General features: G+C 44.9%; 1 protein-coding gene across 1 annotated transcript; it reads right to left on the minus strand.

Annotated features, from left to right (window-relative positions):
• Positions 1 to 1519: 1519 nt before the first annotated feature.
• AGMAT (agmatinase (putative)) lies at positions 1520 to 132616 on the minus strand. Its single transcript, XM_078642998.1, has 7 exons — positions 131745 to 132616; positions 55545 to 55747; positions 10604 to 10652; positions 8261 to 8456; positions 7819 to 7998; positions 6624 to 6708; positions 1520 to 1901 (listed from the first exon to the last, which is right to left on the minus strand). Exons 1-7 carry the CDS (start codon positions 132122 to 132124, stop codon positions 1828 to 1830), a joined length of 1167 nt encoding a protein of 388 aa, XP_078499124.1. The 5' UTR covers positions 132125 to 132616; the 3' UTR covers positions 1520 to 1827.
• Between the last annotated feature and the right edge of the window lie 155742 nt (positions 132617 to 288358).

The following is a 288358-nucleotide window of genomic DNA, read 5'->3' on the forward strand; positions in this document are numbered from 1 at the left end:
CATTTCTAGTAAGCTGGTTTTGATATTGCTTTGTTGTCCCTGCAAAAAAAAATCTTGGAAAAAGCTTGAGAGATGGCAAGATGCAGCGATCTTTGCCATCAAATCCTGAAAATACAAAATGCTAAATAGAGCCAAAATCTGTTTGAGGAATCTGTTCATGCCACTTGCAGTAGCAAAACTGAGGCATCTTGGCCTCTACAGAGTCTTACTTTGTTAAGCTCTCTTCCTCCTTGGATCCTGTACTGAATCAGTATGCACTTTAGTCGCCTGAGGATCAGTTGTCATATTTTCGCATTAGTGTTGACTGGGATAGATAAGGACAAAGTAAGTGGTTATCTGGTTTAAGAAGGCATGACTGCTTCACATTGTGCTTCTGCAGCTGTAATTCACGGTGTTGTTTCTACCCATCTGGGAAGAGTTTGTTAAAGAACGGGTTAGAAGTTGGTGTCAGCAAAGTTTCGTTGATGAAGAGTATGTTTACATTGATTGTGGCTAGGTCTACACTGTCTGCTGCATGTTTGATGGCTGACTCATAAACATGAGCATAAGTGTATGTGGGCAGTATAAGTGATTTATTGCTGAATCATGGAAAGGGATGTGTCTGTTGGTGGTATTTTTTTCCGCGTGTCAAAGGGAGGCATGCACTATGGAGACAGGAAGGACAAACATGCTGTGGATTACCTCAGTAGAGTGGTGCAATGATCCTGAGCTACTATCTTTTCCCAGCATTAACAGGTCCCAAACAGGAAGTCGCTCTTTAGCACTCTTTGCCCATTTCATGCAATGCTTATGATAGGATCTGTTTGGCGAGGCAGGTAACTGTGCCACAAATAATGACATGTCTTCTCTAGGCTTTAGAGTAAGACAACGTTTGTTAAAACTTGGTTGGCTGCGTTTGCGGATGAAGTTGCTTCCTCTCAAGGCCCTCTAAAAGTCAACTCGTTTGGCTGCTGCATGACGTGTGATGGTAAAAAAAACGTTTCTAATGAGTCAATACCAGAATAAAATAATTGGAAGTGGTAAAGTAATTGTTAGGAGTATGAAAGTATACCACCACAGCAAAAAAGAGTAATCGGTATTCCATCAAAACTTTAAAAAGCTTTGAACACCTACTAAGAATGGGATTACAGAAGATGACCAATTTTATTTCGACAAAAAACCTGGGATTTGCAGAGACAATATACTTCCTACTCTACCCTAGCACCCACCACAACAACCTCACCCTGTCTGTTCAGAACTTTGATTAAAATGGTAAATGGACCTTGGCATTGTGGAAAGTAATGAATATTGGGATTATTTCAATAAGAACCGTTTTCAGCAAGTATAGATTCTGAAACAAAAACAGCCTACATTATTAATTATTTGTTGTCGATTTTTTTGATTCTCTGATAGATTTGCATAAGTAAGATAGATATGAACTTGGATTTAAAGTAAACCTAATGAAAATAAAGTATGTTTCTCATGGCGTGATGGCGCAACAACCAAAAAGCTTTTGCATTGACATCTCTATGCACCGCTCTTAAATCATAAGACAATGGTTTATTTGTTTTACAGTCTCGATGACAGTCATTCGATAAAAACATGGCAGCAAAATTACAATGCTTGGAACTGTGCACATGTTCATCAAGCATTGGCAACATATGGTAATGGGATCTTCATTAACAAGGTTGTTAGGGACATCTTTTCTTCTTGTGTGGAAAACAGGTCCGGTCACTTGATGGATTTAGGATTGTCTTGTTTAAGACCAGAACAAAGTGATGTGGAAGTGTCAAAGGTGCGATTGAATGTCTCTGTTGTCACATCTGATGGGCGATGGACCAGCAGCGCTCACAGTGTTTTCACCCCCGGCAAAATGCACAACATCTCAAACAGGAGGTTGGCACCCATCAACGCAGTGTTACCTAGAAGGACAAATCTCATATCACCATAAATGTTGTAAACTTTCATTAGGCTTGTTCACATTAGTCTACAAACCTTAAATGCAAAAATATACACAGATTAAACACAAACATTCCTTTCGCAGTGCTTTTCTTATTACCCTTAAAAAAAATCCATTTTGCTTTGGTCTGTGGCTTTTGCCATCATGGACATATTTTAGCTCCTTGGTTAGAGGACTGGCCTCATAAAGGATCAGCACTATGCGTGTAAGCGCCTGGATACCCTATTGGGTAAGTATCTGTGCTTTATAAATCTTGATTGATTGATTTATTGATATTGATCTTCTGACTGGAAGCGCGAAGGACGTAGTGAGCCTTCTTGGGACTTAGTCCTGTTTTCGAAAAGCTTTCATAGATTCTCCAGTTATGTCATGTTGCTTAGGTCAGAGGGCATCTCTCTTGGTCATTGAACCCCCTTCTGCAGCCCCATTCTGTTTGAGCCGTTCACCTACCTACCTTCATGTCAAAATGTCACTCCCTTGCCACTTCTTTCCTCCAGGACGTCTCAACCACTCCGTGTGGGCCTACACCACCTTCTGACCCTTCCCATATACGCTTGTAACCAATCCACAGTTTCTGCACTCTCCCCTCATCCCTTGCCATGACCGAATTTCCCAGCCTCTTATTGAGGTCCTGCATCTCCTTCCTCATTCCACGTCGATCAACACCCCTTCTGATTTGGTACTACCCCCTTTTTGCCCTTTCCTTTCCTTAATCAGCCCACTCTCACAGTAACCTTCTTACCTGATGTGCACATATTTACTATTTCAACACCTTCCCTACTGTACGTAGACTAGTTTTGGAATAGTTAATCTTACTACTCCTAAGTCCCGTGCCCTCCAGCGCAAGTCGTTGTAATGACTTGCGTTGTAAAAACTGCGATGTAACATACCGCCATCATTTTGATCGCGTTGTTACATCACATATTCGCTCCTGTTGCCTCGGTACATGGGGGTCCTGCAGGTGGGCACATGGTGTGTCTCTCTGTCGGTATGCACCCTCAGTTTCAGGACGGCATGACATTACAGTCCAAGCCATGCTGGAAGGCTCTGTGGATGGCCCGCTGCACTGCTTTACTAAGGCTCTCCTATGAGCCATTGAAAGGAAGCACCATGGGCCAGCCGCAGCAGGACCACCTGCCGGATTCTCAATTGTAATCCCGCAGGGGGTGTGTGGACGGCTTTTGTGGTCCTGGAGTGGTGCTGCAGAATGGCGGCCTGCTCTAGGACTGCCAAAGTTGTAACCAGGTCCTTACTGTTCACATTATTCAGTGTGCCCTTTAGAAACTTCCACTGAATGGAGATCTACTGAGACACTGACTTTATAATGTGTTGGGGTTTGGTTTAGCACTTTCTCACCTTTTGTAACTCCCAAAGTGAAACATGCTAAAAACGTGCTAATGCTAAGAAGGATGGCTCAAGAATGGATCAGAACATATTCCCTTAGACGCAGTGCTGCTATATCTGCACTGATGAGAGAGGTGGCCTGTTTTGGACACCTGTCATGTAGCTAAAAATTTTCATCCATTCAGAAAGCATTTCAGGAGGGAGAGGGAGAGGGAGAAAAAAGGAAATGTAATTGTCCACCTTAAGTTAGATCGGACTCTGTCAGACTCTTCCTCATTGGCCCCGACTCTGCAGGGCAGTCGGAGGAGGCTTTCAGTCTACGGAGTCAATGGAGGCTCCGTTGACAGAAAGCTGGTGACCACCGACCCAAACTACAAACCAGCCCTTCACATACGAGGCACAGTTTGACCGTGCAGTCTTCCATCAGATTACGGTTCAAAGAACTATGACTGCGATCCGCAGTCCTGTCTGTTTGTACATGCTGCTTTTGAAGATGAAACACTTCTAAAATGAATGAATTGTGGAACGAATACATCGTCATTTGATGTTTATGAATGAGGAATACTTCTCACAAATGTATCACTGCCCTCCTGTCCCCCTCTCTCTGGTATGTGAGGCTCTGTTTGAGACACATTTTTCCAGGAGACTTAGTCCCTGTGTTCTGTGGAACAGACAAATTGGAGGATAGTGACAATGCAGAGGCGTGCACATTTAAACCTCACACACGACGTCTAGTTAAATGCTTCTCAGCTCCATGGCTTGGAGCCTTTCTGTTGAAATTGTGCATCCCATGTGAGGCTTGTTATGTTTTATTTGTCATGTATACATTTGATTATATTTCTCAATTTAGAATTAGCAGAAATGTAGGGAATCGATTTGAAAGTTCAGTGATACTTTATCTGGGAGTAGTCTAGATTATCTACTAAGTTCTTCATTTTGGCTAAAGTTGATCTTTGTGACTTATGTATGTTTAGTACACTGCTTTAAATACCTTTGATTGGGGTGAAGTATTGTATAGATGGAGTGGAGTGTATGTGTGATTTGGACTTGTCCGTAAGCTTAGCAGGAAGTGGGGGAACAGTGTACAATTTTAATGCGTACAGTGCAGTGAAGGGTGTTTTTGGTAGGATGATAGCATGTATTTAGGTGAAGGTGGTGATAGGTTTTTTGATGGCGCAGTGAGTTTTTGTTGGTGGTGCACCATTATATTCTTGGCTGAAATGGTATGCTTGCTTAATGGGTGTGGATTGGTGTTTTCTAGAAAGGTTGATACGTGTACCAGTGATTAGATTTTTCATCTATTGTTATATATACATTCTCTATTTTTGCTATCATATTTGGTGTGGCTACGTCTTTAGTTGGATTAGAGGGCATTTTTGAAGGGATGCGGAGTGTATGTTTGGCGAGGAGGCCCTAATGGAATAGCGGGAGTCCTTGGTGATGTTTGGTGGGGTGCTGCCGACAAACACAGGAAAACAAGCAATGACATATTACCCTCCTCCACAGTTGCTAATACATGTCAACCAGTGGCACTGGTACCATCTCGGTCGCGTCATGTGGTCTAAATCCTGACCAATGGGCATCAAGTGCAGATGAAGATGTAGAATATTTTGGAACTGACATGGAACCATGCTCTCTTTGACCTTTGCCAACAACGGCAATCCGGCAATAGGATGCTAAATTAGCAGGATATGTGGCCTAGTTGTTTCTCCTAACTCTGTACCAGCTCATTTTAGCAGTACAATGTATTGATTTTGCTACCGTACTGTTCTGTGCTACAAGCTACAGCATTTGCTAAGTGTTGAAGGAGGACTGGGGGAAGAGATGGCCCAGCTAGAGACTGCATAAGAGGCCCTGGTTCTTTTCTGCATGCACAAACAGGTGCACGAGTCACACTGAGTATGAGTGGGAGTGACTCTTGGCCTACTTATGTGGCAGGTATTTTAAGCAACATACAATGAAAGTTGTATATGTGGGTGATGAACTTGGGTGGGATGTGTAACATTTTGGAAGGTCTGTTATGTGCTTGGGGTAGTGTATATTTTTGCGGGATTAAGTTTAGAGACTGTGTGTTGTGTGTTTCTGTTAAAAGATATAGATGGTGTGACATTTGTTCTATATAATATCTATTTGAGGTGGAGATTTTCTTCATTTTGATGGCGTGTGTATTTTTGGCACCTAATGTATACATTTTATGGAAGGTTGTGTGCATGTTTTGCAGGGATGGGTATTGGTTAGACAAAGTTGTTGTAGGAACCAGTATTATATGTGGATTTGTAGAGTTGGTAGCGTGATATTCTTGTTAGGGACTAATGTTCCTTTTAAAATGCTAGGTTGGCAAGTTGGACAGCACTAAATTCTGCCTTTTACATATGTTGCCCTCAATTTAATCCGGGCAAATTTTGACTGTATTCGAACAGAACGTTTTCTCAAACATATTCCAAATACTTATTTTTCAATAATGGCGATCAAAACACACTCCAGTGTTTCAGTGTTTACAGTTTGTACATTTAATAGCCGCTTGTGCCTTATTTAGAAGAGGGTCATTGCAACATAAATTACTTTATGTGCTACACAGTTTCCTTTGCCTACCGCATAATTTTGAAATAAATGCTGCCATATCCTGGGGTTTGTTTGAGGCATACCAGGCTTTAAGATTGAGAATTTAGATAATGAAACGATCGCAGAGCTGGACACAGATTTTATAGACTCGAGTATTGAACAGCCAAGCTGTAAAAGGACTCGGACAGAGGAGGTACCTGTCATTAACGGTATTGCTTCTTGCGATCAGCTGCAAATGCAGGGATGGGTACCTGTGAGGACACCTGCATACATGCTGCCTATTCAGAGGCAGTCCCTGTCTCTTAAAGGTACATGGGTTGTTTTCAAAATTAAAAGTTGCTATTCAAAGAATAATATTTGAGAGATGCTCTCCTCCATCGCCGACTGCAAGATTTGTCAAGGTGGAAGCTATCACTCATAGACAACTTCCACTTTGGCTCAATTACCACACCCTTTCAAATCAAAATAACTTATCCTTGGCTTGTGAAGGCATTTGAAGTCACAGATAATTGACACATTTCACGTCATTACAAGCCCCCTTTCATGTAGGCGCTGTTATTGATCGCAAAAGGCACTTTTGGATTCAACTCTTTAGTCCATTGTTACTCGCTGATTTCAACTTGGAAAGCTTGTGATTTTGAGAATCCCAGGCCCTGTGAACCCCACAGCAGTTTCGTTCATCAGCTCTAGTGTCTCTTAACTCCTACACAGAACACCAAACCCAAAACTACACAAAGTGCAGCTCATACTTTCCCCCAAGAGACATTTTTGTACTCACCTGAGGAATCATACATTGGTGCTACTTCCACCAGGTCACAGCCTACAACATTGAGCCCCTGGCAGCCACGGATGATCTCCAGTCCCTAGAAAAGAAGAGGCGGGGCTTCTTACACAGTTCATGAACAGGCTATAATTTGTCAAGCCCTGGGCTTTTTGACACTGCTGGACCGGTGTGAACTTTCCATCTCCCTCTCTAGCACATTCTCCGCAGGGTGAACCTCTGGTACCAGTCCCGGGACACTCCGTAAAACTAGTTATAATCCAATCTACCGCAGCCTCTTTTTTTCAGGGAGATGTCAGTAACTTCCACCTGTGTGCACTGCAATATATTTATATATTTTTTAGAGTGTTATATAGCACGAACTAGACCTGAGACATTGGGTATCACAGCGCTTTACAGAGCACCAGTTTCGTTACAGATGGACACATTCATTATTTGTTGGGCACAGGGAGATTAAGTGATTTTCCCAAAATCACAGGATGTTGAGCATCTTTGCGGAGACTCTAACCCGGTTCCCCACTTTCGAGGTTGACGGCTCTAACCTAAGGCTACATCCTCTCCCCTAATAAGCCTTAAGCTTCCACTTGAGGCGTCTGTCCTGCCCTGCACTGGGATACCATCGAAAGTTCATACATGCAACTGAAGCATTCATTTCCAAGGAGACTCAAGGTCCAGAACGCCACTCTGGATACCATATCCATCTACATCTCCTTGGAAATATGTCAAATGTGTTGGAAATGGGAATCTGAACTAAAAAAGGTACCTTTTTGGGTATGTGTATTCCATTATAAATGCTACCTAATAGGATAACATTTTGCCAGAATATGCCCTCCTGTGTTGTCTCATTCTATGCACATTTATTAGTCAATGTATTTATTCAACTGAAGCAAACTACTCTGTTTGGTAACCATCTGCTATATTGCTGTTGTAAGACTGCTTTGTTCTATGGTTTCACAAAGCAAGTCGTTCATTTACAATACTGTTTGAAGCTTCCTGTAAATATCTAGTGTTATCCTTGCTTATTTTCTTCCCAGAGTTCTTGGACAAGGAGCATGGGGTAGTTCCATGAAGCCCACCAGCTCATAACAATCCCTGCCCCGTTAAGCCCATTATTAACTAGTATAGTGCGAGGTCAGAAATCTCTATGCTTCTAAGCCTGGAACAAGGGTTTTTTAGGGTAATTCCTCCTTACCTGGCTAGGTGTGAGGCCAGCGATCTCTGGAGTTCCCGTTCCAGGAGCGAATGCCGGGTCAAGTCCATCAATGTCAAAGCTGATGTAAACAGGCTTGTCTCCCATCTGTTTCCTCACTTCTCCCATAAGTGGAACCAAAGACTTAAGCCAGCAGTCTTCAGCAGGAACTACTCGAAATCCCTGAAGAAAATGAGGTATGCATCAGTGCACCAAAAGACCCATTGTAGTGCACTAGAGAGAGATGGGAAACTGGAAAATTGAGCAAAGACACAGGCACCGAAGCAAGTGATTTAGAGAAAAGAGTCATGGATGAGGCAGGGAATAAAGAGGAGCACTTGAGTTGCAAAGAAGACCAACTTGTTTGGGATTGAATCTGAGATGGTTACCTAGGTTTAGAAATGGTATCTGCATTTTACTCAAAAGTATTACTGGCTTGTGTTACCTGGTCACGGCTGTATTTATAAGGATCCGGTGAATAGCATGAACCTCGGATTCCAATCTGCACTACTCTTTTACAGTCCAAGAGTCTCTCATCCACACAACGTCGGAAGGGTGTCCCATGGTAGATCTTCTCACCGAGGGCCATGTCTCCAGTATCTGTGTGAGCATCAACATGCACGAGTCCTACTGGACCATACCTTTAACCATGAGAGAAGTCATATTAGCCTTAGGCGCCACTACTTGCATACAAGGTCATTGCATAAACATATATCCTCCAAGGGCCCGATTCACAGAACTAACTTAAGACAAAATCCTAAATTTACTACCATTTTGGTATTCACTGAAGGCACTTACTCATTTTGGTATTCACAGAAGGCAATTACTTATTTCGGTATTCACAGAAGTTATGACTCCTAACTTTAGGACTCCTAAACGGAGAAAAATCCGAACTTTAGGACTTTCTGTTTTCACAGAAAGCATTTAGGAGTCCTAAAGTTAGAAGTCCTAACTTTACTACTCCTAAACTGAGAAAAATTCTAACTTTAAGACTTTCAGTATTCACAGAAGGCATTTAGGAGTCCTAAAGTTAGGAGTCCTAACTTTACTAATCCTAAATGGAGAACAATCCTAGCTTTAAGACTTTCTGTATTCACAGAAGGCATTTAGGAGTCGTAAAGTTAGGAGTCCTAACTTTACTTCTCCTAAACTGAGAAAAATCCTAACTTTAAGACTTTCGGTATTCACAGAAGGCATTTAGGAGTCCTAAAGTTAAGACTACAAACTTCTGTGAATACCGAAATGAGTAAATGCCTTCTGTGAGTACCAAAATGAGTAAGTGCCTTCTGTGAATACCAAAATAGTAGTAAGTTTAGGATTTTGTCTTAAGTTAGTTCTGTGAATTGGGCCCCAAGTAACATACAGTAAGCACTAAAGGGAGCAGGAAGTTCAAGTTCAAACTTTATTGATTTTGGCCCTCATCTGAGACCATAACATAATAGGTTACAAGGTCCCATATATTTCATATAGAATTAGGTATATAACTGTTGCGAGCAAACTAGGGTGGTGTAGTTTTATATAGTCAATACACTTTTATCAAGCATAGGAATTACCTTTCAGATGAACTAATTCATCAATAAGAAATCCTTCCAATTATACTATACAAGCTAAATGCGAAACAGAATCAATACAAAGTTCAAAAGCTAATAAAAAATATAATATTTTACAACACACAATTTCATTTAGCAGGATATAGAATTCACACTTTATCTATGGTGACTATCTCATTACGTAGAAATATCGGTCTTAAAAATTTTACTCGTGGTAGGTGTAATGCTGGCCAGACAAAATTGACATGGTGAAAATCCTGAGTTCCCTGTAAGTATAGGGGGCATGGTCCTTCATTTCTATTAATTATCCCAGGCCCCCTGACTGGCAACCAAAGACCTGTAAAAATGACCTGCCTTGGGCTGTAACGCACTGACCCATGAACACTGGTTATCTTAGGAGCGACCACCGGCCAGCTTTATGAAAATCCAGAGCACCAACAACCACTGGCATTGAAAAGGAACTTCAACACAATTAGCAACCTTGAAAGGGCATTGACCACTGTGGATAAAATCCATAATTCTGAATACCAATGGCCGCAATCTAGAACATCCAGAATACTTACTGAAACTAACTACCAAAGATGGAGATCATAGCGCTGACTGTACACTGAATACAGGATCTTATGTCAAAACTTCAAAGTTTTTACATTGACTTTCAAAAATACTTTACCCAATATATAGACTAGCACTATACTGTCAAGGTAAGAATGCATAAGTAAGAATACAGTAAGTAAGTAGATGTGGAGTTAAGAACAGTAAATCTATAATTATTCATACATTCTTACCAAGACAAAATAATGGTACTTGATATTCTGGATTCAATGTTGTTGTTGAGATCATTGTTTGCGTGGGCTATTTTGCATTTTTACGCATGGGGGCATTGTTTTTTTTTAAATGTACCTTACTTGTGAGGCATGGGAGTTCTAGATAGGGAAAACGTGTGATGATCACCCTGCCCTAAAGGCGGGGTGAGCACCACTGATAACTGGTGGCCCAGTGGCATGCTTCCAGGTTAGAGATCTATGCCAGCTGAGGCTTAGCCGATGTAAACCTACTATACTTCCTCTAACTCCAAATACAGCAGAGGAACTGCAAGTTTGGCAGGCACGAGCCTGTCTGAGTATCCCTCTAAATCGTGCTAAGCTGTTGACCAGCGTCTTGAGTTAATAGTCTTTTTAGGACCTAAAGAATATAAATGCCTCACTTTATTCCAGCTGAACCAAGAACATAATACTTACTTTTCTGCAACAGCTTGCAGTATTGGATATGTGATGGTGTGATCTCCACCTGCACAAGAGAAAGAGAGCTCGTTAGGGAGAGATGCTGCTTGCCTGCCATCAGTATTTGAGTGACTTCTAATTCTTTTAATCTAAATTCTAGTAAATCATTAATTCTTCTATTTTCTGTTCTTAGTCTTGTTCTTTTTTTCTTTCACCTCTTTACTCTTATATCTGTGAGCCTAGAATTTCGTATAATTTATGATTCGTCTCTGTCTTCCTTTACTTATATTTTTTCTTTCTTCTGTACTTCTCTTTAATAGTTATAGCATTTACTAAAATGGTCCAGACTCTCCAAATGTTTGTCCCTTTTCTTCTGTACTGTTGGGTTGATCATTCCTCATTTGAGAGGTGTCAACATTGTGAACAGGAGAACACTTAAGGGTTTATTAAGATGTCAGGTGGGCGTTGTGGATTGGGAACTGCCTGACCTTAGGTCTGCAGTTTTGACTGCATTATTTTGATGCGGCCGATCATTGACCAGTCGAAAACATTAATTTTTTAATGGAAGCTTCTGCGTCGTTCGGAAAAGGCCCACAGCACAAGCTTTAATTGAAACAGTAATGTTTTCCAACATCCCTGCACCGTGACGGTGTAGGGATGTTTAGGGGCCCGCCACAGGTGCTCTGCAGGCCCCATTGCAGAGGGCAAGGAGAGAAGGGGGCACTACAAGGGGCCCTCAATGTCGCTTTCAAACAACCTTTCCATGTCGGAAAGGCCAACATCAAATGTATGTTGGAAACAAACATCATAATCCTGATGGCGGTGTGCCGTCATTAAGGCATTATGAAGTGTTTCTGATGCTCTGACGGGGGAAACAACCTTTACAACACGGTTGTTACACCGCATTACCTTTACAACGCCGTCATTACAACGACTGGGATGTTACAACGCAAAGCCATTACAACCAAGTCATTTGATCGACTTGCTCTAGATGGCGCTCCAACCTAAGGAATGGTATGATTTACTATTCCAACACCTTCCCTACTGTTGCAGAGGGTGGATCTGGAATAGTAAATTAAACTATTCCTAAGGTTGGAGCGCCATCTAGTGCAAGTCAATCTAATGACTTGCATTGTAAAGGTATTGTGTTCTAACAAAGCGGTCATTGTAACCACCACATTGTAATGGAACGCGATGTAAAAGCATGCACTGTAGCATGCTATATTCTTCTGACGGGCTCCTTGAGCTTATCGGAAAGTGTCGACTGGTCTCTCCACCTGCTGCTTCCAGCCACACACATTGTAATGCGTCTGTCGGACCACAGCAGTTCAACCGCCATTATAATCGGCTTCTTAAATTAATAGGAGTCTTAAGAGGTTGCCATGTTGGGGAAGACAAAAATAGAAATAGGAAGACTTCCATTGGCAATCTCTCCCATACATTACCCTCTAGATCGCTGTCAGACATTCATTGCTGTCGCCAAAAATATTGTGTCAGTCTTATGCAGACAGCTAATTGGATGACACCTCCAGTAACCCTGTATAAAGTCTTGCATGGCTCTGTAGCAGCTGATTCCGGTAAATGTTCCTTTTTCCAATGACCCAGAAGTAATGGTACGGTCAGGCTACTTCTCCCGAGCCTGTATGACTCAAGAGCTATATTGCTGTTGTCATCGTAAAAATTGGAACCAGGTTGTGCCGCAAACTCACGGATTTGCTAAGTAACTCCTCTTTATGCTGGCACATCCTGGGGGTAACAACAAAGGTGGGGTTAGGGTCCTAGGGAAACAAGTTTATAGACCTGCGAGGCAAAATTTCCCCTTTATATAAAGTGAACAACACAATATCACCTCAGGTCTTGTCAATGCACCATAAGCCTATGGGCTATATAAAGCCGTTTTTCAAGCCTCTCTCAACAAAGATCAAACAAATACTGATGATTTAATGGAATAAACAATAAGGGGAATTTATCCCTTAAGGACTAGAACCCTCATTCACCCGTAGGTGACATGCTTCATCATATGGGTTCCTCCTTACCGGTGGGAAAACCTAGTCCCACTGGGAGCTACGACTTCTTCACGGTGATGAAGGAGCTCAGAGATGTTTTCTTGCAGTTAATATGAGGGATGGATACTAAATCCCATATGTGAGTCTTAAGGGGTAGTAAGGGTGCAGCGCAAAAAAGAAAAAACTAATTTTTATAGTGAAGAAAAAGACGAAAATGAAGTTAAAACTGCCTAGGTAAGATGCACAACCTCGAATTTATTCACATGCTCTGCCTGACAGGATTAAAACGCAATGCAAATCAGTAGTATCGATTTAAAACTACTATTAGGACAAGGTCGACATGTTTCAGCCGTATGATCAGTTTCCTGTATAGGCAGGTCTCCCCTCCCACACCACCCCACAAGCGACCCAGAGGAAAGGGGCATGAAGCAAAAACGAAGGCCCCAAAGAAGCCAAACACGACAGGAGCAAGGGGTACAGCGGGTGAAAAGGCAAAGAAGACCAGGGCCAGGAATGGAGCCTGGGCCAGAGACAGAGCGGCATCATCCCTGGAGTTGCTGTCCGGTTCGAACACAGAAGGGAGCAGCAGCGATGAGGGATCTGCAACCAGCATGGTGACCTATTGAGAATCACACAGCAGGCGGAACATCACGCCGGACAGTGACAATGGTAAGCGCAAGGGGAAAGCGCGATGGAAAGCAGCGCGCTGGTCCAGCGAAGCAGGTAAAAAAAAATGAGGACAGGAGGGACAGATGCAAGCCCAGGTTGGAAAGGTCATTCAGGACCCTAGCTCAGCCGAGTGCGGCAGCAATGATTTTATACGAGCAGAAGGTGCATGATGCACAAATAAAATACCAGGGTGAAGCTTGGTTAAGGTTTGACGAAGGTTTCAGGGAAAAAATGCAGACATGCCCAGTGATTGAATGAGACTGCCAAGATATGGAGGAGTTCACAACACACATGGTAGCAGCCAGAGAAGGGCTCCGCACACGGGAGCCCCATTTTCATCCCCATGGGGCCACAGAAAAAAACAAAGGTCAGGGACAGTCTTTCAAGGGTAAGAACCAATACGGTAGCAAGTCAGGAAAGTCATGTTGGAAATACGACAAGGATGAGTGTAAGTGGGGGATCGCCTGCAGGTTTAAGCACAGCTGTGGGACCTGCGGGGTAAACCATCCTGCCACACGCTGCAGACAGGCCCGAGGGGCAGGAGCCCACAAGTAAAGGACAGCGCGAATAAATAATGGACAGGTTGCAACAGACAGGGTAAAGGGGTAAAGGGGTGCGGTTTGGGGGCATCTACTACCCACCCCCATAAAGCAAGCAGACTACTGCACTCCCCCATAAAAATAAGCAGACTACTATCTTTATTAAGCCATTATCCCAAGACATCCAACAGACAAACATTAGCGGAAGGTTTCACAATGGGCTTCCACTTCCCCATCCCATACAAAGGAACTTTGGGTGCACAGGAAAGCCGAAACCTGAAGTCGATACGAGACAACCGGGGGCGGTGGGGGGGGGGCACAAAGCAGAAGGTGGACAAAGAAGTACGGCTGGGTAGAGGAGCTGGCCCATTCACGCCCCCCCCCCCCTAAAAGATTTGGTGGTTTCTCCATTGAACGTGGTGCCCAAGAAGGAAGCAGGCAAGTTCAGGTTAATACACCGTCTGTCACACCCCCACGGGGACCCCGTCAGCGCCTGGAGAAGTGCAGGGGAGCTGCTCAGTAGCATGTGCATCGGTGGATGATGCAGTAGAACTCATAAAACAAGCAGGGAAGGGGGGCTCTGTTGGCTAAGACAGGCATAAAATCGACTTTCCGACTCCTGCCAGTATACCCAGATAGCTACCACCTGCTGCGTTTCCAGCTAGATGGCAAATATTACTCTGACAAGTGCCTGCCAATGGGCTGCTCCTTATCCTGTGCATACTTTGAGGCCTTTAGTGGGTTCTTGAATTGGGAACTAGGAGCACGCTCTCTGGCGGGGGGAGGGTGCCGCTACTTCGATGACTTCCTCCTCATCGGTAGGATGGGCACAGAGGAATGTGCAAACCTCCTCCACCTTTTTATGGACTTGACACAGGAATTGGGGGTCCCTCTAGCGCAGGACAAAACGGAGGGCCAACCACAAAAATATCCGTCCTTGGGATAGAGCTGGACTCTCTAGCCGGGACATGCAAACTGCAGCCCGAAAAGGTGGCGGAGCTACGGCAAATTATTGGAAGGCTAAGGCATCAAAAGAAGGCAACACTAGGTGAGGTACAGCAGCTGCTGAGAAAGTTGAACTTCGCCACAAGAGTAGTTCTTGCAGGATGCATTTTCACCAGACACCTGGCCTGGCTAAAAAGGGGCATGACACAGAAACACCACAGGGGTTGCCTGATGCAGGGAGTAAAAGAGGACTTGGGCAATGCGAGGCCTTCCTGACAAAATTCAATGGCATCCTCATGTGGCGAGAGCCATGGGTACATGCTAACCAACTGGAGCTTTTCACAGACTCGGCAGGAGGCTACGGCTTCGGGGCCATCCTAGGGACAGCATGGACGGCAGGGGCATGGCCGGCCAGCTGACAGAAAAAAGGACTCACAGGCAACATCTCCCTACTGGAGGTATTCCCTATTGTGGTAGCATGCCACGTATGGGGCCACAGGCTGGTGAACAAACAAATAATTATCTAGTCAGACAACCAGGCGGTAGTGCAGGCAATGAACACAGGAACAGCGAAATGCCCAGCAGTGGTTAGCCTACTGCGGAGACTAGTCGACTGCTAGCTAAAAGCAAACATTGTGCTTAGGGCACGGCACATACCGGGGGTACACAACTCCATTGCGGATGCCATTTTTTGTTTCCAGTGGCCCAGATTCAAGTAGCTCATCCAGAACGCAGATCAAGTAATGACCCCAGCGCCGGAAGAAGTATGGGCATAGGCAGACCCAGTTTAAAATATCACTATGGCAAAAATATGCAGGGCCAACGGCTGGGGTTTCGCGAGATACTGTTTCATCAACATAAGATCCCGGGTTATCATTTGGATGACGGGGTACACCTGACAGGTGTGGCAATGGACATGTTCTTGCTAAACATCGTAGGGGTTCTAGAGCAGATGGGTTTCTCGTGAGGAAGGAGGGGAGGGGTGAACAGGGAGAGCTCCCTCGGATCGTCAAACCATAGGTAGCGTGGCGGAAGAAACACAGGAAAGATACACAATGAGAGAAAAATTACTAGAGGTAGATGTAAGGATCACACAGTGTCCTTGATATGCCTCATGGCAGGGGCGCTGAAGGAGCTAATGATGGCACACAGCCGCAGGCAGAGTAGATGAGATGCTCACACAGGGTCCTTGGGATGCCGCATGGCAGGGGCCGTGAGGAGCAGGCGATTGGCCATCAAAGGGTCCAGGGCAAGAGGAACGGCACTGGCAGCATGTCCTGAAGGACGCCCACAAAATTCGGTAGCAAGGTGAACCCTGGAACCGCAGACACAGAGACCCAGCAAAAGAGGCACCCCGCAAAACTGTACTATCTGGGAGCAAACCACGACAATGAATTTGCAAAGAAAATGAAGGTATACATTAACATGGATGTTTATGAATGACCGAATAAAATTGCGAAATGTAAAACCATGTTATGTTTGAATAAGCTGCTAATCATTTATTTATTCATTTATTTACTCCACTAGTACCAAATCACGTTGTCAGTGGAGTTAATAAAAGGTGAAAGGGACGCAGTTATGTGGGCAGGGGGAGGGAAGAGGTTTAGCTGGTGTGAGCAGTGCGTGCCCTGGTGAGTTGCATATCCCAAATGTACAGACTGTCGGAATACACAGACTACCCTCAGTCTTTAGAAATTGCCGTCAACCTGTACGGCCTTGGAGTCGGCAGCGTGTGCTGTTTGTCCTTAAAGTACACTGACTTGTTCTCGGTGCCACAGCCTTCCCTTGGCGTGCATGCACTGTACTCAAGTGCAGAATTTGTTTCAGTATTCAGAACAGGGGCGTAGGGTCAATTGGTGCAGCAGGAGCAGTGACACCGGGGCCCATTAGCAGGAGGGCTCCCCTAAACCCTGATTAGTGCGGTATTTTAAAATGTAAACAGCAGCCAGAGGGCATTCCCTTCTTGGCATCAGGGCCCATGACATACTGGCGTTGCCCCTGATCAGTGACTGTTGTGAGTGTGCTGAGTGCTCAGAGGCTTTCTCGGTGTGCATGTGCTCTCCGAAGTGTGCAGAGTTTGTACTCCGCCTGGATATACTGTCCCGGCAGGGGGAGGCTGTCTGCAGTGCGCAAATATGGCTCGCAGTGTAACGGTGTTGTGCTTATGCTGGTCTCGCCTAGGTGTGCAACAGTCTGTACTCTGTAAGCAGAGTCTTTAGTGAGTAGGGAGAGTCTCTGTGTTCAGAAGCTGTTCCACAAAGCACAGTTTGTACTCCATGAGCAAACCATGCTCCAGTGTAGATTGTGTGTGCACAGCGGGTCTGCAGATATCTTGTCCTGTAACATACCAGGATGGCGGTGCTGAGTTCACTGACTCACTTGTATAATTGTGTCTGGCTGAGAACAGATCAGTGTAAGAGAAGGATGTGCAAACACTACCTCCCACATTCCCGTCCTAGCCCACCAATGCGCATTCCTCCTTCGGTCTCATCCGTGCACAATTTTCTTTCTCCTTGTCTCCTGCACATTCCTCTTTCATCATCTAGCTGTGACCAGTGAGCACATGTGAGACTTTCTTCGTGTGCGATGTGGACTCCTAGGCTCTCTGGCAGGCCATATTTCAGTCCTGTCATGTGTCTATGTTTATTTTGGATAAAGCTGAGGTCCCTGCATCAGGCGTGACTGAGCCTAGCACACAGATGTAGCAATCTGTGCTGGAGCACTTGCCTTAGATTCATTATCCCCCAATGGCCCAGTCAGGTAATTTTTCATGCAACACAGTGCAGCAAACAGTGTTTCTGCACTGCGTTGCACAAAGGGGAAAACAGTGCAGCGTCATATCTAATGTGATTGGCCTGCTGTTGCTGTCAACCCCTGCTCTGGCAGTCCAACCAGGCCATCTTGCACAACGTGCAGTCTTGCACCATGGTGCAAAGGTGAGTGTCTGCTTTCTAGCCTATGATTTGTACTGGAAGCAGACCCTTTCAATACACATTCCAATGCCTAGACAAACTCGAAAGCATTCCATGCAATAGCTGTGTCCTGTGCACTGCAACATACATGCAATGTTTAATTTACTTTGAGAATTAAACACATTTCCATGGTTAGCGCCTGCTTCAAGTAGGCATTCGTTTTTGACAGAAAGCCTTATCTGACTATTTTAGTAGATTGGGCTTTGCATCAAAACCTTTGATTAGTAGCCCTGATCCTCCCCGTAACACCCTCTTGATGCTGCATAGTGATTTTGTGCTCACAAAGGTCACGTTTGTTTGGTAAAAACACACCTTTTGTGATGTACAATAAATACAATGTGCTACTTTGTGTCACGTTATGCTAGCACAAGGCCTAAGCAAAGCTGTGCCAATTAATTCTGGGGTTGGGCAACGGATGTGGGCTTTGGTCTTAGCAGGCTCAGCTCTTCACAACTCCTCATACAGTACGTTAGGTCACTGAGCCAGCTTTGAGGCTGAAATTGAGGCAGGGTCTCTACTAACACTTCTTTCATCAACTTCAGTGTGCAGTAGGGCCTTCTTCTTCCTCAGTCCTATGGTACATTTCCTATCCTTCCAGCACAGATATCCAGCATTTCTGCTTCTGATTATAAGATTCCGCTACAAAGATGTGCAGAACGTCTTCCAAGTAAATTGCGAACACTATATATGCCTTTGGGGTCTGCCTACATGGAGTACAGCAGCCAAGGCCTGTGCAGGGAAGAGCGGGGGTCAGGTTGTGGTGGATTCGACAAACGACCCGCGAGGGAAAATTAAATAAATAATTAATTTTCTCTTGTTGTCCTCTGTAGAAATCCTCCCCTCCCGGTCTCACTGCTCTCACCTGCACGGGCCGCAGCTGAAGCACAGTGATAGTTGGCCTCCTACCAAGAGTCTACTGAAATATAAAGTTGGCCCCAAGTCTTTGGAGCAAGACAATCCAGTCAAAGTATATTTCCTCAGGTGTGCCACAGCACCATGACAACCAGGCTGCAGCCAAACGGTTTCCCTGCTTATTTGAATGGTGACTTCTGGCCAATCGCATGTTGTTTCTAAGCTCTCGCCTCGTCAACAGAGCATGACTCAGAAAATTTCTCTTTAAAGCTTGTGCTGCTTTGGTCAGGTCTTTAGCCGAAGTCATTATTCAAGTGTTACTACCTTCAGAAGAGAGGTTGCCTTGCTGGAACAGGCTTAATCCAGATTCACGGAGCACAAGGAATCTTTTCTGTTGCATTAAGTGGATCTGAATTCAAGACTAGCCACATGCACTTGTCTTTACGAAGTTTCAATAGGGGAAATTACCTTAATAACGAATCTCTAACAATGAGTGGGCTGAACAACGACTCCTAAACAACAAACCTTACCTGAGCCACAACATCTTTAACAACTACTGTACCTTAACCACGACTGTTTAAACAAATGTTGTCAATAATAAAATAGTTGAAAAATGAACTTATTAAGTAACTTAGTCTGTTTTCAGTTCTGTAAAAAAGTAAATTCGTTTTTTTAATTGATTTGTACAATTCCTTATTTAAATTACGCTGTCGTTATAATAGATTTAGTATAAGTTTACCTTGTTAGGCCACTAGATGGCCCTGCAGGTTTGTTTTTCAAAGATGCAATTCTGACCTGTGCTCGATGCTACTGTTCTCTCTTGTTTTCACAGTTAACAAGCATTGGAAATGCAATAGGTCTCGCAGCATTAGAGTTAGTGCTTTTAGAATTGTTTATGGGTTTTTGTGTAAATCTTTAGCATTTTTGTTTCCTGTAGCCAATGCTAAAGAATTAAAAAAAAAAGCCATAAACATTTCTAAAAGCTCTAACTCAAATGCTCCGAGACCTATTGCACTGTGTGAGGGTGAGGGGTTGAGGGTGAGTGAGGGTGAGACGGAAAGTTGTGGAAAAAGTCGAAAAAGAGAAGACACTGGGCATAGAGAAATCACGGGTAGTCTAGAGGCTACCATCATGAGCCTGTGAAGAAAGTCTTACAAATGTACAGATGTACACGTGCGACAAACATTAGTTAACAATATTTAAATTGCTAACAAACATAAAACCAGAACAGAAAGTAAATATTTTGCACACAAAAAAAAGATTTGGAATGAGGAGGCACAATATGGTAAGATGTGTGTGAGGACAACATTTCTGATTGAAATATGACGGCTCCTAAACGAATGAACACATATTCTGGGAGCCGCAGATCTGAAGGTGAGCCTGTCCAGTGAAGACGTGAACGGAATAGGAACCTGTCAAAAAATTTCTGAGCAGCCTTTTTTTGGGGGAGGTTTTTTGTTTTCTTTTTAATAATTTACAGAAGAGATGCCTGTCATCCAATGAGAACGGTCGGTGCTCGTCTAAAACCCCCGCTTCTTTCTTAGTCAGTCAGTTCAGTGGCGTTTTATGTAGCGAAACGAACATGTGATGCATATGTGAGAGCCCTACGCCGTTTCATTTACCGTCCAGAATCCAACACAAAGAAAGCGTTATTTTTTTATTTTTAATTACATAACACGATTGTATTTACTCTTTTACACTTTATGTAATTTTAGGGGGTGGCGTAGCTACTTGCCTTCCTATCGCTTTCTAAGGTTTCGCGCTTGTCGCCGGTTTTCAGAGATCAGTGATTTATTTCCATGTTCGGTCGCCGCCGCTGTCTGGAGGGCTGTGAAGAGGCAGGGAGGGCTGGCGTCTGCCGCCGTGGGGTGGGGGATGGGCGACGGCGCGCCAGAAGGTGGCAGTAGTGCAGCGCGGTTGGAAGCACTGCCTTCCTTCCCCCTCCCCTGGCAATAAGTCATGTAAGGTTGCTGTGCTGGTTTCCTGGACGAGCTTTCAGAGAGCTGCAGCTTGCAGGAAAGCGCTTATGGCAGAGTCCCGGTAATCCTATCCGAGCCGCACAGTAATTTGAGCACTGTATCCCTCATACAAGTTGCAGAGTGCTATCAGGAAAAATAGCAACAACTCACGATCACGCGCGCCTGGTTTTTTGTGTGTTTCCCAGTAATATTGTCTTTTATTTGCTACCGCTAACATTTTGTTTGCTTTCTAGCGGCAGGCAGGCAGGGGAGGAGAGGAGGAGGGGGGAGGAGAGTAGGGGAGGCACGGCCTAGCGGCCGTGCAATCAAGTAGTGAGGGGGCGGAGCTGGGGGAGGGTGCGAGAGAGAGTAGGCAAGGCTAGCGGCAGGCAGGCAGGGGAGGAGAGGAGGAGGGGGGAGGAGAGTAGGGGAGGCACGGCCTAGCGGCCGTGCAATCAAGTAGTGAGGGGGCGGAGCTGGGGGAGGCTGTGGAAGAGAGTAGGCAAGGCGACACGGCGGGAGGGGGCGGAGCGGGTAAACAAAGACGGACATGCACGCGCCCGTGACTTTTAAGGTCAATGCGCATGCGCATAAGCTTAATGCGCATGCGCATTGACCTTAAAAGTCACGGGCACTGCAAGGAATCGCCACGATTCCTTGCAGTGTGGATAAAGAGTGGATGAGCCCCTATAGTCTCGCTTGCTCGATGCGCATGCGCATCGACAGGCGAGACCTAAAAAGCAACCCTGGGTGGAGTTCGCGGAGTTGCACTACGCGGAAAAAACTCTGTTGCACTACGCGGACCTCTGCAAGCGGCAGAATATGGTAGAAAAATGCTGTTCACTGTAATTGCACAGTGCCGGATGCTTGTCCACACTGTGCAATCACATTGCGAACAACACCATGAACCGAGCACCAACACCAAGCTTACCTTTTCTGCCACTCAAGTAGATTTTTACTCGAGCAGCAGCTTTCTCAACGCAAAAGGGCAGTTTCTCAACGCGAGCGGTCGCCAGCATACGCGACCACTCACAATGAGAAACCTGACACCCCCCCCCCCAAATTGAGAAATCTCACTGGGAGGTTTATTCTCCTCGCTCTCCAACTGGATGTTGGCGTTCACGAGCGAGGAAAGATCTCGCCAGGAGGTGGATTTTCCTCACTTGCCAACTTGACATTAATGAACAAGAGCGAGGAAAAAACTCCGCTCCGCGAAGCACAGTTTTTTGGAACTCCGCGAGCTCCGCGGAGTGTGGGAAACTCTGCGAGCGGAGTGAAGTTCACCGGCCAGGGTTATTGAAAAGGTCACAAAATTATGGTTGGCCGTTTTACATTGTTTAATTTGAGACAATTCTTTATAAAAATGAAAATATGTTCTGGAAACCGTTTTTTAATTTTTTTTATTTTCTGTGAGAAACTGTTTTAAAATAAATAAAAAAATAGTGCATTTTGTGTTAATTTTCTGTTTGTTATGACGCCGTTATAGTTAGCATTCAAGTCTTTCATTATTGTAAAAACAGATGATGGAATGATATTTCATAGTTTATTTCCGTCCATTACTGTCTCTTTGTTAGTTCGTCTGTATTTTCGAAAAATTGTTATTTGATTGTTAATTTCAAGATTCTTTACTATAAATAGTTTTCAATAGAAGTGTTGTTTAATTTAATTACAATCTATTTTTCATGTTTCAATCTTGTGTTGTTTAGAACATAGTGGTACATTCGGGTTATATGGCAATCATTTATTTTGATTGTTAAGTGAGTCATTGTTAAATACATAATGGTTTGACTTTGGTCGTTGTTTAGCCTTCGTGTTTTAGGCACCCGTTGTATAAGTGGTAGTTGTTTAATCATACATCCTTTCAATAGGGATGAAGAAAACAGAGTGTTGGACAGGGAGTGAAAAGGTGGAGGCAGCAGCACTGAACCCTATGGCACTCCCGACAACCTTAGGGGATAAATATATCCGCCTCATGTACACAAGCACTCTCATGCACATCACACACAATTCATGGCCCCCCAGTCATGGCATTCTACATAGATTTGCATGTTGAGAGCCATTACACAGACTCCCTAACAGGGTACAGGTGGAAAGGCCTGTACCGCACTACTGTTAATCAGTTGCCATCACCCTTTCACAGTATCGGCCTGGTCATAGGGGTGGTAGCCATACATGCTACAAACAGTGCCACTTTTGGTATACCATTATCACCCATAGGTGTCTAGCAATTCTATGTGAACAACAGACCAAATAATATAAAGCACTTGACATAATACTCATATCACGTGTCTCCTGAAAAATATACGGAGTCAGTCAGAATAAGAAAATGAGGAGTTAGAGAAGTTTTTGCTGAAAGTAATACATTTTATGCATTTTGAAATATGTGCTAACTAACCTGAAAGAAAGGGTAACAGGGAACAATAAATACATTGGCAAGCAATATAAAACCCATCCTCCCCAATAAAACAATTTTTAAGAAAATATGTAATGTGTAGCAAAGGGTGGACCACACCCCGAGACAACGATCCACAAAACAAGGAAAAGAACAGTGTAAACAAGATTCCTAAAAGAAGGAACAAGAAATACACTCTAAAAATGGAACTATGATACCCATAAGAACACACCCTGTGTGGGGATTAAATGTAAAACGTGTAAATGGGGCTAAACCCCATAAACACACACCCTAAGAAGGGATGTAATGTAAAAAAAAATTAAATGGGGCTAACACCCAGAACCCAACCCTGGCGAAAGGGTATGAACAATGTAAATGAGACACAACCCATGAGACCTACCCTGTGTGAGGGTGTAAAACCAAAGTAGATGTGTAGCACCAGGTGACTTACACACCATATGTACGGAACATGAAGCGTGAGGCGACTTACACACCCAATAACAACATGTGTATGTGTTTGGAGATAATTTGCGAGGGGGCCCCTGAAATTTCTACTGCCTAGGGGCCTCCACAGAGTTTAATCCAGCACTGCACAGACCCAAGGGTGGTGGGAGTACACAGGTGGTGCACCTCTTTCTTCAGCTGACACTTCTCTCTGTCAACTTGGGCCTCTGCAGGCCTGTGCTCACAGGGAGAATATGCCCCACTGTGCAGCGCTGGCTATCCAAGCGGGAGGTTATACGTAGAAGATGATGGGGGTAGGGGGCAGGAGGCCAGGTGAGTTTTCAGCTGGGTAAGGTATATGTACAGAGAGGTGGAGGGGAGTGGTATGAGGCCAGGATTATTTTTATCTTATGGAGAGAAGGCTATGTTATGTGGGGGTCCTTGAATACTGCTCTGCCCTATTGAACACAGAGACATATGATTTTGGGGGGCTTTGAATAATATAAAATTAAAGATCGATAAAAACGTGAATAATGGGGATGTTTTTCATGAATAGGTTCTGAGTGCCAACATTGGGAACTCCAACTATTGTTGTAAGATCCAGTAGTGCGAATATTTAATTCTAAATCTGGTTATTCTCTAATGGGAAACTAAGGTTGTTTCCCACTATTCCTTACATTATGAAGGTTATAAAAGAGTTTTTGGCTGTGCTGACAGGACTCCAATAGAGCTTGTCAAAGTGCTGCTGGAGACAGAGCTTTGGGCAGGGACATGGAGGGAGGTGGGAGAAGGTGGCAGGAGACGAGGAATTGTTTTTATGTATCTGTGTTGGAGAGGGATGTATTGAACTAGAGGGTGACGTGGGTGGGTGGCACAATATTTTATTTGATTTGGTTCTGGAGGGGGTGGCAGAACACCAGGTATATTTTTTTAATATGTGGTGTGGGTAATGCTGTGGTTTGTGTATGGTGCCAGGTATTCCTTTTCTTGGAGGTGGGGGGATAATGTACAAAACATGGAGGGAAGTGGGTGGCAAGACACTACGTGTAATTGGGGCAGGAAGGTAAGACAAGTGAGGCCATGTTAGGTAGTGGCTCCCCCATGACCCCGCAACACTTGCAATGCTGTTGAAAGCAGGGTCCAAGGGGAGGTTATTTCACCAAGTCAAAGTTTGTGTGATGTCACTTCCTGTGACATCGGGCGGTGGTTACATGGCATGTGATGTCACTTCTGCTACCCCAGTCATTTTGATGAATCGGCGTCCATGGACTCTCCTGACACTTCTTTCACTCAACTCCAGTGTGCAAGGGTGACTTCTTCTTCCTAATTTCTACTGTACATTTCCTACCCTTCCAGCACAGATAGCCAGCATTTCTACTTCTGCTTTTAACCTTATTCCACATAGGTGTAAAGAACATCTTCCAAGTAAATGGCGAACAGTATATAAAACATTGAGGTCTGCCTACATGAAGTACAGTGGTAGCTGGCCTCTTACCAAGAGGCCACTGAAATACATAATTGGCTCCCAGCCCTTGAAGCAATCCAGTCAAAATATATTCCATTTATGTGTAAAAAGACATAAGAATGTCCTCCTCTAATTGGTCTCTTCTTGCTATGTTTCTACGTTCTAAAAATTTAGTATACTTGCGCCAACAAAAGATCCTTTAAATTTGCATAGCATTTGGTATACTAGGCTGGTGCTCTGCATTCTGAATCATAGGCTCCAGTTATGCTTGTTTTTTAACGTATTTTATTGAGTTTCACAAAAAGGATACATAGTATATTGTCACATTCATTCCCCGCTTCACTTGTGACAGGATTCAAGGTAATCATCGTTGCCTTATACTAAAAGCATATACTATGCATAGTTGTGACAACTTCCAGTCATTTTTGAGTGAGAACTGAAAGGCACAGTGACAGGAGTACAAGTTAATTCATAACGAAACAATAAGTAAAAAGGAAAAACACATCAAACTTAAACCAGACCTGTAGGAGAAAGTTTAAAGCAATTATATCAATCCGCGATATTATGTTGGGTGCAATCTATTGGTAGGGTTATCTATGCCCTTTTGTCCCCGGTCCTCGGAGCAAAGTCTACAGCAATCTGAAGTGGATTATATCTAGTGGGGGGGTTTCATGTAGGCAATTTTCCTCAGGGCGATCCCATTTCTGCTTCTCCTCGACATACTATCTGCCAATCCCTTCCTAATTGCGGCGTGTCCTCTAGTATAAGCGTCCTTGCCTCCGCCCAACTCCCAGGTCGCAACCCCTTTTCAACCTCTCGTTTTCATACCATTCCCACTCAGCCAGCCCGTGTGCGAAGTTCTGATAACCAGCCCTATATATTCTGGGTCTCTCTGGGGGTACTCCAAGCCATTGTCAGCTGGCACCTAGTGAGAATTAATGCGATATCTATAAACCTGGTTGTGACGGCTCTTGCTGTAGGTGGGAGAGGTGGGCGGGAACCCAATAGGCAAGTCTCATGCGCTCTGACCAATGGGAGCTCCGTCATCATCGTCATCAATTCCATCACTTTGTCCTACTAGGGGGGCAAGAGTAGGACTGTCCCTGACTATGTGAAGGAAGGCAGTGTCAGTCTTACTGCATCTAGGACAGCTCGCATTCACATCCGGTAATATCAAGTTTACTCTTTTAGGTATAACCTACGCCCTGTGAAGCTAGTAATATATTATGAGTTTAAATTGTAACTTACGTGAGACTGTTGTGGTAGGGCTAATATTTTAGACCAGTGGGAGTCACTAATGGGGGGGGTCCCCAAGTCTAATTCCTAGTGTTCTCAAAGTGGCCTGAGTTCTGTTTTTGCTTTGCCACAGCAGCGCTCTAAATAGTAGTGAGGTTGCATGTCATTGCTCCAAATATCTCGCAAAAACACTGCAAGCCTGTGTTGATCATGGGTGTGGCCAAGCCAGTGCGCCATCATTGTTCCAACACCGCCATGATTGCCCCATGGAACAATAAATGTTGTGCCAGAAACTCGTATTATTCTCACGGGCATTCGAAGTTGTAACATTCATGCATAGATCACCCACACTGGTAAGGTCAAGCGCCAGCCAGCCCCAGAGTCCCCTCTAGTTGCCCCTATGTGGGAGAACAAGTAGTGATCACAACAGCAGTTCCCTGGCTCAAGGCACTCATGTATTAGCATGACAACAGTAGTCAACAGCACGAATGCACAAGACTTTTCCTTGTTGACCCTTAAACTAGAGCGTGCCTCAAGCTCTTCCAACACTGCAAATGCCCCTTGTATGTCCACAGCAGTACCTCGCATGTATAACAGCCTGTAATCCGCATACAGAGTTAAATAAAGTAGGGTTCCATTTATTCTAAGCCCTTGATACTGAGTTCCCTCATGGATCATGTTGGCCAGCGGTACAAGGGCCAACGTAAATAACATGGGAGATAGCAGGTAACTATGTCAGGTGCCCCTGCCCACCTTGCAAATGTACAAAATGGCTCCACCAGTCTTCACATATGTCACCTGATTTGTATAAAGTAATTTAGTCCTGCTAATGAATCCACTGCCAAGTCCCATGCCCGTCATTGCTATGTAAAGGAAGACCCAGGACAGGGAGTCAAAAGCTTTTTTGGTATCAATGGCCAATGCCATGGCTGCCTGCTACAATTAAGCATGATGATTTTTTTTTTAAATATTGCTGCTCTGCATGGCAAAGTTGGGTACAGAGACTAGGGGCTCATTTAGGAAGGGGAGAAAATGGAAAATCACTGTAAATCAGCATATTTCCTGATCTGACCATTTCATCATTTCCCCACTGGGGTAAAGTGCAGGGGAGAATTGCTTTACCAATGGCAGAGCCTTAGCCCTCTCCCCGGATGAAAACTCTAAACCTTTGGCTAGTCTGCTACAGGGCTGCTGCTGTTCCCTTTCTGCCGCTAGTCATAATTCAGATCTTTTTTTTCACAGCTGCCATTCAAGGCATGCCAAAGGCAAACATGAACAAACAGTAACGTCCCAAGTGCAGAGAAAGCAGACCAGTGTTTCAACTGGCTCTCCTACTCCTTATGTTTTTTTACCACCACAAATAACATCTCAGAAGGCCAGGACTACCTGGCGATGGGATGGAAGGTGATGAGACGGCTGAGGCCCAATGGGGACTTTTTCAGGAGGGTCCTGTTGAATATGATACTTTTTATTTGCACTGTATCCCCTCTGGTTAGGGTTGGACCCCAAATTACCCACGCGATCATCAGCAGCAGACTCAACTACGGCAACGCACTCTATGCAGGTGTCACCCAGAAACTGTTCAGGAAACTATAGATCGTTCAGAACACCGCCGCCAGACTGGTCTTCAACATTCCTCTCCGCAGCCACATCTCCCAACACCTGCGAGAACTCCACTGATTCGCAGTCAACAAAAAAGTCACGTTCAAGCTCCTCACACACGCCTACAAAGCCCTCCACAACGCTGGACCAGCATACCTGAATCACTGCCTCTCATTCAAAGTACCCACCAGACACCTCTGCTCCGCTCGACTGGCCCTTGCCACTGGCCCTAAACTTCACAAGACGAGGACCGGAGGAAGATCCTTCTCCTACCTTGATGCCAAAACCTGGAACACCCTGCCTCTCCACCTAATTCTATCCCCATTGCTAACCAAATTCAAGAAAGATCTCAAGACCTGGCTCTTCTACTGAACCTCACGGCCCAGTAGGACCTGCTGACCCCCTCCCCCCAGCGCCTTGAGATCCAAGCACGCAAGTAGTCGCGTTTAACAAATACTGATTGATTGAAATGTTTCAAACCAAAGGTAACAGTGTGCTCAACTTTTAACAGACACAGTCTAGCCACCCAGCCAGGGAACATATTAGGTATCCGCTGAAAGAGAAAGCGGAGATACACAACGATATGCACAGTGTTGGCACCCCTAGAGAGATGCAGACTAGGCATTTCCTCAAGAGCACTGAAAATAACTCCCTGAGGCACCCAGAGACAGCATCTCTTGAAGGTCACAGCTCAGTCATCCTAACAGGAACTGTGTAAATATACTCTGAAAGATGTGCTGGATGGCCCTCATAAGGACCAAGGGTTACTGAGGGACGCATTGTGACCACCTTCTAAGGAACAGGGTAGACATGTACTGAGGGTCAGTATTGGTGTTCCTTACAAACCAAGTGTAGGCAACTCTTGAGGTAACACCACCAGGAGAAGGACATGGTGGATATCTCCCTGATGACATATAATGTCCACACACCATAAGGACACAGTGTTTGTGCTCCCCAAAGAATTCAGAATAGCCAGCCCATGAGACACACTACGTAGGTACTTCCTCAGGGACAGAGTCTAACTATAACCATAAGCGCACATAAGAGACACCCCTTAGGCACATAGAGGCATAATAGCAAGAACCTCGTTAAAATAATCGCCGTTTTAGCAGCAGGAAACTGCCGCTAAAACGGCAATAATGGGTTTGCTAATATGCGTTATAGAATTCCAATAGATGCCCAGGTCAAATGTCCTGCACATCTAACCTGGGCTTCTAATGGAATTCTATAACGCATATTAGCAAGTCCATTATCGGCGTTTTAGCAGCAGTTTCCTGCCGCTAAAACGGCGATAATTTTAACGAGGTTCTTGCTAATATACCCCATAATGTTCATACCTGCTGAAAGAGATGTTTTATGCCCCCTCAAAGAGAGAGTCTACACCCCTTCAGGGAATGAGGTAGATGACATATGCCCCCTTTTGTGCCCTACATCACAACAATATGGAATGTCCAAAAGGAACATATGCCAACTGAAAGAGAAATAAATGCATGTGCTAATGGACTGCACTAAAGAGAAGGATCTTTAGGGATTTAGAAAAATACAATATGCTAAGAAAGGAAAGATTTTATTCACACAAAATAAGGGAGAGTCATGAAAACGATTCAATGTCTTGAGCTCAGAATAGCACCGCTTATTGAATCAGTCCGAACAATGAACAAAATCACTTAATTATTGTCCTTATTGATGCGCTGAGTCCCGGTATATATTTCAAAATATGTTTAATGTTCCTTTAAAAAAGTTTATGCAGATAGCCAGCCAACGCGTTTCGTTCTAAAAACAGAACTTCCTCAGGGCAAAAGGTTTGTATCAAGCACAGTCACATCAAAACGATTTCTTCATATATATCTCAAACCTCCATGTTAAGAGTAATACTCCACCGTCATGGTATATCCGTCTTATGGAAATAGTGTATTTCAAAGTAAAAACCTCCTATCTTTAGGTTTATTTATTGCAGCGCAAGATATTTCACTCTTGGCCAGGTTCCACCAAATTCAAGGGAGCCCGGGCTCCCTTGAATTTGGTGGAACCTGGCGTTGTCGGCGTACGTCGCCTACAGATAGGGTTAATACTTTGGATATTATTTTGCGTTGGACTAGAACACTTATTTGTGCAACGAATTACATAAGGAAAACATACAGATTTTCGGTTATTTTCAAAAATACAAGATGAGGAACCAAGAGTGAAATATCTTGTGCTGCAATAAATAAACCTAAAGATAGGAGGTTTTTACTTTGAAATACACTATTTCCATAAGACGGGTATACCATGACGGTGGCGTATTACTCTTAACATGGAGGTTTGAGATATATATGAAGAAATCGTTTTGATGTGACTGTGCTTGATACAAACCTTTTGCCCTGAGGAAGTTCTGTTTTTAGAACGAAACGCGTTGGCTGGCTATCTGCATAAACTTTTTTAAAGGAACATTAAACATATTTTGAAATATATACCGGGACTCAGCGCATCAATAAGGACAATAATTAAGTGCTTTTGTTCATTGTTCGGACTGATTCAATAAGCAGTGCTATTCTGAGCTCAAGACATTTTGTTACTCACCCGATGTGAAGGGTGGTGCCCTTGGACAGAGGGCATTTTGGGATCAGCACGCAGAATGATCAAAAGACTTTGGTCTGTGAAAACATAGGGTTTGGTTCCTACTTGTTGCTTTGCAGGTCCACTGTCCAAAGTGTAAGTGTACAAACATGAAAACGATTCACTTCAGGATATAATTGAACAGACTGAAAACAGACTGCACGCCATTCAGTGCCAGTGGTCAGCTGACTGAGAGCTGCTGATGTAGCCAAGCTGGACTCTGCCCCTGTGAGCGGGTACAGGGCACAGGGGACATTGAACGTGTGCACTTCACCTCCCACAGCATTGCTAAATTCGCCTAAGGAATACTAGGCAGCAACTTGTTTTCCGTGTTTTGTGAACTGCGTCCATGGTGAAATCGTCCCAAACAGAAGTCTTGGTAGAGGTTTGTAAATGTTTAAAAACAAACCTGGTTCACTTTGTTCGAAAAATGCCCTCTTCGGCGGTGTTCTTTCAAGCTGTTAGACGATGAGCTGCACTTTCCAGTCGTTTAATATGCGTGAAGACCACTACATGGGATGAATAGATCGAGGGTGCAGAGCAAGAGCAGGCTAGTAGGAGGCTATATATCGAGGGAAGTAATTGGCACTGTTGTATAATAAGGAGCTCCAGGGAGCCACAGCACAGACCACAAATTAAGGGATCTGTTCAGATAATTATTTGTATAAATTTAGACCAAGGGACCCTCTGAAATGAAGCCCAACCGCACCTTCCAGCATCTGTGTGGACCATTCCATTCCATATAGGATGCATTATGGGAGACTAATATAAAAGCAGGGAGAGGGGAATGGTGGTGAAGAGAGTAGGGTCTTACTGAACTAATCACAAACAAACATTGGCAACACCAATAGGTATTGCCTATGCGAGAGTTATTGGCTTAGGCAATGTGTTTTAGCCATGTTGTACACCAGTTTGTATGTTGTTCAGTATGGCTAAAAGTTAATCGCGTGGAGTGAGCTGGGGTAGATTGGGGTAGACTGGAGTGTGGTAGATTGTGGTAGATTGGGTTAGAGTGGAATGGGTTAGATTGTGGTGAAATAGGGTAGAGTGAGGTAGATTAGGGTAGGTTGTAGTGGGGTATTGTGGGGGGAGATTGTGGTAGATTGTAGTGGAGTAGAGGGCTGTAGCATGGGGTAGATTGGAGTGGAGTAGGGTGGGATGGAGTAGATTGGATAGGGGTAGATTGGTGTGGCATAGATTGGGTTGGGCTAGATTTGAATAGGGGAGTAGGGAAGATTGGCATGGTAGATTGGGTGGGTTAAATTGGACTGGGGTAGATTGGGGTTGATAAGGTTAGATTGGGGTGGAGTGGGGTAGATTGGAGTGGAGTCGAGGTAGATTGGAGTGTGGTAGATTGGAGTGGAGTAGATTGGGGTAGATTGGAGTCCGGTAGATTGGTGTAGAGTGCAGTGGGGTAGAGTGGAGTGGGGTAGATTGGATTGGAGTGGGGTAGACTGGGGAAGAGTGGAGTGGGGGTGGATTGGAGTATATTGGTGTGGAGTGTGGCTGGATAGGGTGGAATGGGGTAGATTGGAGGGCAGTGGGATAGATTGGATGGATTGGAGTAGGGTAGATTGGAATGGAGTGGAGTAGATGAGGATGGATTGGAGTGGGATTGATTGGAGTCGGGTAGATTGGAGGGGAGTAGAGTAGAGTGGGGTGGAGTGGTGTAGATTATGGTGGGGCGGAATGGAGAAGGGTAGAGTGGGGTAGATTGAGTGAAGTAAATTGGGGTCAATTGAAGTGGGGTAAATTTGAATGGAGTAGATTGGAGTGGGGTAGATTGCGTTGGGGTGAGGTAGACTGGAGTGTAGTGGAATTGGTTAGATTGGAATGCAGTGGGGTATATTTGACTAGTGTGCTAGATTGGAGTGCTAGAAATTGGAGTGAAGTAGTGTAGATGGGGTCGAATGGGGTGGAGTGTGGTATATTGGGTAAGGTGGAGTGGAATAGAGTAGATTGGGTGGATTGGAGTTGGGTACAAGAGGTAGAGTGGAGTGGCCTAGATTGGAGTAGAGTGGGGTGGATTGGAGTGGAGTGGGGATAGAGTGGAGTGGAGATTGGAGGGGCGTGGGTAGATCGGAGTGGAGTGGGGTAGATTGGAGAGGAGTGGGCTAGATTGGAGAGGAGCGGGGAAACTGGAATGGACTGGGTTGGAGTGGAGATTGGAGGGGGGATGGGTAAATTAGAATAGAGCGAGGTAGATCGCAGTGGGGTAGAATGGAGTGGATGTGTGTAGATGGGGTGGAGTGGGGTACATTGGGGTGGAGTGGTGCCAATTGGAGTGGAGAGGGGTGGGTTGAAGTGGGGTAGATTGGAGTAAGGTGTATTGGGGTAGATTGCAGTGAGGTGTAGTGGGGTAGTTTGAACTGGAGTGGGGTAGATTGAAGTGGAGTAGTTTGGAGTGGGGTAGATTGGAATGGCTGGAGTGGAGTGGGGTAGATTGGACCATAGTGCAGTAGATTGGAGTGGAGTATGGTACAATGGTGTAGAATGGAGTAGACTGGAGTTGAGGGGGTGTGGTTGATTGTGTTAGATTGAGTGGAGTGGAGCAGACTGGAGTGGAATGGGGTAGAGTGGAGTGGTGTAGATTGGGGTGGTTTGAAGCAGAGTGAAGTGGATTGGGTAGATTAGAGTGGAGTGTGGTAGATTGGGGTAGATTGAATGGAAAGGGATACCTTGGAGTCGGGTATAGCAGGGTCGGGTAGATTGGAGTGGGGTGGAGTGGTGTAGATTGGGGTGAAGTGTGGTAGATTGGGGTAAGTGAGGTAGATAGGAGTTGAATGGCGTAGATTGGAATGGAATGGGGTAGAGTGGAGTGATGTACATTGGGCTAGATTGGAGTGGGAAAGATTAATGTGGGGTGGGGTGGGCTGGGTGGGGTAGATTGGAGTAGGCTGGGTTAAATTGGGTTAGATTGGAGTGGAGTGGTCTAGACTTTAGGGGAGTAGATTTGGATGGATTGGAGTGGAGTAGATCGGGGCAGAATAGAGTAGATTGGGTGGATTGGAGTGGGATAGATTTGGGTAGATTGGAGTGGAGTGGGCGACATTGGCATGCAGTGGGGTAGATTGTGGTAGATTGGAGTGGTAGATTGTGGTAGATTGGAGTGGTGCAGATTTGGGTAGAATGGAGTGACTTGGGGTAGATTGAGGTGGAGTGGGGTAGATAGAGGGGAGATCGGAGTGGAGTGGGGGTTGATTGGAGTGGGTTAGATTGGGGTGGAGTGTAGTAGATTAGGGTAGATTGGAGTGGAGTGGTGTGGATTGGAGTAGGGTAGAGTGGATTGGGGTAGCTCGAAGTTGAGTGGGGTTGATTGGAGTAGATTGAGTGGAGTGGGGTAGGTTGGAATGGAGTGGAGAGCAATAGATTGGAGTGGAATGGGTAGAATGGGGTTGATTGGTGTGGCATAGATTAGGGTGGGCTGGGGCAGATTGGAGTGGGGTGGATTGGGTATATTGTTGTAGACTGGGGTAGAGTGGGTTAGATAGGAGTGGAGTGGACTTTAGTGGAGTGAGTAGGTTGGGATAGATTGGAGTGGAATAGGACAGAGTGGCACGGGGTAGATTGTGGTAGTATGGAGTGGACTGGGTCAATTGGAATTAGACATATTCGGGTAGAGTGGAGTGGGCTACATTGGGATGGAGTGGGGTACATTGTGGTAGATTGGAGTGGGGTAGATCATGGTAGATTGGAGTGGTGTAGATTGTGGTAGATTGGAGTGGTGTAGATTTGGCTAGATTGGAGTTTAGTTCATTGGGGAAAATTAAAGTGGAGTGGAGTTTGGAGTGGATAGAGTGGAGTGGAGTTGATTGGAGTGGCGTATATTGGGGTGGAGTGGGGTAGATTGGAGTGGAGTAGGGTAGATTGGAGTGGAGTGGGGTAGATTGAGTGGAGTAGGTAGATTAGAGTGGAATGGGGAGGAGTAGATTGGAGTGCAGTAGATTGGAGTCCAGTGTGTAGAATGGGGTAAATTGGAGTGGAGTGGGGTAGTCTGGGTGGAGTGGAGTAGAGTGGAGAGGGTTGGAATGGAGTACTTTGGGATAGATTGATATGAAGTGGGGTAGATTGGGATAGATTGGAATGGGGTAAGTGGGTTGGAGTGGAGGGACCTAAATTGAAGGCGGGTAGAGTAGAATAGCATAGAGTAGAGTAGCGTATCGTCAAATGGAGTGAAGTGGTGTACAGTGGAGTAGAGTAGCATGGCGTAAAGTAGAGTGTCTTAGATTGGAGGGGCATAGAGTGGAGTGGCATGTTGTAGAGTGTATCAGAGTGGCGTAGAGTGGAGTGTGGTGGTGTAGAGTGGAAGGACATACAGTGGAGTAGAGTGTTGTAGAGAGGAGTGGTGTAAAGTGGAGTGGCATAGTGCGCAGTATGCATGGTGTGGTAGAACACTGCCATTACAGATAACACATTTTCAATAGAAATATCCATTACATTTGCACAGACATTCAGTTTTACAGGGTGCAAACAAAAATGTGTGGCAATGTCATTACCTAGTGTATTGATGTGGTTTGATCATAATCAAACATTTAAAGGTTGGTTTCTACCACACTACAGAATTACAAAAAGGTGCTTTATTTTTACTTTCCTAATTCTGATATGTTCTCAAATATCAATATAGTTAATTTCTGTTGTGTGCTAGAATAAATAACATCCTATAGACTCTCTCACATGGGTACCCAGCAGGATTGTCACATAATTCTCTCAATTTGAAGTCAGAGAAAGAAAAGTAAACATCAAGATCCCTCGGAAGACAGAGCTTAACATTTGACCATCTGTCTTTGAATGTACAGCAAATGTGACAAGATAAGAACAAGATTTAAAGGCCTGTTGACAGAAAGAGAGTACTTGAAAGGATACAGTTTACAAGGAATACTGCATGAAAGGGTCAAACTCAGGCTGGTAAGCCTAGAGCAAATAAAGCCAGCACATACAAGGCAAGCAACTGTGAATGAAAAACCACAAAGTCCATAGCAGACCAGACTGGCCTAAAAAGAGCCTAAATTCCTGTCTAAAGGCGAGTCCACTAGAGGGGTAGTCGGAATATATCACACCCGATATAATCCAACACCACAGAATTTGTTGGGTGCGATAAATTGCATCTGTTCTGACTTTCTGGTACACTCTTGCTTATGCACTGAATCCCACTAATCCTGGTAAATACCAGTAAAGATGGTGGGTTTTAAGTATGGACTATATGAGAAATGTTTTATTGTCATACATGCTGAGTAGTGGAATACACTCCTAAATTGTGTAGCTATGCTTATGCATGGAGTGAAATGACATATTGTGGGATCTAGATGCAGAAGTGGTATTGACTATGCTCCTTGGAAGAGCAAAGGTTATGGTTCTTTGTTGGGTTTGGGCTGAAAAGGAGCAACCCACAGAAAGCCATAATGAATGCTAATTGGTTGTCACCCTGAGGCAACAGAAGGCAATCATGCGACATACCCTGTGTACAGGCAGCCATGGCAAAGATATGTAGAGTTCACAGTGGAGTTATGGAGGGATAATCCACAGGCATGAGCAGGATAAACTCTGCTGTTATAAGTGATATTAACAGCCAATCCAATGGCCTCAGAGTGCAGCCCCCCAGCATGTGCAGGATTGAGGCAGTCATGACGATAAAATGAAGAGTCTATCCGGGTATAACCGAAGAGCAAGCCACAGATATGTACAAGAGAAACACTGCAATGGCAAGAGCTACTTAAAGCCCAATGGGCGGGGGAGTTGTTTTCTTTCCTCCTTTTATTAAATGTATTATGAACTGAGCTTAAGCTTATTTAGATTGTGTTTACACTCTCCTACATCTCGCTCCGATTTCACAATATATCATGTGATGACCACTGCTGTCTCTTTAGTCAATAAACCGAGAGTGTTCTCGGAGACCTTTTCTCGCCGTACCTAACCAAGGGCATTCCAACTGTCCCAGGACATTGCTAAACAATGTGTCAGTTCAACTACTTGAATAAGATATGAGAATTACTAAAACTCAATGAATTACTACCATGAGAGATTCTTCGAATGTATTCTACAGTAGATGTTTCTTCATGCTTGTTCCCTAATGGTGAATATTCCTGAAAGTCATGTATTCACATAGAATGTATGAATATCTGTGTCTAAAGTCATGTAAGAGGATGCAGGTTTCTGTAGCTGAGAGGCCCTTTCCCCCCACCTTTAGAAGGCGAAACCAAGCTAGATTTCAATTAGAACTGCGCCGAAGTCTTTGTACTTATGATCTGCATGCTTTGCTGCTAAAATTACTTATGGCATGTGTATTTTGTAATCTGCCCTTAATATTCTTTATATAAAGCTTTGAAATGACAACCCTTGTCTGACATTCTTACAAGAATGTTTCCACATTTCTCTTCGAATTTGGATAAATAGCTATAGTGCTGGTTCCAGTTGGCGAGCACCAAAGTCTGTATCGTTACTACACGTTCCTGGTCCTAGCACTGACGCGCCCAATGCTTTGGATTTCAGGATAAGTTTGCGCGCAGACAGAGGCAACAGAGAACAGCACCCAGGCATTAACTGTATACAGGGAGTAATGGTTAATGACCTCAAGAGTCCAACCCAGATCGTCAGAGGAGCTAACATCAAGAGGTCATGACTACGCATGCAGGCCCACAGACAAATGAAACTAGACAATCTAAATGAAGGAGACAATCAATGTAACAAATCACAAAAAGGAGGCTAAGGCACAATGGCCAACTCCTACAAATTACATTCAGTTCCTAAATATTGACACTATCAGTGCTTTGCAGAGTTTCTTTCTAGAATGCATGCAACAAAGCATCCCCCAGCTAGCCTGAGAGGTTCAACCATCATAGGGTTACTACTCCTATGAGCCAGTGTAACTTGCTCTCTAGGGTTCAACCAGAAGCACCACACGCATAACCCACTGGCACGAACAATACAAATGCAGCCATTGTAGATGCTTTTTAGAGTCCATCTGAAAGCAACTGAGCTCTGACACTGGGAATGTGCTGGATACAGGAAATCATTATAGATGGCCTATTTAGTTTGTGCAGCGTGACAGGGGCAGGTCACAGCTGGCCGTGGTAAGTGATCTGAAGTGTCTTTCCAGAAGTTGACAGAAGAGCAATTCCCAAGGATGTGCTGGTTGATGCTTTAATAAATGATTTGAACAGTTCAGCTACAAATGGCTTGGGGAATCATTATTGTGAGTATCTCAATCTCCTGAGTAACAATGACGGCCGTAGGGTAATGCTGTGGTCCGAGTATAATTAGTAGGTTAGGTGAATCGAAGCAGACAGGTAGATTAGAAGTGTACTAGCCTGAGAGGAAGGCCAATAGGTAGGGACTTTGGTTCAGCCTGGCCCTAACAAGCCCAAATAGGGAAGCCATCACAAGAAGACACGCTTAACCTTACCACACCTTACTTGGAAACATGGGTTGGACACCCTTCGGGGAGAGGTGCTAAGCAGGAGAGCAGGGGTGTTGAACCAAGAAGTGATGGTATGTCAGTCAAAGAATCTGGAGGGCCATCCACTCACTGCCAGTGGGAAGATTCAGTGGGCAGGAAGGATGGGAAACGTAGCTCACACCCAATGAGGAAGAGGCTGAAGGAAGTGCAAATTGTACAAATAGCAGTAGCAGGGAGAGCCTGAGCCTCCAACTGAAACAAAATAGAGGCCCACCACCCTCACTCATTTAGCCATTCCCAAATCAAACAAAGGCGAAGGGCAGATACCCCAAAGAAAATGGGTGAAGTACAGTATGACAGAAACAGTATCACGGATAACAAGTCACTGCCCTCTACAGTCACACCAAAATATCAAAATACTATATTTTTAAAGTACATAATGTAAGCGTAGAAGTGAACGCAGAAGTGCTAATTTAAGACATGGTCTCTCAGAAGATTTTGTGCTGACTAATATCTTAATAGTTGAAGAGTTGATAAACTCTTAGCTTTAACGCCTTTATGGCACAGTGACTTGCTCCGAGAAGTTGGTACTCTGACAGGCCTTTCCAGGTGGGCAACAACTGGTATAGAGTATCTGGGGGATGTGTAGGTGAATCAATCCTTTATAAAGTTCGAGGTCCTCCACCAAGAATTTGAGATGACGGAGACCAAGGACTACCACTATCTCCAACTGGGGTATGCACTGCGAAAGCTTATCATTGAGGGAAAGCAACTGCTTGAGGCGTCATCTCTGGAAGATCATTTGCTCACGGAGCCATTACCCGACAAAGGTCTCTCCACAATCTATAGGAAACTGATTAATAATTCCCCTGACCTGCTGGGACCACCGAGAAGTGCCTGGACTTAGGACCTGGGTAAAATAGAGACAAGAACAGAACAGAGGCTCTCCAGAGCCCACGCAAAATAGCCATTTAAGCCAGGTTCGATTAGTCCAACTTAAGATTTTACATAGGATATATTTCCCAAGGACTGTCATACATAAAATAGGTTCTCCCGAAAAGCCTTTGTTTCTCAGGGGCTGTAACCAAGAGAGCACATTCTTTCACATCCTTTGGGGTTGCCCAGTGATTCAAGAGTTTTGGCGCAAGGTGACTGAGGTAATGTCCCAAGTTATTTCCCTAAGGGTGCCCTTGACACAAAGTAGCTAATACTGGTGATGCAACGGGAGAAAAACTGGCCTAAATACTATAGGATTTGCTGTTTGGAGCCAAGCCACGCCACTCACCACGGACCTCCATTGAATCAGCCTGCTGAACCGCTGCTGCTCGCCGGACCCGCTACGCGGGTCCCGCTTCGCGGTGACAGCGGCTGTTTGTTTGTCTGCAAGGGGTATCAGCTGGTGACCGGCAGGGCTGCGAGGAAACAGCGGGTGGACTCCACGGACCAGGAGTCCCCGCGCGCCCGTTTCCAGCTGGGCTCCTCTCCCTGCCGGCCCCGCCCCCTTGGTAACCTGAGGTCACCTATAAAGAGGAGTGGACATACCCGCAGCGTGGGAGCGCGCGGGAGAGCGCCGGGAGAAGCCCGGGACAAGGGCGGGACCGTCTGTGGCCGTCAGAGGCCAGAGGAGGCCGGGCTGGGCTAGGGTATTTACATTTTGTTTATTGTTGGCAGAGCTATAGTACAGTATTCTTATATTGTGGTTAGTTAGCAGTGGTCTTTAGATATTACACCGGCCATTCATACTAATCTATCCCCCCTGATCATGAGCCATTCTGCTCCGCCAGGTGTGAGTGTCTCTGTTCTAGGTCCCCTGGATAAATTCTTTAAGAAATCTGTTAAGGAAGTAGATATGGATTTACTCCTTGCCGAAAAAAGAGCCGAGCGCAGACGCTCCATTGAGCAGTTAAAGAAAAACTCCCTACCACTTTTTAATACTACCAAAGAAATTCCCGACCAAGGTCTGAGCGTTATTGATGCTGACGCGACTGACCTCAATCTTACCCCTAGTATATTTAGGTTTCCTGCTATTTCCCCCCCTGTAGTAGTGCCACCAGTGGAGGTCAGCTTGATTGTCCTCCTATTGATCACTCAAGCATTATTGAAACAAACTTTCCCGAGACCTCCATTAGGGAAGTAGAACCAACCCCCTTGCTATCCAATTTATCTCTGGTATGTATTGACTTAGGCGAGATTAATCCTGTGACGAGTGGACCAAAACCAGGAACTATGTCTGTAAAAGCTACAAGGGCTGTTCACTCCCCACCTAGGAAGAAAAGGAGAAAGGGAGGGGTTAAAAGGAAAGGACGTAGCTGTCCCACTCCACCACCACCCCCATTAAATTCAAATATTGAGCCAGGTCCACCTCCAATCACACGTGATCATGTTACCCCAGAGTTGGTAACTGTAGGGGTAAGTGAGGTGCCCTTTGATATTTTGGAGAAGCTTATCAAATCCTACATGCTTCCCTTGTTAGAACGTGTGAGGGTTATGGGTGAAAAACTGGATCACCTTGTGGCGACCATTGAATCTACACACTACACGGGCCTGGATAAGAACAGGGGCCCCTCTACCCAACCTGCTGGTTCATCTCTTGTTGCTGGCAAACCATCTAGAAGTACCAGCCAACTTACCACTAATACCACTAAAGCAGTCACCATCTCAAATCAAGCACCGACAGTGGTGGCGAAACCCACTACAACGCTACCCTCCGTGACAGCCAATCCCAGTGTGGTAGTCAGTAATTCATTGGCCATGGGATTAGCATCGCAGGCAAAGAAAGGGATGGGTAAACCTGCAGGCGCAAATGGTAAAAAGAAAATACCATTCTCATCAAAGAGAAATGTTGAGTTGCCGCCAGACTCACTAAATTTTGTTATTGTCATGACAGGTGTGCCACCACTTCACGAAGGGGAAAGAGAAAATGACGAAAGTCTAAAAAACAAAGTCATTTTCTGGCTAAAAACAAATAGACCCCTTCCACCTAACCTTAACGGGGATATTGTCACTGTCAGAAGATGTCAGTGGGTTGGGGTGCGCCCCAAGGACATTGAGGGGGACATTGTTATTATTAACTTCAGGGACCACCGGGTTGTATCTCATCTTACAGATTGGTATGTGGGTAACAACGAGGGAGGGATTTCCACAAGGAATCTAAGTTATTTCTACCCCGAAACTTTGTTTAACGTTAAGAATCAATCTTCTGGTAGAGCTAACAAAAACACTAAAAGCCTCCTTAAATGGTCCAACTTCACACCAAGTTTCCATGTTCCCCACTTTAATCCTGAGGCGCTATATCGCTCTTATATTCAATCCACTTACAACTGCCCAGTACAAACGCCGGGGTGGGCAAAGCCTTATATCCAGCCATCTGGTCCCCCATCACTTCTGGAATTTCCATTTGCAAATAAACCCCCGTTCCCCTTGGCTCCACCAACGCCCGCCTTAACACAGCTACAGCAGCCTTCCAGTTTATTTCCAGTAAACCCTTACACTATTAGGCATCCTCACCCCAAAGACCTTTGGAACATCCCACTGAGAAACCTGTATGATCCTCTCTCTGGGCTGTCATCTAATGATTGACAAACAAGTGAGAATAGTAACGAAGACCTGTATAACTCGTATGTGGGAGGTGATTCGGGAATCCTCCCATGTATTGTTGCAAGTTCTAATGGCCCTCTGCGCTGTTGTGAGGAGGGTAATTTAGTTCAATTAAGTGAGCTGGTTTCCCTAACACAGTCTCCTGCCACACTGCATCCTCAGGTTGCTTCTCCTATAGGTTCTCCTGCAGTGTCAGCATTACGGGATGGGTTAATAAGCACGATAAGGAAAGGGGTGTTCATTGAGGTCTCTCCATTCGCTGAATCTTCCCTGCAACCCTGTGAACAACTCCCTACTGATACAATAGTCCCGTGTGTTCAAGCTCGTGTTAAGGGTACTACTTTGGGATGTTGGAATGTGGCGGGCATAGAATCCTGTTTATGTATACCTGACTGGGCTGACTTCATCAGTTATGGTGATATTTGGTCTTTTCAGGAGACATGGTCAACCCATCCAGTTTTTTTTCAAGGTTTTCTGAGCTTTAACAAACCCGCAGTTAAAGGCCAAAGAGGTAGAGCTATGGGGGGCCTCACTGTTTGGGTTCGTCAAACTGTAGGGGTCTCTGTGAAGGAAATTTATATTGACTGTCCTGATATCCTTATAGTTAATTTGAAATTTGATAGTGGGTTGGATATCTTGCTGTTTAATGTATATGCCAGAGGAACCCCGGGTGGTCGTGTATCTTCCACCCTAACACGTCTAGATGAATTCCTTGGTTCTACTAATTCAGTGGGTCAGGTGGTTGTAATGGGTGATTTTAATACTTGCTTTGAACCTTTAAGTGGGGAAGACGAGATGTTAACTGAGGCCGAGGACATGATGTGGGGTATTCCTCAACTTGAGCTTCCTCCCATTGCTAAGTGGTCCCAATGTGCTACTTTTGTCAAAGGCCTATGTCTGAATTGGGGGCTGCGCGCCCTAAACGGTCGTACAAGATCGGATAGATTGGGCAGCCCAACATTTTTCAACGGCAGGCATAGTAGTCGAATTGATTATATCTTAGTCGATATGTCCCTGTGGCCCTTGGTGACGGACATGGCAATTAGACCACGTCCTGAAAGTGATCACGAACCACTCATTGCTGAACTGAAGGACTTTAGTTTTGCCGGGCCTATTGTGCGACACTCTAAACCCGTTCAAGAGGCCGTGGCACTAACTAATGATATGAGGAGGGTTCGATGGCCAAGGGTTGCTGTAGATGGGAGTGCACGTAGCAAAATTAGAACACTGGTTTCAAGTTCGCTACGGGAACTAGAGAAGTGTGATGATCCGAACCAGACATATCCCAAAATCTTAGACGTTCATGCCAGCCTGTTTGCATCCTTAAAGACACTGTTTGTTAAAATTGTAGCTAAAAAGGGCTTAGGTAAGACGAGGAAGCCTGCGAACTGGTTTGATGAAAATTGTGTCAATTCCCATTCAAACTTGTTTAAAGCACTAAAATCCAGGAACCCAGCCCTTATTAAATCCAGCAGGAAGGCTTATAACGAAGCTAAACGGAGGGCCAAAGTCGCATGGGATGATGAGCGCTGGGCTCTCCTCGTTGATGCCTGCGGCTCTAGGAACCTCACGCAATTTTGGCATCTCCTCAAATGGGGACAGTCCCAGGACGATCGTCCTAGTCCTGCTTCTGTTGATCAACTTACTTGGGTGTCACACTTTGAGGAACAGTTTAGGTGTGTTAGGGAGGGGGATGCTCCCATTGGCTGGCCACTGACCTGTGATATCCTTGTGTTTTCTGCCAAAGAGGTTGAAAACGTTCTGAATGCCATCCCTAGGGGCAAAGCGCCCGGCCCGGACTGCATCCCAGCAGATATCTTCCAGCAGGACCAAGACTTATGGGTTCCTTATCTTCTGTATCTGGCAAACTCTATGGCTAGGGGTGCAAAGGTTCCTGATTCATGGGCTGGTGCCGAGATTCTGCCCATCTTCAAGAAGGGTGATCGGTCGGTTCCCTCCAATTACCGGCCGATCAGCCTTATTGACGCAGTACAGAAGATAGTTTCTCGTCTCGTCCTTTCCAGGGTCCAGGCATGGATTGAGGAATTTAATGTACTCACTCCTCTCCAAGCAGGGTTTAGACCTCACGTAAGCACCCTGGATCAGGCTTTTCGCTTCATGCTTTTACACTGGAAGACGGTCACCCTGGGTAAAGGAAACTTATTTGCGGCATTCGTAGACCTTCGGTCTGCGTTTGACCTTGTCCCGAGGACTGGGCTCTGGAATAGCCTTCTAGAAATGGGTATGCCTCCCTCTTTGGTCCGCATTATAGTTAATCTCCACGCAGAGACCTATGCCTTTGTAAGATGGGGCAAACCTGGTGAGGTGACTAAGAAATTCCCTGTGTCGAAAGGTGTCAGGCAGGGATGCGTTTTGGCACCAACCTTGTTTTCTCTATACATTAATAGAGTCACCAAGTATTTCGACGGATTTCCCACTGATGCTCCGAGTTTGGCTGGCATGAAAATCCCCCTGCTCATGTTCGCTGACGACACTCTCCTGATTTCACGAACCAGACAGGGCCTCCAGCATGCACTGTCGAGGTTTGAGAGTTTCTGCAGCGAACATGAGCTCGAGGTGAACGTAGCCAAAACCAAATTCATGGTGATGAGGGGGCACAAGCAGGTCAAGGCTAGGGTTGTTATGGGGGACACCCCCCTGGAGCAGACCAGGCACTTCACCTATTTGGGCGTTACTTTCAGTGACACCCTTAGCTGGACCCATCAGATTGAGCTCATGACCCTGAAACATCAGCAGTTGGGCCGAGCCTTGATTAAGGAACATAAGGGGTCATTCACGAAGCCCATGTCACCGCTGATGAAGATCTATGGAGGGAAGGTACTGTCAGCGGTGTTATATGGAGCAGAGCTCTGGGGTGGAAGTAATCTGGAATCCCTGAAACATGCCCAAAACAAGTTTATAAGGATGGCAACAGGTCTGCCCCAGTCAACTCCTTTAATCCCTTTACTATTTGATTTGGGCTGCCACTCGGTGGTCGATTATGCCAAATATCGACCCTTATCATTCTGGCGACGCCTGTGGACAACGCCAGATCTACACCACTATGCGGAAGCATGCCTGGAAGTAAAAAATAGTCCTGGAGCCACCAAAATTGGTTGGCTTAAAGATCTTAGGGCTACCCTACTATCTTTGGGCCTCAACGAGTTGTGGTTTTCGCCCGAGACAGCCAAATTTCCATCAAAAAATGAGCTCAAAAAATGCTATTGGGATTGGGTGACGCACAACATTTTCTTAAATACGAGTACGAGCAGTCTCTCTGGCCAATTTATGGTTCATAAGGATTCACCTAGGTTAGAAAGGTATTGGGAAACTATCACCAAACCTTTGGACCGTAAACTTTTCTTTCAATTTAGATGTGGTACTCTTCCCCTGGGGGATTTCACTAAAAAGTGGGGAATGGGCAATTTGGGGCTCTGTGCTAACTGTCAGGGCACAGGGGAAAGTCTTTCTCACTTTTTGTACGTGTGCCCACTATATTCAGCCCCTAGAACCAAGTGGCTCAAACCAATATGTAGACTACTAGGTACCAGATCAGCTGCTGAAGCCCTGAGACTGTTAAAAACTAATCTGGATCCATTTATTGTTGTGGGGGTTGCTAAGTTTCTTGGGTGGGCATGGGTGATTAGATGCAGGTTTATCAAACACATTACAGCGGAGATTGCCTAAAACTTTTTATATGTATTGTGATAATATGGTCATGCACGACACTATTTTAAATTTTTGTATAGTTCTGTATGAAGTCAACTCGATGGTGATTATTTAATATTGGTTTTATATGTTCTTGTGTAATTGTATTTATGTCTTTTATGATGAATCAATCGAATAAAGACTTCTTGAACTCTCTCTCTCTCTCACTCTATAATATAGCCTTATAGCCCAATGTAGCGGTCTATACGGCTATTAACGTTCCGCTCCAGCGTTAAAGGCCCAAGCTGAAGGCGAGGCCTTTAACAAGGGAGCAGGACTTTAATAGCCAGTATAGCTCAGATACGAAGGGCAATAAGGCTATTAGAACATTTTGCCACTAGAGGGCAGAATGTTCTAACAAATAAAACAAAGGCCTCTCAGAACCTGAGTAGGTTTAAATTCCCTTGGGCTCCGAGAGGCCTTTGTGAAAACAACATTGGAATGTTGCTTTGCGGGCCTTTACTGGCCTGTAGAAGCAAGGAGCACTCTATTGTATGCAATGGAGTGCTCCACATTCCAATGTTCTAATATTTGGTAAATGATGGCAACCGGAGTGGCCAAGTGCAATATAGCAAGGAGATGGGGCTCAGATACTACCCCAAGCCTTATAGAGTGGGTGTCAGACCTTGACTGGTGCCAGAGGGTGAAGGAGGTGATCTGCCGGACCTGTGACTGCCCCAAAAAATGTGAAAAGGTGTGGCGGGCTGGCAAGACTTCAGAGATACTTATGGGGTGACTCTACTGAAGGGGAAAGGGACAGGGATTGCACTTTTGTTAAGTCACATGTACTGACGATCCTATGAATACAAGGCCGTAAAAGCGTTGTTTGTGATCTGAACTTGGAGACCAATATTCGAACTGCAAAGCCTTTCAGCAACAACCTTCACTTTGTTGAAAGCTGTGTTTATCTCCCATATATATAATGTATGATGAGCAATGTTTCAATAAAAAGAGTAAAAAAAACTGTTAAAGAGATAGAGCAGCATTTTGTTGTCGTGTTTGGCAGTGGTAAATGGTTGTTTGTCACTGAATCTTTTTTGAAATGTGCTGCTAATTGTAGCATTTGTTGAGGTGTTTGATGTAAGTGCACAACTCTTGGCAAAATAACACAACAAAGAATATAAAACACAACAAAAACATAACAGAACGTAACAAAGCTACCACGACAGAATGCAACACATCATAACAATCAAATTACAACACAATAGCAACACATCACACCACAACAACACAATGCAATTCAAAAACACAAGAAAAACAACTCAACAGACAGCCAATACAAAAACATTACAACACAAAAGCAGTACACACCATACCAACACAGCAACATAAACAAAAAATATAACACAAATAAATTACAGAAAAACACAACATGATAGTGCAACAAACACACAAACGTAACAAAGTAAACCATAAAATACCAAGACACCAGTTATGTATTTGGTGCATTGGTGTGTTATTGTGTATTGTGTAGAGATTTTATTTTAGATGTGTGTGTTCTTGTGTTGTCTCCGTATTGTTGGTGTGTTGTATTGTGTTGGTGTGCTGTGTTGTTGTGTACTTAATGTTGTATTGTGGATTTATTGCTGCACTGTTTTATTTTGGTATGCTACAATGCTATTTTGGCATATTGCTGTTATGTTTATGCAGCGTGACATTGGAATGTTTTTTACCTTAACTGCAGTCTGCTTAAATGTGCACAAACAATCTCGTCACATAATAGCGACACCACAAATTCGCTTTCGTAATACAATACTGAAAGACATTTACACCAAGCATTGTGTTATTTACCACTACGGACATGTAACAACACTGAGCAAAAACTGTTTTTCCCAATCTTGCCATGAACCTCTTCCTTAAAAAAGGAAATATCGGAAGCAAATGTACCTAGTTAGAAAACAGAACCCTGCTGTATAGTGCTCTGAATATGGCATTCAGTGTTGCGTATTTTTCCATAGTTGTGCTTAAAGTGTTCTCTCAAGGTTGTGCTATTGTTGAATTCTGTTGTGATTCATGACAGTCATTTAAGGCATATCTAAGCTGTGTTGAGTGGTATGATTAAGTGTACTGTTGAACAAATCTGTTGAGCATCACAAGGAAGAAACAGTTAACACAATCAAAGGTAAAACAGTAAATAGCAGAAAATGACAATAAGGCCCTGCTTCAAATGTTAGAGTCGGAGATAGCCCACAATTTGTGAGCATTCGAGAAGACTGGGGCCATATTTACAAAAAAGTCCCGCAGTGCAGCAAGTCACCTTGCTGCGCTGTGTAACAGGGAATGGGCTGGAATGTGCAGTATTTAAAAGAATAGGACGCATACCTGTCTTTTCCCTTGTGCTGGCGCACAATGGGCTGCCTAGTGCCAACGCAGGGCCCCTTGGTTCAAGGGTGCCTGCGTTGCGTGTAGGATTGTTCTTGTGCAGGAAGGGGCACCTTCTGGCACTAAAACAATCCAGAGAGACTTTTTGCCTCTTTCTATGTGTGCTGCAGAATGCAGCACAGAATGCAGCACACATAGAAAGAGGAAAAGAACAAGAGAAATAAAGATATTTCAACCATTATGCCTCACGTGGGGAGGCACATATTTTTGGCACATTCACAGGTTTACCAGTTCTGAGTCAAAAACCATGGGAGTTGTGTGCGAACACCCATGCAACGCCCATGGAACGCCTCCCTGGCGCTGTGTTGCTTTACTTTAGATTTATGAAGTAACTAAGGGCCATGCAAGGTGGCCTAGTGTGGCTTCATAAATCTCTTTTTTGAGTTGTGTCACTCTTGCACCATTTTGCATGGTGCAAGAGCGATACTTTGGGGTTGTAAATATGCCCCTGGGTGTTGAAGGGCCAGCAGGAAAGATATTCTCCCTCTTTGGTGCATCTCAGCCCTGGGCAAACTGATCTTTGTCTTTCTCCACCCCATCTAAAAGATAGATCAATTCAGATTGCAGACCTCCTGCTCTGTATCTCCCATCAATGTTAATGCTATACTCAGATCACGAACGGAAGGAGAAGCAGACTGACGGAAGGAGGATCAGAGGAGCGCAGACTCTGAGCAGGAGCGCAACGAGAGAACAGCGGCTAGCTCGGTAAACACTGACGACTGGCTGTCGTCGAGTCCCGAACGCCGGGTGCCGCAGGCTGCCGCGGTCCCACCGGAGCACTTTGGCCGCAGTTAGGCTGCTGGGTGCCGCCAAGTGGCGAGACCCGCGGGGCGGCCTTGGGTCCGGCCGGTAGGGACTTTCACGTCTCTCTCTCTGGCTGGCAGGCGTGGCCCCGTCGGTGTCCCCTCTGCACCCCTCCCGGCAGACTGAGCCGTGCGGCCAGAGTAAGTGCTGCTGGGGGTGCCGGTCATCCCGAAGTGCGGGGGAGCTGCGGGGCGTTTCCACGGCGCCCGAGAGCCAGGCTCGAAACGGAGACCTCGGAGCAAGGCGGCGGAGAGGCGGGGCCACTCACCTCACAGAGCAACACAGGCAAGCGCTCTCTCCTGCGGCAGGAGCCGCCAGACGGAGTAGGGTGTGGCCGGGGCATTGCCGGAGTCCCCGGAGCTGCCAGATTGGAGGTGTAACACCCTGGATCAGAACCCAGTAGGCTATACCCTGCGGTCGGAGCAGTTGAACGCCATTTTGGGAAGGTGAGAAGCACTAAGGTTATTAATATAAGCTCTCAGACTTATCAGCAGCAACCTTTCCTCGGTGGCGGCGAGGAACCGCTGGGCACCTCTTTAGAGTGGTTGGTCCAGCAGGGCACATATTCCACCGACAGAGTATCTAAGAGGTGTTGGGAGCGGCAAATAACCTCGGACACTTACAGGGGCGGTGGCGGGCCCCTACCACTCCAGGATTTTACACATAAACTTCATCTTCCCGCTATTGGAGGTGGCAATAGGTATAAGGTTGGGAGTGAGAGTCCTCAAAAGCGTTGGAGGTCCTACCCTCCTTTATTGGCAACTAAATCTATCACACTTTAATTCATTTATTGCAGTATGGCGTACAAAAAGCTGAGATCACGTACCATATACATGAAAAGATTAGGAACTGATCAAGCAATAAGAAGGAGTGCCTGGAAAATGGTTCGTCCACTTAGGGGTTCATTAGGATCGCGGATTTCCCGCATCCTCCGGGCCGGCGGAAGCCACCGCCGGCCCGGAGGATGCGGGAAAACCGCCGCGGATGCTTGAAAGACCCACCGCCAAATTAGGATGGCTGGTGGGACTTGGAATCTGTCCGCCGCTTTTCCGCCGCGGTCGCCTTCCGGCCGCGGCGGAAAAGCATTAACATGGCTGGCGGTGTCTATCAGATACCGCCAGCCATATTATGATGGAGTAGAAAGTATGCTTTTCCACGGCGGCTTTTCCGCCGTGGAAAAGCATACTGACCTTCACTTCGGGGGCCCGTTGCAGGCCCCCTGGGTGAAGGGGGGGTAGGGGGTGCACATGGGCTTTGCGTGAACAAAGCTGCAGGCACCGCGCGGTGCCTGCCGCTTTGTGCACGCAAATGCCGTGCATGCATTTTTAACATTGCGGCGGGTGCAACTTGAAGCTGCACCCGCCGCAATGTTAAATATAGAGGATGTGACCGCCACCCTGGCGGTCACATCCTAATCTGCATGGAGGGACCGCCGCTGCCCCTGCGGACGGTCCCTCCTACTCTATGGTGGTGGACGGACTCAGGTCCGTCCTCCATCATAATCGAACCCAATAATTCCGAACCTCCTACTGGAATACTCAAATATTTCTCAAATCAGTCTACTAAGGACCTGGAGCAAATTCAATTAAACCAACCAAAACTAAAAGAAAAAAAAGGAAAACCTGGTGATTATTAACAGTACAGGACAAGAAGTAACAGAGGAAATTCAAATGACCCAAACAAAAGAGGAAGGAATAAAAGAAATATCAGTGGCCACTAACAAAATAGGGCAGGAGGAAGCACCAAATAATCAAACCTGGCTACAAGCAAATACTAACACTATAACTATAAAATCAGAAAATTCTGACGATCAACAAAACCAAGAACATCTGGAATTTGACATCACTTGCCCCGACATAAGTTTTAAAGACCTAGTTTTCAACAAGGTACACCAAAAGGAAATACATAACAGTACACCACGAAAACAGTCAGAATCTGAAGTCTTTCTCTCGCAAACCCCGGATTTCCTTATGCTAAAATCTATTGATCCCACCATCGATCAAACTTCAGTATCCAAAGCCCTGGTTACTCTACAAAGAATTTTAGAATCAGTTCTCTCTCACTTAGGGAACATCTTGGGAAATACAGATCACTTGTTAGACACCCAAATAGGAATCTTGAAACATATGGTTGAGAAAATAGGGGATAAAGTCTCTATTACACAAGCATCAAAACCAGCAACAACCGTATTTTTATCAAAGACCGACTCGGCTTCTCAAACCGGTCGAAGTAAACAAAAAGTAAAAAAAGGAAAAGAACAAATATAACCAAACCTATTCCCTACGAAAACCCTTTAGGAAGTCAAAAGAGTCCAATACGATAGCACAGACTATAGCATATTATCCATTATAAAAAAACATAAAACGTATCAAATGGGTCAAATACGATAAAACAAAAAATAATAGAAACTTCAACAAATACGTCATCAGTTGTATCTCCGCATCCAGTAACAGCAAAAAGGAGATCAGAGGTTAACTGTCGTAAGCGGGCAAATAAAAGAAAAAACAGAAGGTTTGGAAAACAGGAGGCCTGAAAAACAAGATTTCCAGAAATAATACCAACTGACAACCTAAAAACAAAGGAAGACCAGATATGTAACAACACGACGGAACAAAGTCAACAGTGCATGATCTCTAAGGCACAAGTAGCACTATCCCATCCTTTAAATCCCATCACCCCAATATTTGTCCCTAGGATCTCAAATAAGGATTTAAAAACACAAAAGGAAAGTCAACAACAAAACCCATTGATGAGGGACGTGTCTATTCAATCAGAGCTAAGCCGTTCTTGCAGAGCCGAAATTATAGATCTTTTTCCTTCAGGCGAAGACCCTCTAAATCGATGTAGAATAATAAACTTGCTCCAAAGGATACAACCTCTACAGGCACTAGCAAGAAACGACATTAAACTAGTAACTTTCCCAGACAAAAATAAAAACAACAGCGGTCGTAGAATTCTGGTCGCCAGTCATCCCAGCAATTATATGTAAAGAAAAAGAGACCCTACATAAATGTGGATTCGACGTGGCCCCTGTAAAAGGGGAAACAGGCCTGATACCAGAATCCGGCTTAATTAAACAACACCACCTATCAGTAACCCGGCATATCAATAACAACTGGCCAAATTCCTATAAAGATGACATTTCAATCTCAATTACCTAGAGAAAAAGGCGAAGCTGGGTCAAGAACAATACGATTCAGGAAACAATTCCAACCGATAACTCATGGGCTTGGATCGCAGAGAACCTTAATAACAAAAAGCTGGGTCCAGAAATTAAGCGCCCTTTCTAGCCACGGCCTAACTATCTATTCCTGGAACATCGCAGGGGAAACACAAGAAAAACTAGCAATAATTTCCCAAGATCGCCCAGGGATCGTGGCCTTACAAGAAACCTGGGCAACCACAAACTTCGACTTCCCTGACTATTTTGTGTATGATCTTCCAGCAGAACCGGTTATGCATGGGCACGCAAAAGGAGGGATTGCAATCCTTCTATCTGAAGATTATCACTGGGATCAGGAGATCATCCCTACGCATTCTAAGAATCTCCAATGCTTAAAAATCAAAATAAGGACCGACAAGACCAGAACCCTGACCAAAATGCTTATTTTTAACGTCTATATCCCCCCCAGGGACAAAAATGGATGCATTATCCCTAATTATATTCGAGGATATCGAAAAGGTGCTAGAAGAACAACATTTCCCGCTGATGTTCCTCACAGGAGACCTAAATGGGCAAATCTCCAATGATTTATTAGAAACATGGGAGTTAGGAGAAAAAGATGAGGCCCAGGCATTACCCATTCCACAATTTCCCTCAGGAAGTAAATCAAATGAGAGGGAAAATCATTTTATCATCAATCGCTACACTTAACGGAGTACTTTTAAACGGTAACATCGAAGGTGACATCCCAGCTTCCTTTACGAGAAAGGGAGGACTCAAAACATCAATCCTCGATTATATGATCTGCAGTCCAGGCCTCTTCAAGTTAGCCCATCAACTTAATATGAGGTTTGAGAAAGGAAGCGACCACGCCATTCTTCAATTAGCAACAGGTCTAATAGTGAAACGATCATCGCCAGTGCATATAATGGAATTGCACAAAACAGCTTTGTTAAATCCAGTCCAAGGCCGGGTAGCGTGGAATCCAAAATCCTTTGAAAAAATCACTCAAACAATCAAGAATTCAAACTTACTTTCAATTAACCAAAACATAAATCCAATATCAAACTTCGAGGCTGTGGCCAAGACTCTTGTTCACCTACTACAGGAAAGTGTAACACGAAGAACGACAAAAACACAAGGCAACAAACAATCGACGAGAGATCCCAAGGCAATCGAATTGAACAAACTAATTAGGGCGCAATTCCTGAACTTTTCTGACACCAGAAAATTGGAAATCAATAAACTAAAAAACTACTGTAGGCAACAAAAATTAAAAGAAAAACGAATCCTACAGGATAATAAATGGATAGAACTACAGATAGCAGCAAAAAGACAGGATAAACGAGCTTACTGGATCATAATAGCACAAGAAACAGGAACAAAGAAAATCGATAAAATCAAATCCAGTCCCACCATCAGAATGGGAAACATACATAATTAATTTATACAAAGTAAACCAAATTTCCAACTGTGACACAGTAATGCAAGCCAATATAGGACAGGACAAAGTTATAAACATCAACCCTCTAACACCATCTTTAGTAGAATATTACATAAAAAAGGCGAGGCCCTCGGCTGCAATGGGTCCAGACCAAATTCCTATAATGGTTCTAAAGAACAACTCAAAGGAATTGAGTAAGTTTTTAGCACGCCTGTTTAACCATATAATTAGTACAGGGGAAACTCCAAAGTCCTGGAAGGGAAGTATAGTAATCCCAATTCATAAAAAAGGCTCCACAATGCTTCCCGGCAACTACCGAAAAATTGCTCTCCTTGATTAAACCGGTAAGATTTTTGCAGCCGCTGTTCTAGATCACCTAAAAGAATGGGAATTCGCAACCGGCTCCATTCAACTCTACCAAGCAGGATTTAGAGCCAAACACTCAGTCACAGACAATATAGCAGTACTCCAAACAATACTAGAAAAATATGTGATCAAAAGATCGCAGGTAGTATATGCAGTATTTGTAGATTTTACCACTGCCTTCGACAGGGTCGACCGGGTCAAACTTTGGAGCAAACTCCAGAAAATCGGAATACCAGAAAATCTTCTCTATTTATTAACATCATTATACTCAGGGACCTGGTGTCAAGTCCAATTGGGGAGGGAGAAGGGCCTAACCTCCCCAATATCAACTCCAAACGGGCTGCGCCAAGGGTGCCTCTTAGCTCCCTTATTGTTTTCCTTATATTTGAGTGATTTACCGAAAATTCTTAATCAGGTCAATAACCTCCCGCCGAAGATCGCTTCCACTAAAATTCACTGTATGATGTATGCCGATGACGTAGTAATCCTGGACTTGACTCCATTCGGCCTCCAACGAAACCTCTCGGCACTTACTAGATATACAGATGAAAATTATTTAATTCAAAATATCACTAAAACTAAAATTCTACCCTTTACAAGAAAGAAGTCTCACTATAAATATAATTGGTTATTAGGAGGTAAACCACTGGAAATTGTTAAAGAATACATATACCTTGGGAGAACATTTACTCGCTCTTTACACAACCAGCCTCATCTGCAAAAAATGGGTCGAAGTGCGGATGTCCACGCAGGGGCCATTCAAAGACTCTATTCATCCACTGCTCGAAGACAATTCTCCTCCTTGCTCCAGGTATATAATTCAAAAATCCCAGCAGTTTTATCATATGCAATAGAATATATCCCAATAAAAGAATGGATTCAAATAGACATTAAAGAAGGAAAAATCCTGCGGAAGTGAACCAGGATGCCGCAAGCAGTTCCGGTCCAAGCTCTTAGGTTATAACTATCGTTAACCAGTTCCTACGCTAGAGGGATTACAAACATAATAAGATGGGCATACAACTTGGTTCATGCCGATCCAGGAACCCTTAGAGCCCTGCTAAAAATAGAGTCACTGGAGCAAGACTCTCCAACGTATATATTTAGTAAAAACCTAAGCAACGCTTTTAAACTAACTTCAGTTTCCTTAGAAATGTTAAAATCTTGGACACCAGCCCAGCTGAAACTTGCCCTGAAGCACTTAACACCAAGGCTAAGCATGGAACTTGACATCCAACACTGCTCCAGGCTCTCAATGTACAAACAGTACGCGGCCACATTAGTTTTTTAAAAAATGCAGCCATATATCTTTTTCAATGTAAATCATGTAGTAAGGCGAAATATTATTCAAGTACGGCTAGGAATGCTACCTCTGAAATCACACACCTTTAAGTGGTCATCAAATCAAGGAGGGACTAATCAATGTGACTTATGCAAAGGTGGGGTGCAAGATCTTGAACATGTTCTATTTGCATGCCCAAATGATATCGTGGTAGCAGCCAGAAACAGATATATCACTCCGATCAAAACAAAATGCAATATAAATTCGGTCCAAATGTTGATTTCCCTCTTCATAAGTCCACCCAATGAATTTGTCTGCATTAACATGTATAACTTTTTTAAGTCTTTTAAAAAAAATATATTAACGTGATAATTTTATTAACAAAAATTGAAAATGTTATTGTTTATACATTTGTTGTTCTTGCAAGAGAACTGAATTAAATACAAACTACCAATGGTTTAATATACTCAGATCACTGAAGACCTCCTGAATGCATGCCATCTACAATATTAAGAGGCATTCTTAATCAACTACCAGCACAAAATAGGAGGAACATTTAAGAGGTTAAGTGAGGTTTGGATAGGACACGAGGAGAGAAATAGAGCAACATGTAGAATAGCAGAGAAAGAGTACCTGCTATAGTCACTGGGGCCCTAGAGGTCCCAACACCCCTTTTTCTATGGGAGCCTGATACCAAAACCAAGTCATCATGAGGTCATGTCATGACTGAGTTTGTAGAGGTTTTAGAGTGAAAGTGCACAAACCACTTCTCAAACTGTGCTCCCTCAGGTCAGAGTGTACTTCCCTCCTTCCCAGACATGAGCATTATTCACAGGGCAGTGGCTCACTGGACAGGCCCAGAGCATCTGGAAGACAGTCCCCATGGATCTTCTGCCTGCCCCTTCAATCCTACGCAGCAAGTAAGCACTGTGGAAGGATCCCTGAACAACATTAATCAGGAATGATGGGTTATATACAGACTTGCACTTAGCATTTTACATAAGACATTAGAAGATTATAAGAGAAGCATATGTTACACCTGTACAATGGTTTCATTATAGACAGTGGCATTACTGAAGGTAGTATACTGACATACCGCATGTGCATAAGTGATATTTAGTTTGATATACAGATAGTGATCTTACCAATAGTGAGTGGGATGCAGTCAGCATCTACAATTTCCTTGTATTTCTGTCGGATCCTCTGGCAGCTGTCAGGCAGATTGTATAGGTTCACATTCACATCCCCAATATCTGCCACCATGAGGGTGTGATAAGGTGCTGCGCCGGTGCTAGCATTGTGCTTTCTCACCATGGCTGACTCTGCACGGATATGACGGGGACCGAACCTGTAATGGATAATGAAACAATTAAACAATTTGCTTGTGACTTAGCAAGCCTGACCTCTATCTGTGCTAGTACAGTGATCTCCAGGATACTCCGGCAGTAATTGAGCGCGCTACAAAACAGCTTAATAATAATAATAATAATAATAATAATAATCATTCGGACCCATCACACCAGGATGGATTCCTCAGGAGCTCCCAGTCCACACTGGCTGAGGTCTCCTTAGATGCTGTTGTCTCACTTAACTTTCGTAATCAAATATTATGAACAAACAAACTAAATTAACTTTTACCCCAAAAACAAAGAACAAAAGAAAGGATAACCCCTGGTTCTCGAGAGAACTTGTAAAGCTAAAACCCGATCTTTGCCCGCTAGAACGCAAATGGTGTGGAGACTATTCTTTGCATTTCAAGCTCGTACACTCCTCCAAAAATAATATTATTCTCAAATAAAATTAATCAGAGAAAGCTTACTTCTCATCCAAATTGCAGAATGCCTATAATTTTGAAAAATAACTATTCTCGATTATTAGAAAGCTTCAAAACCTTATCGTAGATAAATAAATAACTTGCCTGATTGCCACCACCTCCGCAGTCCGCTCCATCGCGCTCTTCCTAGTTCTGGGACAAGCTCCCAAACTGCACTGTGGTCAATCATGACGCTGCATGAAAGCAGCGTCAGGATTGGCCCATAGCTGCCAAGGTTTCAGACTGCTTATGTGTGACACTTTCATAATTTCAGTGTAATTATGAGTGACAGTCAGCGAATATGAATGACACTTTCTCGCAAGCATAATCAAGCAATGAAGACGAGGAAAACATAAATAACAGAAACTACATCCATTTGAGCAACAAGAAACTCTAAGGAGATCTTTAACCCCTTCAGCGCGGGTGACAAAGCCAGCTCGTCATGGGCGTTACCTGCGCTGCGCGCATGACGAGCTGGCTTTGTCACAATCAAGCCATTTTTGAAATTTCAGCGCACGGCGGGAATTCGCGGTAGCGCGGAAGCGGTTAAAAGGCTTGCAAAACACCTAATCGTACTGCAGACAGCGACTCACTGCAATGCAGAGATCTCAGCTGTACTAACTTTACTTATGCGACTGAACTCAATTTTGTGCAGACAGTGCGATTACTGCAATGTAGAGCCCTCAGCCATAGCTGCCAAGTTTTCCGCCGCCTCATGAGCGACATTTAAATGTTTTCAGTGTCCTCATGAGTGACATTCCAATGCCATATGTCAAACTATGAGTGAGACTTCATTGCAAGAGGAACAAATGCATAATCTCACCCGCATTGAGATAAATTACAGAAATGACTCTTTTTTTGTGCAATATAATGGTCTAGAAATGCCCATAACAGAGATCAACATCTTTCTTGTGCTCATTTAAGGGCAATACCTTACATCCTTCTTCCAATAAGATATACCTGACTTTTTGAAAGAGTGGTTCTGAAGCAAAAACAGAATGGTGTTGAGAGACTGCTTTAGTTTGTGTCCCCTGCCCTTTGAAAATTTTAAAACAATTTATGGAGTATGGTGACAAAACGAGAGGGGTGCAATGTACAGCAGGCAAGAGAAAACCAGTGCTGTTCTATTACAGGCCAACACAATCACTAAATATGTGAAATCTGCCCATTAGTTCTGTTCTAGCATTGTAAGGTGATGGTTCAGACTTAGGTAACAGGATAAAGGAGCAGTTCTTTACAGAGTGCAAGTTCAGGTAATGGAAATAAATGCCACCTTCAGAGATAAGCAAACTTGCTAACCGGAACCAGCTGGATGCACTGAAGCTGGTCTACTTCTCCCCACTCTTTCTGTCCAATTTCCCTCATCCCATTCTCTCACTTGCGCTCTCTTCCCTTGCTCTTTCATCAACTCTTCCTTTCTCAAACTTCTTTCACTGTTTGCTTTTCCTCCTCTTCTCTGCATTCTCCTTCCATGCGCTTCCACCCATTCTTCTCCTTTCTCAAACTGTTCTCTCTGCCCGCTTTTTCTCCTTAACTTTTATTCTCTCTCTGTATTCTCTGTTCATCTGTCTCCCCTCCATCCACTTTTCCTGTTTCTTCTGTATGGCTCTTTTCCACTCGATTTCCTCTTTTTATGGATTCACCTTCTTACTTTCTTTTGTCCCACACTTTCTCTCTTTCACTCCTCCATCCCCACTCTCCTTTCTCAGACTCCTTTTCTTTCTCTCATGCTTTCTTTCCTAGATCTGTCCTCTCCTCTCTCCCTCGATTCCTCCTACATCTTTTCTTTCTCACTCCTTTAGTATACTTCTGCAGCAGTGCTGGCATTGCTCACTGTAATCTGTGATGGGCCAGTACGTTGGTTCATGCACCCCAGCAATAACATCACTGCAAGAACCACTAACCTTTGACTGAAAAAGATCTTAATTTCAAATCAAAAAATATAATCGAACCTATACTGACAGGACTTTTTGGTCTCTCCATAGCACTCAAGTGAAAATGAAATGCCTTTCTGTACTTGAAGTTGAAGGCATTGAGTAAATTTAGTCATTTCTATAATACACAAAAAATGCATTGCTTTTATTAGAATGTCAGTGTTAATTGATCCCGTTTTCAAGTGCATTGCTACTTACATTACATTAGATGCCACTCCCACAATAAAAACGTCTTCATTTTTCATAGTAATTTGTTTTTTGTAATGTTTTCTCGCCAGTGCTTTGGTAGCCATAGTTCATTCAGGGCCCCTGTTCTCTTCTAACATCCTCGTCATCGTTGGATTAAAATTAAACATCACTGAGGTCACGGAGCGAGGCCTAAAACTTACAGAGCTTCTAAACTAGATGGGCTGTGAACATCGAACTCCCAGGTTTTTATTAATTGCTGGACTGTGACCAGCACATAAGGAGACAGGCCTGTCTGTGTCCCTGAAGTAGTAGGGAAACTGAGTGCTGAATGCTGTAAAAACAGCTGATGGCAACAGGGAAGGTGCCCCCCCAATGTACTTATGCAAGGAGTAACTACGGAGAAGTGTGGCTCAATGGTTAGAGCGGCAGACCCTGATGCAGAGGTCTAGCCCGGGACCAGGGTTCAATTCCCCGCCTCGGTGGGTCTTGGGCTCAAAATTCCACAGACCTGATAATTCTCGCCTTGGTGCCTATTCCAATCATGGAGTCCCACTCTGCAACTCTGGGCAATAGCTTGCTTAATCTCCACAACAGCCCCCACAACGCTAAGGATGCCTGGCCTTCACCTTGGGGGTGCCCAGGAATGGACACCTCACAGGGAAAGCCAGGATGGGTTCCACAGCGGTATTCGTACAAGCGCCTTGAGACCATTGCGGGTGAGTAGTGCGCTATACAAGTATCATGTATCAATTTACATTACATTACATTTACGGAGGCCTTGTAACAGTGCGCAGCCATGGTCTCATCTGAGCTTAAGCAATGTCAGTTAGGTCAGCTGAGCCCAATCCGCGGCGCGCAGTTCTACTTAACTTGCAGGCTCAGGCAGCTTGCTAAAACTAAATTATTATGAATGTTGTAAATCAGAAAGCAACAAAATTGTCAGACGTGAGTTGCGATGGGACGAGGGTGATCTCTTCTTTCAGCACGGCATTGTGGAGGCCCTCAGATTTCTAGAGATCTTCCCTCTGCACAGGTTACTGTCCGACCTCTGCTGAGTGCTCTCCCTGTGGTCCCTCATGATGATGGGGCAGCAAACTACTGGTGGCACACAGGCTGTTAGTGGTGTGCCCAAGAAACATTACTGCCCGCGTTTAATTTCCGCCTTACTACTAGTGACATCCTGTTGGAAAATCGACAGTCACGTGAAGGCACGTAACATGATGCCGCTGCAGCCGGCCCTAGCTGAGTGAGTCTAAAGAGCAGCTGACTCTGTGAATGTTGAATATGCGCCTGCGCAGCGGAGCCCCCTGGAGGGCGGGACCCACTACATTGCAGCTTTCATTTTAAAATCTAGTCTGCACCAGCCAGCCAGCCGCAAGTGAAGTCTGCTGCGACCCGGCCCAGGTTGGCATAGGTAGCCAGTTTCAGCGTTGTCAGCAGAGTGCCAGTGAGGGGCAAAATGCGTGACAATGCATTTCAGTGCGGTGATGCAGGAACACCACACTGAAATGCTTGGCGTCACGCCGGATGCGTGACACTTGTCAGGACTGTTGGCCTGAGCGCTGGGATTTTGGGCTCCAGACAAACTGGGAGCCTGTACCTGCTTTCTCCAGCCCCAGCAATGCCGCTGGAGCTGAAGAAAGGTTTTTACCGAGGTATTTTAGAGATTACAAAGTGAAGTATTTTGTTATTGGCAAAGTAGAGCCATTTTCTTGCATACATTTACCTACCAGGCGCGAGCAGGGCATTTTAGGTAGACCCTGCTGTAATAGCTTTGAAACATATGTCATATGGAGACAAAATACTTTAGGAGACAGGTATGTAGAAGAGTTGGTTCATGCTGCTCTGCTGCTTTGCAGTGGCCATTCACTCAAAATACTGTGTAAACAATTACATTGGTAGCATTTCACTCTTTTTTATTTTGGGTGGAATTAGATCTGACACAATCTGGAATGTCTCCTCAGAAAATGAAGGATAACCAGTGGTTGGAAGAGGGCTGCCAGCCTGTCAGCCTACACCAGTATATTACATAAATTAAATGAAAAGGAATTTATCCAGGGCTCAGCTAGTCCTAGGTGTCTCGGCTCTCAGCTCATATAAAAGACCACTAATTTTGAACAAAATCCTATGTTTTCCAATCTTTTTTGAAAATGGTGATTGATTCCACTGAGCAATGATCTTGATGGAGTTTATTCCAAGCTAACGGCTCCAGATAGTAAAAAGCGCGCCCTCCTGATTAGGCGGGCGCATCTTGGGTACACTTGCCAGTAGCCTGTTAGAGGAACGCAGATTCCTGGTGGTAAGATAGAATCTGATTCTGGAGCCCAAGTAGCCCGTCCCAGTGCAATGAAGCACTTTTTGAACAAGCTCCTAAAGCTTTAAATTGAACCCGCTTATCATAGGAAGCAAGTACATTCTCAAAGGCAGGTTGAGGAGTAAAGGGGCTGTGGCATTCTGGACCACCTGGAGTCTGTTAACCAGGTAGCCCAGCAGAGCCATATACAGAACATTCACATAGTCCAACCTAGATGTAACGAGTGCATGAATAACTGATTTCCTGGCTGAGGAGGAGAGAAAAATGCTGATTCTTTTCAAAATGCGGAACAGGCCAAAGCAGGAGCCCGCCACAAAATTAATTTGTGGTTGGAATGATAGAAGGTTACCAATTTTGACACCAAGATTTTTTACTCCTCCAACCTGCAGGCCTGGCAGTGGCATAAAGAGGCTGAAGGATCTGCTGTTAGTGGCACCACTTGTCTGCAAGAGACTGTGATGCCATCAGTCACCTGTAATAAATTATTTCAAGTTGGTATGTTATGCATGTGTACATGTATGTATTTATTTAGTTTGTTATTTAATAAACAGATTAATAAAGCACTCCTGTCCCAGACAGATTTAAAGTGCTTTAAAATTGGATATATACACACAATGGTGACCACAGCGTCTGGATTCTATAGATAAGTGATTAGACTTATTCATTCAAAGCCAGGAGTAATGGACTTTTAAGTGATGTCTGACCAATACAAATTTCATCTAATTACAAGAAAGTTCTGACATCAGAATTTTATTTTGGAAGAAAATAAGTCACATGCTATTAGCTGGGAGGTTGTCCTGTCCCATGTAATGTATAAAACAAGATGTCTTTTCGTTCTGGCTAGAGACAGCTTCAGTTATAATGCAATGTATCTATATAACATGTTGCAAAAGGTCAGCATCCCTCTCCACATTGATTGTGTTCTTGACCAGCCCCCATAACTCAACCACTGGCTGACTGCAGCTGGCTTAGGGGGTTTTGCCATTCCGCTGGCATACGCATTGCATTTCATGCAGCAGGCAGATGGGTATACTTAGGAAGGAGCATCATCTAGTGAAACTTAAACTTAGCTATTTAATTATTCACAAAGTTCCTTGAATGTCAGGACTACTGGTGCTAGATTTCATGACTCTACAGGTGCGGCAAGGGTATGGTGGAGTGATGGACATTTGGTACTGTCAATAGGACTAAGCAAGACTCTTCCCCCATTTCTTACTTGTATGCATTAAAAAAGAGAGCCTGTATGTACATATGCCCCAGCCCCAAAGCTGCTGGCACTCACCCTATCCAGAAGAGTGAAAGTCTGAGTGATTTGCCTTGCCTTTCTGCCATTGCCCTCACTGCTCGAGTGAGCCAATGACTCGCGTGATACAGCTACGGCCACCAACATCTCAGAGTGGCTGAATAAGTCTTAATGGTAGACCTGGTCATGCTCAACCAGGTGGCCTAAAGGACCTGGGATAAACTGGATGAATACTGTTGTATCCCCAAGGAGCTGAGCAAGCTGTGGAAAGGCAATAGCTGCAGGACGCAGTGCCAGGCTGACAGTAGATAAAGGACTGGAGGAGATATGAAAGCAATCATAGGAAATCTATCAATTACTAAAGAGTGACGGGGGATAAGTACATGACGGTGTGCATGTATGGGTGCATATCAGTGTGTGTCTCTGTATGTTCTTGTTCAGCCGTGGCTCGTGCAGGTGTGCATATCTCTGTATGTTCTTGTTCAGCCGTAGCTCGTGCAGGTAAGAGCAGTGGGGCCAGTTTGGGGGGATTTTGACTGGTGACGACGAAGAAAAATGAAATAATTAATTTTCCCTCGTCATCTGTCGAAATCCCCCTAACCCGGCCCCATGGCCCCCATGCTGTTACCTGCACAAGCAGCGGCTGCTCTTGTCTGTATGCGTGCATGAGGAGGGGATGTATGCAAGTCTACCCCTCAACATGGCACTATCACTCTCAGCAGTCACTGTGATCTCACCTACCCATGGAAGCTGGTAACCCCCCTAACTATATTGCAGCTAAGTCTGATGTGGCCCGCCTCTCGTGTACTGGCGCTTATTTTTGGGATGGTGTTGTTAATTCGTGTAATATGGTATCCATGGAATTATGAAGTTAACTTCTAGCATAATGCTGATCCTGAAAAAATCGTACTTCTTCTTGGCATACTGTGGATGCACCTGGCAGATCACACCCAACTTTGGCATAATGCTGGGCCTACCACAGTGGTGGCAATTCTTTGCATACTGTGGTTATACATGTCATATTAGAGTTGACCCCTGAAATAGTCCTGGGCCAAGCATAATGCTGATTGTGGGCATCATTGACCCACTTCTGTCATGGCATTATGGTTGCAATTCTAGACCTACTCTTGGCATTAATTGGCATGCCTTACTAGTCCCATACAAGTAAAGCTGTGACTAGTGTTGGACTGGAACACAAAATAGACTGGGACACCAAAATAAAAGCGTCCGCCATTAATGAATTGGAGAGCTAAAAAAGTAGCCAATGTTTGAACTTTTGGGAAGTTTTGAGCTTGTAAAGTCACGCTGCATAAGTCTTTTGCAAGGTATGGAAGACTGCATGGATTTGACTTACTGCAGTCAATGTTTGTTTTAATAGCAGGGAAGCCAACAGGTAAAACCAGACCAGCAGACCATAAACAGGCCCTCAACCTGCCAAAAAGCCGCACACACACTGACCATTCTGAACCTGCCTAATTGCTCTACAGTGCATTCCGACCCTGGCTCTGAATGGTTGATTACAATAATAGTAAATGAATGGAAAAACCAAGGCTTCTTGAATCTTACCCCTCTAACAGAGTGACACAAGAGATCTGGACAACATGCAAGCAGCTATTAAAAACATGAATGTAGCTTCGTAAACTCTATGGGGCATATAAACAACGAGGAGCGAGCCTAGCGCTGATTTCCCTAACGCCGGCTATCGCTGAATTAAATCGCTGAGTTCGCGCGTTATCATCAACGCATAACTCAAGGGCGATATATAATCCAGCGATAGCTGGGAAATCGCCGGTTTTGCAGGGAACATCGCTGGTTTTCCAGGCGATATGCTTGATGATACGACACATCAATCCACCTCCCATTGTCAACATACAATAGTCAGGATTTTAGCAGACGTTAGTTTTTGGCTATAACCGTGGTTTTCATCAAAAACTGACATCTGCTAAAATCCTGAGGGCCACCTTGTAAATATCGTAATGTTTATTTATCGATAATTTACATGGTAGTCCGTCAGGGGTGCGCCCAGTGACGCCCACTTTGCATCTCAGTAGAGATGCAAAGCGAGGCATTGGCAAAACAGCTGATAACATGCGCTAATGCATGTTAGCACCAGCTTGCAAATAGGGCGAAAAGATTATCTCTGCTTTTTTGGCTTTAAAAGCCAAAAAAGCGGAGATAAGGCCCTTGATAATATGCTCCTATGTCTTTTATCAGGCTTTTCATTTCATAATTTTCAGGCTCATTTGCATTCTTACTGAGGCAGTAAAACTGAATAGAACTGTGGCACTGCTGACATAACTTCCAGCTCCAGTGCAGTCTCTGACCGATTAACATGGTTCAAAGACTATTCAAATACCCGAATCCTCAACGCCCACATTGTTAGACCTGTGGTGTGAAAGCTCTCTTTAAAGCTACAGTTATCAAGCTAGAACATGAGTTGGGACTGCATGAGAACAGGTTTGCTGATCCATTTCTGACACCATCCCGTACACCTACGCCAGTGCAACAAACCACGAAAGGACATCCTTACAGTATAGTATACCACAAATGCTCCGCGAAGACATCAGGAGCCAGATGTACGAAATTGCGTGTTTGCGATGCCATAATAGAAACTTTTAGCGATTCGCTATTAGGAAATCACAAACTGCAATGTACAACAGTGTGTTTTACAGTGTTGGCGATTTGCAGTGGCTGGCAAAAGGACCTGCCTCGTGAATATTCATGAGGCAGGTCACAATTTGCGACCCATTGTGAATGGCTACAATCACAGGGATGTTGGCCTGCTGGGATAAGCAGATCACCGTATCTATGATTGCTGTTTAAATAAAACAATCTTTTTTTTATAAGGCAGCCTGTTTTCCTTAAAGGAAAACGGACTACATTACACAAATAAAAATAAAAAGCTACCATTTCACTTTTTAAGGGTAAGCAGCGGTCTGTGGGTCCACTGCTTGCTCCCAAAAATGTTGGTGCCAACAGTCACCAAGGGGTTGGGGACCCCTTCCCCTTTGCGGATGAGTTACCACCAACTTGAAGTTGGTGGTAACTGCAAATGTTTTGCGCCTGCATTCCCTGTCCCAAAACATTCCTATATACCAATGTGACTCGCTATTAGGGAGGGATGCTCTCATACACCCCTTCCATATAACAACTCGCAAACCCTATTTTGCGAGTTGGTAATAGGGTATGAATCAAAATCGGGTTGGTACACACCAAGAAAGCATTTTACCGGTTGCAAATGGCCCAATGGGCCATTTGCGAGCAGTAAAATGATTCACATATATGGCCCCGGCAACTGCTGCTGAGAGATTCCACCAAATCCGTCCTCCTGCCTGAAAGGTGTTTGGGAAGAAGCATTAGTTATCTATTATATATGGTCTCACACATGGCACTTGGCTTGGCGTATAGGACTATGACAAACGGATGCTTCAAGGAAGAATCATCAATAGTGAAAAGTCAGCACCTAGTAGACAATTGTCCTGCACAAAGGTGAGAAAAGGGTGTTAAAGCCCACAGGCATAACAATAATTTATATTTTCTCAACAGGAGAATATAACATTGATGAACCCCAAGTCAAGGACTCACCAACATTTGATGATAAACCATTGATCCAGCTATTTCTTCGCCTGCTTTTAGTGTTCACCACGTACTATCTCCCAACAGCAACACTTCTGCACAGTGAGGCTGGTTAGCCAATGTTACTGTGTAGTTAATACAAAAGTGTTAGGAGGGTTCCATCAATTAGGTAAACTCCCTCAAATCAGACTGGGGAGCTCTCTACATCAGGGGCATGGCAAAGGCCCCTGTCGCAAGGGGGGGTGAGTTGTGGGGGGAGGGATAAAACCTTCAGGGGTTGCTTAGTCCAGTTTTTATATATCTACAAGCACTGGGATACAATATAGGCCCAGGCACAAAATCAAGGTGTCCCCATTAACGAATCTGACAGCTATAAAAGGTGGACAACATAATTGCAGAAGGGAACAACCCAGCGGTGGCTCCTCCGCAATGGTGTAGGAGCGTTGCCCCACTGGCTCAAAGCCAGCAGCTGAAAAGTAAATGATATTTTACAATTGTTTTATTTTTCAGCTGCTGGCTGAGCAAGCGTGTGCACAAAGGGGCGGGGCCGGGCCATGCGAGGGGAGAGGAGTGGTAGGTGTACTTTTAAGTGTGCATGTCAGTTTGGCCGGCAGTCTTAGGCCGGCAAAACTGACATGCAAACTTAGGTTTCTCCAACCAAGCTGTATTGCACAGCCGGGTTGGAGAAACAGCACAGAATCCTTGTGCCTGAGCGAGCATTAATCCAGCCTGCTCAGGTCAAACCTTACACTGCTCTCCTGCTTAAGAGCAGCCCTGGGTTTGGATTCGGAGTCCATGATGCTGTCCCAGGGACTGGAAGCAGAGGAGCGCGCAGCGGTCGGCAGCACCAGGTAAGTCTTCATTTTTTTTTATTAGCTACCCACGTGCTACCAGGGCCCGCCCCCGCTCTGTGCCCTCTCCACCTGCCCTAACCATCTTTATCTGTGTCGGACACCACTGGGTCAACCTGTTCATAGTATGTGCCCCAACACCCATAAGCAGTATGAGATACTCAGATCCATACTGCTGTCTGTATAGCCAGTTCTGTGTTTCTACAATAAGATAAGAACACGTAAGTGTCTTCTTGGGTTGCAGAGTTAGAAGCGGCATCATATGAAACATCCTAATCGCTGAGCAACAATTTCTTGCAGTCTGCCGTTTATAGAGGACAGATTAATTCTGGTGCCTCACTATATTTTAACATTAAATAAGTACAATTCATGCATAATTGTTTTTCCACATTATACTTGATAACTTCTGAAGTATACGTTTCGCTATACCACATCTTTGAACCCCAGTTTTAAACTACTGGCTCCGGTAGTGCCATCAATACTACATCATATTTTAAACATGGCAAAATACATACTGGAAGCATGGAGTTGCCCTCAAGACTCTAAATGTTCGTCAGACCAATCAATACTAAGGGGAGCGGGCCACCTCCTAAGTACCTCAGGCACTGTGTTTATCATCAATAAGAATAGCCCGGTCAGTGACACTGTGCATGCACTGCCGCATCCCACAACCTATGCTACTTTCAGGTCCTGCTCAAAGGAGAACTTGGAACTACACGCAGCCCTGGCAAAGATGCTCAAACCAGTCCCACTACCTTCATCTTCCTCCACACTCTCTCTCTTTCCATCCATCATTCTATCCCTCTCCTCTCCTGCTTCTCCCTTTCTGGTAGTGTTATCTCTACCTTCCACCTCCCTCCCTCTCTTTCTCTCTCTCTGTCTCTTGAAGTCACCCTGTGCCTGCTGCAATCAACCTATGAGAGCTGGGGAGAGTGACAGAGGCACCAGCATCCCTATGTGGCCAGCCTCCCGTCCTACATAAGGGATTCCATGGATTTATTTTTATTGAATCAATGGCATATCTTGGAAAAACTAATGCACAATGGTGACAATGCATGTGGTGTCCCTGTACACTTCCAAGGCACATGAGGCTGGTTTAAGAAAATGCAGCTATTTCCTACGATTCAGATCACTAAGCGTATTGGTACATACTGAAATGTTGATGAAAATCATGGAATTCTGCTTAACAAGCAATTTATTCCTCTTTGATACTTCCAAAAACAGGGCAGAGCAATGGGCACATCTTTTGCCCAAACATATGCCAATTTGACCATGTGACAGTGGGAAGCAGAGACTCTGTGGAAAGAGGAAAACAGTGAATCTGCTTTATTGAGGACTTATTTTTAAACTTAGAAAGAGACAAATAGGAGCTGGTTTCATTTTTTACAATCTTTGAACAACAATGCCCAGAAATTGAAATTTACTTCTGAAAAGTGACAGTAGAATAAATTACCTAGACATTGAAGTGTATATACAAAAGAACAATGCACTTCAAAGAGCTAGGTTGAGCAACAGAGAGGAACTGTTGATTCCAAAGACATCTAAAGGGAAAGAAACAATAATTTGGTACATAATGGATTTCAACCTGTCAGATGGAGAAATCAAAAAGCTGTTAATAATAACAGGAACATCATAAGAAAGATGATGATCTACAACAATGGGTCTCTGGCCAACCTAATATCACATATAAGAAAACAGCTTCACTTGTAGACATTCTGATCCAAAGCCATTTTTCTGATTATAAAGCTAATGCTACGAACTGGCTAAAGAGACTGGGCCTTTTTAAATGCCAGAAGTGTGAGGTCTGCAAGCATGGCAGTAACACCACATTGTTAGAATCATCGGATGCGAAGATCAGAAAGATCAAAGAATGGCTACATTGCAAAACAACATATATAATTTACATATTGGAATGTGAGTGTGACAAAAAGTATGTTGGCAGCACAGCCAACAAGCTAAACCTACGCATACTCCAGCATTTGAGAGCAATATCCAACATCGACTATACCTATTGAATGGCAAAGCATATCTGGGAGGAGCATGGAGAGGATAAAAGTACATTAGCTGTTATGTGATCCAACATGTACATGTCAAACCCAGTGGAGAAGATCGGGAGTTGGCACTGAGGAGATCTGAATCCAGATGGATGATTACAATTGGTACTGAAATGCTATGAATACTCATGCTGATCTATATGTGCTTTCATGAGGCTATCAACTGTATTTGACTTGGATCACTGAAATAATATTGACTGTCAGAATATCGACTTGCAAAAATATCGAGGAAAAAATATCGACAGACAAAATATCGAGTTTGTATCTACAAACAGGTAAGTACAAAAATATCGAGTACAAATAATCGTTTACAAAAATATAGTTGTAAAAAATATCGACTTTATTAAAAACAGTGTTAAATTAAATTAAAATTAAAAATTAATTACTAAAATATACTTAAAAATACTTCAATTAACGTATAATAATTAATTAATGAAAGTTATAAAAAAATGTTTTACAATCATATTTATTAAAACATATATATATATTAACATAATATAATTAAATAATATCCAATATTATTACCGTACAATAGCAGAAGTGTAAAATGTACTATTCCCACTCCACAGAGTGCAACTGTAGGGAAAGCGTTGGATAGCGTAGGGGTAAAAATTACTATTCCCACTCCAGTGAGTGCAACAGTAGGGAAAGTGGGATAGCGTAGGGGTAAAAATTACTATTCCCACTCCAGTGGGTGCAACAGTAGGGAAAGCGTTGGATAGCGTAGGGGTTTAAATTACTATTCCCACTTCAAAGAGTGCAACAGTAGGGAAAGCGTTGGATAGCGTAGGGGTAAAAATTACTATTCCCACTCCAGTGAGTGCAACAGTAGGGAAAGAGTTGGATAGCGTAGAGGTAAAAATTACTATTCCCACTCCAGTGGGTGCAACAGTAGGGAAAGCGTTGGATAGCGTAGGGGTAAAAATTACTATTCCCACTCCAGTCGGTGCAACAGTAGGGAGAGCGTTGGATAGCGTAGGGGTTTAAATTACTATTCCCACTCCAAAGAGTGCAACAGTAGGGAAAGCGTTGGATAGCGTAGAGGTAAAAATTACTATTCCCACTCCAGTGGGTGCAACAGTAGGGAAAGCGTTGGATAGCGTAGGGGTTTAAATTACTATTCCCACTTCAAAGAGTGCAACAGTAGGGAAAGCGTTGGATAGCGTAGGGGTAAAAATTACTATTCCCACTCCAGTGAGTGCAACAGTAGGGAAAGAGTTGGATAGCGTAGAGGTAAAAATTACTATTCCCACTCCAGTGGGTGCAACAGTAGGGAAAGCGTTGGATAGCGTAGGGGTAAAAATTACTATTCCCACTCCAGTCGGTGCAACAGTAGGGAAAGCGTTGGATAGCGTAGGGGTTTAAATTCTATTCCCACTCCAAAGAGTGCAACAGTAGGGAAAGCGTTGGATAGCGTAGAGGTAAAAATTACTATTCCCACTCCAGTGGGTGCAACAGTAGGGAAAGCGTTGGATAGCGTAGAGGTTAAAATTACTATTCCCACTCCAAATAGTGCAACAGTAGGGAAAGCGTTGGATAGCGTAGAGGTAAAAATTACTATTCCCACTCCAGTGGGTGGAACAGTAGGGAAAGCGTTGGATAGCGTAGGGGTAAAAATTACTATTCCCACTCCAGTGGGTGCAACAGTAGGGAAAGCGTTGGATAGCGTAGGGGTAAAAATTACTATTCCCACTCCAGTGAGTGCAACAGTAGGGAAAGTGTTGGATAGCGTAGGGGTAAAAATTACTATTCCCACTCCAGTGGGTGCAACAGTAGGGAAAGCGTTGGATAGTGTAGGGGTTTAAATTACTATTCCCACTTCAAAGAGTGCAACAGTAGGGAAAGCGTTGGATAGCGTAGGGGTTAAAATTACTATTCCCACTCCAAAAAGTGCAACAGTAGGGAAAGCATTGGATAGCGTAGGGGTAAAAAATACTATTCCCACTCTAGTGGGTGCAACAGTAGGGAAAGCGTTGGATAGCGTAGGGGTAAAAATTACTATTCCCACTCCAGTGAGTGCAACAGTAGGGAAAGCGTTGGATAGCGTAGAGGTAAAAATTACTATTCCCACTCCAGAGAGTGCAACAGTAGTGACATTAAATACTTCATATAATATTTCAATAAATATTAATTAATATCCACCAAAAATTAATTAAAAGTAATTACGAATTTAATATAATATAATAATTAATCAATTAAAATTACAAAATTAAATTAATTATTACAATTATTTAACTATTAATACAAATTAATTACTAATTAACAATTAATAATGTAACAATTAAAAATTACTTTACTATACATTCAAATTAAATACAATTAAATAAATTATTTAATTTAATTAATTATAAATAAATTACTTCCCATCCTATTCCCCTATAAACCCACAACCCACTACAGAAAATAAATTATTAAATTAACATAATTAGCAATTGATCAATTAAATACAATTAATTAGCAATTCTAATTTAATTATTTACCCATAAAAAATATTTAACAATTAATTCTAAAACAATACCAATAAATATGTTAGCATATTTAATTAATTATAAATTAATTACTTGCCACCCAATTCCCCTATAAACCCACAACCCACTACAGAAAATTAACCTAATTAGCAATTAATCAATTAATTTAAAATAATTGCCAATTAAAAGTTAATTAATTGCCAAATACAAATTAATTAACAAATAATTAAAAATGAATAACTATAAATAAATTTACATATTTAATTAATTATAATTAAATTACTTCCCACCCTATTCCCCTATAAACCCACAACCCGCTACAGAAACTAAATTAGTAAAATTAACATAATTAGCAATTAATGAATTAATTAAAATTAATTGCCTATTAAAAGTTAATTAATTACCAAATATAAATTAATTAACAAATAATTAAAAATGAATAACAATAAATAAATTGACATATTTAATTAATTATAATTAAATTACTTCCCACCCTATTCCCCTATAAACCCACAACCCGTTACAGAATAAAATTACGCAAAAATTAAAAAATAAAAATGTCATTAACTAAAATTATTTATAACATAAATGCACACTTTTAACACATATAATCACATAAAAAAACACTATAAAAAATGCAATATTATCAAAAAATCGATAATTTTAATAAACTATATTATATACTTCGATATTTTAAATGTCTATATTTTTAACATTCGATATTACATTACTTACCTTAAAAACGATATTTTTGATGTCTATATTCTGTCCAGTCGATATTTTGTCCATTCGATATTTAAAACTCGATATTGTGTCCCGTCGATATTTTGGAGTCGATATTTTGACTGTGCACTATTTGACTTATGAGGTCCCTGAATGTGCTTCTGTGTGAACCAGTATCAGTCAGCATCAGAGATCATGAAATCCACACAAAATTTTATAGGTTCTCTGTCTTTTACCCCATCTCTCAAGAATAGGTATGCAAGCCTGTTACTACACCTTGGCCTTTATACCTGTTTTACTAGCCCCTTTGTTCTCCCTTCATCACACCTCCTTTTTGTATATTCTTATTTTTTATATACCTCCAATAACATTTTTAGATATCACCTCTCCTGTCTTCACCTTCCTTTCCTATCAATTTTAAACAACTATTTTATAATAGATGGAGACATATAGGGGCTCATTATGATGGCGGAAGGACAGCCACTGCCGGGCCGGCAGTGGGGGTTCTTCCGCCATCACTGAGTATTTCCCCCACCGCCAAATTAGGATGGCGGTTGGTATAGCGGCGTACGCTTTCCGCCTATGGCAATTGCACCGATTGCCTGGCGGCTGGAAAAGGGCCACTAATATGGTGGCGATGCACAGCAGGCACCGTCAGCCGAGAGATGCCTTTCCATGGCAGTGCTGCCACCATGGAAAGGCTGGCGGGGATTAGGTTTGGGGGACTGTTGCGGGCCCCCTCAGTGAGGGGGGAGGGTGTAGGTCACTGTGGGGGTACCCATGGTACCCCCTTACATTCCCATGCACAAGTTGGCAGGCACCACGTGGTGCCAGCCACCTTGAGCATGGAAATGCACATTGTGACATTTTTGTATTGCGAACGGTGCTGCAGCCAGCAGCACCATCCCCAACGTCAAAAGGCCAGGATGCATCCTAATTGGACTGGTGGGACCTCCGCACATCTGGCGGGAGGTCCCAGCGCCGTTATAATGGCGGGCAGACTGATGTCCGCCCACCATCATTATGAGCCCCTAAGAGTCTTTAACTTTAGGTAAAGAGGTAGAGGAAGAGGAGCACATGAGATTTTTGAATAGTTGTGAAGATCAGACAGACACGAATATCCAGGAACGTGGTGATTTATTAACTTGATCCTGCCGAAGCGTCGCACTGGTTTGTAGGAATCTAATTGGGATTGGAGGAGATAAGGGAGGAGTTGTAAATCAGCACTTTACTCAAATGCACTTTAAAAGCCTGATGCACCTTGAAGGTTTTAATGCACTGCACTTTAGAATAATCATATGATTAGAGAATGTAGGGGAAGAATCATTGATTAACACTTTATTGAACTGCACTTTATGGACCTCAGTGCACTGCAATGCCAATTTTTGAAATTTATAACAATTGTTCAGGGAACTCATTGTGAATAGTGCCCATACATGTTTCTCCAGCACAAAAACATAAAAACTTAAAAAGAATGTAAAATGATTGGAAAGGTATGATGACATGACCAAGTTTGTCACACAAATAGTACTATATATGCAAACAAGCATTGGAAATGCAATAGGTCTCGCAGCATTAGAGTTAGTGCTTTTAGAATTGTTTATGGGTTTTTTTGTAAATCTTTAGCATTTTTGTTTCCTGTAGCCAATGCTAAAGAATTAAAAAAAAAAACATAAACATTTCTAAAAGCTCTAACTCAAATGCTCCGAGACCTATTCCACTGTGTGAGGGTGAGGGGTTGAGGGTGAGTGAGGGTGGGTGAGGGTGAGTGAGGGTGAGGGGTTGAGGGTGAGTGAGAGTGAGGGTGAGTGAGGGTGAGTGAGGGTGAGGGTGAGGGTGAGTGAGGGTGAGTAAGGGTGAGGGTGAGTGAGGGTGAGTGTGAGTGAGGGTGAGTGAGGGTGAGTGAGGGTGAGTGAGGGTGAGTAAGGGTGAGGGTGAGTGAGGGTGAGTGTGAGTGAGGGTGAGTGAGGGTGAGTGAGGGTGAGGGTGAGTGAGGGTGAGGGGTTGAGGGTGAGTGAGGGTGAGTGAGGGGTTGAGGGTGAGTGAGGGTGAGGGTGAGTGAGGGTGAGGGGTTGAGGGTGAGTGAGGGGTTGAGGGTGAGTAAGGGTGAGGGGTTGAGGGTGAGTGAGGGTGAGGGGTTGAGGGTGAGTGAGGGTGAGGGGTTGAGGGTGAGTGAGGGTGAGTGAGGGTGATGGGTTGAGGGTGAGTGAGGGTGAGGGGGTATTGGTGAGAGGGTGAGGGGGTGTGAGGGTGAGTGGGTGTGTGAGGGTGTGTGAGGGTGAGTGGGTGTGTGAGGGTGAGTGAAGGGGTGTGAGGGTGGGTGAGGGTGGGTGAGGGTGGGTGAGGGTGGGTGAGAGGGTGGGTGTGTCTGCTCACAAAACCAGAGCTTTCAACACAACTATCTTTTGTGTGCAAGAGGGACACATCTTGCAAGGCAGGCACAGAGAATTTCGGAACTGGCTGCATATTTGAAATGCATCAGTTCAGTGTGCAGCTACTAGAACTCACCAATGAGATTGTGCTTTTATCTTGCTTGTCATAGCCACAGGCTTTCTGCTGCAAATTTAAATGAAAAAATTGCACCGAAGAGCCTCACATATAAAAGTGGACTACACAAAGTTTTTAGTATGGTCTCCAGTTTTACCCCCATATTCTCCGCAGTGAAGAGGTTTAGAATTCCACTGTAACTACGATAATTGGCCGCATTTAATCACAAGCATTGAAAATGCAATAGGTCTCGCAATAGAAGAGTTTGACATTTTTCGTTTTGCATATGGATGAGTGGCGTTGCGTGGGTGAGTGGCGTTGCGTGGGTGAGTTGCGTGGGTGAGTGGCGTTGCGTGGGTGAGCGGCGTTGCGTGGGTGAGCGGCGTTGCGTGGGTGAGCGGCGTTGCGTGGGTGAGCGGCGTTGCGTGGGTGAGCGGCGTTGCGTGGGTGAGCGGCGTTGCGTGGGTGAGCGGCGTTGCGTGGGTGAGCGGCGTTGCGTGGGTGAGCGGCGTTGCGTGTGTGTGCGGCGTTGCGTGTGTGTGTGGCGTTGCGTGTGTGTGTGGCGTTGCGTGTGTGAGTGGCGTTGCGTGTGTGAGTGGCGTTGCGTGGGTGAGTGGCGTTGCGTGGGTGAGTGGCGTTGCGTGGGTGAGTGGCGTTGCGTGGGTGAGTGGCGTTGCGTGGGTGAGTGGCGTTGCGTGGGTGAGTGGCGTTGCGTGGGTGAGTGGCGTTGCGTGGGTGAGTGGCGTTGCGTGGGTGAGTGGCGTTGCGTGGGTGAGTGGCGTTGCGTGGGTGAGTGGCGTTGCGTGGGTGAGTGGCGTTGCGTGGGTGAGTGGCGTTGCGTGGGTGAGTGGCGTTGCGTGGGTGAGTGGCGTTGCGTGTGTGAGTGGCGTTGCGTGTGTGAGTGGCGTTGCGTGTGTGAGTGGCGTTGCGTGTGTGAGTGGCGTTGCGTGTGTGAGTGGCGTTGCGTGTGTGAGTGGCGTTGCGTGTGTGAGTGGCGTTGCGTGTGTGTGTGGCGTTGCGTGTGTGTGTGGCGTTGCGTGTGTGAGTGGCGTTGCGTGTGTGAGTGGCGTTGCGTGGCTGAGTGGCGTTGCGTGGCTGAGTGGCGTTGCGTGGCTGAGTGGCGTTGCGTGGCTGAGTGGCGTTGCGTGGCTGAGTGGCGTTGCGTGGCTGAGTGGCGTTGCGTGGCTGAGTGGCGTTGCGTGGCTGAGTGGCGTTGCGTGGCTGAGTGGCGTTGCGTGGCTGAGTGGCGTTGCGTGGCTGAGTGGCGTTGCGTGGCTGAGTGGCGTTGCGTGGTTGAGTGGCGTTGCGTGTCTGAGTGGCGTTGCGTGGTTGAGTGGCGTTGCATGTGTGAGTGGCGTTGCGTGTGTGAGTGGCGTTGCGTGTGTGTGTGGCGTTGCGTGTGTGTGTGGCGTTGCGTGTGTGTGTGGCGTTGCGTGGGTGAGTGGCGTTGCGTGGGTGAGTGGCGTTGCGTGGGTGAGTGGCGTTGCGTGGGTGAGTGGCGTTGCGTGGGTGAGTGGCGTTGCGTGTGTGAGTGGCGTTGCGTGTGCGAGTGGCGTTGCGTGTGCGAGTGGCGTTGCATGTGCGAGTGGCGTTGCGTGGGTGAGTGGCGTTGCGTGTGTGAGTGGCGTTGCGTGGGTGAGTGGCGTTGCGTGGGTGAGTGGCGTTGCGTGGGTGAGTGGCGTTGCGTGGGTGAGTGGCGTTGCGTGGGTGAGTGGCGTTGCGTGGGTGAGTGGCGTTGCGTGGGTGAGTGGCGTTGCGTGGGTGAGTGGCGTTGCGTGGGTGAGTGGCGTTGCGTGGGTGAGTGGCGTTGCGTGGGTGAGTGGCGTTGCGTGGGTGAGTGGCGTTGCGTGGGTGAGTGGCGTTGCGTGGGTGAGTGGCGTTGCGTGGGTGAGTGGCGTTGCGTGGGTGAGTGGCGTTGCGTGGGTGAGTGGCGTTGCGTGTGTGAGTGGCGTTGCGTGTGTGAGTGGCGTTGCATGTGTGAGTGGCGTTGCATGTGTGAGTGGCGTTGCATGTGTGAGTGGCGTTGCATGTGTGAGTGGCGTTGCGTGTGTGAGTGGCGTTGCGTGTGTGTGTGGCGTTGCGTGTGTGTGTGGCGTTGCGTGTGTGAGTGGCGTTGCGTGTGTGTGTGGCGTTGCGTGTGTGAGTGGCGTTGCGTGTGTGAGTGGCGTTGCGTGTGTGAGTGGCGTTGCGTGTGTGAGTGGCGTTGCGTGGCTGAGTGGCGTTGCGTGGCTGAGTGGCGTTGCGTGGCTGAGTGGCGTTGCGTGGCTGAGTGGCGTTGCGTGGCTGAGTGGCGTTGCGTGGCTGAGTGGCGTTGCGTGGCTGAGTGGCGTTGCGTGGTTGAGTGGCGTTGCGTGTCTGAGTGGCGTTGCGTGGTTGAGTGGCGTTGCATGTGTGAGTGGCGTTGCATGTGTGAGTGGCGTTGCATGTGTGAGTGGCGTTGCATGTGTGTGTGGCGTTGCATGTGTGTGTGGCGTTGCGTGTGTGTGTGGCGTTGCGTGAGTGGCGTTGCGTGAGTGGCGTTGCGTGTGTGAGTGGCGTTGCGTGTGTGAGTGGTGTTGCGTGGGTGAGTGGCGTTGCGTGGGTGAGTGGCGTTGCGTGGGTGAGTGGCGTTGCGTGGGTGAGTGGCGTTGCGTGGGTGAGTGGCGTTGCGTGGGTGAGTGGCGTTGCGTGGGTGAGTGGCGTTGCATGGGTGAGTGGCGTTGCGTGGGTGAGTGAATGGTTAGCTGTTGCTTATGTGACGTATAGCACTTAATACTAAAGTAGGCAGACCTTCTTAGCCTTTGTGAGAATAATAGCAAAATAAAAATAAAAACCAGATCAAGTCAAGGACGCAAACGGCACCATGCTATTGTTTATTTACTCAGATGATTTGCATAAAAATTTAACTTGTGAGCACGTTTCTCTAACTCTCCAATAATCCCATTACAACACTTTGTACAAATGAGATTGGGACTCATCCTTCCGAAGTCGAGAAAAATGTGCAACGCTGTGTTGAAGTTAATTTTTTTAATTAACAAAATGCAAATAATGTGGAGAGATTTCAAGTGATTCAGGAATGGGCGCCCTTGTAAAGAGAAAGTACGGCCGGCCTGGGCAGTGATAGGGGAGGAGGGAGGAGAAATGCGAGTCACGGCAGCAGCAGCCTTTGATGTGCCTGCCGGCCGGCCGTGAATAATTAGGGGGTGAGAAATGCGCTCGGAGGGCTGCCTTTGATGTGGTAATGCGAGGCAGGCAGGCAGGCGGCTGGTGGCATTGTGCACGCGCTTTTTAGGGCTTGCGCAAGCGCAATGACCTAAAAAGCACATGCACTTGAAGGAATCGCCAGTGGAATCGCCAGTGGATAAACACTGGATAAGCCCCTATAGAGCTTCGCCAGCTATGCGCTGAAGCGCATCAGCAGGCGAGCCCTAAAAAGGGTCTGAGTAAAAGTGATTTCATGGTTGTTTGTACTTGAATATGAAATGTGGAAAACTCGAATGCCCATGCAGGTTGAAGACACGGACAACTTACGATAGATTACTTTAATCCAAAGTTTTCCATGAGACTTTTTAAATGAGGAAATTCTATAATGCAATTAAGAATTGTGATGCTGATGAGATAAAATCTATGGTGATGCACGTGTTTATTTAAACAGGTACTTCACCTCTAAGTTTATCACTTGTGCCTCTGATAAGAATAAACACAAATTACAACCTTGAATTGCTGAGTTGGGGACCTATACTGGAAACGGCATACAAGTCATTTTATTGGATAGGACTAGGTTAATGATGAAGAACATCTGTCCTGTCTTACAATAATGCAATAATGTAGATGAATCGTAAAGACGTAAGAAAGTACTATGAAAAGGTGATTCTGTCTGCTTAAGGGAAATATTGTGAAGTGGTAGTATAAAGGGATCTGTCCCTTTAAGATGACACTCTGTATTGCACGACTCTATGGCCCAGTTGAAGACTCTGGCCGAAACACGTAGGTTATCATTTGTTCAGCACAATACACTTTAATGAAAAATAAGAAATAAATAAGCTTGTTTGGAACCTACCTGATCGTGCCGTCTCCTCTTTTTAGGCTGCATTTGGATGTTGGGTGTGGTGGCTCTATAGAAGTATCTATATATTTTTAAACCAAAAGTATTATATACATTTGTACAGCGAACTGCACATATCTAAATACATACATAAATTCAAATTATACATGTTCACATACACAAGCATATGCTGTGCATTTGTGTTTTGAGTATCATGGTCATGTATGAAAGAGCCAACTCTTGAGTAGTCTTCTGAAGATTATAGATTTTTCCGTGAATCTTATGCTTTGCGGTAAGGAATTCCATGGTTTGGCTGCTTGAACAGAGTAAGGTGTACCACCCAGAGTTTTTTTCTTGCATGCTGTGATTTTCAGGTGAGGTGACAACCTGGAGCGGAGTTTCCTTTGTTGTATGTATTTGGTGATTATATTCCTAATGAAAAGTGGAAATGTTCCATGTATTGTTTTGTGGTGATACAAAACAGTTTGAAGGTGGATCTTCTGGCAAATAGTAACCAATGTAGGTCTCTCAAGCCCGGGGAGATATGGGCTTGTGGCGCTCATTACCTTCAGGCATAAAGTGACTCGACCTCGGAAGGATGGGAAGCTGATTTTGACCCTCCCCATTAAAAGCTGTAAACCTGCAGGAGGCTACACTGATCTCTGCAGCTGGTGTCAACACTCTGAGCGCTTTTATCAGAAAGAAGGATTTACTTCAAATGCCAAAAAATGCTATCCATGGTACATCGCACCTCGAATAACATTTGGCAGCTCTGATGTCAGTTTTCGGCCTCGTCATGGAACAGAGTTAGCTCTGGTGTTTGCACATCACCAACTCAGAACCATTGCTGGCCAAGGCAGGATATCTGGGATTATTCCCTTTAACCTCTCCACTGCGCTAGACAAGTGTCTCATACTAACCATTATTTCCTCCTTGCATGGCATCAGTGTCAGGTCTTCAACTGGATTTTTTCATTTTTGACAAGGTGACAGCATACTGTGTCTTTTTCTCCTTTACAGCCCTCAAGTGGGCCCAGTAGCATAGCATGACTGCGATTGGCCCTGGTACAAGCAAGGAAGTGCCCCTACTGACTGCTGTTGGGGTAGTAGGTACAGCAATTTTCACGGTTCAAGGGGTCCATGAGGGCTGGGTTTCCCAGTGCCACTGCACCTGCTGCACCAATGTAGTAATGGCCCTGACCTTTGACCTGTGGTGTCCCCCACAGCTCTTCAGTCTTGGTGTGTCTCTCCTGACCACTCCGATTAGATCCTTTGGCCTTCTGTGGCTTATGTGGCTCACACCCAGATCATCCTGGGACTGGATAATAATTTCTCACTGCCCATATCATCTCCCGCAATTGCATGCATGCTGCTGCTCAAGGATAAATCACAATTATTATGACTTATTTCTGACAAGACAATAGAGCTTATCATTGGCGGCTCCTGCCACTGGTTGCCCTTGGATATGCCTCTCTGTGCTCTGTTGAGACTGTTTGCAGTCTAGAGTTTTTGGTTGCTCAAAACATCTCCCTTCTGCCCAAAATTCAGAAAGTCTCACCCATCTGTTTCTTCTATCTCAGGATATTAGGAAATATTGCTCCACTTGTCCCACCAGATGGATAGTTTAAAGTGGTCCAGGCTGTGTGAAATTCATGTCTGCTCTATTGTAATGCTCTCTATCTGCAGATTCCAGTGTATCATAGTGATAGTCTCCAACTTATTCGGAAAATGGCAGAGCACCTTTCCTGAGGCCTCCCATGTCATGCCGCCATCCCTGTCCTTTTGGCTCCCCGAGGCTAGGTACTCTGCAAGAACCTATCATTTGCCACGTACCCATCAATAGTAGAGGACCCCTTTTGCTTTAAAATAAAAATCTGCTGATGTGTATAGATGTGTAAAATTCGTGTAATTTTCTTTCGCATAATTACGTACATTTATGGAAAAATTAGGGGAAATGCCGAACTAGTATTTGGCGCTATATTTTAGAGCAAACAGCGTTCTTGAGCCTTCTGATCAAGGAGGCATTCTGTCATTTGCACGAGAGCATGAACCCATGAAAGTGAAGGAATGGCTCTGCCCTTGCAGTTGTGCTGTACTACAGTGGGTGCATGGGACAACAAGTCATTTGGAGATACACTGATTGTGTGCCACCTTCAAAAATCGCCACCTCCTGCTATAGTTGGCATCTGACCCCATTTTCGAGGACCTTCTCTTTTGCATGTCAAGTGAGGGATTTCTCCCTTGAATCTATTGTCCATCTCTGGGTCACTCTTGATTAGGCTTCAGCTGTTGAACTTCGGATACCCTCTATCCCAGCAACCCTCTCTAGCAGGATACCAGGACGTCTGGTCCAAGGTACATGGTTGGAAGCTTGAGAGGCATTGCTGTTTGGCAAAAAGACTATAAACGGGGAGGGGGGACAACTGAGCCCGATGATGTGTGTAGATCGTGACAGCTGTTATAATCACAAAAGTAGATGACTGCTACATAAATGCGAGCATGACGTGAATCAAGATTTGGTTGCGAGCAAACAGGCATTAATCAGTAGCCTGGGAACGTAAACAGAGTTGATGTCTTCAGCACGGAGAAGTCTTCGGCTCTGAAAAGAGGAACACACTGGGAACTGTTTTCAATGCAGGCATAGGGGCCGATTAGGATGGCGGTGAATCCGCATCCTCCGGGCCGCCGGCCTGGAGGATGCGGATTCACCGCCGCGGCCACAGGAAACACCCACCGCCAGATTAGGATGGCGGTGGGATTGTGGTGGGACCAGCAGCGGATGGCAGGTCCGTCCGCCGCTGATCCGCAGGGTGTGGAGGGCTATTTGGTGGCGGTGTCTGCAAGACACCGTCAGCCAAATTAGGATGTGCAGAGAAACATGCTTTTCCACGGCGGCTTTTCCGCCGTGGAAAAGCATGTGGTCTTTGGTGTTTGGGGGTCCGTTGCGGGCCCCCAGGGTGTCGGGGGTGGGGGGTGCATATGGGGGGTACCTATGGTACCCCCCAGCATTTACACGCACAAAGCGGCAGGCACCACACGGTGCCTGCCGCTGTGTGCATGTAAATGTTAAACATGCATTTTTAACCTTGCGGCGGGTGCTGCTTCAAGCAGCACCCGCTGCAAGGTTAAAGATACGGGATGTGACCGCCAGGGTGGCGGACACATCCTAATTGCACTGGAGGGACCGCCGCTGCCCCTGCGGACGGTCCCTCCACCTCGTCCGTCCGCCATCCTAATAGGCCCCCTAGTTGTGGCCTGACTTCGGGGTTATGGAGGGTCTTTCACAGAGGGCCCAGGAAGGTCCAATCAGAAGGATCTTGACCCAAATATCGGGTGTCTCTAGACCTGAATTTCGGGGGGGAATTAGTGGAGGCTAACAGGTGAACCAATGGGGGCTGGCTATCACTTCAAACAATGGTGGGATCGATCTGTAGAACAAATACAAGTTAATAGAGTGATAAATTGTGCATGTTAAACATTATTGGTCAAACCTGACTACAACCAACATGTTTTAGTGGATTTGACAATGTTTATAGGCTACTGAAAGAGGACTTTAAAAAAGGTGACTGTGTGATCTGACAGCTAAAAACAGCTTGTACAGATTTCAATAGGCCATTTAGAACAGTGTTTGTAAAGTTGTTCCAAGACAAGAACCCTTTTAGCCAAGGTGAAATAATAGAGCTCTTAATAGTAGTAAGAGACCATTTGTAATGGCTGAGTTGTCATTTGTGTGGAGCATTCAAAGTCTGGTATATGTCTATGTACATACAAGTTTGTATTTTGCTAAATACTAAATTTACATACAAAGGTGTAGGGGTTGCTGCCCTTTTTTTCTTTCCCGATATGCCTAAACTACCTCCAACCTATACTACTCTCCAAAATACAATGCTTTCATATTTATCAGATCATTCTTGCCACTATATATTTCTTGCTGGCAGATTCAAGGCACCAGGGGCAAAGGAAAGGGTAAACTACGGGTCTCATTTAGAGTTTGGTAGAGTGGGAGCACCAACATAACACTGTGGAGTTTCACCCCATCCACCCACTGTTCCCCCGCTCTTTTTAGAGTTGGCAGAAGGGCCATGTTTACTCCGCTGAAGCCTGCACCACCTCTGCTGATGTAAACCTCGGATCTGGTGGTCCATCTGTTAAAAGACTGCCTCGGCACAATGATGGTTGCCCTACTGTATGAGTGTGGTGGTACCTCCACTCATTTTCACTGCCAGAGATGTGCTGAAGAAAAACTGTCGAATGACTCCCACAAGCAGAGAGAGAAATCTCTCAGCATATGAGCCCAATTATGATTTGTATTGAGTAAATAAACTCCTGATTTGAGAGTTAATTTTCTCAATACAAAGAAGTTTGCCAAGTGTGCGATTTAAATTTTGTATTCTCCTTAAAGTGTACAAGGTACAGTAGTAAGATTCATCGTTCCCGCATCCAATTAATCCCTGTGAAGAACAATGGACTCTTAATTCTGCGGAATAGAATTCCACATTGTAATTCTGCTCTCCACAGTAGTCAGTTAGGATCCATGCCATTTATGGGCACTTTGCAAATGGTCTAATTAGGCAGCAAGAGCATAACACCATGAGGTACCAGAATTTGAAAAAAACAAACAAAGCCTCCTCCACCTGTAAATGGCTTTTGGATAACCTTACTTTTTGAAGTGGGCATGATCTATTGGGAATTATATTCTCAATCTTTTTTATTTTGCAATAACTGCCATTCGCCTTTTATTAAAAACAACTGTTTCCGAACAGATAATGCCAACCTTCTGGTGCCTCTCGCTAAAAGGAAAGGGGAAGGGTTCTTCTGTTCTGTGAAACCAAGGAAGAGGGAGTCAGTGAAAGAAGAGACAGGCCTTCTCGCCACGGTGCCTTTTACCTGAAACAAATATAAATGTGTGCAATTGATTAATCAGCAAATCTAAAGGCTGCTTAGGAGCCAATATATGGCTTTAATTGATGAGCTCATTGGAGGCTTCGTGGCTTCTTTTTGAACTGCAATTAAAGCGTGTTTTAACTGAGGTCTGTAGTGCTCCCCTCTAATGGAAACAGAAAACTATTGGTACTAGGTGCAGTTTAATTGTATATTGCTAAGAAATATACATTTTTAACACTTGTTTTATGCTAAACATTTAAGGACAGATTTACTCGCTTTCAAGCAACTAAAGTTGCTGTGCTGCTGTGCTTGAGAAAGAGAGAGCAGAATATTGCCATATCTATTATGATATGGCACTGTTACCTTACCCTCTCTCCCTGTGCTGGTGCACTGTAGTGCAGGCGTGTATGTGTGATGACCAGCATAGGTTTTTGTTATGGCTCAGGTTGTTCTACAATGTTACCTTTGAAACACTACGAACACTACCTATGTCATTGACTACCTTGGTCATTGGAACATTACCTATGTCAGGGGTGACAGCGCAAAGTTATGAACACCAACTATTGGCTGGGGTTTGAATATTGTCAGTTAATCACGGTCTTGGAGCTACCAGTAGGCGTTGATGATTTACTGTGGTGTACTGCCAAAAGAAATCTATTTGGAAACATACTCCGAGAGTCTCTTGTGACTCAGAACTTAACAGTTTTGTACTGGAAATGGACAATACATAGAAAAACTATGATTTGATACCTTACCCACCTTGTACGTATGCCGTAAAGTGCAGCACAGGTGCAAAGTTGGAAAAATGTGGTGATCTATTAAATTTGCTCCATTGTTACACCCGCCATGACGAGGCATATGTTTTTAGTGCAGATCCCTGTCTACCGATGTAGTTGATTGAGATTTGTGACAAACCCCATGAGTAGTTGTATGGCAACACCCATGCTCCACCTATAGTATGTGTAAGAGTAACAGGAGGGGACCCATAAACCAGGTTGGGATGGGTATATAATGTAAAAAGAAACAATTCCCAACAGGTATTATTTAAGAGACAATTTTCAAAATGTATGCAATAAGCATTACCAGTAATAACCAACAAGGAGTCACTTGAGTTCTTTGAAAACGGTATTATTCATCAATAATAAACAAGGAAGTTTTTTCGGGGTAATACAGTTAAACAGCACTGTACAGAAGGAATCATGTGACAACCCAGTGGCACTTGGTAAGTGGTGATATATACAATAGGTAACTGTGAAGGTGCAAGTGCTAAAGTGAGCAGCGTGATCGGCGCATAGTGACAGATAATAAAACAGTGGTGGCTCCAAAGTAAGATCAAGTTGTAATCACTTAAAACATGATTCGAAACAATTTAACAGGAGCACCAAGCTTGATATGCGTCTTAAGATTATGCTGTAAGGTCGACGGCGTTTCGATCCCTCTGAGTTGGGATCATCATCAGGACGGGGTTGTCGATGTGAGCAGTGAGCGTCAGCCCGGTGGGGAACTCGTGGGCTTGGCGGCTTGGCGAAGGCTCAGGAATGGCTTGCTGATTGTACAATGAGTCGAATCAGAGCAGCGGGGATTTAATGGGGCGCCTGTATGAATCGAGGCAGCACAGGGCGATGAGGGCTCTGTTGTATTACGTCAGGCTGGCAGTGAATGCCGGAGCTAACCGATCATTGTACAATCAGCAAGCCATTCCTGAGCCTTCGCCAAGCCGCCAAGCCCACAGGCGCCCCATTAAATCCCCGCTGCTCTGATTCGATACATTTTGAAAATTGTCTCTTAAATAATACCTGTTGGGAATTGTTTCTTTTTACACCACCTATAGTATGCCACCTTGATGCAAAGTAGTTCATTACTAAGCACTACTTTGCATTCCTTTAGGAAACATTCCACCACAAATTATGATTTGCTTTGGTAGTAAATCCCACGAATGAACTTTGCTCTGGTTTTGTGTCACTTTGCGACCTAAATCCAGGCAAAAGCGTTAGTAAATGTGGGCCTAAATCTCTTTGTTCCTTTTTGTAAAAGCTGTAATCCCATTTTTAAATAATGACTTAAATATTCATTTTGCTTTCAGTCACAGGATGGGCCATATAGCACTTTACATGACACTATTCTCTAGTGAACCAACCAGAATGTTGTTGTGTGACTGGTTTACACACAAAAACATCTGCAGTAGACGCATTAAACCAACGGAGTTTTCACAACATAAAATAATGTAGTTCCCATCCATTACTTTAACACAGTTCTCATGCAACTTTTAGGCATTCAGCCTGTGGATGAAATGCAAAATACTGTGAACGAGGCTGTCACTGAGGCCCTATCTCCAGCGGCGCCCAGCACACGTCAGCTGAAGAAACGTGTGTGCTCTGGAAGCTGTAGCAGCCCAAGATAAGACTCATGATGGTGTTGTAGCTGAAGCCCTTTTAGCCCAATGGGCGTTGCCCACCAATTCCACTACCCACAAGTTCCTTGTCTGGGCGCTATGGCTAATGTCTTGAACTCCTTCTATATCCAGCCAGGAGTCTGTCATAAAAGCTCTGCCATCTGTGCTTTGCTGTTTCACATAACATATCCTTGAAGAATAGCCCATGCTTTCTGCTGAAAGTAATGTGGCTTTCTGGACTTTGTGTTTGAATCCCATTCCCAGGAACAAAAACCTAGCCGTCTATCCTTCCCAAGTCCATTAAGTTGGAGCCATAAACTGAGATATATTAACAACGGCTTTTATGGCCCCAGGAGCAGGCAGAACCAGTGCTTAATTTGAGTCACAATTGCAGGTATGGTCTGCCGGTGCTCATTATTGGGGGCCGGGACTTATTTTTTAAGTTTTGCCTGCACAGCCCTTTTGCTGTGCGTGCTACATCTCTTGAAATAAAAATAAAATCTTAAAAGGGGCTTAGAATCCACCAATTACTTATCTTTATCTAAGATTTGTTCGCTTTAATTTCCAGGTTTCTGATTGGTAAGCACGTTGTCTGCTTTCACTTTGCACATTTCCTGCCTTGCCTGTCCATGCTGTGGAGCATGGCCCAAGTATAGATTCCAGTGGCTAGTGGCGGTGTTCTCCTGGTGCCTGTGCACTTCTGAGGGTACTTTTTAGGTCTCGCCCTGGAATAAGCATCCAAAGGATGCATTCCAGGGACGGAGACGTATAGTCACCTGTCTCGAGGGAAGGACGGACGAGAAGGTGCACGCGCTTCTCCCCGGCTGGATTCAGCTGCTTGCACGCGCACGTCGGCTCCGTCCACATTCACAGCAATTCCCGCGCCGTGCACATCCCCACACATACACACATGCATGCGCATACACACACAGAGACACTCGCTCGCACACACTCTCTCCCTCCCCCCCGCAGTCATCACACACGCACGCATACACACAGACTCCAAGACACATACACACACGCACGCGCGCTCACACACATACAGAGCCCCCCGCCGCCCCACGCACACACACATGCCCCCCGCCCTCGCAGCTCAGTAAAGGCTCAGTAAAGGCCCCCACTCACCGGTACTTGTCTTCAAGCGAGGGCTCGTTGCAGGCGGTGGCGGTCTCTTCCTTCTGTGCGTGCGAGGCTCTCTCACCTCACGGGAGCCCGCCCGGGCTTCCAGTGTGTCTTCACGTCCCGCCCCCGGCCTGCCTGACTTCCGCCCGGGATTGAAAACCTTGTGTTACTCCTGCGCGCATCACTTACCCCTGCTTGGCCACAGCTCCCAGGCTATCAGCCACCTCGGGGACACAATTCAAATCTCTACCACTGGATACACGACTCCCGCCGGTACCGGGCGCCCCACCAGCTGCTGTCACCGCCGCCATTTTCCCGCTTCAGAAACCTCACACGTGCCGATGTAAGGTAACCGGCTCGAAGCCAACCAAAACGAAGTCCCGGAGATCGCCTACCAATCAGGACTGGGCTCTTCGTTTACTATGCTTGTGTGGGATGAATGATTCACCCAATCAGAGTGCACATATCTATCACTAGCACCATTCTCTAGCCCAGTAATCTCACCGGAAGCAAAAAACAGAGCACCCGCCCACACAACTCTAACCAATGGAAGAGTTGGATTCGTTTCCAGGCCTTTTTTTTTCTTCGCCAATCGGAGAGCGTGAGGTCCAATGTAGGCTCCAATCATCGAGTGTAATTGAAAATAGTCCCACAGGATCGGCTTCCCTGTTGTATTTGGCCAATAAGAAAGGAGTGGATGGGTGGGGCTAACACGCTCAACTTGCACCACCATCTTGTTTCTGTTTCCGGGAAGAAAAGCGGAAGAAGAGGTATTCCCGAGGTGAGAGACATTTTTTGGGGTTACAAATAATAGAACAGTAGTAAGAAAAGCGAATGATGGTGGTGGACAGTACTAATGACTGCATGGAAAGGTTGGAAAGAAGACGTCAGAGGGAAAAGGGGTCTTTGGTGGGGTGATGCTCTTGGGAAGACTAGTTGCAGGCGTAAGACTCCAGGTTAACTGCTGGAAACCTCAAAACAAAGGGCGGTCCTTGCATGTCAACTGGGAAACCGAAAGAAGCACTTGAGTTATTCGCTTATTTCATGACAACTATGTTCTACCCTCTAAAGATGACTGTATAATACTACACATTAGAACGTTTGAGTTAAGGTTAGTGTCACTAATAACACAGGAACCCTCGACAGCGATACATTCATAATAAACCGGGCGTGATAGTGATTAGTTATGCCATAGTACAGTTTCCAGGTGCTAACATTGTCGGCACATACATTGCTGTGATGTTAGTATTGTCCAAACTGTGTTTTGTTCGAAAAGTTGTCTATATTGTAAAAGTCTCATGGATTTGTCTCGAATCGACCTCGTTTGTTGGAATGTTATGGTATGTTTGAGCTGAACACGGTTCTAAGTTCAGTGAAGATATCTGTGCCTGCTGTTTTCCGTGGGTTGCAATAAAAAAACAGCTGGCTTGTCTTCCCTCTATGCGTGTAATGAGAATGTTCCTAGCTGTAGTGAACAAAACTTTTAATTTTATTAAGGACAGGGAGGTGAGGATTATGCAGAGCGTAGCGAAGGGACCTCTAGTATACTTTGTAAATGGGACAGGGGAGGTGCACACGCTTTCCGTCTCGGATTTGACCTCGTGAGCGCGACTCTGCCATGCGCTTTGGAAAACGAAACCTAAGAGCCGCGCGACGTGAGCTGTCTACGGTAGAAGCTCACGCGCGCGGCTCTTAGGTTTCGTTTTGACTTTTTATCTGACCACTTAAAGCCCTGCTGTCTGTGCTTCTGTTCAGCGCCTTGACCCTACGCGACATGTATATGGCCAAAGAAAATGTGGTCACGCCAGAAAGAGAGGAACCGCGTGAGCTACGGAGGCAGCCTGCCGTGCCTCTCTACACGGGGCCCGTGCTGCGTTTTCAATACTGGTGAGAGCTGATGGCGGCTGGGCATGGGTGGGTAGCCGACAAGAATGCATGCATACAGGCTGCCATAATCTTAAATTATCCGTGCTACGCGAAATCAATAGAGCAGAGAGCGACTTTTCATGACATTCAGCACCCGACACACTCAGTCCTCATTTAAGACGGCCTGTTGTACGCGAAACCAGAGAGTTGTGAGAGACTTTTAACTACATTCTGCGCCTGTCACACTTAATCCTCATTGCCGTTTTTGCAGGCACATGTTCACACATGGCAAATGCTAGCTACCGCTCCCTATTTTGGAACAATACTTAACTACATTCTGCGCCTGTCACACTTAATCCTCATTGCCGTTTTTGCAGGCACATGTTCACACATGGCAAATGCTAGCTACCGCTCCATATTTCGGAACAATACTTTGTCTTGGCTGGTGGTCGTTTTTATTTTTTTATAGATTTTTTTTTTTTTTTGATTTAATCATATACTTACAGTAAACATCAGCGAACAAATAAAAGCCCAAAGACTGCTCTACAGAGTCTATTTCGTGAGCTAAGAGCATTGACCACAAACCAGTAGACGACTTACTCAGTGTCTCTTCTACATAGAGACAACTAATTGCCATTGTTATTTGTAATATCAATACATCTAAGTCATGTAAATACAAAACATATTGCATTACAAATTCACTTACTAACTTTAATAAAAATATGCTGAAATTTGTAATTTGGCAATCTAGCACCTGCATTTACACTTCATTGCAGGAAAAAACACAAGAATTAGCAGTCCACCCCATTAAAAAAGATTACAGTCAGTTTTGAATACAGCTGAAACTTTAGTCTTGCTTAACTACGTGCCACCCTTTAGCCGGATCTAGAGGACACTACTCTCCTCCAGAGTCACACAGAGGGACTCGTAGAAGTTTATATAGAAAGTGATGAATACCTTCTATGACATATAGATGTCAACAAAATTGTGATACACAAAAAAACTGAAAAAATATTGTGGCACTAAACTTTGAGTGTGAATACTATAAACTAACGGAAATATTGCCTAAAATTTTTTATGGTACGAAACCGTCATTTTATAGGAAAGTATATATATTTAATAGTAGTCAAAAATGTAATAATTAAAAAAAATAACAAAACAGTTTAAATAAAGACATATATAACAAATTATGTAAAGTGAAAGAATTTTTTTTACATAAAATTATTTTTTTACAAAAATTTAATGAAATGCTGACACTATCTAAAACATTTTAAAATGAAAAATATATATCATGTACTTTTAGAATAAGAAGGATAACAAATAAAACTAAACAATATAATTGGATAATTATAATTTAATTATACAAACCCATTATTAAAATAAATATCACTCAAAAACGTATTGAATAAAGCAAAAATATTAAATTACAATACAAATATATGGTACAATAATAAAAAAAAATTAAAATATGAAAAGCAAAAATTACAACTCAACAACAATTAAAACAAAAAATAAGCAAAATTAAAACAATACTAATATAAAAAATACAACTAATTAAAATAAATATATCACTAACAAAAAGAGTAACTACATTAAAAAAACCAAACGTAAAAAAGTGAAATGAAATACTAAACAAACCCCCTGTAAAATGAAAAAAGCATAAATAAAACAGTTAACATTCCAAACTCACAACAATTTTTTTTTTTACAAAATTGAGAAATTAAACTTACCACCCCGTCTTCAAACTAAAAACAGAAGAGCAATTATTTTACTTTGAACTGATAACAATTACTTTTCCCACTTCAACCTAGGGAAAGTGTTAAAAATAATATAATAAGTATTATAATAATATTTTAAAAATTAACTTATAATTAATATTTATAAAACATAAACATTCCTTAAAAAGTAACATTTTTATTTTAAAAAAAAGATTTCTATAAACAACCAAAAATTCCACTAATATAATTACAAATTAATTAAAATAAATGCCTTAGAAAGACATTACTAATTTATAGTTTGTTTCCACATTAAAACACTAAAAAACGTACAGTAAAAACACTTCCCACCCTGCTCCCCTACAACCTCAACATTCACAAAACATATGAAACTATACAAAAAAATTATAAATGACAACAAAAAACTGAAACAGGAAATTAACATTAAAAGAGCAGAATACCCCAAAAAAATTATATAATCAATTAAATATTTTAAATAATTTATAACATACTTATGTAGTTCAAATAGAAAGATATTAATTAAAAAAAGCTATTAATGACAAGCATGACATAACTAATATCATAACTAACACATTTGAAACATAAATACCATTTTGAATAATATAAATTAAATAATGTAACCATTAAAAACATACTTTTTATTAATTTAATCAACCAATTACATTAAATTATAAAAACGTTTAAAACATTTAACTATATTTATATATCTTCCCACTCGAAACTCATACAAACTTAACAAACTGCAAACAATGCAATAAAAAAATTAAACCAAAACACATCACTACCCAAACAATAAAACAACTACTAAAAAAATGACACACAACTAAAATAAAATATGCAGAACTCACACACACAATCACAAAATATTACAATGTACAATATATACAATTATGTTTAGAAAAACAATGATAAACTTATAAAACAAACAATAGTCTTATCTGCGATATTCAGTACCACATTATTCTTGTACCACAATATTTTTGGGATGATATTTATGTCTCACAATATTTTTGAGACTGTATTAATGTCAGATGTAACAAGTCAGCAGTCCTTTTGTCTGCCCGGCATGAGTCGGATGTGCCGCACCCATACGCTTAGGCCAGGCGTGGCCCGAGGCGATAAATAAAAGAGGAGTGGCCACAAGTGGGTACTCAACCCAACTGTATCACTGAGTGTTGGTGTAATTTATTCTCCTACCATCGCAGGCCCTAAGGTGCTGCTGCACAGAGCACCTTACACTAGCGAAGAGCGCCGAGACGAGTCCACCCCCCACACCGAGCGCTTTCTTCAACACTGCCCCTCCTGCTGTGCTATTGCCGATCTACCGTCTTGGAGGTGAAGCACCATCCGTGCTGCCGAATCCCACCCGCTGCCATGGATCTGCCTGGGAAGTGCCCACATGCAGGGACGGGGTATAAAAGAGGGTGGTGATGGACGGAGCATCTGAACCAATCAAACACTCACACCCAGTCAACAGATCTGGGTTTAATCCATCACCGTTCTTTAGCCCACTCTGCCACCCCAGTTCAGACATGGCCATATGCAAATCAGTCTGACCTTGTGCCTCATGGGAACAGTCCAGCCCCAACTGCCAAGCCAGGCCTTCCCTGGACCGGAAACAAGCTTCCTAGGACCTGTTTCTGGCATTTCAGCCGTCTTCAGCCAGGCTTGCTTGAATCCAGTGGCAAAGTGAGCAAGGGACTCATGTCTGAGCATACCCTGCCAACTTATGGCGAACAAAGCGGTACAAAAGGGGGTGGTGATGGACGGAGCATCTGAACCAATCAAACACTCACACCCAGTCAACAGATCTGGGTGTAATCCATCACCGTTCTTTAGCCCACTCTGCCACCCCAGTTCAGACATGGCCATATGAAAATCAGTCTGACCCTCTGCCTCATGGGAACAGTCCAGCCCGAACTGCCAGGCCATGCCTTCCCTGGACCAGAAACAAGCTTCCTAGGACCGGTTTCTGGCATTTCAGCCATCTTCAGCCAGGCTTGCTTGAATCCAGTGGCAAAGTGAGCAAGCAATGCAATAAAAAAAAATTTAACCAAAACACATCACTCCCCAAACAATAAAACAACTAATAAATAAATGACAAACAACTAAAATAAAATAGTCAGAACTCACTCACACAATCACAAGATATTACAATGTACAATATATACAATTATGTTTAGAAAAACAATGATAAACTTATGAAACAAACAATAGTCTCATCTGCGATATTCAGTACCACATTATTCTTGTACCACAATATTTTTTCGATGATATTTGTGTCTCACAATATTTTTGAGACTGTATTAATGTCAGATGTAACAAGTCAGCGGTCCTGTTGTCTGCCCAGAATGAGTCGGATGTGCCACACCCATACGCTGAGGCCAGGCGTGGCTCGAGGCGATAAATAAAAGAGGAGTGGCCACAAGTGGGTACTCGACCCAAGTGTATCACTGAGTGTTGGTGTACTTTATTCTCCTACCATCGCAGGCCCTAAGGTGCTGCTGCACAGAGCATCTTACACTAGCGAAGAGCGCAGAGATGAGTCCACGCCTCCACACCAAGCGCATTCTTCAATGCTGCCCCTTCTGCTGTGCTATGGCCGATCTACCGTCTGGGAGGTGAAGTGCCATCCGCGCTGCCGAATCTCACCTGATGCCATGGATCTGCCTGGGAAGTGCCCACATGCAGCGACGGTGAACGCACAAGAAGAAGAAAGACGGTAAGAGGGCCGCTCCTACACCGCCCAACCTCCTGCCCCGGCCCATGCAAGATGCGCCCAACGCCACCACAAGGGGGACACACGTGGCCAGGCCTACGCGCATAGCAGTGGAGACTCCCAGCCACCAAACCAGCTCCCATGCAACACGAAGGGGAGAGCATAGCCCCGCCACTGAGCCCACACAGAAAAAGAAGGGCTAAGCCACAAAGGAACAGTGGGAGGTTAAAAAAACAAAAAACAAGACACAGAAAGTGACAGTAAGCAGAGGGTAGAGCAAAAGGGGCACATAGAACAGAGGACGCCACAAGGCCATAAGCACAGCTGAGTGAGAGGAGGACACACATCTAGCAACATGGGAGATGACCCCAATGCAAACCAGCCACCAGCACACATAGTCACGTAACATGCCCCCACAGGGGTCCTACCCCTGTTCAGCGAGGCAGCTGACCCCACAAAAGATTTCCCACGATGGAAGACATGTCTAGGGCACCTAGAGAACTACTTCGTGGCAACGAGATAGACAGATGGAGCGGTAAAACAATCATTGCTTCTCCACTACGCAGGGGAAGAGGTGTACCTCCTGTTTAAACACCTTCCTAATAAAGGAGCCCCACCGATTATGCTGCCGCCGTGACGGCACTTAACACACACTTCGACCACAGCTGATCCTAGATTTTCAGAGATTCAAGCTGCGCCGAGCCCGACAAGGGAAAGAGGAGTCCATTGATGCTTTCTATGCACGGTTGCGAGAGCTGGCAAACACTTAGGCAACGGACGACAGGGCCACAGAAGAAATCCACTCACAAATCCTTTAGGGGTGCTGCAGAAAGACTCTATGAGGGCTAATCCTGAGGCAATCGAACATACCCATCAATGACATACTAGTTCTAGCCAGAACGCACGGCCTCTCCACGGCAAGGGCAGACGAAATGGGAAACATCCTTTACAACGCAACTTTTACCACGCAGTGCCTTTACGACGCAACTTTTACAACGCAAACCATTACAACGCATTGCGCTGGGGGGCGCTCTAGGATAGGGAATACGTTTAATTTACTATCCAACACCTTCCCTAGTGTCCACGGGGACTGGAGTTGGAATAGTAAATTAAACTATTCACTATCCAGCACCCCAAAGCGCTATGCGTTGTAAAGGTTTGCGTTGTAAAAACTACGTTGTAAAGGCATGCGATGTAAAAGCATGCTTTGTAATGTCATACATCCAGACGAAATGGACCTGACCCTAACCCGGACAACCAACAAGAGAGTGGCCGCCAAGGAGTGAGCCGACGCAGTAAGATTATGAGACAGAGGGAGCGGGCAGTGAGGCCGTCCATCTCAAACCCCGAAAGGCCAATGCAGGTACTGTGGACGCGAGGAACACCCTGTTCAGGCATGCCCCACCTAGGTTCAGACATGCTCCCACTGTGGGATCCCAAACCATTTTGCGTCAGTGTGCCGCAAAAAGAACCAATGAAAGGACACCAAAGGTGGCAAACCAATGAGGAGGATTGTGCGTCAACTATCGAGCGCCTCCATGGCACCAATGAGCACTGCCAATAAGACTGAACAGGCCACCTACTGGATAGAAGACACGCCCACAGAAGATGATGAAGTCGAGACACACCTAGTCTCATTCACGCAAGAGCTAAAGAAGCAGATGAGGCCGCAGCCCACGTGCACCATGAGGATTGCTGGGTTGGAAGTGAAGGCGGTTATTGACACCGGGGCATCCGTGAATGTCATGGGGATACAGCAGTACAACCAGCTACGACCCACACCGGAAGTCACACCTTCTAAGATGAAGATCTTTGCTTACGGGAGCCATTCACCCCTATACCTTTAAGGGAAAATGATCGTGCCAATCCGGTCAGATAACAACGAGATCACTACAACCGTCCACGTCTTTGATCAGGAAGTGCACACATTACTCAGCAGCCATGCCGCTGAGGATCTGGGCCTGGTAACCTTCGCAAGGAGTGTGCGAGTGAATCAGAAGGAAGAGCTGCTTCGAAGAGAAGACCTGGGATGTATCAAGAGAGCCCCGGTTAAACTGCACATCGACTCAGCAGTGACCCTGACAGCACTCCGCCACAGGCAGATTCCTTTCCACCTCAGGCCGAAGGGGGAGCAGTAGCTGCAGAAGCCAGAGAAGCAAGAGGTAATTGAAAACGTGTCCGTGCCAACCCCCTAGGTGTCTCCCATGGTCATAGAAGTGAAGCCACGGCAACTGGGGAAGATTAGACAATGCATCGACATGCGGCTCCCCCACAAAGCCATCCAGCGGGAACAACACATCACGCCAACGACGGACGACATAGTGGCTGACATCAATGGGTCCCGATGGTTTTCGAAGCTGGATCTGAACGCGGGGTACCATTTGTTGGTCCTGGCAAAGGAATATAGGGACATAGGGACATCACTACGTTCAGCACTCACCTAGGGCTGCGGTGCCACAAGTGCCTCAACTGTGGATTATCTTCTGCAGCTGAGGTGTTTCAGGACACCGTACATGAGATCCTGACGGGACTGCTAGGTGTGCTAAACGTTAGTGATGACATCCTCACCCATTCCACTACTGCGGACGAACACTACCGACACCTCACGGCCACGCTAAAACAATTTCAGCAACATGGAGTCACCCTACATGAGGAAAAGTGCCTCTTCTTCCCGCGACAGATAGAATTCTTTGAATACAACCAAGAAGAGATCCAGGTGGCCCATGAAAGTCCCAGACCAAAAGGACGCACCACCCCCCGACGGTGGCGGAAGTGCTGAGCTTCCTTGGGATAGCCACGTACTGCGGCAGGTTCATACCGGACTGGGCCACCATTGCAGAACCACCCCAGAGCCTCACTCGCTCCGACGCCAAGTGGAAGTGGGAACAGCAGGAAGAGGCCGCATTCCAGAAGATCAAGAATGCTCTCCTCAACCACAAAACTCTGGTGTATTTTGACCCCGCCAAACACACAGAACTACTTGTGGATGCAAGCCCAGTGGCCATGGGGCGGTGCTTGCCCAGGAGCAAGAACCCGGATGGTGGGCCGCACTAGCCTATGCCAGCAAGTCTCTCTCTCCCAACAAGACGCCGTATTCACAGATCTAACGGGAGGCCTTGGTTATCCGGTGGGCATGCCGGCATTTCCACCTGTACATCTGTGGTCAGCCAATCAAGGTTGTCACGTACCATCAGCCACTAGTACACCTCTTCAGAGGGTCAGCACCTCATCCACCCCCAAGGATCGAGCGCTGGGCAATTGGGTTGCAGCAGTATCAAATAGAAGTAGTGCACCGCCCAGGAACGAAGAACCCGGCACATTTCTCTCTTGACACCCCACCCCCAGAGAACACCAGGAAGAAGCACAGGAGGTCAAAGCACTTGAGGCACACATCCACATGATCTTAACGATCGCGTTCCCCAAAGCCCTGACCTTGGCAGACATCATGGCGGTAGCCAAAGGGGACCCGATCGTCACCAAGGTGCGCGACGCCTTCCAGTGAGGCAACTGGCAATGCTTCCTACAGACTGCGACTGTGACTGGTTAGGATCCGAAAGGGAGTACCTCACCAAGATGTGGAGGATATGCCAAGAACTGAGCGTAACTCAGGATGGAATCCTACTGCGAGGCCCACGCATTGTGATACCTGCAGCCCTGCACAATCACGTAACACAACTGGCCCATGGAGGGCACCAAGGGACCAAGGAGATGAAAGCCAGGATGAGGTAAAAGGTTTGGTTCCCAGGGCTGGAGGACCAGGTAGAGGAGACAGTGAGAAGGTGCCCAGCATGTCAGCTGACAAGCGCGCCAGAACGACCAGTGCCCGTTCAAACGGAGGACCATGTGAAAGCCCCATGGGAGAAAGTAAGTATTGACTTTAGGAGTTTCCCTGATGGCCGGATGACACTGGTCATGATGGACAGCTATTCCAAGTACCCGATAGTGGAAGTCGTCAGCTCCACTGCATTCTCCTGAGTCGCCCCGGTGCTGGAGAAGACATTTGCAATGCTTGGATGTCTGGAGGAAATCAAAAGTGACAACTGGCCCCCATTCCAGGGAGGCAAGTTCAGAGAATTCATGCAATTCCATGCGGTATGACACCGCTGGATCACCCCGCAATGCCCGCAAGCCAACTGAGAGATCGAAAGGTTCATGCGAACCCTAAACAGGGTTTTTCACATTGCGGTGGCTGAAAACACAGACCCTGAATTGTAGCTACAGGCCCTAGCACAGTGAGAAAACAGAACATATCAGCCAGCCACCAAATAAGAGCCAGGCCCCGTAACCTATGGCCAGGGGACCAGGTGATAATAAAGGACCGGAGAGCAGGGGTCAAGTTCTGGACTCCCTATGAACCCGTCCACTGGACAGTGAATGAGGTCAAGGGGACAATGGTCACCACAGCAAAGGAAGGTGAAGTGGTGACCAGGAATATCTCCTGGTTTAAGGAAGTGGAGACAATGCACCCAACCACAGATGGGGAGAGCCGACTCGTGGGAGAAGGAAACAGGCAGGGGGGCGATGAGAGGACCGGTTGGGACGCTCCACCCAGTGGCCACCCCTCAACACCAGAGGAAACCAACCAGGGGCCCGGTGAAACACCCTTGAGGCCAGGTGACCAACAAGGTGATCAAAGCCAACACCCCAGATACTGTTTGTGAGGAAATCCTCCCCCAAGCTCCCGCCTCAAGGATTTCATATGGCAGGTGGCAAGCAGCCAGCTAGGGTAGACACAAAGAAGAAAGGGAAAAGAGACTGATGTGAGATGGGATGTAACGAGTCAGCGGTCCTGTTGTCTGCCCGACGTGAGACGGATGTGATGCACCCACGAGCTGGGGGCAGGCGTGGCCTGAAGCAATAAATAAAAGGGGAGTGGCCGCACGTGGGCATTCGACCCAACTGTATCACTGAGTGATGGTGTGATTTCTTTTCTTCCCCTCGCAGGCTCTAAGGTGCAGCTGCATTGAGCACCTTACACCAAGTACCCAAAAATATCTTAATTAGCAGTTCCACATCTTCTGGATAGTTCAACTCCGTTATAGCAACAGTCGGCTGCTCACTGGAACGGCCACCAAGTTGGGTGTCCTGTTCACAGAATGACTCATAAGAAACTAAAACGTGGTCAGCATCGATAGGAAAAAAGAGATGGAGCATACCTCGAAGCAGGCTTTAAGACTCTGCAAATCTGGAACTCTGGCATCTGCATTGGCATTCTCAAAAGTGCTTGGCGAGTCTAGCCTTTATCCCATGTTTCTCTCTTCCTGGTGCCCCTCTGCCTAATATGTGCTGTTAGGTTTGGGAACGTACTTGGTTACAGATTGCATTGTCTGCTGTCCCTGGTGCCATTAGCCCACCCACTCCCCTAAGCCTGCCTGTCTGAGGCAATCCTGACAGTATCCAGGTTGTGTAGTCCCTCGTTATTGTCATTATTGCATAAGTGTACCAACACAAACTAAGTTCAAACAACAGATTTAGCCAAATTCTACTGTTGGCATTCTGTATGTATGTTTAGCATTCTCTGTGCAACTTTTGCATGAAATTGCTTGGCAGTATAGAATAGCTTGCTGTTTGCTACACATTATATTAACGGATTACTTGGTGAGTATTTACAAAAGTTGGGCAATGGCATTTGCGTAATAGATTGCAATGCAAAAAAAAAACATCAGTTTACTTTTAATTTTAAAGGCCTGCTTGCACAGTGCTATATTGTGAGAGTTTGTGCAAACTGTAGTGAATAGTGTTCCTTCTCCTAGCGTCTACTATTTTCTCTTAAGTAGTGAATGACTTTCCTTGTTCTACTCAAGACATGCAACAATCGTACCCACTGAAGGAAACTGCTGCAGGACCCTCCACACACCAGGCACTCACTTAGTTGGACACCTACTAGGGTGGGAAGTTGATGACAATCCACATCAACCCTGCCAGCATCAACATTGTTATGTTATGTTATGTTAATGGGTGACTTATATAGCGCACGGCTACTCCAAGGAGTGTCCCGGCGCTTTCTGACCCATTACTGAAACAAGCATTTGCAATGCAATAGGTCTCGCATTATGAAAGTTTGAGCTATTGGTCTTGTAAATGACAATTTTTTTATTTATGTGTTGATTTTGAAAATAGCTAAATTAATAGCTTTGTCATTTTCAATGCCAATAGCTATAACTTTCGCACGGGACGACTATAGCATTTGTAATGCAACATGTTTTGTATTTACGTGACTTAGATGTATTGATATTACAAATAGCAACGGCTTTTAATTTTTTTAAATAATTAATACTTAAATAAAAGTGATTGTAATTTATATTGGCAATAGCTTAAACTTTTGTAAATAATGTTTGTGAAGATTATGTTCAGTGTATTTTTTTCAGAAAGCATCATCAGCGACGAGTCCCTCTAGAGTGCATGAAATGATGCGATGAGCACGGACCAGAGGTGTTCCCATGGATGCGTACATTTCCCCCCTACCGTCAGATTCACCTCCATTAGTACAAAATAAGGAACTAATTAGGGACGTGCAAGTCTGTGCTGGTGAAAAGAAAGGTGCAAGATCCCGGGAATAAGCAAAAAGATGCTCGTCTGTTTGAAATCTAAAATTGACGCGAGGACACCCTCAAAATAGGACACTCTTCATCACAGGCACCTGCAGCAGTAAGGACCCTTGCATGTACAGAGGAGTTCCTTAGTATACTACAGCATTGAGACTCTGCAGATAATGCAGTGAGAGAATACACTTACCAAGGGAAGCACTTATTCAGAAGAGCCGCACAAGTGACAGTGGCAGAGTCCCAATTGTTACAGATTATCATCCATCAGCACTCAAGTGGCAAATTCAGAAAACAAGCGGTGCTGTAATTTCCTTGGGACAAAGAAAATATTTATCGAGTAAGACTGTAAACTTTAGTGTCGACTAGCGGTGCTTCCACAGCTAGACTGCGGCGATGATAGTGGCTGTTTCACTCGCATTGCAACCATGCGTGCATTGCAGACAGTCACTCGCAGGCAAGTCATTGGAGGGCTCGGCCAGGAAGCTGACGACATCCTAAGGCTGAAGTTGCAAGTTCGAACCCAGAGACCATGCACAGCTCTTGCGTCTCCCATCTATATGTGCGAGAACCTCACCCAGTCCAGGTTTCCTTTGTCTTTGACCATGGGTCATCGGATCAAGAAGTCTACAAATCCCAGAATGCATAGCAAAGTCTGAACTAGCCGAGGTACCCGTTAATGGTTTTAGGGGGGGGGGGGAGGGAAGAGAAGCAGACCACCGAGCGGCCAATGCTCATATTTAACCCTGAGTCAGCTGCCAGTTGCACATTCTGGAACTTGCAATCCCGCTTTGGAAAGTAAAAAGCAAATAGCCAAGCACATGAATTCAGTGATGAACAAGAAAGGGTGGAGGGGGCAGGGGAGGAGGGGGCAGGGGAGGAGGGGTCCGGGGAGGAGGGAAGGGCCAGAGGGACTTGATGGGAGTGGTGGGGGGGAGGGGGAGGGTATAGAGAGGGAGAGGAGGAGAGACAGGACAGGGGGAAGCAGCAGAGACACGGCGGGTAAAATAAACAAACAAGCCTTTCACCGTAACACGGCTGGCAGGGGAGGGGGCGGAGAGGGGAGAGGTGCGACACGGCAGTAGGAGGAGGAGGGGGGAGGAGAGTAGGGGAGGCACGGCCTAGCGGCAGGCAGGCAGGGGAGGAGAGGAGGAGGGGGGAGGAGAGTAGGGGAGGCACGGCCTAGCGGCCGTGCAATCAAGTAGTGAGGGGGCGGAGCTGGGGGAGGCTGTGAGAGAGAGTAGGCAAGGCAGGCGGCTGGGGGCATGTGCACGCGCTTTTAAGCTCAATGCACATGCGCATTGAGCTTAAAAGTCACGGGCACTGCAAGGAATCGCCACGATTCCTTGCAAGTTAGATAAAGTCTGGATGAGCCCCTATAGTCTCGCTTGCTCGATGCGCATGCGCATCGACAGGCGAGACCTAAAAAGGAGAAGGACAACAAAAACATAACAGAATTACTGATTAAAAAGCCAAGTTTTCAGGGCCTTTCTAAAGGCAAACAGGTTGGGGATGCGGCGGAGATCAACGGGAAGGGAGTTCCATAATTTGGGGGCGAGATGTTTAAAGGTGTTAAACGGCACGGCTGAGGGTTCCAGACCTTTGCTTAAACTGTCAAGCCCCAACGAACTTTTTTCTATCTGTTACAAACATTAGCAAAACAGCCTTGTATGGATAGGCACTCATGAATGGTATTAATGTGTCTTGTATCAGGCACAAGTGTGTTCATGAGGTGTATTGTGACAGACAACCGTTGGAGTTCTTCAGGTTTCTGGAGACAACACCCATGGATGCTGTTCAAGTATCTTGCAAGGTACCCTCCTGGTGTGCTCATCATGTGTTGTTGAAAGGCAGCCATAAAGCTGACAAGTGACAGACAGGCACCTGCAGGTGTCTGGTGACAGGCACCTACATGGGCGTTCTTCAGGTGTCTGGTGTCTGACACTTCACTATACTTAGTTAATATGCATAGTTTCGTTTAAAAACAAACTTATGAACATTCATTAGTTGTCGGTAAAAAGATAAAATAACATTTACGTCTGCAGCTCGTAATAATCGCTAGAGTTTGATTCAATGGATTTCAACCAATTCAGGGGCTTATTTACAAGAAATTGATGCATCTCTGCGTTAGAACAGAGATGCGTCAGTCTCCTTGCGCCGGGCAAAGAAACCCTTGCGCCACCATGGATGCGTTGTACTTACAATATGGCACACCATGGCCCAAGGACTGACAGATGCGTCAGAAATTCTGATGTATCTGTCAGCGCAAAAGTCATTCATTGCTGGAGTTGTGTTGCAAGCATGACACAACTCCAGCAATGCTTGGGGGAGGCCTATACTTAATACACTGCATCACTACTTAAACCTGCTCCGAGCAGGCGTAAGGTTTTGACGCAGTGGTGTCCTAGGAGTGGCGCAGTGAAATATTGTAGATTTCACTGCATCACTTCTACGAGGCTTTCCTGCGTGGGAACGCCCACCCTGCATACATTATACCCAAAGCAGGTATAATGTGGAGCAGGGCTTTACAAGGTGACGCGTCTCTTTAGATGAGTCTCGTTTTAAATTGGCCGCAACCTGGTGCATTGCTTACGCCGCTGATGAGTCACACAAAGTGACAAAAGGGTGGCACAAAAGTTTTGCAAGGGGCTTGTAAATCTGCCCCTCAGTGTTGGCAGCCATTCCTTAATATTATTACACCTTTTCTGTTACCCAGGGTTACAACAATAGAAAGGGACATGTTTGGTTAATTATTAGTTATAACTTTGACACTCTGCTAAACACGATCCATGCACCCTGAATACACCGTTCAGGAATGCATTGATATCCGAAATCCAGAATGCAGCACCTGGCACCAAAAGATTATTTTAGATTGATGGATCTGCGGAACTCAGAAATTTGAGTGGCACATACGTATATATTACACTGGCCAATCTACTGAGAACTTCAAAGTAGTGGTTTTACACCAGGCTCTGATTCCATGTCAAGCCACTCATTTGATCGCTAAGTTACAGACGTTTTAAAGTGTTATACTTCAGCAAAGTAGTAATTTTCAGAATCAGTCGCACAGTGTTGGTTGCAAAAAAATATGAACCATTTCGAGGGGCAGACACTGCTTTTGAAATTCTAAATCCATGCTCCTGTAACAGCCTTGGCTCAAGAAACAAAAGCTCAGATTTCCTAAGGGTCTTTGCCAATGCAAAGTCACACAAAGTGACACGAGTCTTGCAAGGGTATTTACTAACCAACTCAAATTGCATTTTGCATTAGAAAGGAGCCCCTTTTTCTGTGAAAAAAGTACTTTATGAGACACAACCTGAGACATCTATATGAGTTCTTAGTAGAAATGGCTCTATAGGAGAACCAGTGGGGACCTTATCACTGGATGCCAAAAAAGTGGTTTGACTCGCTGGAGTGTCCTTATCTCATGGTAGTTCTGCTAAAGATGGGGCTAGGGAAAGCCTTCCTGTCCGAAATTCTGGTTGTGGGTCAATGAGATGCTTTTGAGAAATTTTTGACTGGGAAGGAGAACACGGTAGGGGTAGGGGTGCCCACTGTCACACTTGCTGTTTGTGCTTACTTTGGAACCAATTGCGGAGTGGGTCAAGAAGGACGCATTACTGCAAGGTCTACGCTGGGACTCTGACTGGAAAGATATAGGGCCAGATGTAGGTAGCCAAATACCGGTCGGTAACGACCGGTATTTGGTTTTTGAGATGTAGGTGGGTCGGAATTAACAGAATCGGTATATTTACCGATTCGGTAAATTTACTACTTCGGTATTTTTCCGAATCGGTAAATATACCGATTCTGTAAATCCATATGTAGGTGGCACAGTTTGCAGTGCCACAGGCCCTTAGGATTTCTTATTTTACCACCCAATCCTATTGGGTGGTAAAATACTGAATTCCAGTGTACATGCACATCTGTGCATGTACACCTATGCCATGTGACACACAGACATGACCTTAGGGCATGTATGTGTGCCACATGGCACACAAGCCTGCATTTGGTGTGCTACAGGGTGTCAAAGTGACACCCCGTTCCCCCTGCCAGGATTCGGTATTTACCGATTCTGTAAATACCGAATCTGTATTTCCCATTGATTCCTATGGGCTTCAAGGCCCATAGGAATCAATAGGAAATACTGATTTGGTATTTACAGAATCGGTAGATACCGACTCTTACAGAATCGGTAATTTTTTACCTACATCTGCCTCCTTCCAATTTACCGACTCGTAAATACCGATTCGGTATGAGTCGGTATTTAAGAGTCGGTAAATCGAAATTACCTACATCTGGCCCTTAATCTCTCTATATTTCAATTCCTTTTTACGTTACTTGGCTAACCTGATACAGTCCATCTTCCTGGTGTTAGAGATACATAGTCTCTTTTTTTAAAAATTGGGAATCCATATATATTGGCATAAATCAGTAGCGTTCTCCCCACAGGGTAGTGCTTGCTTGATGCTTGGAACTGCCCCTTACAATAGTTCGAGATGGGTTTTAAATACCTCGGTATATATATCACTAAGGACCCTGACATTTTCTATGCCCGGATTCTGGGGAATATCCTGGTCCAATGTAGAGAGGATTTAGCTAGATGATGGAAATTGACACTATTTCTGATAGGTAAAGTGGATGATGTGGGCATTGTCCTACACAATCTTTTAGCTATATTACTGGATGGCACAGCTGCTCACAATCAATGAATGGAGTTATGCTGACCAACATGATCCAGCCTTTATGGTGGAGAGGAGAATGCTACCAGCCAGGGGATGCTTGAGGGCAATATCCGGCCAGAGGGTGAAACCGACAGGGATGGCATCCATGATTTTAGTGGTGCAAAACTAGCAGTAGGCAACCAAAGCAATAGAGTGGGCAGGGAAAGTCACCATGGAAATTCCACTGTGAGATGCTGACTCACTGGCAAGGGTGCGGGCAATGGAGCTATTATGGCAGTGGGATCTAATAAGTTCAACCAAAGACAGAGACCTATGGGAGGACTCAGGGATGGTCTCCTTTGAGTATCTACAGGACCAATAGCAAATGGCAGAATCACAAAGGTTCTGATACCTACAGGTTCGACATGCATCGAGCAAATGTTTAGTCATTTTGATGTAATAGAGAAAAAAATCCCCTCTTGAATTTAGGCTGCTGGCTGCACCTCTCCTAGTCACATGATCTCGCTTATCTATGCCACTCTAGTCGGACACTTCAGGACACCACAGCTTAGGCTGAAGACCAGGTGGGAACGGACCTTTGAATGCTAGAAGATGAGAACTGGGAGGAAGCATGTAGTACCCAAGGTAAGAGATAATCCAAGCAGGATTCCAACTGGTACAGCTCAAGATACTGCACTGGACATATTATACAAGAACAAGGTTCTACACAATTAGTAGGATCCCCGATGACAAAGGCTCATAGGGTGTGGGTGACCTTGGTACATACTCTGTGGGTGTGTCTGAATTTGGCATCCTATTGACGGACAATTGAGGTGCTAATGGGGCAGATGACAGGCAATTCAGTTACCCTCTCAGCACAGCTGGTAGGCCTGGGTATATGGAGAGAGCAGACATTAAAGAGATATTCCATCCTATTCATTAAAATTACACTGACTATAGCCAGGAGATACACCATACAGGCATGGGCGTCAGACACTGCACCGAGTGCACCTCAGGGAGTGCCGAATATGAACTGGTGTATGCTAGTGGAACAAGTGGTGTATCAGGTAAGAGGATGCTTGAGAAAATTCGACAAAGTATATGGCCACTGGATGGAGCTGAGAGAACAATACCTGTAAACAAGGGTTGGATGGGTAACTGGGCAGCAGAGCACAGGGCCAAGGAGTTGAAAGCCAACGAGACGAACATAAGGGGACCTGGACCAAAACGGGAATTGGTGTTGGCTCTGCCCCGCACTCTTTGATCTGTCTGTGGACTTGCTGGTGCTATTATTTTATGTACTGCTAGATGTTTTTTTTTGCAATGCGTTGTCTCTCTACACCAATAAAAAACCCAAAATGTTTTGGGAAAAAAGTACTTTATGCTACTGTATGTCTCTTTAAGTCAAGGGAGCGTTATTTCTGCAGATCAATGCAAGCAACCATAGGTTTTAATGCAGAGCCTGATCTACTAATTAAAGCTGAACTGGGCTGCATATAAAAAAATGCTTTATTTAAGCAGAAATTAACAAGGAGAAATGTATTCATTTCTCAAGAAAACATGCATTCGATGTGTGCTGATATACACATCACACGCAATGCATGAGATCCCTTTTTTATTGTGTCTAGGTGTAGGAATTTGCATTGGAAGGGTATGCTTCCAGTGCAAATTGTATGCTACACAGTGCACCCTCATTTCTGCACCATAGTGTGAGCTGTGCATCGTGCTAAGCATCCTTATCGAATTGCCAGGACAAGGAGATGACTGCAGCAGCAGGCCAATCCTAGTAGTTATGTCTCTGTTCTGTTTTTGTCCCCTAGTGCAATGCAGCACAGCACATTTGGGGGCATATTTACTGGTGACACAGCGCGGTGCTGTGTCGTATTCACAGTAATACGAGGCATCCCTGTGTTTTCTTCTGCACTAGCGCACAATTGGCTGCCTAGCACCAATGCAGGCACCCAAGCACTGTGGTGCTTCCTGCACAAAAAACGTCTAATCACTGATGGCGTTTTCCTCCTTCTATGTGTGCTGCATTCTTCAGCACACATAGAGAGAGCAAAACAAGGAGAAATAAAGGTATTTCTCCTTGTTGTGCCACTTAAACGCCTTCCCCGTGGAGGTGTTAAAATCTGACACATTCCCAGGTTTATGAAATCTTGTAAATCTGGGAATGCGTTAGAATCCACGGGTGTTGCGTGGGAACACCCACAGCAACACCCATGGAATGCCCCTTTCACTCAGAGTAATGTGTGAAAGGGGGCCATATCTACATGGACATGAAAAGCAACGCAGGTTGGCTTTGTTGTAAATATGGCTCAGCATTGTGTGCCACTGAAGCATCAAAAAAAGTGATGCTCCAGGGGTGCAGGGGCCTTGTAAACATGCCCATTGTTTGCAGTGCTGCCTTACATTAAAAAAATGTAAAGCTGATATATGTCTGATTTTTTTCCGAAAATGGCTCTAGAATTTGTAATTCCGTTTGAAAATTCAGACATTTGCACGAACCTCTCTTAGGAGACATTCAAAAAGGATCTGAAACATTACTCTCCAACATTATCAGCGCAGATAACCCCAATTCACTCAATGGAAGTGAGAGAGCACAAGTTTGAAAAAATGTATAAGTACGCCATATTTACAAGCACGTAGTTAGTTTAAACATGTTTGCACACGAGTGTTTTATATTCAATAGCGAAATGTATAGAATGTTAAGTAGAGTAACCATAATTATAACGGTGTGAGATTAAATGTAGAAATGTTGGAGTATATGTGAAAACCTCATGGTTCTCTCATGTTAAAAGAGTCATGTCCGAATTAAATGTAACTTTGGATTCCAGTATTTTGTGTAGGCCTTAGGGCAATTCACAGCAAACCTGAACGAGCTGCTAAAATAATGTGAGATAAAGTTGACATGGTTCTTTCAAAATGTACTATTGAACTTAGGGTTAAAAGTATATGCTTTATAGATGTGTTATTTTAGAAACGTATGCTAGTTAAGAATGTTTGCTGTTTAAATCAAGTTAACGTTTTAAGAGTGCAGGAACCTGCTGCATGTAAATCAAGTAGGCCAGAACAGATAATGTCATGTAGTTTAAATCGTCATGTGCTCGTTAGAGGAGAGGTCGTGAGGTGTCCAGTATGGAGCTCTGAGAGTGTTTTATGGCCTAAGATATGGTGAAGTCTGGAATTTGAGGCCCACTGCAGGACGAGCTGTATGCAGGTGCGAGGGTCCTAATCAGCTCGAATGAAAGGGACTTTGTTCAGTGGCGCCTTGCGCAGGCCTGTAGGAGTTTCCAGGAATTTCAGGGGGTATCAGCGCACGGAAGAAGGAGCCTGGGAACCAAGGTCAACTATAACGAGGGTCTTCAAGAGTACCATCATGGAGTTTACCGCGCAAAGATGTACCACGTGAGGGGCGTCCCAAGGGGCGTTTCTATTGAAAATGTGATTTGGTATTAGGGAAAGGGACCCGGGAGGAGAGCAGAGCAGATGATTTTGGGAGCCTAAGGAAGCGGATGGGTAGGCAGATAGGCTGATCAGGAGAGACCCATTATCAGAGAAGAGACAAAGAGAAGTGCGTGATCTTCTTAGGAAATCACCACGGCTGACACCTAGAGGGTAAAGATCTTGTTAAGTAGGGATGTCATTTAGTGTAGTGTAGGGACAGACTAACCTTAATTTTTCTTTTCTGTAATGACTTTGAGGTTGCAACTTGTATCCATTTTAGCAACCCTGATGGTTTTCGAGCTTGTACTTATTATTCTGTTTTTCAGACTCAGATTATGCAAAAAGTTCATGTTCATAGTGATACCGATTTATCTTCTTAATCTCATTTTGAGAAGTTTGTATCTTCAGTTATCTTTGACTTTATATTAAATCTTTAAAACTTAATTTTGGTCAGTGGTCATTTAGAGTGGTGTAAGTTCTTAAATTGATTGTTTACTGCGAGATTACCTTTTACTCAAGACAGGTACCAACGATTCAGTCGACAGGAAATGGGATTTGGTAAGATAATTAGTAACCAGTAATCCCGCGTTAGCAGTTGGTAGCAGAGTGAGGATGGTTATCTTCTTGAGGAAGGTAATCTAGAGAGGTTAGTTTACCCCAAGGCCCGAGACGTCGAGAGACGAGCAGCGGAAGAATCGTGTGCCGAAAGGTGCAGACGGTGCGAGAAAAGCAGCAGTATCGGAGAGTGAGTATAAAAAGGGTCATGCGTGAACAGATTGCGGTGTTTTGTGTTGTATTTGTATTGTAATGTCTTGCGGAGTTGAATGCCTGTAGTGTGAAAGAGAGAAGGTTGTGAGCGCGCGCAACCTGGTAAACTGGTAACCTGGTAAACGGGTGAACTGGTGAAATCTTAAGTTCAGGCCAGAGCTTAAGTGGTTTTGGGTGTATCGAACATCCAGGGTAGTTGTCGACCATAGTACGGAGGTCACGAGGTACCATTGACCGCCGTGGATCCAAGATAGGGGGAGTGTAAGAGTGAGTGTATGAGTAACGGACGCTGGTCGAAAGTTACTGCGTGTGAGTAACCTATCGGAGAAGGCGATTGTCTGGAAGTAAACGGAAAGACATTTCGCCAAGTTAGGGTGACAACTACAGAAAGACTGTGGGCGTACAGTCAAAGAAAGGTGATCGCTTGGACGGAAGTAATCATTTTTCAGAGTATGAATGGGATGCGTGCATGACCGAGGAGACGAGCTGAGAAAGGAGGGGAACTGCTGCGAAGGGGGACGGGTGACGTCGGCTAGAGCCGCGCTCTGATTTGATATTTGATATTTATGGTTTTTTTGTAAAGCGCTACTATCGCTCCGGGAGGAGCATCTTGGCGCTGTGCCCACAGCAGATCTACTTAGGTAACATGGATCGGATCAGATGGCTGCGAGAACTGAGGAGTCAGATTGAGAGTAGATCCACGTCTTCAGGGTTTTCCTGAAAAGGCTTTCTGAGGGGGCATGCCTAAGATGAGGGGGAAGGCGATTCCATGCCCTAACAGCAAGGAATGAAAAGGTCTTTCCACCTTTTGTTTTTAATTTGATACGAGGTTCAGAGATGAAATTAGCGCCTGATGACCTCAAGCAACGCGTTGGAGTATAATGCTGAAAGCGCTTAATCAGGTAAGCTGGGCCCATGCACTTGTTAGCTTTAAAAACAGTAATTAAAAGCTTGAACAAGATTCTCTTATGGAGGGGCAGCCAATGAAGTGCGTTGAGGGCTGCAGTGGCCGAGGACCTCCGGGGGAGTTTTAGGACGAGTCTAGCGGCTGCATGTTGGACGGTCTGTAGTTTTTTTAGTGAGGACTTCTTGATGCCTGCGAGGAGACCGTTGCAATAATCCAACCGGGATAGGATAAGTGCAACCGCAACCGATTTCCTGGCTGAGATGGGCAAGAAATTAAAAAATTTCTTTAATTGCCTGATTAAACTGAAACAGCGTCCTGCAGTGATGCGCACATGTTCATCGAAGCTGAGGGAAGCATCGAATTGAACTCCCAGGTTGCGAGCTGACACAACCGCACTAGGTGGTGCTTCAGAATTTTGGGGCCACCACTCTTTAGGGAAAAAGAGTGTGCCTTTACCGAGAGGTATTATTTCGGTTTTGGCGCTGTTGCACTTCAGGTGATTCAAGTTGAGCCAGGAAAAGACTTCTGAGAGGCAATTTTGGAGTCTGATGGTAGCGTCCGGGATTCTTTTGTCGATGGTGACGACAAGTTGAGTGTCGTCAGCATAGGACGTCACTAGAATCCCATGTGACTCAATCAACGTAAGGAGGGGGGCCATGTATACATTGAAAAAAAGAGGGCTTAAGATGGAGCCCTGAGGGACACCTGAGATGATGGGGCATTCACCAGAAAGGTAGGGGCCTAAGGAAACCGTTTGAGAGCGATTGGACAAAAATGAAATTATCCAAGCGAGCGCGGAACCCGAGACACCAATCCCACGCATCCTGCTAATAAGGATCGCATGAGAAATGGTGTCGAAGGCCGCGGTAAGGTCGAGCAAGATGAGGACAGCTTGCCTGCCCTCATCTTGCAAGAACTTGATGGTGTCGGATAACTCAATCAGAGCGGTTTCTGTGGAATGGCCGGGGCGGAAACCAGATTGCTGTGGGTGCAAAATATGTCGATTTTCCACAAAGTGTTTTAGTTCCTCATGAACCAATTGCTCGGTGATTGAGCGGTTGGTGTGACGTTAGCTAGAGCCGCGCTCTGGTTGGGCGGCTAGAGTGACGTCGGAGGAAAGCCGCGTACGGATAGGCCAGTTAGTGAGAACGGCGCTGAGATTGGTGGAATATCATCAGGAAGTAAACAAACGCGGAGAAAAGAGAAATCATGAAGTGTTTTAAGTGTTTGAAAGGGATTTTTAAACATAAACGAAGTGAACATTATTACGGGGAAGAGGCTCCCCCAGAGGGTACGCCAGCTCATTATATGGCAACGAATGTGGGGCTGCATACGATATTGTGGATTGGGGCTTGGAATAAGCTTACGGAAGGAAATGAGGAAATGCAGTTCCCGAAGTATGGAACGTTTAAGTTAGAGGTGTTACATCGGCTAAAAGCAACCATGTCCTCATCGAAACCCTCACCTAGACCAACACAGTTTGAGGCTCTTAATGCATGGATTAAGGCTGCACACGACCGAAATTTGAACAGGCGTCAACAAAGGCTGACGCGATCGGTAAGGGCAGTGCGAGATTCCAAATGGGATGAGGAGGAAAAGCGTTGGAGGGTACAGACTATTGAGGTGGAGAAGATGTATCCGATGAGGGAGGTGTCAGGAGGAGGAAACCTCATGGAAGAAGACGAGGAAAGCGAGTCGGAGGACAATCTGATAAACAGATTGTTAATGGATAGACCACCTCCGAGAGTGGGATTGATAGAAGATAGAGGGCTCGCAAGGGAAGATGGGAATGAGATAGAGGGATATACACCACTCCCTATATCGGAATGGACACCTAACAAAGGCGGAGAAACACCTCCAAACAACACTGTACAGAGTGTAGTGGGAAGGTTTGTGGTGCAGAAAACGCCAACCACAGAAAGGGTTGAGTCTGTGGGATTGCCAGACGCTCTTCAAGTGCCTGTTACCATAGGACCCATAGTTTCGATCTATAATTCTGAGAGAGATAGAGGGGAACAACAAAGGCAATTGGATAGGGAAAGGATTGAGATGGAAAGGAGGAATAATGTGACGAATGCATGGAAACAATTACCAGGTTCGGTAACGTGGAACACCCCATTAGACACAACTGTCGGTCCCAATTCAGAACAGGGAGGTCCGAGAGGACCAATGGATCTAAGGGGACCGCGGCCAAGATCTTTTTCAGAGTTAAGAGCTGATTTGAGGGAATGGGACGGGTCCATAGTATCTCCGAGTAACAGGACAAGAACGGAACCAGAGTGGGAAAGCAGGGGAAACGGGACAGTATCTCATTGTGGGGCCAGCGAGAGTAGTCAGAGCCGGGAAGGCCAAAGTCAAGAGAATAGAGGGGATGCATGTCCTACAAATCAGAGAGAACAGCCGGAACAAAATACTAAGATTGTAGAATGTGAGGAAATGTCCCGTCTCTGGGGGAACGGAGGAGATGAGGCGGTACGGGCTTTTCAGAATAGGTTTAGGTGCCTTCATCATACACTTGGGGAAGACGTTCAACATTGGAGAAAGGAGAACAGCGATAGGTCCCGCCACGCCTCGAATAATCAGGAATCACAGGGAAGTAGGGAAGAAAGAGGGAGTAATAGAACCTCTTACCCTCTATCCCGTGAAACTAGCCAGGATGGAGAGAGAGAGGCTGGGAGGCATGAAGGAGTGTTTCACCACCCACCCCGAGAAGATGGAAAGGCATGGGACTTAGAGAGATGGGAACAGGGGAGGACTCCCTATAATTCACCAATACCTAAACGTAGATCTCGGAGCTGGGATGGGAGAGATGCGGATGGAGGAGCTAAATTGAGTGTCTTGAAAGCTGAAATAAAGGCAAAAAGGCTTGATGTTACCAGTTTAAAATCAGATGTTGATGAGATAATAGATGGAACATTGCCTTTGGAAAGGATAGAATTGTATGAACAGGATGAGTTATTGTTCATGGCAAAGGATATTACTAGGAAAGCTAGAGCGTTTCATGAAAAACTGACTGATTTGGCAGACAAGTATGCCGTGGATTTGTCTAGGACAAGGGCATTGCAGAGCAACCACAGATTACAGTACGCAGACCAAGATCTAGATGAGAAGAGAACTACTGGATTAAAAACACACATAAGAGAGTTGGTAACAGGGATAAGAGTGTGGAGAGAACTGGATAAATGGGAAGAAAGGTGGTCGAAAAAGGGCACAGTTAGGCGAAGTACAAATGTGATGACCCCTGAGGGAAGGGTAATGCAGATGGAGGCATTCCCTTTGCGAGAAATATCAAATGGAAATTATGTACATGTGCCCTGGAGTAGAGGAGACTTAGCTGCATTTACCAACTCATTTCCGAAGTTGCGGGACAATCCAGTCGAATGGTATAAGCAGGTAGAGAGGTTCGTTAAAATCTCGAAAGTACTGTGGATAGATTTGAACACGTTGTTTGACATCGTGGTCCCATCTGATCTATGGACCCCTTGTAAGACTAGTGTCGAATGGCCAAATGCTGAACCATTGAGGGATGCTCGAACAAATGGACCATCTGAGATTGTCATGCGAAAGTATGAAAGGGTAATAGCATGGCTGAAAGATAAGGTACCACCACAGGATATAGATTGGGTAAAAATAGACCGAACAAGGCAGGAACCCAAGGAGACAGTTCACGAGTTTTATGAAAGATTGTTGAAAACATTCAAGCAATACAGTGGACTAGATGTAATGGATCCCAAAGATATAGGGCAGTTTGTGTCAAAGTTTGTCTTGGGGTTGAGACCTGATATTTGTTTGATGATACAGCAACATTTAATCTGTTGGCAGAACAAACCACTAGATGAGATTTTACGATATGCGAGGTACTGCAGTGACGAGATAGATTCTAAAGCCAAGAATCTAAAGGAGAAATTGATGGTGGTGCAAATGCAGTCCGCTGGGAAGGGTGGCCAGCAGAAGCAGGGGATGGGACGAAAACCAAATGGTCAGAACAAAGATAATGAAGAAGGGCAGAGACCTAGGATAGACTTTGCCACTTTAAAGAAAACGACAAAGTGTCATCTGTGTCATCAGGTGGGGCATTGGCGACGCGAGTGTCCCTTTAACCCTGAAAACAGAGAGCTAGAAGTAGAAGAGCAGGTCCAAGAAGACCCAGTGCAAAAAGTGACAGTCCCAAGCAGTAAGGTGGCCAAAGGGGGGACTTCGGCTCCACGGGCCCAATTCCCACAGCCACCGAAGATAGCAGCTGGAGGAAAGGTCTTTAAACAAATGCCTCTGTTTATCGAGGAAGAAAAATGTTATTACATTGATCCATTGACAGGACAACGGGTGAGCAGTGAAGAAGACTGTACCCTCGGGGCAGTTCTAGAAGTGGATCAGAGAGGGCCATTTGTTGAGGCAGAAGTGGCAGGGTGTCCCACTACGTTCTTAGTGGACACTGGGGCTACTCGTTCGACTCTGAGATCAGCGGTAGTTCCAGACTTGCCAATGTCAGGGGAAACAATTCAAGTGGTAGGAGTCGCAAATAAAAGAATGACTAGTCCCTTGACAGAACCAGTGTCTGTGAAAATTGGAAACCACATGAACGAACATCAGTTTGTGGTTTGTGACTCGAGTCCGGTATGTCTGTTAGGTAGGGATTTGTTATGCAAATTGAATTGCACCATATACTGCACCCCACAAGGAGTGGAGGTACAGACTACCGACGATGATGCTACCTTTAAGGTGGCCAATTCAAAATTCTGTGTAGAACTATATCCTACTCTGACTGTAGAAGATCTTCCACAAGACTTAAGAGATGCAGTGGCGTCAGAGGTGTGGGATTTCACAGGAGAAGATATAGGATTGATTAAAGGGGTAGAACCGGTAAAAATTCTGGTAAAGCCAAATGTTGAGTTTCCAAGAACGCCTCAATACAAATTGTCCCAGGAAACGATTGCGGGAATAAAGCCTGTGATCGAGTCAATGATACAGCAGGGAATACTGAAGGAAATCGTGGGCAGTCCTTGTAACTCCCCGATTATGGGTTTGCAGAAACCTAGCGGGAAGTTTAGGATAGTTCAGGATTTACGAAAAATTAACAACATAGTCGTTTCATGTTGTCCCGTGGTACCGAATCCATCAGTAATATTGTTTCAAATACCATGTCAAGCAGAATGGTTCACAGTGATAGATCTTTGTCAGGCTTTCTTTTCAATCCCATTGGATGAAGAGAGCAGGTACCTTTTTGCGTTTAAAATGGAAGATCGCGTTTTAACATGGTGTCGAATCCCACAAGGATTCACAGACAGCCCATCCATCTTTAATCAGTTGTTGAAAAAGAATCTTGAGAATCTAGTACTGCCACAGAACTCGGTTCTGGTACAGTACATAGATGACCTACTTGTTGCGTCAGAAACAGAGGAAGCTTGTAAAGTAGATTCAATTGCCTTACTGAATCATTTAGCTGAAAATGGACATAAGGTATCTCCGAGCAAGTTACAGTATTGTCTGACAGAAGTACAGTATCTAGGGCACAGGTTAGAAAAAGGGAAACGTAAGGTGTCCCCAGAGAGGATTGAGGCGATAATGAAAATGAATGCGCCTACAACACAGAGAGAAGTTAGAATGTTCTTAGGAATGGTGGGTTACTGCCGACAGTGGATAGTTAACTTTTCACTGAAAGCAAAGCCCTTACAGAAACTGACGCACAAGGAGGTGAGTGATCCGGTACCATGGGATGAAGAATGTCTGGTGGCGTTTTTACAGCTGAGAGACGATTTATGTCGTGCTCCGGCTCTGGGAATGCCAGATTACGAAAAGTCATTTTCACTCTATTGCTGTGAGAGAGAGGGATGTGCTTTGTCAGTCTTGGCACAGACCCACGGTAATGCCCGTAGACCAGTTGCATATTTTTCGGCTACATTAGATCCAGTAGCCGCAGCGTTGCCCGGATGTCTCAAATCCGTTGCCGCAACGGGTGTCAGCATTGAAAGGAGCGAAAGTATTGTAATGGGACATCCAGTGGTGGTGTATGTACCGCATTCAGTTGAATTGTTAATGACCAGGACGAAGACGCAGCATCTGACCAATAGCAGGCTCACGCGTTATGAGCAAGTTATACTTGCCGCAGAAAACGTGACTCTCAGGAGATGCTCTGTCTTGAATCCTGCTACTTTGATGCCATTACCTTCGGTAATAGAAGGCGAAGGATGTGAAGACCACGATTGCCTTGATGTGACTGAACTATGCACGAAACCCAGACCAGATATAGTGGATGAGCCATTGTCTGACCCCGATGAAATTTACTTTGTTGATGGCTCATGTTTAAGAGACGATACTGGTCGGTTGAGAGCAGCTTATGCTGTTTGTACCATTACTGGAGTTGTGGAAGCCGCTTGCCTGGAAGGAGTACATTCCGCACAGGTAGCAGAGATTATTGCCCTAACTCGTGCCTGCATAGCAGGAAATGGAAAGAGAGTCACCATCTACACGGACAGCCAATATGGTTTCGGTGTGGTTCATGATTTCGGGCAGTTGTGGTCTCAGAGGGGTTACATGACCTCCTCTGGTTCGCCCATTCGAAATGGAGAATTTGTGCGATTGCTGATAGAAGCATTACAAGGTCCTGTTGACATTGCAGTAGTGAAGTGTGTAGCTCATACTAAGAATACAGATTTTGTGTCACAAGGTAATAGATATGCTGATGAAGTCGCACGCTATTGTGCGGAACAAAGTTATTCTTTCTCAAAGGTGGAAATAGAAGGTGCAGAAGAAAAGACTGAATTAAGTATGATGTTAGAAACTGTAGACACTTGGGAGGATTTAAGGATAATGCAGGAGAACGCACCTGAAACAGAGAAAAAGGCATGGGAAATAGCAGGCTGTGTGCGAAGTGAAATGGATTTTTGGGTTTCAGCAGATGGGAGAGCTGTGTTACCTGAAGAATTAGCTAATCCCATGGCGAGAGAAATACATGGTCCAGTACATCTAGGAAGGGATGCTATGATGAGAGTTTTTAGGCAGACTTGGTATTGCCCGAAATTCAGAATAGCAGCAGAATCAGTATGTAAGCGATGTGTTACCTGCCAACAACTGAACGTAGGCAAACGAACACCAGTCACACTGAGTCACATTGGGAGGTCGGGGGGGCCTTTCAATAGAATGCAACTAGATTTCATTGAAATGCCAAGAGTCAATCGCCTTAGGTATGTGTTGGTGATTGTATGCGTATTTTCCAGATGGGTTGAAGCGTACCCTACACGTAGGTGCGATACACTCACAGTGGCTAAATTGTTGCTCAGGGAGTTGATACCGCGCTTCGGGGTGCCTGCCTCTTTGGAATCGGACAGAGGAAAACATTTTAACAGCGAAATAGTGAAGATGTTGTGCTCCACACTGAATATCGATCAAAAGCTGCATTGTAGTTATCGACCAGAAGCTTCAGGAATTGTGGAACAAGTGAATGGCACTTTGAAGAATAGATTGGCTAAAGTAGTGGCATCCACATCCTTGAGTTGGCCAGATGCTCTTCCATTGGTGCTCATGAGCATGCGCAGCACACCTGATAGGAGGACAGGTCTCTCTCCCCACGAGATCCTGATGGGGAGGGCCATGAGACTTCCTACAGTTCCAACTACTGCTCTATTGAATATTACAGATGATCTGATCTTGGATTATTGTAAAGGACTGTCTGACGCCATCCATTCTGTGTCCCTTCAGGTGCATGCGGCTGAAGTTCCAGCAGCGAGGAACCTGTGTCATGACCTGAACCCAGGGGACTGGGTCTTGGTTAAAAAGCACGTCCGGAAGAACTGCCTAGATGTTCGCTGGCGTGGGCCCTTTCAGGTAATCCTGATCACGAACACCGCGGTGAAGTGCGGGGGGCTGCCAAATTGGATCCATGCATCCCATACTAGAAGAGTTCCAGCACCTCTAGAAGGAACAGCTCCCATCCCAGACGAAAGCCCGGAAGTGGAAGAAGAGTCGCAAGAAGGGATTGAGGCAGCTGAGGAGGTGTCGGAAGAAGTTGGGAACGCATCGGATTCAGAAGAAGAGCGAAGGCAGGACGGCAGTGAGACAGAAGACGCAACTGAAGGAGAGAGCAGAAGTGAATACGACTCAGACTCAGATCCGTATCGGAGCGATCAAGAACCAAGTGGGAGGACAAGGAATAGGAGAATAAGGCTTGGAGCTGCCACTTGGCCAACAAGGAGAAGAAGGCTAAGTTTGAGGTCGGCCCAGGAAGAAACGCTTACTCCTATATCCGAAGACTCAGATCCAGAAGAAGATATCCAGGATCAAGCCGAGGAGGGTCTTAGAAGATCAAGAAGGGTGCGAGTGCCTAGCAGAAGATACTCTACTCCCGACTGGACCTACCTTGTTGCAGATGTCTGGGAGACACAGAACAGGGAGGATCAGGGAAGTGGAACTGATCAGAACTGACCCGATCATCACAGTGCAAATAAAGTTTCTACTGCCAGGAGCGGAGACCGAAAGGTTGCTGACACTCAACATCGTTCATCCTGCTCTCCTGAGTGGAATAAGAAAGTTGATTTTAGAAACAGTTGAGTTTCCAGTTTGCTGTTCACGATATCCAATATTGGAGGGAACTCTTCTTCGTTTGGAAATGCTTGAGCGAGTAGTAGAAATGTTAGGAGCACTTATTGTTGTGGACTAATATCATATTGCGAATGGCTTTAAGGGGGTGCAGATCTGGAAAGGTGAAGAAAGTGATCTTGATTAGAACGAACCCCTTTGTAATTGTGGATATAGAACTGATAGTACCAGGATTGGAAATTGAAAAAACGCTAACTCTCAATTTCGTCCGTCCACTTGTCTTGAGCGAAATAAGGAGAATAATCCTAGAAAAGGTTGACTTTCCATGTTGTGGTACGAACTGTCCAGAACCTGAGGGAATGATACTTCGGATGGACGTTTATGAAGAAGTAGTGTCACTCCTTGAGTCATACATAACTTCAGACGAAAATAAGACTTTTGAAAAGAAATTGTAAATTGTTGCAAGATAACCTAGCGCCGAGTGGAAGAAGAAAAAAAAAATGGCAGGGGTTTCCTTTTAGCGGATGGAGAAGGGCTAGGGTTGTCTATTTTACTGGACTTTGAATTGTTTTGCGGAAATAAATTGTCAAGCTTCCAAGTGTTCCAAGAAAGACATTGCAAGAGAGAAAGACTTTGTTTGAAAAGAAGAGGAAGTGAATGCTGGAAGATAGTCGAAAACTACACTGTTTGAGAACATGGAGGCTGGCAACCCGAACCGCAGGGCAAAATGTATAGCTGTTACATTTTTAGGAGTAGTGGTTTCTCTTATAATTTTAGTGGTAACTGTTTCATTCCTAGCGGGACACGAAGGGGATGGAACCACCGTTAAGGAGGATAAGGGAGTGTCAACACCGAGAACTACCATTATTAAGGAGAAGGGAAACATCAATGAGAAAGACAAAGCGTTGTTAGATGCAGAAGTAAAAAGGTTACACATGGATGAGTCACAGGGGAATTACAAGTCAAATGCTTATGCTAAGTTGCTTTATGAATATGTTGATGCCATGGAGGTAAAGGATTGCTATGTCTGTATGCAATTACCAATTTCGGTGGAGGAGGGTATCAAATACCATCATCTCCCGTTGACATATGGGATAACGTGCAGTTTATTGTTAAGTATGTTTTATGGACGAGACGGATTTGAGTATTACTTCTCGAATTTCGACTCGACATTGCCAGAGGTTCCGAATTTCAAGCATTTGAACAAATGGGACTACTACAAAAGCGAAGACAGGTTACACAAATGGTTTATTCCATGGAGAACGTTAGATACTTCACATGCTCGAATCAACAATCTGACTTGTCAAATATCAGAAGTTGAGAAAAAGTTTATAGCTCAGGTAGATACTAGATACAGGAGGCAGAAGATATTGAAGGCATCAGGACAAGGGGAAACAGATTGGACCAAGGAGGAAAGGGCACAACAACGAAAAGGTAGTATTGGTCCAATTGCTTTGGATAAGGAGAAACGGGGGAAACTGTGCATTCACAGGAGTTACTCCTATTATGAAAACGTTTATGTAGGACAAGTAAATTGTGAACATGCCTTTCAATTGGAGTACTACTCTAAGAACTTCATGAAAGGGATGCAAGCAATACCAAATGTATATTTTGTATGTGGAAGATATGCCTATGTGAAGTTACCAGATAATTGGTACGGATCATGCTATCTGGCTGTTGTCTTCCCTAAAATATATCATGTTGAGAATTTAGACACGCCTAAGAAAGAAATATCAACTAGATGGAAGCGAGGGCTGGGTGCAGCAGAAGTAGTTGGAGATGTAATAGGTGCTGCATTCCCTTTCTTAGGATTGATAATGAATGACATTAAGATCAGGAGGTTAGCTACAGTCGTAGATAGACTGTCTGCCAGTACTGCAAGATCCTTGATGCTGATAGAGGGGGAGATGCAATCGATTAGGGCAATGGTTCTTCAGAACCGACTTGCTTTAGATGTTCTGTTAGCAAAGGAGGGAGGAGTCTGTAGGGCCTTGAAGGTACAGGAATGCTGTACTTACATTCCAGACAATTCAAAGCCTCTAGAGAAGTATATACAAAACATCACTGCCATACACTACGAAATTGAGGACCTGGCAAAGGTAAATGTGTGGGAAAAAGTAGGCCATGGAATGGGTAAAGTTGGAAGTTGGTTTGCCAACTTAGGAAAGGGTATCGTTTGGTACATATTGAAACCCATCATCATAATTGTGATTTGTGTAATCACTTTGTGGGGATTGGTGCGTTTGTATCAATGGTATAGAGCAAATAGGTTACAGAGAGCTATGAAGAAACAGGAAGAAGAGTTGACAGCGATGCAGGACACTCAATATAAGAGTCTGAAAGCATTAGAGAGTATGAAAAGAAGTGGTACTGCCCTGTCTTCACTTTAAAGGTTCTACATTTTTAGTGTCTTGGTGATGATGACCCCTGAAGGTCATCAAAGGGGGGACTGAGAGAGCACAAGTTTGAAAAAATGTATAAGTACGCCATATTTACAAGCACGTAGTTAGTTTAAACATGTTTGCACACGAGTGTTTTATATTCAATAGCGAAATGTATAGAATGTTAAGTAGAGTAACCATAATTATAACGGTGTGAGATTAAATGTAGAAATGTTGGAGTATATGTGAAAACCTCATGGTTCTCTCATGTTAAAAGAGTCATGTCCGAATTAAATGTAACTTTGGATTCCAGTATTTTGTGTAGGCCTTAGGGCAATTCACAGCAAACCTGAACGAGCTGCTAAAATAATGTGAGATAAAGTTGACATGGTTCTTTCAAAATGTACTATTGAACTTAGGGTTAAAAGTATATGCTTTATAGATGTGTTATTTTAGAAACGTATGCTAGTTAAGAATGTTTGCTGTTTAAATCAAGTTAACGTTTTAAGAGTGCAGGAACCTGCTGCATGTAAATCAAGTAGGCCAGAACAGATAATGTCATGTAGTTTAAATCGTCATGTGCTCGTTAGAGGAGAGGTCGTGAGGTGTCCAGTATGGAGCTCTGAGAGTGTTTTATGGCCTAAGATATGGTGAAGTCTGGAATTTGAGGCCCACTGCAGGACGAGCTGTATGCAGGTGCGAGGGTCCTAATCAGCTCGAATGAAAGGGACTTTGTTCAGTGGCGCCTTGCGCAGGCCTGTAGGAGTTTCCAGGAATTTCAGGGGGTATCAGCGCACGGAAGAAGGAGCCTGGGAACCAAGGTCAACTATAACGAGGGTCTTCAAGAGTACCATCATGGAGTTTACCGCGCAAAGATGTACCACGTGAGGGGCGTCCCAAGGGGCGTTTCTATTGAAAATGTGATTTGGTATTAGGGAAAGGGACCCGGGAGGAGAGCAGAGCAGATGATTTTGGGAGCCTAAGGAAGCGGATGGGTAGGCAGATAGGCTGATCAGGAGAGACCCATTATCAGAGAAGAGACAAAGAGAAGTGCGTGATCTTCTTAGGAAATCACCACGGCTGACACCTAGAGGGTAAAGATCTTGTTAAGTAGGGATGTCATTTAGTGTAGTGTAGGGACAGACTAACCTTAATTTTTCTTTTCTGTAATGACTTTGAGGTTGCAACTTGTATCCATTTTAGCAACCCTGATGGTTTTCGAGCTTGTACTTATTATTCTGTTTTTCAGACTCAGATTATGCAAAAAGTTCATGTTCATAGTGATACCGATTTATCTTCTTAATCTCATTTTGAGAAGTTTGTATCTTCAGTTATCTTTGACTTTATATTAAATCTTTAAAACTTAATTTTGGTCAGTGGTCATTTAGAGTGGTGTAAGTTCTTAAATTGATTGTTTACTGCGAGATTACCTTTTACTCAAGACAGGTACCAACGATTCAGTCGACAGGAAATGGGATTTGGTAAGATAATTAGTAACCAGTAATCCCGCGTTAGCAGAAGTTTACCCAGATATTAAAAGAATGTTGAGCGTAATCATTTCACCTTGTTGTATATTTTGTCATTTCGTCCTGTCATTTTGTCACTGTATAGATTACTCTAAATACAACGTGTAATTTATTTATTTATTTTGTCAATTTGTAGGGCGCAACAGCTACCCAAGAAGGGTTTCCCGGCGCCTAGACACAGCTAGAAGCGAAGAGACAGAAACGGAGGGAACATTGAGGGATTATTGTTCGAACAACCAGGTCTTTACAAGCTTTCTGAAGCTATGGTAGTTATCTTCCTTCCGAATGCTTGGAGGAAGCGTGTTCCACAGGGAGGGTCCAAGATAGGCAAAAGATCTGCCCCCTGATCTTACACGTTTGAACCTTGGTATGCAGAACCGTGCTGCTGTCTGGGACCGGAGGTTTCTCTTAGGTGTGTAAAGGCAAGCAAGGGATTGGAGGTATTTTGGGGCTCCTCCTGTTTTTATTTTGAACATGTAGTTCAAGGCCTTGAAGCGAACTCTGTTCTCAATCCTGAGCCAGTGAAGGTCTCGGCGATGGTTCGAGACACCAGCGTTCCTAGGAATCTTACACAGGAGTCTGACCGCAGCGTTTTGCGCCACTTGTAGTCGTCCAAAGACAGATTTATTTGCGCCTAAATATAGGATGTTGCCGTAGTCAAGCCTTGATGTGATAAGGGCATTGACTACGGTCTTCTGAGTTGACATAGGCAACATCCATAGGATTTTTCTCAACCATCTGGTTATGGTGAGACACACTCCAGTAACTTTGCTGGCCTGCTTATCCATGGATAAGGCGTTGTCTAGTACAAAACCCAGATTTCGAGCATGGGACACCGGGGTAGGAAGAATACCCATCTGTTCTGGCCAATGCGCGGGGTTCCAGAGATCTTTGTCTTTTCCCAAAATCAGAATTTCCGTCTTGTCCCCGTTCAGTTTTAACTGGTTTGCTGTCATCCAGTTCAGTATTTTTAGTAATCCTTCCTTGAGTAGTGACGGGGAGTGGGGACAAGAATTAGACAAGGAAAAAATGATTTGGGTGTCGTCAGCGTAGTTCATGAGTGTGAGCCCTAGCTTCTCAACAAGTTCTACCAATGGTTTGAGATAGATATTAAAAAACAGAGGGCTCAGAATGGACCCCTGTGGCACTCCATGAGCTGCGGGTAAGGTGTCTGATTCGGCCTGTTCTGATGCGATCTGAAAGGTTCTGTTTGCCAGAAAGGATTTGATCCATTCCAGAGCCTTTCCTCTTATGCCATTTGTGTGTAATTCTCTAAGGAGCGTTTCGTGGGAGATGGTGTCGAACGCCGCGCTTAGATCCAGCAGCACAAGTGCTACCGTTTGGCCTTGGTCAAGACGTTGTCGGATATTTTCAGTGACACCTAACAGGGCGGTCTCCGTCGAGAAACCAGCCCTGAAACCAGATTGCGAAGGGTGGAGTAGGAGGTTTTCTTCTGCAAAAGTGGCTAGCGTGGAGTGTACGTGTCTCTCGAGGCACTTAGAAAAAGCAGGAAGCAGAGATATAGGCCTATAGTTGGCCAGTATTTCTGGGTTAGCATTAGGCTTTTTCAAGAGGGGTGTCACCATGGCGTGCTTCCATAAGGCCGGGACAGTGGCGAGGTCGAGGGACAAGTTTAAGAGGTTGGCAATGATATTCAGGGACTGGTCATCCAATTGTTTTATAATTTTAATAGGGATGGGGTCCCTAGGGGAACCGGATTTGACAGTTTTTAGGATTCCTTTGAGATTCTCTAATGAGAGATTCGGCCAGGCTTCCAGCAGGTTGTTGTCAACAGTAGTGGGTTGAGGTAGGCTGGGGTTAGACAGAGGGGGAGGATCATCATTAGATATTTTAGTATTGATGTCTGAGATAATTTTGTCGATTTTCTCAGTAAAGAAGAACCACACTCTCCCTGCCACATTAAATTTATCAACACATACATTTACTCAGAAAACGTTAAAAAAAGATAGTCCATGTGGCATCATCTGCTGTACTTTTTTAATGTAGTTATGCTTGGGTGCTCTTAGGTGTGTACCCCACTCGTGTTGGCCATACCCAAGAGTGTGGTACGAACTACGTAATTTGTATGCATATAATAAGTAAAAAAATTAACTTTGGTTCATCCAACTGTTTGCGAAGTAGATGGTTTGCCAGGCAAACACTGAATCAGCATGAATAATTCCTGAAAGTTTCAAACTGCAGCCAGCCTGGCCACTGAACTGGCAGAAAGCAAGGCCATCTTCAATGCAATCAATTCCAGTAGCTACTACTGTTGCAAGTGTTGGAGCTTAGCCTACAATAGGCCTTGAATTTTTCCAAGCTATATACTGAAATTCCAGGTACCATAATGCGGTTTCATGTCTGGCCAATGCAGTGCTTAATGTTTAAAAAAAACAAGTGCCAGAGCTCTGGTCAGGAGGCCGCTGCAGTTTGCACCACACATTGCCCCTGTCAGTGCTGCCAATGATAGTAAGAACACAACTACTAACCATCACAATCCTACAAGTGTGACAATTCGACTAGTACGGGCCCCCAAAGCTATATGAATGGGTTGAGCGGCAGGTAATAGTAATTTTTAACGTATACTGAATTAATGTATACTTGACTGTTGTTGTGGTCATCTAAGACAGCGCCACCTTGTTGCACACTTCCACAAGTGCCGGTGTTCACAATTAAGTGCCGGTGCTGAGCACCAGAAACCACTGGCTCAAACTAAGCACTGGGCCAAAGGTGACATGCTGACATCATCTGCCGTCCGTAAAAAGGGCGAAAGATTGACTTCAAACTTTACAATAGACAGTGACTGCTCTTCCATAGCGGTAATAACCCCGCTTTTTGAGGTCGACCAAAGGGGTTCAAGCAGTGCTTAATTTGTAAAATAATAAGTGCTAGTTACCAAAGCTCTGTTCAGAAGCCCAGGTCCGGCGCTACTAAATGTCAGTGTGCAGAATAACAAGGCTGCGTTTTCTTTAATCCACCTCAGGTCTCTTTATTCCAATGCCAGATAATCTTCCCCCTTTATTTCACTCCTGCTGGTCTCTGCTTTTCTCCCTTTCTCTTCCTCCATTTTCCTCTTTGAGGTTTTTTTTCTCTCTTGCTCTTGGGAAATGTCTGACAGGGTCGGACTGGCCTAAAGGCCAATCAGGCAGTGCCCGCTGGGCTGATATTACAGATCAGTGTGTGTGCAGTTCTTTTTTAGCAGTTTGTGGATCTGTTTTATGGCCAGGACATTTTTTCCTGTTGATTTCACTGATATTGCACCAATCATAACCTGCAGCACACACACAAGCACACAGTTTTCCTTGCCTTGCAAAATTACCAAACAGCATACCTTTACAAGTGCAAAACTGGACTGATTTGCAAACGTGGGCCACTTGTTTAGCTATCTTATTCACTAACAGGGGCCAGTTTTCATTTGGTGCCCAGGCCTATTTTTTTTGCCCAGTCCGACCCTGATATCCTAGGAGGAAAAATACGTGCGGGTCTCCAAAAATTAATGCCGGTCAGTGGAGTCGCGAGGGCGAGGCCCCCGCTCCATCAGCTCAAGCAAGGGCCGGAGAGCTCCAACTGAGATCTCTAGCCTCGTGACATGCAAAAAGGACGGGGGAGAACCGAACCGTTTCTATGAACTGACAAGCAGAACAAGAACATTCAGAGGGCCCTTTACGGTTTATTTTATGTGTGGAGACTGCAGCTGACCACACTCTCCCTGCCACATTACATGCCACTTGTCATGCCATTTGTCAAATGTTATCTCTCTGGTTGGCATAAATATACAGTTACTGTCGCCAAACTGCATCCCATCACATGCAAGGTTAAATTACATGGAAATGTTAATTTTTCTTCTTCCACGATTTTGCAGGTGAAGTTGAATGCAGAAGAGAATTAAAATATGCCCAGCAGATTATTGAACTTTTCTCTGCAAGTCTGTTACCTAAAAGCAAGATCGTTTTTGAATACTCGAATTCCCCAAAACGATGCTGCGTTGAATGATGGAAGATATGTGTCTTCAAAGATCATCGTAATTACCCACATTAGTTTGTTACAGATATGTAACAAATAATTAATTTCCTATGCACTGCCTGCTGCATTTCAAACTTGAGCAAGCATTGGCAATGCCAATAGGTTTGGTTTATGAATGTACTATCAAGCCAGTCCTAAATCTAAAAATCCATGTACGTTAAATACTGCACTCCTCCCATCTGTGCTCAGTGGTGGCTCCTCCGCTATGGATAAGGAGCGTTGCCCCACTGCTTTCTCACAGTGCGAGAAGCAAAAACATAAAATGGCAATTACTTTTTATTACCGTTTTATGTTTCTTTCGCGGGCGGGCAGGTGGGTGTGGTTGATCTGCTTACAGGGCAGGAGAGGAGTGGTTTGCCCACACCTGAGTGTGCAAAGACTGTTTGGTCGGCCCTCTCGGGTCGCCCAAACCAGTCATGGGCACTTTCCCCTTCTTCATCCAGGCTGCTTTGCAACCTACATGGAGAACATGCCCACCTCTTTAGACCCTAGCTGAGGGCCATGTCACGGCGCTCAGACAAATCACATTATGATTGGCTTAGGGGAGGGAGCCTGGCTGCCTGCTTCCTGTTCCAGTGGGAGGCAGGAGAGCAGGAGCAGAGAAGACGCGGACCCGGCCTAAAGGTATGTTTTTTTTTTACTATGAGCCCCGTATGCTTTTTTTTATTATGACCCTCACATGATCCCCTCGCCCCGCGTTACCTCCCTCCCCTGCAACCCCTGCACAGCCCCATCACCCGCAAGCCATACTCGCCGCATCTGTCTGTGCTGCTGTCAGAGAAAAACACCATAAATTATCTAGTGCATGTTAATAGTATTTATTCCTATAGCATGTGTTTGCCCTTGAATGTTCAAGCTCAAACATCTTGTGGAAGGCAATTTCTGCCCAATCAAAACATGTAATCTTCGCTCCCAACATGTCGGTGGAGCCCAAGCCCCTCTCCTGGAAATTCTCACATAATTCTCCTGCGACAGCTGCACTGTTAAAGCAGACCCTAGAAGCAGAAAGAATACGGTAGTGGATGATTGCAAACAAGATGAATATTCAGTGGAATCTAAGTAAACTACTGAGCTGTCCTAATTGGAATAGATTGAAGTTATAGGCATCATTATTTTCTCGTAAGGTCCCCACGAAAAACTTGGTGGAAGTTCAGTCTCAGTAAGTAGACTTTGATGTATTTTTCTTTAGCACTTCTAGAGAACTTACTGGTAAATCAGAACTTTTTTGGTAAATTCTTCAGTAATTCTACTGTACAAAATGCATTCCCTAGAACTCCCCTAAGGAGATTTCGGCTTGTACACATTGTATGTCCACTCACAGGCTCAAAATGGGGAGTATTTTTTTTTGCTGGCTACTACTTGATGCTGGTGGCCCCCACCCACAACCACCAGCATCAAATTAAGCTGTGGGTCCAAGCAATATTCTTGTCTAAGTTCAACTACTTTTCTTTCCAAAAATTCCAGCTTAATCTTGAATTGATTGTGTATGCAGTATCATTCCAACTAATTTAGCGTATACTGCCAACCCAAGAAACGTCATCACAGAAAATGGCATTATTTGAATGCCGCTCAGCCATGGATGTTCACCAAGTGCTGGTGAAATACACCCGCAAGGGTTTTCGAGGTGCCTGTTGCCAGCGAATCATGGATGTTTTTCAGATGCTGAATAAAAAACTGATAGGTGCTAGTCAGGCACTCATGTGTGCTCTTTGCGTGTCTCATGAAAAGCACTAAATGCCTCATAGATTGAGAGGATGGTATGGGCGTGATCTGAGGTGAATGATGTGCTCATATTTTTTTAATTAATCAATACCAGTTCCCCTTCTTTTTGTTAGAAGGAAAACTGTCCCGCTGACCTTAATATCGAGAGGTGAGATGCCGTGGCTGAAAGGGAAGGGGGTCTCACCTATTGAGGAGCTGAGGGAAGTTCAGAGAGTTTAAGAAGAAACATCCCTTCTCATCAGGATGTCTGTTCTCTGAAAAAATGTATATGTGTGCAATTGGTTAATTAGCAAATGTAAAGGCTGCTTGGTCCTAGAGCACTGATCAAGAACTTGTGACCATTCACTGCTCCTGTTTGTGGAGGTACTTTTTTACTTGTGTTTATGTTCTCCATATGAGTGATTGTGTTTTCACTAGCTAATCCACACCAATGTACACCACTCCAACTACTCCAGTCTACCCAAACTACCCCACTCCAATCTACTAGGGGCGGCGGTCACGGATCGGGCGGGGGTGGGAGGTGAGAGTAAAGGGGTTTAAAAAAGAAAAGAAAAACACATACCTGATCACATAGTCTCTCCTCCATCCCTCCTCCACTGTCTCTCCCCTGGGGCCAGAACAGGAAGCACCCAGGCTCCTCTGAGCCAATCGCAATGCTGCAATGCAGCATTGTGATCAGTCTGAGCAGCGTGGTTCGACACTCAGCCGGGGAATGGGAGCCTGGGCATGTTCTCCGCGCAGGCTGTAATGCAGCCTGCGTGGAGAACATGCAAAGTGTGCATGACTTTTTGACCGGCCCAAATCGGATAATAATCATCAGAGCAGCCTCGCCCGCCCACAAACATGCTTCAGCAGGAAAATCATAAAATGATAATAACCTCGAGTTATTATTACTTTTTTGTTTTCTTTATTTCACTGGTGCAAAGCAGTGGGGTGTCGCTCCTCTGCCTTAGCGGAGGAGCTGCCACTGCAATCTACCCCAGTCTGCACCAATCTACCCCACTCCAATCTACCTGACCCCAAAATACCCCACCCAACCTACTCCAATCCACCCCACTCCAATCTGTCCAAATCAGCCCCACTCTAATCTACTCCATTCCAATTTACCCCAATCTACCACACCCAAATCGACCCCACACCAATATACCCCACACCAATCTACCCGACCCCAATATACCCCACCCAACCTACCTCAATCCACCTGACTCCGATCTGCCCCAATCAACCCCAGTCCAATCTACTTCACTCCACTATACCCCACTTCAATGTATCCTACTCTAGTATACCCCACCAAACCTACCCCAATCTACCCGACTTCAATTTACCCCACCCAATCTAACCCACTCCAGTTTTCCCCATCTACCACACTCCGATGAACCTCATTCCAATGTACCCCACTCTACCACACCCAAATCTACTCCACTTCAATCAACTAGACTCCAGTCTACCCCAGTCTACCCCACTCCAACTGCTACAGTGTACTCAACCTACCACACTCCAATCGACCCCACTCCAGTCTACCTTAACCTACCCCAATTCAATCTACCCCAATCTGTCCCATTCCAATCTTCCTCAATCTATCCCACTCTAATCGACCCCATCCCGATCTACCCAACCTACCCCAATTTACCCCACTCCAATCTACCCCAGTCTACCTCAACGTCAATCTACCTCACATAACCAAGCCCAATCTACCCCACTGCAAACTACCCAACTACAATGTATACCAACCTACCCCACTGCAATACACCACATTCCAATTTACCACACGCTACACCACTCCAATCTACTCCACAATAGACGGACCCAATCTACGCAAGTCCAATTTTCCCCAATATACCCCACACTAATCCACCCTAATCGACCCACTCCAAACTACTCCCTTCTACCCCACTCCAGCTACTCCAATCTACCTCAACCTACCTGACTCCATTCTACCCCACCCAAATCTACACTGCCTAACCTACTCTTTCTACCACACTCTGTCTGCTCACTTCAATATTCCCTGCATCAGTGTACCACAATTTGCCTCAATCTACCCCACTCCAATGGGCCCCAATCTACCCCATCTCAATCTACCCAACCCAATCTCCCTCACCCCAGTCTGCCCACCACAATCTACTCCAACCCAGTATTTCCTAATCCCATTCTTCCCTAATTTACCCCACAACAATCTTTTTCACCCCAATCTACACCACCCCAACCTACCCTACCACAATCACCCACTCCATCCTACCACACTCCCAAATCTCATTCTACCAAACCCCATTCATTTTAGCCAGGCTGAACAGCAGCCACACTGGTGTACAACATGGCAAAACAACATTGCCAAAGCCAATAGCTCTCACATTTGCGGAACCTATTGTCTCTGCCAGTGCTTGTTTTTAAAATATGTCTTCCCTTATTGGATTCTTATCTGGGCAGGTCCGCGCCCATTCCCCTTTGACGTCTCTCTGCTGGGTAATGCCCTTCCTTCCCTTTCGTACAAATCCCTTTGATGCCTGTCTTTCTGCTTTCAGAATTGGAAACCCATACGTTTCTCACTAGCATCTTACCTCAACTATAGGTTTCCAATTCGAATTTGTCATGAAAGCAGTCACTGCTTCCTAAATTGCATGCGTGGGAGTATTAGGATTTGCAATAAAGTGAAATAACATCCCATGTTCTAGGCATGACACTCCTGTCCCAGATAGTTAAGTAAAGTTATGCCCTAATGGCAATTAAAAAAGCCATGGTAGGTGAAGAGAAAAGATGGCTTTTATCATACCGGAGTCTTTTTGTGTGTCTACTATGTTTGTGTGTATGCTTGGTTTTGTAAGAGAAAAGTGAAAGAAAGAGAGAGAGAATCAAGACACTCTCAGGAGGTATTTTAAAGAAAATGTGTGGCACTGTGTTTGTACATGTCTGCTCTGCGACAACGATTCATAAATAAAGTAACAGGGAGGGTTGGTGGGTGGGTGGGTGAGTAGGTAGATGAGTGAGTGGATGGATGAGTGAGCAAGGGTAGATGTATAGATGGATGGATGAATAGATGGATGGATGAGTGAAAGCATGCATGGGTGAAAGGGCGGATGATTGGATAAAAGGGCAGATGATGGGTGGATAAGTGAAAGATTCGATGGATAAATGAAAGGTAGGGAAGATGGATGAAAGGGTGGATGATGGATGAGTGAAAGGAGGGGTTGAGTGAAAGGGTGGAGGGAATAAACGAGTGAAAGGGTTGATGGATGGATGAGCGAAAGAATTGATTGATGAGGGAAAGGGTGGATAAAGAGATGGATGAGTGAAAGGATGAATGGATAGGTTTGGAAATGGATGGATGGATGGATATGTTTAGATATGAAGGATGGATAGGCGGAACAGTGAAAAACTGAATGATTGATGAAAGACTGAAGAGACAATAGAATGTAAAGGTTGCATGGTGGACATCAGCAGGTAAATGGTAGGACGAAAGGATGAATGGATAGATTGATGTAAGAGACAAGAGATATCTTCTGCGGAGGGTCATGATGAGTTGCTTCATTTGCTTGGTGCCATAAGAGCTTTGGTGCGACCTGGGGGTATTTTCAGTTTCTTCCTACTTGCGTGCTCAAAAAGATATAGGGGCCTATTAGGATGGCGGACGGACCTGCGTCCATCCGCCACCCCTGAGGTGGAGGGACCGTCCGCAGGGGCAGCGGTGGTCCCTCCGGTGGAATTAGGATGTGACCGCCACCCTGGTGGTCACATCCCGTATCTTTAACCTTGCGGCGGGTGCTGCTTCAAGCAGCACCCGCTGCAAGGTTAAAAATGCATGTTTTACATTTACTTGCACAAAGCGGCAGGCACCACGCAACGGGCCCCCAAACACCAAAGACCACATGCTTTTCCACGGTGGAAAAGCCGCCGCGGAAAAGCATGTTTTCTGCCCCATCCTAATATGGCTGGCGGTGTCTGATAGACACCGTCACCATATTAGAGCTTTTCCGCCACGGTCGGAAGGCGATGACCCCCCAGCCATCCTAAACTGGCGGGGGGGTATTTGTGGGCACCGCAGCAGTGAATCCGCATCCTCCGGGCCGGCGGTGGCTTCCGCCGGCCCGGAGGATGCGGATTCACCGCAATCCTAATCGGCCCCATAGTATTGTGCCAAACAGCAATTAACAGTATTACTTTAAGAAGGTGCAACTGTTGCAAAGAAAGGAAATGTTAACATATTATCGCATTTCTCTTTCATTTTGTGTAACGAGTTAACCTGCTTTGTTTATATAAACATATTTCTCAAGTGTTTTGTGTGCGCTGCAACTAATAAAGAAGTTAAGTATCATGGCTTGCCCTTACCCCCCCCCCCCCCTAGATCCCCCCCCCCCCCTACACAACACCTCTAGCTCATTTTAATGAGAACCTGCCCTTATTTGTTCCCATTTACAGCCCTGCCCTGCACCCCTGCTCGCTGTTACCTGGCTCCGGGGCGGTTGGAGGTGCCGGTGTCCAGGGGTACCCCGATGAAAGCTGCATCCAAGCCCTTCGGTGACGCCTGGAAGGGCAGCTTCAGCATGGTGCAGATCCCCGCAGGGCGGGCCACGGTCTCCGCACTCGGGGGCACATTGAGGGGAGTGCCCGAGGCGGTGCGATAGGGGGCAAGAGGCCGGAGCCCCCTTGGGCTCAGGAGACCCGGTCTGTCAGCGGAGGAGAGCGCAGCCCGAGGCCCGGGCTCCCCTGCCGCAGGCGCTGCTCCTCTGCCCGGACACCTGCTGGAGAAGAGGGCCCCCGACACCCTCAGAGTGCAGCTGGGGGGTCTGAGCAGAGAGCCGAGCCGAGCCATGCCGGTGCGTGCCATGCTGAGCGGCCTCTTGCTCTTTGGCCGAAGCTCAAAATAGCACTGTCCGGTGACGGTGAGGCCTCTCAGCGCGCGGCTCCACCCCCTGCCGTGCCTCCCCGGTGCACGGTACCTTGCCTCCCTCTTCTATCCACCTCCTTACTCTGCCTGCGCCCCTGTGTTCAACCATTAACTCCCCTTTGCGCTCTCAGCACCCACCTTTCCACAACTTCTCTAACATGAGCACCCCCCTCACTGTCGCCTCAATTGCAGTCCTCTGCACTGCTCCACTCATGCACTGCCTCACTCCCACACTACCACCCCCACCCTGGCTATCCTCCCACATCATTCAGTGGCATTTACCCCGCTACACACTCTCAACCTTTGCGCAGCCCGCCCACAACCCAAAGCTCACATCTCTGCCCTCTAATGAACTACACAGGTGTTCAGTGGGCAAGCACGGTAGTGCGCGAGAACGTTTCTGGAGCGCGCCCATCCCTTACTGCCTTAAATGCGGGACTGGGAATCAAACGTCGACAGACAAACCTGTAAACCAGCCAATGACGCAGGAGAAACTCAGGTTCTTCAAGGGTGAGGGGGTTACACAGAGCCCTGTGGTCTGGCTCGGCTCTCACAGCTAAAGCACGAGCTGAGTCATCAAAAGATATAAATCAGGCAACAAACCGCCATGAAAAATATTATAAAGGACTTTAAAATGAAAAAAAAAAAATTCAAGGTTTTTGAGTACGTCAGTTAAATAGATACGATTATATTACGGAATGGTGCGACATTTGTTGAAATTTGTATTTTTTTAAACATCAGGCATTCAAGAATGTCCCAATGCTCCGATTATGTTACCACTATGACTTAAAAATGTGTCAGTTTGCCACGGTCTCTATTTATAAATCTATATTGTTATTCAATGTGAAGCAATATTATTTTATATCAGCGGCATATAAATGAGGTTTTTGTAAAGCGCTTTTCCTGAATTGTGCTTTCAGTGTGGATGGGTAAGAAAAATTATACATAGTGAAGTAAGGCGATGCGCTGTGGATCACACAATGTGTTCAAGAGGGAACAGTGGAATTGATTCCAGGAGTGCATGTTGTGCAGTTCTGAGACTGCAGGTGTTGGGACAGAAAAGTCACTTGCATGGTGATAAATATGTAGCCCTGCCCTGAGTGCCCCAGCTACAGTGATATCTGGATCCTTGGTGACGATTTTTGGTCATGAGTGAACATGGATCATGCATGAGAGCTATGACTTAGGTATGTTTCATGCACTGTGGCCTGCTTAGATGAGGAGGGGCATCCAAAAAGCTACCTTCAAATGGTTTGCTTTCACCAGGAGTTAAGTAGCATCAACGCAATGACAGCAGCATACTGTGTTTTTACTGATCAGAAAATTGAACAGGGCTTTTTGTCTCTGTCACATGAATGGTGCCTTCTGACCCTCTCTAGGGAAGTCCCTCTACTTTGTGCTTAACTCACCCTTGGCCTGCATTGCATTGTATGCAGCCTTGGGATGTGTGTGCCTGTGGAAAGGTATTGTGCGTTAGAAAATGGTGTGCATGGCTGTATGTGCACGCTGGAATACATGTGTGCCTGTAGAAAGACCAGTCAGAGAAAGATCCCTGGGTGCGCACTAGTGTATGGATTAACTATGTTTCCATACCCTTTCTATCTAAGCATTCATACACTATTACTCCAACATGGACAGACAAGCCGATAGTGATAATGGTAAAAGGTTGATTTCCACACTAAACTTGAACGTTCACAGTCTCTTTATTAAAAAACATAAAGGCAAATCTTCACAAAACGACGAATTAAAATTTCAAAGAACACTCTTTGAACATATACAGCATGAAAACTAATATTAATAACAGTTCATTACATACATAAGGCAAGCATAACTCAATTTGTTGAATTAATACATAAGGAAAGAGAAAACATTAAATACAGATATGACCTACAGATACACAATTAAATCATAACAATACCCCCTACATAACATGGCCTCTAGATTCACTCGCCACTCTTATTTCTAGATCCAATGGTCTTCCCTAGTGTACAATTTGTCCTTTGTCTATATGTATATCTTAAAAGTTTAATTTTTTTTTTCCATGAACGGGCATATGTCCACATTACTCTGCTGGTGAACTGGATATGTTCTTCTCAAGCCGGAGATCGCGTTTCTGCCTCGTTCTTCTTCCCGTCTACCGAGGCAGAAACGCGATCTCCGGCTTGAGAAGAACATATCCAGTTCACCAGCAGAGTAATGCGGACATATGCCCGTTCATGGAAAAAAAATTAAAAACTTTTAAGATATACATATAGACAAAGGAGAAGAGTGGAACTTTCTACATATATCTACAAGGAAGTGAAGAGGCTTCCTTTACTTCAGCAGTAAACCAGTGAAGAGCATTAGGAGGACCTTGACCCTCAACAACAGGCCATGAATTGAGGTGGCAGCTCAAACAACCACTGATTGGGGTGGATCCATCTACACTCCAAGGAGAGGGTGTCAATAAACAGTCCTTGAAGCCGGTGACCCCAAAGAAACGGCAGTCCTGAGGAAGGTGCTACAATATCAAGTGTCTACAGCACCGAAACGCGTCGACGCATTCTTTAACTGTGTAGAATCCAAGTAGGGTCTAGGGAGCAATAGATATTCATATATTAATGGTACTATTGACTGCACCACTTGTACACTAGCGAAGACCATTGGATCTAGAAATAAGAGTGGCGAGTGAATCTAGAGGCCACGTTATGTAGGGGGTATTGTTATGATTTAATTGTGTATCTGTAGGTCATATCTGTATTTAATGTTTTCTCTTTCCTTATGTATTAATTCAACAAATGAAGTTATGCTTGCCATATGTATGTAATGAACTGTTATTAATATTAGTTTTTATGCTGTATATGTTCAAAGAGTGTTCTTTGAAATTTTAATTTGTCGTTTTGTGAAGATTTGCCTTTATGTTTTTTAATAAAGAGACTGTGAACGTTCAATTTTAGTGTGGAAATCAACCTTTTACCATTATCACTATCGGCTTGTCTGTCCACGTTGGAGTAATAGTGTATGAATGCTTAGATAGAAAGGGTATGGAAACCTAGTTAATCCATACACTAGTGCGCACCCAGGGATCTTTCTCTGACTGGTTTGTCACTGTACCCTGTTCCCTGGTGATAGTGGGGTACTCTCTCTCTATATATGCCTGTAGAAAGACACAGTACAACAGAAAATAGCACAAGTGGTTGTGTGTGTGCATGGGGGCCAATGTGGGTTGTGAGCTGGTACTGCATGTAGGCAATAGCACACAGTGTTGCATGAGCAATCTGGGACTCATAGATGCCTGTGCAAGGGTTCTGATAAGCGTGGCTCAAATCCACCCGAGTGACTTACCGCACTCACCTATAATCACCAAATAATAAGTCAGCCGGACAGTGGAGAAGAATAAACTAAGAATTTTATTAGGCCACAAACTCCCATATGAGAGGGCCCTGTCCGACCTCACCCCTAAGAGTGCGCCGAGAGGACTGACTCATCTCATCACAGCAATACATTATAACATGGTACAGCAGAGTAAAACACACCCATACTGGAAAAGTACTGGACCCCAGAGAGGGTGAACAATGGCCTCACACAAGAGGCATCTGCACCTTCAATAGCAACATTTGGTTATCTTTGCCCAAGGCAGCGGAGCCGGGCCTCAGCATCTCCAGCGTATGAGAACAGTACTTATTAGGAGTTTTGTTATTAGTTTCGATCACAGTTAGCCAAGAAACGAAAACTGCTGCGTTCAGGGTTTTTCCTATTCCTATGGGAGGGGATGAGCAAGTGCGACTCGCACGCAGAGAGAAGCACTCCAAAATGGTGGCACACAAGCTAAGCTAAGAAAACTGAATAATATCACACGCACATAATGAATAACGAGGTGGAGAATATAAACATAAATGCATAAATGAATACATCATTAGTTAGACACATTATGCTAACTCATAAGCATAAGTGTAAGTGGGCGGGGCATCGGAAAATGAAACCTATCATACCCTCCTTTTAGCATTATGTGGCTAACATGGGCGCAGCCTTTATTAGCCAAAAGGTAGGGTCTTTACACAACATACTAGGGACGGGGCAACATATCAATCAAAAATATCATCATCAATAAGCATTAACCAATGAACATCATGGAGCTCTACGTCATTAGAAACAAGATACTGGCGTGTTGGTCTTTAGGATCTCGCAAGTTACTGGCACACATGGAGCAACAAGGGGGAAGGCAATAAACACACAGGCAACAGGTCAGCAATATACCCACTACTCCTACAACACCCATCAAAATCTTTCAGCCCCAAGAGGAGAAAATACCCCACAACCATGTCTGTAGTGACCAAGTACCAGTGTCTTGATGAAGTTCAGTCGCTAATCTATGAAGTTTCTGTACAGCTAAGTTAACAGTGGGGGCCGAGTCAGGAATATACACACAGCTAGACGTCCCGATGACGCGACAAGCTCCACCCCTATCAGCAAGGATGACGTCAAGCACCATCCTATTCTGGATCGTAAATAATCTCATAGCCTGCATCTAAACGGACATATTAGCTGCAACGTCTGCCTCAGTTTTTACCACCTTCTCCATTACCCTTGACAGTCTCCTAATAGCCCTACTGTTAAATATGGGACCCCAGAACGGCAGTAAACCCTTAGAAAAATCTGTCCATTGCTGCAAAGAAGTGTCGGTCTGATCTACATCTTCAATTTGAAGTGCTCTCCTTTTTCGCTGCCCAGGCATTATAGCAAACCGACGATGGGTCTTATGATAGTCTGAGGGTGCTACATATACAGGAGGAAGCAAATAAGCCAGATAGCAGACCCCACCCCAACCCTCGGGCAACCACAGATATCCGTTTTCTCCACAAACAAAGTAAATATTCGGGGGAGTGACTAAAGAAGGACTAAGGGGCAGGCGAATCGAAGCAGTCACATTGCAGGAGCTGTTCCCAACCTTTATAGGACCCCTCCCCAGGATACAGAAAAATGGTGAGGGCCCTACAACTGCCAGGGGTACCAAAGAATGACCACTACTATTTGTCGAAGGAGGGTGTCTATAAGCTAGAGAAGAGTTCAACTGTAGAAAACTCTCCCTAACTTTGTCAGTGTCGTTAGTGGTCACAAATCGTCTTACTTTCCTCGAGAATGTTTCCAGAAATGTCTGATCGAAACGTCCGTCAGTAAACAACTGTCCACGGGAAGAGGCGGGCATAGGGCGTACTCGCATCGTCAAAGTCGACCCTTTGCTAGGCAATCGAGGTTCCAGAAAATCAGGTTGTTGAAAGAATTTCACCATGCCAATTAAGGTGTACCAACCCACACAACTATTTACAGGTGTTAAAGGAAGTGCCAGCAATCTATCCTTTTTATATGCAGCAGAAGGGAGCAACCCACAAACCCAACAATCTGTCACATTATACACGGCATGGGCATGATGTAGAGTCTTGATAAAAACATTATCACGATAGCCTTTTCGCAAACATTGTTCGCCATAATCAACAGTAACCATATTGTTCTCGGGAAGGGCAGAAGGAGTAGGGATAAACGCATGAACAGGATAGGCTTCATCCAGGAGAAACAGTATTCCAAGAATTATTAGAAAGACAATGATGAATATCAAAATGATCACAATTTTTCCTTTTCGTGGCAGAGCAAACCATGGAGAGTCGGGTTCTGGTCTACGAGGGGCTGCAAAAGGCTGCTCCTCCTCGGGAATCGGACGACCAAAGGGATACATGTTCCCTAACTAAAAGTCCAAAACTAAACTAAAAGGGTAATCAAAACAGTCCCAGTCACACTGAAGCCGGCCAGGGGGTTCTTCACCCTCAAAAGGGATCTTCTCCCTGTGTCCGTTAAAGCCTCACAGGCAGGCTTCTATTGTTCGTTCCCTAATCCCACGACGGAGTCGCACAGCTTTTGCAACTCAGGAGCACTTAATCCGGGCCCAGGCACAATCCTAATGTCCCATTTAACAATGTCTCGACAGTGCACCAGGGCTCTTACCAGCAGTCCATCCCTACCACTTAACTATTCTTCAGCACTGGTCTCATCTAATCCCTATCTCAGCCCTTCTTCCAGTGCTCAGTTCTCCTTCTTCTCCTTTCTGGGCCGCAGAATATAGCGAGTGCTCCCTCGCACCTTCGGATCTGTGAACAGAATGGGGGGCTCAATGGCAGAGGACTTATCCGCTGATGTTTGCTCACTGTGATCCGGAGAAGCCTCACCACTTGCAATCAGAGTTGGCCTCTCCTCTCTTTGATCCGGCTCCTCACCCCTCAAAAAAGCATCCGAGAAGGGTCTGTACCGAGGAACCATTTCACATTCGTGATCAACGACGACGTTTCTCACCCATTCGTCATATGGCAGGGGCAGTGGGACGCGCTTCACATGAGACGCATGCGTCCACGTCTTGTGACCCTGTATCCGGAGTGCGGTGCGGGTCGTAAGTAGGACTTGCCTTGGCTCCGACCACCTTGGATCCAAGCAGGACTTCCGCTGGTACTTCTTCACGACAACCCAATCCCCGGGCTGTATGTTGTGTCCTGGCCCCTCCGGCAGCGGCTTCAGGGTGTCTGCTACCTGCTGGTGAACAGAACGGAGATCTTTAGTCAAAGCATACAGGTAATCTGTCAACAAAGGATATTCTATTTCCGAGAAACATTTAGGTCTAGGGACACCCCACACGTTGGCCAGACGGCCGAAAATGAACTCGTGGGGTGAGACACCTGTCTTGGAATTGACTGTCACTCTAGTGGAAAGCAAAGCCAGGGGAAGTGCATCTGGCCAACTCAACCCTGTACTCTCTTGTATCTTGGCCATTTTTAATTTTAAGGTCCCGTTGAACCTCTCTACCAAACCCGCAGCCTGGGGGTGTTGTGCTGCATGAAATTTGTGTGATATCTGTAGTCCCTTACATATCTTTTTCATTAATTCAGCATTAAAAGATGTGCCGTTATCACTCCAGATCACCCGGGGGAAGCCATAACGGGAAAAATACTCCTTTATCAACATCTTAGCTGTTGAGATAGCCGTACAATCCTTAGTTGGGAAAGCCTCCACCCACCTACTAAAGGAGCATACCACCACCAGGACATACTTAAGGTTGTTGACCCTCTCCATTTCAATATAATCCATTTGGATCACTTCGAAAGGAAAAGAAGGAGGAGCAAAATTGCCAACCGGAACAGGTGTTCCCTTTCCAGGATTATGTCTTAAACAAACCATGCACTGCTGCACTAAATAAGTTGCCACCTTGGAAATGTTCTTATTACTCCACACTGGGTCTAGTAATTTACATATTCCTTTCGCACTAACATGAGCTGGCCCATGAGCCATTGTCACCACTGGGAGGACATATGCATCCGGGAGTAACCATCGTCTTTTGTCTGACACATCCGTCCAACATTCATCCGAGTCCAATTGTCCCCCACCATCCTTCCATGTCCTCAACTCATCCTCAGTCGCTTTTTCTTGTATGTTCCGCACACTTTGTACAGTATTCGCGAACATGTTAATGTCCGGTACCCACCTAGCTGGTCCTGCCACAAACATTCGTGGGAGTTTTGTCCTAGCTGTCACCTTAGCTGTCTGATCTGCAAATGCATTTCCCAGTCCTACATCATCCACCACCGCTTTGTGTGCACTACATTTGATCACAGCCAGTCGTCTGGGAAGCGTCAATGCTGTCAATAGTCGTAATATCAACGGACCATTCTGGATCCTTTGTCGGTGTGATGTCAAAAACCCCCTTTCTGCCCACAGTCGCCCGTAACTATGAGCCACGCCGAAGGCGTATTGGCTATCAGTGTAAATATTCACGTCCAGTCCTTCACTCAATTCACACACTCGCATCAATGCTATTATTTCTGCATCTTGGGCCGAGTGGTACGGGACCCTAGAGCTCTCCACCACTGTTTTCAGTGTTGTGACTGCATATGCTGCAGTTGAGGTACCATCCGCAAGTTTAAAACAGGAACCATCAACATACAGCTCCCCGTCGGGATCATCGAAGGGGGTGTCCGTTAAATCTATCCTTCCCGGTCGTCTCCTCCTCTGTCCAAAACAAACAATCATGGACTTCATCGTCCTTTTCATTTGAAGGGATGGGTAGCAACATGGCCGGGTTCAAAGTGGCACATCTTTTAATCGTAACATGGGGTGCGAATAATGTCATCTCATAACGAGTAAGACGAGCACTAGTTAAATGCTGCGTCTGCGTCCTGTTCAATAAAATATCCACAGCATGCGGTACCATTACTGTGAGATCTGAACCCAGCACGAGCCCCGCCGATTGTCTAATTGAGACCGCAGCCGCCGCTGTAGCCCTTAGACAGCTCGGCAACGCTCTCGCCACATTGTCAAGCATCGCAGAAAAATAAGCGCACGGTCTCTGTTTCCCTCCAAAACATTGAGTCAGGACAGACAACGCGCAACCTTCCGCCTCATGTACATAAAGCACAAAAGGCTTCTGGTAATCAGGAGTTCCCAAAAACAGGTGCAGAACACAAAGCAGTTTTTAGTAACTGAAAAGCTTCCTGACATGCTGGAGTCCAGGGTAGGGGTTCGCGCACCTCCTTAGTAGTCAGATACAGAAGGGGTTTTGTTAGTAAGGCATAGTTAGGTATCCACTGGCGACAATACGATGCTCTACCCAGAAACGCGCGCACCTCTCGCTGCGTGTTAGGTATAGCCATGTTAGTTATCGCCAAGATGCACTCCGGTGTCAACCTCCTCCCCTCCTTCGATAGGAGATGACCTAAGTAGGTAACCTCCTGTCGACAGTATTGGAATTTAGGAAGGGACACTTTGTGTCCCTTGCGAGCCAAATGGTGCAACAATTTGACAGTGGCATCTCGACATCCATCTTCGGTTTCAGATGCTATGAGAATATCATCTGCATATTGCAATAAAACATTGCCGTTGGGGAGTTCCAAATCATCCAATTGAGCCTTCAAAGCCTGACTATAAATGCTGGGGCTCTCTGTATAGCCTTGAGGAATTCTACAAAATCTGAAGCTGCGGCCAGCCAATGAGAATCCGAAAAGGTAACGGCTATCAGGGTGTACAGGGATACTAAAGAAAGCATTTTTTAAATCCAGAACAGAGAAATATTTGGCTGTGGGAGGGTTCATTGTCAAAATCGTGGTAATGTCAGAGACCACCGGATATTGGGGCTCAACCACCTTATTAATGTGGCGTAAATCAATCACAAATCGATAGACATCAGGTGCACCATCACTTGCATCAGCCGAGGGCCTTTTAAGGATCGGGAGAATGGGGCTATTACAAATGTTAGAGTCTGTTTCCTCCACTACACCTGACCGTATCAAATTCTGTATTATTTGTAGCAAAGCCTTCTCACCATCCCTAGATATCTTGTACTGTGGTATTCGTGGCAATCGGGCTCCCACCTTAACCTTGATGGACACGGGGGCAATGTCCATCATTCCCACATCAGTATCACCACTGGCCCACAAAGTCTCTGGAATCCCCACAAACTCAGCCGGAAGAGGCTTGTCTTTTGAGAAACACTGTTGTGCATGCGCGACAGTAGGACCCAAAGTGACGTACACACCGTCCGGGGAACAATAAATGGTGGCATTCAATCTCTTCAACAAATCCAAACCCAGCAAATTTTCGCCACAATGCGAAGTCAAAAGGAAAGGAGATTCAACAGTGAATGGACCAATCGCAAGTGTAAAAGGCTTCGAAATGAGGCTAATTACCGGAGTACGTGAGAACCCTACGGAAACATTATTCCTACCAGACAGAGCCGCCCCTGGGACCTGAGATTGTGCTACAGAACTTTTCATAGCACCTGTGTCCACCAAAAATTTCTGAGGAGACCCCAACAAATCCGCAGTCACATAGGGTTCTCAATGATCAACATCCACAGAAACTGGTCCCATGCTCTGTCCTACGCTGTCCTAGTTATGGGAGAAGCCAGTCAAGTCGTCCAAAGCGTATGCGTCGTTGTAGTACTGTCTGTCTCTGCCATGGTCACCCTCAGTTTGAAAATGTTGTCGGTCCCTCTCTCCGTCAAAGCAATTTCTTCCCGGTCGCCTTCCTTCATCAGACTGTCTGTCATCCCTGCGAAAGTCACCACGACCTCTACCTCTGCCTGGTCCAGCATTGGACCGAAGCTCCGGACAATCTTTCCACCAGTGCCCCTCCTTTTTGCAGTTCGCACACTGATTCGGCCCCAGACGCTCTCTCTTCTCTCCCCTTCCGTAACTACTTCCACCTCGACCCGCTACCATAGGTGGGGCTCCACGTCCCCGACCCTTCGATATCTGCTGCAGCAGCACCCTTGTCTTCAAATCTTTGGCTTTCTTTTCCTGTCTGTCTTTGTTCTCGTTCTCTCTATGTTCATAATACTGAGCCATACTCAGAATGCCAGAGGGGGTGGACGTCGTCCACGTACTCTCCGATGCCTGTAATCTAGCTGATATTTCTGGTAACAAATTTGTTACGAACCTGTTAACGAAAAGTCGTAAGCCCCGATCCTGAGAGAGATCCTGACAACTAAAATCCATAAAGGCTTCTTCGAAACGAGTGAAGAAATCTGAGACCGTTTCGTCCTTTTTCTGCCTACATGCAGTCAACTTATCCCAATCCACCTTCTTTGGAGGAATAAGGGAGTGCATATATTTTATTATTCGCCCTGGTAATGCTAATATTTCATTTTTTGGTTTTTAGCCTGGCTTCCGTTCCTTGTCCCAGTCCTTAAATTCCTCCCAAGTACCTCCCAATTCCTCCGCATGATCCGTACCTTTTACCTGTCTCCACACATCCACTGGAACCAGTAATCCAAAGAACAATTCTATATCAGCTAAAGTCATGACTGTCGAGGAAGCTGCTTCCGTCAATTCTTTGTAATAAGCAGTCGGGTTTTTTCTAGAGTCGGGCAACTGCGCCTTTAGCGGCAACACCTCACTCCGTTTCCAAGGCGTGTATACCCACTGTTCCTGGAAATGAGCCGCTACACGAGCTCTAGTCACATTATGAGTTACTGGGTCTACCACTTCAGGCACTTCAGGATGAAAAATAGGGTGGACTTCACGCATTGGATGCACTCCAGGAAAATGGGGCCCTCCTGCTGACGGCAACTCATTTCTATATTCCAACAAAATCCGCAAACTCTGTAACACATCCCTCATCCCAGTATTAGCCCTATAGGCTCTGTCCTTAATGTCATAAAGAACCTGGGGCGCCGTTCCGCCATAGCCCTGCTCCCACAACGCTATTAGTGTCGTTGACATATGCCATAAAGCATGCTGCTGCATCAGAGGCTCATAATCCTTCATAGTGGACCAGATGTCTTCCAGTGTATAAATAGGACTCCTAGCCCACTGACAAGCCTGATTAGCCACTATCGTTTTTTCATCCAACCCAACAGTAGAAGGTGTAAGCAATTTTCGTACTTGGGTAAGTAGCCCACTTCCTGCACCTTGAGTCCGGGTCGGCAACTCGCCTTGGGGAGTAGCGCTAGCAGAAACAGTAGGAAGCGCAGAAGAGATCACAGAGGGGGCAGGTGGGCTCGTCGCAAAGAAAGAATGCAAGGGCGCGGTCACGGAAGAGGTGACAGAAGACAATGTTTGTTCAACATTTCTCAACAAAGTAGGGGCCGAAACAGAGGAAGTGGGGGTGCTGGACAAGGGAGGAGCAACCGTTTGGGAAACTGAAAGCACCGCAGGGGAAGCAGAACCAGTCAACACGGAGTACAATGATTGCGGAGCATACGGGGGAGGGGGCCGAGCATTCAAAATGTCCTCCATCTCATCTTGCTCTTCCTCTCTCACTACATAGCTCTTATCCGTCTGTAACCTATGAAGTCTATCTGCGTGCTCAATCTGTTTCTCATTCTCTTTCTTAGTATGATCCCTCGCCTTCTGGGCCATCGTCTGCGCTGCTCTCTTCTGGGCTACTTTCTCCTCTCTAATCTGTCGTTCCCTTACTTCTTTCTGCCACATCCTCAAGGAATCGAACATACTCTGGCGACTACGCCTAGCAAATAATCTGTCCTGTAAATAATCTAGTTTTGCCACATCGAAAGAACCAGTCAACAGCCACTGCAAATCTACATTTCCCTAGTATATCTGTGCCACGAAGTATTAAACAAAATCGGAGTCAATCCATGTTTAACATACATCTCAAAATTAGGTGAGCCCTCCACTGGGGCGGGTTGGCTCTCAGCCAATCTAGTGTCCGAGGCGCCGCAGCAGCACCCGAGGCGCCGTAGCTTACTGAAACACGGCATCTTTACACACTCAATCACGCACCAACACAAAATTTACAGTCACCCTTTCACCAAATCCCAGACTGCACAATCACTACTAAGCACACACACATATATTCACGCTTCCTATGCGTCAAATCCCTGCCAAACACGTGTGACCAAAATGGGACAAGGCCCGTCGACCAAGTCCTGGGGAACCTGGACCCTACCGCAGAACGAACACTACACACACCATTCCGAGATTGGGGAACACATCCGCCACCCGGGCGGCACTACAGATCGCTGCTTACTTTACCACGGGAGACCCGGGACCCGCTCTCAACAAACCACACATGCTAGGGGTTCGGGTGAGTCCCAGAATCCACCCGCAATGAGCCACACCTCGACCGCAGTACCATCCGGTCGGATGACCACAAACAAACGTCCACCCAAACTCCGCCAAGTCTGTCAGAGCACCACTCGCACTCTGAGTTCCCCGGAGCACACTAGCCCCAGGAGCACACAGGCTCCTCCAACCACTAGAGGCACACCGGTCTCGGAGACACACCGGTCTCTTGGAGCATCCCAGCTCCCTCAATCAACAGTCGGACCACTCACCTTCTATACGCGGTACCGACCTCTACCGTCCTCCACCGCCGGCTGCTGGGACCAACACGGTCAGCTCCAAAGTTCCGCCTTCCGGACCCCGGCGCACGATCACGAACCGGGACCTCTCCCAGTCAGCAGGGTGGGGCAGCGCTGCGAGAACCAAGCTCGGCATCAAAGTGGGTACCCAGACCCACCGTGCCGACCAGAGGGTCCCCGGCCTTCTGCTACCCACTAACGGGTGAGAAAAATCCTAATCGCGGGGTTCCTGTTCGGGCGCCATCTGATAAGCGTGGCTCAAATCCACCCGAGCGACTTACCGCACTCACCTATAATCACCAAATAATAAGTCAGCCGGACAGTGGAGAAGAATAAACTAAGAATTTTATTAGGCCACAAACTCCCATATGAGAGGGCCCTGTCCGACCTCACCCCTAAGAGTGCGCCGAGAGGACTGACTCATCTCATCACAGCAATACATTATAACATGGTACAGCAGAGTAAAACACGCCCATACTGGAAAAGTACTGGACCCCAGAGAGGGTGAACAATGGCCTCACACAAGAGGCATCTGCACCTGCAATAGCAACATTTGGTTATCTTTGCCCAAGGCCGCGGAGCTGGGCCTCAGCATCTCCAGCGTATGAGAACAGTACTGATTAGGAGTTTTGTTATTAGTTTTGATCATAGTTAGCCAAGAAACGAAAACTGCTGCGTTCAGGGTTTTTCCTATTCCTACGGGAGGGGGTGAGCAAGTGCGACTCGCACGCAGAGAGAAGCACTCCAAAATGGTGGCACACAAATTAAGCGAATAAAACTGAATAATATCACACGCATATAATCAATAACGAGGTGGAGAATATAAACGTAAATGCATAAATGAATACATCATTAGTTAGACACATTATGCTAACTCATACGCGTAAGTGTAAGTGGGCGGGGCATCGGAAAATGAAACCTATCAGTACGGTACATTGGAGATTGTGCATGCGTGTATGTGGGCGTGTGTTTGCAATGAACACAACACATAGGAAACACTGGGTTCAATTTTGGAGGCACGGGGTTTGCTGGAGGAGCAGGGAGAGGAATAAGTTCTCCCCAGACACATTTGTGTATTGCTGCATTCCTGAGAGCAGGGTGAGGCACACATTGGAGGAAGGCAAGAGTCAGGCTCTTTGATGCACGTTAATAGGGGCTCTTTGATTCTGAAAGTAGGGCACGGAAGGAAGCAGGGCTATTAAGAGAATCGAAAGAGTAGGACTGCGGCCCTTTGGTGAACCTTTTGATGCACATATCACTGAGGCTGACATCTAGGTATGAACCTCTAGTCCCTCCCATAGACTGTGTTAGGGTCTATCAAGACTGCAGATTGTCCTACTGTGATAGACTGCTCTCCAAAGGAAGAGCACAACAAAGGAGTGTTCACTTCAAAAGGGGCAACCCCCAGAACATTAACTTCAAAGGCAGAAACACAAGTGTGTCTGGAAATGGATTATTAAAAGGGGCGCTTAAGATTCCCAAACTGAACCTGTACATCAGCATGAAAAAGTTACGCACGAGATATGCCTGTTGAGACCAGAACTGGGAACCAAGGATCTTCCAGTCTTCCATGCTGGTTGACGGGCATCACCCAAGAGAATCAGGAACACTCACATGGAGTGCCAGCTTCTGTCTGATTCAAGACCAATGGATCCTCTGAGTAGAAGGACATTGCCTGGAGAGAGCGAGGTCCCGTGGGGATCCTTTTGAAAAGACCCCAGGAATGGAGTGAGAGATTCTGGTCTGTCAAGAACAGTGTGCCAATCGGTCATCTGCCCGTTTGTGCTGTGCAACCCACATATGCCAGGTGGGAGCCGTGGAGAGGACTGGACTGGTGCACCGTTCAAGTCATCTGCACATGTTCTATGTGCTCCCTCCTGATCCCCGAAGGGTGCTGCTGCTGAGAGAGAGAGAGAGAGAGAGAGTCACTGCTCTTTTGCTATACTGCTACGGAGTGAGGACCTATGGTAGTGCTGGGACCCAAACAGGGCTGGTGCCTAGTCAATGTTGCTAAGTGATCCCCGTATGCCCGGATACAATCATGGAGAAGACTAGGGGCCCTGTGTGCGCTGCGAATACCCCCATCGTAATCCAGGACAAGGGGCGTTGCCCTAGTTCGGCATGCTGTTATGTTCACCTAACGGATTGTAACCTGTGGAGTTAGAGACATTTATCACCTGTCAAGTTTGGGATGACCCAGCAGCCACCCCTGGATGAAGTGAAGAAGAAGACTTGCCACCAGATTGGAGGAGGACTGCCACTACATCCTCAGATTCCAGAGTTCTGCTCACTGCCAGGCTGGGAAAGTGCACCTGAGGAATCAGGGCCACCATCCCAGTGAGTGTGGGTAAGAGTGATATTGGGCTGGAAATACAAATTCTTGAAAGGTTGTTAAAAAACAGGTCTGGACAGGAAAATGATGTCCCTGATGGCATGAAGTCATCTCATAACCTTTAGTTTTTAGCAAGTATGTGGGGTGGGGTTTAATAAACAATAGTGCAATCCAGCACACTAACCAAAGTTGCTGCGCTGTATTTTGTGCTACGGGGAAAAAGTATTCACAAAGCCATATTTGCTAATATATGGCACTGCAGATCTCTAGTATGGTCATTGTCATCCTTTCCCACCCCTCCAACATAACATACATGCCAATAAATAAGCACACAACACAATCATTTTTTGTATGGGTAAAGTTCTGCAGGTTTATTACATACACCGTTATGTAATAGGTGGGTTATCTTACGGGAGATCCTAGGGCAGGCAACCAACTGGATCACCTGCCCGCTTGATGAGCCAGGCAGCACTGGGGCGAACCCCACCTGTGCTGCCCTTACTGGTGATCCTCTTCCCGGGTCACGTGACACTTGGTGCCTTCTTACTCACGCCCCTTTCAGGGCGGAGCGTAGCATAGCAAACCCCCCGGTTGTTCAGGCCCACAACCGCCCAAAGGACTAGCGGGGCGCTGACACTGTATTCCAGGAACCTCCCATGAGGCTCCTAGGATTTGGCTCTGGCACCCACCATGGTGCCGCGTAGAGGTACCCTTCTGTACCCCTTTGCTTCCAGATCGCCCTGTAACTCTGCCACAGCTCTGGAGGTGGCCACCATCGCCACCATCGCCTCCCACCAAAACAGCTATAGTCTTACCCGCAACCTCTCCTGTCTAAAGCCTCCTGCAACTCTAGATGAAAGTGAACCATCCCTACTGGTTATAAATTACCCCATCTATATCCCAATAGCCCTTGATGTTAGCCTGGTTCAGCTAGTGTCTGATGAAACAAAAAGGCCCTTTTGGCCTGTGAAGTTGTGCCAAGCACTATTCACCCTCTTCGGGAAAGTTCCACTGCGTCACATGAATCAGCACCGTGCCAACTCTGGGCAGGACGGTTTCAGACACCCTGGCTCACAATGCCCCATCTATTTGCTACTCTTACCTAGCTGCTGTCCTTCTAGCACGGAGTGTACCTGAACACCTGTGTTCAACATCTATGGGACTGCAGCCCACTTGCTGGTTCACCACTCCCATAACCCGCCTGCCTACATTGGCTATTAGGGCGAGAAGGGTTGTCCTTAACATTTGAACAGTCACGGAGCTTTGGAAATCATGACACACAGACATGTTGATAACTAGAAGTATGTGACAATGAGCAAGGCTGCCCTCCAGCACTTACCCCGCATCCCTTATTCCTTATGTGAATTTCGCCCGCTCAACTCCCTCTGTGGTGAAACCCCTAGGAATACCCGCTTGGAGAATCTGTCCAATTTGCACAATGCGCACTGTCTGCAATAGAACCCCATTGTGCTTGACACCTTATCACCCCATTTATTGGGAAAGCAGCACACAATTTTGGCTGACCGTGTCCACACCAAGCATGGCTGATCTAGCTGACCGTGCCAGGCTTTTCAGCTTAACCGCGGAAACAGGTCACCTAACCTTGGTTCTGGGGTGCACTTACTTCCCCTGTTGACCAGACAATTGCACAGACCCCTTTGGGTGCTAACCCTTGTAAACACCTTATTGTTGTGAAATCTGGTTTGACCCTGTATGTATTATGCCCGGTATGTGCGACACCTCACCCTTTCATACCGTGACAACTTCCGCAGTGCACCTCACTTGCTTAACTGCCGTTGGATCACAAATGTCAATACCTGCTAACCATCTCTGACCCTGGATGCTTAAACTCATAAAAGTGTCGGAATCCAAGATTCCCCGTCTCATGTAGCTGCAGTACACTTTCAGTGGATCCGCTGGGAGATACCACAAACCACATTGGTCATGAGAACATTAAGAAGCACCCAATTTTCACCTGGGCGTACCTCTAAATGATACTGGCTTTGCACAGCTGCAAGGCCAGAGACACACATCTTAAACCTGTTTACTGGTTTGGTGCACTTGGCACCCGTCTGGTTGCAGCTCTGTGTTCGTGAAGCGCGCGTGCCCCCGGGGCACGCTGTCGCTGAACAGCCGGTGTCTGTTACCCACTCGCTGTTACTTATCTATCGTCCACTGACCTTACTTGGATTAAAGGAATGCTGGATGCTTCCTAAGGAATGTAGAATTAATGCTCCAACGTAGTTTGACCCCATAACTTAGGGAAAACCCAAGTAGTAATCATGCTCTTCCTGGTACATCTACCTCAGCATTGACTATCAACGTGATTGGGACACCAGTAGCAGAAGATGCCCCTTCCAATCTCAGGTTCTAGCCCATAGAAGGATAACCCAGGGGGCAGGCAAGTCTGTGGGAACCAGAGGGGAACATTCTGTGCAACTACCTGCCCTTTTCCTGAATAAAGGTAATGCCAAGGTCAATCATACCCTGACGCCATTTGGCTCTAACGCAGTGTTTACCAAACTTTTATGCACCGCAGCATACTTGTTAGAGGACAACTACCACCACCCGCCTGCTGCCCTGGCTAAAGCGCAGGTGAATATGTCTTACGGAAGCGACCTGAAACCTGCCCATGGTTGCAGAGGGATGCCCACCCAGAGTACATGGTACCTTTCTCTATATGGTGCCAGCAGATGTTCCTCATAAAGGCCCTCATGCCCAATTGCCCAATGCAGCTCAGCACGTGGGCGCGCCTCTCTTTGTGTTGTAATTTCCAGAGTAAGTGTCAAATTATGCTCCCACCATTGGGCTAGTACCCGGTGGCAAAGGCAGAGAGACCCTGGGCAAAAGATCAGTTTTCTAGAGTCAAACAATTATCCCACACCATTACCACAGGCAGGGAGTGCGCCCCATGAGACATCGCCCAGTTCTGTGTGACACAAACCCTGACGCACCGTGCGCCAGTTGTGCGTATCATTCTAGGGTGACTATGCCCTAATGTGGCCCCTTCCCAGGATGATCCCCCGTACGAGGGTACAGACTGATGACCAAGCGCTGCACCCCCCAATATCACCAGGTTCAGTGCAACTACTGCAAGGTGGCATGCCGAGGTAAGGCCACCCAGAATTCGCCTGCCAATGCGAGAGGACCAAGCATTCATCGCTTCTTAAGCCATCACTGTCGATGGTAGGCAAGCCCCGCCTTTGAGCCCACTCTACATGGGCAACAGTTATCTCACACAAAGCCTGTGTTACCTCAGCCTTTGTCCTCTGGCAGTACAGTGCTCCACAGGCTCCCTCCTGTTAGCGCGGTCAATGCAATCTGGCATGTCTGACCCGTACGCTGGAGTTTCGTGCTAAGCTGGGTGTTCTGCTGGCTGGTGTTTTGCGGCATCTGACATTGCCTCCAGATATATCCTACAAAACCACAGTACACTTACAACATGCCACTACCATTGGCTTTAACAATGCTTGTTAGATGTATAAGATAACTGAAGCCACAATTCTTGCTTGCTGCGTAGCATATAGAAAATGCTTCCATTCTGAACTGGTGGGACTATCACCCTTACGTGTTGAACAATGCAATAAATGTCTCCCTTCAAAGCATAGCAAGCTCAATTGCAAATGGGACCATTCCCCTAATCTACACCAACAATCAGCTGACATCCACCCTACCCCCTGTAAAACAGGTGAAATGTGTGTAAAACCCTGCCAATGCCAGACAAAACTATTTGAGGCAGTTTATCTGGGGAATTGTAGAGACGTATCAGATCCTAGACAACCCGTCCCATCTATCTGAAACTCGACAATGATTAACAGAATGCCAAGTGACTTGAAAGAGGCATATCAACTGTAACAGCTCCATGCGGTTCAAAGGCTCTTGCTATAAGACAGAACCTCAAGTCTGGTGCTTTAACTGCCTTCGCATAATCTGCAGTCATGTGACATAGGCTTGACTCGATATCATAAACAGAATGCCCAAGTGACTTGTGGTCAGCAGGCAAAAACACACCCTGAACAAAACAGAAGCACTGTTTCCTCCAGTTTGACTGTTTTCACCTCTGTGGGTGGTATGAAAACTGGGGGTTTCTCCAAAAGGGGGGGTTGATGTGATGAAGGGCATGGATCAAACATCCAAGCTGGACCTCTTTGCTCAGCATGGTGTACTGCTTAGTTCTGTCTCTTCTATTCTTGTGTCCAGATATAAAAACAACCATAACATGACCCCTACAACAATCCAGGACCCTTGACTTTCAATGGGTGATAGTTGCATAAGGTAAATGAGCAACCACTTATGCCTTCGTTGTAAGAATATGGACCATGACCTGTGCGAGGGTCAGTAGACAACACTGGCGACCGCTAAACTGCCAGAGTGAGCGCACCGTGCGCCCAAGAGAGGCCCTATGTGAAACACGGATGCAGCAGAACCCGGCCAGTTATAAAAGACACCAGCAGCACAAAAGAAGCCATGGTTAAGCTTCTGGAGTGCTACTCCAACCAGATTCATCCCAAGAGTTGGGTGCAAAACCGAACATGAGAGACCATAATTAACAGTACCACCAATTAACTTCCTGCCCTCAGCACGCTGCTCGATTGTTCCCCCTAGCTGAGATCCCCAAGACATTGGTCAATGACCCATGCACGTCTGTAGTCAACGGCGTCCTCCACTACACATCCCGAGGGAGGGCGCAATGCGCACCAGGAAGGCCCTCACATGAAACGGATGGTGGTGTAGCATCCAAGCATCCCTCACTCTGCAAGCCAACGTAACTGGCCATGGTACATTAGCAGCTGTTAGCAGCTGAAACCACCCAAATTAAAGAGGGCAGCGTCGGATTGGTAACAGGGGCATTCGGGCAAAGCCCGAGGAGCCGGTGTCCGAGTTCCTGCTGTGGGCTGCTTTTTTGAGCAGTCTGGGGGCCGATGTGGGCGCTGTCTCTATTATTTGAACAGCCAGCGGCCCAGTGGGTGTCTGAGTGGCCTTTCTATAGGGAGATGGGCGCTCATTACCTCCTGTTTAGGAACAGACAGAGGTATCACTCCCTTTGTCTCGCTGGCCAGCCCATTAAGGTGTGCACATACTGAGAGGGGGCAGGGGGCCTGAGTAGAAGTGACCTAACTTGTTTCCAGGTGTGTTTCAGCAGTGTAAACTAACGCGTGCATTCCCCCGCAACCATTGCTTTTTTTAATAAGATTATACCGAAGCAGTCATTTGAGGCAAGGCATAATGCAAATGTGGGCCGATATTTTTTTGCGTGCCCGGGACGATTTTCAATCCCAATCCAACCCTGAAAGAGGGTGAACATGAACGAAGTTCAAATCTACGCACCATTGTCAGGAACATATAATATAACACTGAATCATCCTCGCTATGCCTAGCAGGTCTAGGCATAGGGAGGATGATTCAGTGAGCCAAGTTTCCGTGAGGATGGTTATGTCCATTTTCAGGTTTAGGATGAGGTCGGCAATGTCAGAGGCGTGTTTTGGAGCTGAGCGGCAGTTTAGTAGGAGGCAGGAGATCTGGTTTGAGGCACTCTCTAAAGAAGGCTCGTGATTTTCAGAGGTCGGGGTATTGTTTGAAGGTTATTTGGGTTTATCGTTCTGTGATTTGGTTAGGAGGTTCTGTTTGGGTTGATGGGGATTGGGAGAATGGAGAATCCTTCCTTATTTGTGATGGGGCAAGTAGGAGTTTCGTAGAGAAGTCGTACATTTTGGATTTCCAAGTCCGTTAAGTAGTTGGGGAGTTTTCATGTACGTAAGTGTTGATTAGTCAGAGGCAGTGGGATAGTGTTTATAACGCTGTTGGCTGCAGCTAGAGAGTTTTGAAGGTGATTGAATTTAGAGAGAGAGTCTTCTGCAAGTTGTAAGATGTTTCTAATTTCTAGGATAATGTTTTTTAGGTTCCGGTAAGTGAGGTTAGTATGGGTTTTGAGTGAGTCTAGTTCAGATTGGTGAGAGGGAGAGGCAGGATCGGCTAGCAGAGAAGGTTGGGGATAGTGTTGTTTGTTGGTTCGATGAATGTAATGGCAGTGTGGTAGGTGTGAGTGGCTGGGAGAGAAGTAGGCGAGGATTGTGATGTATTTCTATAGGTACTGCATCGATCCCCCTATTCCTGACCCTGGTTTGGTTAATAATTAACTAGCAGCCATCCAACGGTGCAAAAACCGTTATCTGATTAAGCCACACCACGGCACAGAAGCACGTTATCTGATTAGGTCATAACGCATGCCATCTAATTAGGCAAGCACTATTCCTCCAGCCCCTAATAAGGCATACGGAGTTCTCAAAACAAATCAAACCTACAGCGACCTGGGAAATTCCCGTAGCCATTGTTTTGATTTCACCGAGAACTTCAGTAAAAGAATGTGCGAATGAACCTGTTCGTATGACATCCTTATTGACGTATATATGTCCATCCTTACGTCAATCTCGGCACCTTTCAGGTATAAATATTACCGACATTGCCTTAAGCAAACACATGCGGTGGTGACGAGATTGGAGCAGCGAGACTTGCCGAGGAGCCCAGCAGGGAGCAAAGCCCACAGGCGCTGCCCCGCCTTCCTGACGCGCTGAGAACGAGACGCTGCCTTTCTCCTGCCGAGAAATCCAGCTCCGGCGCTTCCAAGCAGCCCTCGCAGGCAGCTGGAATATCAAGACCTGGGATAAGAGATACCAGCCCTCAACCTTCTAGATCTCAGGTACAAAACTGAATAACCCCTTGCAGAGAATTCTTGAGTCAGTCCCTTGGCAAAACAAACGTAACTTAAACTGCTACTTATCTATTCCCGCCCACGTATTAGGCTTAGGTCAGGTACACTGGGGTAGGCGTGGTTAGAAGCACCAGTTGAGTACGCTTAGTCAAATGTATATATGTATGTATCTATTTTATCAATTTTAAGTATCATATGGCTCAGAAACCATATCAATGCTTTTACAGTATTATTTTATAATTCTGTCTTCACTGTATGCACTTTACTTAACTATAAGTATTGCAATAATAGCGATTCATTTCTCTTGTACGAGAAAAGAGACTGATCAATAAATACCATCTTTTATTGAACACGCCCGTCTCTTCCTTTTCTCTACAATCTGGTGAAACTAAGAATGCACTGAACTGACTGAGTAAAATAAGTTGTCTTTTGTTTTCACACGACTCTAGAGATACACTCTTGATTAGGGGAGAGCAAAGTTGTCATGTTCTATGGTTGTCAGAAACTAAATCCCTTCTTGTCTATCCAGGGAGGTTAAAATCCTCCTTGCCTATTCGAGAAAGTTTCTAGTGAACTCTGAGCTAGCTGGCAAACACAAAACTTTAAGTCTAATATCGTCGGTAGAAGACCTAGTTAACCTCTGCCCTAGGTCTATACTATTGAAGATATTATTCCAATGTGCAGAGCCTATCGGGATAATAGGAACTACACTACATGGCGCCCAACCGTTTGGATAGGCGATAAAACTAACGCAAGACATTAGAGTAACTCAGTCGTGCTTTTTCACACAGAGCCCCTTTTTTTCCCATAATACTCCAAAGACGTCTGGAGTGGGTGAAAGGTCATATCCGCCAAACTTCGCAGGAGGAAACTCCTATGTATGGTTCTTGGTTTATTCAACGTTGAAGGATACACTGTTCCAAAATATTGTGCATCTAATCTTTGTTTCCGTGGAAACCTGATCTGTAAACAAACAGAAGAACCTTCCTGTCGGTAAAATGACAGACAGTGAAGAAGAAAGAGAGGCAGTTAGAATAGCAGCTGAACTCGTAGCAGCTGATACTACTATGCAGGAAAATGACCCGGATATAATACTTATCCCGGTCAACATAAGAAAATCTATAACTTTAAAACTTATAGAAAATGGACTGACATCGAGAGGTGGTACAGTCATATTCCTAATTGAGGCACACGAATATCGGCAGACAGAGGTATTCTATTCATGGATAAATTTTCCAGCAGCAAACGCTGTAACAAAGGTCTTCCACTATTACAAAACAGAGGAACCTCCTAATGAGTACATTCCTTTTGAGGAGGTGGAAATACCACTCAAATACCAAGAGCACCTGCTCTTGTTTAATGGCGCCCTAAAACATAATAATCACATCACCAGGCTCGGTCCACTAGGTAGACCAGGAGCAACGTGGCCGGTCCTAGCCGGATACACACCACATCCAGACATTGAAGAAATGCCTGCAGCAGACCTTTTAGCACAGCTAAAACAATTAATAAAAATACATAGACAATTAGTCCAATATGTAATGCGGACTTCAACAGTCCAACCAGCAATTAAAATTCCACAGCTGACCCCTCATCAGGGGAACACAATTAAAATTACACCACAGAACATACAGTCCTGTCTAGGTAAAATACCCGCAAAACGGGAACAAATACCTTTCTGGCTAGCACAAAAAATCACTCAAATAGAGGCTGTGTTCCCAGATACCACCTCTGTTGAGAAACACAGGATTCTGACTATCTGTCTTCCAATGGGAATCGCACCACACGTGGAGGACTGTGACACTTGGGGAACAGTCTTTGCTTCCATTTACACAAAAACACATGGTGTACCATCCATGTCAGTAATACCAGATGTGCTAAAACAAATTCAAGATGAATACGGTCCAGAACCCGCTTTAACTCTCGGTATGAAATTACTGAAAGACTTCAAGCAGGTCTCGGCAATATTATTAGCCAACATAAAGGGAGAAGCAGCAAATGTGGCGATCCGCCAGAGGTTAAAAGAGACAAATATAGCAGACCAACCATCTGAAATTGCCAGAATCATAGAAAAATCCTATGAAGAACTAGGAAGAGATAGTTTGGGTGGAATACCAGTGAAACCCCAACTAGTTGAAAGTCCTGAAAAGGTATTTATTAAAAATAATTTAAACACTCAAAAAAAAGAGCTGGGATGGAAATAAACAATCCAATCCTAAAGAAAAAAGATTCCAGTCCAGAGGAAGGTCTCCTCGGCGGAGAGAAAGATCTCCTGACCAAGGACGCAAGTCTCCCCAAAGGGAGCCCTCCGTGAAAAAATACAACCTTAGAAATAGGGATAAAATAAAAAAACCTGATAGATATCAAGATATTGATACACGTCCCTCTCAATCTTTTCAGACTTCCTCGCAGAAATCGGAAAGAAGAGGACGATCAGAACACAGGGAAGAGCACGTCAAGTCCAAAGACAAGGAACCTGCTCAGCTGAATAAAAAATTACAATTTCCAAAAAAGAAGGTAGCCAGTATTAAAGTAATCAACAATGCCGAGAATACTGAGGACACAGCTGAAAAACGGAGAATGGGCTCAGACAATGCTAGACAGCGCAGCAGAGGTGTGCATAGCTCGCAAAGTCCTTATGAATCATCTGGAGACAGTGGACACGAATGAATACATTCAAGTGGAAACTGCAGATACCAGAGTTAGCAAACCTCATAAAATATATGAAATAACATTGCGTATAGAGGGGGATAAGACTAGAAAAAGAAGGGGTCTATTTTGGGATAACCTCTCCGAGGGCTATGACATCCTTCTAGCTGAAAAAGACTGGTCACCAGAGTTTGTCAGGGAGTGCCCACATGGCGAAGAAATAATTATGCCTGCCTTCTCAAATCATATTCCAATTCATAAACAATATACACTTGCAAGAAAGTGGGCAGTAGCTCAAGCCCCTGCCTTATATAAAAATCATGTGGGATGGGATGAGGACTCTCCTCCTCACAAAATCCAGTTAAAATCACAACCTACTGCACAGAGGCAGTACCCGATTAAGCAAGAAGCTAAAAAACAGGTAAAAGAGATCCTAGATCAACTTGAATACCAGGGGGTGATTGAAACTTGCACCTCACAAATGAACAACCCTTTGTTTCCTGTCTCCAACCCAGACAATTCATATCGTCTTGTTTTGGACTACAGACACCTTAACTCATGTTGCAAAACCTTTGCAGTACAAAATTCGCATAGTGCTGCACTAATGAATAACATAGTGCGCAAAAAATACAAAACAACATTAGACATCTCTAATGGATTCTTTTGTCAAAATATAGCACCAGAGAGCAGATATTTGACGGCGTTCTCAATAAATGGCACGCAAAAAAATTTCTGTTGTTTGCCCCAGGGGTTCAAGAACAGCCCAGGATTATTCTCAGCGAGAGTAACAGAATTACTACAAACATATGATGACGAGGCATTATCTTATGTCGACGACATCTATCTAACAGATGATGACTTGGATACTCACTTGAAGAGAGTGAACACCATAATACTTGGGTTCGCAGCAGAGGGTTACAAATTCAACTTTAAAAAGTCAAGAATTGCCCATCTAACAGTCCTGTTTTTAGGATATGAACTATCAAGTGAAGGCAAAAGCCTGGCTGACAATTTCCTAGAGAAATGTGCTGTAATCCAAGCACCTAGAACACTAAAAAACCTACAATCAATTCTAGGCATCCTGAATTTCGGAAGAACTTACATTATAAATTACGCAGAAAGGGTCAAACCCCTTTATGATCTAATAAAACTAGATTTTAAAAGAATCAATTGGACTCAAAAACACACAGAAATTTTGAGATCTTTACAAACAGACATGTTAATTAAAACAAAATTACAAACACGTGATAACACACGCAACCTTGTGATTCGAGTCATCCCAGGAAGATGCGGATTCACATACCTGACCTCTAATGAGGGAGAAAAGGTACCAATTGCATACAAATCACACTTGTACACAGAAGCTGAAAAAACGCTCAGTGTTAAAGAAAACATTGTTCATGCAGTTCAAACAGCTATAGCAAGAGAAAAAGACAAAGCTGACGGTAGACGTATTACAGTCAGAACAGCAGAATCAGCCTTTGAGGCATTAACAACCCCATGTAATTTACCGACTACAGCATTGAATCCAGAATGGATACAATGGGTAAATTCAATTGCTACGGACAAAATAAAATACTATTTTGATCCAGAATTGAAAGAATTAAAATATCTAGAATATGAGAGAGAATACCCTCTGCCAATTGACATTCTGCCTTTACGACAGTACGCCTGTGTAATTTATACAGACGGCCATGCTCAACCACCTGGGTGGGGAGAACAAGCGTACAACCCCACATGTGAAATTACAAAAGAAGTATGGCGCGGAGGTAAACTAAGACCTCTATTGACAAAAACACACTCAGTGGAGAATAATTCAGAACAACAAACTGAAATTATAGCGTTAAAAATGGCGCTAGATAATGCCGATCGCGAATTCCCGACACTTATAGTATGCGATTCGCATTACTTCGTCAAATCATACAATAACGATTTACAGAAATAGATTCAGAATGGTTACAAAGATGACACAGGTGCCACAATAAAGCAGAAAGCGCTTTGGGAACAAGTAGTTCTTTTAAAGAAAGAACTACCAAAAACTCACGTGATACATTCAGTGAGTCATCGGCGTGATGGCGTTCACGTTGCAGGGAATTCATTGGCTGAGACAGCCACAGCGGTTGCAACTAAATCGGCTTCCGTAGCTACAAAAAAGCGTACAGTAAAATACATTGACGGTGAAACTGTGCTGGCGGTAAAAACGTCATCAAAAGGCGACTGCTCAGCGCTACCGATCAATTATCCACTCAGCTATACATACATAATCGATGCAAACTCCGTTCCTTTTGCTCGAATCCCTGGAGTGGGGGACAGAGTAATTCCAAACACGGACAGGAGAGGCTTGTTAATAGCAGACGCACATATGAGTGAGGGTCTCAGACACCTTAAGCTAAAAGATTCTCTGGAAGAATTAGAATCAGTGTACTGGTGGCCAGGTATGAGCCTGCATCATCACATTTTTGTAAAAGCCTGCCCAGACTGCAATAGAGATCGCAGTGGCGAGAGAAACGGTTTAATACCATGGCGTTTCACTCCAGAAGTATCAAATCAACAAAAAGAATAAAAACCCGGTATGAATAATGCGTCACATTAACATATAAAGATTATTTTTCACTTATAATGTAGACCCCAGCGCTCGGCTGACGTCTGGACTGTTATAAAAAGATTTACGAGTCTATAATGGCATATACGCTAGGAGCATGCTACGATTTGACTAATATTTTCCCTTTAGCCCTCAAGCTTATGGGGAAGCATGGCCAAATGAGCATTGCATAGCGGGACTCTTCTCACTTCCTTCCTGAGGGATACGGGATGGTGTAAAGAAAAAACCAAAGGCATAAAGCTATCTATAATGGAAAAGGTAATAGGTTCGGGAGCTGGGTGGGTCAAACATTTAATAAGTGTCCAACGTAGTCTAAATAACCTGCCAAGAGATTCTCTGAGGGGATTCAGTCCGTACGAACTATTGTTTGGGACTAGAATGATGATCCAAGATCTTGACAGTCAGACTTCAGTGGTTAAAGACAAAAGCTTTGATATCAAAGATCGTTTGGCTATTTTGCAGGACTTAAATGAAACAAGAAAAGACCTGAGCAACATAAAGTTGAAACAACAGCCAACAACCACTGAAGAGAAACCACCTGTCCCAGCAAGGCCTGTCTGGATTCCAAAAGTCGGGGATCTAGTCAGAGAGAAGATCGCGGTAAAGAAGGAATTTGGGCCTTCTTACAGGAAAGCAGTTCCTGTCTTGTCTGTCAACGGGACAAGATCAGTAGTACTACCGCCCCTTGCTGGTAAAAAGGAGAACAGTGTTGTATCCATCGACCTGGTAAAACCACAATCATGTGGCCGATAACAAACAGTAGGCCAAGTGGACTCCCAAGAAGTAGTAGAACACGGATGTTTGCTACAAATCCAGAGGTTCAAACTAAGAGGCTAATCACATTCGAAATGCCCACAGAACAACAACAAGGAATATGCAACAAAGCAATGGAACTTGAACCTCTAAAAACCCAAATAAAAACATTTAGTCAAGACACACCAACCTACAATGATGTAACATATGAGTATGCTGATAAAACAAAGGAAGCTTCTAGAACAAAAAGTAATCCAGAAGCAATTGGAACAATTGACAGAACAGCATCCGGCTACTTCATCAACTTCGATGATTCATCTGAAGATCTGAGTGAATCTAAGAAACAGCCAACAACAAAAACCTTTAAAGATAAAGCTAAGGAACTTTTTTCAACAGCTGAAAGAAACCTATCTGATTTCTCCATGGATTGAATTTTGGGTGGCCTTAGGTGCATTTATCCTCATACTTTGGCTCATCATGGTACTATGCTTGGGACATTTCATTGAAGGAAAATATGCTAAAATGGACACAGCAAGCCAGAAAATCAACTTGGTCCTTAAACCACACACATCTTCACACGTCGAGAAAAGAGAACTTTCTTCAGTGAACTTCACAGCCAATCCTATACCAGGTGGTGTAGCATGGGACAAAACTGATTATGAAATCTATGGTCCGGTTGAAATCCTGAAGTATCCACACCAATTCAAGATCTCATTGAGTGACTTTGTAAAACCAAGCACATTTGCTGATGATTGGGACTTTGAAAGTATTAATGATATGATGTCTGATCTTGTGATGTCTGCTAAATTTACAGAACATGATTATTTGCAGGGTTCATCTAATTACGATCAAATGTTCTGCTACAACCACTATGGTAACCATTATCTACACAAATCTGCACAACCTAGAAATGTTTTAAATTATAACCAATGGGAACATTGTGCTACTCCTCCAAAAGGTAGCTCGAAAACATTTTATGATAAATATTCATATTTTTCAGGGTTTAACACAAGTGATGCAGAAACATTTTATTTCAAATTGTCAAATAAGACAGGTATGAAGACCATGCTTACAAACACAAAATTGATATATTCAGATTCATTTTTTGAGCAAATGAATACATTTGGATTTGATTTCTGGAACAATAATATTGAAGCAAAAACTGTTTGGGGTACAAGAGATTGGCAAGTACAAGGTATAGAATCATTGTTTAGAGCCTGCAGGATCCCAGAACAAATTATATTTTTGAATGACACTATTCAACAAACTACCTGTCTTGGCTTAGCCAAAATCAAAGATTTAAACAAACCGTCTATTCCAAAGCCAACAGTGAACAGTAATAGCTATATAGATGTTGAGATAGACGTAAACCATATATTAAACCAAAACAGAACACATCCTGAATGGAAACAATGGTTGATCTGGCCCACAGATACAAATAACTGTCAAGACAGATTCCTGAACAAAATACAGGGGTTCACATTGACCAGGCCAGACCCTAGATATTCCCAAAGACAACATCCAGGGATAGTAACCACCTACAGCGTGGGCAAGCTCTGCCTTCAATGGCTACAAACGTCCACACTGGCAGAAATTAAGCAACACCTAACTTTACTTACAGAAGGTGCTGACTTGCGTGATTTCATTATGGGACCACGCAAACAGCGTCAAAAACGTTTCATAGCGGCCTCTATATATGCAGCTTATAACGAAGCCTGGAAAGAAACTCAAATTGAGACAGCAGAGAAAATACGGGAAATTGAACGTATTAATTTGGAAAAATCACTTTCTGTGGTGGACAATGGGTTAATGACTCTGTCCTCCAGAATATATTCTCTGGACAGCATTGTGTCTTCAGCAATCGATATAATATCGCAAGACTTACTGATGTTACAACACGGTCAGTCCCAATTGCGTTCTATTGTACAGCTTGGCTGGACGTTACAAAATCTGCGTTCAGGCTATGTGCCTTGGCGAAAATCAACACAACGTCATTATTTAATATCTTTAACCTTACTGATAAACAAATCAGTATGGCACAGAAGGGTGCTGATTATACAATCCTGAGCATTGAAAAACTAGAAAGATTACCATTAACAATGTCAGAACGACCTGTCATTGAATGGATAATACATGGGATAATAAATATTCCGATATCTACTTTCAGGTTTCAATACTGCCAAAAATATATACAGGCAGGCCAGTATGAAAGGTTGGGTAAAGGGTACATTAAGTCAACATGGAACTTGCCCTATACACACGAATGTGTCAGTAATAAAGGCCAGAAAGTGTTTCTTAGTGGCAATAATTGTGCAAGATCACTAAGCGGTACACTTCTGTGTCAGGGTATTAGTTTGCATGGAGCCTGTGAAGGGACTTCAAATAACCTTTCATGTTACCAGCTAGGCACACCTGCAACACAAATAGAACCATTCTTTAGGAGACTCTCGAACGGGAGTTACATTCTAATAGAAGATCGCAGATGTTGTAGTTTGCTGCCCGGAAAACCTTATCTCATAACCGTGACTAGGAAGGTCATGTGCTGTGAACGAGTATTGTTCCCGAACGATTCTCCAGACAGGGAGGCAAGGTTATGGCCCAATTTGAAAATTGCTTCTATTCGAATTGATACTTTAAGCAGAATGAAGACAGTGCTCCTACAGACGCCGACCAGGCTAACGTCATCAAAAGAAACGTATGATCTCCAAGTTGCAAGGACAACGGCAGAGATTCATTCATTGTTATCAACAAATTCCCCCATACATTTCGCAGAAATACTGAACGAAATCTTAAATATTTCTGATACCAGTGGTGTCTTAGGTGTATTTAAGACAGTATTTTCAGGAGCTTTAACACCATTCAAAGCCATCCTGGGTATTTTTCCAGACTTTGTCCATTCCATTTTTGGCGGACTTCCTCTCCTTTTGGGACTGGTGGCAGGCATCCTATTTTTGATCCTGTTATTTCGCTATGGCAAACCATGTCACAGACAAAACACCTGCGACAAGGGAAGAAACGATCCTAGCCATTGGCTACCGGGACCGCATAACTAGAGTCCTTGGACTAGCACGGCTACGGGACTTGAACATGACTTGGTTTCTTTCATTTAGACCAATGTGGCAACGTTGTGTTATGCCTGTATTAAGGTGCTTGCTATGCGGTGAAGAATGCGTGTTAGACACCTGTTTGACACTACAATTGGATGTGCCATTGGACGCAGAAACCTTGTTGGGTCCGGTAACAGCTCATGCATTGTGCTGCCCCCAGCGGCAACCTATCCTGATGACGGCATTCGTGGAGACTTCACCACTACGATTGAGGGGTAGTGAAGTACGAGATGAAAGCAGCATCGATCAGGTACGACCTTCAGTCAGCTATGCTGATCAAAACATCAATGCAGGCAATCATGCTCATGAATGCATGGTAACAAATTTTTCAGACTTAGTGGAACTTTCGCAAGAAGCTGTTGACAGTTTTTTCGACAGTCTAAATGATATGATGTTTTCACCAGAGCAGAAGGAATGACTTTGAGCAAGCTAGCACACGGAGTTCCCTGCAAACTTGAATTTGGCCTTCAACTTTAAAAGCAGAGCAATGAAATGGAACAATATTTTTTTCTCCTCTCACCTCCCTCAATTCCAAAATATTTACAATTTTTTGGGACACTTATCTTCTGCTTAAAGTAGACATTATTCTTAGAGAACTAAATTTCTATTTTAGGTAATCAAGAGACATTAGCTACCCTCTAGCATTTTCATACAAAACTTTATGATTGTGATGAAATGGTCTCGCACTTTTCTTCTGTATAAAAGAGCCATTTCATGTGTAGTTTTCACAATTTATTCATGCTGAGTTTGAAATATACGTTATATGTTTAGCATTATTATACTGCTTGTGCATATAGTACATGTGATTGTGTTTCGTATATTTCATAATTCCAATTTTCAGAATGCATATGAATGTATTTTGGGGTGGTACGGTATACACAAACGCTACTAGTTTCACTATGCCTAGATTTGTAAATATGGACATAGTCTACGTGGAGTGGGTGTGATGTATTTCTATAGGTACTGTATCAATCCCCCTATTCCTGACCCTGGTTTGGTTAATAATGAACTAGCAGCCATCCAACGGTGCAAAAACCGTTATCTGATTAAGCCACACCACGGCACAGAAGCGCGTTATCTGATTAGGTCATAAGGCATTCCATCTAATTAGGCAAGCACTATTCCTCCAGCCCCTGATAAGGCATACGGAGTTCTCAAAGCAAATCAAACCTACAGCGACCTGGGAAATTCCCGTAGCCATTGTTTTGATTTCACCGAGAACTTCAGTAAAAGAATGTGCGAACGAACCCGTTCGTATGACATCCTTATTGACGTATATATGTCCATCCTTACGTCAATCTCGGCACCTTTCAGGTATAAATATTACCGACATTGCCTTAAGCAAACACATGCGGTGGTGACGAGATTGGAGCAGCGAGACTTGCCGAGGAGCCCAGCAGAGAGCGAAGCCCACAGGCGCCGCCCCGCCTTCCTGACGCGCTGAGAACGAGACGCTGCCTTTCTCCTGCCGAGAAATCCAGCTCCGGCGCTTCCAAGCAGCCCTCGCAGGCAGCTGGAATATCAAGACCTGGGATAAGAGATACCAGCCCTCAACCATCTAGATCTCAGGTACAAAACTGAATAACCCCTTGCAGAGAATTCTTGAGTCAGTCCCTTGGCAAAACAAACTTAACTTAAACTGCTACTTATCTACTCCCGCCCACGTATTAGGCTTAGGTCAGGTACACTGGGGTAGGCGTGGTTAGAAGCACCAGTTGAGTACGATTAGTCAAATGTATATATGTATGTATCTATTTTATCCATTTTAAGTATCATATGGCTCAGAAACCATATCAATGCTTTTACAGTATTATTTTATAATTCTGTCTTCACTGTATGCACTTTACTTAACTATAAGTATTGCAATAATAGCGATTCATTTCTCTTGTACGAGAAAAGAGACTGATCAATAAATACCATCTTTTATTGAACACGCCCGTCTCTTCCTTTTCTCTACAATCTGGTGAAACTAAGAATGCACTGAACTGACTGAGTAAAATAAGTTGTCTTTTGTTTTCACACGACTCTAGAGATACACTCTTGATTAGGGGAGAGCAAAGTTGTCATGTTCTATGGTTGTCAGAAACTAAATGCTTGTCTATCCAGGGAGGTTAAAATCCTCCTTGCCTATTCGAGAAAGTTTCTAGTGAACTCTGAGCTAGCTGGCAAACACAAAACTTTAAGTCTAATATCGTCGGTAGAAGACCTAGTTAACCTCTGCCCTAGGTCTATACTATTGAAGATATTATTCCAATGCGCAGAGCCTATCGGGATAATAGGAACTACACTACAGGATGAGAGGGGAATGCGGGTGCTGGGGGCTTTAATTATGATTCGCTAGAGATGCCTTGTTGGGGTGAATTTCCCCGGAGGACGGGAAAGGGTGTGGAGGGGAGAGGGTTGTGGGAATAGGGGGTATAGGGGTGGTGGCAGAGTGTGGAGATGACTAGGGTCTGAGATTGGGTATTAAGGGTGCCAGTGATATGAGTTCTAAGGGTGGTGAGAACCCATATCCCCAGGTGAATTTCATTTTATCTCTACTGATGAAGGATAAAATCCAGAAACACATGTGTCTAGAGATTAACAGCACTATCCAGAACCAACTTTGGTGAAACACTCTGCAAACTTTCAAGTAAGCATTTAAATTGAACTGCATTTACCAGGATGCAAAGGGGTGAACTGTGCTGGGAGGTGAAGCAGTGTGCTCCCATCCCCCTTCTGTTTAAAAAGGCTCCCTTGAGCTGCTGAGCTGACAAGCTCTTGGAGATGCACCTGTGCCCCAGGGCGGCAGCTTTCTCAGAAAACCCCAGATGAATTTCGTTTTATCTCTACTGATGAAGGATAAAATCCAGAAACACATGTGTCTAGAGATTAACAGAACTAACCTGCACCAACTTTCGTGAAACACTCTGCAAACTTTCAAGTAAGCATTTAAATTGAACTGCATTTACCAGGACGCAAAGGGGCGAACTGTGTTGGGAGGTGAAGCAGTGTGCTCCCATTCTCCTTCTGATTAAAAAGGCTCCCTTGAGCCACAGAGCTGACGAGCTCTTGGAGATGCACCTCTGCACCAGGGAGAGGTACAGAGACCTGAGAGGATTGTGGCAGCTTTCTCAGCAAACCCCAGATGAATTTCGTTTTATCTCTCCTGATGAAGGATAAAATCAAGAAACACATGTGTCTAGAGATTAACAGCACTAACCTGCACCAACCTTGGTGAACCACTTAGCAAACTTTCAAGTAAGCATTTAAATTGAACTGCATTTACCAGGATGCAAAGGGGCGAACTGCGCTGGGAGGTGAAGCAGTGTGCTCCCATTCTCCTTCTGATTAAAAAGGCTCCCTTGAGCCACTGAGCTGACGAGCTCTTGGAGATGCACCTCTGCACCAGGGACAGGTACAGAGACCTGAGAGGATTGTGGCAGCTTTCTCAGCAAACCCCAGATGAATTTCGTTTTATCTCTCCTGATGAAGGATAAAATCAAGAAACACATGTGTCTAGAGATTAACAGCACTAACCTGCACCAACCTTGGTGAAACACTCTGCAAACTTTCAAGTAAGCATTTAAATTGAACTGCATTTACCAGGATGCTAAGGGGTGAACTGTGCTGGGAGGTGAAGCAGTGTGCCCCCATCCCCCTTCAGTTTAAAAAGGCTCCCTTGAGCTGCTGAGCTGACAAGCTCTTGGAGATGCACCTGTGCGCCAGGGAGAGGTACAGAGACCTGAGAGGATTGTGGCAGTTTTCTCAGCAAACCCCAGATGAATTTCGTTTTATCTCTCCTGATGAAGGATAAAATCAAGAAACACATGTGTCTAGAGATTAACAGCTCTAACCTGCACCAACCTTGGTGAAACACTCTGCAAACTTTCAAGTAAGCATTTAAATTGAACTGCATTTACCAGGATGCAAAGGGGCGAACTGTGCTGGGAGGTGAAGCAGTGTGCCCCCATTCTCTTTCTGATTAAAAAGGCTCCCTTGAGCCACTGAGCTGACAAGCTCTTGGAGATGCACCTGTGCACCAGGGAGAGGTACAGAGACCTGAGAGGATTGTGGCATCTTTCTCAGCAAACACCATATGAATTTCGTTTTATCCCTACTGATGAAGGATAAAATTCAGAAACACATGTGTCTAGAGATTAACAGCACTAACCTGCACCAACTTTGGTGAAATACTCTGCAAACTTTCAAGTAGGCATTTAAATTGAACTGCATTTACCAGGATGCAAAGGGGCGAACTGTGCTGGGAGGTGAAGCAGTGTGCTCCCATTCTCCTTCTGATTAAAAAGACTCCCTTGAGCCACTGAGCTGACGAGCTCTTGGAGATGCACCTGTGCCCCAGGGCGGCAGCTTTCTCAGCAAACCCCAGATGAATTTCGTTTTATCTCTACTGATGAAGGATAACATCCAGACACACATGTGTCTAGAGATTAACAGCACTAACCTGCACCAACTTTGGTGAAACAATCTGCAAACTTTCAAGTAAGCATTTAAATTGAACTGCATTTACCAGGGTGCAAAGGGGCGATCTGTGCTGGGAGGTGAAGCAGTGTGCTCCCATCCCCCTTTTGTTGAGAACTCACATCATATTTGCCTGATAAATGGACATGCAACCTGGGTGTTGATGTCCTTGTAGAGGACATTAGACAAAGTAATACGATCTCTCAATCTATTCTTAAAGTTGCTCATCTTTAAAATAACAAACATATTATGTGTTTTAAAAATTGAATAAATAGGGCCTTAGAGAAACTTCTGAGTGGGTTCTCTATAATTGTAAACAGGCTGGCCCTACCTTTATTTCCTCCTTATGTCCAATCATCCCTCCCTGTTGAAATCTGGTTTTTGATCAATTGAATAGATTAAAGATGATCTATATTGCTCGGGACATAACACTGATTTTACTTGGTTACCACCCCACAATTCCTCCCCCTAAGTCAGTTATTTATTCCTTTGCTATCGCTGTCACCAGATTGGCAATTGCAAGTGTCTAGCTTCAAAAGGATGCTCCTGGTGATAACTCCTGGTTGGCTCAAGTTTATGTCACTTTGTGTTTTGGAAATTTCGATTATTCAGAATGATCTGAAACACTGTGAGCATAAAAGAGTTTGGGATTCTATAATAGAATGGATGACCACACTCATGTCTGGTTACACTCCTAAAATAATGTGACACAAATGTTTTTTTAATTGTCTTTTAATGAATATTGCTATGTTTTAAAATCTGTTATATAATGGTATAACACACAATACCTTGGTTCTCTCTGTTGGTTAACTGTTTATTATGAAATGTAAATGTATCTATTCCTTGTCACTTATGCTTGATACTTTGCTAATTATAAAAAAAGAAAAAGAAAAGGGACTTAGGTGGGCAGAGTTACACAGTACAGAAAAACATATTTAAAAGTTTGAAAAACCAACAATGTCTGATTATGTTTTAACTGTGTAGTTGTTTTCCCCAGCAAGTCATCCAGATATGCTGCACAAATTAGGAAAAAGAAACAAACATTTGCAATTGCAATAGGTCTGGCTTAAAGGAATGTTGTACGGTAATGTCAAGTATTACAAGCAGGCAGCATGGGAATGGATACGTATTTTGGTGGAAGGAAAGAACTGTAGCATAATATTGGTTAAGGTTAAGTTTAAAAGATTAGGTAAACTTTTAAGCCAGACCCAAGCATCCAAGTAGGTTAATAATGGCTATTGTGTCATTCACATACTTACCAGCCCACACCACAAACATTGGTTGCTGTAACTCTCATTCATAATGTACGAGGTTTTCGCTTAACCAGTTTGCAAAGAATTTCAGTGATACAGCAGGTGTGTGACTTTGTACAGAGAGGCCATATTGTTTTCTTTACTGTGTTGCATTGATACTATTTGCACCTATCATCAGGTGAAAGAATCTGAGGCTGAGAGGCAATGCTCCCTACCTTGGGGCAGGTGGACCCATTGACTTGATGGTGAGGGGGAGATCAGAGCTGCTTTATAGGTGGCAATGCGCTACTGAACTCTGGGGCTGCCTGGAAGGGTGAGAATAAATGAGGTGGCGTTTTGATTTTTGCTGAAATTTGATATATATTTTTTTCGCCCACAGATAAGCTTGGCCAGCCCTGAACATGACTAGGACACATGTCAAAAATTGGGTTTTTGGATTTTGAGAGACCGTGTTGATCACTGTATTTATGATATGCGCCCTGATGAAGGAAGTTCTTATTGGCACTGTTCCGAAACGCGCGTCGGCGCTTTTCCTGTACGCTTGATGAAATGTTGTTACTGTCTGAGTATGTATGTGTGTAGTGGTTTGGTAATGAGTCAGTGGTTGACAGAATGAGTGAATGATTTGTACGCCATTCTCTATTACTCGCTGTGTTCTTGGGCTGTTGATGGTTGATGTGCCTTTTATGTGTGTTTTTTTAAAAAAAATAAGAAATTCTATATACAAATGAGATAATTAAATGAATTATGTATTGATATGAACTATTTATATCTGCTAAATATTTTTTCATGAGAATATAAATAAAACATATACATTTGTAAAATAATTAGCTGTTCTGTGGGCTTTTTCTGTCCAGTATTGGAACATAATTGTCCTTTTTAATAATGGGAACTCCCCTTTTCATGTTGTTTGAGAGTGGCGTGGTTCAAAGCCAGCGTCTGTTACCACTGGAAGCAGGGAGGCAGGGTGTCGGTGGTGAAGCTGGGTAGAAGGCGTTTGTGGTCCAGCTGCTACACTCAAAGAGTTGGGGATCGTCAGAGAAGTAAATAAATTGAGGTACCACCAGCAGATGGAACTTGCAGTCACCCTGGTTTACGAGGAGAGGGTGATCAAAGGTAAGAAATGGCGGGCCTGTCAAAACAATCTACTGTTTATAAAAATTGTTGCATTTGATATGTGCCATCACCAGTCCCTCTTTCCCACGAGACAGGCAGAGCAAAAGTTCACAGTTACTGTAACATCGGTCTGAACCAGCAACCTTGCTTCTAAGACCCCATTGACCAGCCTATATTATATTGACGTGACCGTGTAGACGATTGCACAATTGGTGGTGGGATTTGTGTGTGTTTTGGTCATGTGTTGTTTTACTGGGTGCGGTGACCATGTGTGTTCTCACACTCTTCGATGTGATAAAATGCACGAGAATATACAGGATTTATCCACATATACCGGGACAAAAAACATGAATATAATTGATAATGATGCATGTACCTTAAGACTATTGTCTTACACAGGGGCGGCTCCTCCGTAATGGTGGAGGAGTGTTGCCCATTGCCAGCAGATAATAAATAAAACCACAATAACAAGTTGTTATTATCGTTTTTGTTATCTCTGTCGGAGTTAATTATGTCTGACAGGAGGAGCGGTGCAGAGAGGAGTACCATGCACTTATGAGTGCACATGTGTGTTTGGCCGGCTGTCCTAGGCCGGCCAAACACACATGCATAATTATGTTTCTCCAACCTGGCTGTATTGTACAGCAGAGTTAGAGAAACCCCACAGGCTCCCAGGCACCGTCTAAGTGGCCGACTCGTGCTAGGGCGCAGCGTCTGGATTAGGTGGAGAGCCTGTGCCCTGAGGGACCATCTCCTTCCGGCTTCCAGGACGTGAGGAGCAGGAGGAACAAGGTGGCCGGCCGCGGGAGCAGAGTGGAGCGGAAGTTAAGTTGTTTTTATTATTTTATTCTACAACCTCTCCTCTCCCCCCCATTGCCCCCGCCGCCATACCGGTTTTAATTACCAGCATCCGGCACTGGTCTTACAGGTCAAAAGGACCAGAAGGGGCTACACTAAACAGGCACGGTGTAGGTTTCTCCCTATCACTGCTTGACTAACCCAGGCACGGCCCGTGCAGGGCGTTATACCGGGGGGGGGTGACGTCAGGCAGGGGAGGGTCAGGGGGGGGTTGTAAAATGCGGGTTATGGACCATTACAGGTAAGTGCCCAAAAAAAAAACCCGAATTTCGTTACCTGCGCTGCATCGCCAAATGTGATGCAGCGCGGGCAACAAAATTAGTTATTTTTTTTCCCGGTACTTACCTGAAATGGTCCATATCCCGCATTTTACAACCCCCCACCCTGACCCTCCCCCGCCTGACGTCCCCGCCCCGGTATAACGCCCTGCACGGGCCGTGCCTGGACTAACCTGAACTATGCAACAACACTAATGTAGGCTTAGTGTTAGGTAGAGAAGGGACAATCCCCCTCCCAATGAATGCCCCAGACCAGTTAGGTTCAAAAGGAGGAGGGGGGTAGGAATCTCATATTTTTCGGCACATCTTTGCAGTGCTGTGAGGATGCAAATTTGAATAACTCAGCCTCAATAAAAAACACAAGCATTGGCATAATCAATAAGTCTAGCTTTGGGACCTTGTAAGTGTTTAGCCACGCAGCACATTATCCTGGGTGCTGTGCCACTAGGGATTCCAGAGCTATACAAATCTTATTTTGCAAGGTCGAATACAAGTAACACACCACTGAATAACATTTTATTTACCGATTCTAGCAATTTATTAAAAGAGAAATGTGTAGTAAGACCTCTAGCGATTCTTCTGCTTTACGATGCCTTTCATTCATCCAAGGTATAAGAAGGGTGTACCGGGCACAAATCATTCAAGGTCAACCAAAAAAAGAAATGAATTCAAGCAAAGAATTTGGGGGAGATGCTCCACCCTAGGCGGTCCCTAGACAGTAGCTGGGGGAATGTAAAAATGATGGGCAGGCAGACATTAGACAGCAATGTGCACCTGTTTACAGTACACTTGCATCACATGGGTGTGTGTGTGCACTGTTAAAGGGTTGGGGATCAGGACCAGACTGGCCGTAGCGGGCACCGGGCGTTTCCCCGTTGGGCCGCCAGGGTGTGGTTTGTTTTGGGCCCCTGGGGGGCCATTTTTGTTACCGGCAGCCAGCAATATCGGCCCCCTGTAACAAAATTGTCCGAAACTGGCCCTTGCAAACAGATTGGCTGCACCCCCTTTCCCACAGAGGGGGCCGTCCGAGCAGTTTGCCAGGGACGGGTTTGGTCCCCACTCCACCCCTGTTGGGGATACCCAGGAGATCTTGGTACTGTATGAAGAGGGACATATTAAAGCAAAGGCTTGCAGTAAACAAGGAGATGTCATCCAAATATAGGTACGGTCCAGAGCAAAGGTGGGGAGCATTTTAGTGGCAGAGCACAATTAGGAGGGGCACACAGCTAATGTGCACCTTATACAGTGAGTGGTAATGTGTAGGGACATAGTACTGGGAGGTGCTCTGGTGACGGAAACATAGGGGAGAATAATGTCCGTGATAGGGGTTCATTCAAACTGCAGTGAATAAAGAGCACAGCTCTCAGAATGATCTGGAGTTTTATTTTTACATTTTAAACCCTACGGCTGGAAACAAAGTATCCCATAGGCAAAGAGTACGCTAGACTGCACGTATACAATGTCACAAGAGGTTCAAGAAGTTCCAAGATGGCCACCGCTTGTTCTTCAAGGTAATGCCAGAACAGCTGGAATGAAACAGAAAAAGGACTTCCCCTAAACTACTGTTCGCATCTGTTCGATGTTAGTTGCTGGGCAGCCGACAAGCAACGCATCCCTGACCTCCCTCGCCCAACACCAGCTGCCCTCCCCAGCTCATGGATTGAGCAGCTGTCCCAGTTATTTCGTTTCATGTCTCCAAGTTCTGCATTTCTTACTGATAACGGCTTCTTTGTGAAAGGTGGATGCTCTGAGGAGGATGGAAGGGACAAGAAGATGCATTGATTTTCCTTCTGTGGAATGGATGCCTAATCCCAAATATACACAATTTCTGCTGGCTGGCATAGCTCTCATCCCATTGCTTACCTTGAACGTCTCCCCCACTGGTGAGAACCGCGATCGCCCGTCCATCTGCGGACATGCGGAGCTTGGCCAGGTCCGAGGCGGCCATGCTGCGGCTGTTTGGGGTGAATTCCGAGTCTGCCCTTCACAGTCGAATTCTTTAAAGTAATAAATATGTGGCCAAAGGTTAAACCAGATTCATCCGCCTGCACTCGGGCAAGACGCCTCCCTAGGCTAAGAGCCTAAGACCCACCTCCGGCACACTCCACCCACCGTGGCCATGATCTGGGAGGAGCCGCCCAACACCCCAATCTTCCCACATCCCGGCCAGTACCACCCCGGTCACATACTGGCCGGCCAGCGGGAAGGGAATCGTGCTGTCTCGGAGGTTGTATAGTGCCTTATGTCTCTTCAATTATAACAGGAACTACGTGATAATAGACAATACGATAACCAATACCCCCTGTCTTAAACATCACTTACAGAGTTACAGTACAGTAGTGAAAATGTAAACATTGTGATAAACTACGATAGGAAGGAAAGTCATTTTAGATAAAATGTAAAAGCCTTGTCTGCACAGTTCGTGTAAAAATATGAGTATCCTCTCACAGTGTACTCTGGCCATTGTACATTTAAATGCAAGGCAAATTGCTGAGCTTGTTGCGGAATGTTACGCAATAAAGAAACGAGCCCACTCCTGCAAAAGGCAGGACGAAAATAACAAAACAAGGTCATTTTGGGATTCGGGGGCGTGTTTTTCGTGCTCTCCCCTTCCCATTGGCTGGAAGGTAAAATTCCAGCCAATGGGAAGAGGAGAGGGCGGGACTTAAAAAAAGACACGGAAACGCCCCCGAATCGCGTTGTGACGGGGGAAAGAGGAATTGACAACCATCTCTTCCAATGGCTAGCCTCCATTTATGGAGCTAACCAATGGAAGAGAAGGCGGGACAAAGCCCCACACTGTAGGATCATAAGATTTCACCTGCGCGAGCACTGCTGCGCAGTGCTACGGCCAGGCGAAACCTAAAAAAGGGCTTTCCTTACACACAGCTTTGATCATTTTGTTTATTTATCCAGTTGCCTGAGATAGAACTTTTATGGGCATGCACATATCATTGTAAAGCTATTAAAGTGTCTTAGATAACTAGACAAATTATGGTGTTTTTTCAGTCAGCAGCACAGATGGGAGTTGGGCTGTCATTCCCCCTCTATCATTGTCATGTTTATTGATAGATTATGGTCTGGAAGAAAGCTGCTTCTATCCAGATTCGACACTCAAGCATGAGGTGGTGAGGAAGGAGCACACTGCAAATCCTGAACCAGACAATAACAATGCTTTCATGATTGCACCATCTACATACTATATTAAAAAGATATTTGCACTAATGCAAAAGCAACTTCAATGTGCTTTACCTCCACAAAAGTTGCACAAACACTTAAGGGCTACAATTATAGTAACCACATTGCAGACAATGTCTTTGCAGAACAGCCACACACACACATGATCCATTCCTAGCCCTCCCACCAGCCATAGAACTCTCAAATTGATTCATATCAGATGTGAGAAATTCATTTTGTTCTTCCCTTTTATGTTTGGGTTTTGATGGCGCAGGTGCTAACAGACCTCTTGCTAACAATGTTTACAGAGTGGACTTTTAGACCATCCATTTAAGCCATTTGCTTTCTTCAACCAACCTCTTTCTGCAGTTGGTTTGAAACTTTATTTATCACAGCCTGGCTCAGTCCAGTCGAGTATCCATAACTCTCCTCATCCTATTGGTTGTTTGGAAATACCCTTCCGACTACCCTTCAGTGCTTGCACTGAACTGTATGAGGGACTTCTTTAGACCTAGTGTCCTTCCCTGCTGGCTCCGCCCTGTGTGCCTTTCTCTAATGCACCAGGCAAGGCTGCATCTGTTAGCACTTCAAACCAGAACTAACGGCCTATTTTACCGAACGGGCCAAAAGTACAGATGTGATAGCTTGAGACAAAGTGGTTGACGCCCGTGAGCGCTCACGCTTGTCAGTCAATGGCAACTCGAAATCCTCACTCCACATTCGTTCAGGCTGTTTTCACCAGCAAACCGGTTGCTCAAAATTAAATGCATGAGTTTTGTTTATTAATTCATAAACAAAGAAGCATCATATACTGATTTTGCAAGTGCTTGCAGTTTACTCAAAAAACGAGCTGACTGTTCTCTTAATTAACTCCGGACATCGCTATTTGCTCAAATCGTGAAGTCGCACGCGCTGTATGACGTCACCGTTGCTGCCTGCAGTCCTGCCCGTCGCGCTGGGATTTTGCAATCGTGCTCCAAGGTTACCAGAACACAGCACAAAGAGCGTGATGGGCAGAGACTAAAAACTCTCCCTGCTCTTCCTGTTACAGGAATGCGGGAGCTCTGCTAGTTGGATATGTGATTTCATTGCGTAAGAAGACACGCGCAAGACCTTCGATCCCAGGAGATCTGAACTCCAGGATCACATATACTATTTCGAAACTTCACTCTGATGCCAACAGCAGACAGAACGGCAGTTTCCTCTTCCAGACTAACCAAGGCAGAGACTGCATAGAAATACAGTGCTGTGATTTCCCAGTTTCCTTTATTTTATTTGTATTTAATGCATTTTTGTATAGCGAAGACTTTACTCAAAGGTGTCAGAGCGCTTCACAATAGATCCAAGTACGTTACATGAGGAGAGTGTTCCAAAATGTACATGTTACAGAAACAAACGAGAAACAACAAGAGGTCAAATAAAGCAATAGATGGCAGTCACTCAAAAACACACAAAGCAAAAACACACCAGGGTGACAATTGTCCAGTCATAGATTGCAAATTTACAATAAAGAAAGAACTTCCATGAGGGACTTGAGGAGGGGTGTATTAGTTCTGAAAGTGTCTTTGGAGGAGAGGAGATTTGAGGTCAGTTTTAAAGGTCCGAGTAGAGGTGGTGCTACGAAGTTAAGGACTAAGCGAGTACCAGATTCTCACAGCATTGCCAGAGAAGGATTGAGCCATCGATCTTTCCCTCTTGAAGGTGGGAGGCTCAAGCAGTAACTTTTCCGCATTGCGAGAGGGTCTAGAACCTCCGGAAATTTTCAGTTTATTCACCACGTATCGAGGGGAGGAAGAGTGCAATGCTTTGTGGGTGATAGTTGCAGTCTTGTAGATTGCTCTTGCCTCGATGGGAAGCCATCGAAGAGAGGACAAAATGTGTGTGATGTGGTCACTTCGTTTGGCCCCAAATATAAAGCGAGCCACTGAATGGAGAAGGGATTTAAGAGGGGAAAGTTGGAATTTGGGGAGGCCAGAAAGAAGAGAATTGCAATAATCCAATCTAGAGAGAACCAGAGATTGGACCAGGGTTTTTAGGTTTTGTTCCGGAAAGAAACGTTGAATCCCCCAGAGAAGGCGCAGTTGTATTGTGCAATTTTTGCAATGTAGTTGATGTGGGAGAGTAGATTGAGCCTTTTGTCAAGTATGAAACCAAGGGATTTTGAGCTGTCGACAACAACAGGTTTATTGTTGAGTAACTTCAGCTGATCCATCCAAGACTGAACAGGAGGAGGAGAGAGAGAGTTAGAGAGGAGGAGGAATTCAGTTTTGGGGGGATTCAGAATGAGTTGATGAACTGACATCCAGATTTGAATAGAGTTGAAAGTAGAGTTGAGGGTTGAGATATCGTGTGCGGAGGACACCTTTAGGTAGATTTGAGAGTCATCAGCATAGAGGGTAGAGGATTCCAAATGAACTCAAGAGATTTCCCAATGGTTCCAAATAGAGAATAAACAAAGTGGGGGCAAGGATAGAACCTTGTGGGACGCCTTGACCTACCGCCAATGGAGATGAAAGATTGTTCGCTATCTTGATCATTTAGGATCTGTCTGCGAGGAATGAGGCAAACCATTTAAGCACTGTGCTTTCCAAGCCCATTCTCCCTTGAAGAGTGTTAAGGAGAATGTTGTGATTAGCAGTGTCAAAGGCTGCAGAGAGGTCTAGAAGAATCAGAAGACAAGACTCCCCTGAATCGAGTATACGTAGCGCATCATCGATCACTTGCAGCAAGGCTGTATCTGTGCTGCAGTTTTGAATGAACCCAGGCTCGAAATTGTCAAGAAGATTATTATCCATAATATGTTTTGAAAGTTGTTTCACTGCACATTATTCTGTGATTTTCGCAAGACAGGGGAGGTTGGTGATGGGGCGGTAGTTATTGAGGTTGTTCGCATCAGCTGAGGGTTTTTAAGGGGGTGGAGTAACCTGTCCTGTTTTAAGGGCAACAGGAAGGGAGCCTTGGCTGAGGAAGAGGTTAACCAGACAGGTCCAGTTGGAAAGAGTATGGGTATAGAAATCAATGGCAATGTCACTAGGGATGGTCGTAGGAATGTTTAGACTGTTTAGTTTTGAGTATGCTTTTGAGGAGGGCATCTTCAGAGATGAAGTCAAAGTTTTGCCAAATGACTAAGGATTTGGGCTTCTCCAGGGGGTAGGAAGAACGACCTGATCCACCAGTGATTTAAATTTTTCATCAAAGAATGAAGCACATTCTGCTGCTTTCTTTGTAGAATCGTCAGGCTTGATGGTTGGGGGAGAGCAGTTTGGATTTTAGACAAGGTCAAATAGTTTTTTGGGTCTGTTTTTGACTGAGTCGAGGAGGGTTATGAAGTGTGATGCTTTTTCATGGAAGATGTGCTTGTGGTATTTTAATCTTGCAGAACGTAGAATAGAAAGATTAGTGGTGGATGGAGATTGTCTCCAAAGTTTCTCCAGGATTCTCATGCTCTTCCTTTCTTCATAAAGGGATTTATTGAACCATGGTGCTGAAGGAGTAGGCCTTTTTCTTTTGCTTTGAAGTGGAGCGACATTATCAATTTCGTTTGTAAGGACTGCAAGGCATTGGGAGGTGAGATCATTGGCATCCAAGTTCGGGACTAGCTTAGGTAATGAAAGCATAGCAGAATCACACAGAGTGTCAAGGTCAATGTTTTTAGTGTTACGGAATCAGGTAGTAGTCCTTTTAGGTTGGCCAAGAGTTATAAAGTGTGAAATGTGAAGAGAGAAGGGGATGAGGAAGTGGTCATACCAGTCTACCTGAATAGAGATGGAAACAGTAAGTATGTCTGCTTTAGAAATAACACGGTCAAGAATTGAGCCCTTAGAGTGTGTCGTTTCTGTGCAGTGTTGGATTAGATGGTGTGCACCCATAATATCAAGTCATTTATTTCGATTGGACCGAATATCGAGTAAAAAATATAGAATGGACATAATATCAACTAGACATAATATAGACAACAAAAATATCGACTAGAGAAAATTAATATCGAATAGAATGGACATAATATTGAATCAAAAATATAGAATGGACATAATATCGACTAGACATAATGTAGCCAACAAAAATATCGAATTTAAGGTAAGTTAATAATAATTTTTATTTTTTGTGTAATATAAGTCTGTAGCGGGTTGTGGGTTTATAGGGGAATATGGTGGGAAGTAATTTAATTATAATTAATTAAATATGTTAATTTATTTATTGATATTTATGTAGAATTAATTGTTAATTAATTATTAATTGGTAATTAATTAAAATATAATTGGTAATTAATTATAATTGATTAATAGATAAATATTTTAATTTTAGTAATTTATTTTCTGTAGCGGGTTGTGGGTTTATAGGGGAATAGGGTGGGAAGTAATTTAATTATAATTAATTAAATATGTTATTTTATTTATTGATATTTATGTAGAATTAATTGTTAATTAATTATTAATTGGTAATTAATTAAAATATAATTGGTAATTAATTATAATTGATTAATTGATAAATATTTTAATTTTAGTAATTTATTTTCTGTAGCGGGTTGTGGGTTTATAGGGGATTAGGGTGGGAAGTAATTTAATTATAATTAATTAAATATGTTAATTTATTTATTGATATTTATTTAAAATTAATTGTTAATTAATTATTAAATGGTAATTAATTAAAATATAATTGGTAATTAATTATAATTGATTAATTGATAAATATTTTAATTTTAGTAATTTATTTTCTGTAGCGGGTTGTGGGTTTATAGGGGAATAGGGTGGGAAGTAATTTAATTATAATTAATTAAATATGTTAATTTATTTATTCTTATTTATTTGGAATACATTGTTAATTAAATAATAATTGGTAATTAATAAAAATATGATTGGTAAATATTTTTAATTGATTAATTGATAAATATGTTAATTTCATTCATTTATTTTCTGTAGCGGGTTGTGGGTTTATAGGGGAATAGGGTGGGAAATAATTTAATTTTCATTAATTACATATGTCATTTAAATTATTGGTATGTATTTTGAATTAATTGTTAATTAATTTTTATTAGGTAATTTATTAAAATATAATTGGTAATTAAAATTAATTTATTAATTTTTAAATGGTAAATTAATTTATTGTTAATAGGTAATTAATTAGTATGAGTAGGCAATTTTTATAATTAAATAATTTTATTTTGTATTTATAAATAAATATTTAATATTTTTTATACACAAGTAAAATATTTTATTTATTTGTAATTGGTATTACTATTTATGTTATTTATATCTATTTGTGAAGTATTTACTTTCCCTATTATTGCACTCTCTGAAGTTGGAATAGTAATTTTAACCCCTACGCTATAGAACACTTTCCCTACTGTTGCACCCACTGGAGTGGGTATGCAACGTTTACAACGCAACTTTTACTATGCACTACCATTACAACGAAACTTTTACAACGCAAAAACTTTTACAACGCATACATTTACAAAGCATGTTTTTACAACGCAGATACCTTTACAACGCATACCATTACAACGTAAGTATTGCTAAGTATATAATTATTTTTAAAATGTTATATGTTTGGTTTTTGGGTAAAGGGGTATTTTTAGGGTTCAGGGTCAGTTTTCAGTTTTTGGGTAAAGGGGTATTTTTAGGGTTCAGGGTCAGTTTTCAGTTTTTGGGTAAAGGGGTATTTTTAGAGTTCATGGTCAGTTTTCAGTTTTTGGTTAAAGGGGTATTTTTAGGGTTCAGGGTCAGTTTTCAGTTTTTGGGTAAAGGGGTATTTTTAGGGTTCAGAGTCAGTTTTCAGTTTTTGGGTAAAGGGGTATTTTTAGAGTTCATGGTCAGTTTTCAGTTTTTGGGTAAAGGGGTATTTTTAGGGTTCAGGGTCAGTTTTCAGTTTCTGGGGTAAAGGGGTATTTTTAGGGTTCAGGGTCAGTTTTCAGTTTCTGGGGTAAAGGGGTATTTTTAGGGTTCAGGGTCAGTTTTCAGTTTAAGGGGTATTTTTAGCGTTCAGGGTCAGTTTTCAGTTTCTGGGGTAAAGGGGTATTTTTAGGGTTCAGGGTCAGTTTTCAGTTTTTGGGTAAAGGGGTATTTGTAGGGTTCAGGGTCAGTTTTCAGTTTTTGGGTAAAGGGGTATTTTTAGGGTTCAGGGTCAGTTTTCAGTTTTTGGGGTAAAGGGGTATTTTTAGGGTTCAGGGTCAGTTTTCAGTTTTTGGGTAAAGGGGTATTTTTAGGGTTCAGGGTCAGTTTTCAGTTTTTGGGTAAAGGGGTATTTTTAGGGTTCAGGGTCAGTTTAGGGTTTTTGGGGTACAGGGGTACTTTGTAAAAATAAAGTAAAATTACATTTAAATTACATTAATTAAATAAAATTAAATTATATTATAATATTTTAAATTAATTTATATTAAAATAAATATTATATAGTTACCAATACTTACGTTGTAATGGTATGCATTGTAAAGGTATATGCGTTGTAAAATCTTGCGTTGTAAATGTATGAGTTGTAAAAGTTTTTGTGTTGTAAAGGTTTTGATGTAATGGTAGGTGTTGTAAAAGTATGCGTTGTAACGTCATACATCCCTGGAGTGGGAATAGTAATTTTAACCCCTACGCTATCCAGTGCTTTCCCTACTGTTGCACCCACTGCAGTGGGAATAGTAAATTTTACCTCTACGCTATCCAACACTTTTGCTAATGTTGAACTCACTATAGTTGTTACAATAAATTGTAACCATTGTCTATGCTACGCTAAAAATGTTATATATGTTTATTTAATTATATGTTTATATATATATATATATATATATATATATATATATGTATTATTTTTGGTGATATCATTTTTTTAATTATAGCAATTATTTATTACAATTAAAATTTTAAAATAATTATTTCTAAGTTTATATTACATATATTTATTACTATATTAGTTTTAACTTAATTTTAAGACATTTAAAAAAATCGATATTTTGACAGTCTATATTTTTGTAAGTCGATATTTTGGAGTCGATATTTTGGTACTTACCTGTTTGTAGATAGGGAGTCGATATTTTGTCCCTCGATATTTTTCACTCGATATTTGTGTATCTCGATATTTGTGACGTCGATATTATGTCAGTGATCCGGATTAGATCATTTGCTGAGAGAAAAGTGGCAAGCCTATTGGCGGCGGAGTCTTCCAAAGAGCCCCAGTGATGATTGAAGTCTCCCAGGAAGATCTGTCTTTCACTTTGAGAGTATTGGTCGCTGATGAAGTCAGTGAGTTCCTCCAAAAAGGAAGAGCAGACACTAGGTGGGTGATAAATGGCATAAAATCTGAGGGGTGAGCAGTGTTGCACTTGTAGCTCCAGAGAAAGGCATTCGAATGTACGAAAGGAGCTGTTGAGGAAAGGCTTAAGTTGGAGGTAGTTTCTGAAGATGATTGCAATACCTCCCCCAACTTTGTCTGTCTGTCTTTTCTAAGGATAGAATAGTCGGTGGGTAACAGAATGTCAAACATAGTATGAGAGGTGTCGTTGAACCTGGTCTCAGTGAGGAAGAGAAGGTCAAGATTGTGGAGAATGACAGTGTCAGAAATTTCAAGTTTGTTTTTAATTGCAGATCTGCAGTTGTGGAGCAAACAGCGCGACCCAGTCGAGACTGTTTTGGTGACGGGGGCTTTTGGGCATTTGGGGTGATAGGGATAAAGTTCCTGAAGGAGGGTGGCAGGTTAGAAGGAGGTTGATGTTTAGTTCTGATAGAAGAGATGGTCGGAATAGTGTACAGAGTATAGTTGTTTGGAGAGGAAAGTGGAGGGGGGGTGGCATTGGAAGTCTTGTAACTAGCCAGTAAGTTAGCGATGTCTGCAGAGGACATATTGTGATTGGCTTTTTTGGGGTGCTGGAGCAAGGTACTCCTCAGGAGTTTGGGGAAGTTAGTATCTGCAAAGAGAATAGGGTTGTTAGGAAAGGTGGATAACTTAGTTCTTAAGAGTGAGGTGGTAGCTTCAAGCTGAGATAGAGGAGATGAGCGATCCTAATTTAGTTTCCAGAGAGAGTAGGGCTGAGCACAGAAAGTTAGGATGTTTTATGGATACAGGAGGGAGTGCCAGTGGCGAGGGAGGGCAGGGAGAGGTGGGGGAGCGGGGGGTATTGGAGTGCAAGAGTAGAAGGTGGGGATTGATGATGTTTCAGAGAGGTTGTTGGTGCATCTGAGGTGGAGAGAGAGTTATCTTTGCTGATGTTAAACAGAGGGGAAGAATTGAGATCATATTTAGGAGGAGACAGGTGAGAAACGAGGAGGAAGGGTGGTATGCAGGGAGGGGAGGGAGGGTAGTCATAGGATGGCCAGAGAGATGGGGAGAAGAGAGTAGAGGGGGCTGGAAAGGTCCTGTAAGCTAGGAGCGGTGAATGTAAGGGGACCGGCACCAGGCAGATTGGGGGGGGGTTGGACAAGAGGGTAGTTGAAAAAAGAATATGGTTCTGCTAGATCTGCGGGGGGAAAGGGAAGGGGTCACCGAGGGGGATACAGGGTTGTGCAGCACTAGTGTAGGAATGGGGGGATGAAGAGAGATGAGAGGAGTTTGAGGAGAATTTGGGGTACAAGGAGAGGGAGAGAGCGGGTAGGGAAGAAGAGAAGGGGGGGGAAAGGGGGAAGGTATGGAAAGTTAACCAGGATAACTGGTTGTAAGAGAGATGGATTAAGTAAGGTGGTGGTGTATAGGGAAGGTGGAGATTGGAAAGGGAGAGAGGTAGCCAGAGGTAAGGTTGATGAGTTGAGGGGAAGAAAACATTGGGAGGAAGTGGAGGGAACAGGGGAACGGGGCAGAGGGTCGGCCTGAGTCTCCCAGGAGAGCGGACTATTGGAGTATAGATGGGTCAGGGGGGAGATAGGGAGAAAGGGGTGGAGTTACATGAAGAATCAAGGGAGATCACAGTTGCAGGAGTGGGGCATAGGGAATGGAAGCAGTGGTCAAAGAGTGAGAGACAAGTGTCAAATAGCGAATCAGTGAATTGTTCAATGGTGTCTTGCTTGAACCTTTTTGCTGAGGCTTTAGACAAATTGTGGGGGATAAATGGTTTTAAAGCAGTTAACTCCAGACCTAACTCAAATGGTAGGTATGTTAGAAAAATGAGGAGGGGGAGGGTGTAGAGGGAAGAGGAAGGTGTCACTAGGGTTGCGATAGCGAAAAGAAGTATAAGAAGAAGAGGGCACATATTATGTATTCAAATAAAGTTATCTGATTAATGTGAGGTCAGGTGGTAGCCAAGTTCGCAGGGCAAAAGTCTCTGGTTCAACCAAACATTTACTACATCATCAAGGTGGACTATAAGGATAGCTTAGATCTAGTGGCAATGTGAGCAAGGGACCCACGTCAAGGCATACCCTGCCACCATGGTTTGCGCCCTCAGATTGTGAAATCCAATGTTTTAAGTTAGAGGGAGGCTGCAGCCAAAGTAGGGGGGATTGGATGACTGCTAGTTTAGTTCGGGGGGAGGTACAAAATAGGATTCACGTCATGATTTCTACGATTATATTGAGGCATGGTGAAGGGGGGTCTGTTCCCTATTACATGAACAGAGAATTCAAAGGGTCGTTCAAAGATGGCCGTTCCATTCTTGTCTCTTGAGGTAGGGTAAACGTCCTTCTTTGAGTACAGCTGAAACAGTGTAGAAGTAGAACCAAGGTCCTTCTTTAGTTTCAAGTGGTTTTACTTGTGATTGAGTCCTTTGTTTATTTCTCCATAGCAAAAGGCAGAGTGAAGTTACAGGGCCTCTCAAGACAATGAGCTTGCCATCGCACGTCTCAATGGAACAGTCTTCTCTGGCTCCGCAGGCTTCTCCAATGCTGTCGATCTCTGTAGGCACACTGTCAGGGGCGGCCAGTTCCTGACCAATCCATGGTACTCCGAAGAGGGTCGATCTCCAGCTGCCATTTTAGGTCCAGGCAGTTTTGGGTCTGGGCATTTTCATATGAGGAGTTGACATGGTGAAGTAATCTAAATTGCCCACCTCTTGCAGAGGCATCAAGTTGGGCTGAATGGCTATCAGCACATAACTTGGAAGGTTTAGGTCGCTGTTGCGGGAGTTGAATGCCGGCCGCCATTTTAAGTCCAGGCATTTTTCGGTGAGCGGGAAATTTTCATAACACTTATTGCGGCACCAAGAGCGGTGAGGCAGCTAACAGTGCATCGATTGCAAGACTGAGGCACTGAATGGCTATATAAACATAGATTGCACATTAGGGTCACTGCTGCGGTGGATGATTGCCGGCCGCCAATTTAGGTCCTGGCATTTCCCGTAGCTTCTTCAGAGGAGGAAAGCCTCCCGTAGAAGAGAGACCCGGACACCGTGAGGAGGAGGGGCAGGGAGGGGGGGGGGGGATAAACACTCAGCCCGCATTTCCTCATTCGCTGCAGTTGTTTAATTGGTAATGGCATTACACAGCCCATGGTCTTCGGGTCACTGAAGATTGTTATCTCTGCCTCTTGCTCTGCATTAAGAAAAAAATCCTCCTGGTAATAACAAAAACAAAAATAATAGGAGTGGGACACGCAGTGCAGCGTCTTCCTGTTGCTGAATTATTATCTACATTCCTTCTGTGACAGTCACAAACAGGACCATAGTGAGAACTGCCACTGACCTCATGCAGTAATGGCTGTAAACTGGTAAAGAAAAACAAGCTTTTGCACTGCAATAAATAGGTCTTGCATTACTGAAAGTTTGATCTATTGGCGTTGTGAATAGTAATGCAATGTCAATAGCACATAGAGCCAATATCAGCAAAACACCCAACCCGCAAACAGAGCAATACCATAATCAAGAACACACAAGACACATTGGTCATTGGAGAAAATATTTCTGCAGGTTATTTTGCATAAGAAATATGCCAACATGGTGGGTCAACTTACGGGCCATCCAAGGGCAGGCAGCCCTGCCAGCCTGAAAAGCCAAGTTGCACCGTGGCCTAACTAATTGGTGCTAACAATTTTGGGGGATTACCTCTCACATCCTGTCGACCACCAGTCCACCCATTTACTCACACCCTTGAGGAGGCGGAGCGTATCCAGGCAAGCCCCCAGTTGCTTAGGTTTACAACCGCCTGAAGGACTAATGGGGCGCCATAGGTCCTCCAGGTTGCTGCCATAACGACTTCCTGGGGTTGTTTGGCATTTGCACCCTTCTTCTGCTCCTGAGGAGGGTACCACTTTGTACTATCCAGCCTCTGGATAACCCTGTAACTCCGCCATAGCTCTGGGTGTGGCACCCGCCATACCCAGGGCCCCCCACCAAGTCAGGCATTCTTACTTACACCCTGCTGTCTCTAGGGCATCAGCCAGGTCCAACAGAAATAGGTCCATGCCCACTCTAGTCAAATGGACCCCATCCATATCAAAACATCCCGTGGTCTTGGTATGCTAGAGACCGTGTCTGATAAAGCCAGAACCCCTCTGTTCCGTGAATTTGCGCATGGCGCAGTTTACCCTCCTGCGAGAAATTTCAACAGTCTCTCCAGACCTGTACAAATTCCATCTACCTCTGTAGGTGTTTCCTGGCCCTATCAGGGGAACCGTGCGATGTTGCACTAAAGAGACCATGCCTAATTCACCAAGCGCTTCCGATTTTATTTGATTTGGAATTAGAGTTGAACCAAGCCCTCATGCTTGGTGGTCTTCAGCATGGCTTATTTCCCCTTCTGTAGGCAAGTTCGATAGCCTCCACTTAACTTGGGTACTACTATTCTCTGTTTTAACCACAGCTTTATTTACCCCCATGGGCATGTTCAATGACCTCTCCAGGTTTGCGGCAACTACTCTCTACTTTAACCACTTTTCAGGAAGAAATCCCTATGGTGTCCGTTGTGCCAATAAGGGCCTTCTTGTTAGGTGTTGCCATGTCATGTGTTTACCCATTACTGCCTAGTCTCTGGTATAAGGATTCCCTGGTAAACATAATGGAGTTTGCCTCCAAGGCCATCAGTATAATTGTTAACAGTTATTAATTGTGGGCATCACAATACCCTTCTCTCTACCCACTGACCTCCATTGTAAGGGAGTACAGCGCCGGCCAGAGATATTACTATAGAAATTAAAACTACTGCTCTCCTCTTAACCAGGCTTCTGGGTGGTATACTCCATTGTGCACTGTGTACTATTATGTGCAGTATGGGGGTTGATGAAGCCCTTGGTTACCCCCCTTGCTTGGCAAGTCCACATTTGGAGGTTCAAACTGATAAACATGTGTGGCACCAAGAGAAATGTGGACCCCTGGATAAGGTCATGGGGCGGGGACAGGGTGGAGCCTTGTGACCGATGCTGTGTAGCCATGCTTCCTGGTGTCCCCACCTGAGTAGTAAGCCCGGCTCTTTAAAGAGTCCGATAATAGAATCAGCAGAACGGAGCTCACTGCGAAAATCAACCTATGGTTGCCAGATGTTATACATCTGGCAACCATAGGTTGATTTTGACTGATTGGATTTTGAATATGTTAGTATGTTTGAAGATTTTCTTTATTAGATTATAAGGTGAGAATGTGTGAGTTTGGTGTATGATTGATAGAACTAATGTTGGCTTGTGTGGGACCTTCTATTTTTGACGATATCATGATTGTGAGGACCTGTCTGATCTGTATTATATTGTGTTAGAATGTCAATTAATTGTTTATTCATGAAAAAATGTAATAAAATATAAATTTATTTTTTCATAAAGAACTCTACTTGAGTCAATTCATGTTCTTCTGGGTCGCAGTGAGCTCCGTTCTGCTGATTCTATTATAGGACTCTTTAAAAAGCCAGGCTTATGTATCAAAAGGGCTAGACTGTTCTCCGCCGTGTCTGTACTATATTTCCCCTGCCAGTCTGCCATTTATTCTAGTTTACAGGGGGCCCCTTCTACTTATTGATCCCACCTGAGTAGTAGCTCATAGACCGCTTATGCCAACGGCATACCAGAGTCCCAAAAAGGTTTGCCAATGCTTTTGGATTTGAGGACATGGGGTAAAACATATGAGCAAATGTACCTGAACCTTCTTAAATATGAATGCAAGATGAGCTCTGGTAGTTGCCCGAATTTGTGCTCCCACCCAGCTTTTTTAACACTATTGAGGTAACAGCACCCTTTTAGGAATGACAAACTCACGCTCCCATCTGACTAATAAGCACTTTTCCGTGTGTAGCCCATAACCCTGCATTTAATAAAGGTATAACCAGCACATACAGAATGGTAGCGTAAGGAAACTGTAATTGGCCGATGCTCCTAACTCTTAAATGGAAGTGCAGTATTGTCTGCAGGAACGAATTGGGAGGAAGGAAAGAGAACTGACACTGCACTGAGCCTTTGGTAAGCAGTAGGCGGGAATAGAGTAGTAGTATTGATTACAGCAGATCTTGCAGGCAGAGCAAGCGCGCTGCCAAGACTCGACCTAAAAAACGACATATGTAATCGATTACAGTTACAACAGCCAATAGCTGTAGCGTGGATAGCGTGGTATGTTCAACACCTGAATGGCACTTGTAACAACCATTATTTATGGATTTCAAGTGAAGAAGGAATAAAAAAGATTTCTTACAAATATTGCATTGAAGTTTTTGGATGAGAACAATTTCCCGAGTGCTCCTTCCCACTTGTGTTATCAATTTGCTTCTGCTGGACAATGGTACCAAACCACGGCAGGTACCGGAACAGTAGTGCAAGGGACTCTGATTTATTGAAGTGAGGTGCAGTACTCACGGTCCGGCGTTACATTATTCCATATGATTTTTTATCATGATTTGAGATATGTACAATATCATTGGTATGGTGATTATAAATTGATTAGAGGGGTTTGGATTGTTAACAAATAGCATCAAGTCCTGCATGTTTCTAGTTTTTTATACTTAAGATAGGAGATAGACTATGGGTTGGGATTGAAAGGATTCAAGAAGAAGTGCATGAAACCATAGGTCATGTGTTCAGAACATAGGCAGAGAAACTGGTAAATAGGCTTCATATAGGAAGTTTGGTGATGAGTGCAGCTCTATAACACTCTCATGGACTGAGTGTGCCCCACAATGGGTTACATTCTACATTACATCAGGAACTAAATGAGTAGATTCTAAATAGGTCTCATTTTCCCAACTAGAGTGTAAAGCCTATTCAATGAGCATGTCTTATATCTGGCCTCATACAACTGTTTTAATGTAGGATCTCTATGACGTTATGTGTCCCCTGCATGTACATAGGGGCAGATTTACAAGCCCCTTGCGCCTCTTTTACGCTGCAGTTGCGTCACTTTTGTGACTCATTGGCGGCACAAAAGATGCGCCATGGTGTGGGGTATTTACAACGTGACGCATCTGAGAGATGCGTCACGTTGTGAAGCCCTGCGCCACATGAAACATGCGCCAGGTTTCATGTGGGCGTTTCCACGAATGGGGGGGGCGTTCCGTCGCAAGAACGCCCCTGGAAAGTGACTCAGTGAAATAGGTACTTTACTAACGCTGATGCGTCAAAACCCTGCGCCTGCTTGAAGCAGGCGTAAGGCTTGACGCACCACGTTAACAGATAGGGTAAGTTGGAAAAGTGCTGGAGTTGCGTGCCGCATGCAACACAACTTCAGCACTGCGCCAACTTCACTCCCTAGATGCGACATACATCTGTTTATTCCTGCGCCATGGTGCGCCGCATTGTAAATGCGGCGCATCATGGGTGGCGCAAGGATAAACTTGCCTGCCGTATCTTTCCTGGCGCATCTCTGCTGATTTGCAGAGATGCGTCAGGCAACATAAATCTGCCCCATAGTGTTTGCTGGACTGTATGTGGATGTAGGTATTGGTTTGTCGATGCCTATTATAGCTAGGGCACTGGAGTCAGGAAATCGACTCCTCCTATTATAGACGGCATGCCCCATCTCCATTACAACATGCTAAAAGAACTCGTGGTGTTGCTAGGATCCATGAAGGACTCCAATCCATCGTAAACAGCTACTTGTCGCCCTTCACAGGACATGCAAACATAGCACCACAGTAAACGGGTAATCATACAATGAAAAAGAAAAAAATGCACATATGTCAACAATGCATACACATTGTATTTATTGCACTGATTACTACAACTTTGGCAGTATTTTAGAACAAATGACACACAAGGACTCCAACTATTATCTTGCCCAAAAGTGTCTGATGTAGAGCTTTTACCCTGGTCTTCACTCTGAAGCACTGCCGATGAGCTGGAAGCAGGGTTAATCCCCTGAGAATGTTGTTGCTCCACAACTGGATTTGGCCAATAAGTAAAGTTTTCTGCCAACTTTATCTGTATTTATCAATATTTATTATGGGTTTTGTGAAAAAAGTAAAGCTGAAACTGGTATAATTTCACATTCATTAAACCAATAAATATGCAGTCTTTCTTGAACGCCTGCCAGGTTTCAGTGATATGAACACCCACAGAAGATAAACCAATACACTTATATGAAATATGCACACTTCAGTATCAGCCTTGTGCATATCTACTGCCTTTTAAGCCTCTTTACTAAAAATCCTTTCTTATTTAACCCCCTTGCCTATCAATCCACACAGTTATTGGCCTGGCAATCATGGCAAAATGCATTTAAAATCACTCAAAAAGCACACAATATCCGTTTCCATCCACATTTAAAAAGAAATACAGCCAAAAAAATAAATGTTTTTTGTCTCTATTTATGTGTAAAAATCAGTAAAAATGGAAACCAAGAAGCCTTAATTATGCTGCACAAGATTGCATTGTGGCCAAACATTGTTTCTACTGTGTGCTGAGTGCATGGTGTGGAAAGACAGAAAGGTGCCTGCCAGTGGTGTGGCTAGCCAATTGGCCACCTGTGATGGTCCCTGCGTGTTCAGCCCGCGGCGGCTGCATTGGAGAGTGTGGGGGGGGGTGGGGTGAGGGGTGCTGGCAAGATTCCTCCATTTCGTTTGTTGATTGAAGAGCGGGGGGATTGCCGCCCCAAGACGGCACGTAAGAGTGGGGGGAGGCCTCCGCCACAGAACTCGTTCCGCCCCCTGTTGGCTCCCCCTTGCTATGCCACTGGTGACTGCGTGTGGAAATACGATGGCAACTGGCAGCAACAGCAATTTTGAAATCGATGCCTACATTATTTATGTTAAAAATAAACACAGCTTCAAAGCAAAATATCTCAAATTCACTTCTTCTGAAATACATTGTTTTAATATAAATAAGCATTTTTATTAAAACCGCTACACCATGTCCCTCTACTATAAAATGATCTCCATGTAAAGCAACCTCTCATAGCTCTAACCAAATAGGTCAGAACTGCATTTTTTATTAAGATTAAAATTGTTATTACATTTAAAGAAAACATAGAAATGAAGAAACAACCATAGTTATAATATATTATATAAGTAGATGGAAAATAAATAAGCCAGAACAAGTAGAATAATATCTATTAGTAAACCTAGGGGAATAGTCTTTTACACATGTTAGTGGTTCAATAAAAATAATGTAATATTATTTAATGTTATAGCATTTTTAATTTTGATAAAAGTATTACATAAAAATGAGGACCTTACAAATACCAAGGAAGAGTGGGGACATGAGATGAGAAGAAACAGAAAAAGAACAGAGAATTAAATAAGAAAGATGGAGGAAACACTGACTCATCAGCCTCCCCACATTCTCCCACTCCTAATGCAGTATTGCGTAAAGACCACAGGCTTTTATGATGGTAAGTGCCCAAATTCATCCTTAAATACTACAACAGTCCTTATTCTAACTGAAGATCTGTAACTATCCATCATAACTTTGGCAGCATGGCCATAACCTTTCCAAAACAATTGTGATCATCCGCATAATAAGATCACAACTCCCCTCAACCCCATATCACTTACCCTCCCTTGAGCTAGACCACCTGACCACCTGCAAGACCACCTATTGTTTATTATCTATACCTAAAACCCTAAAAACCTGTCACTCAAAAAAATACCCTACCTGAGGAGTTTTTCTGCCCATAAAGGACAGGTGTACTCCATCGTTCAGGAAATAATGCCGGTCCTCAAAAAAATTTTGTTATCCCATATTCTACCGAAACCTTCCTCCCAACAACATTTCTCATTCCATGACTAACTTTCCTGTGGGCTACATCTATACCTGCTTGTTTGAATGCTCCCACCGCTCCATCTTAAGCCCCAGCTCAGTCAATAAAACCATGGTCCCTGCCCACGAACATTTAATCTCCTACAAGTCACGCTTCATATTCTTGAGAAGAACCAAACCTTTAAGTTGTTGTATGTACTTTATTCGATAAAAGATTTATCATAAAAGTATGTACATCCTTATACATTATAGATAAAAGAAAAAAATCCATCAATCCATTATACATACAACCATAGTACAAACATTAAAATACAGTTTTAAAATAGTATATGTACAATAAAACGAAGCACATAGTCTCAATATAAAAAGGTAAAAGTGCTATAATCAGTCAAGGACTCAACTTCTATAGAGGAGTTCTCTTAAGCAGCCTTAAACGTGTCTGCCAGGCATTGCCCAGATACTTTGCTACCCCGCAAACTGTTACCAGGAACGATGTATCAGTGGTTAAAACGTGTAGGGCCATCTTGTGGCACCTAAGACCCAGCTCTTTACAGATTGGTTTTAACCATGTCTTCCTAGCAGCCCTGTATGCCGGACAAGCAAAAAAGAAATGAGCTACAGACTCAGTTGGGGCAGAGCACCCGGGGCAAGATGTTGTAAGGGAGCCTGTCTTTTTCCAACCTGCTATGGTTTCATATACCGGAAGGATTCCGAACCTCAATTTTAAATAGAGCGATCTATCTCTAGGCTTTTCTATAAAATCTAGAAACGGTTCAAGCATTCTAACAGGTTTATGTACCAGAATTTTTTCTGGGAGGGTCCCCCATTTACAACAACGTAGCTCCTCCTCCTGCACCCAATCCCAATATAACTTCTTCATTATTTGTTTTGGAGGTGGGCATTGACTGTCCCAGATTTCACTCATCCCTAGTTTCAAGACCAACCGCCTGAGATTACTCAACCACTTGATCTTGCTACCAGTGTCGAGTTTAATTAATTCATCCAGGGCAGTCGCATAGTTTGCCAATTCTGGTGTTCTTCTAAGGCGAACCAATAATAGTAAAGGGCGAAGACAAACTATGTCCTTTAATGAGCGCCTACCCAGATTGTGGCGCAAGGGTTTTACAGGGGTGGAAACGGGGAGTGAGACCAGCTCTCTCAGAAACTTATTTTCTGATCTTACTAAATCAGTAGTATTCTCAAACCTCCACAACTCAGATCCATAAATTGCCGAGGACAATGCTTTCCCTTCATACACCACCAGGGCCGGGGCTATGGGTTTGCTCATGGACTCTCGATGTTCCCTTAAGATTGCTCCTGTTGCTCGCTTATGATTAAGAAGCATTTTGGCCAGACGGTTTTTCCAATTCAACTGGCTGTTAACCCTTACCCCCAAGTAGTCAAATGAGTCAACTAACTCCAATGGAGTACCATTGAGCGTGACGTTATTTTTTAATCGCTTTGAGGGTGATATGGCCATGAGCTTCGTCTTAGTAGTATTAATAGTAAGGCCTCTTTCATCACAGAATGTGCTGAATCGATCAAACAACTTTTGAAGGCCTACCGGGGTTTTAGATATCAGGTGGGTGTCGTCGACAAAGAGTAGGGTGGGTATTTTCTCCCCTGCCAGGGCTGGGGCATCGGCTGAGTCCTCTTCTCCCTCAAATGGTCCACCACCCCATTAACAAAGAGAGAGAACAAGGTCGGTGCCATCACACAGCCCTGGCGGACCCCCCTGCTCACAGCCACCCTCTCTGTCAACTGTCCCTGGTCCCCCATCTGCTCTTTGCGTAATTACCCTCATGCAATTTCTTAATGAATTCAAGGAGAGCAATGGGGAAGCCCAGGTCTTTCAGCACCTGCCATAATTTCGGGCGTGGCACTAAATCAAAGGCTGTCTTAAGGTCTATAAATGCTAGATAGAGACTGCCTTTCCCGATGGTCACGGTTTTCCAGTACACAGAAAAAAGTCTGAATACCTGGTCCATCGTTCCCACCTTACGTCTAAAACCAGCTTGGAAGTGGGAGAGAATATTCTCCTCCTCTATCCATGATCCTACCCCAGATATCCATGATCCTACCCTAGATCAGTTGAACAAAGACATTTTCCCCTGAATGCACTACCATTACATCAGGACAAAACCCTACCTTGAAACAGCTCCACCAGTCATGGTAACAACTGCCTCTGGTGCATTGCTTCAGAGCTCCACCAAGAAAATCAATATCAATATCAAAACCAACCTGTCTTTCACCTCTCTTTTCCTGCACCTGTTTAGCTGCCCATTTTATGAATGGAAGATCACAAATCCACACCAACCAAGGCTTTGTAATAGGTCCAGCAACTCAACCTAAGGGATAAGCAAAATCATGCTGGATCTGCGACTAGCAACCATTACATCACCAAGCATTCTGGCTTCACATATCTTCTGTAGCAACTCCAAACAATGTCGTCTGAACATCCTCTGAACCCCCGCTCCAAAAAGAATGTGTCCCAAGCACCACCACCGGAAATCTGAATTCCTCAGAAGCACTCTTAATAACTGAAAACTCGACAAAGACTTCCCATTCTCACGAACACATTTACTACCCTGTCTCTCCAAACCCACTTGCGCCTATACATGCCATTGTGCCAGATGACAAATCTCCTGGCAGAGTAATTGTGTAACTGTATGAATTTGCCAACTGCTTTTCGATCGGTTTTAACACTTTGTTAGCCAAACCTTTATCCCAGCACAGCTCACTTTCACTTCAGATCTCAACAGACCCATGTTTCTAGTCACACCGAGTAAATCTGACACCCGGAATGCCCCAAAGTACAACCACAACAAACGTCAAGCACAAAAAGCCACCTCTGGCTGTTACTACAAACCTTTGTCCATTAAAAGGTAGGAACTAATGAACCCTGATAGACTGGCTCACTCTTCTAGCTCGAGTGCGCTCTTGACCATCCCTTCAGTATTCTTCTTCACATCTCACCTGTCGATGGCTCATATCGCCAATAAAGCTTCCTGTAAAAATCTACTCCAACTAGCAGACCTTCTATAGTAACAGCAGACAAACCTTTTTTAACAAGGCTCAGAGCAAAAAGTCACCATAGCATTCTGTCACTGAATCAAAATGCCAACTTCTTCATTCCTGTACACAACACTACAACGCCCACCATGCCTGGCAATATGCTTTCAGCGTGGAAATTGCCAATGACGTATCACTTTATTTGGCTAACCTTGTTGACCTAGCTGCAACAGCTCTTTCATTATTTTCATCTGCACAATCTGTACAGTTCTATCCCTGGTTCCAAGCCATTGAACGTCAACCACTGGAAACAAAATAAAGCAAAACAATTTCATTATTCACACCTGGAACGTGCCTAGGTCTGAGGACAATGTTAAACATTTAGCATCCCAATACAAACAATACAACTGTAAAACCTTGACATCCCTGGTAGACTGGCTTTTCATAATGTGTGCTACTGTGATGTTATTCACATTAAACAACATGTTTTGTCTCAAAAGTATTTGCCCCACAACACCAACATCATCACCAAAGGAAACAACTCCAAAAATGCAATGATGAGCCACACTTCCATCCAGTGGGCATGCCAATGTGCTGCACACCACATCCCTTGACAAAACAAACAAAACCACTTTCACCAGCTGTAACTGGATATTCAAATCCATCATGTCATTGAAAGTCTTCACCCGTGAACCACTGTAAGGTTTCAAAGAGGTCAAACATATTTGGAAATCTGGCTTCACACTGCTAAAAAGAGGGGTTTCCAATACAGCAATGCCTGTCCTTTCAATGCTAATGCCAATCGTCTACAAAACGTTCTACCCACCTCAACTGATCTCACCTCCACCTACTTTTACACCAACAACCTGCCAAGCAAAACCATCATAGCAACCTTCTGGTCCTCTGACAACCGTGCTTCTATCGCCACTGAATCTATCTCAATGCCCAACAATTTCAAGTCAGCTACAGGGTCTACTATCTTCTCCTATGCCAGGGGTACTCCTTACCCACCCATCAAAAACCTGAGAGAATTTAGGACCTCCTTACATGTTGCCATGTTCTATGACCTCTGTATGAAAAATTATCACAGTAAGGCACCACTTACGCACAATCTGAACCCTTCCTTAAAGCACCACTAGAGAAAAGAGATGAACTTTTCTAAAAAGAGAAGAAGAGATCAACAAGCTCATTGGAAACCTCTTATGAACATAAAACATGTCTTGAAACTGAATACCCAATAACTCATAATCTTCTGGATGTACCAGCAACAGCTGAAAAGTCTATTTGATCTAACACTTCCTCCAGTTCTTGAATTTGTAACCAATTCAACAGCATCAGTCACAGAAACATAGTGAACAGAGGAGAGAATGCCTGGTATGAAATCTTCGGAATTTCAACAGTTTCCTGCGGAAGCTTTTACAAACCTAATCTGTGAATGTTTTCTCAACAACTTCAAATTTTCTATCTATTTCTTACCCGGGCAACCCTCATAAATCAAAATAAAACCCATTAAAAAAAACTCCTTAACAATAACATGGCCTAATCCCGATTTGGGGAGTGCTACAACAAAATACTTCCGCGTTGACCAGAATATGAGCCATTTCCCATTGTGTTCTGACTACCGTTCCCCTAACTGCTGTGCCTGTCCGGCCACCTTGTATCTCCTGCATCCCAGCACCTTCTTTGGCTAAAGCAGTAAATAACTGCTTGCTTTCCTTCATATTTTGAGAACTTGTTCCATGAATTTACAATATTCTCTATTATAAAAGCCTTTGATAAAGCCCCAGCATGCTCCAACCTGGGCAGCTTGAACTCTGCTATACCCACTCACCTTTTGTTGGGTGTGCGGCTCATGGAAAGGGACTATACTCTACTGGTAGCTCACTCGCTGTATATGTAGTTGACACAGACCTAGTACGTGTCATCCACTAGAGCCCCAGACCTGCTTCTAGTTCGCTTCACTTCCCCTCAGCATCCTCAGACAACTTTGTTCAAAGCAAAACTCAACACTAGGGACATTTTTCACAGTACACACTCGCATAAATGAGGAGAGCTGCAGTCCAGTTTATAATACAAACTGTCACTTTAGCCGCTTTGAGACTTCCCACTCCTGCTTCTTTGAGCCTTCCTTTGACCATACACCTCTATGCGATAACTTAAAAACCTCTACAAATCATCCCTTCCATATCTTTCTCCTTTGTGCCTGCCATCAAATGAGCCCCTGGGGGTTCTCTACTTCCATGTAACACAGCTTTTAGTAACTTTTTTTTTGTATTTGCCATTCTTCGCCCCGAATGTTTTTTCTTCCTCCAGTACTCCACACTTGCTTTCCTTCTTGCCCTCCCGATCACCATCACTCCACCTGTATACAACCCTTTGTCAACAACAGTTACCATCTTACATCCCGCTCAACACCAACTGAGTAAACTGATAATTCATCTCTTTTCCCATCATGTCACATACCTGAATTTAAAACCGGGGCACAGACTGAATGAAACCTTCTCTTCCCTCAGCATTTTCTGAGGCTCCCTTTTCTCCGCAACGACGTGGCATCCCTCTGTTCCTGTGAATCAGCATCTTCGTCCACCTTTTTATTTAACTTAGGTCCCTGTGGGCCCCTCAATCCTCCCCTCCACCAATGCAATTCTTCCTGTGCCTCGCTCACTGAGACCATGACATTTTTTTTAAACACGGACAAAAACACATACACGCTCTCTCCCTTTCTCTGTTGGAAAGACTTCGAAAATAATGGTTGTTGCTAAAAATGTGTTTTCTCTCACTCAGTACTCCTACCAATCAGCAATCCTTCCCCTTCCCACTGGCCCTCAAGCCCCTCTTGTTCACACTGCTTGTCGCAGAATGTATTTTAACATGATGTGCCAGCGTGAATGTTAGGAAATCTGAATCCCCCCCCCCCCCTCTCAACGGGCGGTAGCCTAGTAGAGGAGCTGTATCCATTTCAAAATGCCATCCCCAAAGCCCAAATGTTACCCATAATCCTCAGCTCAGGAGAGCATTCAGAGCCGAATTCTAGGAGGAGTTTATTTCAGGTCGGTGGTTCTGCGAAATTCAGGAATTTGTGTGGCACATTTATGTTACACTGGCCGATCTACTGAAGGCAGCAAAGCAAACGTGTGTACGCCAGGCTCTGATATCATGTCGAGCTACTCGTTTGGACACAGAGTGACATACGTTGTTGGTTGCACAGACGTCTGTCTATCTTTCACAGGGGCAGTCGTAGTCTTTGAAGTTCTTCTGAATCCCTGCTTCTGGAATAGCCTTGGCTCAAGAAACAAAGGTTCATATTTACTAAGGGCCTGTGCCAAAGCAAATTCAAGCAAAGCGACAGAAAGTCTGACAAAGGTATTTACTTTCCAACACAAATGATATTTTTCATTGGAAAAGAGCCCTTTTTTCAGCACAAAAAGCCCTTTACTCTATTGTGTGTCTTTTTAATTCAAGTGGAGGTTACTTTGGCAGATCAGCACGAGCACCAATAGGTTTTTGAGGCCAAGGGAGAGGATGTGGCCTAACGGCTAGAGTGGTCGACCTCAAATCTGGGGTACCGGGTTCGAGTTTCAGCAACAACGCTCGACATCCTGTGAATCTGGGCAAATCACTTAATCTCCCCGTGCCTAATAAAAAAATGGATGTGGCGGTTTGTAATGCAACTGGTGCTCTTGTAAAGGAAAAAAAGTAGAGGAAAAAAAAAGAAGCATAATCTACCAAATTAGCTAGATCAGGCTGTGAATCAAAAATTAGGGCGTGCTTTAAACCGACATTAACAAGGGGTGATGTGTTCAATTCTTAAAAAAAAAAAAAAAAGCATTTGATGTGTGCTGATGTAAATAACACACATCCAATGCCTGAGACCTTTCTTAGATTGTCTAGACGGGTATGCTTCCAGCACAAATCCTATACTAGTCAGCGCACCCTCACCTTTGTGAGGCTGCTTCTCATGCAAAGCCTCAAGTCAGTCAAGTCAAGTCATAACATTTATATAGCGCACTACATACCCAGAGGGTTTCAAGGCGCTTAGGAAGGGGAGGAGGATTATTTGTCAAATATCCACGTTTTAAGCTGCTTTCTGAACGCTAGGTGATTCTGGGTGAGGCGAAGGTAAGCGGGGAGTGAGTTCCATGTTTTGGCAGCTAGGTATGAGAAGGATCTGCCTCCCATGGTGGTCTTGTTGATGCGAGGTACAGTGGCGAAGGCTTGGCTGGAAGAGCGAAGTTGTCGGGAGGGGGTGTAAAAGGACAGTCGAGAGTTGAGGCAATCTGGTCCGATGTCGTAGAGTGATTTGTGTGCGTGGGTAAGCAGTCGGAAAGTAATCCTCTTATTGACGGGTAGCCAGTGGAGGTCTTTAAGGTGACCAGAGATGTGTTCGTTGCGTGGGATGTCTAATATGAGCCTGGCTGAGGCGTTTTGGATTCGTTGTAGTTTCTTTTGGAGTTTAGCGGTGGTACCTGCGTAGAGGGTGTTTCCGTAGTCCAGTCGGCTCGTGACTAGAGCGTGGGTGACTGTTTTCCTTGTATCGGAGGGGATCCAGCGAAATGTTTTTCTGAGCATGCGAAGAATGTTAAAGCAGGAAGAGGATACGGCGCTGACTTGTTTGTTCATTGAGAGTGAAGAATCCAGGATGACGCCAAGGTTCCGTGCGTGGTCTGTCGGGATGGGTGCATTTCCGAGGGCTTCCGGCCACCAGGAGTCGTCCCATGCAGAGGGGGATTTACCTAAGATGAGGACTTCTGTTTTGTCTGAGTTCAGTTTCAGACGGCTTTGTTTCATCCATTCGGCGACTTCTTTCATTCCTTCGTGTAGGTTAGTTTTGGCGGTGCTGGGGTCCTTGGTGAGAGATAGGATCAGTTGAGTGTCATCCGCGTAAGAGATGATGTTGAGGTTGTGTTGGCGGGCGATGGCCGCGAGGGGGCTCATGTATACGTTGAAGAGGGTGGGACTGAGTGAGGATCCTTGTGGTACGCCGCAGATGACTTCGGTGGCCTCGGACTTGAAAGGTGGGAGGCGGACTCTCTGGGTTCTTCCGGTGAGGAACGAAGTGATCCATTCCAGTGCCTTTCCTTGGATTCCGATGTTTCTGAGGCGTTGTAAAAGGGTGCTGTGGCAGACTGTGTCGAAGGCTGCAGAGAGGTCGAGGAGGATGAGGGCGACTGTGTCTCCATTGTCCAGCAGAGTTCGAATGTCGTCTGTTGCTGCGATGAGGGCGGTTTCAGTGCTGTGTTTGGCTCGGAAGCCAGATTGTGAGGGGTCGAGGGATTTGTTGGCTTCGAGGAAGGCGGCGAGTTGGTTGTTGACGGCTTTCTCGATGACTTTGGCCGGGAATGGAAGAAGCGAGATGGGGCGGTAGTTTTTGAGTTCGGTGGGGTCTGCTGTTGGTTTTTTCAGAAGGGCGGTGAGTTCAGCGTGTTTCCAGTCTTCTGGGAAGGTAGCGGAGTTGAAGGAGCAGTTGATGACGTCTCGGAGGTGCGGAGCTATGACGGAGTCTGCTTTGTTGAAGATGTGGTGAGGGCATGGGTCTGTGGGGGATCCAGAGTGGATGGAGTTCATCAGGCGGATGGTGTCCTCAGTGGAGATTGGCTTCCAGGCGTTAAGGGTGTTAACGGGGGGAAGATGGTCAGCTGATGGTAGGGTGGGTTGGCTTCCGGGTTGGTTGACAAAGCTGTTGTGGATGTCAGCAATCTTGTTGTGGAAAAAAGAGGCTAGGGAATCGCAGAGGGTTTGAGAGGGGGTGATGTCGTTGGAGTTGGCCGAGGGGTTGGAAAATTCCTTGACGATGTTGAAAAGTTCCTTGCTGTTGTGGGCGTTGTTGTCAAGTCGATCTTTGAATGCTGTTTTCTTGGTTTTTCGGATCAGTTGGTGGTGAGTACGGATGGCGCTTTTGAAGGAGTCCTTGTTGCTGGTGGATGGGTCTTTTTTCCAGGCCTTTTCAAGGGATCGGCATAGTTTCTTGGACTTCTTGAGGTCGTCTCCTTATGCAGCATAGGCCAGCTCTTAGTAGATATGCCTCCTTGGCCAATTGTGTAACACAGCACATTCGGTTGCTGCTCTGCGTTGCACGAAAAATTAGAAAACGCGACTCGAAGATTTATGCCTCAATCGTTTGCAGCAAATGTCCCTAGGGCCTCATTTATGAGGCCGTGCGTCACTTTTACGCCGCTGGTGCGTCACTTTTTGTGACGCACCAGCAGCGTAAATAATGTGCCTTGTTGCACCATATTTACAAAGTGACGCATCTAGGTAGATGCGTCACTTTGTAAACCCCTGCGCCACATTATACGTGCGCCAGGTATAATGTATGCAGGGGGGGGCGTATTGACGCAAGGAATGGTCGTAGAAGTGATGCAGTGAAATCTATGAGATTTCACTGCGTCACTTTTACGACGCCGTTGCGTCAAAATCTTGCGCCTGCCTCACAGCAGGCGTAAGGCTGATGCAGGCCCTTTCACCTGGTGCTTGCCCCATGTGAAAGGGCGCATTGCTGGAGTTGCGTCACTTTTGTGACACACTCCAGCAATGCGTCACTTTTGCGCTTACAGATACGTCAGAAATACTGACGTATCTGTAACTCCTTGCGACATGATGCATCATACATTAAATATGACGCATCATTGGTGTCGCAAGGAGTGCGCAGTGAAAAGTGACGCATCGCTGTTTTCACGCAGCGATGCGTCACTTTTCATAAATGAGACCCCTAGAATCTGGAACTCAGGTCCCCTGAAATAGGGCCAAACGCCTCTTCCGTGACACATAAGGAGCTAAAACGTGGCTCTCCAACCTTATCTCCTCGGATACCCTATCAGTATAGTTTTACCCACCTATTCAAAACATGTTGAACGTACTTCTATTCTACTCTTCTACGTGTTGTCATTTAATTCTGTAATTTTGTCACTGACTGTTTCCTCTAAATACAAGTTGTGAATTTATCAGCACATAAAGTTACTCTGCAAACTTGTTCCTTTGCAACAAAAATATTCCACGTGGCACCATCTGCTGTATTTTTCATTGAAGCGATCCTTGGGGGCTCCTGGTTGGTTGCCCCACATGCTTGGCTGACACACATAGCAACTTTATTTTGACCACCTCTTTGGAAAGTAGATAGCAACTTCAACTTGCAAATACTGAGTTAACACGAATAATTCCTGGAAAACTTCAAACTGCAACCAGCATGGCCACTGAACTGGCAGAAAGCGAGGCCAGCTTAAATCCACACATGGCCACTAAACTGGCAGAAAGCGAGGCCAGCTTCAATCCACACATGGCCACTGAACTGGCAGATAGCGAGGCCAGCTTCAATCCACACATGGCCACTGAACTGGCAGCAGGTCTGGCCACCTACAACCCAAACAATTCCAGAGGTTACTATCATTGCAGGCATTGGACCTTAACGCACAATGGGCCTTGAATTTTTTCCAAATTATACACTGAAATTCCAGGTACCATAATAGAACCCGCAATTAGGCTTCACGTCTGGGCCAGGGCAGCTTCCTAGCCTCATCTGCCTTCCTCAACGTGGCAAAAGACAGTCCACAAACAATAGAGAGTGATTGCTCTTCACAGCGCTAATGACGCCACACTTTTTGTCTCGGCCAAAGGGGTCCAAGCAATATTACGGTCTAAACTCAACTCGTTGTCTTTGCAGCGATATCCAGTGCAGTGTGCGTCAAAGATTTGTTGTTGTTGCTTGTAGCTTAAGCTTGACATAATTGAGCTCGTTGTGCCACTCTAAATAATTTAGAATGTGCTGCAAACCCACGACGCGTTATTATATACAATTGTGTCATTTGCATGCGAAACACCCAGGGATGTTCACCAAGTGTTGGTGAAAGGCACCCGTAGGGGGTTTCGAGTTATCTGGTGCCAGACAACCGTGGAAGTTCTCCAGATGTTAAAGAAAACCACTGATAGGTGCTAGCAGGCGCCCATGCGTGCTCTTCGCGGGTCTCGACACAGACACTCGTTGCCTCATAGATCACATCTACGAGTCCTTTCCAGGCGCTTCTGGCATGCAGGACAGGGTGCTGTCCAGGTGCTAAGGGCAGGCGACCCCGCGTCTCATCCAGACATATGGTCAATGGCATCCATGTATTGTATTGTACTGTGATTGCATTTATATAGCACTTGCAACCCCTGACAAGGCGTCGAAGCGCTTCTCTTCAGTACTTAATGTGAGGCAGAGGTCACCACAGGCACCTATTTTAGGAGAGGGAGACACACTTTTTGATTGTCCCGCAGACCAGTCTCGGTTGTCAAAGATTAAGAGTAGCAGACGTGCTTCTGTTATTGCACTGGATCGCCGACATCTGATCCTTTTGCACCACCATGTGGCTGATTTACAAACTGCAGCTTGATAAAAAAAAATGTAATGCCAGACACGACCTTTAAGCTCATTATGTGTGGCCTCTTAAATTCTGATGAGGCCGGTAAGAACAGTACCGACCCTATCTGAATTATGAAATCAGAGGCAAGCTCGGTGATGTCTTTGCTTGCAGCCGGAGATTTCGTGTCCTAAAAACAGCTCAAAGTTGGTAGGGAAATGAGGAATTACTGGGGGAATGGGCAGTGGCGTAACGAAACTTGAGGGGGCCTCCCTGCAAAGCACATGGAGCCCCCCCTCTTCTGGCGGCATGGCCCACCATCTACCACATTGCCCTACCACCCAGAAATCTAGCATATTTCGATTTGAAACCTCCAACATTTAAATGAAATGCCTCTATTGTCTTTCTCTAAATTCTAATGAGAAAGTGGGAAGCATTCAACATACATGCTATGCCATTTGTAACAATACTGTCAAAAGCAGATTATTTAACCCCTTCCGCGCTCATGACGAGCTCAGCTCGTCATGAGTGACGACGCTCGTACGCTCATGACGAGCTGAGCTCGTCATGTAACGCGTTTTTTTAAAAAACGCAGCGCGCAGCGGGAAAACCGCTAGCGCTCATGCGGTTAACTGAGGCAGCAATCAGAACAATGCCAATGAGTGATCCTATTGTCTCAGGAACTGCCTATTGCTGAAGAACAAAGAACAACTATGAAGGGTCTGAAATAGAATTGACAATACCTTGAAACTTTGAAAGACCAAACCAAACCTGCAATTCCATAAAAACTGGACTCACTATATAAATGAGAAGTGCACGAGCTATAGCTCTGTATCCTGCGAAAGCCAAGAAAAATAGACTGGTGAATTATCTGCATGCCACACACTTGCGACTGTCAAGAGTTGTGCATGATAATAGCGTGAACTGAGGAAGCAATTTCAGTCATAATGTCTTTATTAGTAAGCACTGCAAAACAGGCAGGCAAACAAGGCTGAGGAAGAAAACTGTTTGGATGCTTCAGAACACTGATGCAGATGTTTGTCTGTTTTAATTTATCATTTCTGTAGTGTAAACAATGCTAAATACAAGATTTAAGATACACGGATTACAGACAAGTGCAAGCAACCCCCATAAATAACACTGCATGTAGAATAAAAACAAACCATATCAGCAAGTACCCAATAAAAATCTATATAAAATGTAGTTGGTAAAGCAAAAGAAAAAGTGCAAATACTTTTAAAGTACAAAATAAAGCAATCACCAGTCCAGCAATATACAAAAATCAAGCATGTTTTGTAAAACAATCCAACTTTCTTTATGCATCAAGGGGAAAATACTTTCAAAATACATGGTAAAAACATGTCCAGCAGCTTCCCTCACAAGGGCTGACCTGAACCACCAGACTGGGCCTTACTTCATAACAAACAGAGGCCTCAGTCCTCAGTGTGTCAACACTGGCGGTATTAACAATTTACTAAGACTATAGACACACCTGCTAAATTACAGATTCACCATTGCCTCCAAATTTCTCTATCGTCACGTGTGATACCGCCAGCCAGGCCTGGATTTTAAGCCAACAGCACCCTGCATTCTGGGAGTTGTGCTGTGACCATCTAAGTAAGGGGTTAAACATTCCAGCATGCAAAGTGTTGTTGGATAAAAGCTATGAATGGACACGACATGGTGCCAATGCCACTTGGCAGCTATGTTTTATACAAGCGCAATGGGATCTTTAATTTCCTCAACACAAGCTGCAGGAGTCTGGCGTCAAATAGCAAACATGTTGTGCGGAGAACCCAGAAACGTGCTGTGTTTAGCCCCCGTGTATGGACCTGAGGTGTCATTCTCAAAGAGACCTATGGTAAAAGCCCACAGTTGTCTCTAATGCATGTTAGTGCCAGGCAGTGGTCGAAGTGGGGGAAAAAAAGTAGGGGAACTGTGGGAGGAGAATCATAGGGCAGGAATAACCAATGGATTGGGTCAGTGGGCGGAGTGAGAGGTGTGACAGAAAAAGCAAAATATCCCAATTTTTAGTATTCGTTTCTCATTTCACTAACCGGTTATAGCTTATTACATTATTTAATTTAACCGATAGATACACATTTATTTAAGGTTCAATATGTGTTATTGACATTAAAATACATTCACAAAGTGGGATAAGTTTTCAATCACAGAATGTCCCAAAAACCCTTAAAAGTGGAATCGCAAGCCATTTGTCTCCCAGCCATGAAGTTCTTTCATCAGCACTTCTCCTCCCTTTTTCCACAAGAGCAGTTCAACCATGAATGGAAAAATATCCTAGTTTGCAAATGTTTTCCACATAACTATGGCTTTGACATATTTGCCACATAATACATCATCTGCTGTATAATCTGACAATTTTTTTAACTAATAAATTGTTTATAGCTCAAATACATCACAAGTTACTAAAAAATGTGAACTGTGCTGCTGTAAAGTGGAGGGCCCTTTGCAAAGGTTGACTGGTCATCTTTCTCATTGCTGCAGTTACTTGTATGTTCCACTAGTACTAATAAGGAAAAATCTTTGCAGAGACTGTTAGCATGTGTAAAAATGTCAACATAATAAAGCATCAGAAAATGTACGCACCACTAATACTAGTGTAGGGTGTCAGAGCACTTTACATCACACATATTACACAGAGACAATCATTCATATGTGTGTAAATCGCTGTGTAGGAAATGTTACATAAGACACAGGACAACAGGGTGTAGGAGCCACATGACAACCATACTAGTAGGCAGCATAGTTTAATAGTGATTGGTCTGCAGAAACACAAACTCAGAATTAAAAACATAATACCATGGTTGGGGGTTCTCTTTAATAATCAGAATTGATTTCTACCCAAATGAACCCTTTTTTGCAACATGAGGATAATCGAAGACTGGGGAAAAAAACAGAATGCTCTAATTTATACCTTGGAGTTTGCATGTAGCTCTTATATGACAGTTAATAGCTCACTGTTCTATGTTAGGATTTTAGCTTATTAACTGCAAGAAACAATAGGGTCTCTCTGACAAAAGCAGTAACCCACTGACCTGTTCACATTATGTGCACTTTGTGATCTGCATGGCACATGTTCTTAGCAGCATGCACATTACACCTCTGCCATTCCTTTTCATGAGTCAAACCTTCCACTAGACAAAACAATATCTCTCTCTACTAAGAACATTCATCACTGGAGTTATTAAGGCATTTTTATTGTTGCCCAAAAATGTTGGAGGCCAGGAAGGAGGCAGCAAGTGCTTTTAAAACCATATTATACTCACAGATACGATGCCCCCATCTAAAGTTAGCGCCCGGTAAAGTTGCACTGCCCTAGAGCCAGGGTGGCTCTAGGCAGTGCAAGGGTCCTGTGACCTCAGTGACAGAGGCACTGACACTCTATCATTTGCTGCTTCATAGGTCTGTCCCCAAGACTGGAGGTGAACTTCATGGGTAGTGGTGGACAGGCCTTCAAGGTTATTTCACAGTTGCCACTGCTAGGTTCCACCTGCTGGTGCTAAGACACCAGGGCTTTTAAGATCTTGCGGCGCTTTCTAAGGTGTAGCACAGGAATGTGCTCCCTCAGGAGAGTGGTCTGGGAGCCTGGTCATTAAGGCTTCACCAGTTCCACCAGCAGCTCTGACCATAGAGCCACATCCTCTCCTCCACCGAACACCATACAGCCCCACTTAGAGAAACTTGCACTGCACTGACCCACTATAAACACCTGGATGTAACTCAATTCTAATAACGCACTAGACAAGAGCAATATGCTGCCTAAAAAAAATTAACAACATCCTAGAAAAAGCAAACACTCATAGGGAATGCAAGATTAAGGAAAACATGTGAAATGTAAGCAGGAACAACATGGTTACCTTTTTCCTTTTACATTCATTATTCTGAAATTAGTGAGTGCTTTTGTATGAAAAAGTAAGGCCATGACTACAGGGCCCGGAAGTGACTCGTTTCAGTGTCCATTGCTTAGATCCTTTCAAAACATAGGCTGTATGGTTTAACCCTTTACCTGCATCAGACAACCCCTGGCCGTCCGACGTCACGGTGGGCATGTGCGGAGGACGGCCGAGGGGCCGTCCTAACCATGCCCAGTCATAAATCACCTGCACAGCAGCGGAATTCCGGCCGCGGTCAACGGGTAAACACACAGTCTCTGTATACATTTTGTTTTCCAAGTCACCTATCAAGCAGGTATTTCAGTGCCTCCAGGCAAGGTGCACTTTTCCACACAGGGAAAACAATGTTGTTCAAAGAGAGAGGAGAAAACAAAAGTATCAATTCACTGGAAACACTGTTGTTAATGTGTTTAGGTGTAAATAAATCAATCTGGCCACCTTGCAACCACTCTGTCTTGCTTTAATTAGTGATTTATTTTTTACATTTGGAATGTTTTATTTCTCTCCACCTCGAGGCTGCACTTGTGTCAGTAAAAGACAAAGTTTCCAGCAAAAATGTTTTTCTTTTTGGATCCATTTCACAGGTGAGCAAATAAATGAAAGGAGGAAACAGAGGGTAATACCCGTTTCTTGAAGTCTCGGTTTTCACTGAGGAGCGAGACAGAAAGAGAAGGAAGACTCGGAGGCTTAGAGGCCGTCACCGTGGCAGTTTAATATATGGGGACTTCGGGAGGCCGTGCACGCAGGAGCACCATTTTATTTGTGAAGACTGAAGATGCTCGCTTGCAGGCGCAGCCATCTCCCTCAGCTGGGAGTGAGGGGGCCCCAGGAGTGTGGGGGCCCCCCACACCGCGGGAGCTTCGGGGGCCTATGTTACGCCTCTGGGAATGGGACCTTACTCATTCCCTCCATAATTCCTCATTTCTTAGTGGATTCTCAGGGACCACTTGTAATGATCAGATTTTTCACATCCATCAACTAAGGGCCCTATTTAAATTTCGAATTTCGGCAGATGGGTTACTCCTTACATCGATGACGGATATTCCGTCCGCTGAATACATAAATCTCATAGGATATTATGGGATTAATATTTCGGTGACGGGATATCCGTCACCGTTGTGACAGAGTAACCCGTCCGCCGAAATTGAAATCAGGACCTTAGTTACTAGTACCCTTAGGATTCTAACCTCTTGCAATGCGGAAAATCTAGACCAATTACCGGCCACTCATAATGCTAGCCTCAGTATATTCAATATGGGAACCTCCCACTATTGTGTCTGAAACTAGACTTTGGTTGTGGCTGAGTCAGACAACCAAAGTACAGCTTACTACACAATATTTGGAAGTTCCTGTGTATTAATGACCCTTAGCAGGGGTGGAAGTTGGTCACACCAGTGTTGGAAGTAGATACAGACTCCAAAAGACAAAAACGGATTGGGACACCGGTACTTAGTTTTTCAAAGTCATCAATAATGCTCTTCCAGGTGGACATGAGAGTCACCTAAGAGCACCATCCTGTTGTCTCGTGACAGACACTCATAAGTGCTTACCAGGTTCTTGTTGACCTGTACTCTCCAGGTGTTGGAAAATGTTACATTCAGTTCTTCTGATAAATCCTGCAAAGCAGTGCTTCCCAAACGTTTTCAAACCACGTCCAACTTTTTAGACTGCCAACCTTCCACTACCCACCTAGCTTAAATGGATAAGAGGTAGGGGCGGCGTTTAATGTGATAACTTAAATTATTTGTAAGCCTCGCAACCTTGACCACGCCCTTCGATATCGGACTGTGGGTAAGATAGTGATCTGCCAATAAAAATGGGCACTGATAAAATGCACTGGAGTTGGAACACTTTTCAGAGTGCGGTGTTGGCTTGCAAGATTAAGTAAAGCATGTGAAATGTAAGCAGGAACAACATGGTTACCTTTTTCCTTTTACACTCATTATTCTGAAATGAGGGAGTGCTTTTGCATGAAAAGGTAAGGCCATGACTACAGGGCCCGGAAGTGACTCATTTCAGTGCCCATTGCTTAGATCCTTTCAAAACATAGGCAGTATGGTTTAAAAAGACCACATTCGTGAACACACAGTTTCTGTACACATTTTGTTTTCCAATTCACCCATCAAGCAGATATTTCAGTACCTCCAGGCAAGGTGCACTTTTCCACACAGGGAAAACAATGTTGTTCAAAAAGAGAGGAGAAAACAAAAGTATCACTTCACTGGCAAACACTGTAAAGTGGCGCTAATGTGTTTAGGTGTAAATAAATCAATCTGGCCACCTTGCAACCACTCTGTCTTGCTTTAATTAGTGATTAATTTTTCACATTTGGAATGTTTTATTTCTCTCCACCTGAGGCTGCACTTGTGTCAGTAAAAGACAAAGTTTCCAGCAAAAATGTTTTTCTTTTTTGGATCCATTTCCCTGGGGAGCAAATAAACGAAAGGAGAAAACAGAGGGTATTACCCGTTTCTTGAAGTCTCGGTTTTCACTGAGGAGCGAGACAGAAAGAGAAGGAAGACTAGGAGGCTTAGAGGCCGTCACCGTGGCAGTTTAATTTATGGGGACTTGGGGAGGCCGTGCGCGCAGGAGCACCATTTTATTTGCGAAGACTGAAGAGCCCTTCGATATTGGACTGTGGGTAAGTTAGTGATCTGCCAATAAAAAGGGGCACTGATGAAATGCACTGGAGTTGGAACACTTTTCAGAGTGTGGTGTTGGCTTGTGGCATCCTTTCACTAAAATCACTGCCTCCGGAAAAAACCTGGTTTTGATGCGAGTAATTTTAGCAAATTTGAGAATGCCCTTCTGCAGCAGAGTATGGGGTAAGCCCTTATTAGTCCTCATATCAATATATCAATTACTGTGTTAAAACAAGGCCCAGTCATGATTTTTAGACTCCCTCTCTCTCTCTCTCTCCCCCTCTCTCTCTCTCTCTCTCTCTCTCTCTCTCGCTCTCTATATATATATATATATATATATATATATATATATACATACATATATATATATATATATATATATATATATATATATATAAATATAATTATATATATATGTGTATATATATATATATATTTCAACAAAACGATCCTTAGTGCAACGAGAGCGCTCGACAGTGTGTGCTCTGCCCTAGGGCTGGCCCTAGGGCAGCCCTCTGCCCTAAGCCCGAAAATCAATATAAGCACAAAAAGGGCGGCACAACCGGATACTTTTTAGAAGCTTTATTCACACTTCACAACACCCCACCGACGCGTTTCAGCCTCACGGCTTTTCTCACGGTCAGCAAGTCCCTTTTTAGTTTCCATTTATATACTGCCCCATATTAGCCTTAAGGTGGCATTATGGGATACGTAGTTCATGAAAAAATAATTTTATAAAAACAATTACAACAGACAAAGGACTGGTGTGTTCCTTAAGTCAATGTATAGTACATTGCGTCCAAAGTTCGTTTTCACTTAGGGCAAATATTTTCATATATATTCTATATCTTCAAGAATTTACTTCTTTGGTTTAGGGTATAGTACCCCTATTTACATTGTTGATAGCTGGAAGAGTTCATATTTACTCCAAGTGTATGTGGAGATCCTCTCCAAAGTTCATGCCTCTAGGATGCTTTGTTCGGAACCGCACAATGAACCGTGATTCCATTTGTCGAAGAAGGCGGACTGTGTCCCCTCCTCTCCCCAATTTAGTGAGCATTTTTAATCCATAGAAACTCATTGCTCGCCAGTCCCCATTTTGACAGGTACTTAAATGTTTCGCTGTGGCATACAGCATGTTGGAGTTTTTCACAGCACGGATATGTTCCAGTATCCTCTTTTTGAGCATGCATGTGGTGCATGCTATATACTTCATTCCGCACCTACATTCGATGACATATACCACGTTCTTTGATGTACACGTGATATATTGTTTGATAGGCATACTTTTTCCATCCGGTTCCATCACACTTCTCATTCTTTTTCCTATTTTACACGCTTTGCATGAGGTGCAGGGTTTGAAACCTATATTCTGTTCTGTCCACCATTTCGGTTGCTGCTTACTTTGAAAAAAACTTTTCACCAATAGATTTTGAAGTGATGTGTTTTTTCTATACGTGATGGAGGGATGTTTGCCAGCCATTGTGCCTATATCCGGATCACTAGTTATTAGATGCCAATATTTTTTCATTTTTTTGGCAATTATTCCGCTCTCCTTGCTGTATGTTGTGACAAATCTTGGAGGATCTTTGTCTTGTGGGGGTTTTTGCTTTACAATCAGAGTCTCTGCTCTACTGATCTTATCCACTTTGTTTTTGCAGTTTTTCAGGACATAATCTTTATATCCCCTTGACTGGAATCTGACTTTACTTTCGTGTATTTGCTTTTCAGCATCTTCTGGTTTTGAACAGTTTCTTTTTAAACGTACAAACTCTCCATATGGAATACTCTTCATTAATGCCTTCGGGTGGAAGCTGGTGCCGTGTAGCACACTATTCGTTGCAGCTTTTTTGCGGAACAGAGTTGTTTCAAGTTTGCCATTAGAGATATAGACCTTAGTGTCAAGAAAGTCTATCTCTTTCTTATTTGTTGAGCAAGTGAATTGTAGACCAACCTCATTGTCATTTAATCTGGCGAAGTATCTTTGAAATCGTTCATCGGTGCCGTTCCAGATTAGAAAAAGGTCGTCAATATATCTGACCCACAAAATTGTTCGATCTAATTCTTCCTGGTTGGTATCGTTCCATGCAATTGTCTTTTCCCACCATCCCATGGTGATATTGGCATAATTTGGGGAAAATGATATTCCCATGGCCGTGCCGCATTCCTGTTTGTACAGATCATTATTAAAAAGAAACACATTGTTCGTGAGACATAGTTCTATCATTCTTAGCAGCATTGACGTGTGATCCAATTACTTGATACTGCGTTGTTGCAGGAAATATTTACAAGCTTGTAAACCTACGCTGTGTCTTATCGATGTGTAAAGTGACACAGCGTCGATTGTCACTAGAAGATAGCCTGGATCCCATGACACTCCCATCAGAATCCTAAGAAAGTCTCCGGTGTCCTTTAAATAGGATGGCATGCTCTGGGCAATTGGTGCAAGAAAGGTATCGACATACCTTGAGACATTTTCATATAACGAGCTGCATGAGGAGACAATAGGTCTACCTGGCGGATTGATCAGTGTCTTATGGATCTTGGGTAAAAAATAAATGCATGGGGTAATTGGATACTCTGTTGTCATAAATTTATTTTCCTCATCATTTATTAACCCTTTTGCATGCCAACTCTGTAGTAGTACTTTTAAATCAGACGTCATTCTTGATATTGGGTTGGATTGTAGTTTGCTGTAATGTTGTTCTACATTAAGCTGTCTCTCAGCCTCTTTGATGTAATCACTAGTGTCCATAATAACGATATTCCCACCCTTGTCGGCGGGCTTAATCGTTATTTTTTCATTGTCCATCAGATTCTGGATTGCTTTGCGCTCTTTCATTGACAGATTTTCTCTTTTGTTATCCTTGCTCTTCACAAGATTATCTAATTCCTCTGTCATTGCGTCTGAGAACAGATCAATTTTTTTCCCTGGTGATAGGACTGGATAGAATCGAGACTTTTTCTTTAATCCAGTATTTTTGCTTTGGTTAGTTTTGATATTCATTTGTTCCAGCATTTGTGCATCCGTTATTGTGTCACCCATCGGATTGAACATCAATTCAAATGTCTCTCCTAAATCAGGTAATTGTTCAATGGTCATTGTAGATTTTTCCTCTCTTGCTTGTTCTGTAATGTTATTCATGTTGTTTGATATCCCTTTGTTAGCATGCACTTTCGCTAGTTTCAATTTCCTCACAAACTTATATAGATCGATTTTTACCTGAGGATAATCAAAGTGGGCCTCGGGGCAGAATGATAAGCCTTTGTTCAACACAGTTTGTTCTTCAACTGTTGGTTGGTATTGTGAAAGATTAACGATCAAGTTGGTTACTTCCTGTTGCGGAGGGGATATTGTCTTCTTTCGTTGTTTTGACCCGCGGGTTTTGCGGGTGCTGGTGGGAGACTTGGTTGGTTTTGTGTGGCTCTTCCTCTCCCTCTTCTTTGGAAGGACGCTCTTCCCCTTCCTCCTCCTCTGGTGATGTTTTTTTCTAAGTTCACCAATCTCACTTCCTCTAAAACACTCAAGTTTTTTGACTGGTCCCGAGTTGCTTCAGTCATACTCACATACTTCCACATAGTTCTCGAGCGTTATGACTTCCCAGCTCTTGTTTATTTCTTTTTTGTATAAGCGTTCCAATGCATTCAGTTGCTGCTTTAATGTGACATTGTCATTTTCAGGTGTTTTAGTTTTACGTGCAATATCACCATTAGTTGCCCCAGGTTTAAACATAGTGGACGCTTTGGAAGCGCGTTTGGCAGCTCGCGCTTCCATGTTCATCTATTGTTTCCAGTCTTAATCAGAAACGCCCTCGGTTGTCGAGCAGGAGAGTCGGGAGGCCCTGCTGCGGTGTCGGTAAGACCAACAACGAGGTGAGCGAACTCGAGCAATTTTTGCTGAACATAAGTGGGAATCGAAGTGGCTGAATATTAAGTAATGGTGAAGACGCCGTTGTGTATACAATACGAGCGGCTCGTTACTTTAACTCAGACCGGTGAAATTGAAGCGTGTTTGATATACAGGGGACAGCACTTGAACCTTGCCATAGCGCTTAGCTGGGACGCGCTTACCTTTTTGAGACACCCCGTGGCCTGCACGCATCCTACCTACACCTCGCCGCACCCGCTCCGCGGGTGCCGCTTCGACGGACTTTCGTGAGGAGGAGCAGTTTGGGAGAGCCTGGTGAGACGGAAACAGCGCCGGCGGAGGGCTGCAGGGCTGCGAGCGTTCAGGGACTCCAATTCCCAGGAGTCCCTGATAGACCGTGTCAACTTCCGGTCCGCTCTCCCTGCCGGCCCGCCCACCGCCCTCTAACCTTCCTATAACTAGAGTTACTTCTCCCGCAGCGCGGGACGCAGCCCGGGGCAAAGACCGGGCTAAGAGCGGGCCGTTTGAGGCTAAGAGCGGGCCGTTTGAGGCCGTTCGAGGACGGAAAGGACTGGACTGGCCGACCCCATTTATACCAGGTAGGGACAATATTTAACAAGCTAAAGCTGAAATTCTTGTTCAAGCTTCTTTCCTGCCCTAACTTCAAATATGAGTCACATGGAGACGAGGAGTACAGTAAACCATGCAGCCATTGCCAACACACCAACTGCCTCATCTCAAGGCACAATTGACAATTACTTCCTGAAAGCTGGCTCCCTCTTAATAGATGATATCCACTTATTAGAACGCCGCATCTCACAGGAGATAGAGTGGGTCAAGCGCTCTTCGATGGGTACTATAGCTATGGCCAAAACGCCCGAAGGCAGACGTCTCGGAAATTTCCAACAAGAAGGTTCCCAGGGGGGGTCGCAGCAACTTGATGGCTTAGATCTTACTGAGGATACACTAGGGGACTTAGAGGACATGAGCCTTCTGCAATTGCCCACAAAAGAAACTGCCCAATTGCCTAACGACACAAATCCGGGGGAGGCTATTGTAGTACCAAATAGGGAGGAACACAACATAGCAATTATTAATTCAATACCTCCAGGGTCACCTAGTACTAATCGAGGAATACGAGAAGGAGCAATTCAAAAAAGGGCACAGGGGAAACGTTCAAACAGGGGCAAAAAGTCCAAAAATTCTATACAACAAACAGAGAACATCCCAATCTTACCAACCTTAAATACTAATATCCAGGAGAATCTTTCACCAGTGTTAGCAACTGATCATTCTCTGCGGCTGTTACAGCCTAACATCCCAACTGATCATACAACATCCATAGTAGATCATAATCTGGAGCTACCTGAAGAGGATATAACTCTAGCAGACATAGGCCACCTCCTTAAGACAATTATAGGCCCCCTAGAAGCACGCCTAATAAAAATGGAGGCAAGATTAATAAAAATCGAAAAAACTGCCATCCAGATTATGGATTCCTGGAAACCTGGGGCCCTAGTTTCTACTCCTACTGTTACTGACATTCAACACAATAACACCCCTGTTACTCACAATTTTGTAACATATAATGCACCAGCGACCACATTCACAACCGGTGGAAATAACACAAATACAGGCGCCAACCAACAGCCACCAGCCAACCTCAAATCAGCTACAAATCCTACTATTAGCTTACCTAAGCAGCCGCATATAACAAGCCAACCACAAAATGCAGACAAGACCAAATCGCTTCCAACCCCACAAACAATGACCTCCCTAACGCCTTCCTCTAATGTTATACCGAATAAAGACAAGCATAAAAAGTCAAAGGTATCCAGAACGGTCACTGTAAATCTACCACCTGAGGTTGCCCCCTACACAGTCATCCTAGTTGGGGCACCAGAATTAAAAGCAGATTCGTACGAAACGGAAGAATCTTTGAAAAACAAGGTCATCAATTGGCTGTCAACGCATAGACCACTCCCTCGAGGCATGACCAGCGATATTCGCATGGTCAGACGGGTCTCTTGGGTAGGCAAGAATCCAAAAACAATCAGCGGAGATTGCCTACTGGTCAGCTTTGGTGACCCAGGAACAGCTGCCTTTGTCTGTAATCCATCTTTGGAAGACGAAGGCAGCAACATCCAGCCTGTTCCCCTATCCTTCTTCTATCCGTCCAATGATCGTATGGCCAAACCGCCTAGTAGAGGAAACCACCAGAACTTTAGGGGGAACTGGCAGGGCAACCAAGAAAGAAGGAGGACCCCCCTTATTCAACCACAGATACCCCCTTTCCGCCCAAACATATTTAGTGACTCCTATGGATGGGAAACTGTCCCAAGAAGGAGGATGGGAGGGGGTGGATTTGCGAGAGATGTCCCATGGTCCCAAGGAGTCTATCACCCACCACCTTTGCCGCTGTACAATCATTACGACTGCCTCGATTTGGTTGATTGACAGCTGGCCAACACACCCCGAAAATACGATGAAGGAATCAACCCTCAGAGGCAGCCCAGCTCAGGCGGTAAACGGAAGATGGGTACTTCTAGAGCAATAGCAATAGAAAACTGTGAAGTCCAACATCAATTGGACACCACTAGAGATTCCCTGCGGGCAGATGAGAGGGAAACAGCTAGACCTCTCTCCCCTGGAAATACAATTTCTATGTCAACGAATCTACCTACCCAAAAACTGTCGCATTCCATGAACATTCTTTCATGGAATGTTGCAGGTTTGGCAAATAAAGTTGACACAGATGAATGGGTGGAATTAATCCAATCAAAAAGTGTCTGCCTCTTCCAAGAAACTTGGCTAAGGGAGGAGTCCCATAGTCGGGGCTTCCACATATTCTCAATTCCGGCAGTATGGGGCGGGAAAGGTAGACCATCTGGAGGCTTAGAAACCTGGGTGGCTTCGGATATAGGATGCCGAGCCTCAAGATACCCAGTAGACTCTCCGGATATACTGGCTGTGGTCCTTGAATGGCCAGGCAAATTGAAGCTGATGGTCATCAATATCTATTCAAGGCCTGTCAAAAATGGGTCCACCTCTAAAACTATAGAGCTCCTTTCTGGTACTTTGGAAAGTATCCCAGAGAAGTTGTCCTATTTAATTGGGGGCGACTTCAATTCTCATTTCGAGCCTCTACCTGGTCTTCTCGATGGACCCTCCCTTGAGGAGGATTCGAGTTGGCAGGTTCCCCGGACGGAAGCACCTCCACCCAGAGCATGGACAACATTGGCTGTGCAGATTAACACCCTCAATCTGACACATGGGCTAAGGGCTTGCAACGGTCGCACTCGGTCCGACATCCCCTCTCAATGTACTTTTAATAGACAAGGGAGGGAATCTAGGACCGACTACTTCCTTGTACAGTTAAAATCATGGAAATGGGTGGTTGATTTCAAAATAGCAACAAGACAGGATAGCGACCATAATACCCTGGAGCTAGAGTATATGATCCCTTGCGAGAAAGCACTTGGCGAGGAGAAATCGATAGGGGGACTCCTTCTAGAGAACAACAGGAGGCGGATAAAATGGGACACTATCGCCTCCAGCGAAGATAGGCTTACCTCTCTTTACGCTGGGATCATCCCTTTTCTTGAGGAGGCTTTTGAACTAGGGGGTCTACCGTCTAATAGGGAAAGAAACGAGGTCTTAGTCCAGAATCATCTCTGTCTGACCCAGAAGCTTGAACTAGCTTTCTTTACCAAGGTACGCCCGAAAACACAAGGGCAGTTTAACAACTCCTGGTACAATTGTTCATGCCGTCTAGCAAAACGAGACCTTATTAAGACCATAAAAGAGGGAGGTAGTTCAGCGCAGATCCAATCTAAAAGACGTGCCTATAAGTTACTCTTAGACAACGCAAGATTGGAGTGGGACATACACCACTGGGAGAACTTGGCTGAGTCTCTAGCTAGCAGGGATTCTCGTAGATTCTGGAGAATCATTAATCATGGCTGCGCAGACCTTCCGTCTGCAAGCGAACCAAACATTGCAGCCAATGCCTGGCAAGATCACTATCAGGGGCTATACGCCCCCGAGGCTGAGGAGCTACAACAACTCGAAGCTAGCTCTTCCAATACATGTAATTCAATCCCCTTCACCTTGAAAGATGTCGAGATGGCCATAGCGGGCTTGTCATCAGGAAAAGCCCCGGGATTAGATGGGATCCCTGGCGATCTCTTTAGGCAGGAACCTGGGATCTGGGCCCCATATTTGATGGTCTTGTTTAATGCAGTCTTGGAGGGCATGAGGCTACCGGATACTTGGCTGGGAGCAGAGGTGGTACCGATATATAAAAAGGGCTCGCCTCTGCTGCCCGCCAACTATCGGCCAATTAGCCTCATTGATGTCAGTCAAAAACTATTCGGAAGGCTGATTCTGGACAGACTCCAATGCTGGATGGAACAGAATGAGATCTTGAGCCCTCTTCAGGCAGGCTTTAGGAAGGGTGTCTCTACAGTAGATCAAATATTGAGACTAAACATTATATTCTGGAAGACTGCTTACATCGAAGGAGGGTCACTGTATGCAGTCTTCGTGGATCTCCGCGCCGCCTTCGACCTGGTTCCTCGGACCAGGTTGTGGGCGGTGTTGGAGGACATGGGCGTCCCTGAGGATATCTTGCAGATTCTCGTTAGGCTCCACTCCAGCAACTATGCGCGGGTAAGGTATGGTAAGGGAGGGAGGCTTACTGATAGGTTTCCTGTCCAACGTGGCGTAAGACAGGGGTGTGTGTTGGCGCCGACCCTGTTCTGCCTGTTTACAAATGGGGTGATAGAGCATCTCTGCAAAATCGCCAACATCGACGCGCCACTATTGAACAACAGCAGGGTGCCTGCGATTATGTTTGCAGATGACACCCTGCTGTTGTCCAAAACGCCAATGGGCCTGCAAAGGATTTTGGATGGGTTTTTGGATTTCTGTAATAAAAGGGGCTTAGAAATAAACCCAACAAAAACGAAATTCATGATTCTAAGCCGCAAATATAAAAACTGCCCAAATCCACGTCTAGGGCATACACCTCTGGAGCGAGTTAATGTGATTGAGTATTTGGGCATAACACTTAACCACAATTTAACTTGGTTGCCGCATAAAACAAAAGCAACCACTAAACTAATCCAGAGGGCGGGTGCTATCACTAGAATCGCTAACAAATCCCCCTTTCGCCCACTGGCCCCTGCAATACAAATTTATAGGGCCCAAGCGCGGGGTGGCATTATATACGGGGCTGAACTCTGGGGCCACACACCCCTTCATTCCATTCAAGTTGCGGAGAATAACTTTATTAGGCAGCTGACGGCTCTTCCAGTAAGTACACCTCTACTCCCACTGAGAATGGATTTGGCCATACGCCCAATCAGCGAAGAAGTGAGCCTCAAACCATTGACCTACTGGAGACGTCTGTGGAGCAGCCAAGATTTGAGCCACTATAGAACTGAGTTGCAAGAGCTTCTTAGATCAATTTCTGTATCCAAAATTCAATGGCTCAAGTACATTAGAGATATGTGTTTGACTCTTGGAGTCCCAGAGCTATGGAATGATCCACAAGCAACATCGCTAAGGCTTCCCAGGAAAGCACTCTCCAAACTTTTTTATGGTTTTATGCTTCAGAGAACTATTACCTCAACTCGAGAGGGTTCGCTAACTGATACATTCATCAAAATAAAGGACATCTACAGCTTTGAATATGTCCTCGATGCAATGTCCCCTGTACATGTTAGGAAAATTTATTTGCAGTGGAGATATGGTTCTCTACCCCTGAGGGCGCTCACAAAAAATTGGAATGTAAAGGATGCATCACCCAAATGTCCCGCTTGTAATTATAAACTGGAAAACGACGTTCATGTAGTTCTATTTTGCAAAGCCTACTCCAACATCAGGAAATTTTGGCTAAAACCACATTTAAGGAACATGGGCTTTCGAAATTATGTCCCAGCCTATAGAGTCCTCAAAACTGATCTTTCACCTCCGACAGTATTTGTAATGGCTAAATTTCTAGCAGCTATGTGGAGAGTACGCGCAAGACTTTTAAGAGACTGCACTGTGTCGTGATAAAATTCCTTTTAATACATTTATGAACTAATCTGTAATATTGGGAATGAATGTGTTTTAAAAATGTATTTTTTACATGCTATGGTTTTAACCCACTTCTCTAATACTGTGATGTTGTTTGTTTGTATATCTTTTATGATCGCATAGATCGAAATAAAGATTTTTGATACTGATATACACTTGTCAAAGCTGTAAAACACCCTTGCAGTAAAGGTGTGTTCTGATTAAGACTGGAAACAATAATTGAACATGGAAGCGCGAGCTGCCAAACGCGCTTCCAAAGCGTCCACTATGTTTAAACCTGGGGCAACTAATGGTGATATTGCACGTAAAACTAAAACACCTGAAAATGACAAAGTCACATTAAAGCAGCAACTGAATGCATTGGAACGCTTATGCAAAAAAGAAATAAACAAGAGCTGGGAAGTCATAACGCTCGAGAACTATGTGGAAGTAAAACGAATCCCGCGAGGATTAAGAATATTCACCATGCCGACACATCCTGATACAAAGGAGGAACTGATCAATGAATGGCTGGAAAATAATACTATATGCTCTTTGAACATGATGCGCATCCTCATAAAACATGCTAAAATGGATATTGATGATATCACTGCAAAAATAAAGGTGCTAGAGGAACTTCTTTCTAAAGAAACCAATCAAGAAGATGTTACCAAAATGCGACAAGAAATGGAAGCCAGACTGGAGGCCTATGAAATTGAAATAGAAGAACGTAAGAAACGCAAATTCAAAAGAGACGAATTAGATTATCTGCATGGCAGAATCCTTACGTTTGCACGTCGTTACGATAATCTGAAAAGGAACTTCCCACCAAATAAGCCAGTATCTAGTGGAAGTGAATCAGATGTGAGTATGACTGAAGCAACTCGGGACCAGTCAAAAAACTTGAGTGTTTTAGAGGAAGTGAGATTGGTGAACTTAGAAAAAAATATCACCAGAGGAGGAGGAAGGGGAAGAGCGTCCTTCCAAAGCAGAGGGAGAGGAAGAGCCACACAAAACCAACCAGGTCTCCCACCAGCACCCGCAAAACCCGCAGTTCAAAACAACGAAAGAAGACAATATCCCCTCCGCAACAGGAAGTAACCAACTTGATCGTTAATCTTTCACAATACCAACCAACAGTTGAAGAACAAACTGTGTTGAACAAAGGCTTATCATTCTGCCCCGAGGCCCACTTTGATTATCCTCAGGTGAAAATCGATCTATATAAGTTTGTGAGGAAATTGAAACTAGCGAAAGTGCATGCTAACAAAGTGATATCAAACAACATGAATAACATGACAGAACAAGCAAGAGAGGAAGAACCTACAATGACCATTGAACAATTACCTGATTTAAGAGAGACATTTGAATTGATGTTCAATCCGATGGGTGACACAATAACGGATGCACAAATGCTGGAACAAATGAATATCAAAACTAACCAAAGCAAAAATACTGGATTAAAGAAAAAGTCTCGATTCTATCCAGTCCTATCACCAGGGAATAAAATTGATCTGTTCTCAGACGCAATGACAGAGGAATTAGATAATCTCGTGAAGAGCAAGGATAACAAAAGAGAAAATCTGTCAATGAAAGAGCGCAAAGCAATCCAGAATCTGATGGACAATGAAAAAATAACGATTAAGCCCGCCGACAAGGGTGGGAATATCGTTATTATGGACACTAGTGATTACATCAAAGAGGCTGAGAGACAGCTTAATATAGAACAACATTACAGCAAACTACAATCCAACCCAATATCAAGAATGACGTCTGATTTAAAAGTACTACTACAGAGTTGGCATGCAAAAGGGTTAATAAATGATGAGGAAAATAAATTTATGACAACAGAGTATCCAATTACTCCATGCATTTATTTTTTACCCAAGATCCATAAGACACTGATCAATCCGCCAGGTAGACCTATTGTCTCCTCATGCAGCTCGTTATATGAAAATGTCTCAAGGTATGTCGATACCTTTCTTGCACCAATTGCCCAGAGCATGCCATCTTATTTAAAGGACACCGGAGACTTTCTTAGGATTCTGATGGGAGTGTCATGGGATCCAGGCTATCTTCTAGTGACAATCGACGCTGTGTCACTTTACACATCGATAAGACACAGCGTAGGTTTACAAGCTTGTAAATATTTCCTGCAACAACGCAGTATCAAGGAATTGGATCACACGTCAATGCTGCTAAGAATGATAGAACTATGTCTCACGAACAATGTGTTTCTTTTTAATAATGATCTGTACAAACAGGAATGCGGCACGGCCATGGGAATATCATTTTCCCCAAATTATGCCAATATCACCATGGGATGGTCGGAAAAGACAATTGCATGGAACGATACCAACCAGGAAGAATTAGATCGAACAATTTTGTGGGTCAGATATATTGACGACCTTTTTCTAATCTGGAACGGCACCGATGAACAATTTCAAAGATACTTCACCAGATTAAATGACAATGAGGTTGGTCTACAATTCACTTGCTCAACAAATAAGAAAGAGATAGACTTTCTTGACACTAAGGTCTATATCTCTAATGGCAAACTTGAAACAACTCTGTTGCGCAAAAAAACTGCAACGAATAGTGTGCTACACGGCACCAGCTTCCACCCGAAGGCATTAATGAAGAGTATTCCATATGGAGAGTTTGTACGTTTAAAAAGAAACTGTTCAAAACCAGAAGATGCTGAAAAGCAAATACACGAAAGTAAAGTCAGATTCCAGTCAAGGGGATATAAAGATTATGTCCTGAAAAACTGCAAAAACAAAGTGGATAAGGTCAGTAGAGCAGAGACTCTGATTGTAAAGCAAAAACCCCCACAAGACAAAGATCCTCCAAGATTTGTCACAACATACAGCAAGGAGAGCGGAATAATTGCCAAAAAAATGAAAAAATATTGGCATCTAATAACTAGTGATCCGGATATAGGCACAATGGCTGGCAAACATCCCTCCATCACGTATAGAAAAAACACATCACTTCAAAATCTATTGGTGAAAAGTTTTTTTCAAAGTAAGCAGCAACCGAAATGGTGGACAGAACAGAATATAGGTTTCAAACCCTGCACCTCATGCAAAGCGTGTAAAATAGGAAAAAGAATGAGAAGTGTGGTGGAACCGGATGGAAAAAGCATGCCTATCAAACAATATATCAGGTGTACATCAAAGAACGTGGTATATGTCATCGAATGTAGGTGCGTAATGAAGTATATAGGATGCACCACATGCATGCTCAAAAAGAGGATACTGGAACATATCCGTGCTGTGAAAAACTCCAACATGCTGTATGCCACAGCGAAACATTTAAGTACCTGTCAAAATGGGGACTGGCGAGCAATGAGTTTCTATGGATTAAAAATGCTCACTAAATTGGAGAGAGGAGGGGACACAGTCCGCCTTCTTCGACAAATGGAATCACGGTTCATTGTGCGGTTCCGAACAAAGCATCCTAGAGGCATGAACTTTGGAGAGGATCTCCACATACACTTGGAGTAAATATGAACTCTTCCAGCTATCAACAATGTAAATAGGGGTACTATACCCTAAACCAAAGAAGTAAATTCTTGAAGATATAGAATATATATGAAAATATTTGCCCTAAGTGAAAACGAACTTTGGACGCAATGTACTATACATTGACTTAAGGAGCACACCAGTCCTTTGTCTGTTGTAATTGTTTTTATAAAATTATTTTTTCATGAACTACGTATCCCATAATTCCACCTTAAGGCTAATATGGGGCAGTATATAAATGGAAACTAAAAAGGGACTTGCTGACCGTGAGAAAAGCTGTGAGGCTGAAATGCATCGGTGGGGTGTTGTGAAGTGTGAATAAAGCTTCTAAAAAAGTATCCGGTTGTGCCGCCCTCTTTGTGCTCATATATATATATATATATATATATGTGTGTGTGTATATATATGTGTGTGTATATATATATATTTATTTATATATATATATATATTCCAGACGTAAGTTTGCCTGCAGAAGAGATGACGCCACACAGGGGAGTTCAAGATTCTGTTACCATTTATTCAGCACAGGCAAAGGTCAATATCCAGCTGTCGCGGCAAATTACTTCTCCCTCCCGACGCGTTTTGTGCTATGGAGAGCACTTCTCCATGGGGTGCTGGGGAATTTCTGTATGAAACCGGCTGTTTTCGCACACTCATTAAGTAGTCAAACCCCGCCCGAAGGGGCGTGGCCACCCCTGTGGCCTGTTGGTCCATGTAGTGCTGCTGTGCTTCTACAGTGAGTAGCCAGGACTCGTGCCGACAATAGTCAAATGAAAATGAATCCCAAGTGGGTGTGCACATGAAGAGCTGAGTAATGTCCTGCCGCTTTGTTGTGCTGAATCACACTCCTCTGCTTAAGCGCTGAAATACCTTGTGGCATCTCAGCTGATCTGCGCACGGCGCAGCAGGGTCGTTCTCGCGGCTCAGGCAGGCCGCACAACATTCCAGACGTAAGTTTGCCTGCAGAAGAGATGACGCCACACAGGGGATGGATGTTTAGCGGCCTCGCCTGAGTTCAAGGAATGCCCCACTGCACTCATGCAGTTCCGCTGTGGCATCAAACGGTGCTGTGGCCATGGAACAGGTTCGTCGCCGGTGGGTGGATGTATATGCATGACAGACTGCAGCAGTGAACCACAACCCACTTGGGATTAATTTAGGTGCAGATTGCAGGAATGACACAGCGATCAACTGGTATGAGGACTCCAAGTACCAGCATGCTACGTGTTGGCCACGCCCACTTGGGCGGGAGCTAATACTTAAAACTGCTGTGCTGCATTGCTCGCCTGTTGGCCCACAGCCCCTGAGGAAGTGATCGTTATCACCAAACGCGTTGGGCATTGATGTTCTGTGGAGCACTTCGTGAATTTCTGAACATTGCTTTTCACCTACCAATAAAGATGGCTTGAATTTGAACTTACCTGAGACGAGCTTCCTTACAGCAGGCAACTTTTCATCGGATATATATATATATATATATATATATATATATATATATATATATATATATATATATATATATATATATATATATATATATATATATATATATATATATATATATATATATATATATATTAAGGTTCACAAGTTGCCACATGCGGGGTGCACTCACATTAGGCGTACATAGGGTCAGGGAAGCTCTTTATCACATCCTGCGTCCGCAGCACCTGACGCGTTTCAAGCTCCGCCCTTCATCAGAGGTTTTGCTGCTACAAGGAAGTGCCAACACGTGACTTGCCAAAAAATTCCCTTTAATGTTGCTTCAATCAAACTCAGGTGAGTATCAACAAAAAGTATCCTGGGATTGGTAGTCCAAATAAAACTCAAGTGAGCTGGCAACACTTCCTTGTAAATAAAGTTACTTTTACACGGGTGTGGAAAAGGTGGCTTCCCCCATTCTGCCACTCGCCTGGTAGTCCCGTTGCGCTATCATCTTGTGACAGCTCCAGAACCGCTCGTTATGCGGCGGTGCTCCCCCCGACCTGGCTAGGCCGGAATAGATTACGGTTCACAAGTTGCCACATGCGGGGTGCACTCACATTAGGCGTACATAGGGTCAGCGAAGCTCTTTATCACATCCTGCGTCCGCAGCACCTGACGCGTTTCAAGCTCCGCACTTCATCAGAGGTTTTGCTGCTACAAGGAAGTGCCAACACGTGACTTGCCAAAAAATTCCCTTTAATGTTGCTTCAATCAAACTCAGGTGAGTATCAACAAAAAGTATCCTGGGATTGGTAGTCCAAATAAAACTCAAGTGAGCTGGCAGCACTTCCTTGTAAATAAAGTTACTTTTACACGGGTGTGGAAAAGGTGGCTTCCCCCATTCTGCCACTCGCCTGGTAGTCCCGTTGCGCTATCATCGTGTGACAGCTCCAGAACCACTCGTTATGCGGCGGTGCTCCCCCCGACCTGGCTAGGCCAGAATAGATTAAGGTTCACAAGTTGCCACATGCGGGGTGCACTCACATTAGGCGTACATAGGGTCAGGGAAGCTCTTTATCACATCCTGCGTCCGCAGCACCTGACGCGTTTCAAGCTCCGCCCTTCATCAGAGGTTTTGCTGCTACAAGGAAGTGCCAACACGTGACTTGCCAAAAAATTCCCTTTAATGTTGCTTCAATCAAACTCAGGTGAGTATCAACAAAAATTATCCTGGGATTGGTAGTCCAAATAAAACTCAAGTGAGCTGGCAGCACTTCCTTGTAAATAAAGTTACTTTTACACGGGTGTGGAAAAGGTGGCTTCCCCCATTCTGCCACTCGCCTGGTAGTCCCGTTGCGCTATCATCGTGTGACAGCTCCAGAACCGCTCGTTATGCGGCGGTGCTCCCCCCGACCTGGCTAGGCCGGAATAGATTAAGGTTCACAAGTTGCCACATGCGGGGTGCACTCACATTAGGCGTACATAGGGTCAGGGAAGCTCTTTATCACATCCTGCGTCCGCAGCACCTGACGCGTTTCAAGCTCCGCCCTTCATCAGAGGTTTTGCTGCTACAAGGAAGTGCCAACACGTGACTTGCCAAAAAATTCCCTTTAATGTTGCTTCAATCAAACTCAGGTGAGTATCAACAAAAAGTATCCTGGGATTGGTAGTCCAAATAAAACTCAAGTGAGCTGGCAGCACTTCCTTGTAAATAAAGTTACTTTTACACGGGTGTGGAATCGGTGGCTTCCCCCATTCTGCCACTCGCCTGGTAGTCCCGTTGCGCTATCATCGTGTGACATCTCCAGAACCACTCGTTATGCGGCGGCGCTCCCCCCGACCTGGCTAGGCCGGAATAGATTAAGGTTCACAAGTTGCCACATGCGGGGTGCACTCACATTAGGCGTACATAGGGTCAGGGAAGCTCTTTATCACATCCTGCGTCCGCAGCACCTGACGCGTTTCAAGCTCCGCCCTTCATCAGAGGTTTTGCTGCTACAAGGAAGTGCCAACACGTGACTTGCCAAAAAATTCCCTTTAATGTTGCTTCAATCAAACTCAGGTGAGTATCAACAAAAAGTATCCTGGGATTGGTAGTCCAAATAACACTCAAGTGAGCTGGCAGCACTTCCTTGTAAATAAAGTTACTTTTACACGGGTGTGGAAAAGGTGGCTTCCCCCATTCTGCCACTCGCCTGGTAGTCCCGTTGCGCTATCATCGTGTGACAGCTCCAGAACCGCTCGTTATGCGGCGGTGCTCCCCCCGACCTGGCTAGGCCGGAATAGATTAAGGTTCACAAGTTGCCACATGCGGGGTGCACTCACATTAGGCGTACATAGGGTCAGGGAAGCTCTTTATCACATCCTGCGTCCGCAGCACCTGACGCGTTTCAAGCTCCGCCCTTCATCAGAGGTTTTGCTGCTACAAGGAAGTGCCAACACGTGACTTGCCAAAAAATTCCCTTTAATGTTGCTTCAATCAAACTCAGGTGAGTATCAACAAAAAGTATCCTGGGATTGGTAGTCCAAATAAAACTCAAGTGAGCTGGCAGCACTTCCTTGTAAATAAAGTTACTTTTACACGGGTGTGGAAACGGTGGCTTCCCCCATTCTGCCACTCGCCTGGTAGTCTCGTTGCGCTATCATCGTGTGATAGCTCCAGAACCGCTCGTTATGCGGCGGTGCTCCCCCCGACCTGGCTAGGCCGGAATAGATTAAGGTTCACAAGTTGCCACATGCGGGGTGCACTCACATTAGGCGTACATAGGGTCAGGGAAGCTCTTTATCACATCCTGCGTCCGCAGCACCTGACGCATTTCAAGCTCCGCCCTTCATCAGAGGTTTTGCTGCTACAAGGAAGTGCCAACACGTGACTTGCCAAAAAATTCCCTTTAATGTTGCTTCAATCAAACTCAGGTGAGTATCAACAAAAAGTATCCTGGGATTGGTAGTCCAAATAACACTCAAGTGAGCTGGCAGCACTTCCTTGTAAATAAAGTTACTTTTACACGGGTGTGGAAAAGGTGGCTTCCCCCATTCTGCCACTCGCCTGGTAGTCCCGTTGCACTATCATCGTGTGACAGCTCCAGAACCGCTCGTTATGCGGCGGTGCTCCCCCCGACCTGGCTAGGCCGGAATAGATTAAGGTTCACAAGTTGCCACATGCGGGGTGCACTCACATTAGGCGTACATAGGGTCAGGGAAGCTCTTTATCACATCCTGCATCCGCAGCACCTGACGCGTTTCAAGCTCCGCCCTTCATCAGAGGTTTTGCTGCTACAAGGAAGTGCCAACACGTGACTTGCCCAAAAATTCCCTTTAATGTTGCTTCAATCAAACTCAGGTGAGTATCAACAAAAAGTATCCTGGGATTGGTAGTCCAAATAAAACTCAAGTGAGCTGGCAGCACTTCCTTGTAAATAAAGTTACTTTTACACGGGTGTGGAAAAGGTGGCTTCCCCCATTCTGCCACTCGCCTGGTATTTCCATTGCGCTATCATCGTGTGACAGCTCCAGAACCGCTCGTTATGCGGCGGTGCTCCCCCCGACCTGGCTAGGCCGGAATAGATTATGGTTCACAAGTTGCCACATGCGGGGTGCACTCACATTAGGCGTACATAGGGTCAGGGAAGCTCTTTATCACATCCTGCGTCCGCAGCACCTGACGCGTTTCAAGCTCCGCCCTTCATCAGAGGTTTTGCTGCTACAAGGAAGTGCCAACACGTGACTTGCCAAAAAATTCCCTTTAATGTTGCTTCAATCAAACTCAGGTGAGTATCAACAAAAAGTATCCTGGGATTGGTAGTCCAAATAAAACTCAAGTGAGCTGGCAGCACTTCCTTGTAAATAAAGTTACTTTTACACGGGTGTGGAAAAGGTGGCTTCCCCCTTTCTGCCACTCGCCTGGTAGTCCCGTTGCGCTATCATCGTGTGACAGCTCCAGAACCGCTCGTTATGCGGCGGTGCTCCCCCCGACCTGGCTAGGCCGGAATAGATTAAGGTTCACAAGTTGCCACATGCGGGGTGGACTCACATTAGGCGTACATAGGGTCAGGGAAGCTCTTTATCACATCCTGCGTCCGCAGCACCTTTTTTTGAATAATAAGTGGCCTGCTCAGGTCACGAAGTAGCCCCACCGCTAAGGAACAGGTCCTGGTGTTCTACTTGGAGAATATCGTAAAGGAACAGCGCTACCTGTCATTTTGGCGGAAGAAAGCAAGTGTGTGTGGCACGATGTGGTGAAAAGCAATCGGATGAGAAATAATTTTGGGAAGGTGTAAAAACTGCTGCATGAACCACGATGGATTTTACTCTCAAGACACTGCAAGAACCACAATGCTACTTGTGTACACGCCCTAGTAGGCGTAACTGAGCAACACCTTAAAAAACGAAATGTGAAGCAGCTGGTTTCTGCCTCCTGAGCCTGCCATGAGGAAGGGAGCACTGTCTCCAGAAACGCGTCGGCATTTGGGCTTTGAAAACTTGCTCTTACCTGTGTGCTGGACTCCTTGCTGCCAAATTGACGAAAATAAAGGTGAATAATATAACGCTGTGTGGGCGCTTCAATGCGAGAGCAACTTATTTTGAATAATAAGTGGCCTGCTCAGGTCACGAAGTAGCCCCCCCGCTAAGGAACAGGTCCTGGTGTTCTACTTGGAGAATATCGTAAAGGAACAGCGCTACCTGTCATTTTGGCGGAAGAAAGCAAGTGCGTGTGGCACGATGTGGTGAAAAGCAATCCGATGAGAAATAATTTTGGGAAGGTGTAAAAACTGCTGCATGAACTACGATGGATTTTACTCTCAAGAAACTGCAAGAACCACAATGCTACTTGTGTACACGCCCTAGTAGGCGTAACTGAGCAACACCTTAAAAAACGAAATGTGAAGCAGCTGGTTTCTGCCTCCTGAGCCTGCCATGAGGAAGGGAGCACTGTCTCCAGAAACGCGTCGGCATTTGGGCTTTGAAAACTTGCTCTTACCTGTGTGCTGGACTCCTTGCTGCCAAATTGACGAAAATAAAGGTGAATAATATAACGCTGTGTGGGCGCTTCAATGCGAGAGCAACTTTTTTTGAATAATAAGTGGCCTGCTCAGGTCACGAAGTAGCCCCCCCGCTAAGGAACAGGTCCTGCTGTTTTACTTGGAGAATATCGTAAAGGAACAGCGCTACCTGTCATTTTGGCGGAAGAAAGCAAGTGCATGTGGCACGATGTGGTGAAAAGCAATCCGATGAGAAATAATTTTGGGAAGGTGTAAAAACTGCTGCATGAACCACGATGGATTTTACTCTCAAGAAACTGCAAGAACCACAATGCTACTTGTGTACACGCCCTAGTAGGCGTAACTGAGCAACACCTTAAAAAACGAAATGTGAAGCAGCTGGTTTCTGCCTCCTGAGCCTGCCATGAGGAAGGGAGCACTGTCTCCAGAAACGCGTCGGCATTTGGGCTTTGAAAACTTGCTCTTACCTGTGTGCTGGACTCCTTGCTGCCAAATTGACGAAAATAAAGGTGAATAATATAACGCTGTGTGGGCGCTTCAATGCGAGAGCAACTTTTTTTGAATAATAAGTGGCCTGCTCAGGTCACAAAGTAGCCCCCCCGCTAAGGAACAGGTCCTGGTGTTCTACTTGGAGAATATCGTAAAGGAACAGCGCTACCTGTCATTTTGGCGGAAGAAAGCAAGTGTGTGTGGCACGATGTGGTGAAAAGCAATCCGATGAGAAATAATTTTGGGAAGGTGTAAAAACTGCTGCATGAACCACGATGGATTTTACTCTCAAGAAACTGCAAGAACCACAATGCTACTTGTGTACACGCCCTAGTAGGCGTAACTGAGCAACACCTTAAAAAACGAAATGTGAAGCAGCTGGTTTCTGCCTCCTGAGCCTGCCATGAGGAAGGGAGCACTGTCTCCAGAAATGCGTCGGCATTTGGGCTTTGAAAACTTGCTCTTACCTGTGTGCTGGACTCCTTGCTGCCAAATTGACGAAAATAAAGGTGAATAATATAACGCTGTGTGGGCGCTTCAATGCGAGAGCAACTTTTTTTGAATAATAAGTGGCCTGCTCAGGTCACGAAGTAGCCCCCCCCGCTAAGGAACAGGTCCTGGTGTTCTACTTGGAGAATATCGTAAAGGAACAGCGCTACCTGTCATTTTGGCGGAAGAAAGCAAGTGCGTGTGGCACGATGTGGTGAAAAGCAATCCGATGAGAAATAATTTTGGGAAGGTGTAAAAACTGCTGCATGAACCACGATGGATTTTACTCTCAAGAAACTGCAAGAACCACAATGCTACTTGTGTACACGCCCTAGTAGGCGTAACTGAGCAACACCTTAAAAAACGAAATGTGAAGCAGCTGGTTTCTGCCTCCTGAGCCTGCCATGAGGAAGGGAGCACTGTCTCCAGAAACGCGTCGGCATTTGGGCTTTGAAAACTTGCTCTTACCTGTGTGCTGGACTCCTTGCTGCCAAATTGACGAAAATAAAGGTGAATAATATAACGCTGTGTGGGCGCTTCAATGCGAGAGCAACTTTTTTTGAATATATATATATATATATATATATATATATATTCTCACATGCCATACTTCGCGATTAAAGAAGGCGCTGACTCCGTGAATCTGAATCCAAACTTTTATTCTTTAGATCAGTTGCTGCTTACATATATATATATATATATATATATAGGCCTCTGTGTAGGCTGAAACGCGTCTCTTGTACCCGGGATTGAGGGCGACATGATCTAATAAATTGATGCCGAATCCTGAAACCACTTTGTGCCTGTGCCTTCTTCCATGGAGTTCTTCTTTGTGGGAGCTGGATGTTTGGTTCATATATATATATATATATATTACCTACTGGCAGTCGCCAGTAGGTAGTTATAGTTAGGATTGTTTTCCATAGGAGGAGCCGAAATGCATTTGCCAGTATTGTTTTGCTGCCAATTAAAACGTGGTTTTTCCCTGGATTCCCCCTCTGGCCTCTGTTCCTTCTACGTGTGGTGGGAAGTATCGTCATATATTCTGCATCTACCAGCGGTGCAGTCCAGATGGCCCTACCGCAACAAGTGACCCGGACTACAGCTGGTGACCCATCTCTGCCCTGCAGTGATTTTGCATGCTCGGGATACCGAGAAGTCCGGAGACCACCATTCGCTTTGGGAAGGCTCGGGCGGAGCGAGGTATTTTACCTCCACCAGGACGCTGTGCCGCAGTATGGCTGTCCCTGCCTGTATTGTTTACCTGACTCGAGTGGTAGCAGCGGAACGAGGGGCCCAGGGAGAGCCATGGTGATGTTGGGAGCACTCGGGGAACACTGCGCCACCTACCAGCAAAGCCCCAGCAAACCCGTGTGGATTTCATCTACACCCTCCAAAGCACCAACCCAGATGCATCGGATTATTGCATGCTGGGAGTTGGAGTCCCGGCATTTACCGCGGCAAGCAACAGGTGTGAACAATCAGCAAGGGGGAGGTGCTTTGCGGGACTACTTATTGTGAAATGCTGGTATGGGACTATTTTGGCGAGAGTTAGGATTGTTTTCCATAGGAAATCCGCAACATTCTATTGGGAATAACTCTGGCGCCGGTTGAAAAATTTGTGTGAAATTTTCCAAAATTTTGGCCAGCTCCGCTGCGCTCCTTCCTTGAAAGTGTCGGGGGGATTTGTGAAGTGGGGGCTGAGAAAAAAGGGGGATCCCAAAACGTGTTTTTCCCATGTTAATTTCCATAGGAGGGTCTGACAAGTCTACAGCCCGAACCGCTGAACGGAATTACGCCAAACTTGGCAAAATTGTAGGGACTGGTACGCAGATGTGTCTTTGCTATGTTTGCTGAAAATTGCTCCAGTGGTTTTGTTGAAAATTAACTTCAAAAACACATATATATCTATAAGCGCTCTCCGAGCGCTCACGGGTGCGTGTACCGGGGAGCGCGCCCGGCGCGCACCCGGCGCGCTACGAGAGTACGCGAGCGGAAAGCTGATTGGCTGTCGGGTGTCTGTCAACATTCTAAACAGTCCAGAGAGTCCACCATCTTGTGTCTCGGTAGAATCGAGACACAAGAGGTGAAAAAAGAAAGGGGGGTATAATTAAAAGGGGGCAGAGTAGACACCCCCTGACTCCCTAGTTTTTTTGAGGGGGGCCTAGAAGGACCCTGATGGGCAAAAAAACTTTTTTTGTTGTTGAAATTTTCGCGTGGTAAGCGCTGGCTGCGCTCACTGGTGCGCTCTCCGGTACGCGCACCCTGAGCGCACCACAGGGAAAAACTGTAAAAAAATAGAGTAAAAAGTAGAGTGTTTAGAAGAAAGTGATGCATTGCTGGAGTGTGTCACAAAAATGATGCAACTGCAGTAATGCATCCTTTCACATGGGGCCAGTCCTATGTGAAAGTGCCTGCGTCAGTCTTACGGCTGTTGTTAAGCAGGCGCAAGATTTGGACGCAACAGCGTCATAAAAGTGACGCAGTGATATCTCTTAAATGTTACTGCGTCACTTCTACGACTTATACTTATGTCAATATGTCCCCTTTGCATACATTATAGCTGGCGCAGGTATAATGTGGCGCAGGGGTTTACAAAGTGACGAATCTACCTAGATGCGTCACTTTGTAAATATGACTCAAAGAGGTGCATTTTTTACACCACTGGTGCGTCACAAAAAGTGACGCATCGGTGGCATAAAAGTGACGCATGGCCTCATAAATGAGGCCTTCGGTCTTCTACTCATGCGTCATATTTAATTTATGACGCATTATGTCGCAAGGAGTTACAGATACGTCAGTATTTCTGACGTATCTGTAAGCGCAAAAGTGATGCATTGCTGGAGTGTGTCACAAAAGTGACAACTTCAGCATTGCATCCTTTCAAATGGGGCAAGTCCCATGTGAAAGGGCCTGCATCAGTTTTACGCCTGCTGTGAGGCAAGTGCAAGATTTTGACACAATGGCGCCCTCAAAGTGATGCAGTGAAATCTCATAGATTTCACTGCATCACCTCTACGACCCTTTCTTGCGTCAATACGCCCCTTTTGCATACATTACACCTGACGTAGGTATAATGTAGCGCAGGGGTTTACAAAGTGACGCATCTACCTAGATGCGTCACTTTGTAAATATGACTTAACAAGGTGTATTTTTTACAGCACTGGTGCGTCACAAAAAGTGATGCACCGGTGGCGTAAAAGTGACGCATGGCCACATAAATGAGGCCTTCAGTCTTCTACTCATGCGTCATATTTAATTTATGATGCATTATGTCGCAAGTACTTACAGATACGTCAGTATTTCTGACGTATCTGTAAGCGCAAAAGTGATGCATTGCTGGAGTGTGTCACAAAAGTGACACAACTCCAGCAATGCATCCTGGCATCAGTGATGTCATTTGAGATGTCATCAGTGATGTCATCAGTGATGTCACTGACCATGTCATGAATGATGTAATATGTGACATCATCAGCAGTGGATTGCGGGCGCATGAGTTATAGTGAGTCCAACTAACTATAACGTGGGAATTTCAATGGTTTTGTATGAGTAAAATGTTCAGCTAACTATAACTGGTGTGAAACCTATGTTTTTTTCTGTGAATTGCAAAGGTTTTTTAAATGCTAATTCCTAACTATAACGAGTGTGAAACCTATGTTTTTTTCAGTGAATATATATATATATATATATATATTGGCCATGGGAGACATTGAGACACTCCAAGTACTAGATCATTTGGATATGACAGAAGAAGAAACTACTGGAGGGGTTACAAAAGAGCCCTTTAATCTAAATCATGTGACAGTGATCAACTCGAGATTTGGAATCGAGACAGGAGATAACGAACAAACAGAATTTAGAGCCCCCTCAAGATATTCACCACAACTCCCGAGAGACAATACTCATGTCTTCACAGAGGTTGTGGCGAATGATATCCTTAAACTAAGTAGTAGCAGGAAACACGCCCAACACAATTCAAGTAAAGTCCAATGGAAATCCCTAAAAAACGTACTAAAAGATCAAACCATCATCATAAAACCCTCAGACAAGGGTGGAAACATAGTACTCATGGACCGAGAGAATTACATGAAAGAGGGACTCAGGCAGCTCAAGAACACAGCTTGTTACACCAGAACAGACAGGAAGTACTTTAAGAATGTACATGCCACTTATAGTGAGAAACTACAAATGTGGCATGAAAATAAATTGCTAAATTGTTACGAGTTACAGTTCTGAAAGAACAACACTCCTACCATCCCAACTCTGTACTTACTACCAAAAGTAAATAAGGACCCCAAAAATCCACCTGGGTATCTGAGTGTTTCTTCAAAAAACAGTATGTTTGAAAACACATCTGTCTACATCGATTACTTTTCGGCCCCAAACGTACAAAATCTAAATTCCCATGTCAGAGACACTAAGGATTTCATTGAAAAAAAATACAGTTTGTGTTGGAAAAATAAGTGCTGGTTTAGACGTTGAGAGTCTTTACACGAGTATACACCATGAGGATGGGATAAATGCCTGCAAATACTTTTATAGGACCAGAAATGTAATTGCCCTACAACCACACAAATGTTATTAGAGATGATGGAAACTTGTCTCAAGGAAAATATATTTTTATGTTTGAGAACACACTCTACAGACAAATACAAGGGACTGCCAATGGGACTTGCTTAGCCCCTAGCTATGCCAATCTGTTGGTAAGCTGGTGGAAGGAGCAGGTCCTCTGGGGCAATGATCTAAGCGAACGGACAAACCAGCTAAGCGTTTGGCTATGATACATCAACAATGTTTTCTTTGTCTGGGAGGGAAATGAGAGGGATCTATTGACCTTTCTCCATAAACTAAATGGCAATAGAGTCAATCTGAGATTTATGGAACACCACAGTAAGGACACTGCAGTCAGGACACTGCAGTTTGCTATGGCAGGGTGGGAGCCTCGCGTCTTCCACCCTGCCATAGCAAACTCTGCTTTGGTATTTGGAAGAGAGAGCAGGAAACCTGCTCTCTCTTCCAAATACCAAAGCAGATTGCTTTTCCACAGGGGAGCTGCATCTTAGCAGCTCCCCGTGTGGAAAAGCAATGGCAGCTCCCGCAGGAGGCGGGGAGCCAGGTGGACCGTGGTGGAATGGGGACCCCCCCACGGTCCCCATCGGAGAGGGCCAGCATCGGGGGATGGGGTCCCCGAGGCTAACAGTGGCCTGGGAGGGGGGCTACGCGGCCCCCCTCCCCAATTATGAATAATTATTTTTTAAAAAGTAAAAGCCGGCCCGAGGGATGGGGTCCCTGGGGCCATAAATCGCGTGAGGAGGGGGGCCACGCAGCCCCCCTCCAATAAATTAAATTTTAAAAAAGGCCATGCCTCGGGGGATGGGGTCCCCGGGGCAGATTATGGCCTCGGGATGGGGTCCACGCGGCCCCCTTCCAAATAAAAAAATTATAAATAAGGAACAGGTCCTAGGGGATGGGGTCCCCGGGGCTAATAAATTAGGAAAAGAAGGGGGGCCACACAGCCCCCCTTCTTAAAAAAAAAGACCGTCATCGCGCAGGAGGCCCTGCCCCCTCCCTGCAGCACTCTGCAAATGCGCCGCCTGGCGCATTTGGAGATGGGGAACTAATTTCCCTTGAATACTGGGGGTCCCTGGGGGCCAACTAGCCCACCAGGAACCTCCAGTATGTGCCAGGGAGCTGCGTTGCAGAGAGGCGTTCTGAGGCCACGCCCAATGCAAATGCCCCAAAGTGCTGGTCTCCCGCGGTGCTCCTGATCGAGAGGGTGTGTCGTGAGTTAGCGATCCGCTGTCTGACAAAATACAAAACCAAGCCTGCTCCCAGGTTAGGAAAAGGCATGACACACTCCGGGGGGGGGGGGGGGGGGTTCAACAGACGGCTTTATTGATAATTTCACGTGATGCTGGCAGTCCATGAAATGCTGTGGCAGATGCGTTTCAAGCCTCCATTGGCTCTCATCCGTGCCGGTTCCACGGGCTCCATGCTCTCTCTGGGGGTCAAACAGGATGCAGGTGATGTAGCGACCGCTCCCAGTCGGATGACAACACGCCCCTCCTCCAATTAAAGGTGTACTTGCCTCTCACGGTCTCACCCTGCCAAGCAGACGCATGCTGGTTATTGTAGTCCGCTGGGGTGTCTATACAGTGACAGGGTCACCCCAAAAACATCAAGTGACATCCCAACAGGTTGGTTCCGGGCCACAGTCCAGCTCAGGTGCCCAAATTGCTGGTCTCCCGCGGCGCTCCTGATTACATACATACACACACACATATGCACATATACATACATATATTTATTTTTTTCCTGAAAAAACCAAAAGGTTAAAGAGACGTTATAGTTAGGTGACAATGTCAGTTGAAACATACCATTTTAAATGAACAAATTCACTGAAATTCTCTAGTTTTCACCAGTTATAGTTATCTCAAGTAACTATGACTCTTGCCCTAAAGTAACTACAACTCGTGCCCCACCGGATAACCCATTGCAAGGTTATTTTTTTAAACAAAGTAAGATATTATTGCTATACCTAAATATACACATCAATTTAACTTTTGTTTTTTAACAGAATTTCTAGGGCTTTTTAATGTAAAGTAATATTTTATTACCATACGTAATGCAAATGCCAACATTGTTCATGGCATTTGGTCATGTGTGGCAGGCCCTGTGTGGCAGGACCTGTGGACAGGCCTTGTGTTCAACCCCACAAAGGCAGCCAACCGTATGCCGTGCAAGGCCTTTGGCTGTGCAATGCGTGGGGTTGGCTGCAGGCCTGACTGTGTCCAAGATACTGTAAAGGCCCTAGATTCCACAGTGCACAGTGTTGTAGCATGCTCAACAAGCAGTTTCCCTCAGAAGGCCTGTCTGCACTCAAGCAGACTTACTGACGTTGCCCAAAGTCACAGCACTATAATATAAAAAGTATGCCTATTTGCTTTATTAAGGGGTGAGAATATCAGTATATATAAATCAGATCCATCATCTTTCTCCAAAAATCAGCAATATTTTTAATCAAATGTATATTCAAATAATTCGAGCAATGCAATGTGTAATAAAAGTGATTATTTATAAAACGTTTGATTAAGTTTTAATGAAAAAAATCAAATCAAAGTGTCTCAGTCTTTTTTTCAACATATTTTTATGGTTGCATGAAAAAAAAATACTCAGAGACTTGTTGATTTTAATATATAAAAAAATATGTCTCTGAGTCTTTATGTTGACATTTTTCAGCCCACAGAATCATTAAAGCAATCACAGAAGGCCGTGCACTCCAGCTTGCACTCCAATTGAATGGGACAGAGTTCCAGCTAGGACTGCTTTTGAAAAATATGGTAAGTTCTTCTCGGGTCATGGATTTAATGTCCAAGGAGACTTACTGCTTTTTTATGTTGCTGAGGCTGCTGCTCTCCCTGCAACCTCCCATGCCACAAAGAAAATGCTTGGTGGTGCCCCTGCCTCTTCTAAAAGCTTTACTGGGCTATAGGAAAAATGTAAATAGCCCTCATAGGGCATTATGGGACCCTCCTTGAAGGAGCAGTCAATAATAAATTAGCGCTGCAGTTGTTCATTTATTATTATTATTTTTAAAGTATGTTTGTGGGTGTCCTGGTGCCCACCTGGGACACCACATTTTATATTTTGTTTAGAGCCCATCGCAGAACCCCACGGCCCCAGTCAGCTCCTCAGATGGCATCCATTAATGGATACTGGCAGGAGCTGGCATTTTATTCTTAAGTGCGGGCCACACAGCTCAACTTTTGTTGGGGTTTCCTGGCAAGCGCTGGCCATTTTTGGAATGTTTTCTGGATGCCCTTGTGCTCACCCACAATCCTGGCTTTCTTGGGTGCTTCTGGGGGAGCTATAAGGACACTACAGCCCCAGCAGCTCCCCAGCCAGCACCATACTGGGTGCTGGTAGTAGCCAGCACCTTTCCTTTGCTACTCCAGCATTTATTTTATTGCTCCTTCCTAGCGAGAGTAAAATTCTGGTCCCTGCCCAGGAGAGTTTGGGCAGGGTTTGATCTCACTCTCACTCTCCTGGGCAGAGAACCACAGTGTCCCCAGGGTGGGTGCAACCCTCCTCCCCAGGGCTTGAACAGACCCAGGGAGTGGGGCAACATTCCCCCACTCCCTTTTAATAAAATATGGCCCAGGGTGTGTGGACCTCAGGCCTGTAAAGATTCAGGTAGTTGCCACTTGCCTCCGTCGCCTTAAAAATTATAGCATCACCTGAAATGGTGACCCCACAGCCTGTAGATGCCAGGGGAGGGGGGGGATGCACACCCCTTCCCTTTTTATGTTAATGCGGTCCCGGATATCTGATCCCTGAGCCTGAAGAAGCTTGGGTGTGCTGCATGCTACCCTACACGTGAAAAACATCTGTGCCTTTCCAGCCCTGACCCTCCCTGGTAGCAATATTTTCTAAATGCCCAGGAGTCTGAGCTTTATTTTTTCAAATGTTCCAGCTGATTTACGACTCCACCATGAATTTGAAGCAAAATTTTATAAGAAAGATGTTTGTGTCCCTCGGGGTTTCTTTGGGGCCCCACACCAGGCAGGCTTTGGGGCAGGAAATCCCTACCAGCTCCTGCCCCCCTATGTCTTTTTTAAACCTTTTTCCTAGAACTAAGACCGAGTCCAGTGTCCTAAGATGGCTGCCGCCTCATCATTTGTTGATGTGGTGGTAGCCACTCAGATCTCATCTTGAGATCTGTCTGCTGCACAGATCCTCAGTGGCGTGGAATATTGAATGTTTGTGTACCTTAATTGCTCAAAAATTACTGAACAGATGTATGCCAAATGACAAAAAGCACTCTTTCTGGACAAAGATCTAGCTTTCTGCCTAATTTGGGATAATTCCGTTCAGTGGTTTAGACTGTAGCAAAGGTTGCAGGGACGTTATAGTTAGGCTCAGGTTTCACTCATACAAAACCAGTGACATTCAGCAGTTATAATTAGTGAACTAACTATAACTTGCGGCCCCGCAATGCACTGCTTATGGCCTCACACATTACAAGACTCATGACAAGGACAGTGACATCGCTGATGACATTACTGATGACATCATCTACAGAATCTCTGATGTACCCACTCACAATCACAGAGCCACTTACCCATATAGTTACAGGCACACCTACTCTCTCATACAGATACTAACACGTACTCGCTCACCTATACAGTCACTGACACATGCACACACTCACCCATACAACCACTTTCACATGTAGTTAATCTGCCCCTTTGTTTGTCTAGACTGAGAACTCCTAACATATATCTTACCAGTTGGATGACATGTTACTCCTACACCTTGTAGTTTAACATTTCCAATGCATTGATTTACAAACTTGTATAGCTCATTGGTTCTGTATAATATGTTAATGATATAACGCGCTATCACAATCTACATTGGGATGACTAGCGCTATAAAATAAATAAATAAATATGGGAGAAGGGCTAATGAATGATTAGAGGCAACATTGTATGGTGGTATGGAGGGAAAACATGTAGAAGGAGGTCATGGTAGGGGGCAATAAAGATTGCCACACCGGGTGCCACTAAAGCTAAAGCTGACTCTCGGCTCAAAATAGTGCTGCCCTCAGAGGCCTCCACCAGGGCTCAGCTCCTCTCACTTCCATACCTCCCACATTCAGTATACATTTTCTCTCTTTTATGTCCACCTCCTTGCTCTACGTATATGTCCCAATTTTGCTCAGACATCAACCCCCTTCCACACTCTCCAGCTGTACCCATCCTCCCACCTTTACTCAACTTCTCCAACATCATTTCCCTCCCCTCACTGTTGCCTCAGTTCCACAGACTTCCCCACAGCTGCATTTATAAACTCATCTCTTCAGATTCTAACATTATCTCCTCCTCCCACTGCCACCCTCACCTTACCTATCCCGGATCTCCCCCCATCTCCTTCAGCATGATTTTCCAAGCTGCACGATTACATCCTTTGCACCCAACGGAAAGTTTGCTCCTCGGCTCTTCCACGACTTCCAAATGTCTCTTCTGTGCAAGGTAATGTATGCTAAAGTGTACTGAGCATATTCACCCCTTACTTCCTGAAGGGCAAGACTGGGAATTAAGAGCCGCCAGACACAACTTTTATACCAGTGTAACCAACAAGGTATGTAGTTTCTAATGAGACAAGCAGGTAGAGGTCAGTGGAAAAGTCAGTGTACCATAATGTGTGGGTAAACGTAAGGTCAGGAGAAGGGATTCCTCCTTTTCGGAAAGAGACCCTCACACACCCAACAAGCTGGTGTCTTGCTTCATCATCGGGCCTGCTCCTACTCGGGTTGGGGCTGCAATACCAGATGAGGGGCCTGTGCTGGGAACAAAATTACTTTTATTCTGGAAATTAAAATTCTTTGTCTGGCTGGGCATCGAAATACTATAGCACCCATTAAGGTCTATATTGCATTTGTTTTTGTCTATACATGTTATGCTAAGGACCATTGTTCCAAAAAAGTAATCAATTCCCGGGGTCCTTAGTTACTCTTCGGGCTCCCATGTTTGTTTAAAATAGCAGTGTTAGTAAAAGGTAGGACATATATCAAGGTGTATGGTATGTCCTGACAGTGAAAACCACTCCATTTCGTTTTCCACTGGTGAAAGGCCATCCTGCCCATAGGACAGAATGGGGGAGGCTGGGTATTGTGTTTGTTAGCCTAGTTTCCTATAGGTTTCAAATGGAGAGGTGAAGTTTAGTATGTATGAACTCACAGTGTCATAACACATCTTTCTATGAAAGTGGTTTTGTCACTGTGTGTTCAGAAACAACTCTTTTAGAAAGTGGCTGAGTTTTGTGCTTTAAGCATATCTTTGTGTCTCTGCTGAATGTGGATTGACTGTTTGGATCTGATAGGTGAGGGGAGTTGGGGGAGGTCTTGACCCAGGGAGGAGCTGAGATGGCACCAGGCTGACCTGCATCTGGAGAGTAGGCGGAGGAGAACCCCCGGGAGGTGAAGAGGCATGGGTTGCGGCTATAAAACAATTGACCCATCTCCCGCTGAGTGATTAAGGATCCAGACCCCCAGTATCAAAGGGAGAAAGGTGACACTGGGAGGGAGACACCCAAAACTGATTTAGGCAGGGATCAGGGACCCCGGAGCACAACCAACTTCAAAGACATTTAGGGGCATATCTATGAGAGCCTAGGCCCCTGAACTTGGGAAAAGAAATGGATTGAGATTGAAAAGGCTTGGACCCATTTTGTGGTCAAGAGCAACCTCTGTTAAGGAAGGAACAACTGAAGAGACTTCTGGGAAGGACAACTCTTGCTTCGTGATGGGGTCTGCAGTTTGCTGTTTTAACCATGGAAGAGGCAGTTGGGACTGTCCTTTGTGTGCTGGTTCCCCCTGTTTGAAGAAGACTGTGCTTTGTGCTGTGTCTTGTTACCCCAAGGGCCCGAGGTGAGCTGGCTTCCTGTTTGGAAACTCAAGAACATAAAAGTTTCTGCAGAATTTTCAAGCGACGCGGAGACACTCGAATGGTGTGCCCTGTGATTGTGGACACACGGAGAAGAACTGAGACTCAGACATGCTGGGTGCGTGTTGTGGTGCACAGGAGGCATTGGTAAAGAGCACCTGGTTGACGTGTGCATCGGAGGTGAAGTGAGACTTGGACTCGCAGGGTGCGTGTCGAGGTGCACAGGAGGCATTGGTGAGGAGCGATGAATCAACGTGTGCATCAGAAGTGGAGTGAGTCTCGGACACTCATGGTGCGTTTTGGGGTGCACCGGAGGCGCTGGTGATGAGCGGCTGCTCATCGAGTGCACCAGAGGAGAAGTGAAGCTTGGACACGGTGAGCGTGTCGGGTTGCGACTGAAGGCGTTGGTGAAGAGCGCCTGGATATCGGGGCACCGGAGTTGAAGTAAGTCTCAGTGAAGCAGTGTGCGTGCTTTGGTGCAACCTGGGGCTGTGGAGGTGAACGCCTGATCATCGTGTGGACCAGAAGAAAGTGAGTCTCTGTGTGCATGTCTTGCTGCCAACTGAGACCGCAGGAAGGAGTGCCTGGTGAACGTGTACTCGGAGTCGACATGAAGTCCCATCAGTGTTGTGTGTGTGGCTTCGTGCCAGAGGAGACCCAGAGGGTGCTGTGGTGAACGTGCACCGGGATTAGCATAATCTCCGAGGCGTGGGGTACCTGTGCCCTGCTGCTGCCTGAGACATTCCTAACAGTCGCAGCCCGGACCGGCAGCCCTGGAGGAGCTGAGCTGCATGGCCAAGCTGCTGAGGCCCATTGAGAAAGTTCTGCACGGAAGGCCCAGTTTACTGAAGGAGGAGAGGAGAGTGGGGTCGGCCCCCAGGTAATGTGGATCACTACCTGGGTGGGGTGGGGGCCCGGAGGGACACTCTCTCGGCCTCTCATTCCTTTTGGCGACGGGAGCCTTTGGTTTGGCTCAGATTGGGGCCCGTACTGACCAAAGGAGTGGTAGTACAGGGGCCAGAGTGAGAAGCTGCACTTTATGTCATCGTTGATACGTGTGGGGAGCAACTGTTATCGGAGAGGCTGATTGTCGTAATACAGATTGCCAATATTGCTGCTAACAAACTGCTGGACTGTCTTATGACACCCGACATTATTGCTGCATAACGAAGTACATGATTGTAGCGCTACGCATTGCATTATTTCTCCATTGGAAAGTACAGGATTGTAGCGGCCCGCATTGCATTATTCCTTCATTGCAAAGTACATGATTGTAGCTACGCATTGCATTATTCCTTAATTGCAAAGTACATGATTGTAGCGATGCACATTGCATTATTTCTTAATTGCAAAGTACGTGATTGGGGTGGGACGCATTGCCTTATTCCTTCATTGCACAGTACATGACTGTAGGGGGACACATTGCATTATTTCTCCCATTGCAAGGTACTGGGGTGTATCATTAAGCATGGTATTATTTCTCCTTTGCCAAGCACAGGATTGTATCGTTACACAGCGCACTAATATTTGTCCATTGAAACGTGATTCTAGCAATATGACCAGCATAGCATTTGGAAAGAGGTGGTTGAGATTTGTACCTACCTTCCAGCCGGAACAAATATTACCCTTTATTATATGTTGGCTTTTGTATTGTGTGGTCTGATCGTATGTCTTTTTATATAAAGTTTATACTTGTTTTATCAAACTCATGTGAAGTCCATTTGTGGTGTCACCAGTGGGCTGCTGTGAGTGTGATTGACATACTGTACACTTGTACCTTGGAGATAGGCCTGGACGCTCGTGCCAAGCTACTAAGGGGGTGAGCAGGGCTATCTCAAATGGTGTCCTTACGTGGCCTAACATTGAGTAAGGAGTCCCGGGTCTTGCATTTGGTGACAGTGGTGCGGGATGGGGACTCCGGCTTCCAACATAGAAGAACTGGCAAAGAAAGAGTCTCACCCATTTAAGAACCTTACTAGGGATGAGCAAGAGGCACTTAAACAATTGAAACGTAACCATGATGTCATCATATAACCTGCTGACAAGGAAGTAGTGATTGCCTTTTAAACAAAGAGTGATTATGAATGTGAATGTTTGAGGTTGCTCTCAGACAACAGGGACTATAACATCCTTCAGAGGGATCCTTCCCCAGAGATCAAAATTGAGATAGCTTTTTGGTTGAAGAAGCAACCAGCAATGACTGGATTTCAGAAAAAGAAGGTAACTTTCTCTAGCAATAGAACCCCATTGTAACATACTTCTACACCCTCCCAAAGCGGCACAAGCTGACCAGACCCCCCCCAGGTAGACCTACTGTGTCTGGCATTGGGTCCATTCTCGAACAATTGTCGCAGTTCTGCGACTTTATTCTGAAACTACTAGTACAGAGTAGAGAGGCCTACCCAAAAGACACTACTGATGTCCTGAATCTGATCAAGGTAATGGACTCTGATCCAACCAGAGAAGTCCTGGTTGGTTTGGATATTGAATCCTTCTATACCAACATCCCCCAGAGGGAGACACTGCGAGTAATAAAGGAGATCCTATATTACCAGGATTGGCCATACTGTACCCCTGGGTCATTTATCTTACACCCGGCGGCGATTGCCCTAAAAAAAAAATTCTTCGAATTCCAAGGCACCTACTATCTACAGACCCATAGAACCTTGATGGGTAGTGCGTTCACTCCAAGCCTGGAAGCCGTATACATGGCGTTTTTTTAATAACTATTCATTTTCAATGCTGAAAGTCCTTGGAGTAAGAACATTAAACTATGGAGACGGTTCATAGATGAGGTGCTGCTGGTTTGGGTGGGTGACGAATTATCCATCATGTATTTTCTACATTGGCTGAACAACACATCTACTATAACAAAAGAGTGTCATCCTTTTCTAGATCTGGAAATCATCCCAAAGGATGGTAAACAACAAATATGGGTCTTTCACAAACCCACTGATAGGAAAGGCCTCCTCTTTTTGAGAGTTTACATCTGAAATCTCTCAGGGAAAACCTACCGGTAAGACAGTTCCTTCGCCTACGAATAAACTGATCTGACACGAGTGACTTTAAAGTAGAGTCAGGTGCATTGGCAGACAGACTTCAAAGAAGGAGATACCCCAATAGAGTAATCAAGAGGGCACAGAAGAGAACACTTAACAACAGGAAGGCCCTTCTGGAGAAAGTGGAGAAGCCACAAAAAAGCAGTGCCAACTGCGTTACAACTTTCAATAACACTTCTAACAACATCAAACGCATCATATTGCGTAACTGGCGAATCTTAAATTCTGATGGCCTTAACTTGGATAAGCCGCTCTTCTCCTTCAGGAGAAGTCAGAACATGAGGGACCATCTAGTGTATACAAGACCTAGACTAGACACACAGAAGGACCAACATAGGTTATGGAATCTTCCCCCAGTCACTGGGCACACAGTGTGTGGATCATGTGACGTTTGTAAACTAACAGAGAATACGAAAAGTTCCGATGTAGGCCTGAATTATCCCTGGGAGCAGCACAGGAATACCAAATGTAATTCTACTAACATTGTTTACATGATCAAATGCGCATGCGGCCTAGTATATGTAGGCATGACAACACGGAAGATGAAAATAAGAATCATGGAGCACAGAACGAACTGTCTATGTATTAGCCCCTTATTTATAAATAGTGTGTGACTACAGGGAGCCGTCCTAACTCCCTCGTCTTTTCGAGCGTGAACTACAGTGAAACTCGGTAAGGTCTACCAAGCACATGCCCTCATGGTCCGAATGATTATGATGGGTGAGGAATCAAGGTAATGTTTTCCTAGTAATGATGATTTTTAAATCAAGATGAGAGAGAGCGATAATTTCAAGCTCAATTAGGACAAGTGTCCGTATGAACGGAGTTCCATAAATAAGAATATTTTGAGAAACCGTGGCGCACTAAATCAGTTTGGAGGGGCAAAAAAAGATTTGCTTTATATTAACCCCTTCGGCGCTGCACACATTTTCGCCCTGTGCGGGCAATTTAAATAGTCGGGGGGGTTTTGGACAGCCCCCGGCCATCCTCACCACACGCCCACCGTGACGCATGATGGCCGGAGGCTGTCATGTGCACCGAAGGGGTTAACATACACATATGTATTTATTTATGTTTTCTTTAATTCATGTGTGTGTGTATATATTTTCTCACAGATTTTAATCACAGTGTGATTATATGACTTACTTATTCATACAGGCTCAAACTTCGATCTATGTATTAAGGTATGAGAGGAGGGTATAAATACTGGGATCCAGTGGTCCTGATGACAGCCAGGGAAGACACTAGGTCTGGTTGAAACATGTCGACAATTTTGCAGAGTGGAGGGGTAAACGGTCCATAACTCACCAGTTTACCACCAACCACAGGTTTAGCTAAACCTTTTTTTACCCTAGCCTGGGAATCCGCGACTAAAATAGGCATTTGGAATTCCTTGAGTTAGTTTTAACTTTGTTTGTCTTTACTTAAATCTTACTTTATCCCTTCTCTTCTATGTGTTTGTATTGTCTCCCCCACCCTATTACTCCACCTCGAGCGTTGGCTTGTGCAGAGGTGTGTTTAGGAGCCCTATGATGAAGCATGCCACACACTTTTGTGGGTGAGGGCAGTTCTTCTCCCATTTTATTTTTACCTGTCAACATCTAAAAATAGCGACCTTTCACCCTCCTACTTCTCTTTGTATGTTGAGTCTACTATAAAAGAGGTCAAAGTTGGAGTTGCCCTCCTTCCCCTTAGTTTTGTGTGTGGCACCCCTGTAGCTCAAAACAGGAGGTCAGTCAGCTGACTTTTGTAGTCACTTGTACCTGAGATGAAGGGTGCAGGGCTAGTCTTTCTTCTCAGACAGTCCTTCTTTTGTACTATCCACAGTAGTGTGCTGGAGAGCGGAGCCTGAGGGTTCCCTTTATATACCTGGTGCCTACTTTGAAGTGGAAAAAGCTTCTGGAGTTTTCCCCCTACAGAAGTGTCTGGAACTTCCTTCCTCTCTGTCCTGGTCTCACCTTGTCTGCAGGTACAATATAATAGTGTGAAGTTGTTTGTGTGTGAGCTGAGGCAGAGTCTTTGAAATGCAAGTGTGGCAGGTGACAGGTCCACCCCCTCATCAAGTCATGATGGCCCATCCTGCCAAAATCCAGACCCTCTACTGTGTGACTGTCTGGGAGGAATACACAAAGGCCAAGTGGGTCATATGACCCATGCTACAGGCTGCAGACACCAAATGGTTAGTACAAGAAAATGCCAGCTTTCTATAAGTACGTATAAGTAACAGGAGTGCACTCATAGACCAAGTTGAGATCTGGGTGAAGTAGAGTATATGAACAACTATATCTGAACTGGTATTATTTACGAGACTAGTAGGTAAGCATGCACAAAACATTGCCAGAAAGGAAGGTAGGGAGACCCATGGTATAGTTAAATGTACCAAAGGCATAATTTATTGGATAAAAGCAAGAGAGAACAATAACTTAAAAAGGTACGGACAAATTGGGAACTGTTATTACAGCACTGTAAGCAATAAATACGTAAGTAACCTGACAAACTATGTGCACACAAGTGCTCGTGGCACTCTAGGTAGACGGCGCAGGTGACAAGTAAACAGCGGTGGATGGCGCAAAGTGAAAATGTGACAATAAAGACAGAATACTTGAGGTTCACAGGTAAGTATTTACATAAATTTATACAGTTAGGCATTTTATTGAGCCAGAGTATAATGCGCCATAAATTGCGCTGGGATGTCGACAACGCTTTGATCCATGTAGATTAGGATCATCATCAGGGCCAGGTTACCGAATGAAGGGTGCTGTACAAGAGAGGAGGTAAGGAGAAATGAGGCCAAGAAATGAAGAGTGCGGGAAAAGAGAAATGCTAATCCTAATCTACATAGATCGAAATGTCGTCGACATCCCAGCGCAACTGTTTTCTCTTGCATTTAATATATGATGCTTTGGCACATTTAACTAAACCATGAGTCTCCCTACCTTTCACTTATTAAATGTAATAAGGTATCCAAATGTTATCATATGGGAGAGGTTGGCTTTGCAATAGTATAAAACAAATTTGAGAATTCTTCATTACCGGGACATGTAAAACCTAAAACTGCATATCCAACTTTTTAAAAATAATGCTCCCAGCCCTATGGGCTGTTTAGAGCTTACCCCAGGGTTGACTTATATGTATTAAAAAGGAAGGCTTAGGCCTGACAAAAGGTTTATTTTACCAGGTTGAAATGGCACACATGCTGCAATGGCAGACTTGAGACATGTTTGAAAAGGCTACTTAAGTAAGTGGCACAATAAGTGCTGAAGAACCCCTATTAGCATTACATTTATAGGCCTTAGGTATAGGAAGTATCGCTTTACTAGGACTTACAAATAAATTAAATAGGCCAATTGGGTGTAAGCCAATTTTACCATGTAAACTTTAGCACTGGTTGGTGCTGAGGACGTGCAGAGAGTCCCAAAGCCAACAAAAATGAGTTCAGAAAATAGGAGGGGTGAAGGGAAAAAGATTGGAGGTAGTCATGCAGAGGGGGCCATGTCCAATGAGACCTATAGCAAAACTAAGGACTATATGTATGTAGCATAACCAGCATCCATTCTCTCTCTTGCCTTCTTTCCCTCTCCCTCTCCGCTCGTTTTCTCCTTACCTTCCCCTTCTCTTTTTTTCTCTCACTCCCTCTGCCTTCTGCAATTAACCTTGGGGAGCTGGGGAAAGTGTCTGGAGCTGCCCTGGGCTTTGACTTTCGAAACTGACCTTCAAAGGCTCCAGCTCACCAGGTAAATGCCCAGTGAACTAAAAGGCCAGTGTGGCCCTTTTCAAATTGCTTCATGTCAGATGTGAGAAATACATTTTATGCTCTCTTTTTAGGTATGGATTTGATGGTGCAACTGTTAATAGGCATTTTGCTAACAGCATACAAAGAGTGGGCTTTGGGACTTCTCCTTTAATCTACTGAGTTTTTTCAATTAAGATTTTTCAGCTGTTGGTTTGACACTTTCTTATGCATTGCTTCCAGAGGACGCCACAATGGTTTACACCAGATTCTAAACATAGTAACTCACTGTTATGAGGTAGCAACAGTGAATAACAAACTTGTTACTCACTGTTGCAATGTCTTAAAGGCCTTTTGGGCCAGTCTGAAAGGGATCTCTGAGAGCCTGTCAGTGCTTGGGTTGAATTCAAGAAGCAGAGTTTCAGCAGGGGGTAGGGAAGCAGGATAGAGAAAGTGTCAGGATTGGGTAAGGATGGCAGGTAAGGTATTTTTTTATATATTTGAGACAGGGTGGTGAGACAGGTTCTGTATGGCTCCCCCGTTAGTCCTTTGCCCTTGCATAGCAGTTGAAAGCAGGAGCGATCATTTCCGGGGCCATACAAAGCATAACATTACGATGGGTGAAAGCAATTTATGGGGATATTTTTCACCTAGGAGTTCTGAGTGAGTTCATGGTCAACTCAAGCTTCATTCTTGTTGTCTATTTCATGTCACTCAGAACCTCTCGGAGAAAGACATCCCCATAATTCACTGTTATCCATCTATACTTCTGGCTTAGTCCATTGGAGAATTTATCATTCTCCTCATCCTATTGGTCGCTTGAGTACCCTTCCCCATGCACTCAACTGCTTCCATGGACCTGGGTGAGCGACTTCTTTACAAATGTTGTCTCTCTGTCAGACCCCTCTGGCTTCCTAACGTGTGTCTTGCTTTAAAGCACCAAGGCTGCATCTACTGCCACATCAAAACCAGAACTTTCTGCTTTGTTAGTGCCTGTTTTGCTTTGCACTTTAGAACTTGAGTTTTTGTCCCCTCGTCTATCGAATGAGCTAAACTTACATATCTGTGTAGCTTGAGCCAAAATGACTTGATCCGTGTGAGCGCCCATATTCGACAATGGGCAGTTCAAAATCTTCACAGGTGACCAAAATCACTCCACATTGGACCCAGGTTATTACACCTATGAGCTGGTTACTCAAATTTAAATATGGGATTTTTGTATGTCAGTTCATAAACAAAGAAGGAATATATTCTGATTGTGCATGTGCTTACAGTTTAATCTGAAAATAAGTTTACTTTCTCTTTAATAGTTAACTCCTGGCATCACTGTTTGTTCCTGCCGTGAAGTAGCAACCTTTGTATAGAATCAGCGTGGCTGCTTGGTGTCCTGCGTGCCACACTGGGCTTTTGCTATTGCGCCATAGAGCTACCAGACAACAGCAGACAGCGTACGATGACCAGATGTCCCTGATTGCCCCAGACAGGCCTTGTTTTCAGAGAATTGTCCTGTGTCCTGACGTTTTTCTCAGTTCCCGTGGTGCAACACAAGCCCCAACAGCACCTCTAGCGCAGGGAGGCTTCCTACCCTCCAGGGGCCTCCCACCCCTTCAAGGAGGCCCCAATCATGCCAAGGCCAATGAATATCTGTGACATATCTGGGACTCTTGGCTCTCATCACATTCTGCAGGGGGGACCCATCCTTTTGCGGTATTCCACTGGCAAAACATCATCCTGTAAAGCAGAATTGAACAGTATGCTCTTGTTTCCAAGGGTGCCTCTAAGGTCAGAAACAACTTATAGAATTTATCTTTTTCCTTGAGGCCACAGAGGAGGTCAGGTGCATGCTCCCACCAGAGGGGAGACAGAGTGGGGTGGACAGAGGATCACAAGGGGGCACAGATAAGAGGTCCTGTAATAGCTAATGTTATGTAAATGTAGCTTTCTAAATGGAGAGTTCAAAAGAAAAAGATTGTTACAACGGTGTGTTTGAAAGTCCCTACCACACATTGAGGGCATCTTCTCAAGGACTCATCACCGAGTTATCGGCACTTTAGCGCAGCCAAAGTCGCGATAAATCTATCGCCCTGTTCACAAGCTGGTGCCAACAGCCCATATCACCAGTTTACCTGCGATAGCAGCTGCAAAAAACATCGCCATAGATGACCCCAGCAACTAACGCTAATAGATGCAGAGTAGGCGTTCCCGTGCAAAAACCTGCGACAACACCACATCACAACATTCACAAAAACCAGCCATATCGGCGATAAGATCACAAAACATGCGATAAGGCGCATTAGCAGCAGGAATTTTACACTTGCTCTCACCTGGTGTAAAGTCGGACTGCAACCTGCACCAGAAAAGGGAGCCCAGCCCAGAGCCACACCTGAAGAACAACAGATGCCATGAAGCAAACAATCATGCAGCTTGGTCACCCAAGAGGGCCACAACACCCACCGCCACCCCAGCAGGACCCCCCTCCCCCCGGGCCCTACCCCGGGCACCCCACACCTTCCCCAAACCAAGAGATTGCACATCAACATCACAAAATTATGAACCAAATCATTCGCCTGATGTGGCACAGTTACAACAAATAACATTCATGTGAGTACAGAAAAAGCAGAATCATCCATTCACCATTGAAAGTCCAAACAAAATATCACACTCAAATTTGCCTCCAAACAACTATTTGTAAGAGTCATGGCGGGTCATCCCTGGACAATCTAGAATTGACAGCCTGCAAGACAATATCCAAGATAAGAAGGTGTGTCAGGCACTCATCAAAGGACAGAGAGAGAGGGAAAGAGAGAGAGACAGAGAGAGAGGGAGGGAGAGAGAGGGAGAGAAAGAAAGAAAGAAAGAAAGAGAAAGAAAGAAAGAAAGAAAGAAAGAAAGAGAAACTCAACAAGAAGCGCAAGTCCATTTGGGCCCCTGGCTCATACATGCCAACTGGTGCTTGTGTTTTGCAATTGGTACACCCAAATCTAAGGCCTGGCATCAAGTTCAGCGCGAAGGCCACATCACATCTCAGAAATGCAAGCAGTATTCAGACTAAAATTAGGAATGAAAGCTCCTTCGTCTCAATACACAAGGTGGAAGGACAGCCGAACCTCCGACCTTGGTCTTCAATGTGGCTGGCACCCCCTGAGTGAGATACCATACCAGCCTCTGACGACTTGCACACCACGAACAGTGCCAATTAAAGAACAACGTGTCCACACCCCACACACACTTGTTCCTGCTGAATGTACACCTGCATTGGATGCCCTTGACATATTGGCAAAAAACAACCTATACGTCCAAACGTTGGACACACATACAACTCATTGCAATGAGCTGTGGCATATCGTCCACAGAACTGCCGCCGGTCTGAGGAGTGCCAGTGCCATGAAACCAACAAACGCAATGGCATGCCATCACATGTACATGCATAACGCCTGTCACGTGGAACTGTACCATGCATGAATGCTGCATCTGTTGGGATCAGTGCCATTGGCAGTGTTGCGGATAATTTATATGCGTCCAGCCCTGGTTCCACTGTCGAATATGCTCATTCGAGATGCCCATGGAGGTCTGCCTATCCAACACAACTGTAATTGAGCTGGATTATGACTTGTGTGTGCCCCCCTGTTGGCCCACGAACAAGAGTGCAACCGGGATACCCGAGCATGGGATGCCTTGATATGAGATGTAAATGTAGCTTTCTAAATGGAGAGTTCAAAAGAAAAAGATTGTTACAACGGCGTGTTTAAAAAAGTCCCTACCACACATTGAGGGGCATCTTATGGAGAGTGAGTACACACATGGCAATGTAGCACGACATGTGATCTTGTCGGACTCTAGCACCTGCTCACTGTCAGCAGAGTACACAGTCAGTGCAGTCCAGTGGTACAGCACTATGCAGATCCCATGGGCTGTGAGTCGTGTCCCCTGACTTGGGGCAATGAGGAGACACCAAACATCACATGGCTCATCCAGCAAGGCAAGGTTGGTTGAGTCCGTTGCCATCCGTAATGATTTGTGTTCATTTTTGCCTCCCCATTTCTTGCACCTCGACATGTTTGCATGCTGCCTGTAAGCGACTTAAGCCTTTGTCTGCATGTTGTGGCCCTTGCCTTGCCCGTACTGACACGCACATGCTAATAAAGTCTATGCAACTTCACCAGTGTACAACTGTGATGAATGTCGATTAGTATGACAAATTGTGTGCCTCAATGTGCATTGTCCTTACACAGGGAGGGACAGACTGCCGCATGTACATTGGGGGTGAGTCCCTATTGAGAGCTCCACCTCTGTGAGCTATACATTGTGGTTGGGATAGTTGCTGGTAGACCTTTGCTCTTATGTGTCTTCAGCAATGTGAGTATGGTGTCCAACTTCTTGCCACGTGGATCCACCACAACAGGCTGTGTCCACACAGATGTGTGTGAGTAGGTCATGCGAAGAGATGTTCTGTTGCCACTTGAGATAGGGGACACTACTTCCAGTCTGCTAACAAATTTGACATTTCTATACACAGCCCTAATTAATACATGGACGTGGGGCTACGTTGGGGGGGTATGAGATTGTTGTTCCTGTGCAATGAGGCCACATCTAATTGGCCATGTGGGTTAGGGTCACACATGCGCCTTGATGTAATTTACCAGGGTGTACCTTTTGGTGCAATCAATGTCCCTACATACACCCATTCTGTTATACTTGAGTGAACATAGACATGACACATCTGTGTGATTTCGAATGTTTAATTCACATTCTGTGGGGGTCGAAGCAGGAGCAGTACATGGCCATGCCAGGTCCACATTACATGGTTGCCCAGTGGTGGGCCAAACAGAGTCTTTGGGGAAATTAACAATTAATTGGAAGAGGAAGAGTACAGTCTGCAGCCGGATTGCTGTGTCATTGGTAACCACAGCAGATATGGCAGTCCATGTCGGGGTCCAGGTGAATGTCGCAGGGTCGTTCGGGGGACAGTGGGAGCTGTTCTTCCAGGGCATGATGCAGAGCGCTAAACCAGGCAGGGCCATATGGTGGGGATGGATGCTACTGCCTCCTTTCTCACACAATCATTACCATCCACATCTTACTGTTCTGATAAGTCTTCAGTGTCCGGTGTGTCAGGTGTGTGTGGTGGTGTTATGGCTGCATTACTGTGTCCCACTGACACATCAGGGGGCGGAGGTGGTAGGGCCGCATCACTCTGTTCCAATAACACTTCAGGGGTGGAGAGGTATTTGTCAAAGTTCCTGCAGCAGTCATCTGGGACAGGCTATGTGGCAGCAATGGCAAGATGAGAATCTGCAGGGCATGGAAGATCCCAGCTACATCTTGCTGGTGTTCAGCCGTGGCAGCCATCCTTCCAGCCTGCATCGGCTCCATGGTCTTCATTGTCCTCCACATATGTACCAACTCTATGCTGTCATCGCTGGAGCCTGACTGGCTGGACAATTATTGAATCCGAGTAATGGCACCAGCGAGGTCAGCCAAGGATTGTTGGAGAGTATGGAGCGGACAGTGGGTGTCTGTTAGGGACTGTAAGTGGTCCCTGATGGGACTTAGACACCCATGTATAGCATCTAGTTTGGCTGCCATGAGGTTGAACCCCACACGCAGCTGATCAGACATCTTCTCCTGGCACCCTAATTCAGGGCGTTGGAATGCCATTTGTTAGTCGGGGTCCTGTGAGCCAGCTGAGGTGGTGTGTGCTTCCTGCTGTGTGGTGTGTGCAGGGGGTGGAGTCGCCTAGATGCAGCTGGGCTGCCCTGCTCCTGGAGGTGGGGTGCGGAGGCTGTCTATGATACTTTGGAGGGTGTCAGTGCAGATAACCAGGGTGTCCTCTTCATCAACACTGAAGTACGTCTGGTCTGCTCTGCAGGTGGTGTTGATTGTCCCTCTGCAAGGTAAATGGGAGATGCAGGTAAACAGTGTGTCTCATGTATGTTGAAGCATTGTACATGTTCCCAGACAGACAGCATGCCAATGTACTCTGTGACTTTTTTGGAGCAGCTGGCTATTTGATGGGAGACAGTGGACATTCCAACTACATGACGGATATGTGGTTGTACTCGTACATTATCATCTCACTGTTTCAGGCAATGCCAGCTGTGATTGACCAGTTACTACGCACATGGGGTACCAGTTGTGTCTTCTGGTCTGTGTTGTGAGTGTTGCACTTTGTACCACATTGTCAACAGTGTTGCTGTGCTGTGATTGCTATGTGTGTGTGCTGAATTGTGGGAGAGTCGCCCCTGCAGCTCTGATTTAGCAGCCCCTTATCCCTTTGAGGGGGTGTGCCTTTGACTTGTGTGCTTTTCGGGTGCTGAGTTGTGGACGACTTGGGACATTTGTGCCCTTGGACGGATTTTGTACTCTTGTGCATTGTTTGTCTGCAGATGTGTTGCTGACGTCAGGGGTTGTATGTGCATGTGGATGTGTCAGAGTGTGACCTGCTACTTTGAGGATGTGGTCCACACTGGGCCACCTCAGTGTTGTGTCGTGCACTATGTCCTGTATTTTGGCTGCAGCCATGCTATCGGTCATGCAGTGTCACTTGCATTGTCAGTGTGGCTCACGGAGCCGCAGATTTTCTGGATTCAGCACATGTGCATGAGTAGGTTTTGGGATTGATGATAGGGAGGGGGGCCCCTTTGTGCACATAGTGGATGGGGGCCTAGTTGGTGTTTCTATGTGTGGTGCAGTGTGCCAAGAATATCAGGAACATGGTCCACAATCATTGTGGGTGTGCAGTGTGCTACACTTGGCTGGGCATGTGTAGCATTGTGCCCATCACCCTCCGTCCCCCCAGTCCCTGGTTGTTACTCACCCTCTTGCTGTTGGGTCAGGTCATGTTGAGCTGTGTCTGGGCTCCCGACTCCTTGCACTGTTTCCACACTGATGACTGTGGCCACCATTGAATCCAGCTCCTCCTGTGGCGCAGGACTCCTACCTCTAGTCGCCTTTGCTGCCTTCCTGTTGGCAGTGAATTTCTGTTTGGATTGGCTTTGCACATCATGCCAGCGCCCCTTGACCTCCTCCATTGACCTCCTCATTGCTCCGACTGCATTCACGTTGTGGACTGTCATATTTCCGTTAGTGTTGCCAATGACGCAGTGGCGGTGACGAACAGGTGTTGGTATTGTTCTGTCACTTCCATGATGATGATCCGGTCTTCCTGCGGACTGAACCCCATCTTCCTCTTCTCCTTGCCCTTCCCCGAACACGGGATTCCTGGCTGGTCCTCCATGGGGCTTGTGGTGTTTGGTTTGTCCTCAGCACTCGGTCAGGGTGAATTCATGGTGCTACGCAGTTTGGTTTGGTTTTGGTGTTTTTTTCTGTGCTTTTATAGTGCATTTTCCCGCATGACGCTTGGGAATTGCAGGCCTGTCGCTGATTGTCGCTGATTTTTGTATCGCGATTTGGGGCATAGCAACTTTTTGGGCGTTCGTATTTCGCATTGTTCCGGCGTCACGTTGATTTTTACATGGCCATTTGGCGCATTACCCTGCTACTATCGCATGGTGCCACCGGGTTGGGAATAGAACGTTAAAACAGTGTTATTTTGTCGCAATAGACTGCGATATGCAAAGTTGCATTAACCTAATTTTGTGATGTTATCACACATTCTTGTGAATATCCCCCTGTGTGTGCTTATGTATAGACAAAGGTTGCAGAGATAGAAAAGCATCACCAGTGCTTGTTGGGGCAGCTATGCATCAGCAGTGCAATAAGTTAACTTTTTAGAACCTCGCAAGTTTCCAGAGTGCTGGCAATACATGTGTGGTGAATGCAGTACCACAGTTTTGATCAACAGTAACATCCTTTGTTCCTCAGCAGGATTTTTCCTAGCGCCGGCTCAAAAGTTGTGTTTGAGGCATGATGCAGGCTATTGCCGCGTATATGGCATAGGTGTTCCCACCCTTTAGGGCCCCCTACCCTTTCGGCACCCCAATCCAGTTGAAACCCTATGGCTATCTGTGAGATACAGGAGCAGGGGCCCTCATCACATTCTGCCAGGGCCCCATCATTTTGTGTTTCACCACTGACAGCACAGGAATGTCCTGGGTGGTGGGAGATTGATCAGAAAATAAAGCTTTCTCTGTTCTTCCTGTTAGAGGAAAGAGAGCTCGTCTGGTTGGATATGTGGAGTGAACGTGTTGCTGGACAGGACACACATATGAGCTTTAAGTCCAGGAGCTTAGAACTCCGGGATCACATGAAGAAACTATTTCTAAACTTCACTCTGAAGCTGCAAGCAGGCTGTGTGCCTGTTCCACCTCCCAGGCTACCTAACATGGAGACTGCTTAGATAGGCAGTGCTGGATTTCGCGGTTTCTTTCTGTGACAGTCATAAGCAGGACCATAACAACCAATGGCTGAAGGAAGTGACCTATTACCCTTCTCTCTCTGGATAGACTATACAGTATTGTATTCTGATGACGTAAGAACTAATAACACCTTCAGGTAGACTTTCTGTTTTTAGGTAGAAGCCTACCAGACAGCACAGCTGTCTGGTTTGTTAAAGACATCTTGGGCAAGTCAAATAGTCAAGTCAAATAAGTCTTTATTTCGACACATGTCATAATAGACTGGACATTTAAAAAAAAAAACAACAATACCATTATAATAAGAACCAAAGATGGTCCATATGCACTAGTTAAAAAACAAACACATTTTTCCTGCCAGTTAGTCATGTCTTCTGGTTGTTCCATACCAATCAATTACGGTCATTTAACATCATAAACACATTAAAAAGAAGATTATACAGGGTTACAAACTAATCAATAAATTAACTTTTAAAAAGATATGAGGTCATTTCATTTTTTACAATACATTGGTGGTAGTATAGAATCATGAATAAAATCATCTAATTTATTTGGGCATTAATTGATTTTAGTTTTTTCCTTGGTATTGCCCACATCCAGTTCAGGAATTTGGAAACGGCGATTATTAGGCTTTCAGAACAATCCGTTTTAAAAATCCTTAATGCCTCTGTTCCATTTTTAATGCCCTTCAGCATACATATAGGCTTTAACCACCTGTAGCGTGGAGATTTATACTCTGGACACATGAAAAAGATGTGGGCTAAGCTTTCCGGTTGGGTAATACAAAATGGACATGAAAAACTATTTCCAGTTGACCATTTGCCAGTATAGGAATTAACTGGGAGGGTACCCACCCTGTACTGGTGGAAACGTTTCCTGTCCTCGGGAATTGTGATAATGTCCCAATAACATTCATAGATTGATTCATGCTTGAGCTCTTGAAAGTCACGTGACAATGATGGGCCAATGCATCTTTGAAAATCTCGTGTTGACACCATTGACCAGTAGAGCTCTTTTAGGGTCTTGCGTGGAGGGAAGAGATTTTCTACAGGTTTATCCCACAGTTCGCCCAGACCCAGGGCATTATAAATCACCTTGACCTCTCTAAACCAGGGAATTCTACTTGCTGTATCCATATCCCTGACTTTGAGGAGGGCCTGGGCATACTGGGAGAGTTCTGGTGTTACCCAGATCCTCCGCCAGTATGCAACCGGTCTAAACCGTGCTACTTCCTCGACTCTCTGGCATCCCAAATCTAGATAGAGAGGTAAAAGTGGTGTGGATGGTTGAAGTCTCACTAATCTCCTCAGAAACTTATTTTGGGAGGAAACCAAAGCTGAGATGTTACTGGGCCCCCACAGTTCAGCCCCATACAGTATAGAGTCTCGTAATTTGGTGTCATACATTTTTTGCGCTGGGGCTATAGGTTTAGTGGCCGAGGAGCGCAGTTCTCTTAGGAGTACTCCCACAAACTGAGCATGTCTGACAGGTAGATGGTTAATATGGGTTTTCCATTCGAACATAGAACCCGGTGTGATGCCAAGATAGGTGAAAGATTGGGTCTGTTCAAGCAATTCCCCATTCATTGTGACCCTCCCTTTCACAAACTTATGCCTATGCATAACCATACCTTTTGTCTTTGACACGTTGATAGTGAGACCATAATCTATGCAGAATGTTTCAAAACGCCCAATTGCTTTCTGAAGCCATTGTTGAGTCTTGGAAATTAGAAGGGTATCATCTGCAAACATTAACAGGGGTATCGACAAACCATTGAGCTTGGGGGCGTCCGTAGGATAGTCCTTATAGTAGTCGATACCCCTGTTAATGTACAGAGAAAACAATGTTGATGCCAGGACACACCTTGGGCATTCCACATGTTGTTTACCAATGGCTTTGTGGTTTGTAAGTCACATTTTCTGGTTTTCTATTTGCTGACTTTATTCGCTTTAGGCTGTCCAGCTTGAGTTAGTCAGTCCCATTGCCCAAACCTCGTTTACTGTATTTTTTCACGTACTCTCTGTAAAAAGGCCTTTAAATCTTGTTCTTATCTAATCACATTTACTGTGCATTCAAAGACCGAGGTTAAATATCAGGCTCTCTCTTCCAGGGATCTTGATGTTTATTTTTCTTTCTCTGACTTCAAAGTGAGAGAATTTATGTGACAATCCTGTGGAGTACCCATGTAAGAGGAGAGGGAGTAGGATGTTTTTTTTCCTAGCACACATAACAACAAAAATTAACTGTGCTGATGTTTCAGACTATATCAGAATTAATACTGAAGCACAATTAATTTTTGTAATTCTGAAGTGTGGTGGAAACAAATATTTGATAACGATCTTAACACATTAAACGTAATGGTCATTTCAATTGAAAATGTGTTGTCTGTAATGGCAGGTGGTCCCACACCATGTATACTCCACACTACGCCACTCCCCTCCACTCCACTCTATGCCAAGCCACTGCATTCTGAGGCACTCCACTTCACCCTACGATATGCCACTCCACTCTAAGACACTCTGCAACATGCCACGTCACTCGACTCCACGCCACTTCAATCTATGCCACTCACTCCATGACACAACACCCCACTTTAAGTCCCTCCACTCCACAACACTTACCCCACTCCCCTCATATCTATTATACTCCACACCACTCCACACCATTGTACCCTAATCTACCCCACTCTACTTCGATACATTGTACCCCAATCTACCCAACTTCAATCTACCCCACTCCACCCAATCTATCCTACTCCACTCTAATCTGCCCCATTCCACTCCAATCTACCCAAATCCACTCTGCTATGATCCAATCTAACCCACTCCACCACAATCTACCCCACTTAACTACACCCGACTTAACCGCACTCCACTCCAATCTACTAAACTCCAATCTACCCTACTTCACTCAATTCGCCCCATCAAGCCAACCCCACTCCAATCTACCCATCCCCCTCTCAATCTTCCTCACTCCACCCAAATCTACCACACTCTGCTCCAATCTACCCCACTTAACTCCAATCTATGCCCTTCCAACGTACCTCAATTCAATCCACTCCAATCTACCCCACTCCACTGTACTCCACTCCAATCTACCACAGTCCAATTTACCCCAGTCCATTCCAATTTACCACACTCTACTCCAAACTCCAATGCAACCTATCCAACTCCTCTTCACTATAATTTACCCCACTCCACTCCAATCTACCCCACTCTACCCCACTCCAATTTACCACAATCTGCCCACCAAAATCTACTGCAATCTACCCCATTCCAATCTGCCACACTCAAATCCAGCCAATCTACCCCACTCTACTCCACCCCACCCCAATCTATCCTACTGCACTCCAATGTTCCCCACTCCAATCCATCCCACTCTATTTTACTGCACTCCACTCCAAACGACCACACACTAATCATTCCTCTTCAATCTACCCCACTCCAATCTACCCCCTCCAATCTACCCACTCATTCCAATCTACCCAACTCTAAATCACCCAATCTAATCCACTCCACCTCACCCTAATCTACCCCACTCCACTCCACTCCACTCTTCCCCAAACTATCTCACTCCACTCCAAACCTGACTCCACTCAAAATCTATCCAACTCCACTCCACACCACTCCATTTTATCACAGTCCGCCCAAACTCCATTCTATCCAACTCTACCCCAACTGCACTTCACGCAAATCTACTCCGCTCCACTTTACCTACCCTATTGCACAGTTCCCCAATCTACCCAAACCCATCACACCTCACCCCATGCCACTAGCTTTTAGCCATGCTGCACAGCAGCCACACTGGTGTCCAAACTGGCTAAACCACATTCACAAAGCTAGTAGCTCTCGCATAGGAGAGACCTATTGGCTTTGCAAATGCTTGTTTGTCAAATGCACTTTGCCAAGACTGAATTAAGGTATTACACACTGTCCAGCGTTTCACGTCATCTATGCTGCACCTTAAAATTTGTTCAGCTCAATATGTTCACCTCATTAAATGGGTAACAAGCCAGTCGCCAAGCAGAAGTTCACTTCTACAGCATGCATCACAAACTGAGTGGTCTTTAGTTAATTTAAGTCACAGATTTTATGGTTGAGCCGTGTCTTGTCTCTTATTTAATCAACCTATGAAGGATAAAAGGATGGGTTGGTCTAGTGATGCTTTATGCGCAGGCCTATAGCTCAAGCTTTTTCACTTGATCTCTGCACTATCAGAAAGTCACCGATCTGAATACCCATGAGACTGACTCTTTGGAGGAAATTACAAGATCTAAAATGCATGATTAAAACACCAGGGCTGCCTTAAGTAGGCCAGAAGTTAAAGGAACCCACGGTAAGCCCTTCAACTTCTACGAAGCTTCCATGGATGCGAGTTTTTTTCTACTATCTGCTAATTACTGGATATACGTTGTATCACACTGACTGCACTCTTTCCTCCCCCCTCCCCGTTCGTTCACTCGCCTTACATCTCACCAATAGACAAAAAACAATCTCTTCTCTGGCGATTCGACATGACTTAGAGGTAAAATCGTGTCCCTTAAAACTGTTAATTGTGCGTGCAATGTGACTAAAATATTTAAATAATTCTGAATCCCGCAGTGCAGAAATCTTGTACGGCGTCTCGCTCTGCAAAAATGTGAAATGGCCACTTTACCACACCCAGATTCATTGGGTGCGTGAACACCAGACCCAATTTTACCACCTGAGAAAATCATTTTGTTCAAAGGACTGCATTGCTGCCTAGGCCTATATTCTGCCCCAGACCAACATTCAGCCGAGGCCCCTTCCTTTTCTCTCCATTCCCTTTGCCACTCATAGGTTGCCTCACGCACCTTTACCACCTGCTGAGAGCACATGCTAAATGTGTGCATTAAATCCCATGGGATTGGGAGTTCCATGCTGAATACCACCAGATAAATCCAGTCTCCAGGAATATTTCCCATTCCATTGTGATAAACTCTTAATAGCAGTAAATATATACTGAGGTACTGCTCGGACAATGTACTTCTAACTATGAATTGGGCTATAGTGTCAAGGTCAGCCAGCCCGTGTTCACATTATAATCGGAAGTAATAAAAGACTGCGCTTGACACCTCAATCTATTGTATTGTATTAGTACATAGCCCTTACTATCCCTGAGGAGATGCTGCAGTGCCATTTGGTGAGTAGCACGCTAGTGCGAGATTAGTGGTTTATTTTAGTCTAGTGTGTCTGGAACCCTGACGTGTTCTTAGGCAAGTATCTTTATAGTGTATTAACATAGTATTACAACTTCCAGTTATGCTGGTTGTTAAAGGACTGAATCTGAGTAATAATCCTGAGACACAGGCCAGGGCCTACAACATGCGGTACCGTGAGAGAGGGCCAGTAGCACATAGAATAATCCAGGGCAGAACGGCTATAATTCTATTAGAACATTACACCCACTGAGAGTAGTATGTTCTTATCTAAAAAGTAAAAAAATGGAGACAAAGAAAGACAAACATTGGAATGTTGGGCCCGAATGCTTGTACCAGCCTTTATTACATAAGAGCCTCCAATGTCTTCAATCAATCAATCAGGTGTTTGTTAATGGATCAGGAGATCAATGGCCCCAAACCCAAGTTATCATCCCAAATCGCTGGTTCTGTAATGAGTATGATGTCTTGTACAACTGTGTTTTCCCTAGGCATAAGGACTGTAAAGCTATAACAAAAAAATTTTTTTATTTCTTTTTATTGAAAAATATAGAAACATCAAGGTAAAGAATATATTACACAAAGTGTCAATTCAAATGGGGAAGGAAAAGTCAATACAATGAAATCAGAAATCCATGTATGGAAGGGGAAGGGGGGGAGGACAGAGGGAAAATCAATGAACATACAATAGAGCAGTTAGAATGCGTGGTCAGGGGGAATGTGTGACATCAGTATTATCCGCGATAGGCGGTGCACAAATACCTCCACGGTAGGTATTCCAGGGTCCCCATATTCTACACCCCTTCCGGGGCCGACCCTGGGCCAAATACACTGTTTTTTCCCTGAACATGCACCAATCCATGTTTTCCTTCCATAATTCAACTGTAGGTGGCCTTTGGGATCCCCACAATTGAGCAATGTCGCGCTTGGCGATCATGGCCCCCAGGGTCACCCATTGTGTCTGGGCTACGTTATAATCCGTGGGTTCCCAAACATTCAATAAACATCGCTTAGCTTCTGGTAAGAGGGCAACCCCCGTCACTTCCTTCATTACATCATGTACCCCACTCCAGAAGGCAGCAACCTCACGACATTCCCAGATAATATGGAGAAATGTCCCTATCTGGCCGCATCCTTGCTTTCACAAACCCTCCTCAGAATAGCCCATGTGTACCAATCGGGGATCCGTGACGTATATCCTATGAAGAATCTTAAGTTGAACCAGTCTGAGTCGAGCTGGAATTGCGACCTCTTTGGGAGAGGAGATCGCAGATTGCCAGTCCTCGTCTTCCAGTTCAAGGCCGTCACGGGTCCACAAGTCCCGAAGACGCAAAAGGAGGTCCGACCTATCATTTATTAATTTTTTATAGACTAGGGAGATAGTACTATAGGCACATGACCGTCTAACAATCTATCTTCGAGCGGGGACGGCACCGGAATTACCTCCCCCACTGGGAAAACCGACCTCAAAGCATGGTGAACTTGAACATAACGGAAGTACTCTGAATCAGCTAGTTCATACTCCTTCTTTAGCAATTCAAACGATTTAATCTGGCCCTTCACCCAGAGGTCTCCCACCTTACTAATACCAATGAGATCCCATTTATCAAAACCCTTGGTCTTCCACAGTTTACCAAGTTTATCAGAGCCAAAGAGCGGGGTCGCTCGAGTCAAGTGCTCTTTCCATCCCATCGAACTAGTTGCAGCTTGCCACAGACGCACTGCCGTCTTGGTAGGTCCCGACAAATCCTTAATCACCGATCTAGAGTACAGTGCCCTGTAATAATTACCCCCAGGTAACAGCCATCTATCCATTGCAAAGACGGGGTTCAATTCGGGACCATACATACCATGGTTAATGGCTCCCAATTGAGACGCCCAATAGTAACGTTTTATATCAGGGAGAGCGATCCCCCCGTCGTACCACGGGAGCGTCAGTTTAGCAAGTGCAATACGAGGTCTGCCATCCCAAATCAACTTCCTTTGAAGACCCTCGACTGCACGGAAATAGCTAGCCGGAACTACATCAAGAGTGTTTTGGAGAGCATAAAGAAAACGAGGCAGAGACATCTTTTTAAAGAGGGTCGCACGACAAAGCGGTGAAAGCGGAAGCTTACGCCAACCCGCGACATCTTGTTTCAATCTAGACAAGGGAGGGAGGAGATTATGTTCATACCGAGTTGCAGGGTTCAATGAAATATAGATACCGAGGTATTTAAACCCCGTGTGCGCAATCTGGATGGGACAGTTATTTGGAAGAAGAGGGACATCACCTGAAAGGACGTATAGATAGGATTTGGTCCAGTTAATGATTAGACCTGAGTTTCTACGAAATGAATTCAAAACATCGCACAATACTATCAGTGATTTCCGGGGCGAAGTCAAATACAATAAGATATCATCTGCATAAAGTGAGATGCGATCCTCAAACTCAGAGGACCACCGAATACCCTTCATCGAGGGCTCCCACCGGATCCACGCGGCGAGGGTCTTGAGAGCTAGGGCGAACAAGAGCGGTGACAAAGGACAATCCTGACGAGTTCCCCTCCCAAGACCAAACGGAGCAGAGATTCGGACATTCACAACAATTTGCGCAAGGGGGTCCTCATAGAGTAGCCTCACCCAGCCAATAAAACCGGGTCCAAACCCAAACTTAGCCAACGTGGCCCATAAATATGGCCATTCCACGGTATCGAAAGCCATCGTGGCATACAGCGACGCCAAGATAGCCGGCTCACGCAACGTCGCAGCTCTCGCGAGAACACCATGCAGTCGCCTAAGATTCAGGGCGGTGTTTCTATGTGGGATAAAACCGGATTGATCCTTATGTATCAACTCGCTAATAACAGTGATCAATCGGTTAGTCAATACTTTCACAAGGATCTTAGGTTCAGCATTTAAAAGGGATATAGGTCGGTACGACGCACACTTATCTCTCGGCTTCCCCTCCTTATGTATCACCACAATGGTTGCTAAACGCTGATCACGGGGGAGAGAGCCGCACTCCTGAGACTCCAGAAACATATCCCGGAGATAGGGAGCCATCTTTTCAGGGCGCAACTTGTAAAGTTCAATAGGCAGGCCATTGGGACCCATTGCTTTCCCCGAACGCAAGGAACGAATCGCAAGAGCCACTTCATCAGGTGTTATAGCGGCGTCCATTTGGTCTCTATCGACGTCAGAGAGGCGCGGTAAAGCGATATCACGCAACAATAGATGTGAGTTCTCCTCCGGCCTGTCCGACACAGAGGAGTACACTGTTTTGAAGTGATCTGCAAAACACTGAACAATCTCCTTAGGGTCAGAGATCCGAGCACCAGCAGCCGTCTCTATCACAGGCACCACCCGATTAGCTCGATCTTTCTTATCCAGCCACGCAATCAATTTACCAGCTTTGTCTCCCACGTCATACAGACGTCCCTGCTGCCTACTCATGGCCTTAGCCGGATCAGTAACCAATGTCCTGTACTCAAGTTGTTTTAGTCGCAGAACATGGGTCTTGGCACGGGTGACCCCCCGCTCCAGGTCAAGCTCCAAGTCCGCTATCTCTGTCTCAAGCTTAACCGCCTCCTCATCTCTCCGTTTCTTAACACCCACTATCAATGACAGGGCCTGACCCCTAAGGACGGTCTTGAAAGCCTCCCAAAGCGATACCTCTGACGAAATAGAACCCTCGTTTTCCAAAAAATACAGTTCAAGAGATTTTACCAGAGCAGTGCAAGTTTTAGGGTTTCAGAGATACCAAGGGTTAATTGGGGCAACCCGTCCATCGGACCCGGAATCTAACTCCATCCAAGCCATAGTGGAGAATGATCCGAAATTCCCCGAGCCAAATGCTGGACCTCAGTGATAGAAAGAGCCTGCGCAGCCGGTACCAAGACATAATCAATCCTGGAGAGGCTACCGTGAGCGCCCGAATGAAACGTATACTGCCGTTGAGCAGGATGTAACAATCTCCAACAATCTACCAGACCTAAAGTGTCAAGGAATCCATGGAGCCATTTCTGCGATCCTTTTAGATCCCCGGGTGGGTGTCGATCAACCACACCGGAAACTACTGCGTTAAAATCACCACCTAGAAGCAGTGACCCCTCAGGGAGAGCGAGAATAACTCTCCCCAAGTCCGTGAAAGTAGTCGATTGCAGGCCAGGGGGGACATATACCGAAACCAGAGAGAGGGTGGGCCCTCCCCTCCCATCTACCCGTAAGAGCGACGTAGCGCCCTCTATCATCGAGAACCGTGGAGTCAATCTCCAGTGGGAGAGAATTCTTAATGAGGATTCCAACCCCTCTAGAGCCGGAGGAAAACCCAGCATGTGCGACCAGACGATACCCCTTCCTATTCATAGCATGACAAGTATTACCAATCAAGTGCGTCTCCTGAAGAAGGACCACATCAGGGGAGAAACGTTTCAACAGTTGCAACACCACCCCACGTTTTATCCTATCCCCCAGCCCATTCACATTCCAACTCATTAGTTTCAGCCCTCTACCCCCATCCCGAAGAAGAAAGAAGGTCCATCCCAAGAAAGAACCTAACACTTCGATGAAACGATCTAAGGATACGGTACCTTGCAGGAAAACACACACACACCCCAACAGAACCTCCCATCCCCCCACCAACATCCTGTTACAAAGCCCCCCACCCTGCACCCCTGCAAAAGACTAAAAAGCCACCCAAACGTGCAGTGTGCCTGTCGCCCCCACATTTAACTAAACTGCAAAAAGACACTCAGAGGAGGAAAAAAGACCCACCAATAGCCCTGCAACCCCCCAAATGTACATTAAATCACATGTCAGGATTATCGAACCACAGTTCAAGGTCTACGAAAGACCCCAGGAACCAAGCAACCGGCGACTATTCCTGTTCCGCCTGTCCGCCCTCTGCTCCGCCAGACGGCTCCTCCGACGGATGTTGGTTCGGTAGAGTGTCCAGCCAGTTGGCCACCACCTCTGGTCGATCAAAAAAATAAGTCCGCTCAGCATGTTCGATCCTCAACTTGGCCGGGAAAAGCATGGCATATTTGAGTCCCATATCACGCAGTCTTCTCTTCACCCCCAGGAAACCAAGTCTTTGCTTCTGGACCGATTGGGTGAAGTCCGGGTAGAAGCTGATATTGTGTTTTCGAACTTTGTAGGTCCACCCATCCGTGAGGCCTGCAGGATAGCGTCTCTATCACGAAAATTGAAAGTTCACGCAATGATAGTCCGCAGTGGGGCACCCAACTTCGGTTTGCCGCCCGGAACTCTGTGAGCCCGTTCAACCGTAAAGAACTTACTCAGTCCTTTAGGTGCGAGGAGGCCAACAATAAGGTTCTCAACAAAGAGGTCAGCTGCTGGATCTTCCGCCTTCTCCGGGACCCCAATAATACGGACATTGTTCCGCCTAGCCCTTCCTTCATAATCCTCCAGACGACGTGTAAGGAGATCACTGGTAGTCGTCAGGTGACGGACCTCCGTCTGTAGATCAGCGACATCACCCGTCAGACTAGAAGTCTTGATATCCAGAGATTTGACCTTCTCATTAGTTTTTGCCAGGACTGTGCGGATCAGGTTGACATCAATCGCCACAGTATCGAGTTTATGGGCGAGAGTCTCCATTTGTTGCCCCAATGAGGATTTAATCCCGTCAATAGCGGCCATGACATCTTGCAGGGTCAGCTCATTAGCCGAAGTTGGTGGATCTCTCGTGTCCTCCTGCGACCTACCAGATCTGCCGGGAGATCCCTTAGCTTGGGCATATCGATCCATGATATTAGTCTGGGTATAGCCACCCCGTCGAGTGATCTAAAGTTTCTGCTTTTCACCCTCTGGTTTCACCGTAATTGCGGGAGATAGGTTAACTTGAATAGGAGAGACGAGACAGGAAGATGGCGGCCCCTGGTCCCCTCGGGCGGAGGCAGCCCCAGCCAGAGGGCACAGGCCGAATGTCTTCCAAACTCGGCAAGGCGATGAAAAATCACACTTGTGGGTGACACTGGGCGGCCGTCCTCAGGCTCAGGGGTGGGCACGTTTCCAGTCACAGCTCTCTCTGGAAGCAAAACAGAAAGTGAAAGCAACCGGACCGGTCGTCCCAGCCCCCTCAAGCCGATGTTGTTCAACTACGGCCCGGGCACCATGCCAACTCCACAGCCGGGCATCACGGAGATGTAGACCGCAATCTTCTAAGCACCGTTACTCCGGCTCCCAGGGTCGATTCAAAATCTGAAAGCAGGTTTCACCTCACTCGTGGTTCGCCTTCACGAAAACATCAATGAGGGACAGGATAAACGACAGGATAGATGCGGGAGGTTACGAGGGTCTCGGGAGCCCTAAGCTCACGCGGCCATCTTGGTTGCACGCGAAGCTCCTCCCAGCTATAACAACATTAAACTCCCTGGGGTAGAATTTTCTAAATTAAGACAGTAGAACCAGACATGCAAACATTGAAATTTCAGAGCAGTAAGTCTGCTTTTGTCATTATCGGACCTAAGGCACTCTATTGTCTTTAATGTAGCTCTCAACATTTTAATGTTCTAATAGTCTTAAACACTGTCACTAAGCAAGTGATGTTTTATACATGCAATGTCATTGGTATGAGCATAATGAGTAGGTTAGGGCTTAGTAGCATTAACAAATACAGCCAAGCCCTGTATGTTTTTGTTTTTTTGTACATAAGATATATGAGAGGCTGTGGGTTGGGATATAAATGTCTGAAGAAGAAATGCATGAAAATGTAGGTCACGTGTTTAGAACAGGGGCCAGTTATAGGCAAGTGGGGTATGCATAGGAAACTAGGTCTGAAATACAGATCTATAGGACTTTCATGGACTGAGTGTGCCCAAAAATGGGTTACAGACTACATTATATCAGGAACTAAATGAGTGGATAGCCCTTGTCTTCCGAACTAGAGTGCAAAGACCTTATAAGGAGCAGATCTTAGATCAGGCTTCATTCACCTATGTGCATTTATGACGACTGCTATGTGCACTGCCTATGTGTATATGTGTGTAAACATGAGTGCTTGTTGGTCTGCATATGGGTGTAGATTTGCTCTGTCAATGCATATTATAGATAGGGCACTGCATGCAGGAAATTGGTCTTCCTACTGTAGACGGCTAAACAACCCATGTAAGGGTGAACCCTTAAAAGTAACTAAATTAACCTGAGCTCAACTCCCTGGTAGCTATAGTACAAATCAGACAGGCTTACCTTAGGGCAATGTAAAGTATTTATGCAGTGCCAAAATAGTAATAAAGTCAAAAGGCAAAATAATAAAATTCCAAAATGGCATTAGAAAAATAGAATAAAAGGTAATAAACCAGGTGTGAACCTCTTGGTCCTCAGGGTCGACCTGACGCCAGTGAGAACAGCCATGGAATGATGCCTACAGCGCACAAAGCCAACAACTGCCTACGGGGTTCCCTGTGTGAGTGAGACAGAGGTAAGGGATTAGTTCGCCATTCCCTAAGCAACGCGAGAAAGCAAATCCAAACACCCAGACAACAACGAGGTATAGTACGGTTAGGCTGTTTAATGTATCATCAAAGAAAAGATCACTCATCCAGGAATAAATAATAAAGGAAAGTCAACGATACCCTTCATCGTTCAGCAACTCCTTGCGGAACCCCCCCTCGGCCGACAATGCCGAGGGAACCATAGGGACCAACCGTCCTCCGTATAAACACCCGTCCTGGTAGCTCAACAACGGAGGACACTGTGCAAAGTAGCGTCCGAAAATGCAGCTCGAGTTCCGCTTGCTGCGGTAGGGTAAGTTTTAGGCTGCGGGGTTACTGCACCAGTGGTTATCGTCACCGCTTATGAACCCCTTAGCGGTTCTCTAGAGCTTGCCTGCTCTGGAGGACTGTACACGGCCAGTGCCGTTAGTTCAAACCCCCTGAGGTAGCTGGCAGGCACTGGGGCAAAACAAGGCAGGGCGGAAGGCTCCTCAAGCGTTGCTAGTTAAATCGTTCCTTAGAAGTGCTCAAGGTTCCTCTCTGGAGTAAGGGAGACAAGCGCCAGCCTCGCGCTTCTCCCAGGGTAAACTAGCCATGCTAGCGTCCGGCAATATCCGACGCTGCTTCTGGCTGGTGGCCGCCTTTTATGCCGGGAACGGCCTGCGCATGCGTCGCAACGGCCTGCTGGGTAGTGTAGTTTTGCAGCGCGGCGGTGACGCTTGCCTGCTCCGCTCGCTGCCGGTCGAAAGGTGCAGGCTCAGGAAGGCGGCTGTCATGGACGCTGTTAGGTGCATCTTGCATCCGGGTAACTGAACCAGGTACGGGGGGGGGGGGTTGGGGTGCGGACCTGACAACACCAGGTGACACCAAATGACAAAAATCCAATAAGGGAACCGGATATATGTTTTTTACAAAGTAGAAATGACACCAAAAAGCGCCAATGATAGTGAATGGGCTCTCCAGACAGGAGCCTAAGCACAATCTAAGGCTGACCATGATGTGTAGGTTGACTACATCAACCAGGGTTGTCCTGGTGAAAGATATACCTTTGCCTTAGTCTTTTAAGCCCCAATATACAAATTCAGTACCATTCTAAAGCCCCCAGTACCTCAGGAGAGGCAGTCAGAGACTCACAGGGTTTCAGACAGAGGTCAAAAGCGGGGTCCAGTCCAGGTCCAGTTGCCACAGGCCAGCTAGGGAGTTCTGTGTAAAGGCCTCTTGCAACTTGATGTCCCCCTGTAGATACACCTAAGGTCAGTCAAATCTGACCTGATGTCTCCCTGGAGACCCCTTCTTTCTCCAGTGTACAAGAGGGAGCAGGTCCAATTCTTCAGGGCTCATCTCAAATCACAGACACCAGGTCTAGTCCTTTTCTGATCTTCAGCACATCCATAAAGTCCTCTGAGGTGGGTGCTGGTAGGTGCCACCTTTATGATGGCATTAGCTAGCAGGGGGAATGACTCCTGGGTATGCCCTAAACAATGGTGTAAAGGTTTTTTAGGCCAAACATACCCGCTTTGACCATTTTCAAGATGGGTAAAGTCTTCGTCGATATCAACGTCTGCTACAAATGCAGAAGATATGTGTGCAAGTGTACCATGGTAATCCTAGTGTCCTCCCACATCTAACACTAAAATCCATTTGAGGCAGCCACTGTACCCACAACAAACTCAGAGGCAAAAGTCTGATAGGACAAAGCAGAGTCCTTCAGTAATCAGACAGTTGATCCACAAGAATTGTCTTGGCATCCCGTTCTATCCACTTTCAAGTGGGCCCTATGTTTTATATGCAGGCCTCTCAAGCAAGACTTGATACACCATCAAGAATTTACACTGTAGTGTCAAAAAGGATGCCAACAGCCTGCACCCAATATCAGACTACAGGAGGTAGTCCATACACCCTACAGAGACCAGGGCGAACATTTATAGCATACAACAGCGTCTCCAAGGGTAACAGTTAGTGGTCAAATTTAACAATAGCACAATAAATTGCTGGGAGCAAGGGGAAAGACCAGGGAGACAAAAGACAATTCAAACAATTAAAGTTTTCAGAAATCATATATATTTGTTACAAACATCCTTCATATATTTAAACATGTGTAAGAACAGCACTGTGTTACATTAAATGGCATGTAACCCGTTGGATAGTGTGCACAAGTGCTCATGAAGTGGTGACGGTGCAAGTGACACATGAGGAAGTATGTACAGCGAAGCACAGGGGCGTGAGAACAGACAGTTGGTGGTGAATTTCACATAGTTGTGATACTCAAACAATGAATGTTATTATATATAAGTGGAGGCAAGATGAATATCCTTGAAGAGCCAAGATTTCGCTGTAAGAGTCAACGGCGTTTCTGCCTTTTGAAATGGTTAGGCCATCATGAGGACCAGGTTACTCTTACTTTATTTACAGTGGCATGGTACATGACAGGAATCCTACTCGTAGGCGTGCGGAGTGCCTGTATGAATCAGGTAAGGATGCATCTGTTGGTCTGGAGGGAGTCAGAGGTAGTCAAGTTGGGATGTCTCTGGTGGAAGGTCTACAGGGGGTCCAATGGTTACTGCAGTGTTTCACAGTAAGAAATGAGCTGCTGCCTCTGGTCGTTTAATTAGAGCATGAAGTCAAGCTGGAATCAATCACGGGTGTCTCCCCGGTCTCTCCCCTTGCTCCCAGCAAATTATTGTGCTATTGTTAAATATGACCACTAACTGATACCCTTAGAGACACTGTTGCATGCTTTGAATAGCTTTCACCATGCATAATCTGTGGATTTCAGAGAAGACATCGCTGCCCATTTAGGCCACCCTAAATCCATTAGAATCATAATAACTCGTCCAAAAAGTTGTTTATTGTTTTTCTATTTAGTCCCTTTCTCGAGTTACAATGCTAGCATTTTAATCTGTACCCTCTTTTGTACTTTCGACTGCTAGGCTAGCCATAGTGAAAATAGCGTTTGGGTGCTAGTCACTGTAAGTACATGTTAATATTAAATGTTTGCATGTTCTACTTTTAAATTCCATGCACCCTGCTTGTGAACGGCAAGGTCTACATAGGGGTCACTTTTTAATATTTAAAAGAGAGGTTTTGACCTGACAAAAACTTTTATTTTGACAGGTCATATTGCAGTTTTTACACGGCTACAGTCAAGCTCCAATGGCAGGCCTGAAGCCATGTTTGCACTGCCACTGTAGCAGATGGAACAATAGGTGCTGCCATCCACTACTGGCATTTAAATTCCGTGGCCTGGGTAAACTTTGTACTGTGTACTAGGGACTTATAGGCAAGCTATATATGCCTATTTGGAGTATATCAATTCGACTATGTTAAAAGGTGGAACACAGCCACTTTGCTACTGGTTAGAAGGGGTAAAGTGCACAGAGTTTTAAAGCCAGCAAACATACAGGGTCCAGCTAAAGGTGACCACGCAGAAAAGGTAAATTTCTTACAAGTACCCGCTGTGCTTGCACCTTTAAATATTTATATTAATTCTTTAAACTATCTTATACATGCATCATATACATAAAGTTGTCCCTTAATTCATTGCATCGATCTGCAGCAGGCATGTTTTTTTATTGCACTTGTTAGTGTCTATCCCATTAACCTATTAATGACCTATTCTCCTAATCCCTGATTAGCGACTGTCTCTTACAATGGATGCTATGTCTCTTGTTCTTTCGACCTCGACACAGGAGCACTGCGCCCTGGTGTTCTCTGTTTAATTATTTGCCAGCGCCTTGTGACAGTACAAGTTCAGTTGTTTGGGATGAGCAGCTGATTGAAGCAGTGTACAAAGGTCAGCACATTGCCATGGAAACGGTGCTGTCTGCACATATCACTGCAGGTTTTGCGGATTTGCTCTGGGCAGTGAACTGAAAAATAAACATCTGGTTTTGGCACAAGAGCACTTAGCACTTTCATCTAAAGCCCGCCCTATAAAAACCCATCACTCTCTAATCGCACCCCAACCTCGGAATCATATCACCAACCACCTCCACATTTACAATCTGCAAATCTGGCACTGTGCCTAAAAAGAACTCTAGGTGTAAAATGAAAGGTGAACATTCCTATCTGCTAAAATAGCTAACATGAGTAATACATAATAGTAGACAACAAGCAGTGCAGAATAGCTGAAGAGCTATCTAATGAGGTTATTCAGGAAGGATTTAATATTCAGTGCTTTTTTTGAAGCTAGGGTGTTTTGGGCTCTTCTGATTTCCCGAGCCTGGGCCCGAGACAACAAAGAGCTATTAACACGTCATGTGTCACCACACTTACATTGTTCAAGAGAAAACACTAAGTAAGTAATATATTTATTGTTTGGTTAATTAAAACCTTTACAATTTCCATGTAAAAAAACAACAACATAATAGTCACAAAATTCATGTTCTAAAACCATTAAAATAAAAACATATGGGGCTTTCGTGAGTTATTGCTAACATTCACAGAGCAGCAGCAGCAAAATTCGTATTCTAAAACTAGGACGATAAAACATATAAAACTTTCTTGTGTTATATTAACAGACACAGAGCAATTGTCAGTAAATTTTTACACAGTGCATAAGTTTAAGAAAAGCAGGGTTCACTTCTCAAAGAAAAAGAGAGAAACTGTTCCAGCGTCAACTAGTTGGTACCAGCAGTAAGAAAAAGATTTGCTGTCAGCTTTAAGGGGTCATGGAACGCAAAGATTAAGTAGTCTGGTCACTTGACGCAAGAATTTTTGCCCCTACTGCTTCCATAAATTGGACAAGGCGACACGCTAGTTGTACATCACCTCCTCCAAAACATGCCTTCACAGCTTGTCTGCAGGTTCTGATCCGCTTACTTACAAACAGCGGCCTTAGTAATTGTCGCCGTTCTGTCTCTAGGTTTCTGCATATGCATAGTAGGTATAGTACACTTTCCTTGGCGTCAGCACATAGGCGGCATATTGACTGACCCTGAAGACGCTTCCATGGGGGAAGATGCGGTAAGAATGGTAAAATACCCAAACGAAAGTGAAGATATTTTTCTTTCCTCCTTCTATTAAAGCCCGTGCCTAAGTATGGTTGTGGAGAGGATTTTTCATAGCTGTGAACCACAAACCATCCGTAGGTTATTTCTGTGAGTGTCGCCTTGTCTTCTACTAGTGATAGCTTTTTCACTGTTTGGTTAACAATTTGTTTAAAACAAGGGTAGGACCCTGAGGCGGCCCAGAGCTCCTTGAGTCCCAAACGGTCTACAGATGCTGTCAAATAAGACTTAGCGGCACACTCCCTCTTTAGGTGTATTTCATTCCATAATTGTGAGTTCAGTGTGCCTGCTGCAGATTTTTTTATTCTATACCAGGTCTTAGCGTAGGCTCCTTTGCGGGCAATTTCTTGGCTATGCATGCCGAATTCTAACCTTATTTGGGCTGGCGAGACATACTTTGGTAGATTAAATATTATTCTGGCAGATCTAGAGACAGTTCTGTCCAAAGTCAATGCATCTCTTCCTCTCAGACACTCACTCCCATAAGTGATTGCCGGGATGAGTTTCGACTGCCAGACTTGTAGCAGTGGAACAAGGCTAGGGCCGGCCGTTCCCTTTTTGATCGATTTTATGGCTACCGCGATCGAGTTGCCTCTTCTTTTAATTGCTTCTTTTTGTAGATTAAAAGACCCCTTATTGTCCATAATCACACCTAGGTATTTATACTGTTCAACTACTTCGATTGCAAAGTCTGCTATATGCCAGCTGTATTTCGAGGTTTCCTTCTTTGAATGTATTCTCATAACCTGCGTTTTATCATGGTTACTAGTTAGTCTGTTAGATATAGAATATCGACTAGTTGTATCCAATAAACGTTGGAGACCAATGGGGGTCTGACTGACCAGTACGAGTTCGTCTGCGTACAAGAGGTTGGAAATTGAGAGCCCTCCCAGCTTAGGTGGCTGAGAGTTGCAGGCGTCCAGTTCTAATGAGAGGTCAGACATAAATAGGTTGAAAAGCGTAGGTGCCAGAACGCACCCCTGTTTAAGTCCCATGGTTGTTGGAATTTTTCTGGACAAGTACTTTCCATCCCCTAGCTTTACTTGGACCCAAGTATTTGTATGAAGGAGTATTAGCTGGTTTAGGAGAGCAGATGGTATTTTCAGTTACTTAAGTTTGTGCCAGAGTTTTCCTCTATCGATTTTGTCAAAAGCTGATGAATGATCGATAAAGCACATGAAGAGAAAACACTGTATTCAAAACAGCCTCCTTTATCCATACACAGCACCACATTTCATTCAGGTAGGAGAACCAAGGGGCATATTAGCAAGAGCCTTGTTAAAATTATCTCCGTTTTAGCGGCAGGAAACTGCCGATAAAACGGCGATAATGGGCTTGCTAATATGCGTTATAGAATTCCAGTAGAAGCCCAGGTTAGATCTGCAGGACATCTAACCTGGGCTTCTATTGGAATTCTATAACGCATATTAGCAAGCCCATTATCGCCGTTTTTTTATGTTATGTTATGTTAATATGATTTCTAAAGCTCACAAATACCCGAAGGTGTCTTGGCACTGGACCTAAGTAGCCATGACAGAAGAAGAAGAACAGGGAATGGATTCAGTGGACTTAGTTAAACAACCAGGTTTTCAGACTTTTCTGAAAATTATGAGGGAGTTGGCCGCTCGTATATCTACTGGGAGAGTGTTCCAGAGTTAGGTGTACAGTAGCTTATACTACGGCCTCCCCAATTTGCCGTACAAATTTTAGGTACCAGCGTCAACCTGCCATTAGTAGACATTAGACATCTACCTAGGTGGTTTTAGCGCCATTTTCCTGTCGCTAAAACAGCGATCATTTTAATGAGGCTCTTGCTAATATGCCCACAAATATCTCCGTGAGCCACATCCAGCAATGCCATAACTCGCATAACCTAGTCAAGTAACTTCGATGCACAAATAGCAATTTCCCACATCCCAATTCATTTGTGAAATGAGGTGGCATTTAAATGTGAATACATTTGCCTCACAATACAATAATATTCTCGCCCTGGACTTTTACCCCACATCTTCCAGATCCACCAACAACTACGTTTGCTTCGTTAGGCAAACTCACTCAAACAGTAGAAAAATTAGAAAAGCTCAACATTGCAGATGGTCCTTTTCTTACTAATCTGGGAAGATCTTTCAAGTGTTTCATATTCGCTCAGAAAGTAACTATCTCCAATTTTGAAAGGCTCTTATGCCCGTCTCTTCACTGTGGAATCTGATGCTTGTCTCATTGACCCAGCTGTATTGGCGCCAGGATGACTTCTTTGAATATTACAAGCTTTACCAACTGGATAAGTGAATACTTGATAACATAGAACAGAAGCAGTGGTCCATGCCGGGAGCGTCGGTTCCAGTTCTATTCAATGCACTAATTTATGAGCTGACATAGGTAGGATGGTAAGTCCTAGGATGGCTGCCATCTCATCAAACACACTCCTGGTCACCTTGACTCATGATGGTCTTCTAAGAGGAGCTGGTAACAAAAGACACTGCTTGGAGTAAGAATGTGTAGCCTTTGTTAACCTTTCATGAACACATTGTTATTAAAACAATGGACAGTGGTGAAGGTCGGAAGACTTATGCCATTCTGTGGCTGCAGTGTTTACTTTATAATTATGGAGTTACTGTAGTTGCCACATAATTGGCCACATTATTTTCAGATCTCACAGGCAATGGTGTTTCTAGCTAAAGTAGATTAAATTAATACTGTGAGGGAATGGGTGGCATAATTTGCATTTTTTTGCAGCATAATTTAGATAGCATTGCTGAATGATTTGGTCCTCCATGATAAACAATCTGAAAAGCCCCAACCATTGTGAAGCTCTGAAGAGAGGTTTGGGGGCTATCACCATGATGATGAAATCCATATTTTACAGGTAACCGAGAAATATATGGGCAGATTTACAAGCCCTCTGCAACACATTTGCGCCGCCGTTGCTTCACTTTTGTAATGCAGTGGCAGCGTAAATCTTGTGCCACGTTGTGACTTATTTACAACGTGACGCATCTAGGCAGATGCGTCACATTCATGTGGGCGTTCCATCGCAGGGTGGGCGTTCCATCGCAGGAAAGCCGGGTAAAACTGATGCAGTGAAATCTACAAGATTTCACGGAGTCAGTTTTATGATGCCGCTGCGTCAAACCCGTACGCTTGCTTGAAGCAGGCATAAGGAGTGATGCACCACGTTAAGTATAGGTGGCCCCTGTGCATTGCTGGAGTTGGGTCGCTCTTGCGAAGCGACTCCAGCAATGCACCGCCCTTATGACACAAGATGCGACACGCATCTGCCCATCCTTGTGCCACGGTGCGCCACATTGTAAATGCAACGCATCCTTGGTGGTGGAAGGGGGGAATTGCATGTTGCAACTGTTCTAGCGCATCCCTGCTGATTTGCACAGATGCTCCAGACATTGTAAATATGCCCCATAGTCTATATTTCACGGTTCATTGTGAAGCATGGGTTTTACCCAAACAGGTAATATCCATTGAAACGCCATTGTTTTGCTTTGCCTATAACATTGTTCTACAAAGATCTGCACCAAAACCGGCATTTACTTACCATAGGCACCTAACATCTGGCTTGACAATTTTCTTCCAGCTCTATGATTGGGAAAAAGAGTTAAAGGAAGGAGTGTGCAATATATGTTTGCCGATTTTGCTCCCGTTAGAACGTTAGCTTGCAGCTACAGCAAAACTTTCTGAACAGACTTAAGTCGAACGTGAGAAGAAAGTAGTACTTTACTTTGAAAGCATGCTTTTCTTTGTTTAGTGTAAACATGTTAAGTAGTTTTTGAGATATTAGAATTTGAAAAAAGGGTCCCCCGTGTTTGAAAATGTTAATATTTTTGTACATCTCAATTGTGTTTTCCAAAATATCGATTTCTGTCACTCACATTTGAATTTTATGACAAATGTGATTAGCTGATGAATTCGATTTTTTTGTTGATGATCATATTGAATATAGAAATTTCTACAGCAAAGGATGGGGACACCATGAAAGGGGATTGCTTGAGTTGAAAATGAGGACAAAACTCAGAAAAAATAAAGGGGCATATTACCAAGCAATAGCGATAATTATCACTATTGCTTGGTTAGCGATAAAAATCTATCGCCGAGCTGCGACGATTTTTATCGCAGATAAACCTTGCTATTAGCAAGGTTTATCTCTGAAACGATAAAAATCGGACGAAATGCATGAATATCACTGTAAAGTCAGCGATATTCATGCATTACCGAGCGAATGCTCTTAGCCATGTTATCCACCTCCCATTGGATAACATGGCTAAGAACTGCTCAGGGCAGGTGTTAGCTTTTGGAGATATTCGCGCTTAGCACGAATATCTCCAAAAGTTGGTAATAGGAGATAGCGATGTTAGCGACTGTTTCCAGTCGCTAACATCTTGGCACGCCCACTTTTCCATGTCATTAGTGATAAATTTCTCTGACATGCAAAGCGGGGCCCAAGATGGTCGCTATCTCCTACTAGCTGTCGCTAACTGGTGTTAGCGACAGCTAGGTAATAGGGAGATAATTTTATCTCCGCTTTCTTGGCTTTTAAAGCCAAAAAAGCGGAGATAAATCCCTTGATAAAATGCCCCTAAGTCTCTATGGTAAAATCATGATTTTCGTGGAAATATTGTGATCACAGATCCGCCCTTTTGTATCTGTAAAAAAGACACCATCTTGTCATAAAACTAACGATTTACATACAAATCAAGCTATTTACAAAAAAAGACTGTGGTTGGAAAAACGCTCTAGAAGGTGTTGCAGACCTGGCCAAAGGCCATGTGAATCAAAACCCTGGCCGTGGGCACCTCTCAGTATAGAACAGAATGGGTATGTGACAAGAGAATGAAGCGAGTCATAAAAATTCTTAGAAATACAATGCATCGATTTGGCCTATGTGATGCATAATTAGCTGTTTTTATCATTCACTGTCTGGGACAAAGGGATGAAGGAAAGAGCTCTCTCACAAGTATCACAGGAGTGGAGATGATGTGTTGTAGCGGCCAGAGCTTCTGACTCAAGAGCTGGGGATCCTGGTTCGAGTCTTGGTGGTGCAAAATCCTGTAATTCTGGTCATATCACTGGCCGGGAGGAAGGGTGATAAGTTGGGCTATATAAATGTGCTGCAAGACAAACAAGCATTTACAATGCAACAGTCTCGCCTTTGCAAAAGTTAGAGCTATTGGCATTGTAAATGACAATTTTTTTATTTATGTGTTGGTTTTGAAAACAGATCAATAAATGGCATTGTCATTTACAATGCCAATAGCTTAATTTCTCGCAAATGCGAGACCTATTGCATTTGCACACACATACACACACACAGAGCCACACACACACACACACACAGAGCCTCACACACACACACAGAGCCACACACACACACACAGCCACACACACCCACACACACACAGAGCCACACACACACAGAGCCACACACACACACACATACAGAGCCACACACACACAGAGCCACACACACACAGAGCCAAACACACAGAGCCACACACATTGAGCCACACACACATGGTGGTGGTGGATGTGGTGGTGGTTGATGTGGAGTTGGATGTGGTGGATGTGGAGGTGGATGTGGTGGTGTATGTGGTGGATGTGGTGGTTGATGTGGTGGATGTGGTGGTGGTGGTGGTGGTGGTGGATGTGGTAGTGCTGGTGGTGGATGTGGTGGATGTGGAGGTAGATGATGTGGTGGATGTGGAGGTGGATGATGTGGTGGATGATGTGGTGGATGATGTGGTGGATGATGTGGTGGATGTGGTGGTGGATGTGGTGGTGGTGGATATGGTGGTAGTGGTGGATGTGTTGGTGGTGGATGTGGTGGTGGATGTGGTGGTGGTGGATGTGGTGGTGGGATGTGAGAGTCCCTTGGTTATTGCTTACTCTGTTGAGGCGGGTGGGGGTGGCATTGTGGGGGTGACAAGGGGTGGGTCACAGAGGTCAGGGGAGGGCACCCATGCTGGCTAAAAGACAAAGAAGAAAAAGATTAACACTAAATTATGGAGCAGCAAACAACATTAAGATGAAAAACAGACTTTAGCTGACACTTACGTAAACAATCACGATCTGCTTTCACTTCCTCCCGTCAAGAAAGCTTTCTCATCTTTATGGAGCCATGTGTTTGAAGCACATGGCCTCATAAAGATAAGGATCCTTTTGCGACAGGAGGAAGTCAAGTAATACATCTATCCATTCAACGCACTGGATGAAAGGCGGGAACCTCGAGCATCTACTAGATTGGAAGGTGTATACAGATCTCTACAAACGCTGAAACCGCCTATGCTGTCTCAGCATTTCATCAACTTGTTTCATAGTACTCCTGGTTGTAACTTTAACAGCACCTGACGAACAGTGAGATGAAGTGATTTGCCTAAGATCACACAGTTTCTGTTCAGATGGGAAAGGCCGAATTAGAACCCAGTTGCGTGGCTCTAGTGTTGGCAACCTGGCACTATGCCACGTCTTGTCTTTTTTTTGTCTCTTCCCTTAAATGATTGGGAGATTTTGGATTTGTTCTTCAACACGGGCAAGCTTCTCAAAATGAAACTCTTGGCAGGGCACGTGGAATTGACATTTCTTTAGCTGAAATCAGAGCGCTTTCATCAGGAGGGGCAGTTCAGCGGTGCAGGGGAGGCTTGCAGCCCCCACGCTGGTGGTGGCCACTGCCAAACAAACCTTCTCTGGTCCTTCACCAGACTTTCCCCAATAAAGAGCAGTTCTGTACGATAGCTTTGTTTCGCACTCCAAGTACCAAATGTGTTTCCCCATTACTGTCCTCATTAATGTGTGTTTTGTTGCTCGTCATTTAGCACTTAATACCATTAGACCGTTTCGAAGCACTAGAGCTGCTAAGAGAGATGGACTAGCGATACACTCTCATTTGTGAAAAAAAGTGATATATGTGCTCTCTTTCTGAGTCTGCGAGGCGCTCTGATGCCAGTCAGGGCCTTGTCCGCTCTATTGAAAACACACAAATACATGAGTCACTTGGATGCCTGTGAGCGCGCGTACACTGCACACACATCAACATTGCCCTCTCACATCCCAGACCAGAGGTCACCTCGCTTGACCCCAGCATGCGTGCTACCAGGGGCCGGGTGCCAAGGCGCTTTCCCTCGAGACATTAGAAATTGCAGACAGACCAGAGCTGCACTGGAAGACACATTCCAGACCCGACAAAGTGCTAAGAGGCCACGCCAGTGGTAGATGTGTTCTCTATATATACACACCACTTACGTTTTGTGACACACAGGGTTCTATAGATTGAATACAGGGAGGATGTTATTTGCCCAGAATCACAGGCTGTTGAGGCGACGCTGATACTCGAACCTTGTTCCCCAGTAATACGGTCGGAAGCTCTGGGTGTAACGTCCACACACCTGCATCCCCACACACCTGTGCGCACAACACTTCATAGGCTGCCCCTGCACACGTCTACTCTTCGCAAGCTACATATGTCAGGTCCTCACACAGACACAGATACGTTACCTCACCCGCCTGTCCGCAGGGCGCTGTGCCTTGGCACAGGTGTGTTGTGGGAGCTGTCGCGTGCGCGTCTGCCTGCGAGCCTCATATTTCTCGTTCCTCATTGTGCCGTTGGCGCTCTGGCTCGTCTCCAGTCCGAGCCCCTCTCCCGCGCTAATTGTGTTGCCTGTTACCGCACTGACATGAATCCAATCAAGTCGTCCTCTCCGGGAGCCCTCCACCGAGCCGGCGCGGGCCGAGAGTAAAGAGCAGATGCTGCTAATGTGGGGACAGGGCCACCCTAGCCAGGTTCCATCTGCTGCACGCCGGCCTGCCACTGGCCAGCCGCCACCACTGTCCCGGGAGTGCGCTTCACTCCAACTTTTTCATCGTCAGCCCAAGTTTTTGTGGCAGGTGAAACTTAGCTGAAACTTTCATTTTATGAACAAAACATTTAACCACTTCCTCGCAGAGACCAAGTGACAGTCGAGAATGCACGTTTGTGATCTTTACTTCATTGCAGATTTCCAGTTGACTTGTTTCCTCAGCAGCACTTAAATTATTAAAGGAACCTTGAGTGTGAAATATGCCTAGTTATCCCAGCGCAAGGGGGAAAGGACCACCATGTTTCTCCGAGGCGAAGCAGAAATGCCTCAGAGAAACCACCGTCATTTTCGGGATTGAGGGGCGTGTTTTTCTTTCTCTCCTCTTCCCATTGGCTGGTATGTAAAATTCCAGGCAATGGGAAGAGGAGAGAAAAACCTAAAAAAACACACCCCTCAATCCCAAAAACACAGGGCTTAAATGGACAGATGCCCCTCTCCTTCAATGGCTGGCCTCTGTTTAGGAAGCCAGACAATGGAGAAGCGGCAGGGTTCAAACCCCTCCTGAAAAACATAAGATCTCGCAAGCGAGACTGCGCAAGCGCAGCCTACGCAGGCCGAGACCTAAAAAGCAGAAAGAGACAAAACTTTATTGGGGGTTTTTCCCACCAAAGCTGATGTTAACAGTATTTTGGCTATGGGAAACTGATAAGAGAAGCAGACAAGGAGCAAGCATCAGTAAATGTAGGAAAATATGTGACAGCCAATTGAAATGGAGGAAAAGTAAGTTGCAAGCACCAGAACCACTGAAAAGCCAAGAAAGATAGGAGGCGGGATGTAAGCCCCTTTTAAGTTTATATTGAAAACAATACATTTCACAAGCACACCGTTAGCGCTGTGCAGGCAAAACCTAAAACACACACACTTTAAAGTTTATTCACAGATCAGCGAATGAAAACTCAGAAAATCCTTGCTATTAGGCAGTCGCGGTTTGCAGCTCACACCATAACTCATACCACCCACCAGCATAAATATACCACTTTTCCAATGGCACAGGAAATAAAAAAAGCTAACTACTTGGTAAATGCATGGAAAACCACTGAAATTCTGCATTTATCATATGCAACACACACAAGGCTAAATTCTGAAAATATTAGACTTTGAAGTAAACATTGTTAAGGTGTATGGTCTGGGTAATAGTCTTTTAAAGAGACCCTATCACTCACTTCTCCCTTCACACCTCCTTCCTCTGCAGTCTTCCACTGTTTGCCATTTAACACCTTGACCGCGGCGCAAATTCCGCAGCGGAACTTGCATTCTAAAGAGTGGGCGGGATTCAGACGGCCCTCGGCTGTCCTCCGCACACGCCCACTGTCACGGGGACGGCCGGGGGCCGTCCGCAGCATCGAAGGGGTTAAACCCATTCACTGCCCATATCATCCTAAAAATCTTCCACCTACATATCTCAGGTCATTTCCTTTCTCTCCATGACTGTCTTTTCACTCTTTTGGCATGCACTTCATTGTGTTGACCCCGTTCAACACACACTCATCCACTCTTTCAACCTTCAAACACACCATTTCCTTTGCATTTGACAGTGTTAATATTCTGACAACAGTGCCCCTCATGTACAGGCTTTGTCATAAATTGATAATTACATTTGGCACATATGTGAGCATTGCTCTTTGTGCACTGCCTAGAAGCCAAGGATTGGATGAGCACTTAGTCTGAACACATTAATAGGCACTGTGAGACATTCTCGTTGCCATCACCCTCAACTCCTGAGCTGTCATTTGTACCCAGTCATGCACATCCATTCGTAATGCGAACATACCAAGAAACATAGAGGTGGCTTAGTATATTATATTCTACGAGTCACAAGCTGCATGGGAAAAATGACAGAAAAATAGCATTTGGAAAAATCAGATACTCTGGGAAATGCAAGATGAAGTGAAATGTGAAATGTAAACCGGGACTGTATCACTGACTTGGATTACCATTGTTCTCTCTGCTCTGCAGGGATGTCAAGGAGTGGCCGAGAATGTATTTTTAACCGGTTTATCACCCACCAACAAGCACTGTGAGAAACACTCACTGCCTTCAGGATCAACTCCAGAATCCTCATCAGATCCCACACACGGTCAGCCTGAACTCACCCAGACACCTAGAGGCAACTCATTACACAGTATGCACTATACAAGAGTCATGTGTTGCATGGAAATAACCGACAGAAACAAAACACCAAAATGTGAAGATTGAACTGGGACTCAGTCTTCATAGCTGACATGCAATACCTCAAGGGTTTACAGTCATGGTTGAGAACTGAATCTGGGCTTGCTGGCTAACTGAATAACTGCAGCAGTCTGAGAGTGCCGGCTGGGCTTCCGGTTTGTGCCTGCTCTTCTCAAAGAGTTCACTTATCCTGGAGAGAGGGAAGAGCAGAGCTCAGAGTGCCTTCAAATTAGCAGGCCTCATGGCACTAGGTACTTGGCAGGGCACCAGTTCCAGGTGCAGCTCACACTTCCAAAGCCAGCTCTTTGAGTGCTGCATGCTGCTTTTAGGGCTATCCGTGTGTCTAGTTCACAGACTATCAGGCAGCGCAGCTGCCTGCTTTGGTTACAACATCTTGGGGACATTCGGAAAACTACCATGGGAATGCATTCCACCCTTTGGTTACCATTGGCTTTGTGGTTTGTAACTCACATTTGCCTGTTTAATGTTAGCTGGCTCTGTTTGTTGTAGGCTGTCCAGCTTGCATTCATCCCTTCCCATGCCGAAACACTACTTACTGTATTCTTTCAGCAATACTGGATTTCTGTAAACAGGTCTTTAAATCTTGCTCTTATCTTGTCACATTAGCTGTGCATTTAAAGACAGAGGTCAAATGTCAGCCTCTGTCTTCTAAGAAACTTGGTGTTTACTTTTCTTTCTTTGACTTCAAAGTGAGAGGATTAATGTGGCAATCTTGCTGGCTAGTGGGTGTGTGCTTGAGGATGGTTGTACAATTTTATTTTTTGTCTGTAAATAAACTGTGTAAATATTTTATGAATATATCAGAGTTAGAAAAGCACAAATGAAGCACATTTTTGGTAGTCTGAAGTGTGGTGGAAACAAATATTTTATTTAAATCAAAACAAATCAACACCGTTTGTGGGCTGTATACTTTTATCAGTAAAACTGTATGTCTGTGCAAATGTAATGGTCATTTCAGTTGAAAATGTGTTGTCTGTAATGGCAGTGCGCTACCGCACCACGCATACTCCACTTTACCACACTCCACTCTGCATCACTCCATACTATGCCACTCCACACTTCATCACTAAACTGTGCTCTGCACCACTCCACTGTATGCCACTTCACTCTGTGCTCCTCTACTCTACACCACGCTACTCTATGCCAATGCAACAAACCCCAAACTACTGTTATGCACCACTGCTTCCTTCACCACTGCTCTCTTCACCATCCACTCTGTGCCACTTCACTATGAGCCACTCCACTCTGCAACACTGCACTCTATGCCACTGCACTCTATGTCAATGCACTCTACTCTGTACCACTCCACACTATGCCAGTATATTATATGCCACTCCACTGTACACCACTCTAATCTACTCTGCCCTCTATGTCACTGAATTTTACTGTGTACCACTCTACTCTTCTATGAAACAAGTTACTCCAAGACATAGCAATCGGTGCCACTGCAGTCAGCACCGCTGCACTCTACTCTATGCCTTTTCACTCTACGCCAATCTACTCTGCACCACTGCCACTATACTCTACTTTGCAACACTTAACACCATTACACTCTGTGCCATTGTACTCTACCTCACTGCAATCTATGTTACTCTACTCTGCACCACTCTACGATACATCACACACATACCAAGGCTCTCGACAACACTGTACTATATACCACTGCACTCTACGACAGTCTACTCTGCAACACTGCACTCTCTACCACTGTACTCTACTCAGTACCGTTCTACACTGCACCACAGTATGCCAATGCACTCTATGTCAATACACTCTACACCATTACACTCTATGCTACTACACTATGCATCACTCCACTCTATGCCACTGCACTCTACCATGTACCACTCCACTCTACTCTACAGCACTCTTCTCTACACCACTTCACTCTATGTCACTCTACTTAGAAACACTGGACTCTCTACCACTGAACTCCACCCCACTCTTTTCTGCACCACTGCATTCTATGGCACTGCACTCTATTCTGCACCACTTTACTCTACACCACTCTTCTGCATTCTTTGGCAATATACTGTACGCCACTACTCTCTACTCTGCATCACTTCACTCTACACCACTGCACTCTAAGCCATTATAATCTTCACTGTACCATGGCACTCTATGGAACTGCACTCTATGCCACTGCACTCTACTCTGAAACAATCTACTCTATGCTGCTGCACTCTACGCCACTCTATTCCACTCCGAGCCATTCAGCTCTATGGTACTCCACTCTATGCCACTGCAATCTACGCTGCACCTATGCTCCATGCTACTCTTTTCTACGCTGCTGCACTCTACACCACTGCACTTAATGCCAATGCACTCTATACCACTTTAATCCAAACCAATACACTCTATGCCACTGCACTGTATGCCAATCTAATCTGCATCACTGCACTGTAGGTCACTATACTCTACTCTGCAACACTCTATTCTATGCCACTGCACTCTATTCTACACCATCTCACTCTACGTCACTTTACTCTGCATCACTCTACGTCACTGCCCTCTACACTGATGCACTCTGGGCTACACTACTCAGCACCACTCTACTCTATGCCAGCACACTCTACCCCACTCTACTATGCAGTGCACTCTTTGCCACTGAACTTTACACCAGTTAGACCACTCTACTCTGCTCTGCCAAACCACTATATGCAATTCTACTCACCAACATTGTACTCTGTGCCACTCCACTTCATGCCAATGCATTCTGCGCCACTACTCTATGCCACTGCACTCTACCTTACACCCTCCACTCTAGCCTGCACCACTTCACTCTACGTCACTCTACTCTGCACCACTCCTTTCTACACCTCTGTGCTCTACACCACTACTCTCTGCCATGCCACTGTACTCTCCGCCACTCCACTTTACCATGCACCACTCCACTCATGCCACTTCACTCTACCCTAAAACAATCTACTCTATGACATTGCACTCTAAGCCACTCAACTCCAACCTGTGTCAATGCACTCCATGCCCCTCCACTCTACTCCACACTGACACTCTTGCCATTCAATTCTATTCCACTCTAAGCCCTTCCACTCTATGACACCCTACTCCCTCCACGCCACTCCACTTTAATTTATGACACTCCACTCCATGCCACTCTCCTTCACGTCATTAACTTTTAGCCAGGCTGAACAGCAGCCACGCTGGTGTACAACATGGCTAAAACATATTGGCAAAGCCAATAGCTCTTGCATAGGCGAGACCCATGCTTCTTTCCATTAGTCACCACTTTGATGTTCAGGGTGTTGCACTGCACAATCCTGCAGGAAAGAGAATGCCCTTAACATCATGCATCTGCTACATGCCTCATGACCCAGCACAGAGGGTCCTAAAGCAACAAAAATCCCACCCCAGAGAGAGATGGTTTCCATGTCCACCAGAAGCACCTCTTTTCTGAGCAAGGGTCACACTGCCTGGGGCATTAAAAAGATCACTCACAGTAGCACTGGCTTTATAAATGCTGCACTGAATGCAAAACGCCTCAAACAAGAAAGAGGAGCTAATTATTCTTGACAATGCATTCTACTACGATATGCTGAGACGCACCAAAATACGTTACTCTAACCCTCAATGCGTGGGACTTGCTAGGGATGAGTGTGGGTCCTAGTATACGCATCTTTATCTGAGCAAACTACTGGCTATTTGTGTTTTAAAATGTTGCAGCTTGGTGATTTGGCCTCTGTTTACTTTAAAATTAATTTAGAGACAGTGCAGGCGGCTCTAAAATATTTTTGGAGTTTGCGATTTTCACTGACCTTGATATAAAAAAACCAGTTATTTTTCATCAGGTAAGACTTAAATAGTTTGTCAAGAACATTATTCTGGTTCACGTATTTTAGGACAACTCTTAGTTAATTAGGATGCGACTCCTGTAAAGCATGATTATTTACACGTCTTTAGCCATGATCTCTTTAGATATCCCACAAACCTTTCTCATCCCACTCAAAGCATTTTAGGGCATATATAAATTGCTTATTTGAGAAAGGGTAGGGCTACTTTTTTTGACGTAGTGGCTGTGCAATCA

This window comes from Lissotriton helveticus, chromosome 5_1 (assembly GCF_964261635.1).
Source record: "Lissotriton helveticus chromosome 5_1, aLisHel1.1, whole genome shotgun sequence".
Taxonomy (NCBI): Eukaryota; Metazoa; Chordata; class Amphibia; order Caudata; family Salamandridae; genus Lissotriton; species Lissotriton helveticus.

Bases quoted from the DNA above. Each gene is read 5' to 3' on its own strand.
- AGMAT (XM_078642998.1), bottom strand. From the start codon at position 132,124: ATGGCACGCACCGGCATGGCTCGGCTCGGCTCTCTGCTCAGACCCCCC. The intron at 7,999-8,260 runs GTAACACAAGCC...CATTTTCTTCAG, and splicing joins ATAAATACAGCCGTGACCAG to GGATTTCGAGTAGTTCCTGC. The intron at 6,709-7,818 runs GTAAGGAGGAAT...CTTCTTTTCTAG, and splicing joins CTGGCCTCACACCTAGCCAG to GGACTGGAGATCATCCGTGG.